A 263,897-nucleotide genomic window follows, 5' to 3' on the forward strand; every position below is an offset into this window, starting at 1 on the left:
CTGCATATTGAGCCTGGTGTAATACGAGGCTCATTGGGTAAAATAACATTAGTCTGTGCTACTTAAACACACTCTGGAAGGCTTAAGGAGGAGAGGAAGGAAAATATTTGAGGAGATCAACTGGATGTGGTCGAATAGAAGTAATGTCACCTGAGAAGGATTAGGATTTGCCAAAGCTTGACCTGAACGAAGACCGCCATTTAGGGCTTGTGTTCCTACCAGATCAGCTGTGGAAGTTTTTCCATGCACAGTTTTCTACTAGCAGTCATATAGTGAAAGAGTCCAGTGATTTACTTGGCTTCTGTGTCTCAGCTGCACTAAAGTGTTTTTTTAAAAAGAAAAAAAATTCCCAGTTTAACATTCCTTCTCCTTATTAGCTGCAGCTGGCTTTTTCTAATTATTGAAGTCTTAACATTTTTTTTCATCTACACTCCGTTGCTTTTATCCTCACTGAGAGCTTAGTGTACGTACTCTAGCTGATAAACAGCTACACGTGTAGTTGATATCCTTAGATATGGAGAGCTCCAAAAAAATACATGCACTGACGCTTTAAAATCCAAGAGAAAATCCCCTGGAGTCTTAGTAGCAGTGGTACTTTATCTACCATGGTCTTTGGGTTTTTTTCCCCACTGGTCTGATTATGAGGAGTTAGCAAACCCAGTAGCCTCATTCTTAATAACATGCTGATTTTTGACAATCTCTGAAAATCATTTATTCTTCTGTTTTGCTATTGCCTTCTGGAAGTGCTCAGAACATTTTCCTGTGCACCCCTCTGAATTGAGGGGTTTCCCTTGTATATGTAGAAATTGGGTCCTGGGGATAGAAAAGCCCAAGTTCCTCTGTAAGGTAAGAGAGGCCTGGGGATGTTTAGTACCTCTTGAAAGTCAAGTCACAAGAGATTTTTAACTCAACCCTAGTGTGAATGGAGATATGGGTGGAAGGAAACAAAATGATTGCTCCCAGATCATGGGACTAGGAAGATATTCATCATAGCAGGCTGTTTGTAGGTATTCCTGCTAAATTTTTGATATTTGACCATTGCAGGTTAAAAGTGGGAAGTATTTTTATATGGAAATGAAAGCAATATACCTTTATGAGAATTAAAATTTTTAGAGGAGCTATTTAATCTTATGCTTCTGGGTTTAGGCTTGAGTTTTACAGACTAGGAACACTTTACTGTGGAAGTGGAATTTGCCTTTACCAACAAGAGGTTTCTTTAAACCTTTCTCTGAAATATTATTGACTGTTGCTGGAGTTAGTAATGCTTTTGCTCCGTATATCAGTTTCCACATAAAATTTTGATTACAAAGTTTCTCTTTTCAGAGAAAAGCAAAATCCATCAAATTGTACTTGGTTCTAGATTTTGTGAGGTTCAGCATGGTATGTGCCACTGGGGGGCTGATTTTCTTTTTAGAAATACCTTAGGTCACGGTTTAACCTTGCAGAAATGTAATGAGAAAAGGCACACAACAATGACATGCAATGCTATGGAGGAATAGCATGTCTCAAGAGATTTGTATTGAAATGAGTTAATGTCAGACCATATAGTATTATCCTTCTTTCTCACGTGCCACGCTGCCAACTTCTGATATTTTGTCTAAACCATTAACCATTTTATATAGCCATAAACTGCATTGACTTGTTTTTTCATCACTGGTTGTTACAATGTTTGTTTCTTGTTTTGGGGGGGGGGGGGGTGCGTTGGTTGTGTTTTTTGGTCATTCATGCTTAGTTTGTAACAGACACTAGTAGTAACGATGTAAAGATTCCCTAGATGTGCTACTGTATGGAATAATTTCTCTCTTGTTTTGGTATGCTTAGCCAAGCAGAAGGCTGACTAGCTGAATGTTCTTGATAGTATTCAAGTACATCCTAGAGCTTTGCATTTGATGTTTGATGTTCTATTTTACAGCTTTACTTTAAATGCTCTGCAGGGATTGCGGTTTAGTGGTAAGAGCATGAAATTTGAATCCAAGGTGCCTGGTTTGCTTACCAGCAGAGCTGGTCAGTATGTTTAAAATGTCAGATTCTTCCCCCCCCCCCCCAAGATGGATTTTCCCTTGTGTGTCTACAGCAAGTTCTCTCTCTTCCCCCCAGCTCCCCATGACCACAGGTGCTCTTGCTATGAGACTCTGAGCCTGATCTTCTCTTACTACCTTCCACCCCCCCCCCCAAAAAAAAATAAATGTTGAGCATCTGAACTTAAATAGGAACTGCAAGTCCCCTCTGTATGTCTGCTGATCTGACTTCTCATTTCTGTGCCTCAGGTCCTCTGGTGCAGAGGGTACTATTCTATTACAGTGCAGTTTACCCATGCAAATCACTGATGCAAATTAAATATTCTAGAGTTTTGATCTCTCTAGGCAAGTATACAGTTATTATGAAGAATAGTAAGCGCATATATGGGTTTCCTGCCTCCCCAGTTTTCTGCTTTGACTGGACAAACATCTGCATGAAGAACATTGCATTCATGGCAGTGATCCAAGAGGTTTAGAAAATGTTTGCTGTATGTATGCAAAGTCTACTGCATTCTCATGTCCATCTGAGGTGAGACAGCAAAACCTGTAGGACTATGCATTTCTGCTCTGTGGTATGTAGAAAATACTGCAATTTCTTCATTACAGGAGATATGTCAGAAAGAATATTTAATGGGGTTTTTATCCTGACATATTTTAATGACTTTCAGACACAAAGGATGGAGCTCTTCATATGCAAATAGTTATTTGCAGTAGACTGAGTTAATCTCAGTAAGAACAGTTATATACATAAAAAAATATATATTTTATTCCATACAAAACCAAGATAATTATATGATGAAGATTTTGAAAATGACAAGATGCTTCAGGCATCTCAGACTTGGATTTTAAAATTAAGGTGTTCCAAAGATGCTTATATTTAGAGATACTTAGTTGAACACCTTACTGTTTTTTACTGTAACTTATCTGAAAATGGAAACAGCTTTAAAAATTCAAGGCATTCTCAAAATGAAGAAACATATGTCTTATCAAGCATATTTGTCTTTACCTCCACAGAGCTGCCTGTGTCCTTCCTTTAATTCTAGAATGCCTTGTTATTCGCATTACAGACCTTATCTTTGTAATATGAGCCAGGTGGCTTTTAGCTTTTTTAATGAAGATATGACTTGTCAGTTTTTAAGATCATATTTGCATTTCTACAGAATTACCAAAAAATTCAGTAGCCCTTTGCAAAATACTAATTTTAATTTCTGCTTGAAATGTGCTGAATACTAAACACCAAGGTAGCAGATGTAACATAAATTTTTTTTGTTCTCTTCCTTATGATGAAATTATGATTTTGGTTTTTAACAAAAACCCATAGCCATTAAGTGTCATTCTTTTTGGAGGCAACGCAGTCTGCTGTGAGTTAAATGGATCTGAAATACAGAAGCTACTTCTTTTATATGCCATTTTCTAATGGTACTCTTGCAAGATGAGAAGATAACTCTATACATATCTGAACAGCAAATGAGCTCCGTCTGTTCTAGCTCAAGATTTAAGTCTGGTCCTTCATCATTGTTTGATGTCTCAAACTGATGCCTTGGGCTGACAACAGGGAGGATGACAGAAGTTTGGTGGATGGTTTGAATGCTCTAAGTACATGCAGGATGTAAAGCACAATGCTGTTGGGATTGAATTAAAGTGAATTCCTACAGCTCAGTGTATGTTTGTGTAGTGTGCAAACAGTGAGAGTTTGAGTTCTCCTTTTCATACATCTTGTAACTCTGAAAAGCTACATATATGCATATATTACCATATATGAATGTATCAGTCTGTTTTCTCCACTATATTAGACTCGGTGTTTAAAAACACCTATTCTGCTTTTCTTCTTTATCCTTCTGCCCTTCTTTCATTTTAAATTGATGGCTTTGCTCCACATTCTGGCATTCATATGCAACTTTCCCATCATTTTTAGCACTTACTTTTCTTTCACAGTTTTTTCATGTTTCTGTAACTTCTTTTTTCTTGCCTGTGAATCTCTCATTTTCTCTGAGCTTATTGCTGAAACTGTGCTCCATATTTATTGGAAGTAAGACTTTCTTCTTGTCCTCCCACCTCCACAAAAAGCTTCTTTATTGAAAAAGGCTTTATTGGTTCATTTTTTGTTTTGGAAGAAAGCTTTGTAGGAAGTTTTGAAATGTTTTAAAATTTTGTCATTTGAGATTTTTTTTTTCAGACCTCTAGCTATCAATTAGATTTCCACAATGACTATATTAAATTTTTCACAAGACTTAGAACAGGATGACTGCAATAACAAGGAACTGTCTCATGGTGCTGAAGAATTAATTTCATTTCCTGACTCCCAGCCTGTGAGACCTTGGTGAAGCTGTTCAGTCCACCTCCTGCCTCCACCTTTCTTCATCTGGAAAATGGGACTATAAATTTGTCCCTTCTCATAGGCATGTAACAACACTACAATGGTGCACATCTCTTAGAAGAAATAAATTCAGTTCTATTACCTAGTTCTCTCTGTTTCTACTTGCGTTCTGCTACATGCCTTTTTTTGTTCCGGTGTTTATAATTTGGAAGTAATGTTCCTTAGTGTTCATTATTTTCTGCTTTTAGGGCCTTTCATCCAACATGCTCTTTGGAAGCTTCCTTCATGGGTGTCCATTGCCAGCTGCATGATGGGCAAACCCATGTCCTTGGGCTTTGGACTCAAAAGGGGTATACTTTTGACATTTAAATTGATCTGTAGGTTCTTTGAGACAAAGTTATAGGGAGAATTCTGACCTTACGAAGCGAATGGCACATCTTCTGTTGACACGAGTGGAATGAGAGCATCACCACTGGTTCACAAGTACTTTGTGAAAAGCTGTGACAATTGGATTAGATTTGTCTGTGAACAAGCTTTACTTATGCAGTGATTTTCATAGATTCTGGTAGGACTGTGTTCCTTTGCTTGTTTGCACAGTACTTTGCATGTCTTATGTAGATTATAATGAGGCCTTGGATACTTTAGAGGTAGCCGAGGTGGGCTGGAAAACAGGCTGTTTCTAGTGCAGAGCCAAGCTTGTTATTAATGCTCAATAAAAATGAGAGAAAAGGATTTCCTTTAGGTTTCTGAATTTTATTTACTGCTCCTGTCAACATAGTCTTAGCATGTAAAATCTTTTGGGCACGAATGAGACTTAGTAAAAACACTCTTGCTTGTTAGAATTGTTTCAGATTTGGCAGTAAATGAACTATACTCTTTCCAGTCTCTTAGCAGATAACAACTGCTTCATATTTTATTAGAACACTTTGGCTCCTGACATGAACCTTAGACCCATTAATCCTGTAATATAGTGAATAGGATTGGAAAAATACAGGATGTAAATATGTTCTTCATTATGCTCTTTAATACCAACCAGATATATAGTGTGCATTCTAGAACATGGTAGTCAGAATGTACTAAGCAACTAGCAAATTGTTGACAAGGCTCATCTGCTATTCATTTATTCTGAGGTTAAGAGCAAAAAAACCTTAAGAAATGTCAACTGTTTAATGTTACACATTGATGCCTATCACATCTTGCTCGATGTGGCTTAAATAGATAGGGCCAGTGGCTTTATTACCTTCAGCTCAGTAGTCGTCATTGAAACCGGAAACAAGGCAACTTAAAGAATATGTGAAGAGTTCTTCAGTAAGCCTTCCAAAAGAAAAAGACCTCTCAATATTGGGAATGGTTACATTTGACAGTGAGGATAAGAACAAAAAAAGTTCTAATCAGTGAAGTAGTAAGTACTTACAAGCTCTTCTATTTTACCATGATCTTTTAATTTGGGACTAGATATTCTTCCAAAGTTTAATGGGCCAGTTACTCAGATCATTTAAGAAATAGGAAAGAATAATTTCCTGCTGATACCTGTAGCATGTGCTACAAGGATCTTAGAGGTGATGACCTCAACAGTCTCAGTAAATCAGTTGGTGTTGCTCAGTGGGCAATTGGATTGCAACAAGCTCTACAATGAATTGGTTACATAAACATACTAAAAGAAATATGCTGCTTTGAAATACTGCTTGGTTTATTAACTCAAAATTGAGAAAACTGGATTAAAATCCTGACTTGTAGGTATTTTACATGTAAATTGCTTTTAATCGTGTGATTGCTTGCATCTAAGATCAATGAATATCAATTTATGTGAAGTCACATATAATGTGTTTTCAGATCATGCTTCCTTGAAACATTGGACTCCAAACTGGAAGTTATACCCTAGCTAAGAATAAATTGTGTGTATTTATCTGTAACTCATAATATTTACTGTGAGGAGCACTCTTGCAGAAAGGAAGCTTGAAGGCCTTTCTCTTGAATACAGTTTTCATTTTCCCACGCAATATTTTCCTCTTGAATTGGTACTTTCACTGTCAGGGCTCTAGACTGCTGCTTGAAACTTGTCAAAGGCAAAATATTGATTGAAGTTCTTCATTATCTGTGATGTTTCAAAACTTTCTGAAGTCTATGATTCCAGGAATGAACGACTGTGTGTTGCAAAGTTTCATTTTGTTTATACTGAAAACTGTCATTTTTTTCTGAAGTTCTCCTTTCTCCCCCATAGAGTCCTGAAGACATTGCAGTGCATTGTCTTCCAGAATAGACAGACTTTCAATATATTTGTGTAAGTGAAAAGACAGTTCCTTTATAAATGAAGGTTGTGAGATTCTTTTGGGACCACCTAATTAATGCATTATTGCTTATGTAATAATGCTGCAAAACTCTGGAGTTGCATTAGTGTGCTGCCATATCACTTTTTTCCTTCTTCTTAGAAGACAGAATAGCAGAAATATCAGAACTTCAGCAATGGTATTCATAAGAATGAGTTATGTTCCACTTCACTAGCAGCTGAGCAGTAAAAGATGCAGTAGAAAAAAATTTGCAACCTTACTTTATACTTAACTTAAATCTCAGATCTTTTCTTTAGGACTGAGACCAGTATGCTTCCACAGTACGGAAGTGAGTGTATGCTAACTTGGGGAAACAAGTAAAGGATGCAGAGGATTTGGTGGAGGAAAATTGAGGAGTTTTCCAGTGGTGGGAGAGGGTAGGCAAATAGGAGAAAAAAAACTTTTTCATGAAAAGCAGACAACTTTCATAGAAAGTATCATTTAGTAAAAAGAAAAAAAAAATGCTGAACAAGACGTCAGTGGAGAAGTTTACAACCAGTCTTAGAAAACAGCATTGAATTAATTGGCATGGGATTTTGGGGTGCAGTTTTTATTAGGTCTGACCAGAGTGCACTGTGATCTCTTTAGAATGAAACTTCATGGAAATATGCTAACAGCCTGTGCACAGATTCAGAAAACATTCCTGCATTTGAAGTGGTTTAGCAAAATTCATTTATCCATTAAATCAAGAACTGTGTTTAGGCTGCAGGACCTGATGGCCCACATAATGTGCACCGGGCTCCTAGCAGTCATATGTAAACTGTCTAATCACTCTCAGCTGTGTTATAACAAATAATTGGAAACTTAATATCTACCAGCACTGGTACCTGTATCTGTAACAGTGGTAGACATTCCTCTTATTGTTCCTTAAAAAAGATGAAATCCCTCAGAAAAAGATGTTTAGATTTTTTTTTTTTTCTTCCCCTGCTACTGTTAAAAACTTCTGTTCCAGTTTGGCTGCCTGCTGTCCATGTTGCATTGTTTTCTTTGAACAGAAGCCTTTTTTTTTTTTTGGCAAGTACTTTGCCATTTGAACAACTGTCAGTAGAGAGAGATGCATTTGTGTGTTGAGAGAGTGATGATTTTAACAGGTTGCCCCTGCACTGAAGAACACTCCAGAAACATCCCTGGCTATCGAACTCCATGCTGTGAGCTGCTCATTTTGATTCCCAAGGCTTTGCACAGGGGACAACTCTTACTGCTTTGTCCACTGTGTAGCTTTTTGTACTGGTTAAAAGAAGAGCAAACGCTTTTGTGGTAGCATTTCATGTTACTCTGTGCTCACTTTGCGTAGGTCTAAATGTGTGTGTGGGATGCAAAAGCAATGAAAAAATTGCACCCTGTGTTCTGCAGAAAGATTGTTTCTGTTTTTGTAATGTTATCTGATCTATTGGAATTTTCCAGATATTGAATTGAGGAACCCAGATCTGCTGAAATGTATTACAAGACCTGGGAGAGTAGCCTGAAGGTAGGATTGTGGTGGGTAGATAATACAGCTGTACAGTCCCTTTAAAAAACAAAGCACATGTTTATGTGAGAATTTAGGACTGGTTGAAGCAAAATTGTAATGAGATCTCTTGAAAACTATCTTTACACATACTTTCGTTTTTAACTCAAATACAAAACTTGCAGTAGTAAAGAGAAATCAGTCTTTTTTCCTAAACGGCCATGTCTGGGCAGATGTTACAATTTCAGTGTTCCATAGTTAGCCTGGTAATTAGCTTGATTGCTCTGCAAAGAATCCAACAAATCAAGAATATAAAGAGTACAGTGACTCATATGAGAACATTTGCTGTCTGCTATAGTTTGATTGTTAATTCTTGGTTGTATGATTACTATATGAAGTATTCAAGGTTTTGTAACTACAGAATAGAGATAAAGTATAAGAGCTGATTTTCAAAATGAAGTCTTTTTCTTAGGTTCATGTGGAGATGATCTTTCTCCTTCTTGTTCAGAATAAAGCCAGCAAGACCAAAGTAGGAAGGAAAAAACTGCAGATAGTGTTGCTGCTAAATTGCAGATGACAATATCTGCTTAATTAATCATTTAAAAGAGAACCTTACATTCATCTAAGTCTGGCTTCAGCTTTGTTTATAATATTTAGCAGGTGCCTTTAAGCTTCTGACTGCCAAAATCTTCCACCAAATGATTACCTGTTGGTCTCTTCCCCAGCTGAACCCAAGCTCAGTATTTGTATGATAATGGGCACAGTGAGAATTGCTCAAAAAGAGTGACTTCTCAAAAATGCACCTGGCGCATTCTCATCTTAATGGCCACGTAACAATCTGTGGGCTGGAGGCTGGCCTACGGGGAGACCGAACTGTCTTCAATGGACTGTCCTCTCTTCCCTCCCGTTTTCTTCAATTAATCCACTTCTAGTGACCAGGGTATGTGTGAGGTATTGTATCTGCTAGCTATGAGATTCCCCTAGAACCCATGGCAAAAGCTCACACTTTCAGAGATAAATGTTATTATTTTAAATTGAAAATGGTGGTCATACGGACTTGAAAATTTGAAGCTTTTAGTAAGACAAGGGAGTTAGTTCCTTGACTCTCATTTGCGTCTTTAAGAATCTCTCTCCTTAACTACTTAAGAAATTTACTAAATCTAGTATTTTGGAGAGATTTTAACTTTTTAAAACTGCATTTGCCAACAGTAGAGGGCTGACTAGAGCCTCTGTACGTGAGTCTTTTGCGTTGCTTTGTTTTATTTAGTATCCCTAAAGTGAAGTTGTTGATCCACAATCCATGTTTGCAAAGTGTGTGCGCAGGTGGAATGCAGACACATTCTTCTGAATCTCTCTTAAAACCGTACTTCCTTCCTGTTTGTTGTTTGGGTAGGACATTTTGCAAGAAGATAGTCACTTGAACCTTGAGTGCATACTCTGGCCCTTGCCTCTGTGACTTTTCTATCATGGCCCTCATCTTGAAGTAACATGTATGTAAAGAGTCATTTATATACATACTGAACTCCACTGAGTTCAGGAACCACATCCAAGGCTGAAACCTAAATGCTTAAATCAGGAAGTCCAAAAGAGCATAAAGAAAGGATGGTGGGAGAGACTGTGCTGATATAACTAGACTGAATGAGGCATTGAGAGGAAGCAATAGTGAAGAAGGCAGTTTTTATTATGGAAGAGCAATCAGTTGAGTTGATTAATTTCATGTGTGGGTCAGATTCTTTTTTAAAATATTTTTTTATAAAATTAAATATAAATTCTTTACTTGGGAATATTGTGGTTGAGTATGGTTATGCTTGTGTAACAGAGGATAGCAATGGATACATGAAAACAGACAAACTCTTCAAAGTACCGGGAGATTTATAGAAGGAGCACCTCTTTATTGATTTTAACAGCAGCTAAAACGTGCATCCCTGACTTAATTGGTGTCAAAGTTACTTATTTTGCATCAAATTAATCTTATGTTTCAGCTAACTATAACAAATACTGTTCCTGACATTGTTTTATTTTATAGGTGCTGATGACAGAGTCTGTGCATCTTATAAATTGCATGCAATGTGTAGAACTCTTAATAATTGGTGGTGGAAGTTACAATCCATATTTTAAATAAGTAGCATAATACAGCCATTCAGAATTACACCACAAGAAAGAGGGGGTTTTAATGGGCTCCATATGTATGCTTTTAGAACTGGTTGAGTAAAACTTTGCTATACCACATAATGGTAAACCATCAGTGCTATAATGTCTTTGGGGTCTTTTAAGAACCTTCTTTATAGACACTCTTCTGACAAAGATTAATTCATTAATGGATTCAAGCCAACAGTATTATGGTTTATATTGTTACAGTAAACAGGCGTCAATGCTGGTTGCATTGTTCCTTTAAATCTCTGAAAACTGAAATGCAGTATCCCTCCTCTTTTAAGGAAAGCTCATTTTGAACAAGCAACTTTTCAAACACAATATCACTTGCATTTTAAAATAATTGTTTCAAAACTTAGTTTAGCCTCTAACTCTGTCTCCTTCAGACTACAATAAGTATATGTATATAGGAAAACTTATGGATATATGGTGCTGTCTTCCTGCATCAATTATTATTTATTGGTCTATTTATACAGAAGCATTAATATCTAGCTCTCAATAATTGTTCCTTGGTTAAGCATTTAAATCAACTTTATTTATAATTTAAAAGAAACTAATGCTTAACTATTAATGGGTAACTAACTCCTCTCCCTTCCCCCACCCCCACCCCCCAAAAAAAAAAAACGAAGAAGAAAGAAAAATAGTGCTGAAGCTTGGGAGTATTTCAGAACCCACTGAACTTGGATACAATGTCAGGATTGTGCTTACATGCATGCTGCTTGGCCTACCCAGTTCTTGCATAGTAAAAATCACATTACTGGATTCTGTATCTATGTTAAAGATGAATATATAGGGAAGGTGGTGTAATCCCTTCTTCCCCTTCCACCTGTTACACACTCTGGTGAGCAGTGCACATTCCCACATCATGTAATGTGGCTGCACTGCTCCCCATTTAGTCCTCACTGTGTCTATCACTGTATGAATTAAAACTGCAGAGCAGAACTGAAGACGTTCACGAGAGGTGTAACAAGCTATTGCTAGAGCCCTGAGACTGGAATTCTGGACCATCTGTTCACTTGCATAAATGTACCACTAATGAGACAAGCATGTTTTGGTAGAAAACAAAGGCCATGACTTTATTAAAAGGGCATACACAGGAATCTGCTCTTCCAGCTCTTCATTATGCGTCTTAAAACTACTTGTGCATTTCAGAAGAGTATGTGTAAATGTGCATATGTATGTGTGAGCGGGAGCACATAAGGGAATTACTCAGCACTGTTGAAGTTCTTGCTAAGTTCTGTTGAGGGTTCCAAATGAAAATTTTATGGATGAAAGGTGTATAAAAATGGTCTTTTCCCAGACTTTTTGGAAAAACTAAAATTACAACCTTTTTATTAGTCTTTGATTTAATTAGTGTTTTTCTTATTGAATTATTAGTTCTGTGAACTGTTTAGATTTGCTTTAAAAAAAAAAAGGCTGATTTCAAATGGAGCTAGATTTTTTTCCTTTATTTTATTTTATTTTTTTCTCTTTCTTTTTCTTTCTTGACCACTTGTAGGTTACCACCTCAAAGTCATATTCAGAGCAGTTAGTTCTCCAGTTCAAAGGACACCAACACTTTCAGGTGCATCTCCCATTCCTGTAGTCCACATGGATATTCATGCTCCATATCATGAGTATTGCCTGTGGCTAAGCTTCTCTGTTCTCTTAACTGTTTGGAAAAAGAGTATCTACTGTATACCCCTTCTGCACTAACACCCATGATAAGAGATTGCTTCTTGCTTTGGTTTCTGCCTTATGACTGATTCAGGACGGATGGCAACTTTTAAAGCCCTGGCCACTGGTCCAAATTAATCCCACTTACTCTTAGCTGTTTGCCTGGGGCTTTAGTTTACCAGCCATTGTAAGCTGATGAAAGCAAACTCACCTGGCAGAAGAGTCTCACCTTGCTCTCCCTTCTGCCATTGCTAACATCTGTGTGGCCTTCGGAACTGGCTCCCTGAATACATCAGGTTTAAAACTAAATGTTCTTTCACTATGTGTAGTAACAATGCTAGGATCCACTTTTTCCTCCTGGCAAAGCAGTGAAAGCCCCACGGGCCATCCTCTCAGGAATGGTATCACAGCATTGCCTCAGGATAATGAAGTAAAACAGTTTCCTCGGTGCTTACTGCAATTGCTGATATTTCTGTAAATCCAAGTGGGTAAAACAAAAAAATAATAGATCTTTGGTCTGTAAAGCAATTCATGCGTTTCAGCGCTGTTGTGCAGACTGTCTGCAAACTCGGACAGAACCTGCTTCATCAGCTTCATCAATCAGTTTTTTCTTTTCAGAATTGTACTTTTTTCTGAGAGGAAAACAAGTGAACAATGGGATTTCTTTATCACAAAAATCCAGGGACTGGGGTTTTAGAATCCAACTCTCCCAAATCATAAGTGTTGGCAATACCAGCCTTTTTTGTGCTCCACTCTTTGGCTATTTTATTTATTTATTTATTTTTTTGCATGGCAACTGGAACTAATTAATCTTAATCTATCAGGTCCAGTGTCCACCAATTTCACCAGAAAACCAGATTGCTGCTGGAAGGAAGGGAATGATATAGCTGTCAGTCAGAGAAGGAAGGGCATCTTGCCTGTCATCTCATGGAAGTTTATTTTTAAGTCCTTATTTCTGTTTTCTTAAAAGGGTGATAATTAATTAAACTTAGTTGCTCATCAGCCCACATTCAAAAAAGGGGTAGTTACTCTAGAAGGAAACATCCGTTCATTATTTCAGATGTTGGGATTTAATACATGCTCCCAGTTACCTTCTGCACATATGTAATACATTCTAGCTTTTTATAAGGCTGTTGGTTACAAATAGCTTTGAAATAACTACCATGCCTTCCAGCTATAAAACCCCATAATAATTATTCATTATATCACCATCATTTTTATTATGCTAAAAGTGAGTCCTCCGCAGCCCCTCCCACAGCAGAATAATGTTGTAGAAGGGGTTTCAGTTGCCCACATTAATTCAGATTGCTCAATGCTGCAATGCAGCTCTATCATCTTTGTTTTAAGAGAGACTGGATGGAGTGAGACAGCCACTCCATGAAACTTCAGTAATTGGATTCATGTTTAAATAATGTGTGGGCAAAAAAACCCTTCAGCTTCCTAGCTTAATTCTTTTTATTATCTGTATGTAATCTGAGTAGGTTCTAACTAGAAGTTCTGTAAGAATTAGGCTAGCTGGCTTTATAGCTATAATTTAGGCATAGTTATACATACCTCTGACAATTCACCACTTCCTGTTACATATTCAAAACATAAAAGACAAGGATGTTGAGATGGTAATTTGTTTCTCAAAATTAATTCTGGTTCCTTTTCTCAATTCCTTCCCCCAATACACACAATTTTTAAAAATATTTCTGTAGCTTGGAACTCTTTATTTGTATTTGTATTTTTTCTTTATATTTTAAAGACTAGCAGAAAAAGTATAATTTTAACTTATTTTTAAAGTCATGTATGCTGTTATAATATCCAATGGCTTAAAAATGTTTTAGGCTTTAGAGTGCACTCATTTAAGCTTTTTTAGTTCCAGAGCATCTGATTTAGATACTTGTGCATTCATTTCTTGAATAAAGTGAAAGCATATTGTGTCATACAAGATACTTTTTTTTTTTTTTCATTATCTGATCCTTATGCATTTGAACTTGGGCTTCTGTGACAAAGACACAGTTGTTTGTCCTCTGATTGAATTTAACAAGAAGCTGGTGTTCTCTAAGTATGAGTGCCTCATTTCCTATAGCATAACAGTACAGTAATGCTAAATGCACATATGTAAAAAAAGCATTAAACCCCAGAAAATCCCCTTAAAGCTCAAAGCTGGAAATTCAGCCACTGAAAGGTAATCGTACTGAAATTTAAGCCAAAAGTAATTTTCTTCTGTGGTTAAGGAGTTTTAAATATAATAAATAAACTGTGATAAAAGGAGTCTTTAAAGGCAACCTAAAGGAGATGGTTTGAATTCATATGCATCAAGTGATCCTGGTTTCCAGCTGAATGAATAGCAAAGAGTTTTTCAAACCTATTTTAAAATAATGTACAAAATAGCCCTCTTTACTGCAGCTTCTCAATTATTTTGTTAGATATTCAAATAAATGATGCATTTTTAGAGCTGTTACAAGCAAAATGATACTACTGGGAATCATCTGTAAATGTCTGCCCAGTCTACAACTGTAGTCCCCTTGCAACACATAGGTCATTAGAGCAGACAGAGTATGAGAATGTCATAGAGTAAAAGTCTAGAGTGAGACCCATTCCGCTTAACTGTAGCTGTCTGAAGGTTAGATTCAGTCTGACCTAGCATCTCAGCAGGGAAGTTCAGCCCACTTAGCTTGTAGGTTCTTCTGGTAGTCAGTGGAGGACAGGCAGCTCCAGAAGGCAGTTTGTCTTATCCTGTAAGGCTGGCCTCAGAGTGGATGCTTAAGATTTTAGCAGGCCAAGATGAAACTTCAGTTTTATGACAAATATTTGATTTCATACAGTCTTCACAGGTTCTTTCCTATTCTTTATTCATATATTTTCAAAACTGAGTTCACAAAAAGTGTTCTGGAGTCAACATATCTGGCAAAACTTTGTGTGTGCAAAGATAACATGGTTCCTGTTGATGATGTCCCTTTTCTCATACCTGTCAATAAGCAGCACTTTTTTGGACAGAAATGCTTACCAGATAAAGAAATCTGCCTATCTCTAGTTCTGTTAAAGCTGCTCAGACATTGAAGCCTTTTCAGCAGTAGTGCTCATGGAGAGTCTTGCCATGGTAGGCTGAATTTCAGGTTTTCCTGGAAAGCACATTAGGATATTCTGCCAAGATCTCTAATCTCTGTATGTTCAATTGTGCAGCAGTATTAACCTCTCCATCGTATTCTCTCTGTATAAATATGTTACTTTTTTCCTTCTGTTTCGTGCCTGGCTTTGCATAGTTACCATTTTGTTCCTTTGTTTTGTTTTGCTTGTCTTAAAAATTTATTTTGATTTTGGCACTAATTTTTGAGTGGCTTCTGTCTTCTCTTTAATTCCTAAATATTTTTTCTTTGCATTGTAATTATTGATCTTTATCACTTATACTTGTGGTGGTATGTTTGTTTTACAGTTCCCACAGTGTGCTAAATATTTGTTCTTTGTGTTGTCAGAAATGTTTACTTACTGACTCTGAGAGGAAAGGAAAAAAAACAAACAAGAAAGTATACTTTCTTCCAGCATTAGTAGTCAACACAAAATACAGTGTAGAAAACACAGTTGTTTCAACAGCCTCTCAAAGCTTAGACCTGGGTAAAGTTTACAGTTTCAATGGGACTCAAGGGAACATGCATTTTCTGCCAACACTAAAGGAACTTAGAAATGTGTTGAAATCTTATATGTATTGTATTTGTTTTGTCTGTGTAGGCAAGTGCTTCTGTGTGGCCCCTGCTTTTCTTGATATTCTCTACAGCTGACCTTGTAGGTGGGTTTTACGTCTCCGGTGTCAATCAAAGGGAGTTTGTAAAGTGCTTTTTAAAGTGCTTTAAGAGTTGGTCTGACTCATGTTTCATGGGTTAAAAGGATTTATTGAAAATATGTTCATCAAATTAATTTTTTTTCTATGTGGAATTATAATTCAGTATCTCGAGTGTTAGGGGTTTGTTTTGTTTTGATTTGTTTTTTTTTTCCTCTTCTGCATAAAACAGTTTTTTGGTGGTATTTATATCTGATTTAAATAAAAAACAAAGAATTTCCATTTTATGAACTGATTCCTTATAAGTAAGCATGTAATTTTCTCATCTTAAAGCTACTGGCCACATGCAGACATAAATACTTAACTTTTACACGTCTGTATGTTTAGATAGGATTCTTAGAATGAGATGTACGGCCATGTCCCTACTCATTGGATGCTATATTTCATTTGCACTTGTCTTTTTTTGCTGTAAATAAAGCTTTATATTCTGATTCCACAAACACATATTATTAATGTTAGACCAGACCAATGAATGCTAGGGAAGGATTAAGGTGTTCTGCTCTGCCAATTGAGTTATCAAGGAGAAACATGTGCTTGCTATTTGGATGTCAAGTGAAAGAGTAGAACTTGCTCTCTGGGACACAGCTTGCCTTTTGTCCCAAGCTTGCTTATTTGGTTCCATATATCGTCTAGACTCCCTGATCATTTCACTTCGAAAGTTACTTTCCAGACTTTTCCAAGGAAATTCAAATTTGTACAGATGTAACTGATTTTAAATATCTAATCAAGTGAGGCTGGTATCAGGACTATAGGAAGGAAGGAATACTAATGTATTTTACACTTTCACTCTGACATGAGTGTTTTCATGGAATTGCTTTGTGAGGTGGTAAATCATTTCTGTAAATATAAGTTGAGGTGAACAGTCTTCAATCTCACCTCCCCTTTTCTGGTTTGTTCTTTGAAATGGTTCTGTTTTCTCATTCTGTGAAAATGCTGCGCATCACAAGTATGTAAAGATAGGAGAGCTCACAGGAGCAGACTTAAAACTGTAGCACATTAGTAAGCTGATGCTCTTGTGTGGCTTAAAGATTAAGTTGATTTCCCCCCCCCCCCCCCCAGCTGTATGCCAGAATTTTACATTTGCACACTGTCTGGATTTGGTCAGAAGTTGATATATCAGTTTAGCAAAAAAAGTCTTTGCTCATGTTTTCAAGCCTAATAGCATTGCCAAAGACAATTAGATACACTTGGATGAGCTTTTTAACTTTGGATGCATTTTTATTTGTATGTATTGACACATGCTATTTTGAGATTTCATGCATCTGCAAAAGCAGCAGGCCAAATGGCAAAGAGAATAATCCTTAGTGTAAACAGTTCAAGGACTAAACTGATAGAGTAATTGTTTTTGTAATCTCCAAACTGTTTTGTTACTAAAATCATTTATTTTATGATCTCCCTATTTTACTAAATGCATTTTCATTTAATGGTTATATTGATTTAAATAGGGAAATTTGAGAAAGAAGTTAAACGATTTGGGGGATTACAGTAGGCATCAATGTCAGCCAGGGTTGATCTTTGTATTTTTTCTTCCAGTCTTACTGAGTTATGTTCTTTTCTTTCTATAGAACACTTGTTTGATAGTGAATGGTGGATCTGTTTAACAACAGAGACAGAGTGTGTGTGTGTGTGTGTGTGTACACAACATTATCTGGAATTCTTCTTCCACTCCAAAAAAAGATTAGGGGCCCTAAGAATAAGAGAGTCATCCCTATCCCAGGAGGGCAGAAGAGCTTTCCTTTCATGTTTTGACTTTGTTTACAGAAATGTACATAATTCCACTTTCTAAGGACAGATAGTTTTCCTCAAACTCACTTGCATTGTAGTATCTAAACTTTCCTACTAGCAGGTGGAGATTGATTTAAAAAAAGCAGATCAAACATGTAATTACTTATCTCTATGAAAGATAACCTTTTCAGAGATTTTCAGAAGATCCAACTTCGTTTTTCCTGTTCTAAACCCATTTCAGAATATCTTGTTGAACTCTATTGACTGGACAGTGTGTGTAGAAAAAGGCATTTGGAGAGAAATTTCCTGAGCTGCAGGAAGCTTTAAGGAAAAGCTGATGAATGGGTATATACATTGCAGTTGCCCAGAAGGAATCCAGTAACATTTTCTGTGCCAGGAAGACGCTGGGGATTCCCTACCTTCCCGGCCGAGCAAAAGGTCGCTGGAATGTTCTCCACAGGGATAAAATCCCACTGAGACTTCTCCTAGCCTTGTGAAAAGTCATCTATTCCTTCATGTACACCTGACTGAAAATTCTTACTGCTAAGTGAGAGTAAAGATTTGGGATTAGCACATTTGCATTTCCTAATTTCAGCATTTCTGTATTCATTCCAAAAAGCCTTTTTTGTCTTCTGTTTTGTAGTCTTTATGGGTAACACACTACAGGAGATCTGATGGTTAGGTTTTTATTTAGTATAAGGTTTTCCAGCCATAACCACTGTGTATGTGAACTAGATGTCAGTTTTGGTTTTCTTCTTGGGAGACGGTAATAACAGAAGCTCAGGACAACCTTAAGCTGTGCAGGAGGCCTACCTCTTAACTCCTCTCTCCTCTCTCCCTCTGATAAGCAGCAGTTTACAGTTCTGCTAACTCTTCCTTCTTCCCCATTTGAACAAAACTGCAGCAGTCAGGTTTTGCAAGTGAAGTTCCAGGGGTGGCAGATGCTCCCAGCACAGCTGCATGTGACAGGCAGCTGGCTGGCTGGTCAGTGTTTGCTGGTTAGACAGCTATTTTCTGCTTCCTCCAGGGAAAAGGTGCTGAGCCAGACTCAGCATGTTAACTTCCAGTTGGATCTTACTAGCTAGTCTGTCCCAAGACTATGCAGAACTGGCAGACATCATCCAGGAGATAAGCATGGAGCCACAGATTGTTAGAGACTAGAAGAAATTTGAAGCATCTTTTAAAATTTTGATTGGATTCTGTAGTGTGCATAATTTATCCAATAATGAGTTGTCAATTCTGCATCTGTTACTGAGATGGCTGGGACTTTAAATCAGCCAGCATTGTGAAACAGAATATTAATAAACTCCTTTGCTAACTTGACCTCAGTGTTTATTTTCTCTTCGCCTTCCCACAGAAGTTTTGTTATAAATGCTCTTCTCCCGCACACCACCTTCTCCAAGAATCTTTCCTTGAAGGATGAGGAAGTGGCTTAATATTGCGTACACATGTGCCCACGCACACATACACACACAAGCATAACATCCCCCAGTTACAAAAGGAGCATGCCTTGCTGTACACAGCAGGATTGATGGAAGTGGGAAGGACACAGTTAAAATATTATCAGCAAAAAGGCAATCCCCAAGTACAGAATCCAAATTCATAACTTACAGTCTTTCTAACAACCAGACTTTATAGAGAGAAGCAAAAAGAACAGAGAGGATGGGTAGTAGAAGAAGATAGTAAGAATTGTTTTAAGTATCTTATTGCTCAAAACTAAGTATGATTTTATTGTCAACTAGAAATAAGGATGGGGAACCAAGCCTCAGCATAAAGAGTTTCTGTGTGGAAATCTAGCCTATTCCTATATCTGTGCTTTTCATTGTCAATGTGCATCTCATATAGTAAAGAATTGATGTAAAGTATTTGAATCAAAGATGTCCTGACCTAGAATTAGGTTGTTTACAGAAATTTTTCCTCTGATAAACAAGGTGGAACAGCATAAAAATGGTGCGAATGGCATGGACTCACTTTCCCTTTTGAACCTTTTCTTGTCTATATTTCCGCCATACCTGTTTTCCCCCGTAAAGCCCTGTTGTTTGCTAATCTCTTTTCAAACTTGTTGGAATTCCTTCTGTATGCCCTTGGTGTTCCCATGTGCATTCAGACCACTCTAGCTTGTGGTCTTCTCAGGTAAAAAGCTCATGCAACGTGCTTCTGCACTGCAGAACACATTTAATTAGACACTTGGGCACGTAACTATTTGAGCATCTCGATGCACTTCTGTACCAAAGTGGAGAATGTAAGCCTTTCCACAGGAGTCCTGGCCTGCTTGCACAAGGGCTGCAGGAAGACCCTATGAGATAGCACTTTGGCTGGCACTTTCACTGCAAGGAAAAGAAAAGAGTAAGCAGATGGTGGTAGTATGAAGATTTTTCTCTTGGGCTGGTTTAATGCCAGAGAGATCTTAAATTTGTCCCTGCACCAAACCCTAGTGGTAACCGTGAATTCTGTACGAACAAAGCTATGAGGAGAACTATGTTCATGTTTAAATAGAAATGGGAAAGGCGATACCAGCTTGATCACAATCAGCTGTATGATCCCAGAAAAACACTTTGGCCTACCTTGGGTCAAGCAAGGCACTTGCTGCCCAGCCAGCTATTTACGGTGAAGAAATGCATTCTTGAAGAGAACTGTCATCCAAACCACCATCTTTTTATCTGACACTGTTCTGAGCCACGTGCTGGTGCAGACTTACAAGAGAAACTGAGCAGAGTATATAAAAGTTACAACAAGCCTTTCTTTCTCTCTTAATCATGACATCCTGAAAAAAGACCCCCCCCCCCCCAATAAATAGGTATTGTTCTGTTTTGGAATATGATAAACTAAGTTTTACCCTTAGATAACCTTGCATGCCTACACAATTTTATTTAGACGTCCACATTCCTGAAAATAGTAAACAAATGTTGTATTCCAGGCAGCTAACTACAGCTTCCTGAGGTAGTAAGGACTACGGTTCAACTTGTAGCTAAAAGCTTGTTTTATAAGTGATATAACACTGCAGAATCTATGTTCAGTTTTACAGCATTGCTTTGCTGTGCATCATTTGTTCATATACCTTTAATGATGCTTGGATGCAAAGCATGTGTCACAGCTTATATAACATAATATCACTAATTCATATGCTTTATTGTCCAGGCATGATGTGCCCTCTTTACTACTTCGCAAGACTGTTTAAACTATAAATTGTTTACTAGTTCAGTACATCAAACAGTATTGTCATAATAGCAAATAAACCACAAACAAAACCAAAAACCCACAACCTGTAATGGTCAAAATATATTAATATATTACCAAAATGTGTGGGCGATATTCATTCATGCACTCAAAATGCACTTACTTTTGCAGAATATGTTTAAGGCTCGAGGAAAACTTGTGTTTCAGTTTAGTACTTTGACTCTTTGTATAAATTGTTTTTCTGGTGCCTGAAATCCTGCTTGCTCACACAAACTCTTTACTAAAAAGGGATCTGGCTGCAATTTTGTTGCCAAATGTGTTTAGAAAAGGCATCGTAAATGATAAATAATGGTTTAAAGTTCATTTGTCTGGGGCAAATCCAAACACCATATATGTGTTATGTTCCAAAATTAATTCAGTAAACTGGGGAATGGGGGAGAGGAGAAGAGTGAAATCATCATTTAGCAATATCAATGTATCTAATTTTCTTGACAAAATTATTAATATTTTAAAGCAATTTCATCTTTTGGAAAGAAACCATGCACTCTCTAATTACTGGCAATAAAGCTAAGTAAAGGATTTAAGACCTATGAATGTTATAGTTGGAGGAATCTATAATTAAGGCTGGCAAGACTGTTTCCTTAAGGAAACAGAGTTCAAACAGCTTTTAAAAGGAGATGGTAATTATTTTTCCCACTGAGCTTCTAGGTATTGATAAATACACATTCTCCAGTCTTGAACCAGCAAGTTAAGCAGTAAAGTAAATTATAATTAACTTCTTAATTAGTGTTTCCCAACATACTATTTTATTTCCAAAAGGTTTTTTCTAGTAATAATTATAATTTCTTCTGATTTTGAATCAGGAATCTTATCTGCCGTTAAGCAGAAAAGAGAGGTATAGAACAAAGTTATGTTTAAAAGATGCTGTTAAAAACTTGTTCTAATAAAAACTAGTTCTAAAATACTCCACTGTATCTGTATTTCTTCTCAAATTACTAATTATTTAGGTTTTGAGGTGGGGATTTGCAAAAGCACTCTCTTGTAGCCTGCCTGCTTCCAGTGAAGTCAGGGAGGCTCTACTGCCATTGAACACAACAGTAGGAAGATCGTTGGTTGTAAAGAAACGCAGGTGCAGATAAGTATTGCCAGTCAAAGGTCATTTTATGCATAATGGCGCCTGGACTGTCTCTGGGTGACTGCAGAAACCAGTTGGGTGTTTAGAAGCACTTTCTACCAGCCTGGGTTCCTGCTGACTGGAGGAGCTGTCTTGGTTCTGGCCAGCACAGGAGACTGCTTGGGCTGTGCTCAGCATCTGCTTCTGCTTTCCTGCCAGCTTACCTGCTCTGCTCCTTAGTGCTTCCTAGGAGGGCAGAGAGAGAGCTGAAAATCTGGAAGTGGTGGATGAAGGGGTTTCATCAACACAGGCTTCCCTACAGCTGCATTTTTTAGCCAGGAGAGCTGCTGTGGAGGCTGAAGGCTGAGGGTGTTAAGCTCCTGAGCTTGGAGGCACTTGCTTTACCATGGTATTCCCATGCCACAAGGGTCACAGCTGCCCCAGGAGCTTGCTGGGCAAGGTGGGAAGGAGTCAGACCAGCATGCCTTGCTTCCAGTCATCGGCAGCTCCTCCTTAGCCGCTAGGCATTATGGAAGGGACTGAAGCACCTGTGAAGTCCTGGAAGTGCCAGCTCCTGAGTGCCTGTGCTCCAGCAAGATCTTCTATGAAGTGGGATTCTTTTCCTGTACATCCCTACAAATGAGGACAACTGTTTTGTACCACAGGATTTTGAATTGTCATGTAGATTCAGGTAAAGAGTTACACAGTTAGGGAACAGAATAGTTTAAAAACCTGTTTGCAGAACATCATTGTACAATTAATGCTGTAGAACTATGGCATGACTTACAAACGTCACTCATATTTTATTTATTTTTTCTAATCAAGCCCTTTTCTTCACAGTTGTTATGGAATTGGCAGAATAGTTGTTGTCTGAACAGCCAAGCATTTGTGGTGATTTTGTTTTATGTTATTTTTGATGAGGCAGAGTTTATGGCTGTCTGGCATGTAACCAGATCATTTTGTATTTGAGTGAGTTTGTGTAACCAGATCATTTTGCAGGTGAGTGAGTTTTTCTTTGAGTCAGCTTTATCAGAAACTGGTTGTCCCTCATCAGAAATGTGTGCAGATAAATCAGTTGCTGTAATGCTATGAAGACAAAGTGTAACTTGCTCATGCGCGCTTTTGTCTGTTTCTCCAGGTATTTATTGAGTTGTTGTTTTTAAAAGCTAAACTAAAAGGGATGTGTTTTACAGTGCTTGCAACAAAGCAGAGCTAAGCATTGCACAACCTTTTCCTGCAGGTGTATGGCACAATTACATATTTCTTTCAGGTTTTTTTTTTTTTTTTTTTAGACAGAGGAGGTAGCTTTTCAACAAGGACCACAGTGGAAAGTGTGGGAGCCTTGCCTGTTGTTTGGGAGATTTGTGAATTTTTGGCACCTGGGATTTTTTTCAGTTTCTAACTTTCACATGTAACCTATCCTAAAGAAGTACACAAAATGTTAAAACACAAAGTGTTAAAAATTACTTTCCAGGTTGCAGGTTGTGTTTTAAACCAGACTTATGTTGTTACGGTTCCTGATAATATTTCTAGAATTAGAGATCTGTCAGTGTTTCCATTTGGAGTAAGGGAGCTATAACTGGCTAGAAAAATATGTTCCCAGCCAAAGTATGGCATGTGAGATCGTCGCTGAAAAGTAATTAAAATTTGGCAGCTTTGAAATTAGAGCAATATCAACAAGACTGGGAAATTTGTGGCTTTCTTATACTGTTCTGCACTCCTAGAAGTCGGGAAATGTACAATGATACACGTAGGGTGGCTATTTAGGGTCTGGTTTTGTAGGTCACTCTGTGCAGAAGCAGGTCCAGATGGATGATTTTGGTTCATGTAAATGTTTTTATTGTTAGATTTTTGTCATGCCCTGGATGTCATTTCATAAATTATGCTCTTGATGGTTATTTTAGCACCCCATATCCATTTCCTAAATCTTGTGTGCAATTGGTCTTTTTCCTCTGGTTCACCACAGCTTTAAGTAGCTCCAGCACACTCTTCCAATTTACGGTCTCCCTGACTCACCAGCTGGACTCCACACATAGCCTTGGTGCTCCAGGAAGGAAGACTTGGCATCAAGTGAGTCTGGGGTTAATGAATGCCTGGAGTGGGAGGTTATAAAAATCAGATGGTTATAGTAATTGTAACGGGCTATATGCTGAGTTTAATGGATCCATGGGGAATAGTGATATATGAGGAGTGTATGAGGAGAGAATGGGCATGAAGGTGCCGTTATATATATCCTTCTCCCCACTCCTTTTTCATTCCCTCTTTGCAGGGTATTTTATATCTTTTTGCCAGAATCCTAGTCTGACAAGACTGCACTGCATCATCAAACAATTTTTTTCTGTTTGGTGAATCACAGAAAGCTTGCAGAGAGGGGAAGCTCTTTCCAAGATCCAGTCCTCTTCTCTGGCTACAATGAAATATGTAAGCCTGATAATCACATGTGATTATCTCTCCTGCATTTTCCATGGTGATTCTAAATCATCTGCTTTGTCTTTTATCTTGATCAGATACTCATCTGTTTCATTTTATATTCAGATGAACATGGCAGAAATAAGACAAGTTGTTTTTTTAAAGGATGATAGCCACAAAGTTAGTATTACCTTAATAGTTTTGTGTGCCCTGAATTCAGAGTCCAGTGCTTCTGCTCAAGTGGAAGGGGGGTTGACTGTAAGCACATACATGCCATCGCTGGCACCTTATGATGACCAGTGTGGAGGCAGTAGTGCTAAGACAGGAGTTTACAGCCACTCTCCATAGCCTTGCTGGCACTGGCAGTTGCTGCACATACAGGGCTTGGTGCTCTCATTCCTAGCCTTCATGCAGATGATGCCAGGTTCCTGCTATTAGTGAACTGGACCATTGTGTCTTGTTCTATGACCCTGACCGTAAGGACATCCTGATTTTACCTTATAATGAAAGTCAAAACTTTTAGGCATAAAAGAACAGTAAAATTGGGAGCCTCCTCTTATTTAGAATTATGCTATAGCTAGATGGATGTAATATTAGCTGCTGAAAATGAGTGTTTAGGCAAATGTTAACAGTACTATGCTGAGGCATGTGGTGAATATATTCTGAAGAAAAAATTGGGTAGAATAACATCTTAAAATAAAGAAACATATAAAGTCTTCTCTCTGGGACAGATTATTTTCTTAACCATCTTGCATGCATGCCATATCATACTTTCTTCATGGAGTAAAAGGGTATTTGGTTGTCTTTTTGGCTTTGCAAAGCCAGCTTTGTGACAAAAAACGTTTTTATATTCTAGCTTGTACGTTTAAAGAATAATGAAATAAATTTCCACTACTAATCTAAATACTTTCTTTATTGACATCCCTTTTTAATCAAGAAGGCCATGTTTTTTAACTGGTTTAACAGAGGTTATAATGAGTACAAAGTCTGTGAGGGAGATACAAGCACCTTCCATGTCATGATTTAATTAGTTGTTTTGTAGGCCTGGTTTTGGCAGGGAATATGTATGCGTGTGTGTGTGCATGACACAGTTACATGTGTGCAGCTTGTAACTCGAGCAAACTTTGTTCTGGAAGTCCTTGAGGCCCAAGTGTGGAACACCACAATGTTGTTTTACAGTCGTGTTTTAGAGAGGTGCTCTACTTTGGAGAATACTCTAACTGCATCAGTTATTCCATTCTTTAAATGCTTCTGTACTTCAAATTGGATAACTTGTTTTCTGTACACTTTACAATGTCAGAAAATTAAAAAAATAATCCATAGAGATTGTCTGAGTAACTCAATGTTCAGAGGATCAATACATAGTTTAAGTATCAATGTGTTTTATACTGTTTTTTTGGAGACAAAAGTAAAAGTGTCATTAACTTCCTAAAAATTTGCTTCTGATGTTAGAGGCAACAGTATGATTATGATTTGCAGCTGTAGCTTTATGTGTTAAAAATATCTTCTAAAATCTTAAGCAATTAAAAACTCAAGTAAATTTGAGGCACAAAGTGAGAGATATAAGTAAATGTTTTGTTTTCTTCCTCTGAAATAACTGTGAAGAAAATGGATTATGAAAGTTTATTAGGGGATCATTTGAGGTAGACCCTCTGTCTCAGTACATATGCCTGCAGTCACATATTCAACAAAGTGCAATAAATTTACTGTTCTCAGTCCTTTCCACTTTCAAATTAGAGCCCAGATCTGTCTACACCAATGCTTCTTTTTTACAGATAGTTACGTGAATGATCTTGAAGCTAAGATTTGCTTTTCTTCCTGAGGTCTTAGAAAGTAACTGTGGATATATTAGACTGTGGACAGATATATATTAGAACATGATTAGTACTGCTAATCTATAGGAGACTTTAGTTACATGCATTATGTTATAGCAATTTATGACATGGCTTTTCCTTACTCCCCAGCTTTCAGGCTCTCCAGAGGCTTTCCTAACAGTCAAATTCTTAAACAGCTTTTGCCCATCTTTACAGAAAAATCCTATCATCTGTCTCCAGTGGGAAAGTATGTTCTCTTTCTCCCAGTTAATTATTTCAAGTCAATCTAATAATGAGAGTTGTAATCATGATATGAATTAGCAGGCTGAGTAGCTGAGCCAAGGCTGTACTACACACTCCTTGCACGCTGGAAGACTACAGACAAATATTTACCTTTTTGAAAACTGTACCATGAACTCATGTGCATGAGATCTCCTGAATGCAGTTTAAAGACTTGAACTGGCACAAAGCAATTCAATTCTCAGGGGACTTAAATATATGTTACAGACCGCAGCAGGGACTAAGGAACCACAAAATACTTAAGGTCTTTGGAAAGGCAAGACATTAACTAAATGAAAATTGCCCAGACTGTCCCAACAGGTAAACCATGCCACATGCTGTGAGGCTGTGCCTATGCTACTTGCTACTGTGAGGGTAACAGAGCACTGGAACAGGTTGTCCAGAGAGGTTGTGGAGTCTCCATCCTTGGAGATATTCAGAAGTTGTCTGGACATGGTCCTGGACAATGTGCTCTAGGTGACCCTGTTTGAGCAGGGGAGTTGGACTAGATGATCTCCAGAGGTCCCCTTCCAACCTCAACCGTTCTGTGATTCCATGTTGGAGCATGTTAGGTGCACATTGGAGCATATCTCCCAGTTCAGATTAACTTGAAGGAAGTACAGCTTCAAGATTGCTCTGTGATGTGGACCAAAGCTCAGTCTGTAGAGGATGATTGGGATTACTATTTCAAAAGCACACATATAATCCAAACAGTGAGAGACACTCACAGTTCACATATTCTGAAGTGATTGCTTGACATCTCCAGAGGCAAGGGCCAAATACTTTATCCCAGAAGTGGCATGAAAGCATACCTTCTAAGGAGAGGTAGTCTCCTTAACAAGGGTCTCAGGCCAGTCCAAACCTCTTCCCATTCCCTTCTCCCCTGCCTCTCTTCCAGGTAACATGTTCCAGTGTTTAACTGCATGGTGTATGCATCCTGTTTTATTTCAAGCCTAACTTCAGCTTCAATGCATTATCGGGAGGATGGACTCCTCTCCTTCCCTCCCTCACTCCCTTTCCCTGGATAGTTGGTATTTATCTTTGTTCAACTGTTGGGTTGTGTTTAGTCAGGACTTGAGCTGACTCTCAGTAGAGTCTACCAGTAAAGTTCCTTTTGATGACTTGTTACCCCCCCCCCCCCCCCGCAACTTTTTTCATCTGCAGATTGTTGCAGGAAAAGATTTCATATTTTGTAGATTTTTTTTCTGGTAAGCTTTGATGCTTTCCTAATACAGTGTATGCTTTGAGATTTGGCAGGGAGCTGGGTTTTAAAATCAAAATGCCATGTGGTACTAAGTCAGATGATTTGAAGAAGTGAAAGTACAACTTACCAGCAGAGTTTTCTTCATTCCGTGCTCATAGAGAGCAACAGTTTATTTTGATCTAAAACCATGCTTACTAACAGAAGTTAAATATATATATATATAATGCATATGTATGTATGTATATTTAGACTCTACTTCTCTGTTGATAGAACATTTATTTCAGCAATCCATTATTTTTTCCTGAAATTGATGTCAGGTGAATTGGTTTGTAGTTGCCTGCTCTATACATTGGCAGTCCTCCAGGCCTTTGGGATTTCCTCAGTTTTTCAACATTTTTAAATAAAGAAGTGAATTATAGAGGGAAGCCCTAAGTTAGTGCATTTAGTGATTGAGTGGCAGATATGCAGTGATTGTTGTTTAAATTTTTTTCTCTTTGGCAAGTGGTCTTACATAGTTTCCTTTTTATGGATGGCAAAATTTTGATTACAGCTATGTTATGACAATGGGTGCATGCATCCTGCTTTATTTCAAAAACAAAAGAGATGCAACTGTCAGAGATGTCAGCTTTGTCTTTATCTGTTATTTTAAGAGTTAGAAAATGCCTTATTATTCTGGTCTCTATTCACTGAGTTTTGAGATTTGAGGGCTTGGAGGGTTTTTTTTTTTTTAAATCACTTTGATTTGTCAGTCATCTCCATTTTTTTGACTTGAATTATTTGCTATTTACTTCTCTGTCCTTCTAAGCAGTGTTTTAATGCCATTTCCACTTTTTTTAGCCCGAATGGTCTTTTGCCCTACTTTTTTTTTTTTATTTGTGGAATTATGGCTTGTTATTCATCCAGTAGAATATCCTTAAACAAATTTTAATTTTAACTCTTCACAACATCTAATTTTCATTTCCAGTCAATTACGGCAATAAGTGATTTAGGCTTCACAAAACTGGTGCTTTCAAAGTTTCAAATAATCAGAGTTCTGGCCTATGCTATGTATTGTTTGCACAGTGGAAATATAGCCAGACCAAGAATCACAGATACATTGTCAACTGCTAATTTTTGGTCAGCAATTACCTGCTTTGTGTCTTAAAAGTTAATCTAATTTTGAATGCCCAGTAATAAGGACACTAAGGATAGTGCTCTTCGTGCTAGGAATACTTTTTATTTAAAGAAACTCTAGGTGTAAAGTTTTGTTAATGCTCATATCAGATATTTAGCAGATTTCTGCAATGCCAGCAGTTTCCTAGGATGCCATTTTGTTTTCTCATGTCTGGTCCCGGTCTCTTTGGAGGGCTTGAAGTCCACCAGAACTAACTTTTTAGTTTTGTGAATGAGAACTTCATAGACCTTTGAGTTGCTATACTTCTGTATCCTTCACTGTCTGTGACACGGTAAACGGCAATTGTCTGATGTGGAACACTGTCCCTATCACCACTCAGCAGCCATTCTAGCCTTGTGGAAAAACTGTTTTTAACATTTGAATTGCAGAGCCCCTTCTCCTCAGTCTTGGTAATACAAAGCAGGTATCCGTCTCCAAATTCTTATTTAGGAGTACAGATGATGAAACATCTGTTAGGATGTCAGAGTTGGGCAGCGTAGCTTGTCCATGTGGGGAGGTCCTCTGCTCCTAGGGGCAGGAAGCTGTCTGGCTGTCCTTTGTTCTCTCTGCTCATTTGAATGTAAAGGAGTCTCTACGGGGGACTTCCTAGGCTTTCTGGCCAGTGGCGCATGTAGATTTGTGCTTTTCTGAAATTCACCTGTTTTTTGCTGAGTTGCATTACTACCTGTAGGTCTCTTCTTCTGGTGAGCTTTAGCAATTTTTTTTCTTAAGATGTCTTACTTTGTTCTGGGAAGGATTTTGATACTTCCAGCTTTAAGGATATCTTTTAGGCTCTCATATTTGTAATTACAACACATTTCCGATCTCTTTTGTTTCCATTTCATTCCCTGGTATTTGCTGCTTCCCTCTCTGGGATCTCCCTGTCTGGGATTTCCTGTGATATTGAACACATCTGGAAATCCAGAAAATCTTCCATATCCCCTTGTGCTTTGTTACCTATTCCTCAGTTCCTCCTGCATTAGAACTATGCAGTACTTCATGTAGCTGAAGCTTCTTGCTTTCAAGCAAGAAATAGGATATGATACCTCAGATGCAGGTCATAGGATCACAGGATAATTCAGACTGAAAGGGGCCTCGGGAGGTCCCTGCTCCAACCTCCCACTCAAGCAGGGTCAGCTGTGAGATCAAACCAGGTTAATTAGCACTTTATCTAGTTGGGTCTTGAAAAGGCTGTGTCTTCCTGTGCCTTTTCAGGAGGGCTGTGATTCAGCTTGGAGTTCTGGACTTACTGAAATTGGGTATCTGTTGGAATAATCACAGCTTCCATCTAGCTTTGAATTTGCTTTCTGTGAAAATGGGCAAGGGGAGAAAAGGTATCTTCCCTTTGTCTTTCTAGTGCTTCAGTATGGAGTTGGAATGGGTTCAACATAAACACCCAACCTGGGAGCTTGTTATTGGATTTCCTAGCACAAAAATAATCACTGGCTGATTTCAGTCAGCAGCTCTGACTGAGGCAATGCAATGCTAAGTCTACACAGTACTCAAATGCTTGCCTCTGCAGACTCATCTTATCTACCTGGGCAGTATCCACCTAATCCCCTGCAATACTATGTGGAGCTGTTTTTACCTTTGTGTGGTCCAAGCTTCATTCTCAATCTAATGCCTAACCTGAAGCCAGGTTGCCTTCCTCAGACTTGGACATCTGGCAAATCTGCTTGTACAGGCTCCCACAGAAACTCTGCTAGTAACTGCTTTTTGTTCGGTGCAAGGACCTGTATGTTTGTTTCTTCTGCAAGAATTTATGATATTGTGAATGTAACCTTATTTGCATTTTTTAGTTTCCTACTCAGCTCCTTATATCTGAAGCCATTAAATCTTGCAGACTCTTCCCAACTATCTAAACCTAATGCATTCTTAGATGACACCTCTTTCTGTACCTTTCAGTTTAGTAATGTTCTTTAAAAAAAAAAAAAAAAAAGGCAAAAAGCTACATTAACATCCTGGTCAATATTTTGGAAGTCTGGTATTTATGAAACACTAACCAGTGTGTTCACTGCTATATAAACTGCAGAAATAAGGCATGTTCTTCACTATTACAGATTTACAATCCACAGTCAAGCATTTATTTGTGTATGGCATTTCCTTTACATGCCAGTTCCTGTGTACACTTGTACAATAAAAATGTGATAGTAAACAATTGTTAAGCATATGGTCATTAGTTTAGTGGTGCCTAACATAACAATGCAAATAACCGTGTAACACTTGCATTTGCTTATTTCTATTGTAATGGCTGTATGCATTATCTAGCTTCAGAGTCCAGATTTGGTATCTATCACTTGCAGAGTAGGTTGTTTGGTTACTGTCCAGGAAGTAAAAAGAAAGGCTTAAGCCCTTGCTCTAAATACTTTTTTGCTTTTCTTTGATCTTTTCTAAATTTTTAGGAATTGTTCAGTAAGTGTATAAAATGGAGAAGTGGAGTATCATGCATCATACATAAAGTCTGCTTGTATGTCATTGTATTTTGTTTCTTAAGCAGTTTGGGTGGATCTGGGTTTGGAACTGTGTTTTTGTTGGAATGCCCCTGCTTTGGATCCCTGTGGTTTTCAGCGCTTGGAAAAGTTATAACTCACAATAGAAGACAAAGTAAATACACCATCAAAGGGGAAAAAATTAAATCTCTGTTTATTCACCTGCACACTATAGATGAATCTTATTCACAGCAGCAAGCTGAAATATTCTAGATATTAAAAGGCTTGGACAAAAGTGAATTTGTTTAAATGCCTGGGACTTTGTTCCAATAGGATTTGTGTCCCAGATGTTGATTTGCAGCAGCAACATGCTGGATGACGTTTCCTGTTGAATGTGCTGTCAGATAGTGGCTCACAGGGATATATACAGGGGTGAACAGGTAAGTATAGCTAATGGCAGCTTGGTGTGTGCATCCTTTTCTGTGCATTTCTGTAATTAAGAAATAGGCTGTGACAGCCGGTGCTTTTCAGAATGGGAAATAGCATGAGAATGTGAAGCTGGGAGGTCTGGTGACCACGTGAAGTTCAACCACCTGAGAGGTGGAAGTACGTTGCCTCATGGAATCCCCCTGACGAGACCTCTCCCACCAGTGTGGGATTGTGAAGAAAGTAAACGCGGGTTTGTTTTTCATTTTTCTTTATCTTTGTAGCTTCCAGGTTAATGCTATAAATAAAGAGTTGGTCCAAGATATGGTATATCTCTGAAAGGAATCTGGCTATTTCTTCTGTATTAGAAATGGAATAGCAGCCTATGTTTGAGCATATGATCATACTTCCAAATGTGATTTCCCCCCCCCCCCCCCAAAGCGAATAAACTCCCCACTCTAAGTAAACTGGGGACTGTGGGGTTGTCATGTATCGCCTTTCCTGTCTCCCTTTCCCTACGTATGAGGCCCAGAAGAAGTACTGTTAGGAGATATAGGTGAAAGCTGGATGCCTTAGCTGAAGAATGTGATTTTAAAAGCCTGCTTGGAAGGACACGCGATTGGTTTTGAAAATCTGCTGATGCTTGCTCTAGATGCTTTAATGTAGCCACTTTGCATGAGCGGAGCTCCCTGTGCTGAGCAGCCTATCCCAAAAAGCCGATAAGCCACAACTTGTCTGAGGAGCCTGGCTGAGGTACACTTCAGCACTGAATTCACCTCAGGACACAACATCTGCTTTAGCTTCAGTCTACAATTTAAAACCCCCACCTGTGAAATAAGAGGCATCCTATAGATAAGAGTGTACACGCCCTTTTCACTGTCTGTCCTGTCTTCAGGAAAGTTGTGACTGGTGAACGATAGAGGAGCGGCCATGTGGGGAGGGAGCTCTAGACGTCCCTGCGGCTGACGCTGCCCTGCAGTGCCACTGAGAGTAGCAGAGCCTGCAGCGGTGTGAAGGGCACGCGGGAGAGGTCCCCACTCTTCGGCGCATGTGCAAACACTAGTGGAGAGCAGACCTGGATTCCGGTCTCTGCCCCGTACGCTGATTTTTTTCAGTTTTCATTATGTGTAATGAATCTGCACTGTTGCCAAAGGTAATGACTTGTGGTGCTTTGCCTGCAAGTCTTAATTCCTGGGGTCTAGGGAATAACCGAGAACATCAGATGTGATTATTTTCTTCTCTTTAAGCAATGGCTTTAGGGGATTTTTACCATTTACTCTATAGAACTGTAGAAAACTAAGAGTGTAATTAAAGCAAAATTTAAATAGCAGAAATCAGAAGGCAAGTTATCTTCCAAATGTATCACATGTTAAAAATTCTCTCTTTTTTTTTTTTTTGAGGGTGCTATACATGAGGCTTCCAGCATTTAAACAAATTACCTGGGGTTTATGAAGTATCCTAAATCATAAATCTACCTTACAGATGTTAAACAGGTCACTCTGTGGATAGCTCTGCAGAGACTGAAGAGATCAGATAAGATAGAGAATTTTGAGATTTGGAGTAGGCAAAACTGCCCACAGCTGTGCAAACAGTACAGAGATGGGCCTGTATTGGCCATGTTTCTATAATGCTAGACTACAGGGTTCCTAAATAAGGATCATCCTCGCAACCCATAAGATGAAACAGAGGTCATCTTACAGGGACTGTTCTCAGCATGATGACAACTGAAGCAGCCACTTTACAAATCAACAACTTGAATAAATTAAAGGAAATGGCTGGTCTGGGGTAGGATTAGTTTGTGTAGTGTTATTTCTTGCCTAGTAGTACTATAGCTAAAGTGTATTCGCCTATAAATTAAAACTCAGAAATGAGATTGGCAACATGGACATGAATGTGAATCATGTATGACTTTTGAACACCAAACATAAGGTTTTGTGTGGTCTAGACTTAGAGGTAGATGAACTGTGAGGTGGTCCAGTTCATTGGTTGTTTTTCTGAACAGGATTTTATTTTATATTTTATTTTATATTTTATTTTATATTTTATTTTATATTTTATTTTATATTTTATTTTATATTTTATTTTATATTTTATTTTATATTTTATTTTATATTTTATTTTATATTTTAATCATTGAAAGCACTGTCTGGCTGTGATGCTTGGGCCTTTTATTATCCCCAGTGTTTCAGGTATGAGCATTTAGTTACTGCCTGTCAGTGAGTGCAGGAAGACCTAGAATAAATGTGAAACTGGTGAACTTGTGAACAGCAAGCAAATAGCAATAAAAGCTAATATTTCCTATGGAATTTGAACAGGGAGTGGCAGACTTTCCTTTCTGTGTCCATTTCTATACTTGATTTTAGGATGGCCAGTGATGAAGTGGTAGCTGTGACCTGCAACAGATGTTCCATATTTTTTTCCGTCCTGTAGCCAGAAAGGACTTCCTGTGCATGAAATGTGAATTGTTGGCTGTGCTGGATTTCTGAACTGGAAGGACAAATATAGTCACTGGAGAACCCTGGGGAAATTGAAGAGTTCTGAGCAGCCAGATTGAGGAAGCTCTGCTACTCCATTTCCAGGGGGAGGGGAGCTGTCCCCCAAAGAACTGAACAGAAAAAAATTGTGGAGGAGGATTCACACCAGCATCAGAAGCATGAAGCAGCATTCAGTAGAGTTAAAGGCAGCTGAGGATCAGTAGGCCACAAATAGCAGACAGAAGAGAACTGGCAGAGTGAAACATTTCCAGCTGATAGCAGTTACTTAGAAGGTAAACTGTGAGAGATGTCTTTAAAAGATCCAGATGGTTAAATGAAGAAAGATGGCTGAGATACCTCTGTAGATGTCAGTTCAGCCCAAACTGAAAGAAAGAAAATCAGGAACATCCTCAAAATATCTAAGTATCCTCCTGAAAAAAAAACATATTAAAATGTCACTCTATTGACAGGTATGCTTCTGAATTTGGTAGTAAGTATCCAGTGCTGATGATGCCTGAAGGCACTAAATATTGCAGACTATCTCCCAACATGTAGGTGACTTCTTGAAACTTGTGTGGATGCTGAAGGAGAATAATATCTAACTGATCTTCTCAGTGATTCTTCCTACCGCATTGGTGGGGAAAACACAGTGCAGAAAATTCTGGAAGTAATCAACTAGGTAGCCATGTGGTAAAAGTAGAATATTTTGATTTAGTAGAATTTTATTCCACTTTCTGTGGAATATATATGTAATGAAGACCAATCTTGTGAGGTCTAAACCAGAATAGTCAGAATGACATTACATCAATAACAAAAGAGTAAAAAGAGATGACAAATGACAGTATCTTAAGCATACAATTATGATATTGAAAATATAATTAAGACCTCTCTCCAAAGCAAGTAAAGAAATGGTTTCATAATAATAAGCAGGCCAAAATTGTTCACTTAAGAGCATAAACTCAATGAGTTTGCTGTAAACCTCACCAAAGTGAAGTGCTACCCCACAGTTAATCTACCTACCGAGGAAGAGTGGCACTCTCTTGAACATGAGAGTTTTCTGAGTTGTTGACAACTTGGGAAAAAATCATCTTGTGTGTTTAAGGATCAGTGTCCTGAGAAAGATAACATTGGGTCATCTCCTGCATAACTCCAAAATGCTCTGGAGAAACAAAATGGCTGGCTTCTTAAACAAAGCTGTATGATACTTGGGAAGCCGTGTCTCTGTGGTCAAAAGAACTTATATAACACATGAGTATTTCAAGCAACTAATATCCAGGAATATTAGAAAGGTTATATCACTTCTGTATGTGGCTCCGGTACCATCACTTTTCCATTGCTGAGCTCCTTTTTGGTGTCCGTAGTCTGTTGATAAAATGGTAAGGGTTTGATCAAAGGATTGGATACTTTGCATTGCGGTGAGACATTCTGGAATCTTGCTCTGTTTATCTTACCCATGAGAAGGCTAAGAGCTGACCTGATCACAGTGTCTGCATTGGGGAAAAAACATTGAAAAACTGTTAACAATCTGGCAGACAAAGTTATAAAAAGGTCCAGTGGTTGCTATTTGAAGTTCAAAATTCCATTGCAGATTTTCAACAGTGAGAGTAATTAGCCCCTGTGATAGCTTAACAAAGGTTGTGGTGGTTTTCTTACCACTGGTAATTTTAAAATCAAGATTGAATAGTTTGCAAATGATATGTTTTAGTAAAGCATGAGTTCTGTGGCTTCTTTGTATATGACATTGGACTAATTAATCACAAAAGTCCCCCTTGACCTTGAGTTTCTTAATTCTGTTAATTCACAACAATGACTAGAATCAAGCTAGTCAAAACTTTTCCATATTTTGATTTTTTTTTTAACTGAAGTTTTCTGTCCAAAACTTACTTTTGCTTTTGCACAGTTCTAGTAAGTATGCATTTTTCTTGGCCAGTTCTTAGTCATAGTCCATCAGATAGTTTTTAACCATAATGACTTTGCAGTCTTATAGTGTAAGCATGTTGGTATACTATGTAATATTGGTGTATACGTGTGGCTGTTGTATTCTTTGTTCCACTGTTTTGTACCCTGAAGACATACGCTAAGCGTGACTGTATTTTAGTTTATTTTAATGAAATTGGGAGATATGTATTGGATGTCTTTATATTGATAGCATCAATTAAATTTAGGATTATGAAATCTACTCTCCTCTGCATAAATGCAGCTACTTGTAGTGGTCTTTTAGTCCTCTGAGTTTCTTCTGTACACCTTCATGTCTGTATTGATAAGCTAGTGTTTCAGAGACATTTCTGCTAGATCTAAACTAAAATCCAATTACCAGCATTTATGCAGCTGCAATCCCAGTCAGGGCAAGAGTTCTATTAAGCTGGTCCTTGTACCAATAAGCCCAGTTTCTGACTTCAGAAAGTTCAAAAGACCAAAAGCAAAGACTGGCAAATAGTGACACAATGAACAGGCAGTGATAACGAGCATTTCAGTCTGGCCTTCTGAGGAAGTGATTTTTTGGGTAACAACATTTTCTGTCACATGTTTCTCTGCCAGGCCCTCCTATTTCTCCAACAGTTTTTTGAATCCATTTTTCAATTTCAATGCAGAAATGTAAAAATGCCAAGTTCTTGTAGTGAACTGCAATACTACACCAGGTTCTGAAGAAATTTGTGACAGCTAGCAAGTGGGTATACAAGAAAGACAGATTTACAGTGGTTTTTCTGAAGTGGGCTGTAAGACATTAAAATCTGTAGGAAATCAGATGCTGTTAGTTCTTTTGCTCACAGAACAACTTGTATTATTGTGGGGAACAGACTAGACTCATTTTTTGTACTGTTGATTCTCTTGTGATTTCAAATATTCATAACAATTCACTTTAAATGATATTACTGAAGCATTTTCAATACATTTGATCCAGACAAGAGTTAAAGTAATTAACTGACATTTGATTTTACTTGATATGGATCCAAACCATGAAACTTTGAACACTCTTAAAGTTCAGGAGCGTTTCATTCAATGTTTGGGTACTAGTCTGTATTCTCAAGTAACCTTTTTTAACTTGCCATATTTAATTCCAGATTTAAAATAAAAAAGCAACATAGTCTAAATGCTTTTTCTTTAAATACAGAGATCCTCTAGGGTATGGTTGTAGAAGCAGCAAGCAGAGGAATAGAAAATACGTCATCTGTATAGAGGTGTGTGTGTGTGCATGAGGTGTTCACACCCACATCCGTACTTGTGTGGCTATACCAAACATTGTTGCTGCTGCAAAGAGCTTACAATTTTAACAGCCAGCCAGGGCAATAATGCACTTGGAGACCCAGAGGATGGTGCTAACATAGAGCATGTGTGCATTTTTAGTTTTACGATGTGACGACAGCAGCGTTCTGACGCTGGTTAACATTTGTGGGCCTTGTGTTAAGGAGTGAGTTTTCCTGAGGGAGTCGAATGGAGAAAACCTGGCTGCCTGCACACACAATCAAGGAGGGTGTTCCAGGCATGATAGGCAGAGTGGAAACAGGTATGTGAGAACTGAGATAGTAGTGTGATGTATGTGTGTGTGATGGTGCCGGATGCTAGTGGTAACTTATCATGTGATTGATAGCTTGGAACCATGTTATTTTCTCTTGCAGTCTAATACAGAAGGGAAAAAAAGAGGTTATGAAGGAATCCAAAAGGAAGGGTTTAGATTTTTCTGTTGAATGTAGAGAGGCTTTTCACTTCCTCATTCAAAGAGCAAATAGATGAGAATTGAAAAGCTGTGTGTGCTAAGGATATATTGTATTTGTTGTGTTAAGAAACCAATGTGGAGAAAAAGAAGATGGGGGGTAGACTTTGTAGGATTTGATTATAGACTGTGTATATAGGGACAAAGAAAGAAAGTTAAGCTGATATCTTCAAGATTACACGCCAATGTGACACTGAAAGCAATGCTACAACATTTCAATTCAATAAAGAATATGTTCAGTGTCCAAGTGATTTAGGCGTGGAGCATATTGTGATGTTTCCTGTTTTGTGACAAGTTGAAGTGACAGAAAGGATGCAGTAGAAGTCAGTATACTTCCCATATAGCTCTGCCAGAAATGAAAGCAACAGCAAATATGGAAGGAAACAGATTCTGTGACATGCATTTCACAATACTTACTGTATGCAAAATGCTTGGGAATTGATCAGTTTGGTGCCTAAACAACACAGTAATTTTCAGGTTCTTTCGTAAATTTTACTCACTGTGCTACAGAATACAGTTCAAGTTCTCTCTCCTTACCTCTAATTCTATGATGGCTTTTTTTGCCTAATGTAGTAAAGAAAGAAAAGAAAAAAATGTTATGCATTTTTAGTTATTTTATTACAACCTGGTAACTAGGAGAGCAAGAAAGTAAGTCATTACTGTGACATCAACTATGTGACCATCTTGACCTCGATATGTTATCCAAAGTTGATGGGTCACAGTTCAATAATCAGTCACTGAAGTAGCAATAAACATATCACATCTATAACGCTTCCCATCTGAGGGTTTCAGAGCAGTTTATAAGCGTTAATGAACTGAATCTCATAGCATTCCTATGAGAGAAAAAATACAGGCACAGAAATTACAAGTGATTTGTTGGGGTCACCCAGAAGGTAAGAGTTTAGATGTGATCATTTGGGGAATCTATATACAAGTTAAACTTTTGGGATAAATATATACAATTTACAAAATTACTGTATTGTTGAACTCTTGCATGTATCTTGTGCTGACCATAAGCTGTGTGGCCTCCATCTCCTAAACAAAGGACAGCAGAGGATAATGGAAGATTGTTTTATGCTGTTAGCTCCATTTCATATGAAAGTATGTTAGGATAGTGTTATAGCTGAAGCCCAGGGAAATCAGCATAATTAAATATGTCTGCAGAAAGAACAGTTATTAACAGACATCTGACCAGAAATAGAAAAGAGAGGAGAGTAACGTGGACAGTGTTGGAAAAAAGCCGGGCAGTAGAATTGAACTGAGAGGCATATTTTGTAGCCAAGAAGTCTAAATTTTAATGTGAGTCAATGAGGGGAGGAGAGCACAAGACCTACCTGGATATTACTAATGTATCTGTTCCAGAGGGTAATCCCTGCTCCCCAGGCCACACTACTGAAAGGAGTACCCTTTCGATCAGAGTGGCCTTGTCCATGCTATGCAGCAGTTGGCCCTGTGTTTCTTCTAGGCCCTGGAGAGATGCCCTAGGTCATAATCATAATATTCTTATCTCTCTTCAAAGTTTCTGAAATAATGCAAGGCAGCAAAGCCTGCTTGGGTAGTGTTTTTTACGACAGCTGTTGATGTTGGGGGGTGTGCACCAGCGTGAGTGGGAGTCTTGAGGGATTCTGCTCAAGGCTGCTAGAAAAGAGTTGGAGGACTGCATAGCACAGAGTGGTGCAGCCTTGTTCATGCTGCCTACTTGGAGGAGTCCCTGGAGCGGACTGTCCCCAGAAACATACATGGTTCACTTTTTGGAGGGAGTTAGTTCACTCTGGAAGGGAGCATGGGACTTGCGTGACAGTTAGAGTGTGGACAGTAAAGGCTGAAACTTGAGGTGAACTGGGCAGCTGGATTATTTGACATCAGTTTTCTTTAGCTGCTCAAGAGGAAGAGAGAGGAAAAAAACCACCCTTGATTCAGGGAAGAAACAATATGCTGGATATGGGATCCTAACTTCAGCTGATTAGAACACTTACAAGTGGTGAATGAACTGAAGCGTCTTGCAGCTTAGCTTGCCTTTTGCTTTGTTCCCTTTAATTCTTTTGTTAAAGTAAAGGGTTCTTTGGGGAGCCTTGAACAGTTTGGAGGTAAGAGTGAGATGCAAGGAGACTAAAAGGGTACTTAGAGGTCTACGGGACTGCCCACCATGTGTTAAGCAACGATTGTTTTTGGAGTACATGGTCACATAATATTTGATGTGGTTACAGATATGCAGCCCCTGCCGACAGTGAGATGAGGGATGTGTTCAGGCCTAGCTCGTCATCTGTTTGTTTCCCTTCTTGTATGTCTTTGAAGATGTGGATTGTGGATGAGAGTATTTGTGAGCTGAACTGTAGGGAAAGCTGTGTCCAAGGTATTGTGGAGACCAGGAAATGAGCACTGGTTCAGGGGTTTAGGGCACTTGGTCTGGTAGGGCATATTATTACAAATGGGTTAACAGGGTTGGAGAATAGTACATGTACCACAGAAGGAATGGATGCTATTCACATCCAGAGAATCTTCCTAGCATGTGAGCAGTGTCAGGGGACTCCAGCACTTGCACAGGTCCCGCTGGCTGAGCTGTTTCACGTCAGGTTGCTTGGCTCCCTGTCCTGCCTGCCACCCACTAGGATACTTTGTACAAGATAGAAGTTGAATGCTGTCATGCAGAACTTGATGAGGCATGTGTGGAGGATGGGAGCAGTGAGAGAGTGCGAATGTGGTGTGCAGATGTGTGAAGGTGAGAGTAAAGCTTATCAGCTACTGCTTCCAGAGGGTGGTAGGTTTTTTCTTTTTTCTTTTCCCAGATCGGCTGGTGGAGTCAGCCATTGAATGATCCCTATTAAGCATTCATATGGGATAAAAGTACCAAAGTAGGGTGTGGATAATTTTAATTGTTTAAAAACATAATAATTAAACATAGTCCTTGCCCTCTTGGCAAGCTGCCATCAGAGTTGCTGCTATTGAAAAGCTTTTGACACCCCAAAGACACTTTCCTGCATAATGTTTCTCTTTGTTTCTGGTAAGACAGGTTTGAACTGGCAAATTTCAGTGAAGTCCAGTGGCCAATTTAATATTTTAAAGGGACCTGTTAAGTTGTTCTGGTTTCAGAAGCCTCTTGAGCCATCTTCCCTCTGCTGACCTGCTGTGCTGACTCGGTGCCTGAGAAAGAGTTGAGGGCGCGTGGGGGCAGGGGAGAGTTGCGCGACTCCAGAGAAAGGCAAGGTAGCAAGAGCTCATAAGAGCAGAGTGGTGTAGCTCAGGTTTGTGTTGCAGTATCGTTCAGCTCAGAAAAGGAGAGTATAAAGTAGTTGAAGACACAGCAGCTGGTGACCTAAAACAGTAATCTGCTCGAAATGTCTCTCTTTGGTCATGTCTGTGTGTATGGATTTCAAGTCCATTTGGGGTAGAAACTTGCAGATAAAAGCTCTTAGAAGCTAAAAGCTGCTTCTCTCTAGTTGGAAATAATGATCTCGACATTCTCATTAGAAAGACCAAGAAGTGACTGCAAGGACGCAGCCTCTCTAGCACCCAAAAGGAAGGGGGCAGCACACAGATGCCACAGTTGACACCGCCGTTGCTCCTTCTTCCCTTGTTCTGCAGAGTGAGTTCAGTGCTCTTAATAGCTCTTTGTTCACAAGGCAAATAAATGTATCCAGGTGCACTGTAATTTTTTATTTCAAAGTGGCATTAGTGTGGTTTCTGGATTTCAATTACCATGGCATTCCAGGCAGATATGCCAGGCTGCTGATACTCCGTTTATCCTTTGCTGCTGTTGTGGGCTTATGCGCTCAGCTTCAAGCTAGAATTTAGCACCTGGGTTTTACTTATGTTATGCTAGTGAACTTTATTCACCTTGGTCTCCAGTTGCCTGTACCTTTATGAAAGAAGTGGCACCATTTCATTTTATCATTAAGTGGCACCACATACTAATGAAAAATATAGAGATTGCATTTTTATTTATTCCCTGGCCACTGCAGATGCGTTAAAATGAGTGCGCTTTCAGAACCTTCCTTTCAAAACTACTTGTAATTGTGAAGTAGATAAGTAAGACTTCAGAGGGAAGAGGACCTCCAGCCAAAATAATTTTCAAAATGATCTTAAAATGTGATTTATCTTCTTATTTTGCAGCTAGCTATGGACCAAATCCAATTTGCAAAGGCTGTTTGTCTTGTTCAAAGGATAATGGGTGTATCAGATGCCAACATAAGTTATTCTTCTTCCTACGAAGAGAAGGAATGAGGCAATATGGTGAATGCTTACATTCCTGCCCATCAGGGTACTATGGACTCCGAACGCCAGATATGAACAGATGTTCAAGTGAGTCTTTTTTTAAAGTTTACATTCACTTTTATAGAAAAGCCATAATTCATGCTCCATTTTTAAGATATATTGTGGAACGTAATGATATTTTCACAGATGTCTCAAGATGATTGTAAAACTTCTTTGCTAAAGAACATCTCAACTAATACCAAGATATGCAACAATGAACAAATTAAATAGTCAGTGTATCGACCTAGTTTAATATTATTATTGTTGTTATTTTAGTTAGAAGGGTAATTTTGGAAAGGATGAGGATTTAGACAGATATTCCTAACTTTAACAAACAAATCCCCATTACATGTAATTGAAAAGGATTAAGCATTAATTTAACAATGCCTCATGTGGCTGCTAGTCTGCTATACACACTTATACATTGGTGGGCAGAACAGACATGGCTTCTTGTCCTCTTTGTTCCCACACAAATTTCGTGTGACCAGACACCTCACACCAGACCTGTTTTAATATGTAAGTGTTGCTATTTTAATAAAACAGATGTACTATTAAAAATAAACAAACAACCTTTAATTTTTAATACTACATTTTATTTGGAAATTTACAACCTGCTAATGTGCAACAAGATTTGTTTTTTGCATGTTTGTGCCTAAAAGCACAACTGTTTAAATCAATGAGTGCTCTAGTATATCTACATGTTGTTTTACCATCATCTGGTAGTTGTGGCTATTTGTATGGATTTTTCTGTATGCTCATATAGGGGGTATTACCTGTATGGATTATTAATCATTGCTACTCCCTCTAATTCATATATATGATTTTGTCATGTTTCATAGTCTAACCAGAAACAGGTTGCCAAACCTAAGAACCTGAAGTGAGAAATATCTTGTTTTGCTTCCTGAAATAACGAAATGTGCATTAAATGCATGGCACTCTCCCTGCACAGCACTGCAGCACGTCGCTGGGATGCACTGTGTTGGGAGGAAGTGGGTGCTGTCTTTCAGATGACACACACAATCTTGAGGTCCATATGAGGTCATTCTGTGGCACTTTTCACTAGAATAAGAGCATTAACTCCAGTGCTCTGGCCAAGTTCCAACTCATGTAATGACATCCTGCCTGTTTTTCTAAATTCCCTGTGCGGTTTCAGTGGATATGGTATTCTTCATTTTGTGTTCCCAACTGTTATGTAACATTGCTGAGCGCTGCCTAATATGTACCAGGTGGCTAGATTTTGATGAAAAATTAGATGAGACTAGTATATAGTTTATATATAGTTTATATATATCCCTTTCGCAAAGCATTTGGGGATCTTGGCCTTTATTTTTCGTAACGCAGTTATGAATTCAGCAGCTTGTCCGCTTTAAACCTTTCAAAGCTGGTCTATAAGAACTTGCCCATGTAAAACAGTTTTTGAATGCTATTACAGTTTGGGGAAATGGATAAATTCATCTATATTAGCCTCTACTGTGATTGTGATATAGGAAAATGTATTCTGTATTGCAGGTCATTCTTTACTTTCTTAAAAAAAGGTTATCTGCAGAGGGTGGCTTGTGGATAAAATATAACTTTTTTACATTTTGCCATTTACAGAAAGTTGCCTTTTCTCCTGAACTACAGGATACATTTTGAAAAGCATAAATGGGAGTTGTGTCCAACCCATATTGGCGTGTGTTGAGTGCTTGATATTTAACTCGCCCCTCATGCCTTTGACAGTCTCCTCCTTTGAGAGTAATGATTTATTATTTTCTTGCATTTACAGACCAGTTCTGGTTCATCTCCAATGATTTTTATATTATATAATTTTCTTTTGATGTAATTTCCAACTGATGTATTTGTAAATCACATCTTCATTTTTGCTCTTGGTTTGATAATCTTGCATGGTACATGCATTGCATTGTGGACACACAGACGTTTTGTGGATTCAAGTTGAGTTAAGATAAATATTCTTAAAAATAGAATAGTCTTACTTAGAATAGGCCTACTTCATGTTAGATACTTTTATACATAGTTATTTACGGGTTCTATTGCTCAGTATTTTCTCAGTTAAAAATGGTAAAAAATGCTAGCTATGTAACTCTGGGAGCTAAAGCGCTTGACTTCCATAAGCTAAAATGTTTTCTGCCCTATTAATGTCATTACAAACACAAAAGCTGTTTAAAATTTTACTACTGGAACTTTTGTCCATTTGTGTTAGAGAAGCTATAGAACATATTTTTGTGGAACATGTTGACATGATTTTAAAAGTCAAACATAGTTAGTGCCAAAGAGAACATAATATATACTACAGCCAGATGTAACAGCTCCAAAATTATGGAAATTTTGAATTTCAAGACTAATTTTCTTTTCTACGTGTAAGCAGTATGTACCTCTTGAATTTGCTAAGTGGTTCTAGACTATCTTTCTAGTAATGGTGAATCATGTAATTTTGAGATTATCTCTAGAAATCAATGAAGAGTTTCCTGCTTGAAAGAAACTAACTTCTGTAGGTGGCATGATTTTCATCTTGAACACTGAATTGTGACATGGATTGTATTTGGAACATGAAATTGGAAAGCGTTTGCCCAGTCTTTTCTGTAGAAGAATGCCCAAGAGAAGAGCTACATTTTGTTTATTTTCCAAAAACTAGTAGTTAAGTAACTTTGAGCTGAACTGTCTCAACAAGAAATAATCTCCCAAGAAAAAACAATATTGAATTAAAGAAAAAACATGAAATCTGTCACTCAGTGGCTGGTTTAACATCAGTCTGATTAATGCATCAAGACTATCTTGAACCTTTCAATTTAGTCTGTATCCATAGTAACCTTTACCGTTTTGGGGGGAGGAAGCACTCAGTAGAGTTTAGTAGTTACAGTTGCCTTCAACTTTGATGGGCTATTCCATTTGTTTAGGTTCACCTTTACGTCTCACAGGAGGGCCTGACATGGCTGAAATTGTTATTGCCCATTCCATGTACCTTAACTAAAAACAAGATAAAGACAAGCTTTTAAACAACTCAAGTATTTATTAAACACATTTCTTTAATTCACTGTATTAAGAAAGGTAATTTTTTTTTTAACATTGTTACAAAATAGCGAGACTTCCTTAATATATCATGGCTTGGCTATTGCTTATGTAGTATAGCAGGGCATATGAAGTTTTAAGATTTCTGTAGCCAGTACAGTTCATAACAGATTGTCAGTGGGTTCAAGGACCACAAAGGCAACACACTTAACTTTAAATAAAAACACTTGTCTAAGTTTTTAGAAATAGTTTTCATGACTTCTGCATTTGTTTCTTTCAAGCATGACTTTATTTTTAAAAAACAAGCTTTATGGTTGCAATGTAGCATTTTGGATTTTGCAAATTAAATTGGATAGCCAGAACTTGAGGTCTAAATATCATTATTTTACAGGCACCTTATTATCTTATTATTATTTTTCTTCTCATATCTTCCACCCTTTTTCCTCCTCCAAATCCTTTTTGGTAAGGATTTGGTCATATTCTTAATTTGTTGATTATTGGCCTTACTCAGTATTTTGTGAGAAGAGCTTCCTTCCATCTGTCTGGCAGTGAAAAATCTTAGTAGTGCTTTGAATTAAGATTTCTGAAATCTGTAGTCAATTTAGATTTAATAAAGTAATTATATATTTGTAAAATACTAATTGAAAACACTGTGGTTTGGCATTTATTTAAAAGATGTCAAATAATAATGAATCAAGGTTAGAACATACTTAGCTGTATTGCTAAGTGTTTATTAAGTGAATTCATTAAAAAAACACATTATAGTATTTCATATTAGCATTCCATATTCCAAGTATTGATCTCTCTGAAATGGCTGATGTGTGGTAAACTCTAGGAACTGTTATAGTCAAGTGGCTGTGTATATCATTCTCTCGTCACTCATGCCAAAAATCTTTATTTGTATAATAATGAGAAAATGCTGCAACTACCAAAGCCACTTCCATTTAGGAATGTAAATATATCCCAGCCTTTATAGCTATTCCCTTGTAGGCTGAAGCTCTTTTGCTTGTGATAGTTCTCCTCTTCTCCTTACTGTCTCTTCAGTGACATTCCTAGAAGTCAGCTGACATTTTGGTCTCTGTTCTTTTTCCATTGCTTGTTCAACTGATGGTCCTTCCCCTACAAAAACTGTTCTTGTGTCCTAGCTCTCTTCAGCTTTGTCCATCTGTCTCCTACCCATGTAAGCATTAACATACTCTTTGTCCCAAATGTGCCCTTTGCTTTTGTCCTCAAAGTGAATTTGAAATGTGTAGTCTGTCTGGATTTTTGAAATCCCTCATGCTTTAGGACCTTCTGCAGAGAATTACCCTAAAGGTGGCGCTGGTCAAGGGGAGCATGGTGTGGAGTGCCAGCAGCCATGTCAGGGTGATAGTATGAAATTAAGTCTGTAGCACCAATGCTGTTTTACTGAGCAGCAGAAAGATAGCAGTGGGGAGGCATTTGGGCTACGATAGTTAGAAGAAGTGAGTGTAATAGGAATGTGGGCAGTTTGGGCATAGGTGAAGTGTGGGAACAGTCTGCGTTAGAAGAGGCAGAGGGATCTGATGCTAGAGGTGTGGGGGGCTGTGAGTCAGAGCCCAGGGTGAAAGACCATTATTAGGGGCTTCAGACCAAGCAACGGTTGTGAGGTTGGTTACCCTGGGGTGTGACAAGTTGTGGGACCAGAGGCTCCTCTAGAATGATGGCTCAATGGAAAAACTGATTTTGCACTTCAGAAAGAAAATCCTGACCATAGCAGATCATAATCTGCTATCACTTTGACTTCTTAAACAAAAGGGGACACCTCAAGCAAGGACCCCAGTTTCAGTGCTGGGACATATGAACAGACTACCAGTTCCTTCAATTTAGGAATGCCAAATTTCCTTCCCCAGTCTTAATCTGCAGCTTCCCTTTGCAAAATATGATCATTATCGCTCCTTCTCTAAGGTGTTCAGTACTGTTCTCTTTCTTACTCTGCTGTTTGATGGACTCCACTCATGCAGATCCCCTCACATGTATGTTCTCACTTTCCTTTCCCATACTCAAGTGATGTTCAGTGGTGTCTGCCTCTCATGTGCAGCAGTACTGGCTGGTTATTTTTTATTGACGTTAGTAGGAATTGAGCAGCTGTTTTCTGTCTTTTCTACTATGCGTACTGCAAAATATCATTGTTGTGAAGGGAGTTATGGCTGAATATTCAATCTTATTGTGTACATGTAGAAAGAATGATGCAAACGCTACAGGATATGGATCTATCACAAAAGCAAAAAGAGGGTAATGTAAAATTTTCAGGATTACACTCATCAGTAACCGTACTTTGCAAATGAGTAACCACTCTTTACAATTGAGACAGGTTCTCTTTTGATCTTAAAATTCATCATATGAGAACTTAATTTATAAGCTGCCTTCTTGTTAAGATTGTGTAAAAAATACAAAGTTCATGCATCTCAATATGGAGCATTTTACATTTCACTTTGAGCTTCAAAGGCAGTATCTTTCCCAACAGGTCACCTTATTCTGCATCACCTTATAAGCTGGTGGTAAATTTACTATGGAAGAATAGTCTTTGTTTTAGTAATGTCATGCTCTCTCTAACTATAGTAAAGAATGAAGTTGCTGATGAGAGCACATACTCTTTTTTACAGTAAGAGGCAAATGCATCTGGGTCTAGATTTAATTCAATATCTGAATTTTGTTTTGAACTCCTGGGCTTTTGATTCCTTCTCTAAAATATCAGTCTGTAAATTCCTTAATGATTATTTTAAAAGACAAATTACTAGCAGTGGCTTGTCATGACTGTAAGGAAGTCAAAACAGGTCAGGATAATCTTTTAATATCACTGTGGTTCATCTGCTTAAAATATATCTCTAGTTTGGGCATGATTTGTAATCCAGGTTTTTTCCCTCTAGAGTTCTTTAATGCACCATTTATGTAGTTTTCTATAAATATTTTAAATTTCATCCACCTCAATCAAATTTGTTTTTTTCTGATACTCAAGTAAATGGTAGTGTAAATACTATTATAAAGTCTAAATTGAATATTTTATTTCTGGCTAGCTAAATGCACTTCTTATAGACCAGATTGGTTGCCCTAACTTTGACTGAAACATGGTTCAGAACCATTATTATTCCTTCTAAAAAAACCCTGCTGTATATGTAAAAATACTTTAGAAGAAAATTATTTCTGAAATGCCATAGAATGCTAGAGCTCATTAAAGATTAAGTAAAAGGGGACTTTGGCTCTTAAGTCCCTTACACAACTTTTCTATTGCTACCCTGTTTCAGTAAGCAAAGTCTAAGATGTTTTAAATTTCTGTCTTTGGACTCTTTCCTGACAATGGTCTTTTTGAGAGAAGGAAAGGAGGCTGTGAGGAAGAGATTATAATCCTTTTTCTTTTTCTTCTCCGGAAGAGGAGAAGATTCTGACCTAAAATATTTTAATGCACTTCAAATTGTCTGCTGGAAACTCTACAGGATAAAGAATTTGGTCCTTCAGTCTGTGGGTTTCCTGGCCATTGATTGAAGAGTGACACAGTCTCAACTCAAGGAGGTCTGTTTCTTTCTTGAGCAGATACTGTTACTGTAACTGATCTCAAGTATGGAGGCACTTTAATGCACTGTGTTCTCCCCTTGTGTTGCACTGAATTGCTAAATTATGCTAATGCTAAATTAAGAGATTGCACAGTATCAATAGACTTTCCATTGAAGAAGGTATATATGATTATTATCTTTGCGCTTGTCCCATAAATCAAAATTTCAGAGCTCTGTTGAAAGGGTGAGTTTTCATTTAGCTTTGTTTTGCCTAAACACTGAAGATATTTGAGCAGAGCACTTCTGTCTAATTTCAGCCCAGTTTAGCTTCACCAGTCAAAGCAGTGACTTCTCTTCCACCCTTTCCCCTGAGAAGTGAAGTCATGGAGCTGTGATTTATAATCACTCCTGTGACAGTTTATAATTGAAAATAAACTTCTAGAAAGTTAGCATTGATTTCATTTAATGTCAGAATTTCAGTCTTTTAGTATTTACATATAACTCCTGTGGGAAGTATGGTGCAACATTTTAAGAACTGTCATCTTTTTAGAAATAGACAGTACTAATGAGACGTAATGCTGAGCAGGAATAGAAGGGATTTGAGGTTTGGTGGGAAGTGGACCTGTCATGAGATACTGCAAATTGAGTACAATGGAAGGAAAAGGTAGGGACTCATAAGCATCTGCCTCTAACCATCAGACCCTCTTGTTGCTAGCTAAGTGGGAATAGCAGCAATAAAGCACCTTGTACTTCTGCAGTCTCAGGTTCTTAAGATTAGGTTTGCTAGCTTAACATTGTTATCATGCAAGTATGGTAGGCCTATCAAAGGCGTGGGATTGCTCTTTGGGGTTCTTCAGAAAGACTGAATATCAATTTGTTCTTCTCCGAGCACCAATCTTTTCTTGCCCACTTCCTCCTCCTTTCCTTTGCCACTTCCTATTTCTAAAATCTCCCAGACAGTTATTCTTGTATAGCTGGAAGTGGGCACCATTTTCTGTTTATTTTTAGAGCAAAAATCAAAGCATTTCTGGGGAATACTGTGGGTTCTGCAGTACCTATCTCCTTCCTTTAAAGACTTCTGAAGTCTAAAATCTTAGCTATGCTTGAGTCTTTTTGTCCCGTTTCCTTTGTTTTTGTTGGTGTGAAGTTCTAGGTAATCTTCTAAGTGAAATAAAAAGATTATACCAGCAGCATGCTTTTGGTACTGAAATTTTATAGAAAATAAAACCATTGAACTGGTGAAAAAACAATCTGATCTGTAGCCAGTAAATTGAAGTCATAAATTTGCTTTTGACAAGCATCTTCTGCAGATGTAAAAAGAATATTTCCTTTATTTCAATTTATTACAATTATTAACAGGGAACTAACTAGTTAATTTAAAGATGAAAGGGGTTTGGGAAAAGTAGAAAAGATTTGCTTCTCCAAAGTTAGGCATAAGATGCTAAGATCAGCAAGTTTATGTTGAAAACTGTGGCAATCAGAACCAAGCAGTTCAGTCATTAACTTTACATATATTTTGCTGGGTTTTTATTACGTTAGTTGGTGTAATGGATAAAACCATTTTTAAAAAATGCTGTTTTTCTTACTATATGATGTCAGTATATATGTATATGTGTATGATGTCAGACAGCTTTTCTGTTGGTTTCTTACTATGTTATTTATTTATTATCCAATTTATTATTTAAATAATACCATGCAAACAAAATAGGAACTTGGAATAAACTTCAATTAAGATCTATATTTAATAAAGTATATATAGATAATGATGTTGGTTAACAAAAAAATACAAAATTTGTTTCAAAGTTACATTTGGTTGCAAACCAGTGTATATTAATGTTTACAACAGAGAATCAATGTTCTTCAGAAGTACAACCAAAAATGTGTACACTTTTTTTCTCTCTTCATGTAGGTATATTTAGCTGTAAAAGCAAAAGAATTAAAATAATTCATTTATTCTGATTCACTAATCTCATTCACCGTTAAAATCATTTATTAATAGCACTTTAATTTTAAGTATAAGTAAAAGCAAATTTGCTCTGAGATCTTTTAAACTGTATAATAAGATGAAGCTAGGCATCAAAAATAATAAATCTGAAAAAAACCTTAGTTTATTTTCAAAAGCAGTGGTAAAATGTTGGTTCTTCGCCATGGTTGCAAAGGCACAAGAAAATATTTTATTTCATTGGCAAATTATCCAACTTGGTGAAGTCACCACAAGACTTAGAGCTGTGCCAGCACCCTTCATATTCTGAAAAAGAGTATATTTGTGACATTGAAAAGGAGGAGTTGTCACTCCCGAGTGATCTTCAGCTTACAGTGCGGTCAAAACTATAATTATGATTAGCACCCAATAACCCTAAGCATTGTGCTGACTATCACTCCAGTGCATTAGTGTTTGAGTTTTAGAATTCTTAAAGTAATCCTAATATTTTTTCAGTATTTTCCTCTAAATTGCATCTGATACAGATTAAGTCATAGATATTTCATGTTTTGAGTAATTTATCTTCATAGGAAAACTTTGAAAATAAACTGCATTGGTGAAAACCTCAGCTGAACCTTAACCCTGGAGCTGCTACTGGTGCCTCCAAAATATAATTATAATGGCGAGGACTCTACTGCAATGCAAAATAAAGCTGCCATAAAAGGCAAAGGAAATGATATAAATAGGATGGGAGTTTTGAATTATGATCAAGAAACGGAAAGACGATTGATTCATTAATTTAATGTTTAAACGCAGGGTATTCACGTATGTGGTGTTAAATCAAAACAGTGGTAGCTTTATGGAAGGTATCCCCAGGGTCAGGTGAGGCAGGATTTCACCTGGTAAATGTATTTATATGTTATCAAAAGGCAACTTGTGCCAGAAGTCTTTCATTTAATCCATTCTCCACCCCACAGAGTTCAAATGGAATAAACCTTAAATATATTACTCCCCATCATATTTTGAAAGCAATAGTTAAAACATTATTTCAAAAATACATTTGCGTCACTTGGATGCGAAGGAGGGTCACATGATACTAATTTTTCTTTTAATGTTCTGTTCTGCACCTCATCATTGGGCTAAATGATTTGGAAAAACCTTGATGTCTTTTCAAACTGTCTTGTGTGGGTGGGCAAGAGGCAAATGTTTTTCTGAATATTTAAACACACTGGATGTTTGACTCAAGCATTGCAATTAATAAAATGTTTGCTGTACATCTTGAGTATAACAAACCAGATTTGCAATTAACTATTGCAGTATATCTCCAGACCACCTCACCTTATGACTTTATCTTGCAGATGCCCATTAATCTGGGGAAGAGATTTTGCAGGTCAGACTCTTAATAGGTTATCTGTGTATGTTAAAGGTAAAGAATTAATATCTCTGACCAAAACTCATATGGTTAACATAATAATGTATTTATATCTGTTTGCATTCACCATATGATTTCAGAGTTCTTTGGATAGATGAAATGGTTTATATGATATGGTTTATAATCCATTTGGAGTTCTGTCCAAGTAAGACAAATCTATTTCTTGCAAGGCCAGGACCCTATCTAGGAATTTATTTGGAATCGTGGTAGACGTATGTTGCCTGCATTACTTGCAAGCATCCTGTGTGGGCATTGATCTTCCCTTCTTTGAAGATCAGTTCAAACCTTGTGAAAAAAGAAATGACAGTTCCTGGAAATTTCCTATAGACTAAACTGTGTATAGGGAGCCAAACTTCTGGTGCTTACCTGAACCAAAGTTCTACTTAGAGAAATCTTGAACACTAGACTTTATAGCAAACGGGTTGTGTATGATGGTTGAGTTCTACTTGTTGATTTGTTGTTGATTGCTGAGTTCTGATTTTTGAGCTCTTTAAAACCAAAAAGAGATACCATTTAGAATTTTATGTACAATTTTCATTAAAAAGTAGACATTTCAGCTTTTTACTTTAAAAACACTTTACTCATTACCAATGTTATTGTTTCTGCTATTTATTCAGTTTCCTTTGAGAACATCTTTATACAACAATTCAATATGGCTTTTTCCATTTTTTAATAAGAAAATGAGCAGAAGGATGTGGGGGAAAATATGGTACTTATGGTTAACTTTTATTACTTATATATATTGGGCAGGTTTCAGGTTGACAGTATTCCTCTTCAAAGTACTTTCCATTTTGCTATTCTGTTGTTTCAAAAGCCTTTTCATTTTTAGTCTTATCCTAACTTAAACTGTCATGTTGTTCCTTACGATCCTTCTGGTGTAGGATGCAGAATAGAAAACTGCGACTCCTGCTTTAGCAGAGACTTTTGTACCAAATGCAAAACTGGCTTCTACTCGCACCGAGGCCGCTGCTTCAGAGGATGTCCCCCGGGATTTGCAGCCTTGGAAGAGCTTATGGAGTGTGTGGGTGAGTGTTCCAGCACACTGCTGCTTCTGAAGCAACTCTTTTGCCAGGAGGCCAGGTTCAGATACTTACATCACTATTTTAGAATTTTTGATGATGTTTAGCATTTCCTATAAAGAAATATTTACTAAAAGATTGTGTATGGGTCTCTTTCCCCCTAATAATTTTTTTTTCCCCAAACTTTGAAATAATGCGTTACTGGGAATGCTGCTCTGTTGTTCTGCACCTAAACGGTTTGTCCTTTTCAGTAGAAATCACCTTATATGAGGGCTTAACCTCAGAATTTGTAAGTTTTCAGGAAGGCCAGTTCTTACACTAGAGCTCTAAATAAATGACATTTTTGTTGGATTTCTGCCCTTGTAACTACCTGTTCAGTTTGCTTTTTACCAAGCAGAGGACCCAGGGCAGGGCAGATTGAACTTCTGTAGCATCTAGGCTTCTAATTCACTTCTAGTTTCTCAGGAGCTCTCCTCTTTTTCATCTTACAAGTTACAGGGGAGCAAAGAAGGAGCTTTTCATTCTGGCTCCTTGAAGTCACTGAGTTGTATTACTATTGCAACTTACTGTTTCCCATACAAGCTGGACAATTTACAACCAGCACTTTCTGCTGTTGGAGGGGGAAATAAAAAGCGTATAGTAAGTCCTGTAAGCAGGAATATGTATAGGAAGTCAGATCCACATGCAGGTCTAATGGGAAAGAAAAGAAGATTGGAAAAGAGAGAGTGGGAGAAACTGAAGTTAGTCTTCCACATTTCGAGTGTTTCCCTTTGCAAAAGCATGGTTAATTAATATTTGTTTGTAGACCCTGTAAAGTCTGAAGCATTGATTCCTGTCACCAGCTCAGATTTATTTCAATAAGGAGCAAGTCTCAATATAAACCAGCAAATAAGCATTTTTAGTGGAAATTGACTTTATAACTGAGCCAGCATTGGCAGTTCTCATGGTTTTTCATATAAGCCTCAAGATTTGGTGTTTTATCTTGAAGCCTGGGAATTGTGTCAAAACAAACTCTTTCTTTCAGAAGTATTCTTTGCATTTTATGATGGAGAAGAGCTGGAAACTATAGAGTGTTGCAAATCCAGATGACAACCAAATAGTATTTATTTATTAAGAAGAGAAAAATTTAAGTCAATCTCATGATTTTAGGAGGGTTTTTGAATGCTTGGAACTGACATTACTTGTATACAGGCAGGCTGATATTCTGACTGTTTCATGCTTGGGGTAATGTAGACTGAAAAGATTCTTTAAGATACTGTAAGATATTTTATTTTGTTTCTAAGCTTTTGCCTATTAAGAGTAAAGCTCATAAGTAGTGCTTTCTAATTATGCATTCTTGCTAATTAAAAAGAAGGGGAAAAAAAGAAACTAAGAGCCAAAAGACCTGCTAACTTGCTTTTTCTTTTGCTTTATCAGAAGGCTGTGAAGTGGGTCAGTGGAGTGAGTGGGGAACTTGCAGCAGAAATAATAAAACATGTGGATTTAAGTGGGGCCTGGAAACAAGAACAAGACACATTGTGAAGAAGCCAGCGAAAGACACAATACAGTGCCCAACCATCGCAGAGTCCAGACGGTGTAAAATGGCCGTGAGGCATTGTCCAGGAGGTAAGTGTAGGCCATGCCCCCAAAATCTTTGAGCTTCCCTTAACTCAAATCCTATTTCTAACTTGAAACGAGAGCTATTTCATCCCAGCTGAAGGGAAAATCCTATTTCTGCTCTGCCGCACGAGGTGAAAAGGCAGCAGTACCACTGCAGTCCTAATGTGTGCAGCAGAACTCGAGGGAGAGGCTCGGAGCGGCATTATGTGCTGTGAAACGGTTCTTCCTGCTGCGGTAGCAAGGCTTGTTCAAAGAGGTCCCTTGCAGAAGAACTGTAATAGGTTGATGTTTGAGCTACAGCATCAAGACTGTACTGACTGTGGAATAACTAATTGCTCTGCGCTTTGCAGTAAAGATCATGTTTCTAAATCTCGGTGCAGGCTCCACACGCAATGCTGGTAATGGTGTTTTTGGCTTCTAGCTGATGTTTTTAAATTAAATGAAGAAAGTTACATATGGCAGTGTTAGCTGGAACTACGAATGTATTACTTATTCAGAATATTGTAGATCAGGGGCCAAACTGTGGTAGGAGTGATACAAGCAGAATAAAGCAATAGACATTAAGCTCTTTAGCATGAGACTGGCTTATGACAGCTACAACAAACAGATAAAAGACAACTGGAGAAAAACAACAAGTAGATAAAAGAAATTATCGTATTTCTTTATCATGGTGTTCTAAGACTTAAGTAGGGAAGCTGATTTAAAAAGAGTTTCAAATTTGTATTCAGTCTTGTAGAGCCCAACATGGAGGCATATAGATTTTTCAGTAAATTATAAACCTATAGAAGTCAGCATGTTTTGCAAAACTTCTTAAGGAGAGAGAATTCTTAGGAAAAGCATGTCTCTTGTCTATTTTGCAGCCTTTTATCAATTAGCAAAGGTTTTATTGCGGGCACTGAGGCAGAAGAGAGTGAAGATGTTTTGAAAGTCAAGGAAATGGTTTAAGAAATTAGAGGAAGGGGAAGAGATATTCTTGCAAAAAAAGTCAGCATAGAAGGAAATTAAGTGTTCATAGCAAGATGATCAGCAGGTGATAAAGATGGCATTCCTTTTGGAATCATAGGATCAAAGGAAAATTCAGGCTACAAGGAACCTCAGAAGATCTCTAGTCCAACCTCCTGCTGCAAGCAGGATCAACCATGAGATCAGACAAATAAAAAGGAATAAAGGGTTGTGGAGTCCTGAGATAAAAGCTTGAGCTGATGAGTAAAGTAAAACTGAAATGGTCTAAAAATAGCTACATAAATAAGTATGGTTTGTATTCTGGAATTTTTTAGTATGTCCCTCTTGGCTTGAACGTGCTGCCCACTAGTATTTGTGAAAAGTATATGTAAACTTTTGGGTTAAAGAATAAATCCATGCAAGTTTCATATTTGTCTTTAGTACCCTAATACCTTCTGGAAGAGAACATAAAGTTGCTTCTCTGTTATTCAGGTTAATCAAGTCTGTTATGCACTCTTCTTCCCTGTCCCTCTCCCTATACACACATGCACGCATGTGCACACCCGTACTCCCCCATACAGTTACAGTGGTACTGGAGTGCACAGTGTAGCATGCAACCGGGCATGCTTACTCCTGAAGCAAAAGCTACTAAGTCCCCTTTGACCCAGGTGGGCTTATCAAGGCCACTACTGTTGTATGACGGTTTATCAGTTACAGTTCCTGAGCAGCTTTAGCAGGTTTTGTTTGGGTCTCGCAGGGTTGGGACTAAGCAATATTGACACTGTGCCTTAGCTAATGATTTAGCCAGAGCTTAGTTAGTGCTTTGTATTTGTAGCATAGTTAATCTGCAACCTAAATAAACCTCCTGAAGACCTTAAAAAGTTGACTACAATGCTACCATTTTTATTTCATTCATTTATTTATTTATTTATTTTTATCTATGTAAATGAGATGCAGGCACAATTCTAGCAGTACAAATATGCAAAAAAAGGTCATGTTCATAAATGAAAAACAATGCATTTAAATGATAGGTAAGTATCACTGTCACACTATACACTCAGTCTGATTCTCAGTTACATGCAGACCTCCATGAATAACAGTGCAAATGGACTTAAACTACTACTCCATCCATTATAAGACATCATAAAGAGGCCTTAACATAAATGGGAATCACTGATTTTTTTGTTCGTTTGGTTTTTTTGTTATTTATTAGGTGATTGAGAGTCAAATTCAGAAAACTGACTAATAGGGAATGAAGGAAAAAGTATATAAAAACATGGTCTAATACTGTTATATTCTTATAACCGCTTCAAACCAAAGATTTGTCAGCCAGAGCTCTGCATACTATTGCAATCCATTTTATCCAGCCCACCCCAATATCAAAATGATGAATAATAACCTCTTCTCCTACAGTCTACATATTTGATGATATAAACTCCCTTCATCCTAGTGCTCCTTGATGTGGTATGCACCTTCTCCCTGTTTACTACAGATTTTCATGGACTGTATGTACAGAGATTCATCTTTTCACATGGTGTACACTAAGTCATGCACCGCTACTTAGATTAGTTACTGTATATCTTTTTATATCATGTCTCTATGTTGTAGTTAAACATCTTTGTTAGTAGTAAATTTGTTGAAAATGAGTAGTCCTCTTTGACTGTGTCCTGTTGCATAATATTTGTAATACGTTGAAATGTGAAAAGCTTTATCTGTAGCCTTTTACTGTCTGAGTATTACTCCTGTGTAAGATGAAATACAAAGAAAATAACTTGAACTCTTAATACAAGAAATCAATAGCATTTGATTAGTATAAAAAACAGCATGTAGCAGGATGGATAGCAACTTTATGGTCAGCTTATAATAATTATTCTGAACCACCAATGTTTTTACTGTATAACTAGCAGCAGAACTCTCTTTGAAAATGATCTGAGTTTACATTGTCAGCAATTTAAATGTAGCCCAAACAAGAGATCATATAGATTTCTTATGCCACGTCAAAATGATTTATATTATATGCAATATACAGCCCATAATGCCATCTTTTACATTATTTATATTTTCTAAAACTTTGTTCTTATTTTTAAGTTAATCTGTTCATTTTTAATATATGTAATATTAGAAAGTAGTTTATATATTAAAAAAGGAGAAAATACTGGTTGTCTAACAGAAAGACTGGTTTTGGTATGAGTTCTATCAGGGCAGATTAAATGAAATGATACATCTAGAGATGAGGTGGAAAAAAAGCTAGGAAATGAACTTCTCTGGAGGAAGAACAATTAAAAAGGTAGAATTCAAGGCTGAATTGGGCTCTCATGGTATCTGACTCTTGGCATCTTTATTGTGAGTCAGAAGCATTTATATCAAGGTAGCTGTCTATGCTTACTAGTGTTTGCAGACAGCCCGCTGAGGTATATGAGCTGGTTCTGTTTATTCTAACAAACTCTGAAGCTCAGGTGATGGTAGTGATGAGATCAAACAGCGAAATGTTTTACTGCTAAACCAGAAGGAAGCAAAAATAACGTGTGTGAAGTTCCACAAAATCTGCAATCAGTATTTTGATTTTTTGCCTTTCAGATGCATGAAGTTTAGCTTGCAGTGGAGAATTTGAGAAAACTGCTGAATATTTTCAGTTCAACTCCATATAGTAGAGATTTAGTTATATAATTTTCCTTCCTTACTTCTGGTTTATGAATCTAATGTGTATGCAGGGAGTTATTTTGTGAATGTAGTATCCAGCTTATATATAAACTCCTGGCAAGTAGAATGTTACAGGTATGGTTTTAGTCTTGATAATTTAGTCAAGATCCAAATTACTCAAATTATTTTAGATGGTTTGAGAAGTGTGCTTAGTGGACCACAGTATTTATGAAAGCTGTAGCATGTTCATGATGCTGTAGTAATTTAGAGCTATTGGACATTCATACTGTTTTATAGCCAAATTCTCTTTGGTTGTTTCAAATTTTCTTGTCTAGCAATTCAGGTCACTGATTAGATTTGTATTCCTAATTCTAACTTTTCGAAGGCATGCTGGTAGGCTTTCCTAAGAGTTAGGAAATTTATTGTGTAGTCTGCATCAAAAACTTTGACCAAATCTCTGTATTTTATTCAGTGTATAATCAGAGAAGTTTTTGCTGCAAATACAAGCTCAGTCTGAAAAGCCTGTAGTACTCTTTCATAACTAGGGGTTCCTGTAAGTTTTAAATATTATAGTTCTCTCATGTCATCCCACTTTGTGGAATTCCCTGCCCATATTTTCAGGGATAAAAATTAAAGTGTACATAACTGCAAGTTTGAACTCTCCATACTGAATGCCGATGATTAATACTACTTTTATACCATCAGTTAGAACATTGGCCAGAGTATAAACTTCCTTCTCTCCTCAGAAACTCCTGGGAGAGGGTGTGTTGGTGGTATTTTCAGTGTCCGAAGAAAGTTTTCCTTAGGCCTGGTTACATTTGTGGGTGAGGAAGCTGTTGGGTTTGTCCTGTTGGAATCTTGTGCTTCACAGTATGTTTTAATTATGATTATTTACACAGTACATCTAAGATTCCTTTCCTTTATCATATTTCATTAAGTTAGCAGGTTTCCCCATTAGTCATTCAAAATGTTTAGTTACTTTTTTAACCACTGTGAAGTACCAGGAGGCAGAAAAGTTGCTTAAATGGAAGCTCAAATCAAGTACAGCCTGGCTTTTAGAGAAGGGATTCTTAGTTTTTAAAAAATGTGGCATTTTTCTAACATTAAAATTTTATAATTTAATTTTGAAACTGAGGAAATAAAAGAGTAAGAGTTAGTAATTCGCAAAGACTGAAGAACCATAATCCCTGTAAATGTCTCTTGGGAGGCTATGTTAATAAATCCTTTTTTCCTAATATTCCCAGTACATAAACTCACAGGAATGTGTGGGATAAGTATTAGATTATACAGCTAAGATGGTTGTAGATTGTGATGGATTTAATTGAGCACGGGAAGTAAGGATATTTTTGATGGTTTAGGGTCAAATAAAGTGCTTTTGACATATGCTTTCTATTTCTGTACATTTTATTTGCATTTCAGTTACTATTTGTGATCCATATTACACAAAATCTTCTGAACATTTTTGTACAGATTTTTACAGATCTTTGCAGAAGTGTAATTTAATTAAGTTTTCCTACTGACTACTTCAGTTTCATATTTATTAGGGATTGAGATGTTGCCCATCTGGCCATATGGCTAAAATACATACAAATGTAGTTTATTAAAGAGGAATTCTTTATCACTTTCTCAGTATTTGCAAAGTTCTGGAGATACAAGCTAGAATGCAAGTGAAAGATAATTTCACTTCTTTCCTATTGAAGCCAGAAACATAAAAGAGGATACTCTACTGAGTTCAAATATGTTACTCAGTGATATTTTCTTATTGTCAGTACTAATTGATTTAACTGTTATTACCAGAGGAGAATGTCACATTTGTATATCTGTTTGTGTTATGTATGTCACCCTGTGGCTTGGCTGTAACATGACTCATACTGAGTGAGGTTAGACTTAGAAAAAGATGAGTGGGAACATTCAGGCCATCCCATGCTGGTCTCTTCACGATCAGGAATTTTCTACTGTTTAGAACAAAAAGAAAGAAAAAAGAATTTTAAAAAGAGTGATTAAGTTACAAGCAATGGGGAAAATTAGTAGGCAGAAATATTTTATGGGCTGATATATCTTGCTGTCTTGAAAACACTGTTTGTACTCTTAAACTGTCCTAAACCAGTATAATTTCTAGTAGAGACAATATTACAGATATAGTTATGTCTAGTATGTAGGTACTTTTTCCTCTTTAAAATTTTATATTTTCTCTGAGAGTGAATGTTTAAAAATTTCTGGCTTTAACTTGACACCTTGCAGGTAAAAATGTTCAAATTTTTTTTTTTCCATGAGAAAAGTTTGGTGATATCTACATTTGTTTTCTTTTGAAAATTGTCATAGGAAATTTTTATTTCTCACTGAACATAAACAAAGTTTTACTTAGAAGAGGCTAACTGAAGAATCTTGTAGTTGTACAATGAACAAAATCATAGAATCATCAAATAAATCAGGTTAGAAGGGACCTGGGTAGGTCATGTAGTCTAACCATCAAAGTAGGGTCAGCAGTAAGATCGCACCAGATTGTCCAGGACTATCTCCAGTCTGGTCTTGAAATCCCCCAAAATGGGATCTGCACAACCTTTTTAGGCAAAACCTGTTGCAAAGCTTGACTGTCCTTATGGTGTAAAAGTTTTTCCTTTATATCCAGTCTGAACCTTTCATTTCAGTTTGTCTGATGTCACTCATCCTCCAACAATGCAGAGCCTGGCTCTGTCGTCTTGATGACCTTCTCATAGCTGCTGAAAAGCTCTCCAAAGCCTTCTCTTCTCCACACTGAACAAACCCAGTTCGCTCAGCCTCTCCTCACAGGGCAAGTGTTTCAGCCATCTTGGCGGCTCTCTGCTGAACTCTTTCAAGTTTATCAGTATCTTTCTTGTACTGGGGGACCCAAAGCTCTGCGTGGTATTCCAGATGTGGTCAGCTGAATGTCAAATAAAGGGGCATAATCACTTCCCTCTGTCTGCTGTTGTAGTAATACAGTCGAAAATGCTGTTGGCCTTCCTTGCTGCCAGGGCACACTGCAGCCTCATATTTAGCCTAGTCTCCACAAGGACCCCCAGGTCCTTCCCAGCAGAGCTGCTCCCCAGCCAGTAAGTGCCCAGCCCATGTTGCTGCAGGGGATTCTTCCTTCCCAGATACAGGACTTTGGACTTATCTTCAATGAATTTCTTGAGGTTCCTTTCAGCTACAATGATCTGTTCTTCAGAAATGAGAAATGAAATAAGAGAGCTCAAAATAAATGCAGCACAAGAGCTCGGGAAGTGGTTACTGTGTGATCCTTTTGAGCTTTTTGACTATGTCTACACTGAAGTGGTGTATCTTGAAGAAGTTTGTAAACCAGGCTGCTTTTGAGACCTTTACTGCACTTGTAGTCAGTCTCAGTTTACAGTACCTACAAATACCAACTGCCTTTTGAGAGTCAGTGCTAGGACTCTCCCTAGGTGGGACTCTGTGAACATAACCACAATGTTTTATGTCAGCCATTAGTTGCGTTATGTTGCTACAGGAACAGATAGCATAAGTGGGAGAAGACTTGTCCAACCTGGAACAGCAATAATGGTCTTTTTCTGCATGAGGACAGTCAAACATTGGAGCAGGTTTGTCCAGTAGGTTGTGCAGTCTCTGTCCTTGGAAGTTTCCAAGACCTGACTGGACAAAGCCCTGAGCAACCTGGTCCAAAAGGTTTTGACTGTACTTTGAGCCAGAAGTTGGAGTAGGGATCAACCTGAATGATTCTATGATTATGAGAGAAAGGCAGAACAGGCTGAAAGAAGACTTCTTGCTGTTTGGACTTTTGAAGATTTCTAATATATGATATTCCCAATTAGCAAGAAGTTAGGATGACTGCTCATAAGAAAAAAGAACAAAACAAAACTTGGTCATGTTTGTTTCTAGTAGTGAGATCTCTTAATTTGGCCTATTTTAGTAATATTGAAGGAACATGGAGAGTGCATCTAATGTTTTGAATATAATGCTAGTCAAGTTGCTAACTGTTGCTTCATGCATTTCTGGGTTTAGCTTTAATCACAATGCAAGTGCTCATATCTTAGTTTACTGTATTATTATTTGACCTGTTCACTTAATTGTCTTTGAGTGAATGCCACACGCTTGTAGTTTGAAAAGCTCATGTAGGATCTAAAAGATACATAGCACAGTGCACCCTTATTTTAATTTAATGTACTATGACAGTCTAAGAAAACATTGAAAGACCAGTATAGGTACTATAGAGATGCAGATATCAAGCCATGTATTAGTTTTAGACTTGCTTTGATTTTTTTTCTAAGGTCATTTCAATCTTAAAAAAAAAAATCCAGTCTAACTTGTTGACATTTTCAATAACTTGAGGATTTTGTTCCATTATTAAAGACCTGACATAAATATATGTGGCATGTTACAGACAAAAGAAAATGATCCTGCTTTGAAAAGATTATCTTATAAGTTGAGGCATGATCTGAAGAGGGATGGTAGCAAACATAAAGCATTGTGGCTTTAGGAAAGATTATAATATTTACAAACAGTAAGATATCATTGCTTTGGTTAGTATTGCATTAATTGTGAAGACATTGGAATGTTATTTATCACGGTAACACTAAAAACTAGAGTTTACAAGTCTTACTGGCATTTTAAATGAGACTAGCACTTAGTATTGCAACAACATTCTTTCAGTGCCTATTGCAGCTCTCTGTTAATTTTGCAGCAGCAAAGTTAATTTTGCAGCAGGACCATGTCTGCCTTTTTCTTTGCCCTCAGCAGAAAGGTTAAAATTGCAATAAGTGTAGCTCTGATGAATACTGGCTCTGCTAGAATACTGGTACTACCAAGCAGGCTTGCCTCTCATATATTTTGTGGGCATCAGTTACACTCTGCCCAAGAAGGCTTGGCCTTAGCTTGTCTGAAAATATACCCCATAATTTTCAGTAACAAAGTATGACTCAAGGCTTCTGAAGCCCCCCCCCCCAAAAAAAAAAACAAAAAACTTTTGGCATCAGCAGATAATTTACAATAAATAAAATCCACCGAAGACACTTATTTGCACAGTACAGGTTGGGAAAGTAATTGTAATGAGCAAATATTTATGTGGTTATTTTAGTTGATGGCCATTCTGCACATTTTGTGAAGGAGCAGCAAGCAGGAGCAAGAAGGGTCAAGAAGAACACGGTTTGGAAGCTTTCCAGAAAACAAGAACTGTTTTATAGTATGGCTTAACCCTCGGAGCCTGGCATGCTTGTTAGTGCATTTGTTCAGGAAACGAGCTTTTGTCAGCTGCAGAATCTGCTCATCTGGACTGTCAACATCTGCTTCGTCTGTGAGCATTGTCCTAAGAGTATTAACATGTTTTTTTTCTATTCTTTAGCTGGTCACATTTAGAAGGGGTAATAGCACAAAGACTGCTGCAGATGAAAACTAATTGTAAAGGAAAGCTAGACTGCAAAGAAAATGAAATCCATGATTCCTCTCATTACAGTGAGAGTGCCTGCAAATGGACTTTGAGTTATAAATTAAGGTACATAGGCAAGCGGTATAGCTATATTATCAGCTTCTAAAAAGAGCACAAAGGTTTTCATCTATATTATTTGAGATTCTAGAATATTAGAATCACAGAATAGTTCAGATTGGAAAGGACCTCAAGACATCTAGTCCAACCTCCTACTCCTCCAACATCCAGCAGGTCACCTGTGAGAAAAGCAGGATGAGCTATTACTCTGACAATCCTCAGAGATGAAATATTTTCCCTTTTTGGGGCATAGCTGTACTTCTCTTTATCTCTGTATGATCATTTGTGAAATGTTGGTCTATAAATGATCAGGAAAATGGTGTTATTTTTCTTTGTTCCTAAGTGGAAAATGTAGAAATGCACAGCAAATTTTAAATTACATTTTCATGGCATTTGCACATTTCATTGACACTTTGATGTAAAAGCTTTACATTTGAGTGTCTGTTGTTTGTGCAGTCTTTTTGACACAATATTGTGCATGTAAGGACACAATATTATGCATATAAGTATTGGAGCACTTGCGTAGTTAACTGGTGCCTCTTAGTTTTGCAGATAATAAGCTGTGCACCTCTCAGCCAGTAGGATACTATAAAGTAACTGAAGTACAGCAAGAAACCCCGGTCTTTTCTGCATAAAGCCATTCCACTTATATTGTGTTATCATTTCTTAAAAACTTAAGAAACAAAACCTATGCTCTTGTTTCTTGTATGTAGTCGTCTTTTCCCTCCTGCAGCAGGGATAGGAAAATGAGTAAGATGTTGACAGAGGAGTCTTAGTCCTCCGTACTTTCATATCAAAGTGAAGAAAACTAACTAAAGTGAATGGTAATGCTAAAGGTGAGCAAATATGTTTTTTCCTTAGGGCTGATGAATAATAAATATGTTAGCTCCTGATAATCCCATATTACATGTTGATGTTCTCACCTCTTAGGACAGAGATATAGTAAGATTAATGTAAACAGTATTTTTATAGCGTTGTTTGTGTGTGGATCTTTAGTCATATGAATGATGAAATATGTGGTTGAATGAATCTTTTAAATCCTTTTCTAAAATTTCCCTTGCACTGGAAATGTTTCTTCTGAATTTAGGTAACAGCACTTTTATTAAAAAAAAAAAAAAAAAAAAAGTACATGCAGAAAAAAAAATGAATACAAATGTGTGATCTAAGAAATGAAATAACTTTATTATATGTTCATTTGATTCAGATTCATTAAGCTGAGTTGAAGTATAAGCTTAGTGTGACTTTTAAAAAGTTGCTGGAAATTATTTTTCCACTATGTTGTTGGAAGGAATCTATTTCTTAGTTATTTTCTAAAGGAACATGCAATCTGATTAGACTCATGCCTGAAAAGTAGTTAGAAATAATTGTTTAAATGCTATATAATTTCATTTTAAGTGGCAGATATGTTTGATTCTGAAACCAAGTACTATCCAGCAAGGACCAACTTCTAGGTTTTCTTCATGTATTTTAGAGGAATGGTTCTTTTTCACTGTGATTAAATCACATGATCTTGCTTGATGGTCTAGATGGCTTTCAAAACTTTGTGAGCAAGTTGCAGCTGTTGATTCATTTGTCTCCATTTTCTATGTATTTCAGATAAGGTCAGTTAAATTAAGTGGCTAAGCAATTAAGTGACCTGAAAGGGCTGCTGATGAATTATGATGTTTTTTATTTGTCAAAAAGGGAGAGTGTATGATTTCTGTAGTCATCACCTGACTTTCTAAGAAAAAGAACTCATGAATTCCTATGCCTATAAAATTACTGAAATATAGTATTTTAAAGCTATTGTTTTTACCTGCTGTGCTCCATGCCAGTTGATTAGGCAATTCCTCACCAAGAAGATGGATAAAAAGAAATATAACGTGGGATCATAGTCATCATATGGAAGCTCTTCCACTATAAGATGCATAGTAAGCGGGAGATGGGGTAGGTAGAAGGAAGGGGGGCCCACAAGATCTTCATTAGAATGTATCCAGATCCTTAATGTATCTTCCTGGTAGCCACCTGATGAATCCCCATGTGACTTGTACAAGGAAGGTTGCTTGCTTAGTTTGTGCAACATCTTGAAATCCTCATTCTCATGCTCTCTTGCATAAAACAACATGTTCTCCTAATACCCATCAAAGTGGTCAGAATACAATTTAAGTGACTTAAAATGCCACTTGGCAATTTTCATTGAGATGGATATGTTAGATGTTAAAAGGACACAGCTGTTTTCTCATCTAACACTTTTAAAAAAACAATTTAATAAAGTAGTTCTTTGGTCCAAATTCAGACATAACTCAAGTATGAAGACTTTTGCATCAACTGTAAAAGTAGTTTTCATAAGGACTAGTATTGTTACCTGGCCACAGTCCTAGAAGAAGTTCTCTGGACAGATTAAATCTACACTTCACAGAAATGACACGCTTGTCATGTCAGTGGACCCACCTAATGCATCCCTATATCAGAATCCCTGATGACAGGCATCACTTTCCACCTTTGTATTTCTTGCTACTGTTAACATAGCAAAGAGAGACAGATCAATCAGCATATTTAATATGTGTTTTCCTTACACATGTGCATATAGAAACCACAGATAATACCATACCTATGCAAAAAAGGTGCTCATCACTGCTTATGACAGATACATAACAAAACATCCCCTAATATTTGTTACATTCACAGTGAACTAATCCTTTAGCTTGGAACATCAAACTCTGACTCATACAAAGAAACTTGAAACATTACGGTATGTTTTCGAGGGCAGCAGCTATACCTGCTTTGCAACTTCATAAGTAGAAGCAGGAGTTTAATTTGGCTCCGTAATTGTTGTTGCCAGAATACCTTTATTAACTTGTGACTCTGATATTATTGTGACTTAAATCCTGTGAGTTTTATGATTTTGTATCTGCTTCAGTTTATTTGGAAAATTATTAACAGAAATTATTAACCATGAAAAGGTTTGTTTTATGAAAAAAGGACAAATCACAGAATCACAGAATGGCTGAGGTTGGAAGGGACCTCTGGAGATCATCTAGTCCAACCCCCCTGCTCAGGCAGGGTCACCTAGAGCACGTTACACAGGATCGCGTCCAGGCGGCTTTTGAATATCTCCAGAGAAGGAGACTCCACCACCTCTCTGGGCAACCTGTTCCAGTGCTCTGTCACCCTCACAGTGAAGAAGTTTTTCCTCATGTTAAGATGGAAGTGTCTGTGTTTCAGTTTGTGCCCATTGCCTCGCGTCCTGTCGCTTGGCACCACTGAGAAGAGTCTGGTCCCATCCTCTCGACACCCTCCCTTCAGATATTTGTACACGTTGATAAGATCCCCTCTCAGCCTTCTCTTCTCCAGGCTAAACAGGCCCAGCTCTCTCAGCCTTTCCTCATAAGAGAGATGCTCCAGTCCCCTAATCATCTTTGTAGCCCTTCACTGGACTCGCTCCAGTAGTGCCACATCCCTCTTGTACTGGGGAGCCCAGAATTGGACGCAGTACTCCAGGGCTGAGTAGAGGGGGAGGATCACCTCCCTCGACCTGCTGGCAACACTCTTCCTGATGCACCCCAGGATACCATTGGCCTTCTTGGCCACAAGGGCACATTGCTGCCTCATGCTTAACTGATCTTAGTGTTCTATTTTTTTATAATAGTAAGCAAGTTGGATATTACTTTTGGAAATTTTTTCTCTAAGACAGAAATATGGAAGACTCCCATAGCTTCCAGCCTTCAGAGCTATAATTCATCTTGCTTGCAAGCAGAGATAAATGATGCCTTTTTTCTACAGAAAAATAAGCATGGCTAATAACTAGTTCATACTCATAAGGATGGGCAAAAAAAAGCAAAAACAAGTTATAACCAGTTTTTACTCCAATCATTTTTGTTTGGGTAATCCACCAAAGAACTAATGAATCATAGATCAGATAATGACTTCTATCTGAACACACTCTAATAATCTTTCTGCAATGTAATATTCTGCATTTCGTACAAAAATGGAACTGCTCTTTAAAATACTAATATTGTAAATGACCTCCTCAACAGAAACGGGCGGGCCTAATTCTACAGAATTTGTTGAATAAGTTTTTGTATAGCCTTGGTGAAAGGGAAGAATATCTATTCCCCTTATATTTTGATGGACAAAATTCTGCATCCTGTAAGAGAGAGAGCTTATCCATTATTTTAGTGAGTCCTTCAGCTCAGGACAAGATATTATAACATGATTATTAACTTATTTATTAATTGCTAAAAAGCAAATGTTATACCCATCTTCAGAAAAGGCAAGAAGCTGAGCAGCCTTACCTCAGTTCTTGGGAAGATTGTAGAGCAAGTTCTCGTGGAAGCCATATTCAAGCATGTGAAAGGACAAGGTGTCTGGAAACAGCCGGCATGGTTCTACTAAGGGCAAATCATGTTTGGAACCTGATTCCCTTCTGTGATTAAAAACTGGTTCTATGGATGAGAGTGGAACAATGTCAAGGCTTTTTACAGTCTCCTGTAACATCCTTGTAGCCAAATTGGAGAGAGACGGAATGATTCACCCTTATTTTATCTTGTCCAACAAAGTCCCACTAAGGTGGTTAGGGAGCTGGAGCATATGAAAATGGGGAAAATTGTGTTTGTTTAGTCTGGAGGAGAGAAGGCTAATGGGGGATCTAATTCCAGTCTTCCACTACCTAAAGGGGGATTATAAGAAGACAGAACTAAACTCTTCTCAGCAGTGTATAGCCAAAGGACAAGGTAATAGGCACAAGCTTTAACACAGTAAATTCCGATTGAATTGAAGGAGAATTCACAGTGGGAGTGGTTAAGCATTGGAACAATTTTATCCACAGAGGTGGTGGGATTTCCATTCTTGGAGGTTTTCAAAACTTGACAAGGCCCATAGTAAACTGGCATAACTTTGAAGTTAGCCCTGTTTTGACCAGGAAGTTGGACTAGATGTTTTCCATTGATTCCTTCCAGCCTAAATTATTCTGTGATTGTATTTGTATTATCATATTGCCTTCAGTAGAAAAAAGAAAATCTCTGGAAAACTGAATTTATAACAGAAGTGCTATGGGAAGTGATCCCATGATCATGGGATCTTGCCAGGGATGGTGTGCAGCTTAGGAGCAGGAGGAGAGAAAGCCGATTTGAGAAAAGACAGCAAGATAAACTTTGTGATAGGATGGATGGAAAAAGAACATAAGGTGAAGGAGAGACTGAGGAATGAAGAGATTCAGCAATCATACAGGTGAAGAAAAGAGTTAAATAGAGGAAGTAGCTGAGAGGAAATAAACTGTAAGAGCTGGTGGGTAATCAAGTATGGGGAGACCCAGCATCAAGTTGTAAGAGCGGAGAAGAGGCTGAGAACAGGGAGAAAGACTGCATGATTGTCACAGTAGTAAAACTAAGTGACAAAGTTTAGAAAAATATCAGTGCTTGTTGAAAATAGCCCTTCCAGGCTTTAGGTAATTAGGATGCTTTCTCTTTGCTTGTGCCCATTCAGTGTTCATAGAATTTCTCAAAAATCGAATTGATTTTTTTTTTAACTGTTCAATATTTGTGTGTTGTTATTTTCCTTGAAAGTGGTATGTTGGCTCTTGCATGGGAGTTAATGCAGCTTGATATGAAGTCATAGAATGGTGCTCCTACAAATCTTTTCTGCTGTCCTAGTCCAGATGAGCATTACAATGGGTATGCGTGAATATGGTGATATAATTCATTAAATATACTGAAGCCCATAACTTAGAAATAATCAAGTAGCCTACATTTCCTTGGAATGCTGTGGTGATTAAGCCTGGTTTTGGTTTGCTTGTTTGTTTAACTGATGGGCTAGGTTTTAAAAGGTTCGTTCTCTTTGAGGCTTCATTCTCTTTGACTGAAGTAGAACTTATGTATCCATGTTCATTTATAAGGCTAAAATAAATTATGACTGTCATTTCCTAAAGTTGTTACCAGTTCTTGATTTCAAACCTAGGGCTTATTGAGTCCATGCTCATTTGAAAAGCTGTATCTATCAGACTCTTACAGCTCCATAAAGTAAGTAGTTGTACGATTAGTAAAAAAGGTTTTCTGGAGGTGTTTGGTTATAATAAATATCTTACCTCAAACCTATCAAGGCCTTTGTTTGTCTGTCTTGGAAGGCATCTAAGATAGTGACCTTTACAGGGTACCCTTCAAGACCCTTTCGTAGAAAAGGGTTGTGGTTATCTGTTATCTGTTTTTTTCTTTTTTTTAATACCACTCCCCAAAGAAATCCATGTAATGGGCTATATACACCTGAGTGCAAGGTTTTAGCATTATTTGCCTTATCAGGATAATTCAGCCTGTGGAGTTTATGTGCTGTATTATCATATTGCAGCATGATAAAATTTCAACTTATTTTCAAAGGAGCATCAGTGAATTACTGGTAGGACAGGAGTGCCAACTCAAGCACATTTTCCCCTTCCTTCTGAACGCAAATAATCCTTCAGTTCTCTGTTTTAATTAAACTATAAATAATAGGAAATATTTTGCTGAGAAAACTTTCATGTAGTTTTTCCAGTAATTAAAAGTTGTACACACAATTTATTTATAGCCATTATTATATCTAGACCAGATAAGTACTTTTAACATACATGTTTTTTTAAGCGTATTGCATTTCAGAAGCAGCATGAGTAACATGTAATGCAGTATTTCCTATGGGATTTATCTGTTTTTAATGAATAACCAAATAGGTACCAGAGTGCAAATCCTCATAAATGACCAGAGTACAAGTTAGAACTGTCCCATGGCAATTATACAATTCAGGATTGTTTAAAAATGCTGAAACAGAGCCAGATGCTAATCCACATGGAAATAAAAGTACTGAAAATGGTTGTAGCTGATCTGTGTGCACAAATTATATTTCTCCATAAAAGGGAACTGACAAATTTTATTGTGCATGCCCTTATGAAGTAACTCCTGTTAGATTTCTCTTTTGCTCACTCTGAAACAACAATTCACCTGTATGAGGAAAAACTATATGCACATTTCTGATTCTCAGCCAGATAGCTATTTTTATACATTATAGAATTAGCTCTTTCAGTCACAGCAGAGAAATTGTCTCACCTACCCAAGATGATTTCTTTCTCCCTAAGGGTCAGTAAAGCACAATTCTATGAATATATTGTCCCAAACCACAGGCCCTTGTATGGAATGTCTAGAGAGCGATCTGCTTTAGGTGCAGTGAAGAGCAGTCTGCCTAGCTTATTTTTAAAGATTCTTAAGATTCAGTAAGTCCTTTCTTTACACAGAAGTCTCTTTTAAAGTAATAGACATATTAGGTTATACAGGTATTACTCATTTTCAGAACACTGATGCAGGACCACATCCAAACAGAATTTTCAGTTGAATGTTTCTGATACTCCTCATTTTTTGTACTGTTAATCTTTCCAGCAGTACGTGTATTAAGTGTGGCAGTGTTCAGATATTGAAAGTGTTATTCCATAAGTAACAGCAACTGTGACTGAAGGATAAAGATTTCACCATAATATAATATTTAGACAATATGTGGTATTTATCCATCTGCTTCATGATCCTTAAGGAAGCTATAAGAAAATACCTGTATGACTCTGAATGTTGGGCTATGTTCTGCAGGTCTGGCTTGGTGATCTCTAGCCAACTAGATCATCACCAACTTATTTCTAACAGAAATAAGATTCTTTGGATGTATATGGGGTTACCAACAGTTAAATCATCAGTTTAAGTAGTTAAAGCTTTTCAGCTGAGCCATAACTAACTGTGTGCATACTCCTTGCACAATTCCAAAGCAGAGAAAATTATCTAAGCATACATCACCCTCTTTCTTGCCACAGTGTACATGCAGTTAAATACAGCTGCTTGGCTGATAAGCTAGTAACTCTTTAGGTTACTATAACTGGATTGAGTGTAACAGCCTGCCTGTATCCTTTATAATAGTTTTCTTATTATGGAGAATCATTTTGAATGCTCCATTGCCTGCTTGCTTGATAGCTAGTGACAAATTAAGGTAATCCAGGACAGCAGCCTGATGGATTCGGACTGAATTCAGCAGAAATGGTTTGCCCCATCCCACAACCAGAAAGGACAACTCTGAGAGTAAAGAATCCAACAAAGAGGAGAGAGGAAGAATGTGAGAAATAGTTCATTGTGGCCACTGTATTATTTGGCTCTTGAGACAGCGGTACTGAGAAGAAATCCACATAAGCATAGTTGGGTCTTAATTAACGGTTTTGTTAGTTGAGTACAAAAGGTAAAGCCTATTCACACGTGCTACTATTCTGACTGCTTTCCATTGACTTAAAATCTGATGCATGATGGGCATGTCTACAATAACGTGCAGTTCAGAAGCTCCAAAGCTAGTGCTGAATAAGGTAGCTCCAGAAAGGGAAATGGTTTAAAAGTGTCAGCATAATGCTGTGCAAGAGTTAATTAACACTGCTGAGAGGTGGGATTTACCAGACTGGGCACAGTGCTCCTTTGATATAATGCTTTCAGGACAAGAGGTAGGATGTTTGTGGTAAAAAACTGTGATTTGTGGGGCTGTATAGCTCCTGAGTGCTAACTTTGGGGTCTCGTTCTCTTGTATGGTGAATTCCTGTCAAATAATTATCACAGAGGGGCTAACAAAAGTTCTGGAAAGGGACACTGCTCAATTCATAAATGCAGCAGCTTCCAATACTCTGCTGTAGGCCAGATCAAATTAAATTAACCGCACCAGCTGGCTACAGGAGTCAAGGGGAGTGCCACCAGGGAATAGCTGGAGGAGCAATCTCCCCAGCTGCTCTTGTGTCATCAGCCCACCCCCAGTCTTAGAACTAGCCTGGAATCAACTGCACTGGTTTTTAAGGATGTGTTGTGGAAATCCTTCATAGAGATTTTATAGGTATTTCTGCATCTTTATCTCTCCTAAGCAGCACAGAACCAATGGAACAGAGAAGATCTCTCTTCTCTCTTTTTCTGTTGCTCTTTTTCAAGATCTGCTCTGATGCATCAGTTGTGTGGGGTTTTTTTTGTTTTGTTTTTGTTTTGTTTTTTTATCTAGGATAATGTTTACCTCAGATTGGAAAGTTTGGACACCACTGATTTCTTTAATACTTACGGATTTACTTAACACTTCAGAGGGGAGTGACAAGAACCTCCTCTTGAACTGTTTGAATTTCAGGTTTAATCTGAAGTGCTACAATCATGACAGCAGACAATGTTGGTAAAGGAATGGGAAAGCTAGCAGTGAAGAAAAGCAATGAAAAGAAAGCACTGCTCATGACAAACAGGGTTTCTCTGTTCTGCATTAATAATATGCACTTCTTATTTTATATGGCTTTATAGCTTCTCATTAAAAATGGGTATATTTAAATACTTTTCTGAGAAAGATCTTAAAAAAGCCCTGAATTCAGTTCAGTACTAAAATGAATATTGACATTTAAAATAGCAATGCAATAGCACAGACAGCTCAGTCCTCAGCTTGTGTCAGTATAACACTCTGTCCCGTATGATCAACCATGGAAGCAGTATTAATTATGATGGACACAATATTGCACTGATAAGTTTGGTTCCCAAGAGAGCTTATGGGATGCCCATCTAGCATTCCAGCAGCATTGTGCCATATGGATATTCCTTTATGCCTTAGCAATCACATTTAGTCTTTGGGTCTGAATCGGCATAGCTTAGATTCTGAAGGTGCCCAAAAAGTCCAATTTAAAGTATCCTCCACTGTATTTGAATCTTATGTCTTCTTTGCTGTTTAATATAAGAGTAGATCAGTATATATATCTTTACACACAGTGAATCAGGTATAAGGAAATTGGAGCTGAAATCAAGGCTGGATTTACACAGCTTTACATATCACCTCCAAGTCTGACACTTCAATCTTATGTCATGCACATCTATTGTCTGGATTATTTTCATGCAGTAGCAGTAGCAAAGTGTTAATACCTTTTTTTAAGACTGTTCATTTGAGATCTGTCTTCTTGTAGAACCTGATTATGTTGACTGTTCATATATTTGTCAGTTTATTCCTTTTTACTCAAATTATAATTTATTGGTTTCCTGTGAGCGTTCTTTGGCATTCTTCACTCTTATCAGAATCATAAGTCTGGTAATTTCTGAGAACCTAGTATTAAATCAGACTCTGCTGGATAACAGAGAAGCATGCAGTTATCTTGTTGTAAAGCTCAGCAACAGTAGGATACCAGTAAGAGCAATTGCTTTACAATGTGTCAGATTTTTTGAGAACTTTAAGAAGTTCAAACAAGGGACATGACTTTTAAGCACCTATGTTTTGAGTTGCATTATCATGTGGCATAAAGACAACTGGCATTTCCAAGGGCATTAATATCACATGATGATACCATGGCACATATTATAATGAATTCCTGATGAAAATGACAGCCAACTCCTAAATTATTCTGCCTATCTGTCAGATACAAATGTGAACATCTTGAATGGGTTGCCAATAGCTCAGCGCAACAGAAACAGTACTGTAAAAACTGTCAAACCTTTTTGCTTATTTGTTTGCTTTTAAGGCTGCATGATGAAACCTTAGCTGTTGACTACAGATGCAAGTGCCAAGTAGCTTTAATCAGATCTAGTGTAATTGTTTTGAAGATAGATTTTATGTAGTTTTAATACTATAGTACCTTCAATATTGAGAAAATTATTACATTTATCTGCTATTTGAGATGACGAATGCCTGAAGGGTTTCTAAAACAAAGATAGTTAAACTACCACAAAGATAGTTAAATTCCAACTTTGTATTTTTGCTCTGAATTTATGGACCAGATTATTTGTTACCTCCTCTTTTTTACCATCTGTTCCTTGTAATATCTAAATTAGAAGCAACAACTTTTATACAGCCTAGCAAAGAAAACCCACAATTTGGCAAAATACAGAGAGTAAATTTTAAGCAGTGCAAGACTGTACATAAGAGACACTAAAAATCAGTTTCACAACTCTGCCATATAGCACTAGGACTGATATGTAACTCAGACTCTTTGAGTGTATTTACAACAGTAGAAAAGAGAATGTATTTAATGACTGATGCCCAAGGAAATTTCTGGGTCATAAAAAACTTCATAGTTAAAAAAGACGTACTGAGCAAGTCCTATGTCAGGCTTGGAACAGATTTTTATTGCTCTGGATAGACACCGAGAATAGGAGATTGAAGGTTTCTCATTTAAAGAAAGCACCATAGCAGAATACAGAACGATAAGTCTTGAAGCAAAAGGAAGTCAGTTTGGAAATCATTGTGGACTATATCAGCTTCATAACACAAAATACTGACATTCGGGTGCCAGAATCAATTTTTCATAATCATTGGAGGTGACTAAGTATATGTATATTCTCTGCAGCACTTAGGGATAGATGCTCTCAGCTTTAATCCGCAGCACTCAGGACATGATTACTGTGCCGCCACCCTTTCCTAATCGGCTCTGCAATCCAGTGCCAGCTTGAGCATAGGCTGTAGTAATGCCTCCTTCCAGTGTACGGGAAGCCAGTGGAGCAAGAGTCCATTGACATATAGATGGAAAAATATTGTGAAATAAGGTTCATTTTTCTTGCAGCTGAGGCAATGGAAAGGAGAACAGGGACATCATTTCCACAGAATTCAGTAATAGAGTCGGCCCAGAAAAGGGCAATGTATTTCATAAGAGGTTTTATAACATGCTGAATATTTCTTTCCACTGGAGTTTTTTTATTAAATAAGTAGTTTTCCTTAAAATTTCAAACTCTAAAAAATGTTGATTCATGCATCTTGTTCAGAATAATGTTTTTGGGTGGAGTGTGTTGTGAAAGAATAATATATTCCTTTTCTCTTACTTTTTTTCCTCCAACCATCTAAATTATTTTTTCAAGAAGATCAAAGAAATCTCTATTTCTCAAAAGGGGAACCTCCCCCTCCCCCCCTATTTTTTCAGTGTCATAAATTGTGACTCTGGTTTATAAAGCATCCGCATTCTAGTTCATTGGGTGACATCCTCATCTGGAATAAGTCAGTGTTGTTCCATAGACTAGTTCCTAATTAATTTTCATAGCATTGACGAGCCTGGTCATCTTCATGCCTATTGCATGAGGTCAAGAGAAGTTCCATTAAAGCCAGTGAAGTTTCATTGCTGCAAGATTGATTTAAATGAGAAGAAAGGTGACCATTTTGTAATCATTAATTATTCTACAGAATAATAGGATCTCGTTATTTGTTTTCATATATGTATAACATACAAATATAAAATTATAAAATCAAGAAATTCTTGATTCCCAGAAATTAAGATTGTGAATTTGAAATAGGAGCCAGAATATAACTACAATCTTTCTTACTTTATTGAGCGATTTTGGAGCCTCTATCTATTTCAGAGAAGAAGAAACAGATAACAAGTAAGAGATAAATAAAGGAGATAATAGGAGAAATGATAATAAATAATGCAGCTCCCGACCACACACACCCCCAACCTGGTGAGTATAGAATAATAATCTAAATTTAAAAAATTTTTTAGACAATTGCCCAAGTCAGCTCTCCATATCACCTTTCAAAGCTATTAAAGCAGGATGTAGGATCTATTGCTAGGTGTATGTTTTATTTTTTCTGTGAAGCAGTATTTCATCCAATTATACAATTATGTAAAGTTTCTAGAACTGTCCAATATGAGGTAACAATATCATGCCAGTTTACAGGCAGTTGAGCTGCTTTATCTACCTTTTATACCACTTAGGCTATTTTTTCTAATTGTTTAGCTCTAAGACAATATTAAGCAAGAGAATAGAGGGAAGGCCTACTATACTAAGAATGCAGCGTGTGGGAACGCAAGCGCAGCGTGGGAAATTTGAGCTTCTAACTCGATCAAAAATGACAGATGATGGAAAGAGACTTCTTCTGGAAACAGAAGATGCTCGTACTGTTGTTATCACATTGCTTTAGCGCTGGAAAGGAAGAGCACTTTGTCTCAGCAGCAGAACGACTGAACCCTGGAGGGGTGTTCAGGCTCCCATGGGCACTTGAGAAGCTCAGTTCCTTCCTTAGCCAGAACCCTTGACATTTGGGCAAGTTACCCTGTGTCCCTTTTATTGTGATGGTTACTGAACAGGCTTTATCTTTGTACTTTCCAAGACATTTCAGTGAAGAGAGTAAAGTAGTAATGAGGACATTAGAGGGAGTTTCCTCTATTGCTTTCTCTTGTCATTTTTGCCACCGGTTTCCTGATATTCATTATTTTTCTTAAAGCTCAGCTGCTGGAATCACCTGATAATAACAGTTTTGATATTTTAAGCAATTTTTCTAGTCCTTATGGCTGCAAGAAAATGTCTGAAAACACCCCTGAATGTTTCAACACCAGAAAACAAATAAAAGCTTGGGAAATGAATTACTCCCTTAAAATCCACTGGTTTTACATTTTGTTCATGATATGGAGGCTAGCTCATGATTTTTGAATTAATGGGGTTGTCAAAATTGCACATGGCATCCAATACAAAAAGGAACTTATTTAAAGGTGCTGGTTTAGAGTTTTCAAGGTTGATCTAAACTCTGTGTCTCATTTAGGTATTCATATGAAAACTCTGATGTATATCAGTTTATGAAAAAATTTGGCGTATATATTGTGAAGAAGAGAATGTTGTCTGGTAAGACTGTAGATCTGGCATATTTCCAAAGAGCTTGCTTTCATTGTTTTTAAGTAAAACCTAGTCTGCAGCAAAAAATCAAGTGTTATTACTGAAAGAACATTTCAATGCAATGATCTAGCATGCTAATTTGAGAAGACTAGAAATTCATATTCTGAGTTAGACCCTGAAAATGCGATAACACAATGCATCGCAAACAAGCTAAATAGCTGGTACTTTATTTCTTTGGTTCCTGTCAGCAGTTTCATCTGTGTTAAATAGGTATAATTGTGTGTGCTCAAAGGGAATGCACTAGATCCAGTTTTGGCAGAGCCACATTTTCCAAATCCTTTATTAATTTCCTGATACAGATAAAAAAACTTCAGTCTAGTTATATTTAAATTCTATTAGTAGAAAAGTAACTTTCTTTTAAAAATGTGTTATATGTAGTCCTCAGAGCTAATTTGACTATACAGTTATCCTGCTATTTTAGTGTTTGTGTGAATATGGTGTTCAGTTGAGCAAATTTAACATCAAAACCTGCACATTTTAAAAGGCCTTTGAATGGTAAAGATGCCTCCCTGCCGCAAGTGCATTAGATTTTGAAAGCAGCGCTTTTCGATTGTCTAACAATTCAGAGCAGTTGCAAGGGGAAAGTGTAGGAGGTTTCAAATTTAAACTATTTTACAGAAAATGAAGTGATAACAGTTACTGCTGTTGGCTGTATGACTCAGTAATAACTCGGAGGAAAATTGTTTACGCTTGGCAGAAGTTAATACCAAACAAGCTTCCTAATCTCATTTTTGCTAGTGAGCATATTTTCCTTTTAAAAAGGAGCTAAAATGTACTTATGATGATCTTACACTTCTAAAGATAAGTGCAAGGGGAATTTTGTCTAAACTGGAAGTTTTGGAGTATTTTCCTGCCAAATTTAATAAATAGTAATGATCAGATCTGGAGGTCCCTTGCCTGAAGCTTCATACAATGTTTATTAGAGTCTAGCTTTATTTTGAAGGAAAAAGAGCAGGAAATTGAGTATTTAGTTCTGTGTATAATGTTAAAATTTGGAAACACTTTTGTTTGAGTTACTGTAGCTTAAGAGCCAACATTTATTATTCTGCTTTGATTTTTATAACTCGCAACACATTTGGCTAAGACATTGGAACTTAGATTTTGTGTGTGCTTACATTTTTTTTTGAATAGGTTTGAAATCTCCCATGTTCTTCATTTATACCTAAAACTTACCATGTCATCCACAAAAGTCAACAGTCCACTTTAGATAGGCTGGAACAATAGTTGTTTATTTTTATATAATATAAAGTGTATATGTGTAGAAATAAAATGTTTGTATACATTTCCATGTTTGCAAATATTCTGTAAATCAGGAAAATACTTGCAGCTAGAATAATACAAATCTTTAGCTATTAGCTCTTCTTTTAATACACAACTATTGTTGTTCAGACTTTGAAAAGTTCACTAATTCAAGTTCACCAAATTCAACTACTAAGTGCTGGGCACTCATGAAAATCATACTGAAAATTGTTTGAGTGAATAGTTCTCTACTTGAGTTTTTGCTACTGAAGAGAATCTTTTCAAAAGAATGAGTGTGTTTTAAGAGATATTTTTCAAAATTCCTTACTGACTTCTAGTTGAACTGGCTATTCTGAATCTCTCTGTGTTTTTGAAAATGTCCATCTTAATGCTAGTCTTTTTCTGTTCAAAGTAATGATACTACAGAGCTTGCACTGTGGGATTTTTGCAGTGTTACATTATACATGCATATTAACACTCAAGGTTGCAAAAAACTATATTACTAATAATCCCATAGAATCATTTTCTTCAGAAGTGACCTAATTTATGAAATATTGCTGAATATACACTGCAATTATACTTATTAGTGTGAATGAGGCAAAAAGCGGTCACATGCTGAACCTAAAGAAATACTCTGTGACTTCAGTATAGAAATTGGGTTTGAAACTGTTAGGCAATAAAACATTTTTGTGCTAGGCTTGGTATTGCTGGATATCAGCAAAAATTTAATCAATTTATTTTGAAGGATTTTAAAATAAAGAGCTAAATGAAGCAGTGGAATAGTGAAAGGGATAGCGAGGGACCATACAGATTTCTTTATTGTAGCTACTTGTAAATTCCACATTAATTTGGGACAATTATAGCACAGTATGTCTTTGAATAGAGTCAGAGTATTAATCCACATCTCCTGGATTCTAATGTAGTACCTTGACCTCAAGAATATTTATCTTCCCAGATTATTGCAGAAATGCTTCAGCATGATTTAATTTAGCTTACCCTTAAGAAGAAGGGATAAACGTTTCATTAGGTAATAGAAACATCTAAAACTTTACCTTATAATCATGCCATAAGAACAATCTTTCTTGCAGTTTTCTGGAGCTTCCAGTTCTGACTAAAACTAAGAATTGCAGAAGCATATGAAAATATTCAAATAGTGGTTAATGGATTGTGTTTTGTTTTGTATGATTATCTTGTTATTGTACTGTGTATAACTGTGTTACTTGATATACAGCTATTTTTCTAAATGTCAAGATGTGGCTAGTAAATAACCTTAAAACTCCATCTCTTAGTTACTACAATAAATGAGTTTCTATCAAATAATGTAATTTGGAGAGGAGATGGAGCTGCTGTGCACACTGTGCATTTTTGTTGGGATATTTCTACTTCTGTTTTTTCTTTAACTTAGCTCTCTAACATAGCCACAAAACATTTGATATGTTTTTTAATGTCATTTAAGGAAAAAATGTCTGGTAATATTTCATAATGGCTCTTTTCAAATCTCATGAGCAATTTGTCCATTCTGTATTGAGACAAGTTTCAGTATTCTGGTTTGCCTGAGCTCTGCCACATTCAGAATCTCATGCAAAGGCCGAAGAGCTGCAGAATGCTTGTACCGGTGCTGTGCACGCTGTGTGCTGCAAAGAAGACCTCTAGGCATTTGCCCAAGTTTAGTAGCTTTACCAAAAGCTGAATTTTCAAAGTTGCTGAACTTAGGAGACATACATAATATATTATCAGACTTCTGCCCTTTGCTTCCATACAATAATTATATTGCTTTCTTTTAAAGATAATATATTAAATAGGTATTTGCTTCATTTTGACAGTGGTTAAAAAAACACCTAACATAAACTCACCAGTATGTCTACGTGCCATTCCCTCTGCCTTCCCTTCCTTCTGTCTTTGACACAGTTCTTCCTGTTTAACTGCATTTACATCCCTCCTAGCTTTCCTGGTGTCCTTCTGTTTCCTGTGCTTGCTCCCTTTTTTTTCTTTGGTTAATAACCAGAGTTTTCCACTTTGTATGCATCATTTATTTACTCATTTATGTGATAATTCATTATTTCACTTTTGCTTTTGCTTCCAGTCTGTGTGAAATAAATTCCCTGATGTAACTCATTTAGACTGAAAATATCCTTTTTTTTCCTGCCTACCAGAATTTTGCTGTTTGATGATGATACCATTTTGTATTTCATAGTTACTCTAAATAAGGCAGATATATTTGTATAGTTTTTAGTGAGAAATCTCAATCAATTTATATAGACACAGTTTGAATTCAAAATACAATTTGAAGTGACAGTAAACTAATTATTAATTGGGTTTTATTCTGTGTCTTTGAAAGCAAGGATGCTGTCAGAGGTAGAAAGTGCATGGTTTTATTATTACTTATATCATTCTCTGTTAATAAGAGAAGAGCAAGTGATACAACATGTGCCTTGGTGCTGTGTAGTTTAGAGCACTTGATATTTTAGTTTAGCTGTAGACATTGCCCAGCTGGGGAGGGGCAATTTATATGACTAGAGGTGAGCGCTGGGAAGCCCCAAGCCTCACTGGGACATTGAGGATAACTGGGGGGGAAGTGTTAGAAACATGGAGAGAGCTATGGAAAAAAAATTTTTTAATGCGAAGCTACCTAGGATATAGTAATACCAACAAAATATCTGCAATTCATTCAATCTATCAAAAGGTCGAATATCACTCTTCGTTACTCTGTCCTTGCAACTGGGATATTAGCACCACTTTTGTCTCATTTTACTGTCCTAAAACATGCCCTCCATTTTACAGTGACTATATCTATCTCTGGCCCTCTGCAACAACAACAACAGCAATAATAATAATAGTAAATGACGACAGAACCTGAAAAGATTCCTTCTGTCTTGAAATGTCAACATAAAAGCCTGAAATTCATTAGCAAACTGCCGTCTTGACTTCTAAGGTGATTACCTTACATTTTAATCTTTTTAAAATAACATTTAGTTCTGAAAGTTGGCAGTTTGGGTGTACATGTAGTCACTATATTCAAAATTCTTTTTAAAAATGTTTACTGAACCCACAATCATCTTCTGTGTGTACCTTCTCAGTGTGAAAAAACAACCCCCGGCAATTTGGCAGCATTATATTCAGCTGAACATCTGCAACAAGCTGTTAGAATTTGCATTAGAACAACGGCTGACTGAATAACTGAGCATCAACTCAGAATATTAACAGATGCCTTTCTCTTTTCTGACCCCCTTTAAACATCAGCAAAAACGTTTTCTATTTCCTTTCCCAAAGATGATAGAGCTTTTACTTCAGCATGTGGTCTGATGGTAGCAATTTATAAAAGAGGGAATCTTAAAAATACAGGTATGCTAGACAGGGAATGAGATTCTGCCATCTCTCCAGTTATTTTATCTGAAATTAGTGTCCGCACATGCTTTGATCTATTGGAACTAACATTCTGGGCCAGACTTTCCAAACCATAAGTAATTGGAAGCCATAAGCAAAAATATGCAATCACTTTCTATAATTGTAAGCACAGGATAATTCAAATATGGATGCTGTGCACCTCATTTGTAAGGCATTTAAATTAGATGTGGTGTGATGCATGATTTTTTGGATGATTTGCCATCGAGCTACAAGTTTTTCAAAGGCAACCTCTGTAAGAATAAGCAATACTGTAGGCTGGCATTGCAAAAGATGTAGGTTTGTTTCTGTCATGTCATGAACAGACTAGATGCAAGTGGCCATGCAATAGCAGATATCCTGATTTTTAGCATGAGACCTCTGTTATGGTCAATTGAAACTCTACTCTTGCTTCCACTTCCTTTGAGGCCCATCTGGTAGACCCATCTGGTTCAAGTTTTCCTTTAGCATTTCTGACCTGACAGGTCTCATGCAGTACGTGCAAGACTTGCAGGTTCAAGGCATGCCTCTTGCTTTTCCCTTGCTAGGACTACTTTTCATGCATTTTCAGTGTCATGAAAATTTGGCCATCCCTTTTGTGCAAGCAAACTGATTCACCTGACCTGTTATCAGCTGAAAAAACAGCTGAAAAATTATGAGCCAAAATGTTCTAGTTACATGATCCTAACCAGCTTTGCAAGGTAGGCCATGGAGTGGCAAACAAGCAGCAGAAAGGCATGTAGTGAGGCCTTCACTTCTAAGGTTTCTGCCAGAAAATGCATTCCCCAGCAAAAACCTGTTTGCAAGCCCTTCCCCAGTAGGTGGCTCAACATGGCCAGGTACATGCTTTTTCCCAGGCTTCATGTACGGTGGTGAAAGTTCTTGGGAAAGGGAGCATGCAGGTTTGTCCAACACTTGCACCCATTCCTCACATGTGTGTTTTGGGCCCGTGTTACAGTAGTGGGCTTGGTGGATCCTTGGCTGGTCCAGGGCAGCCCCTTTCATCTTCTCTCTGAGGTACCAGCTGTCTATCTCAGCCAGTAACATTCTGCACCTCTGCTTATAAAGATTTGTGAAATTTGAGGATCAGAGCATTTTTCAAGACTTATGGCCAGCATGGAATGAACAAAATTCTGCTAACAGTAATGTCATACATCTGATCTGTTGTTTGAAAACCCAGTTATTATCCCAAGCAGTAATTCTTGCATGTAAGAAGAGAATAAACCAAGTCTTCAAAAAAGGCCATATTTTCATTGCCAGATGAAATTTCATAACTGAATCACTTATCAAAACAATATTTTGGAGAAATGATGAGATCAGGCCAGTAAAGCTCTTCATTATTTAAATTATGGATTGAAATCTGTCCCATCTATTACCATCAAATAAAAGGAAAAAATATCCTCCCCCTTTATAACATATTGCATTGTTCTGTGTTAGTTTTAGCTTCTGTTCTTGGCCTTCCGTAGATCTGCAGTCCATTACAGTGGCGCCTGTTAGAGCAAATACTGCGGAAGTTTTGCCAGTTTTTCCATGATAAACCTTGTATTTCAGGAATTCATACTTAATCATAGAAATTCCCTCCTAGCTGAGACTTGGCATGGAAAGCCTTGATTCACAAGGATTTTGTTTGTATGTTTTTACAGATTTTCAAAAATAAATCAATCTATCTCATTTATCAAGTCAGAAGTATTTAAAAATAATGTATTGTTTAAAGATCATATGACTGTATCTGTTGGAAACAAGTAATATTATGGTCACTTAATCTAAATAGACACATTTCCTGACAATGAGTGATTGCTTTATTGCTCTTATATCACAAATTGCTTTTAAATGTTTCTGTGTATTTTGTCTATTGGGTAGAGCCATGCAGAAACTGATGAATAGTTTAATATGGTTAAATTATTTTCAGTGTTCTAGAAATATTCAAATAACTAAAGTATTTTCCTTTGAAAAGCAGATTGTGTATCAGTGAAACTGTCCAACTCTTTAACTTATGATATTTATGTTAAATTCTAATGTGCATTTTAAAACTTATTTTAATATATGGCATATTTGTTTTATAGGTGGCAGGGTTTTTCCATTTCAGTAATTTCATATAAATATTATTGCACTACATTCTGAAGGTTTATCAGTGGAGATATGAGAGTTCATCTGCCTTGTGATTCTTAACTACTTTCTGATTCAACAAAAGGATTTTTGAGAAGAAAAATTATGCATCTTAGGAACTAAGTTACTAATAATATTCAGTAAAAACCTAAAATGCTTGCATCATGACAGTTGAAATTAACAGAGTATTTTTTTTTACCTAGAATGTTTCCGTAGTTCTGGCAGAGATTAACTCTACTGGCAATTTCTAACTAATGGTTCATGTAATTATAGAGGTTTTAACTGGCTGCATAGATAGGCAAACCAGGGAGAAATGCTTATTCTTTATTGTATAAATTTCTTTTCAACTGGATAATAGTGCTTTATCTTTTCTGATGAAATCAGGTTTGGGAAGGAGCTTATTATCTAAAGTTTGCTTGCAGAGAAAGTAACAACAGAAATCTCATGTTCAAAGCCCTGTAGTTGTGGAAAGAGTTTAAAGGAGAATAACAAATAGCATTGAGGAGTAAGTTATCATTCAGCTGCACAGAAGGAAGCTGGGAAGATGTTAACCATAACTAGAAAGAGAATAAATTCAGACAGAAACTCAGGAATCTCTTGAAGTAAACAGATGACAAGAAGAAAATGCTATCTGCTAGTCTGAGTTAAATGCTATCTGCTAGTCTTAGTTAAAGAGAGAAGCATTAATATTGGTTTAACTGCTTCAGTAGAAGAAAATAAACAGCTGAGTAGATATTTGTAACTAATGATCCAGTTATCGCCCACTCTTAATTTTATAGGACAGTTCAAGTCAACACATGGAACAGATTGTGGTAAAGGCACTGGCTAAGAAATGAGTATTTGCTAACATGATGAAATAATTAGCATTCAGTAGAGATCAACTTTACTTCACTGTGAGAAGCTGATAATCACTTAACTGAGCTTGATTCAAATAAATACTTCCTTCCAGTGTACAAAACAGTATCAGCCCAGCTAAAGTATATAGCCAAAGTTATACACTTGAATGTCTGCTTTTAGATCCATATATTCCAGTCCAGGGGCTTATCACATATGCATCCAGAACCAGAACTGTAAAAACTGCTCAGTTTGAAAGACAGCTACTCATTTGAAGTTAGTGATGTCTAAAGAGTTAAGGTAAATGTTTCTTTAATCATCTCTTGATCTTCTTCAAGGAACATAAAAGAGTGTACAGGGAACTGTGATGCTTTCATTAATCAAAACATTTTGTTGAGTCTCTGTCTTTCTATACAAAAGAACAAATAAATTATTCCCACCATGTTAATTGGTGCAATACTAATGCCACAGTTTGGGTGTACATTACCAAGAGTTTATAAAGCACCACATAGTTGTTCCACTTTGACTCATTCTCTGCTTGTCTTCACTGGTAGAGATATTGAAATTTACCTAGTTTTACTTCTGTTTTGGGATAAAAACATGCATCTAAAACTTGGTTCATCCCAGGCTCTTCAGCTATAGGGAGTTGCATTTATGGAATCGTTTGTCCCATATGAGGTGCGGCACTGACAGAAGGGCCTTTTAGGAAAGAAGGGCACAAGGTAGATTTTATGCTGTTATGAACTGACATGCTTTTTAGGAGTTGATGGAATTTTGATAGTTTATACCAGTTGAGCATGGCTCAACTATCAGATGTCTGTAAGTACACTTTTTTTACCTGGCCCTGCCTAATTTAGCTACATCTTTACAAGTAAAGAAAATAAGCCAGGCTTGTTCTTTGGCCCTCCTGGGCTCATTTGTGTCCATTCAGCAAGACGTTCTCCTCCCCACCAAGGCAGGGTGACCTTGGCTGTACTGTTTACCAGGAACAGCTCCTGGCCTCTGCTGCCCCGACCCATTCTTGGGAGAGTTACTAGTTGACACAGGTCAGAAATATGCTGGAAAACCTGCTAATAAGTGTTTCAGGACAGTGTTCAAACCTGTGCTCTGGCCCACTTTAGTTTATTGATGAGATGTAGCCTTTGTGGCCAGTCACTAGCTTGGCAAGGATTGTGGCTTGTGCTGCTGTCCCCCATTCAGGACGGGGTGTCTGTCCTGGCAGCCTGCATGTCTACCAGCAGAAGTACCTGTGGCCTGCAGAGAATTGCTAGTATGAGGCATTTGGTTTCTAACCTCAAAATAAATAGATCTTGAACAGTTTCAGTTATGCAATATCTTTAATACTATCACAAAATAATGAAGTAGAGAACTCATATCCATCAGAAGCTCACCCAAAGTTTCTGTAAGAATGTGATGATATGGAGCAGGAATAGCATATACATTTATATTTTTCATATGGTTAATTAAACCCACAGAATCATTCTGTGCATACTAAGGTTTTATTGGTTTTATTGGCATTAGAATGAAGAATTTATTTTTTGAAAAAAAAAAAAAAAGACTGATAATTACTTCTCTCTGTGCTTCTAATCAACAGTCTTTGATGTACATCTGTTTTTTAAGTACATCTGTAACTTCCAGTCAGGAAAAGCCTTTTATGGCAAGTGGCCTTTAAGTTACATGCTGTGTTTGTCTCATATATTCTTTTTCTTCTTAAGAAAGCATTCACACATTTTTCCTCATCAGTGAATATATACGTAAAAATGATTTATGCAGGAAAAAAAACAGTTTTTCAATATAGTTTGGACTGACCGTTTAAATTGATGGTAGGGATTATAGTGTGCAGATATCTTGCAGATATTTATCAGAATAAGAAGCTAATTTGTCCACTCCATATGTATTATAAGATACCATGTTGTATTGCTTCTTGTATCATGTGATGCCAAGGCTGTATCCAGCTGCTCTGTATGTGAGGGGGACAGACAGCCATGTGGTGCTGAGAGCATGTGAAGCACTAGGCTGTCATAACAGAGATGCTGCAGACCATTCATTCCCCTAATAAATCCATGTCTGCCTCCTCAGAGAGGGAAACGATGTATTTTTGTTGTTGCTCTTAAGGTCTGTGCTAAATATAAAAAAGGTATGGTTTTAAATAAAATTTATTCTAACATTGATATATTTACTTTATACTCAGTCTCTCTAAGCACTCTACGCTTAGCTCATATGGATAAATTTATTCTCAAGGACTCACTTCAGTTTAGTAAAATCATTTTAAGTATACCTTTGTTCCGGTTTGCATGTTTGTTGTATCTGGAGATTACACTGCCCCACTCTAGGTGCTCCTGCCTCTGCAGCTGTGCGGGGGGAAGGAGCACGTGAATACTCTTCACTCAGCTCTGTGCAGTCTGTTTGGTGAGCTTGAGCATCAAGGGAGTTTGAACTTAAGTGGGTTAGCAGTCGTTCACGTCTGTCCGCAAAGCTGTGAGAGTGCTAGTCGCCCGGTGGTGGGCCCTGAGGAACAGCTGGGGCAAAAGTGTCCTTGGCTGCTCCAGCTGGGTGCAGAACAGGAGCATTCCTTGCAACCTCAGTAATACTCATTTTATTCTGGGTAGATAAGGCCTTGATTAAAGGCCTGTCTTTGGAAATACAATCTATTCAGGTTTCTCATGTCTCTTCCAGACATCAGCACTTACGGTCAAGGTGAATAACAAATCTAGGTTTCATGGCACTTTCCTGGATGATCATATTTTATTGTTTATTTATTGCTGCTTCTGATATAAAATTTCTTAGAGGCATACAGTTAAATGGCCCCAAGGGTTGTGTTTTGGTTTTTTTATCTTACTAGCAGATAATATATCTGAACAGAATTCCTCTCAAAACAATGAGGACTGAGCCTGTATACTCATTTCTGGAAAGCTTATGCATAATCAGTTGATTAATATTTGGATTAATATTTACATCTATAGAAATGAAAAAAAACAAAAATTTCACAGAAGTCCTGGGCAGGAATAACTACCATGCTTGAAGTGAGGGTGTTCAAACTTCAGATTGAACTATAAAGATTAAAAAAATAAACATTGAGCTATAAAGTTTTCTTATCTTTACCACAAGATTAAATCAAAGCTCGTGGTGGTTGGATGTCTAGGAGAAGTTGATGGTGGCCTTAATATATTTGTTTCACTCAATTATATAAAAATTATAATTTATAAATTATATAATTATATAAAATTCTTTAAAAATAATATACAGTATGATTTAAATTTCAGGATAATACAAAGACTAGCGCAATGGTAAACAATAAATACTCTAGGTAGACCTAAAGAAAAATCCAGGTTGCTTTGTAAACTGGTCCCCATTCAGACAAAGTTAATTTTAATATAGGTAAATGTAAAGTTATACATGGAGAAGAATTAGTGGATGAAGAATGCATACCTCCAGGATGAGGAATTGCACCCATAAAGTAATGTTTCTGAGAAGAAACCTTAACAAGAGACCACTGCAATGTTGTGAGAAAAAGTGGAAATGCAATTCTTGCCTGGTAGTAATGGGTAATAATGAAAAAGCACAAGAAAACGATTTTATCCTATATATGGGCTGAACTGTAACATCCAACTGGGAACCCATATTTTATAGAATATACTGAAAAACTGAAGAGGGTGCAGATAAGAGTCACCAACTTTAGCTGAGGGCTAGAAAATAAGCTTCATAGAAAGGTGCACAAAGAGTGCCATATGTTTAACTTCTCAAAAAGATGATGAGCAGAGATTTGTCTACAGTGTATAAAACCTGAGTCCTTTAATCTAGCAGAGAATAGCATAACCAGAAATAATATCTAGATATTAAAATTTAAGTTGGGAATTTGGCACATATATCTAGCAGTGGAATGATTAACTGCTGGAACAATTATGGAGGAAGTGGTGGATCCTCTTTCTCCTCTTGTCTTCAAATCTATACCGGATGCATTTCCCCAAGTTATTAGCCTCAACAGCATATGAAAATAAATCTTTTGGCTCGTGTTTATTTAAGAGCTCTCACTAGATGTTCTTGGTTCCCTGCTCCTTCTCACTTGCAGTCAATGCATCTCTTAAGTTTTAAGGAATAAATGATATTTTCAGTTATATTTATTAATATAAAGTGAAAGCATTCTTGAAGAGACATGCGTTATCTAATTTTGCTATCTAGGTCTTTATTATTTAATCTACAGACTTTGAAAAGGCAGGCAGGTTTGAGATAATCTTGGTGCAGTGAACTTCAGATAACTGGTTCATCTGGCTGGCTTCAAGGCAAGCAGGACACTTTATTAGGCTTAATAATAAACTTCGAGAAATCACAGGCTATATTTGGTTTATGTTTTGTCCTTACTACATTCCCATGTGCATCTGCAGTAGAATTTAATATATAATGCATTATTTCAAATGCTGCTATTACCTGCAACCTTGAATTTATTTGGAAATACAATGCAATATACAATAATTTAAAGAAAGTGTAGCACACACAGTTTGCTTGTACATGAATTTCCTTATTTTAAATAACCATAACTTTGAAAGCAACTAGTTTATTTCCTGCAGATGTGAATCTTTCACTGTGAAAATCTCCAAGCATTTTTTCAAATTCAAATTAAATTTTTCTGCTTTTGGCTGTTTTTGTACTCAAAATAAAAGAAAAAATTGCTATGAATAACTCAATATCTGCATTAGGACAATAAGTGATCTTAAATATTTTTAAACCTGTTCACTAAAACCCATTAACTAACATATTTTTGAAGGCTCACAATACCTTGAGCAAAATTATTTTCTCCAAGGAACAAGAATTTCATCAGCTTAGTGCCTGGAGGGCAGGGAGTTAGGCGGTCCAGTAATCCGTTTATGCTTTACTTTTGACAGGGCCTAAAAGAAATACTTTTAAGCTCAGTTTATCCTAGATCCTTAATCCTGATTTGCTGATATTTGCTACTGTCCTCGGCAGGCTCTTGTTCAAGCCTGAAGTGCCAGTCAGTCAAAAAATGTTAGCTAACACCACTTTACAACACAGCGACAGTTTAAAGAGGGTTTTTTTGTGGTGGGGGGGGGTGCAGAGTTTTTCCTGTGGCATGAATTATGCAGACACTTCAACCAAATATTGCCCAAAAACACAGAAAAAACGCAGGAGAAAGTTGAAAATTGGTTCCGTAGTTTTAAATTCTTGATGAATGTTTAATGGTCCAGACTTTGAGGTGGCCCCCACTGATGCTGTCTGTGTGCTGAAAATACTGACAAACTAGGAGCCAGAAATACAGCAAGGCTCTAGACTTATGATATATGAAAAAATAGGCTTAACAGTACTTCTTTATAAAATAAAATAAACAATAATACAAATAGCTGATGGCTATACAAATTCTCTTTCTTTTATGTTCCAGACCTAGTCTGTCAGGCAACATGAAACAGTCGTTCATTGTCTAATATTTTAGTCTGAATACGTCTTCTTTAAAATCAAACAAGTTGCACCCTTTCTGTGTTCTGATGAACACTATAGTAGCTGTGTACCTGTTTGAGTATCAGTTTGGGGGTGAGCAGAGAACTACCTTTTTCCCTGGAGTGCTGAAACTCACCCTTTAAGCCAGCAACATCCTGGGAAAGCTGTGCTGCCACATACTGAGTGCCACAGACATCCCATAACCCTTCCAAAATGCAGGAGGGAGTTAGGTATGGGAACTGCTCCCGCTAGCACACTTCAGGTGGAGCGTGACAGTGCGGTGGAGGGTACCTGCCCTCCTAATCCCTGTTCACTTCCTTGCAGACCTTCTTGTGCATCTTTCTCAAAGAGAAAAGCAGAGCTTCAAAAGACAGTTCATAGATCATTGTTAGAAGAACCCAGTCAACTAATTTGTGTTCCTAACTTCATTGTAGAATATTCTCCACATGGACCAGAAACAACAACAAAAAAAGTGGGGTTTTTTTACTGCCATGGTCCAAAAAGCTGTTTCTAAAGTTGTGACAGCAGTTTGATGACACTAATACACAAACAAATGCTGCAGCAAGATAAAGTGCCATATGGGATACTATAGCTATTTGTTTTTATTGTAAATGGCTGTGCAGTGTTACTTTTGATATCAGTGAAAAAAACAGTATGTGTCTATTTGGAAACAAGTAAGAATTAGGGAGAAAAGTGCCCTTTTCCAGCTTCTAATAGTGAGTAAACTTTCTGTAGATATATGCTGTGAAAGTGATTGGTTACAGTGTAAATCAGCCTGGCACGCTTATGAGTATTAGTGGGCTTCAGGTGTGCAGTAGGTCAAAGAGCCCTCATAGTCAGTCTTGAAAAAATACTCCTGTTTAAGCCAGAAAGAAATTTACTGTAATACATTTAGGGATAACGCCATATAATTCAGGTCATCCTTTAAATCCAGACTGACCATGGCTCAAAGATAGCAGCTACCTCTGTACTAGTTAAATAAATGTACTTGGTTGTTCTTTGGCACTGACATGAACCAGCACAGAGCAGTCCATGTCCATGTGACTGTACTCGTTGCCTCCAAAACGAGGACCTGCCACCTGGGAGCAGACCCAGGCCCAAGCTGTCTCCTGAGCCGAGCCTGGCAATTGCAGGGAGTGCTGCTTGGCCCAGGTCAAACTCAACAGGACAAATGAGTTTTTGAAAATGTTCTCTGATATCGTGTATGGATGTCGCTGTTGAGTCCTGGTTCAGCCTCTGTGTAGATTAGGTTTCATCCAGAACAGTTCCTCAACCTGCCTGAATGCTGTAGTCCACACAAGGGAAGGATGGGAACAAGCAGCTGGGAGCAGGGTACAAGCCGGAGGCAGCTCCCCTTTTTCAGTGGCTGCATGAATTTATGGTAGAGTCAACTGCTTATGGAATTATGGTCTCAGAAGAATTATCTGTGGTTGCCTTGATAAACAGCTGCAAAGAATTCCTTTTCCTCTCTGTTTCTTAGGAGATGTGAATCTTTGAAAGATCAGTAACTGCATATGCAATAACCTTGAGAACCATTCAACAACTTACTCTCCCAGATACAATGACAGTAAATCCCACAAGATTTCTTGACAGACTTAAAGTGAATGCTAGGGAGAAGCCTGTGGCCACAGTGTGTGTGATGTGCACAAGGGAAGGGAAGGGAAGTCCGGAAAGCTAAATTTAGATCATTAGATAAAGAGAGTGTGTTGTCGAAGATTGTTGTCTCTATAGATAAAATATTTTTACACATGGATACATATTTTTGACTGTGTATAAACATTTTTATTATTTTGAGATTTGGTTTATATTTCATTTGAAAGGAAGAAAAACAAACAAACTCAAATCTTCCATTGGAAATATTTTGCTTGGCTCTGCTTGCAAAACATCTGATGTGACATGGTGGTGACTAAGATAAGAATAGTGAGTATCCTCTGTGCAAGTGATGTTCATATCATTGAATTCTGAGCTAAATCTCTGTTAGATAAACATTTTGGCTGCACTGGGGACCCACCTGTTTTTACACAAGCGTGACTGAAAGGAGGACTGGACCCATTATTTAAACATCTATACTACTGAGTTAAACGTATGCCGCCTAAAAGAATTTTCTGAGACGTTTTCATGTCACCTTGAATTTCCTGGTTCTCCTCTTCCGCCAGTGTGCTTTCTTTCTCTTTCTTCTATGAATCTGCATATGTGAGGTCCTAATTGTAATTTTAATATTCTTTAATAAATAGGATCAGTTAGTTTATGTTCTAGGCAGAGGAAATGGCTGTTTCTGTAAAGAAAAATTAGTATTCTTTGAATGGATGAAAGGAGGTTAATAATTGGGAGTGCAGGCCAGTTTTCATATCTCACTACCATCTACTGTACAAACTGTAAAACCACACTGTGGAAAAAGCATTGCATTTCACCAGTGTAAGAAGACTCTTTTCTCAGTGAATTTGTCCTAAACTCAAGGAGGGAAAATCCACTGATTTCTTGTTCTTTACTTGGGAATCAGTATCTCTTAAACAGATGACGATGTCTGAAGATGCTCAGTGTTGGCCAGAAGGAAAGAACATCAGATTTTAGTTTTGCTTACAAAGTTTTTATTCAAGCCAAATGAAAGTGGATGTTTACTTGGGAGGAAAAAGAGTGTTGTACATTAGTTTACTTATTCTTGCCCTAATTAATAAAACCTTTCATTTCTTAGCGGATGTGTCAAAATAAAAGGGATTTTATATTGGCAAAGCCAGTGGGATTGACATACAGATTTGGGATAGTTTAATACTTCTTTTAGTTGAGGAATTATTCTTTGATTCTTTTTAATTAGCTTTCATCTCAGTAGCTGATGTTTGGTGCTATTATACAAACACCAGTTAAATGCAATGTTATATGGAATGGGATATAATCATTTATCCAAGGTTGTGAAGTGTAAATGACAGTGTTGAAAATAAAATATCAGAATTCTGTCTGAAAAGAACTAAATAAGATATTAACCGAGTTAGCTCTGCATTATCAGGGTAAGAGAGTCTGCTTTTACAATGATTACTGTACAAGTACACAAAGTCTATTCAAGACAGAAATTTCTCTGATTTTCATCAAGAAAACTAACATCAAATAGACAAGAATCAGCTGAAAACATCTAACTGTGCCCTTTATATAAGGGAACTGATTTTCATAATCTATTATTCTAATAGTTTTATTATTTTCAAAAGGCTAGGAATATGTATAATATATTCCATTAACCATTAATACTGCACCAAAAACTATAAAAGAACACCGGTAAGCTTGTAAAATCAAGCACTTCAAAACTGAAGAAATGCCATCATTTGCTCCTTTTTGTATCAGTTATGATATAGTCTATAATTATGTTGTTTTTATCTCTTTTTATTCAGTAAATGTTATAAGGCCTAATTTGCTCAACATTATGCAACCCTTGCAAATGAAGAAAGAAGGATAAAACAGTTCGTGGCTTTTCTATGGTGTCCATTGTTACCGTACTTCAGTACTTTGCAAATATTCATTAACCCATCTTTATAAAGTCTGACATTTTGGGATTAAAAGTGGTGTTATGGGGAGCTGATGTACTTTATATGTTCAGAGCATCCTTTCTATTGTCTTCAGAGGCAAACATGAGTGTGCAAGACTTCTTTGAATGACATTAGAAATTCACCCAGAAAAATGAGGAACTGTTTTCTGACACTTGACCCATTCTGTCCCATCTCCTCAACCTGTCTGCCTTGTTCTGTGTCAGTGTCCAAGTCTCAATCTCTTTTGTTTCCTAGCCAAAATGGCTATTTTACTTTGGCTGATTTCCCCCAAGTCATATTCTTCCTGTAGCACACACTGAGCCATTTTCAGCCTAAATTTGCTAGTGTTAAAAAACAACCACAAACTAGAGTCTTACTAACAAAATTGTTGTGAATTCTTCATAACAGGCAGCATTGGTAGTGCTGCCTGTAACATCCAGTTTGCTACATTATGCAAATTCCTTGCATTCTCTTCCTGAGGGCCATTTGTCAGTGCTGGTTTGTCAGTCACGCTTTTGAAATAGATTGACTTTGTAGCAAGGGAGTTGTTCTTTCATTCAGGATATGTTTAGAAGTTTTCTTACAATTTGTGCATTCCTCTGGCAGTCTGAGTATCCAAAATATAAATATTAAGTCTTTGGTACAGGTCCATGTTGTGTTTTTACCCATCATTCAATACAGTAGAACTGTGATCCTGATTATGACCGCTCTGTGCAAGAAATAATTATATTGGCATTTACTGAGTTCACTTCCTCTGTTTCTGCTAAGTGTTCTGTTCTTTACATCTCCTTTGACCATGTCATAGTCCTTTTGTGTTTTGTTCATTCTACTATTGATAGCACCACTCATTTGATACTAGCTGGCTTATGGCTCAGCTGCAGGTTTCTCAACACAGAATAACACTGCAAGCACTAACCTATGCCTAAGTGGCTCATAATGGAATTACCTCCTTCTGACACCTACCTGTACGCTGGAGTCAACACAAAGACATACAAAAATGCCATTAATTCTTCCAACTTTTAACCCAACCGAAAGCACCAGGAAATAAATTGCCTTTGGAGAATAAAGGGATATATGCATGAGCTTCCTTGTTTCATTTATATATTTTATATATTTCTAGGTCCATCTATTTGCAGTCAGTGCAGCTACTCATTTTACTTGATTAAATTCCATTATTTCTGGGCTGAATCCTTGGTTGTTGTTTTTTGCAGTCACCGTTTATGTGTAGCTTGATGTACCCTGCAAATGGAGAGTTGTCCTGTCAGAGAGGGCTCCTCAAGAAGCGTCCATTTGCTGTGTTTTTCTTGATTTTGATCTGACTGGTTAGTCATCAAGTCCCTCTGTCCTATTTCCACTGTCGTTATTAGTTCACCTGGTATCTGCTATCTTTCAGTGTAGTAACTTTTCTTGCTTGTCATGTGGAGGAGATGCTGCCACCCACAGGGTCTAAGTTAGAATTGCAGCCATATGAGTGATTTACAAGTACACAGCATTTAGCTCCTAAAAGGATAAATGAAAGGGAGAAAAGAGTATTGTATTTAGCAAGGTCTGCTGTTATCTTGAGACACCCTGTGCCTTTGCTGCTAGCAGTGGAAATCCTGCATATGAAAACAGTGGGAAGAGAAATGGTCACACACCGTTAAGTCCTATTATTCAGTAGTCATCCATAGAAGAGAAAAATGTTCTACATAAAGAAGGGACAATCAAACATTTTGATATCTCTAAAATAAAATAATGTTGTATGCGTGAACACTGAAAAATTGTGAGAAAATTAAAACAGACACACTGTAAAGTAAAGCTGCATGGATATTTTTTAAGCTTTAAATTTAAATCCTTACTGCCCTCATGTGGATGATGTATACTGTGTGTTTTCACTCTGTTGAAGGCAGAAATGGACAGGTTCCTTCACAAGAGTGGAAATACTGTCATACATCTGCATATGAAGGACAATTTGACAACTAAACTGATACTGTACATCTTAGGCAAGGATCTCAAGCAGCATGGCAGTGATATATTTTGTAACTTTTACATACAAAAACTGCCTATGACAAGATCTTATGCTCTTTCTTTCTCTGTGAATACTTTTGCTCTATTTTATTTTTGAAAAATCAGGAGTGCCCTGAGTGTTAAGACTTTGCTGTCCAAGCTGTGTCTGTGAAAGTCTATCCAGAGGGAACATGCAGTATTTTTTGAGCTCAAGATGTGAGACAAAACTGGGAACTGAGCATGAGCTCTCTGATGTCCTAGCATGCTGCAGCTGTAGGAGCAACAAAGATAAAATGGTACAACAACAACAGAAAAAGAAGAAAAATCTTCCACAGATCAAAATGCCAGGTTGAACTAATTACATACATAGCTGTTACTCTCCACAGTATGGGCAGCTGCTGTTAAAAAAAAAGTCTCTGTGTATTAGTGTATATATGTATATATATGTGCATATGTATGTATATCTATTTCAGGAACTCATGTTGGAATTGCATTATTACTTTTATGTTATTGTACCATTAAAAGCTGTTGTACATTGTTAGCTAACAGTAATATTTCATTGCACATTAGTTGACCATCCACCAACGAGGGACAAGTGAGTAATCCAAGTGAAAGTTTCATGAATAACACTGTGAAGATACCATTGTGATAACAGTTACTTAGCGGAACATACAAACTTACTGGCAATTTATAAAGCAAACGGCAAAGCTGAATTTGTAACATATCTTCATTGCCATAAAGAGTTTGACCGAATGGCTTTGCCAGTCTTTCTTCTTTAAAATAACCTGTGCAGAAATATGAGAGATACAGAATGATTGGTAAGCTTTTAAGGATTTTATTTCCTAAATAATTACACAGCAAATCTAGCTAAGTTTCAGATCTTTCCTAGGCCCTACATATATTTCAGTGTATACACAGGGCTCTGCAGAGTATTAAATAATTTCTGTAAATTATGTTCAGAACCGATTCAGATAGTAACAGTTGAGGAACTCTTTTTTAGACAGTGCAAGATAAAAATGCTTTTTAAGGAAAAAGGTAATATTAATTTGAAGAAGTGTTTAGTTAGCATGCAAGGGAAAAGGTAACAGGAATATAGTAATCTGAACAGTCCTGTGTTCAGATATCCTGCTCTTCAACTGAATTATTTGTATTTGCTCCCATTGCTGTTGACACCAAGGACTTTCAAGGATAGATTGTCCACAGTAATAAAATAAAGATTGAAAATCAGGCCTGATGTGGAAGCCTATACCTTGGAAAGTAGAAACAAGGCCTGTGGCCATCCGCCAGACGACAAGCAGGCGAGTTAGCACTAGAAACGATGTAGTGTCACATAAAGAGTGTTGCTGGCTGCAGATCCCAGGCTGCTGCGCTGAACCATTTGCTCACTGCAGTTCTGTTTCGAGTAAGGAGGATTTTATAGGCTGTGTGGATCAGACTCAATATCGGAGATATTGTCAGTTCCTGTCCTGTGCGGTAATACTATCACCTGCTATCGATAGCGGAGCGATGGAGCCAGACCGGGAGGAAGCACTGAGGCCCGTGTTGCAGGCCTCGAATAACTAACTACAACTAACTAGCTGTGGTAGAGCCCGATGTGAGGCCCCAGAGCCTCACGGGAAGAAGCGTGGAAGGGGATTGCACGTTGTTCCCTTTCGAGTAGCCCTATTTTTACACAGTTTGGGCCTGGGAGGTTTCCTCAGTTTTTACAAAGAGTTTCATCATTCTTCTGAGAGGGGCAGCTTGCTCTCCTAGACTGCCTGGCCCACGCTGACGGCTTTTGCTGAGCAAGGGCAAGAATGATCATGGTGTTTCCTCCGTCCCACTTCCTCCGAGGGCTGGGAATCCACATGGTGGGTTGTAAAATCCTTACAGAGAGACAGGTCCTTGTGCTCTCCCTCCTCTTTTGCCTCACAGAGCTTGCGGTAAGCCAGGAGTTTCCTCCTGAGTGGTAGGCTGGGAGGTCTGGGGGGGTTCCTAGCAATAGCAAGTTCTGTACTATAATAAACTATGGATAAAATCCACTCCTTTCAACAGCCCCAGCAAACCCAAGCGCAACACAAGAGTGTTGTTCTGGATGCAGAGCTCACGCTTTCGGGAGCAGCGAGCGTGTGCGAGGGGTGGAGGAGGCCCGGTGAGGATCCCTGGCAGACAGCGCTCTCCAAAGAGCCGAAGAGACTGCTGGCTCGCGGCCGGGGGGCTCGCTGGGGCCCCGCGCGCATACCTCTTCCATCGGCCTTGTCCCCCCACTGCCTTCCCTCTGGGGAGCTGGGAGACGTGGCTGTTAGATCTTCTTTGGAGATCCACTCTCTGCACTGTAAACATCATGTCCTTCAAAAGAGGAGTCTGTAGCAAGATATTTGGAAGTTACTTCTGTTCACTGTGCTTTTGCTGATAAGCACAAAGTCTGAATTTAATAAAAGTTCTTGTGCATGGAAACTTCAGCAACACTTTGTTTGAACTCTGTAGTCTTTATAGTCGCCTTTTTTTTCTGCTAATCTTCAATCTCTGTTGCATTCTAGTAATAGTATGGGAACCAATTGCTAGCCAAGAAATACCTTTTTACATTCAGTTTTCTGGTTAAAATAACAGTTGGAATTTGGAACCGTGTTAGCCTCACTAACCATTCGGATTTTTTCTGTGCGATTTAATATTGTCCTGAAAACAAGAGAACTCATTCTGTACTGCAGGGCACCTGGAGCTGCAGTGAGCAGCCAAAGGGCTCACTAACACCAGAACAAGTTATCAGGTATCAGCTGCTCAGTGGTCGCTGCCTCTGTGCAGGTTTTTACTCCACGGCACATGTAAAGAAGATAAGCTGCCTTCTGTGTGCCTGGGGGTAAAAGCAGGTACAGGGACAATTACGGCAGAGCCCCTGAAACATGGTAATGTCTTTGCTGTACAATGACATATCAAATCACTGAAGTCTATTACAGTTCATTTCTTTTTTTTTATTTTAGGATATCGCATTGGGAGCACGCTGGCAATTTGATTTGATGTTTGTGTTAGAGCAGACTACTTTATAAGGCTTAGAGAAATAGATGCCAAGTGGGGTGTGTGCCATTTTATTTGTGCATTTCAGAGTCTTCAGAAAAAAAAGAATAGATCTTTTACTACCTTAAAATTACAGTAAGCATTTGCTTTACTTTTCTGGAGGAGAGCATAGAGAAAACTAGATGTGGCACTGACTGCAAATTAATTGTTGTTGTTGTTGTTGTTGTTGTTAATTGGTCTGTACAGTGAAAAAACACAGAATCTAAGATCACTGAGCAGACATCATAGCAAAACTCCAGGAAAGCTCTAATTGATTCTGTTGGTCGTCTGACTAGGAGCTTTATCAGTCATTTCAAATTGTTTCCCCTTATCTACTACTTCCTTAATAAATATTTCAAAGATTCAGGTTAAAAATTTTTGAGTATTTAAAGTACAAGATAGAATAATTGAAACCATCTTGTAATGCCACTTTGTGTCAAGTATTCCATCTCTCTGACCTCATTAGGTGTGCCTAGTTATTAGATACAGTGTCACTAAAGAGTTTTCACTTAAAAGCTGCTTTGATTAATGATTGGTTGGACTGAGGTTTTACTGTGTAGGATTAACTAGATTTAAAAATGGCAAAATGCCATAGTAGTGTTAATGCCAGACTTTAATGAGAAGCAGAAGTAAACTAAACTCATGTTCTCATTACTTTTATGTCCTGTCCTATTGCCACTACTTTTTCTAGTAAATAGTAGCCTAGGTAATATATTACTCACAAATATGTAATCTTAACTATATCCATACATTTTTAATGAATCTTAAAATCAGATTCATCATCTCAATCTTATTATCCAACAGAGAAAAATGTTTCATATTGATTTGGGCCTTTTTAGTTAAGAAACAATATGGAAGTAAGACAAGGTCACACGGGCAAACATTTCTCCCAGTTAAGACTATACTATCAGTGTAGTTGAAAAATACACTTTACACATTTTTGTGTTGTCTGCCGCTTGAATTTTCTTTTACTCTCATCTTCATAAGTGAATTTATTTCTCCTGAAAGTTTATAGAGTTGGCAGCTCTAGGGAATTATATCTTTAGTTTTTTCCATTGATCACATATTGCAATATATGATACTGCTGATAAAGCCCAGACAATTCTCACTCAAGACAATGTTCAGTCATCTCCTTAAATCCTACTAAAGTAGATAGATAGGATTTAAGTATATGCTTAAAAGGTACTGCAGTGCGGAAGCAGGGCTTTTGTATGTAGCAGATTTTCAGTCCATGGTATCTTTGCTGAGATAATCAGAGGGCTCTGAACAGGAAACAGTTTTCTCATCTCAGGAGTTTGAGAATTTTTTTTCTTGCATGGATCCTGATTTCCTGATTTGGGTTGTTTTTCAGAAGCAGTGAACTTCAAATATGGTGGTATTGGACAAAAACATGTAATGAAGTTTTGGTTTCTGCGCAGTAATATACTGTGAGAATGAAGCACTGTGCACTCATAAGCAATAGTAGCAGCTCTTCACAGAGGCAGCAGTGTTTCTGCCAAAGCACGTAGGACTACATCCAACCAAATACTTGGGCTGTAATGCCTGATTTCTCATTGAAATCATGGATATATTGGACTTGACTTAAATAGGATTACTCACTCAAGCAAATTTACACGAGGGTCTAAGGCACATGTCCAGCTCTCAGTGAGTTAGGAGGCTACGTACATACTTGTCTGGCTCTGGGTCCTAGGCCCAGAGCATAACTTTGCTTGCGTGAGTTACCGTGTTGAAATTGAGATCTACATAAACATTGTTACTCACACCAGCAAAACTGTGTGTGTGGACAAGGGCTGACAGTCAGGAATCCAACTTCCTTTTCTACCATATTGAAAATTTCTGTTTCCAGTGATGATCAAAATTTATTAATTTAGCATTACATTTGCACTCCCCATTGATAATTCCCTGGTCACTGAGTTTTTTTACTACCTTCTAATATTACCTTTGTATTCTTTTCTTAGGTGACCTATTCATATTATTTTGTTTTTCCTTGTTTAGGAAGAAGGACAACGAAAACAAAGGACAAGAAAAAGAAGAAAAAGAATTTGATGGAAAGGGCTCAGAAGCAGCACAGCATCTTTCTAGCTACAGATAAAACAAGCCAGTAAAGACTTGATTTTTTTTAATATATATTTTGCAAAGTGCACAAAAGCTGCTATATGCTCCTGCCCACGGATGCACTACGATTCAGCTGCTTTGACAGTATTGGTGGCAAATAACTTGTGAAGAAAGCCCACAAGCTTGTTTGTTTTATTTATATATTTTTTATTTTATTTTTCCCTCCTATTTTTGACCTGAAGACTTCAAGGTCAGGAGTGCACTGAGTTGAATCAGTGAAAGTGGTGCTGCAGTGTGCCCAAGATTTAGTCTGAGTGCCTGGCCAACACGTTGACATGGAATGGAAGCAGGAAAGAAATCTATGTATCACCATGAGGCAGACTTGTGCATATTTAAATAACAAAGCAGAAGTCTTGGAGGTGTAGGTACTTTTGCATTTATGGCCTTTGTTTCCTATATTTGCACATTCCAAGAGCAAATGGATATGACCTATCTACTTAGCATTAACATGCATTGTTCTCAGCACCCGTTACATCGAAACAGCTGTATAATAAAACTGCTTTAAGACAATATACCACAGGAATTACCGCTTAGAGTTCCAGAAGCACAACAGACCCTATGTGTACATATTACTCTGTATACATATAAATAAACATATTTACTGTACATCTATGCATTTTTATGTATAATACATTATACATGTTTAAAGTTATGTCCTGTTGGTTCTAGTAATATACTTTAAAATAATCCAGTAAATGTTTACTTTTTATTATGTTTTAAATATCTTTTCATATTTCTCAATAGTTACAAACCAGATTTTCTTCTCATTTGTAAAGCACATTCGGATGGCTAAACTACCTTATAGTGACCCTCACAATGGAGCGTCAGCTCTGAAATACACTTGCCAGACTCGTAAACTCAAGTCTTTTCTGCTATTCTGCTATCTCAGCCCCAATCTCAGCCCCTACACTTCTCACAAAGAGAAGTGCAGCTTTTTTAAGATGAGGCATCATGATGATAGATGTTTTGAGTGTCAGGAAGAAAATAATACGGAAAGCTCTTGGTATCTATGATTGTATGTGTAGCTTTTCAAATCTAATGCACAGTATTTTATTTCTATTAGCCTTGATGCAGTCAGATGCAGCAATTGAGTACCTAAGTAAGGGAGAAATACAAGAAAAATCTGTGTAAATTCAGAAGTATAGCAAACACCAGTCCCAGTTCCCAGTGTTGCCAGTTATTTATAGAAATTCAGCATATTTAATCTGCATCTGTTCACTTTTGCATTTTCCTTGTAGGGAAGTAAAAACGGCTCAGGATGTGTAAGCTAGTAGTCTTGCATTATTGGACTTGCATTCAAGGAGATTTTTGAAGGTCTGCCTGTGAAAGTCCGCATGAAAATGGCTGTAATTTCTACTGTCACTTATAAAAGTTATTCCAGTTCTAGGACTAAAACTATAATTGCATTGTTACCTTCACAAACCAAGGAAAAGGTAAAACAGACCCCTAAAAAACTTTTTGTCATAGACTTTAGAAAAATCCCACAAATCTCACAATTTTAGTTTTATGAGTTTTATGCTTTATAAATAAACTAGGGAAATACAGGACCTATAAGCACAAATATATCCATATGTAGCTAGGAGAAGTGTTGCTACAAAAAAGTGCAGTAGTTAGTCATGTATGAATGTTCTATGAAACTGCTTGTGGACTTCCACTTAACCATGTAGTTTTCACCTTCTGTCATTTAGAGTATGTTGATATTTACCTAGAGCATAATATTGTTAAGGACAGTAAGATTGTTTTGATCCTGGGCTGCTGTTTTGGACTTTAAATAGTTTACTTTTAAAAATAAGGACAGTAAGAACTGTGGCTGCCTGTTTGCTTACTGTCTGTCTGGTTATCAAATTTGGCTGCAAGTGCAGTGAATATCCACATAAAATCCTTCTAGTAGTGGTCACAAATATTGTATTAGGCATGTCATGAAAAGAATGCTACAAAATACAATAAAATGTTGTCACAAGCTTCTGAGTAAAATATTTTTGGTCCTTTATAATTTAAGGAGTGTATTTCTTCTGAACAGAATGCACATAGAAGAGTCAGAGAAGGTGTGTGAGCGCAGATTCTGTCCCACTGGAGGGGGAAATTTAGGAATTTTCCAGTTAGACATTGCAGTTGATACTTACACCATATTTGAAAAGGTTGCATCCTTTCTCAAGCAGGCACTGTAAATTAGATATACATTGAATTCACTTGTCCCAGTCATCTTCATATTCAGAGTTTCCTTGAGTGTAGACCAAGAAACTCAACCCTAAGCAACAAGTGCCCTCATGTATAGTTTCTTCTTCACCCTAGACATCTGTTTTCATCATGCCCAGTGGATCCCATCAAAGTATTTGTAGCATTGGAGATTTCATAGAATCATATGTATCCTGAGGTTGGGAAGGATCTTGAGAGGTCATCTAGTCCCAACCCCCAACTGAAGCAGGTCTAACTTCAAAGTTAAATCAGGTATGTCCACAGATGAGGCTTTCACAAACTCTCTAGTCCCTGTTCCAATGTCTGACCACCTTCACAGGGATTTTTTTTTTTCCTTTTGTCTAATCAGAATTTTGCTGTTGCAATTTGTATGCTTTTGCTGTGCACCTCTGAGAAGAAGTGGGCTCAGTCTTCTCTATAACCCCTGTTTAGGAAGCTGAAGACTGCAAATAGATTTCCCTTTAGCCTCCTCTTCTCCAGGCTAAACAACCCCAGTTTCCTTCTCCTCTCTTTGGATGTTTGGTGCTCCATCCCCCTAACCAGTGGCCCCCTAATCCAGTGGCCCTCCACTGGATTCACTTCAAACCTTTCTCATACTGGAGGGCCCAAAACGGCACACAGTACCCCAGCGGTGGCCTCCTGAGTGCTGAGCAGAGGAGACCTCACCTCACCAGTACTTCTCCTTTCCTGGATTCCAGAAAACGGTCCTCACAACTGTGGCTTTCATACTTTTGAGATGCCTGGAGAACTGAGAACAGCTCTGAAAGGGGCCTGTTTCCAGGTCTTCAAACAGATATTATTTCTGAGTAAAGTAAGGATGAAAAGATTGTGAAAGCCGGATATCACAAAAACAGCCTGTGCCACTCCACCACTTAATTCCTTTAAATCTGATAAGAAACAGGCTTGTAAAGGTCTTACTTTCTTCCTGGTAAGCAGCTTACCTGGTACAGAGTCTACCTTTTTCCCAGTTCAGAGCTGTCATTAACTAGAATCTAGCCATTTCTCTCAAACACTGGAAGGATATGGAAGAGCTGGAATTTTATGGAATATGCAGTCTTCACAATGTTTTTATGCCCCTAATTTAACCATTAGCTATTGGAAATTTGTTTAAAACTGCAAAAGGGTTGAAGTTAATGGGATAAAGAACTTTCCTTGCTATAATCAACAGTCAAAAAAAGTATTACATTACAATGATGTGTAAAAATTTCTTTTTCCAAAACATACAGTCTTTTATATCTTATTCACCTTTCCCAGAAAAGACAATTGCATAACCCACTCTACCCTGTATCCTCAGTATGCCCTACCCTATGCTGGCCTGCTAGTATGTCTCTCTAAATTAAAAAAAAAAAAAAAAAAAAGCAAGCAGGTGATAGTTTAAAGTAATTATTTTGTGACTGACTGTTCTATAATGCATCTCAGCTGTTCTTGCCAGTGAGGAATTATTGTTACATGTCTCTTTTCTTCTTTCTTCTGGGGAAAGAAGGTTGTACTCCACATCATGGCAGTGCACACCTTCGATGTTAGAAATGTCAGCATTCATAAATTTTTCTCCTAGAAATGTTCACATGCGAATGATATGTGAAATGTGAATGACAGCTATATTCTTAACATAAACACTTCTATGAAAGAAAAATGAATACCTGCAGAAAACCATATATGATGGGGCCTCCTTTAGCAGTGTGAGTTTATAGTACAGAAAACTGCACAGGAGAAAAAATTTTCACTAGATTTGGCCTAAGATGAAACAAAAATCAATTAAATGACACGTTAACTTTATTAATTTTTGCTTGCTTTTTTGATTGAAATAAAACTTTTTGAGAAAACCTTGATTGAAAGCTTCTAAATTTAAAACATTTTTACCAGACAGACTTCAACTTGATTATGTTGATATAATAATATATATATTTTTTAATGGGTGATGTTACCATGTTCCATTTCACAGAGGGTATGAGAGATTTTTGAATTCAAAATGCATGTCTCTATTCCTTCACCAACAAAGTGCGCTTGTCTCTTGACTCTATTTCACTTTCACTTATGATAGTGTAAGCCGGGATAAATTCCAATAAACTTTAGGCTTTTGTTATTTTGGACTGACACCAACAAGAACAAAATGTACCCTTTGAAATCACAACCCACAAACCACTGTTAGCTTTTTGGTTAGTTCTTTATTGAGGACTCTGCACTGTACCTGACAACAACTTTTTCATGAGATGTCTCTGCCCAGGAGTGAGGAAGCTACATTACATATAAGAAGTATTAGACCAGCTTGACTTACAGGACACCTGAGAGAAGGGTAGGCCAGTGGGTTTAAGTGCAGTTGCACTCAGGAATGCAAAAAGATATTAGGAAAATATGTCTAGAATCCTAGATATATCTAGGCATCCTAAGTGAGCCCAGTTACTGTGTAACTTTTCTAGACTTCGACTGATTTTTATATGAAAACTAGCTCCATTTACGCCTAATGAATTCATCCTGAACTCAGGTGAAGTTGGACCCTTACCTAAACTGGCCTGTAGTACTTCTGTCATTAGGTCTGCTGTAAAAGCACTGTTCAGACTCTTTGTTTTCAAGTTATGTCTTCAGTGACATTCATGTAATCTTGTTGATTTTAATTGGGCAATACCAAGGAAACTAACTAATAGTTTATAAACCACAAATGAATAAATGCTGAAAATGAGGCTGATTTGTTTTTCCCCAGTCACTCTCAAAATAGAAATGCAGCTCAAGAAAACAAAGTGATTGCCCAAACAGTGGCAGTCTGACAATATGTCTTGGCCTGAAAATATGTCTTAGCTTCCCTGTCAGACTTTCAGGGGCTTTATGGGAAAGATAAGAGAATATTTTTTCTCCACCAAGTCCTCTTTTTATCAGAAATTTTGGTGAGAGGCTCTTTTTGCTTTCTTTTTTTGAGTGGACTTGAAGGTACTGATTGCCATCTACAAAAACTAAGGCCCTCAACCACAGCAGTGCTGCTGATCTTTGCTCCAGAACTGCTTCAGTCTTTATCTGACTGCTGTCTGATGATTTATACACAGAAAAACTCAGGAACAAAGACTGAAACCGCAGGATTCCTCACTCCTAGTTTGGAATTCTCCTTTTGGCCTTATGTTCCTTGTTACACAGTGGCCTGGCTTCAGCGGGAGCAGTAAACAGGGCTTCTACCACAAATGTCTTATAGTCTGGTTGTTCTCTTGGCTAGGGCATGTGGATTCAAACTTTCTCAGGCTGGTCCTAATAATTTATTTTGTGATCATATCTTCTTCTCCCTTGAAAGTTAAAGACAAGTATCAGAACTGGCAAATGAGGTATGAGAGAACAGGATTCAGCTGCCAATGCAGGTGAATGAGTTCAGGGTATGATTTCAGCCTGTAAATCCCACGCTCACATTTCTGGCACACCCCATCCTTCAGTCTTTGCTTGTGAATGCCTCCTCAGCTGGTCTGAATCTGCATTTGGGAAATGTACATATCACATTGTATAGAAAACGTAGGCACCAAACAACACTGTGACTCCACTTCCAAAGGAAGCTCTTACATTTAGGTAAGAGTGCTGTGCTTATTGTCCTGACAGTGGAGACTATTTCTGGCCTTTTGTGCTTATGAAAAGACTTTTCTGATGTTTTAGGAAAATGCCCTAGAAACTTTTATAAAGATAAATGCTACATCAGCGGCAGGGAGCTCCAGAGGGCCCTCAAAGAAAGAACCAAGTGGGAAAAAAAGCGGCAGATAAGCTTCTGTATAGAGCTTCCATGATCTTAAGCTCAAACCTAGCAGTTACAATTCAGTAAAGAGATCTTGTAGTTATCACTGACTACGAGGAGTGACAAAATAAAAGGCCAATTCTCTTCACCTACAAGAAGGTTAAAAGAAATATAGTCAAAGTTTACAAGACCATGAAGGCAGTGGATAAGGTGAATGCAAAAATGTTTTTCATCAAATCCTGTAATAGCATAGCAAGGGAGCAGGTGCTGAAACAAGTAGAAGATAGGTATAAAACAGATGAAAGAAAGTATTTGCATACAGCATGTAGGGAACTTCTGGAATTTGTTGCCACAAAAGGCTGTAGAGGCCTGATCTAATGTTAGTGATAGACATACTTTGAGTGAGAGATCAGACTAGCTGACCAAAGAACCCTTCCAAACGACATTTCATCAGTATCAACAGGTTCAAGAAGGGATTAATTTCATGGACTACAGGTCCGTAAACAGATGATAAGAGGCAATCTAATAAAATCTAATCTAATAAAAGGAATAGGCAAGTATGTACACCACTAATCTAATGAACATCCCTGATCCAATGGTTGTAGATGCTGAGGGAGTACAAGAGGAATGGACTGCAGAGCATGGCTAGACTCACGTGCTCTCCTTTAACAATATCTACTATTGCCACTATTGGAGACAGAATGACTACTGGTTTGACCCATTAGAACCTCTTTTTTAGGTTTTTTATATAAAAGCCTCTAGTGTTTGTTAGATTTTTAGAAGATTTTTTTTTTCAATGGGATTGTTCAAACTGCTTTCTATGTTCAGTTCCAGTGAGACAGTTTATAAAGGTAGTCTGTGACCTCGGTAGAGAATGGTGTCAGGTTCTTATCACCCAAAGGTGTATTTGACTTTGGACTAAAATCATGGAGAATTTTGCAGTTTATGATGAGGTGATAGTTCATAGAAGATTGGATGAGAATGATAACCAATATGAAAGAAAAATTTTTAGTCTGAATTTTTATGCAGTTATGCTAGTCATTAACAAATGCCGAATGATAGTATTTAAAAAATCTGCATTGATATGCCCAAGACTCAAAATTATATTTCTTCTGGTTATAAATAAGAGCTGTAACCATGAAATATGATTAGTTGAATGAAACAATCATTCTTTATTCTTGTTCTCATTTTGTTATTATTTATCATTATTATTATTTCTTATTAAAATTATTATTTATTTTTATTCATCAACTTTAACAACCATATATCTCCATCTTCTGTTGAGAAACAGTGTTGTAAATTTCTGGTGTAGTTCTGAGTTAATTTCTGTGTTTCTTCACACCAACAATGCAGTACGAGGATTTGGGGTTTTTCCTTGTCTTTCTTCCTCTTCCCTCCTGCTCCCCAGTGCTCCCTAGACCATTACTCGGGGAACTCCCATGAGCTCTAGCTTGCAGATGCTTTGCAATATGTAGCTGACTTGCAGATCTTTTGGCATGTATTTCCTAGTTAGGCAGCCAGCCACTCTGAAGAAAATCCAGATGTTATTCAGTGAGAGCACGAGAAAGTAGGTAGTGCATACATTGTGAAGAAATATATTAATTCTTACCATTTCTCTTGTCAGCTTCATTTTCTAAGGTGTGATGCAAAAAGAAAGGGCAGATGTACAGTCTGGGAAGCTTCCAAATTCATTTCTTAGAAAAGTGAGATCTTTGACCATAATGGCACTAAAGAGTATCAGTGTGTTTTTAAATAGAATATTAGCATTACTGCACTGAATACACAGAGGAGCTGGAGAACTTGGCTATAGAATAGACTAGAACTCTCTACCACAAATAACCTTATCATAAACCCACATTAACTTTTCCTTATTTAAATGGCTATTTAAGAGATGCAAGTATAGATGAAGGCTTCTTGAACAGGTGACTAAGCAAATACAGGGCATTTAAGGTTGGTGAACCCTTTACTAACATTGAAGATGTGTGTGTCTGGATTATTGTATCATCGAGGTTTTATTCAAGATCAGTCTTGAAATGCAGCATATATTTCTTGAAGTCTAGAGTATGACTTAAAATCTAGAACAAGACAGTTCTGATTCCTAAGCAGAATTTCTACTGCAGAATATAGCAGGATATACAACACAATTCCTGAAATATGTGTTTTCCTCCATTTGAGTCTGTCTCAAAAAGAGCAAGCCGTTCTTTCTTTTCACAGCAAGCTTATGGTGGGAGTGCCTTCCTGCAGACTCCTTTCAGCTGCCTAATTCTTCCCACACACGTAGAGCAGCAAAATTGTCCGCTGGCTGTAGCCAATTTCCAATGCTATGTTTGCCAAGCAGAAGTCACTCTCCTTTTCTGTCGAAACTCTTAGACCACCACTGCCTTCTATAAATAGATGAAAGGTTTCGAGAGTTGATGAAGCTCCTCAACAATGCAGCAGTCCTGAGGTAGGTCTACAGCAATGAGGTCTTTTGTACTCACAGTACTGTGTGTACTTTCTGCCCTTGTTGGGAAATGGGCAAGGGTGGGTTGATTAGGTAGGCTGAAATGCCTGCAGAAACCTACTGAGTGAGATTCTACATTTGATTGTGGCAGTGTTAATTTTAATGAATTTCCTTCTCATTGATAAGTAAGTTATACACAACACTAAGCACACTTATCCTCTGCTCTGTTGGTTATATGCTATTCTAATTCTCTTTTCTCATGCTAATGTAGAAACCCTTTTTTGCTAATTTTTGCTAGCTGTTGTTTGTAAAAGTGCTTTCACAAAGCATTCACTGAGGAAAGAGTTGCACAGAAAGTTTTGTTAATGAAACATCTCACACAGGACCAAACTGTTTTAAACATGGCACCGACATGTTTTCCGCATGGCATCAGCTATGCCAAATGCACCTGCATTAGTGAATCACAGTTAAAAACTCTCAACATCATACAACTGCTTATTAGGAAGTGAAGAATACATCTCTAGGTGAAACTTGATGGCAAATCCACCTAACTGTATATATAGTCTTGACTTGTGAGAGCTTTGCTTAGCCTGGCCTATTAATGCCTCTTTTGTAATTTATGTGATGGCAAAACCCATCACCCAAGCAATTTGCAAGGGAGATTAGTTGCTTGAAGGGCATACTTGATAGCTCTGCATGTACTATTCTGATATGCATATGGCTAGAAAGATGGGCAGTGCACAAGCAATAACTAATTTTTGATGCTTGTATAAGTGTATCAGTACAGTTGAGTTGGTACTGCTGAAGACTGACTCACAGGCCTTCTTAAACTTAACTGTGGCAGCTGGATAGCCTAGATTCCCCAGCTGTCTGCTCCAAAGACTGCGAGAGGTCATCATCACCTGCCTTGCTCTTCAGCTATGCTAGTTCAGAGCAAATTCAAGTTGAAATAGATGGACACATATCCGAGTACATGAGGCTGTAAACTGCAGCAGCCCAGCAACAAGCATTCTACCATGTAACATACTGCTGTTGCATTAATCTGCAGCGTGGGGATAAGACGGATGTCTGGGGGCAGGAGCCTCATTAGATGTTGCAGCTGAATCTGTAGGCCTTTCTGAGGTTAAGCTATCAGACAGCACTGTGTTTATCTGATTTTTGAGCTTACAAAAGGTCCATAGATGCTTTAATGAATCACCGTGAGTTTGAGGAGCCATAATCTGCTTAAATTTAGTGTGGAACATGATGCTACCACTACAAGCCTTGGAATCACCTCTAATGGGTCAATTCTTGACTGGGCATATCTGCCAGGACTTGAGACCTTTACCTTCACAAAATTATGTAAAATAATTCCCTTTATGGAAGAGTTTTCCCTCCACTGTGTTCAAAGATCAGCAGAGAAAGGAGGAAAGACAACCAGTCATGTTTCCAAAAGCAAAATCCCTTTCAGTGGCACCACATAATTCTGAATGCCATACAACCTGTGGTACGAGGATCCGAGACCAAACTGCTACTGGAAATGGGAAAAAGATTCTGCTCTTGGCAGTGTTCTACATATCACATGGACTGGTAAAGGGCATGTCTTTAATTTACACCTCTACCCAAATCAGGTTCATATGGGCTTGAAAAAAAGAGTGTTACTATCTGTTTCATCTTATTTTTGAACTGTTATTTTGGGAACTCTATTAGACAAAATAGTTTATGGTGTTTCCTGCTATTTAACTCCTCAGTAGCAAGGCTGTACTGTAATTATATAGGCCTTTTTTGTGTGAAGATTTCTTTGTTATTAAACTTTGGAAATCCTGATGCAGAAATCTGGAGAAGAAAAGTTAAAAGAGACTGCCTTGCACTTAGGGCACTAATTATCAAAGACTTTTTCTTTTTTTAAAAAAAGGTATTCAGGTGGGGACTAATGGAGAGAAATCTTTAGTTCCAAATTAAATAAATTAGTGCTTAATCTGAAATACTTTCATGCCCTTTAAGCATCAATAACTGGTTCATATACCAAAAAAGTTTACTTATGTTATTTTCTCCTCTGTGTGATATGTCAGAAGGTTATGTTTCAGATTTGGATCTAGATGTACCTAGACAGAGTCATTTTTTAGTGAAAATTCACACTGGCATTCATTCAGATGCAGATAAAGACAAAAACAAACACATGCTGAAAATTTTCTGCCGAGCCTGACGAACAGTATAATCTTCAGCTGTTGTGAATCCTACCCTTAAACATTTTGGAAGTTAGCATCAGATGTAATAAGAAGCACAGGCTCACAAACGCTTTTTGTCAGTGAAGTCTCTCCATGGGTAGAGACTCTTCAGATTCATCCCTACAAAGCAAAATGGTTGTTACGTTACATCTGCAGTAACCGTTGTGTTACATGTTAATGTGTTTAATAATTGTAGGTATGTTGTTATTAGCAGTAGCAAAACAGTAGCAAAGCAAGACATGGTATTATGTGCATATGGAACTAAAAAAGGCAGGTTACACAGGGCACTGAGATCTTCAGAGGCAGGGAGGCTGTCCAGCATCTCCCGGCTTTGACCAGCCACATCTGCAGAGCTGTGCACAACTGTGTGACACACAGGGTAGATCCTTTTTCTGGTCTGCATGAAAAAGTAGAATTACTAATGCAGTAGTAGAATTACTAATGCAGTTATTCAACAACAGTGGTGGACATCAACAACTGAAAAAGTAATATAAGCCTAATGAGCCCTCCACATTCTGAAAATAACCTCCTTTCTTCCTGATGGGATAGCTGTCTCTCAAGAATGTAATTTTAACCAGCGCTGGTGCCGCTGGACCCTGGGAGAGATAGAAAGCATGTGAGAAGCGCGGACGTCTCCGTGGCGAGGAGAGCCCCGGCTTGGCCCAGCGCGCTGCACGCTGAGGCCAAGGCCAGTTATGCAAATGGCTGCTGAGAAGGCTGAGAACTTCAGAATTGCTATTTAGCTTTTTAGAGAGACTGCCAGGCCTTTAATTTTTGCTCTTTTGTTTGTAAGAAAGGAAAAAATAGCCTTTCTTCCATGAGTAGTTTATTTGACGCAATGATTCAAAGCGACATGACGGCAAGCTGCTAACCAGAATTGGGGTATGATCGATACCGTCAATTGGCAAAAATACTTTTTAAATTAGAAAAAAACAAAACCTAAGTGTCCACTTTATATGCACATTTAAAAAGTTCACAGGACTCTTCTGAACAGAAATCTTTAGGAGTGTGACGCACACGAGAACGGCATAAATACCCGAGGTGTTAGAAATTCAGCGCTGTTTTCACAGCACCCTGGCAGGTGCGACTCCTCTTCAGCACATTTGTATTTCTTCCAAGTGCGTTTGTGGCCTGGGCGTGGGCACAGTGACAAGGTCCGGGCTGCGGGGGACTGCAGGGGCGCCCTGTGTGTGTGTGGGGGGGGGGGGCGCGGCCGCCCCGCGCCGGCCACGGCCGGTGCCGGCCGGTTCCAGCCGGTTCCGGGCGGGGTGTGCCCCACGGGGGCCAGACGCCTCCCTCACCAAAACGGGGGCAAAGCTGTAGCCAGACGGAAGCGCCTCGTGCCCCTGCGCAGACGTATTTAAGAAAGACAGTGGCAGTTGCTGCGGTGTGGAGAGGTCTGGGCGGACGCTCCGTCGATGGGGCGGGACACCCCCGGGGCTGCGGACCCTGGAGGAGCCGCCGGGGCAGGGCACGTGCGCTGAGTGTAGCCCGCAGCAGAAATAAGGAAAGCTGAGACTGGCGATGGAGGAGGTTAGGTGTTTGTGCAAGTATTTTTTATTCGTGTTCTTCTTTCTCTCGATTATCAGAGGTTTTTTGCTGATTGACACTAAATGCACTCCAGTAAAATTTCTCAAATCTAGACTGCTTTGCCCACAACAACACAGGATAAAATAGATTGTCAGCTCTGATAGAGCTGAGGTCCCAATTTCATATACAAAATTCTCCTCAATTTACATATTTATTTTGCAATATTCCTGAAAACTGCTTTTCAGATTTTTTGAGTGCTTGTGGGAAATGCTGAAGGCAGGCTATTTAGAAAAGTTGGTGCCCACTAGAGGAAAGGTTATTCCTAAGCGCCTTGCTTGTGTTGATGTGCCAGGCTGTGTGAGGTTTCAGGATCGGTCCTGTTGTGCGTTGTCTTTTCATTAGGACCAAAGACACAGAGAGGAAAAAAGGCAAGTTGAGCTAGCACTGTGATACTGCAGAGAATCATGACAAACAGTTACAGCCAGTCATACTTCAAATTAGTTGAGCGCAACTGCGCTATTAGTTAAAAATATCTCCACAGTCTGAGGAGCTTGGCCTGAGAGACAGTGCCAAACTGAGGGCACTGCTAACAACTTGCAGGTTCGAGAAATAATAAAAAGGTCATAGACAGATTAGAACACCAGACAAGATACTTTTTTTTTTCAGTATGAAAAACATAAAACAACCTTTATAAGGAGATGGTAAAGGAAATGTACTGTGGTGGGTTTGTTCACAGCTTAATGTTTATATTTTTGCTTCCTTGAGATTGTATCAGAGGTTGTGCATTAATATTTCCAGGTAATTTACTGTCTGAAATTATTCATTTGGCAGGACTGCAGTTGAAACAGATGGGTTTCAATCATTGCATGGAAATCTAACAGCAGTACTAAAAAGAAAGAATTAAAGTGCTTTTAATAAGGAACTCATTTAGTAGTTCCATTTCATTGTCTCATACTCTGTGTCAAGTGGTAGCTAGCAATATTTTTTGCTGACAGTAATGGAGACCTAGAATAGAAACAGATGCTTAACTTTACAAAAATAGGTGTTCTCAAATGCCCCTGAGTTGCAGGAGCTCTGACTGTGTTATTGTTCTGTCTGTTAGGTGAGAGTCAATTCAAAACAATTTAACCTATAAGCCTAGGTTTTTAAAGGGGCCTTGGCCGAACACCTTGTGTGTGAGGCATATGCAACAGCACAGCCAATCCAAATCAATACTTCTGCAGTCAGCAAGCAGTGGCTTGCGCAGGTGAGCTAATACTGCAGGTTTTGCTGGCCTAACCAGTAAGAGTTATGCTAATTTTTCACAGCTTGGGGTATTGCAGTGTTAATCCTCATCTCAAGAATAAGTCACTCCAGTGAGCACTGAAGCCACAGTGTTATACAAGGAAACCTGTTTGTACAAACCTGTCATTTTATTTAATAATCTGCATTAGAAAGAATAAGAGAGGTATGTAGTTTGAATGAAAGATGTGAGGGAAAGTGGTTTCTTATCATGCAGTTTTTCATGATTGGCTTTCTCTCTCAGCTGCATGGGTGAGATTTTGCAAAAACTTAGGCCTAAAAGATCACGCGGTTGTATTCCCAAATAGTGTTTTTGTAGCACTCTTAAAATCACTCAGTTGACCTCTGTGTGCTTGCACTTAGGATCTCTTTGACTAGATGTCACCTTTTTGATTTAAAATTAGTAAGAAGACAGGAGCTTCTCTCGTGATATAAGAAATAGTAACATCACACAACTACTACTGCAGCCATTCTCTCTTACCTCCTGCTCTGCCTGTTGGGAAACCTGCAGAGATCCTGAACCTAGTGGTATCAAGGGAGAGAGACGTGTTCAACCCTAAATGGAGAATTGTCAGAGAATTTCAGTATCTACATGATGCTTTCTTGTTATGCACTTGCAAAGAGAAAGGGCACAGCTAAAGCTGGCCCCAGTGCTGAAACAAATAAAAGGAACATGGGCAGAAATACCGCTAGGAGAAAAAGCCCAAGACAGACCTGTAGTCGTACTGCTGTCTGCCCACGCAGTGATCAGTTGGAGTACGTTTTTGCATGCCTGTGAGGAGGAGGCAGTGGATAGTTCTTAAAATGTCCCAGATAATACTTTTCATAACTGAATGCCCACCTTCCTCCTCCACCCTGGAGATTTGGCCAGGATGAGATTTATCAAAGCAATCAGATACATTCCAGCAGACCATTGCTCAGGCACCAATGTTGGACACACTGTAAAAAAGGAGTTCTACCACCCTAGAAACTCTGCAGAGGGAATCTTCCCGGCAACTGTTTAGTTCTGTTTTATAATATGTCTTCACAGGAGACACCAAAATTACTTTCGTTTGGATACCAGCTGTCTGCTGCAATACTTAGTAAAGCTGGGATCCTACCTCAGCATTAATGCCACATGTTCAAACAGCTGCCAAGTCTGAAGAATTTAAAATTTTCAAAATCTTTATTTTCTGCATAAAATCTTCAATCACTGATCATATTTCTTGCCTTTGTACATTTTCCCTGAGTTGCTGTCTGCTGTAAGGTTCTCCCACCCTGTGGTTGTCCTTTAATTCAAGCTTTTTGCACAAAACAAGAGACAATATTCAGGCATCGCAGAATGAAAATATTTATTATATGGAAGATACCAAGACTGTATGTAAATATCAATTTAAAATGATGTATTAGCTCAAAGATGCATTAATAAATTTAACATTAAATAAAACTTAAGCTTCAAGAAGCATATATTTAAATCAAGCAACAGAAATGACTCAGAATGTACAAAGATTTAAGGAGGTATGATGTATTTTGTTTAAGAGAATTTTGCAATGATGGTGATGCTAAATTTTGGATTGTACTTTATGCAGATTTCTGTGTATCATAAAACTGAATAGAAGCCAAAGAGGATGTTTTGCTTTGTTGTCAAATTGCAAGTCAAAGCAGCACTCAGAGGGCACGACTAACTGTTGTTTGCATCCATGCCTATAATACATGTCGCCAAGTGAATAGCAGCACTTCATTTCTTTCTAGTTTGTCCAGGCCTTTTTGGACAAGACCTTTGAAAGAAAACCCACTGTAGAGGAGGCAGAGGGCAACAGCACTCCAAAGTTCTGAGCAGAAACATTTTCATCCTTGTTAGCATGACAAATAAGAGATGCACAACATGGTCTTATGCTTTTTATCATTTCCCTTAGCGACTGCAGAACTACACCCCTGTGAAGAAGGGAATTGTCACTCAGCGAGAGGCTGACAAATCTTCAAAGAAAAATGAAAAAGTAAGGCTTTGCTCCAGGGACTCTTCAGTCTGTCCCTTGCAGAAGGCCACAGACTGTCTTAAGGGACTTAAGTGGAGCATGTGACTCCAGAGAGGGGCACAATGCAGACTGTGCAGTAGCAAACAGCTGTGCTGGAGCCCCTTCTGTTACAAATGTCAAGTATTGCCCCCAAGAAATCTGGAGAAAGATTCATTTTTAATAACAGGCCTTCCCACAACATTCTCCTCTGTTCCCTCCAGGGAGATAAAAAAGAATGCTTTGAGCACATCACCTCCTAGGATTTTATGAACACCCCTTTGTCTGACCATGCCTCAGTTCCTCTGATCTTAATTTTTACCATAATTTTATTTAATTGTCTCCCTTTTATTTCAGAAATAATAGGTTGCCTGCTGCTTTTGTATTAATGCAATGGTATTCCACTACTGAAAGAGTGTTGTGAAAGATTTATTACTTTATTATTTTCTAGTTTAAGCAAACAGATTTCCATACAATAGGTTCTTTACCCTATCTCTGCATAGGTAGGAACAAAAAGCACTCAGTTCTTTGGTTGCCTGGGACTTCTTCTTCCTTAGTCTCAAACCCTGTGAAAAACACTGCTATGTCCATCCTTCATATAAAGCTTATAATAAGAAACAACTTATCTTTTCATAAGATATTATCATCTACCATCAGTCTCTCCAAACAGGTTCCATTGCTTTATCTGGCCATTGCAGATAAATTGTTCCACTGCCTTGCCTAAATTTCCACTGAAATGCTTCATAAACTGTGTATTCCAGAGAAGGAACTGTACTGTGTTAATATTTATGGTCATCAGAACAGTAAACTTAAATTTTGCCAACATTGTACGTTGGGCAAGAAGGCAAAATAAAGGCAGGCATATTTTCTGGCCCATGTCTAGTTGTCAGCAGTTGGGATACAGCGTATGCTAGAACATCTGCCTAGTCTGTTTGGCTGCCTTTGTGTCCTGGGGGGGACCTTTTAGACAGGGCCCCTCTTATCTGCCTGCCACATGATTTTATTATAAGGGCAGATGAGAAATAGTGATAAACTGTCTTCTCCACATGGTACTTCATGTGTTCATGGGTTCATGCTAAGGAACAGAGCTTGACCAAATTTTCTTTTCACAGAACATTGTCAGTCTTTCCTAAAGCTTCCTGTCTGTGGCTTGTGTCCACTCCATGTAAATGTGAGACTTTGGGCTCTAATGGCAGCTCTGAGTTGCTCTCAAAATGCAGTTTGGATATACTCCTGTCCTGCTCATTTCTAATCAACAGCCCTGCTTTTCTAAATACCCTTTCATCATATACTTTTCTGGATCAACTAATTTCCACAGGATATTAGGACTGGCAGCACTATGGAGAATGACTGCTACTAGTCTTTTTGGCTTGGTAATGAGGAGTCAGTTACTTTTTCATCTTCATCGCATGTGTATTATCTAAACAGTTTGTCACTGTGTAGTAGAATATAATAGAACATTATTATTTAACAACTATTATGTTCATGTGTGACTTCTTCCTGACAAACAGTTTAACAGTTTTGCATCCAAAGAAGATTAACAGATTAGATTTCACAAAGCACCCACATCATACAAATTTTCAAAAGGTCTTCTCAAAGGGACAAGACCCAAAATAAACACTTTTTGAAAATAAGGCAATTGGTCAAAATTCACCACTGCTTCCTCTGAAAGTAATCAAATGAAACTTTGTGAGCAACAGGCATCCTGTGGAGGCAGCAAGATTGTTTGCATTTTTATGAAAAACTATTAATGAAGAATTTCATAAGTTCTTCATTCTGCCTAAACTCAGATCACAAAAGGCTCTTCCTATGCAAGTAACGATGAGTTCAGAACACTTTTCTTGCTCTTAAACATTATAAAAGATATTGTAAAATAGCAGTTACATATGCCAAAGATGTTTTAGACCCTAAATTTTTTGCTAACTTGGATTCAGTTTTTGCACAAAATAAAGGCCAGTTGCTATTTCCCTCATATTAAACATTAGCTGGCCAATCAGATGCTATTTGATTGAAGGAAAAAAAAAAAAAAGTTCAGCATAAGGAAAGATGAGAGATTTTGCTGTTGTAGTTTTTAGTGTCAAGATGGTGTCTCATTTCCTACTTGGAAAAGCACTGTGATGCAGAACTATGAAGGAAATTTCAGATCTACTAAACCTAGAAATGTTCTGAAAGAAGTTTAACAGTTTGGTTTTATTGCCTGAGTAACATTTTTATTCAAAAGATTGACAAAAATTATCCAAGAAATTTTGTCTAAGGAACATCTTCCAAGAAACCAACATGCATATTCATGTGTTACACATTTTTGTTGTAGGTGGTGATAAGAGCATTTTTAATAAAAAGGAGCAGTTCCTGATTCTTCAACTTTATCTGAGACAAAAACAGAATTTTAATGCGTGTGTGCGTGTGTGCGTGTGTGTGTGTTTTTTAATATCCTCATGCAGGATTAGAAATATTGCGAAACTATGGGAAGCTGGTTTTTTGCAGTTCCAGCTTGGCTAGAGCCAAGGATAAGAGTTATTGCATAGATTCTGCACAGCTCTTGCAAAGCATGCTTTGTTTTGTTTTAGTTTTCTAGGGATAGTTCTAAGAAACATTCAGATTTAGAAATAGAATTAGTTTCTGATGGGAAAAGGCCCTCCAGGGTAGCAATAAATGAGCTGCAAATCTTTCGAGCGCTTTCATTTCCAGAGAGTTGCCCAAGAAGTGAGCAGTAAATGGAGTGCTGCTACCACTCTGTGGCCCAGGAGAAGAACTGCTGTGCCTGAATCCCATCAGTTCAAATGGATTTATTCCGTTTTCCTGAGACTGCTAAGAGTATCATAGATTTATGGAAGCCTTTTCATCCTTTAGGATCACAGTGTTTGTTTTATATGGGTAATGTGAAAAGATCATGGCTCTTAAATCTTTCACATATCCCCTTCTTATCAGGCAACAGAAAAAAATAGTGCATCAGGATTCATAATTCATACACCAGCACTCCCACTGGAGGGGGGAAAAGAAGTTGGAGCAACTTCAGGGAATGTGTGAAGCTACATCACTCTTCTTTGAAAATATGACACACTTCCCATCAGAAGCAAAAACATAAATCTTCCATAAGCTATGGCTTCCTGATTTTAAACTATTGATTTCCAAGCTCAACAGCACAGCAGAAAACATCAAACTAAACAACAAAACATCAATTGCAGATTCCTCACAACCCACATTTATAAGTGTATCTCTGCTCAGTCAGCTAAATTAACCAAGACTGAATACCTCAGACGTTCATCCTTGTTTATCAGTCAATGGTATTTTCTTTATTAGCTGAACAAACAAAAAATGCGTCTACATGTATATGTGTGTGAATACTTCTACAAAGCAAAGATGATAAATAGTTGACAACATGCAGCTATAAGAAATCATAAAGAAAGAATAGAATCCTGAAAAGAGGCAATATTTCACATGAGGATGTTTTTCAGCACTCTGTGTGATTTTTTTTTTTGGGGGGGGGGGAAGCCCTGCAGAAAGCACTGAAATTTTCATGGGGTAAAACTGCATTGTATAAATGTTTTGTTGTGGCATATGTCCTCATCTGGATGGGAGCTGTTTTCTTCATGTTTATATCCTACAGTGATAACACCGGTTTCATGAAGGCTGTGACCTGAATTGTTTCCCCATGTATGTTCTTTTAATTGAAAAAATGATCAAAACAGTACACAGGTTTAATTTAGTTTCCAAAAAGGAGAAGAAATTCTGTCTGAAAGGCTGAGCTGAGATGAATTTTTTTTTGGAAGGTAAGCTGTTCTTCTGTTAAGTAAAAGTTGCATGATACTTCACAGTATTTTTTTAGTCTCAGTTCAGATTATATTCAAGGAGGAGTTCCATTCTCAGTTCTAACTTTGATTTTTCTTCCATTTAATGTTATAGCTAAATGAGAAGTGGTATGATAAAATTCATCTTACATATTATGCTTACATCTTCTCTGGATGTACTGATAAGACTTTGTCTGATATACTCAAAGCCTAATAAAAACTGAGATGCTTTTCTGCCCTGCTGATGTTGCCTGTCATCTTCATATCCGTAGATGTTGCTGTGGCTGCACTAGTTAAGAGAAATGAGGGTACCAAGGTTTGGAAAGAACGGTAATTTTTTTGATGGACCAACTGATGAAAAATATAATCCTTCTCTCCAAATCTTGCCCTTCCTTTAATTCATAATTACATGTAGATCCATGACAAGAGATTAGATATCAAAAGACAAAGAACTGTTTTTATCATGCCTCAAAGTACTGTGGTTAGTTGCTTTGCCTGTTCCACATTGTGGAAAAAGCACACAACTAAAACCAGTATGTTTGTGAAAATCAAATATAAGCTAAGTATAGCATAGCTTACTTTCTTTAACTGCTTTCAGTTCAGCAGTTAAGTGTGGCATTAACATAAGTTACCAGAATGTGTTCCTCAAGAAGTGTTGCTTATCATGCTTCCAATATATTCAGGACTTGGCACTTGAAAGGTATGTATATTGTTAAAAAGAAAAGACTATTACCTCAGTTGGAAGTGATGGCTAGAGCTCTTTGTTTATAACTGCATTTTGTTCCTTGCAGTTGGCCATGCATTTTTGGTATTATGTGAGTGTTAGGAAATATTTTCCATTTCCAGTATATTCTCAAGAGGAAAATGGAATAAAAGATTTAATCATTTCATTTGCAAAACAAGGGAGGTAGATTTGGAAATAGAATCACAGAATTACCGAATAGTTGAGGTTGGATAGGACCTCTCCAGACCATCTAGTCCAACGCCCCTGTTCAGGCAGGGTCACCTAGAACAGGTTGCCCAGGATCATGTCCAGTCAGGCTTTGAATATCTCCAAGGATCGAGAATCCACAACCTCTCTGGGCAACCTGTGCCAATCAATCACCTTTACAGTAAAAAAGCTTTTTCTTATGTTCAGATGGAATTTCCTGTGTTTCAGTTTATGTCCATTGCCTCTCGTCCTGTCACTAGGCACCACTGAAATGAGTCTGGCTCTGTCTTCTTTACCCCTCCCCACCCTCCAGATGTTGATACACATTGATAAAATACCCTGAGCCTTCTCTTCTCCAGACTAAACAGTCCCAGCTCTCTCAGCCTCTCCTCAAATGACAGATGCTCCTAAATCCCTAAATCATCTTTGTGGCCCTCTGCTGGACTTCCTCCAGTATGTCCAGGTCTGTCCTGTACTGGGGAGCTCAGCATTGGATGCAGCACTCCAGATGTGTCTCACCGGTTTTGAGTAGAGGGGAAGGATCACTTCTCTTGACCTGCTGGCAACAATCTGCATAACGCAGCCCAGAATGCTTATTGGCTTGCTTTGCTGCAAGGGCACATTGCTCTCTCATGGTCAACTTGATGCCCACCAGGATTCTCAGGGCCTTCTCTGCAAAGCTACTTTCCAGCCAGTTGCCCCCCAGCATGTCCTTGTGCATGGGGTTATTCCTCCCCAGGTGCAGGACTTAGTATTTCTCTTTATTGAACTTCATGAGGTTCCTCTTTGCCAATTTCTCCAGCCTGTCAAGGTCCTTCTGAATGGCAGCATAACCATCTGGTGTATCAACTAGTCCTCCCAATTTTGTATTTGAGAGTGCACGCTGTCCCATCTTCTGGGTCATTAATGAAGATGCTATACTTATTGGCTCCCATATTGACCTCTGGGGGACACCACTAGTGACTGGCCTCCAGCTGGGCTTTGCACTGCTAATCACAACCCTCTGAACTCAGCAGTTCAGGCAGATTTCAGTCCACTTCACTGTCCATTCATCTAGCCTGTACTTCATCAGTTTGTGTATGAGGATATTATAGGAGACAGTGCCGAAAGCCTTACTGAAGCCAAGATAAACAACATCCGCTACTCTCCCTTCATCCACCAAGCCAGTCAACTCATTGTAGAAGGCTATCATGTTGGTCAAGCATGATTTCTGCTTCATAATCCATGCTGATTTCTCCCAGTCACCTTCTTGTCCTTAAAATGTTTGGAAAAGGTTTCCAAGACTATTTGCTCCATGACCTTTCCAGGGATCAAGGTGAGGCTGACTGACCTGTAGTTCCTGAATCCTCCTCCTTTGCCTTCTTGAAGACTGGAGTGACATTTGCTTTCTTCTAGTCTGAAGGTGAAAGTGGAGAGGAGCTACAGTGAGAGGGGAAGAGCCAACCTTGGGAGCAGAAGGCCAGTAACTATGAGAGAAGATGAAGACAAACAGTGTCTGACTCTAAGCAAGTGAGATGCCCTCGTAGCCATCAAGAAAAGGAGGGAGCACTTAGATGCTAAGATTGAGGATCAAAGTCAGGAATTATTAGAGATCAGGATAGAATAGATGTTCCAAATGTTCTGTCTGCTTCAGGGACAATCTCAGATATGTCCTGGGTGACAGGATACTAGTCAAATCTGGAAATCCTCATAGCCGTACCTGTGTTCATGGGATGTGATCTTTCCAGAAGAAAACAAATACTGTCTGATGAATAGCACCAAGATGTAAAATGAAAAGACAGTGCTAATCACTCTTTCCAGCACGGGGGAAACATTTTGAAAAATGGAAAATATATTTCCTGCACATTTTGTTGAGTGTTTCATGCCAAGTGAATAGACATCTGCTGATATACTGGATAGCTAATGATCTCAAGGAATTGGACTAAGTCACAACAGGATGCTTAACTCATCTTCCAGTTAGAATGCAAGTCTCGGATGTTCCTTTCCCCTTTATTATTATTTTTTTTATTATTTTTTTTTTTAGATAGACATAGGAAATACTTTATAGCTCTGCTGGAAGAGTGTCTAGAACAAATGAACAGTGAGACTCTGAAGTGATAGATTCCCATGACATACTGGCAGTTGAGGGTCTCAGAACGCTGAACCTGCAGGAAAACAAGCATTAGAAGAGTCAGACAAGGGTCTTCGCTCCCATGACGCTGAAGTGGTAATTTAGGGGGCAGACTTCATATGACAGCAATGGAAAAAACAACCTGACTCTGTAAATGGTGAAAAGGGAGTAGAAGGGAATTATCTTGGAGACTTTTTGTGCTACAGGCTAAAAGCTTCTCCTCCTTCATCAGGGAAAGGAATCAACCACATAAAACATCCCAGCTCATGGCACTCAGCAGAATTATAGCATCATCCTACAACTTGGGAAATGAGCTGACTCTCTCCAACATACTGGCCATAAAATCACTGAGAGATTTGTAGACTACTGTGCTTTCTGCCCACAACGGCAGCTCAGAAGAAGGAGTACCTAAAGCCTATCTCATATCTTTTACTCACGCGGTTCACTAAAACATGCCAGGAACCCTGAAGAGAGCAGCGCTGGATAGCGGTGCAGACTGGCCTTGCCTGACCCTGGAGCACCCCCTGAATACGCCTCGCAGCGATGGGGAGCGAGCTGCCGCAGAACAGGGGAAGTGCTTGTCCTATGGCAGGCAGCATCCCCGCTGCCTTACTGTGCCAGCTGCATGCTGTTTTAATGGGACTCAGGGAAATGGGACTAACAGGCATTCCTGCTAAGTAAGAAATATTACACCGCTAGAAGTTAGGATAAGTTATATAGCGAGAATAGGATTATTTGAGATTTTAACTCTTACCAGTAGGTACATATGAAAACTCTCGAGCCTAGCAGGCTAGTGAGCATTTACATAGCCAAATAAGGAAGACTCTGCTGCAGGCATGGCCTCATGAACAGCTTGAAGACAAATGTTTTGATAGGATTATTTTCTGCTATGTCTCTTTACATAACCCAATACTAGTATATAGCTAGTATTGGTGAGTAGTCTGCTATTATTACTACATTTTACTTCCAAATATTTTCTAGATGGTGTGGCTACATGCAGAGGAAGTAGCATCAAAGACAACTGAAACAGATAGATTTGTTGTTTTGTTTTGTCTAATTTTGTTTTCATTGACTTCAATGAACTGCATTCTATTATGTTTTCATTTTAAAAGTGCATCAGTTATCACAAAAAGATTACTGAGCTGGGCTTTTCTTTGAGGGAAAAATCAAGAAAAGTTCAGAATAATGAGTAGGAATGGTAGAAATATATTTTAAATACAAGATGAAGAAAAATGTATAGTTCCCAATAATAGTGAAGTATATTTAAATTATTTTAGAGTGTGTTTTATATTACTGGCATTTATATCAGCTTTAGAGACAAGGCAATAATTAAGTAACTGTGCTTGTTTGGGGTGGGATGATTATTATCCGCCAGAATCAGCTGTATGAAAAATAAAACAATGTATACTGCTGGTCTGCTGAGGTACGGTTCTTCCGGCTTGGAACGCTGTTCAGCTTTGATAATTTGCCTTTTTTTCCCTCTTTCTCTTTTTTGCCCATTTATAAAAGTCAGCAGAATTTCTCAAGGACATCTCACTTAATGAGCTGTTACCCAAAGGAAATCTTTTTTTCTTAGGTAATTTGTTTAACAGTGGAAAAAGCTGGAAATATCACACAGTAAATGAAAAGCATTTGACATTTTTGCACAGTGGTCAAAGGAATTGTTGCTCCGTTTTTTTTTTCCTATTACTTCTTTTTAGTTTTAGGAGAAAATATAAAAACCATGCAATTATTTTGCTACAAGGGATTTTTTTTTCCCTGAGTTCTGTGAACGAGTTAATATCCAAATGGGAAAAGTCACATTTCTCAGACTATGTTTTCAGACTCTACAAACATTGGCAGATACAGCTTTCAAAACATGAATCAGATGTAAAACATGCAATCATCTTTCCCATTATATGGGTACAAATTTAAGTTTTTTAAGCAAAAGCATTTTACCTCTGGAGCATAAGATGGGGCACTGGACAAGAATATTTTGTGCCAAACTTTGTTATCCTACAGTTCAAACTCATTGTCAGAATTTGAGATCAGACAACAGATTAAGTTACATCAAGCTGCTCTTGCTTTTCATCTTGGCTTATTGTGGAGTTAGAGCTTAACTGGGTTTTTGATATGTCTGTATTAGTTTTCTATTAAAATATCCATCCATACATCCATACCGGGAAGAAGTCTAACCTGAAGGAGGAAGTCTGCTGATGAAGGCTGCCTGAAATTTCTATTTGTTTCCCTTTTGTCCTCAAGCTGAAACAATGCTCACTTCTCTATTCTGCCCAGGTCTTTTCTTCACATACGGGTCCTGCTGTCTTTCCTTTTCCCTCTTAGGTCTTTGGAAATAGGCTGGTAGCCTATGTGACTTATTTCCAGGGACTTGGTAGGAAAGTAGCAACAAGGAGAACTCTTCCAGTCCTCTAGGCCGTATTTTGAAGGAGCAGTTCCTTGAGAGTTGTTTGGGCACTTTCTGCCAGGTGATTCTGGAGTTGCTTTAAACTGCAGAATACCAGCGTTGGTGCTTCCTCACTGCCTACGCACCAACTAATACTCCACTTAGGCAAATTTTCCAGGCTCAGATTTACTATTAAAGTGAATGGCAATTTTTAATGAGGAATTGAAACTCTCTCTCCATTCTTTCTTAGATTACAGTACTAAACTCCCTAGGGAAAATATGATAACAAATTGTTATTCCTTAAGACAGTTTGAGTCAGTGACCCTGCAACGATGTCGACCCCTCAGAGAGCTAAATTATTACAGGGCACCAAGCAACCATAATACTCCTGAGGTCTGGTGACTGCCAACCCCGTACTCACAAGATGATGGCTCTCCGGTTCTAGGGATATTTCTTTGTGTGGCAGTGGCAGATGCCCGCCTGCACTCCCGGGCACAGCTCGCCTGGGAGGCGGGCTTGGGGGTGCAGCCGTTGCACTGTAAGCACACGCGGCCGCTCGATGGATTCCCCTTTGAAACAAGCATAGCGGGTAGAGCCACGCAGTGGTTGGTCATTGAGGCAGGCAGCTGCCTGATGAATGCTTTTGCTCCAGCCCGCGAGGGTACCAGCAGGGGACAGTTTGCACAGCTGCTCTTTCAGCCCATTCATTCGCTCTGTCAGTCCTGCCCCTTGCGGATGGTAGGGTACGTGATATGTCCAGGCTATTCCTCGCTCTCCAGCCCAATTTTGAATGCCCTTCCCTGTAAAATGAGTGTCCTGATCACTTTGGATTTTCACCGGAGAACCATATAACCCAACCAAGTCTTCTAACGCCATAATGGTGTGAGCCTGAGTAGCTGTGGTGCAGGAGTGGGTCTACAATAGACCAGAACGGGTATCTGCAGCGGTCAGGAGGTATCTGCGCAGCGGGCTCTCCAGTAAGGGTCATAATCAATTTGCCACCTCCCACTCTGCGAGAGGGTTTTTTGGTCTGCAACCACTGCAGAGCTAAGCGGGTACAACGGGGGCAATGCTGTCTGGCCCCTGTTTGTGCTGCTGGCAGCTCCCCCTCCATGCACTCTGCTGGTGGGGCAGTGAGTGTCGCCGGCGCCCCCCTGCGCTCTCCTGGCTCCTTGCCGCACTCTCCCCTCTGTGGGCTGTGTGCGCCGCTCCGGCTGCAGCTGCAGCCACCACTTGAGCAGCTCTGCACTGCGGTCACCATCCACCTCCCGCCATGGTAGGCCAGCTCGCAGCAGGTCTCGGAACATAGTGTGGCGACTCACCCTTGCTTTCTGCTTCACGTTTACCCGCCTGCTTTCTGGCTTCCTGGCTCTGCTAGCAGAGGACGCCTCTGCTAACTGGGATGGCAGCACTGCGACTTCCCCTACCATACCCACCCCTCCCCCCAGTCATAAGTAGCATCGTTGCTTTAAGATGGGGGATGGGGGATGGGGTGGATGGTTCAGATGGTTTTGCTCATGGTGATCTGATCTGATCCGGTAAACTCGGGGAAATAAATTCCAGACAACATTCCTAATTGCTGCAGCTGGTTTATTCCTGCTGCAATAGTAGTCCCTTCAGTGAGGCCATCATTGATGTCCGCAGCAGTTGGCCAGGTTAACCACGCTGCACCCATCACCCACTGCGTTAGGGAGGGGAAGATGTTTTGATTTTGCTGCCTCAGGGTACGGAGGGTGTTGCACAGCCTGGGATCCTGGGGGAGAGCCCCCATTCTGTCGAGCTCCTCTCTAGTAAAATAAACTGCATCTGCCCCATCATCCCACAGCCTTAACAGCCACTCTAGTAACCCTTCACGGGGCTGCTGCCTGTAGTGCCCCTGCATATCCTGCAGCTCTGATGCTTTAAAATCACAGATAGTTATGGTCCCTTGCAAATTGGCTGCGTTCAGTCTGGTAAGCGCTGCTCTACCACTGGCCGGGCAGCTACCTCCCTGTCGTACTCTATGTCTGACTGAACTGGGGGGCTCGTCAGAGTCCCAGATACTGCCCTCCCAAGTTTCCGGATCCCAATCTGGTTTTCGCACCAGTGCCCGCACTGCCATGGGATGGACATCTCATCACGTCCCCTGTCACCACCAGCGATTTGCAATGCAGGCGGCCACAACGGCACACTGGTGCTCCAGCCTCTCAGCTCAATCCACAGTTGCAATTGCAACCTCTTGGGTCAGTTGGTGAGCCTCCTTAGCGGCTTCGAGATCACTTTCTAGCTGCCCATTTCACTGGTGGCGCGTCAACACCACCTCCTCCAGGGTGAGGAGCGCAGTCCGTAAGATCCACCCCAGATCCTCTGCTGCCTTTCACACCTCCAACCCTGCTTTTTCCAGCCAGAGCTTGGAAACTAGTTCCACTAGCCGCTCTGGGGTTACCCCCGGCTCACTTGCTAGCTCCAGCCAAGCTGTGGGGGCGACCCACCCCACCAGCTTGTGAGCCATGGATGCCCACTGACCCGCAGCGGGCCACTCAGGAATGTAGCTCCCTGCCTCTCCCTTGTCCTTTCACCCCCAAAGAGGCATCTCCACACTGGTATCCCGCTAACTACCCCAACTGTGACCGCGAGGCAGGAAAAGGGAGGGTTGGATGCCAGCGCAAAGAGGCACTCAAGGTTCACGAGGGGTTAAACAGGATAAATTTAAGAAAGGACTTACTTACACTCCAAACTGCATGGGGAGCCCCAGGAACCAACCGTGCAGAGGGGTCACTGGTGGGAGGCTGCTGGACACACAGGTCGGACACTCAGGCAGGACTCAACTTGTTGTATCCTACGGGCCCCTTAAATCTACTAGAACTATCTCCTTATCTCAGCTATGCTAACCTTGGGTAGCGATTGGCTGCGAAGCAGCTAGACATTGTTGACAAAACGGAATATGCATGTCTGACTGTGACAGGAGCTCGGTCAGTGTGTAGAGAGCATACTCCAGGGCTGCTGTCACGTTCTCTATCAGTCACCTGGCTGCGCAACACATCTTCCACAATAGATGCCTGTGGAGATTGAGAGGTATCAATGCCTATCAATAGGGATCAATATCGATGCCTATTGATAGGTATGGAACTGGATAGGCATCGTTAGGGATCAATATCAAGAGGTATCAATGTCGATACTGGTTGATGCCTACCAAGAGCAAAGTCGGTCTGAGAGCGAAAGCTGAGGTGCCTGTGGAGATCGAGAGGTACTGAAGGCTATCAATAGGGCTGGATATCTGTAGATCTCATTCCCTAGCAATACGGCTGGTAATTGATACTCAGCGATAACTCTGCGCATTGTGAACAGTCAACTTGGACAGTTGTCGGTGCCTACCGAGAGCAAAATCGGAGCAAGAAGCATCACTCTAGATGCCAGTCAAGATCGATGGTTCTCAATGGTGAGCTATAGATGCCTGTGGAGATCAAGAGGTATCGACGCCTATCAAAAGGGATCAATATTGAGAGGCATCAATCCCTATCAATAGGTATGGAAATGGATAGGCATCGATTAAGTTTGCACAAGCAGTTTTAATTCTGACCTTTTCTAACTGTTAGGTTCTTCTCTTTGGTGATCATTTGATAATAAACTTTGAATTAGAGGGGGCATCCCTGTATATGTGCCATTTCCCAAGACTTTTGTTTAAAAAAAAACCCAAAACTATTTCATATTACAAAAAGGTACATAGATGCAAACTATTTTATACTAAATTTCTTTGGGAGTATTGAGTTTCCTAATTTGCTGAGACTATTAAAACTCTAAATTCAAGATTTGTACCATTAACAGATACATGCTCTATATATACACTCACATATCTATTTGCTAAGTACACCAAGTCATTACAACATTCAAGCGTATAAACAAATTCAAGCAGAATATTAGATCCACTGACAGGAAGTTATATAGAAATTAGACATACAATTGAGCAACAGCCCTTTGACATCTGTTTTTTCAAACCATGTGGTCTTCATTATGATATTATCGAACCATCCTCTTTTTTTTTCTTATGACTTCCATTTTTATTTAGATATTAAAACATGAGTTTTAAATAGGTAACTTGATCAAGATCAGTTGAATATTTGTGATACAGCCAGGCACCACACTTGCATTTTCAAATCCCTGGTCAGCGCTTTAGTCACAGTAAAATCCTTCCTTTCTTTTAATGCTCACTAGACTTCAGCTCTTAAAATAATACACTGATAAAATTTTGTCTAGTCTTGTGATTTTTAAAATGAAAACAGCAAGACAAATGCTTTTCTGATAGTTTCATTGAGTGAAATTAAACAATAATTCCTGTCTTGCTTTTAGTAGGATCCAGTCTCCAGGACCGCAGCGATATTCACTTCACTCCTTACTTGCATGGACTTTTGTTCCTACAGCATTAAAAAGGTCTTGTTTCAACCTCAAATTGTCATTCTATGTACATCTTCAGCTGTAAGGAGAGCCACTTACCTCTTGTACTTGTTTTCATTTTGAGGCCTATTCTAGTGGAAAATTAAATCCTCCTAAAAGTTAAAATATTTTCCATCATTATTGATGGATATGTTATATTTTGAATCGCTATATATAAAGCCAGCTATCTATCATCCTGACCTCTAAATTTTTGCTTCATCAAAGAACTGAATTTTCTAGCATGGAATTATCTGTTCTACTGTAAGTGTTATAATGGGATGCTCTGTAAAACTATTTCTCTCACTAATACAACATACAGTAACCCAGCACACCATGTTGTAAGAGTGATGTTAGCCTAGAGCCATCTAGTGGTTGTACTGGTGAGCACCGTATAGATAGATTTGAAAAACCAATCTACACACATAATTCTATTGTAATTATAAAAACAATAACAATATATATTAATAGATTAATCACCTAAGAGTGTGATGTTTCCTGTGTACTGGTTCTTTGTTTTTAAATTTAAATACTCAGTGGACTGAACAGGGCCTAATTATTGAAATGAAATAGGCAAGAATTTATTTATCTTATTTTCGTAAACAAAATAAAAATGGAGAGGAAGGGTCTAAAAAAGCTCATATTTCTCAGTAAAACATAAAGTAAGGAATATTGTAATAGTAATGCTTAGATTTAAACAATTTATTGAAGTCTTTAAAGATCTGAGTTTTATCAGTGTGACAAAGGGGAGAAATAATTCTTATTTGATATTTAGTAAGATTTCACTCTCTATTTGCATTTGTTATTCTAAAATAGCCAAGGCACACCCTATATGCTTTCCTTGGGATTAAAAAAGGTCTCAGTCAAGATTACAATGCTCTTCAAAGCTTTCTTTTCAAAATAAATTCAGGCAAAAAAAAGAGCAGATGAACAGAACTATAAAGCCTTTAAACCAAGAAGGTCTAATAAAGAAACTATTAAGAACTAAAAATAATTGGAAAAACTTTGGAGACCAAAAGTATATTTATATAATGATGCTGATAAATATGTATTTACTTATTTCTTATATGATAATATTGACAAATATTTGTACTGTAATTTAGTCTTAGTTCTGTCAGATAAACAACCATAGGTAAATAGATACCTAACTTTAATCCTGGTTTCAAGAGCAAGAGAGAGCATTTTACAGACTACCAATTTGAAGAAGATTGTTTGCACTTATTAAACTTAAGTATGTGTGTATATATACACATATACATGCACTTAAGTACTTAAGTGTTTAATTTATATGTACTTAAGTACAAACTTAAGTATGTGTATGTATACACATATATGCACACACACACATATATACACACATAAACTCATGAAGTTAGATGTTTGCATAAATATATATGCATATAAATATATATATATGCACACACATACACACACACAGAGGCACATGCACACCTGACACCTAACATGTAATTTGTAGCTTCAGCAACCTTAGTTAAAGAAAATCCTCTATTGGCTGTTGGTTGTACAGGGATTAAACGTTTGCCATTATTCATATTTGCTGTCAGCAGATCCATCAGCAGGAGAAACTTCCAACAGTAACTGTAAGTAGCAAGTAATTTTATCAACAAATGCAAAATGCAATTTAAAATGTATAAAAGGCAAATAAACAGTGAGACTCCCCAGCATAAACAGGAAAGCATAAACATATTGCAGCTTTGGAGACCAGACAATAGGAGCTAAAACTAAGAAGAAAGACATTGCCACCATCACAAATGGAACTGGTAGAAACACCTGCAAAAGAAGAAAAAAAAAAAAGAGGAAGTAAACTGACGAACTGTGATTTTATGCATCATTCCTAAGAGTAATAACGCAGTCTTTGCTACACTATAAATACCATTTCTCATGTTGCTGCATTCTCACCCTGGATGAGATTCACCCAACCTAAAATTGTCTAAGATGATAGGTGTCTTTTCTAAAATACTTGTATAGGCTCCTTCTATCATCATGGGGAAGAGGCAGGCATGCACTGAAAGTCATTCATCCGCATATGTTAATATGGGCACCTGCAAGAAACTCAGGCTTGTGCACCTAGAAGTCTAGACAGTTAGCATACACTTTCAACCTAGCTTTCTGACAGCTAAATTTAGATGAAATTATATCTGTCTTAATGCCTGTGGTTGTGGCAGGAAAGATGAGAGTACATTCTATATGGTAGAGCCTCGCATGAACTCCCAGCCTGTCACACTATTACAATTCCCTGTTTTGCCTTGTTTGCATTATCTCCCCCATTCTGTCTAAATCCATCTCTTGTTTTCGATTTTAAGCTCTCTGGGGCAGAGACCGTATGTTTTTGTCCCCTCTTTGCACAGTGGACAAGCAAAAGTATACCAGACAATGAATAAGATTCTAAACAATGTGATTATTATTTTTATGTCTTTAGCGATTAGCAATTTATGATTGCTGCTATCACTGCACTTGTTCTGTAACTTTTGGGTGCTACCCATGACTAAAAAATAGGTGAAAACATTTAATAACTTATTTCCATTTACTTTGTATGGTCGGTGTAGATGAGGTTCCCGGTACCGAAGTACAATCAGGCTTGCACAAGTCAATCCAATCATAAGCCAGGCAGAAAATCCAAAGTAATTTGTTAACATAATAAGGTCAGAGGGGATAACAAAAATGGATGCAATGGTGGTTGAAAAAATCATGGCTGGTGCTGGAGTACAGGAGTGGACATTAAGCATAGATATTAAAATAGGTAAATGTCCTGACTGACTGCCAGCGTAGCTTAATCGACCTAATGTGAACATGCTGCTGTTGAGGGCACCAAATATCGAGACAGCAACAGAGAGAGGAATGATCCAGGCAACAGAGGGGATCACTCGATCAGCCCAGGTGACTGCCACAGCAACTGCAAGGAAACGAAGCATTAGTAACAGCGTGGGGACCATGTTCTGAATTAGCAACAGACTCAACAGAAAAGAAACTTAACAAACACAAAGTCTTTACCATTTACCTGCAAAGCCTGTTTTTTGTTACAACAATCCAAAGTGACTAATCTAATCTTAAGGGTATTTAATTCAGGAGTTAAAAATTTGTACTGCTGCGTCGGAAAGACCTGGGTAAACCTGCCGTGGCCAATACCAAGGTAATGGAAGTGCCCAGTGGGAGCAAACAGTACGGCAACAACGTACCATCATGAATCACAAATGTACACGCATGGCAAGGCCATCTGGGGAAAAAAAATGAATACATTAGTTCCCTGCATGACCATAGCGGTGACATGATCTACTATTATGAGGAGACTGCCAAAATGGCTGCATGTACATGCAGACAGGTCAGCAAATGTGTTATTAATGGGGTTTTGCTTTTGGGTGGAACTAGAAAATATGAAAGATTACTTTCAAACAAAAGATTCTCAGTATTTCTTGGAAACCGGCCCACATTGTAGTGAGGACTACTATTTAGTGGGCCTATAAACAAATGCCATGAGGAACATAGGTCTTGCAATGATCTGCGCAGCATAGGAAGTTGATAAAGGAGGGGAAAAAAAACATGTAGTGAATGTACAAGAACTGCAGCAATATATAGCAATGTTTGAACCTCGGTTTATAATTTTAAAGCTATCTCCTCAGCTGAATAAATAAGCATAGCTCCCCTGGTATGTTTGGAACTGTTTATGCCAGCTGGGCTGCTGGCATTCACTGATATTCTGGTATTCACTGATTCTTTCATTTCAGAATGGATCTGCAAATGTATGCATCTCTCCCAGCAGCTAGCCTGACCACGGGCTGAGTGGTAATACAAAGTTGCTGAGTGACAGCTACAAAACTCCCATTTACAGACAAAAAGAAAAATAACCATTCAATCTAAATGAGATATGTCTTTTGTCACTCCTGGAGAAAAGGTCTGCCAGCTCAGTCTCATTAGGGTGGTATTTAAAAGGTACTTTTTGGATAATCAAGAACTACAATTCCTCTTTGAACTTTTTATGGACAGCTTATAGGCACAGCATCTGAGGCAGGCTTCACATAAATTGGACTTTTTGTATAGGATTTTCTAAGGAATATTTATCATGAAAAACCCACCCCAAAAGGGCTACAGTTTGGGGATCTACAGCCTTTTCTATATTGCTTATCATGGCAGACTTGTCCATCTCCTAAATAATAATGACTTTAGCCTAAGACACCATGAAGTTGGGAAGGAGGGAGGACAGAGGATTAAAACCACAGGAAAACAGAGGCCTAATCTGTACTAAACACAGCCCTGATCTCCACCTGATCTTGCAGGTTTTAATACATTTCTGATTTCTCTTTAGACAGTATAGGTATAAGCCGACATTTTCAATAGGTAACACTATCTGTGTGTATTCTGTCTAACTTGTGCAATATGGTAAAATTAAACAAAGGTTCTCTGCTAAAACTTAGAATGAAACCCCAACTTCCCGACAGGGATATTAGGTGAGTACAAGTTACCCTGTAAGCTGGCATCAGATGGGTATGCTAATGAACCACCCCTTTTTAATGAGATGAAAATAAAATCCATACCTGAGGAGACAATTTCCTTAGGTGTGAGGACAGTCAGATATGAGACATTTACCAGTAAATAAAACACAATTACTGCAGGAACAGCAGTCATCACAGTTAAAGGGATATTTCTACTAGGGTTTTTCATCTCTTCTGAAAAATACAATTTAAACAGAAATTTAATAAAGCAAGCAACATTCATTCTGCAAGTGTGTTTCCGTGTTGAATTGACACAGAGCTTGAAGTCATGTCCCAAATCATAATCACAGCTCCTAAACTATATTGCCTGTGAGGTCCTACAGTGATTCTCAAATAGTTTGTTATCAAAGAAGAATAAATAAAAAAAAAATTAATAGTTTAAAATCTTTTGTTTTCTTATTTAGCTATTTTTCAGCTATCAGATATCTTGGGAGAAGGGACAGATAAAGGCAAAATTTTCTCAGATTTGATTAATCCAAAAATCTGACTTCACATTAAAAAAAGAATGGATAAGAAATTTTCAAGTAACCCTACTTTTACATCACAAGATTGAACATGAGACTCTAAAATTAATTTATTTATTCTTACATCACCTCATGAGTCCTGATTTGAAGCTTTATGCTCATTTTCCTATTCCTATACAAAACATGGCTGTTATTTCAGGAAATACAGAAAATGTAACAGGAGAGCACTGACAGAAGAGCAGTAATGCAGTGATTTTAAAGGGGACCATTCCCAGCTGGGTTCTGCTGTCGATTCCCTTTGCCAGGGCAAAGCTGGTAGAAGAAAACTGCTCAGTGCTAAGCCTGGCATCTTAGCTTAAAACTACCCTTATCAGAATAAGAAAAAGCTCCAAACTTCACATTTGAACAACTGAAGCACTGGCACGTATTCCTAACAAATGACTGCGCTCCAAACCTAGCAAAAGATGGAGTTGATTTCTGTGGACAGGAACATCTTAAAATGCATCCAGCTGCATTTCTGGAGGGAGGTGCACATAGACAGCGTCATGGAGAGGCTTTACAGATAAAGACTTTCCAAAACTCCAATACTTGATCCTCATCGCAGTCCAAAAGGATTGGGGAAAACGGGTCTATTTCTTCTCTTTCACTCCGTCCGTTCCCCTCCTCTCCCACTCCTTTTCCAGTCTTCCTAAGTGTTACAAAAGATACTCCTAAACATCACAAAGGGATAACTCACAAAGGGAGCAAGAAGTGAAAAGGCAAACAGGAATGTGATTCACTTAAGCGAGGTGATAGGAGAGGGATCCTTTTTCCTCTCTCAAATATCATTCCTGTCTCCTGCAGAACATCAGTTTTAACCCTGGCCGATAGGTGCAGTGCACAGAGCCATGGTGACTGCATGAGCACAACAGTGGCATTCAGATACAGTCTGGTAGAGGATTGGGGATTTATTTAAAATGTAAGAAACGCACTTGGTAATTGTCAGCACAGAAAGACAATCACTAGAATTGCCGATTTAAATTACTCTCGCTGTTTTGTTGCTAGTTACAGCCCTGCCATCCAGCTGGCACCTGATTCTTTAGCTCAAGCTCATAGGAATGAAAGTTATTGTTAGAAAATAGGAAATTCAGCACAAAAGAGGACTATTACATTGGTTGCATCTGTCTAAACAGCTGTGCTGACTAAAGTATTGTATTTATTACTACTGTTAACGGAAAATAAAACAGGATTTTATGAATAATTTTGCATTTTGGAGGGCTTACAAAGCCAAATGCTTGCTTTAAGAAAAACCTAGTATTTCAAAATTGTATTTTTCTGATTTATACCACTTTTTAAATGTCAGCATATTCTCAAGGCAGGAATAACTTTATATTAATAATAACAGTCATTTCTTTAAACATTAACTCAATTTTCACCCTCTTCTCACCACTGAACTTTGTGTTTTGCATTTCACGCATTTGGTTTATTTAATGTTTGACATCTGATACAGGCCAGAAAGGATAAATAAGGCTAAAGATATAAGAGCAATATCCATTGGCTTACCACTTAATTCTGTAAATCTAGTGATACTATAAAACACTATTCATTTAACTGGTTGTGAAGTGCATAGCTAACTAACATTGTAAATGTTACCTCTTCGCAGCTTTCATGGAACTCTCTACTCATGGTTGTTCTATTTATTGTTATCACAGGTGTCATCAAGTATAAAACAGAATAAGGAAATAAATATTTAAAAAAGTTTTGAATGTTTAAAATTGAGTATAAGTTACATGAAAGGATTTATATCACTTTCCTTACATTTTTCTCTACCCTCTCTTCAAAACTGTATTTTCCCAAGGAACTGATTACTGACAGACCATCCTATATATCTCTTAAAATTGCTATATTTTAATACTATTCAAAATGAAAAGTCTATAGAAAAATCAACTGGATAACTTCAGAGAGGGTGTAGGTATCTAAATACAAATTTATCACTTAATTATCTTTATGGGTTTGGTTCTTATTGTACACATGGTTTGGCATAGACATTTTATACAAGCATCCATTTCTAGAAAGGCAATGACATTGAGAGAGACAATTCAATTTTTTTGAGGTATGCAAAATTCTATTTTCACGTGAGATTTAAAAAAAAACTTATTAATTTTCCTGTATTATTGTTTAAAGATCAGTCTGATTCTGGAGACTGCACATGAAAGAAGGAAGTTCCATAGAGAAGAACAATTCCTCTTTTATCAACCCGAACAAACAGAACCTCTGGACAGCTTGCTTTGTAAAACCGATATCGTTACAGACTCCACCGTTTTGACTGAGAGACAAGTTCTACTACCACTAGCTGAGGAATGTAAGCACGGCTGCAGAACAAAACATAAAAAAAAAAGAGTGAGATACCTGCCATGTAATTGAGGGACCACCAACCACCGTAGGCATATAACCCTTGGAAGAAGGCTTCGGCAATCTGCGACGCATTGGGAGTCTCCGACCCAAACGCATCCTCGAATCTTGCCAGATGCTCCTTTCTGCCCCCCAGCAGGAGAACTATGCCGCCGATGGCAATGACAGACAGCGCCATCATCTTCAGCACAGTGAAAACCGTCTGCACCCACGCAGCCATTTTGACACTGCGCCCATTCAAAATCCCCAGGGACCAGAGAGCCGCCAAGGCCAAGCATTTCTTCAGCACTTGTGGCGCGGGGCACCTGCCGTAGAAGGGCTGGGTGGCATACTCAGCGAACAGCAAGGCTCGAGCGGCGTTCGATGCCGGCTTGGTAAACGTGGATGTCCAGATGAACACGAAGGCTGGCAGGGATCCAAGGCCTCTTTTAATATGGCTGTATTCGCCTCCAGAAAACGGCAGCGCGGTTCCCAGCTCGGCATAGCAGAGGGAACCCATCAGAGAAACTAGCCCAGAAGCAGTCCAGATCATAAGTGCAACACCAACGTTAAGCAAGGAGTGTTTTAACACGCCTGTGGGAGACACAAAGATCCCTGCCCCTACTATAGATCCTATAATAAAACTTACCCCATCAAAATAACCTATATTTCTTTTGAGTTGCATCTTCGCCTTTTCTTTTCTTTTCACATCTTTGGGATGGTCACTCTTTCCTTTTCCCATTTTTTGTTTTTTTATAGCAGATTATATGACTTCAGAGACTGGACTACATGTATTTCCCATTCACTTTGTTGTCAGAAGATTGTCATGTTCCTGCTTGCTAGTGAAATGTTATGGGAAGCCTGGCTTAATCATTCAGAAAAGAGAGCATACTTTGGGTTTTGATGCCGTGTGTGTGTGAAGATGATTAACCAGATACTTCCAGAAATGTTGGCAACTCATATACATGTTGGTTTAATATGTGCTTTGCAAATTTTTAAGGGCTGGGGATTTTTTAAAAGAAACTGGTATAACAATAATACATAGTAAATGCTTTTAATTTCTCTGGTGATTTTCACCAAATGACTTCAAATTATTTTTGTCTTCAGAGACAACCCCGTGAGGTGGGTATATGTTACCTCTCCATTAGAGCTAGGGAAAGGGGTAGGGTGTGGCGAGCATTAAGAAAAAGGCAGCCCTCCTTCTGTTATTGATTGTGAAAAGGGCTTTAGTTGAACAGTCAGGTACTATTTTTCCACAATCAGTATGTAAAATGGACAGGGACACTAGTGGACGCCAATATGTTTTGCTGAATCCCCACCAGTCAATGTGTACACTGAAGCTTGTTTATAATTCACTCATCAAACACTGCTCTAGCAAGACAATTATGTTGACTTCCAGTTTTTCTACAGCACTCACCATTACAGTAGGATCCAAGTGCTTCAGAAGCAGTTACTAACCTTCAAGCACTCCTGCAAGGGGAGGGGGCTGTTTTATCACTTCCTTTGCATACTGGGGGGCTGTGGAACAGAAGGATGAAGTTTGAAAACGCCCACTAGGTTGGGCTGTGCCTTCTGAGGTGCAGCCGACTGATTTTCCTAAGTATTTAACATTCTCTAGTACATTTTATATTGAAAGTATGGAAAAGGAGCTTCTCTTCAATCAGATGTGGATATAGCATTGACATACATGTTTACCCCAAGAAAAATATTCTTTTCAGGAGATGTAGGGAAAAATAGGCAGAAAGAGGGAAAGTGACTGAAAAGGAAGCTATGGCTTAGCACATACCTTAAGAGTTATTAAGGGACAATGCCTAAACTGCTAGCTGCAAAGTTATTACCTTTTGCCAGGCAAGCTGGGAACCAGTTTTGTCCAGAAGGTCAAAGCTTAGTAATGCAGTGAGGCAAAAGAACTCTCAGTGAGCCCACCTCGAAGACACAGTGGTGCAGACTGGTCCTGCAGAGCTGCATTGTCACTCAAGGACAAAATAAATGGGTCTGAAAAATTAGGTTTGTGTAGTATGCCACTGGGCAATAAAAAGCACCTTCAGGCAAGATAGGCATGTGTATAGGCTGTTATTATTTTTTTTAATTTTCAATGACTTTTTCCAGCTGCTTAAACAGTATTTAGTGTCTTTTATTCTGTCTGTCAGTATGGTCACTACTAACGACAGCTGTCCAAAGGAAAAAATTGGCAAGTGTCAAAAAATAGTCAGACCTACTAAATCACAACAGTTCATAGTGGGCCTGTTGCAAGAATTACAGAATACTACCCCAAAATAGGCAGACGAACCGAAACTGAGAGGGCACACATGGAGAAACCAGAGAAGGAACCTATATTCCTTGTGACTAGCTATGATTCCACTGACTCCCACTGCAGCCGTGTATATTGAGCATTTCTTCAAATCAGCTTGGGCACCTAGGAAAAGGTGCTAGGGATTTAGGTTTAGCACCACCCAGGGGAAAAAAAAAAGACAAAAATAAGGAGTAATTCAGGTGCACAAACACAGGCATTGAAAGCCATTTTACATGTTCTTGGGTCTCAAGACATCTTTGCATCTTGACAAACATGACACAATCTACAGGATATTCCTGCCCTTCTGGAGTGGCAGCTAGAGGCTTGGTTGGGCATCTAAAACATTAGTCACCTGGTTTAGGCAACTAAATGCCATCCTTATTGATCAACACTGGTTAAAGTGAGTGTCCATCATCACGTCAGAACTATGGAGCACAGTCAGTGACAGAATCCACAGCTCCAGAATAGCATTTAACCTAATTCTTCCACCTTCTCTAAACCACTGCACCACTCACTATATACCACCTACTTAAAAAAAAAAAAAAGGTAAAAAGAAAAGTCCTAGAGTCTACAGATCTAATCACTGAATTTCTGCAGTTATAAATGGGGCAGGCTTCTATTTATAAAACTTTGCATGCACTTTAATTTTATTTTTATTTTTAATTTAATTTTAAAATGCTATTATTCACTTTATGAATTGCAATATTTATTTAAATCCAAGTATATATTTACTGTATTAAGAATAATTAATCATAATTCAAAGTCTTTATTCACCAGTATTCATGAACTGAAAATTGTGTGAAAAAAAATTTAATGGCTAAAATGAATAGTTTCTGTTTTATTTCAGTGCTTTTTCTTAGACTCATTCTCCCGGAATGTATATGCCTTTTCTGACACCCAGCAATCTTCCAACTTTTTATTTTGGGTGTTCTGTTGTATACAGCTGGATTTGTATTACTATTTAAAAATATATATATATATATTACAGTAAATAGCAGCTTAAAGTGCAGATGACGCTGAGTTTGTTTCACTGTTATCACAAAGTATGTTAATTTCCAGTATAATAAAGGCATTTCCAAAATTGCCCGAGGAGCAGAGCAATTTGGCTTTTTTACTTCTTACAAAGCTGCCTGACTTCAGAAAACCCCACTGAGATTATTACTTTCTTGTGTGTGCTTACTGCCTAACTCAGATAAATGTTTCGTGACTTTCAGTGAAATGCTTCTGAGGTTTATGCAAAATGTATGCTTTTCCTTTTGGTGCGGTGTTGCCAGAGGAAGAGTAGGCAAGCACGAGTTGAGATAATGAGAACACTCCTACAAATCCAATGAAAATGGAAGTTCTGTAAACTACTAATTCAGGGTGGATTTAGGGCGTTACCAGGGTGGAACTCAACAAAACACAGCTATGACGGGCGAGTGAAGAGTTAACAGGACTGAAGTTTGTCAATTGATATGCAGAAGAACTGAGAGCACCAGAGCTGACCTGCGCAAAGCTGTTGAACAGAGGACTTAACAGGACTAAAGTCGTCTACCAACCGATCTGTGCAAGGACTGATATGCGCAAGGCTGCGGAATGATTAACAAGACTGGAGAAGTGAAGTCTGCCACCTGGGATCTGCACGGACCCCCGGGGAGGGAAGAAGCGATACGGAGGTGCTGTGGTCTTGCCTCGCTAGCAGGGTCTTCCCAAGCAGACAAACAGTCCTGTGATTGCGAAACTTGCTAAAAGTCAGCAAAAGCAGTGTTTGCCCAGAGCCCCAGCCGTATAAAAAGAGACTTGGGAGCTAGGAGAGTTTGAGCAGGGACGGGAACGTGACCTGACCATCCTCTCCGGCTGGACCGTGAGTATCCCCCCCCTCCCCTTTTCCTGGGACGCTGGGGTAAGGTAACTCCTCGAGGTTGAGAGTCCTCTCACTAGGAGAGTGAACAAGCTAGCTTTCAAGCAGGGATAAGCAGTGCTTCCAATTAATAGCGCAGTAATCGACGGTTTCGGGTTATCCTTTCTAAATTAGTAACTGATGGTTTTGTGTTATCCTTTCTAAATTAGTAATCGCATTATTTTAATGGATGTTACTAATCCAAGAACTTGTGTGAGGAAATAAACATCTTTTTTATTATTATTATTATATTACTATCTCAGTCGTTGCTATCGAACCTTCATAGCATGACAGCATGACAAGCTAGTTAAACAGCAACAGGTAATTTTCATCCAAACTACTTTCTTTTACAGAATATAAGGGCAGAGTCTTCTGAGGCACGTCATAAATATTCACTTTCAAGGCTTTCTGTAACATGTCCATCTCTCCCTCTGGCTAAGAGAATAAATTCTCACAGTCTATAGCGTTATCCCAAGGTTTCTGACAATATGTCAATGTCTCCAGCCTCACACCCAACTAGGTATTGGTATCTGGTCATATTCACTTTGATGGCATTATCCAGAGACTCAACACGCTGACTACAGGACAAAGATAAAGGACTAAAATAACCTACATGTTTGTAAGACAAGCCTGAGATTCCCTTGATAATTGGAGCAGGCTGAAAAGTCATATTATCATCAAAATAAAGTGCCATAATACTGCAATTTTCAAACTCGACAGGGAACAACCATGTTTCTTTTTGAGTGCTAACTACTGAGCTCCCTTTGACAGTAAAATAACGTCAAGTGACTCCTATATAACAGTTAAGATTTATCATGAAACTTCAATTGAGCATTTCTAGTTCTAGCATTTAGGATTTCCCCTTCTAATTTTCAGACTTTCAAAAATCTTTTAGCCTTCAATGTCAAGTTCTTTACTGTCAAATGTTTAATGCTTATCATGACTACCTCTTCAATCACTTCAGTTTCTCTGGATGTAATAGAGAAACCAATACAGAAAATTAGTGGAAGAATATTTTAGCCACCTAAAATGGATATGCATTATCTCCCAATTGCAATTAACTGCATTTGAATGTACTTTGATAAGGAATCCTTTGTCTCTGCATACTCATTGGGTCATTTCTGTGATCCATTCACTGATAGATGGGTGAGAAAGAAGCCCGTCTATCTAAACAATGCAAGATTTTTAATTATTTATTTCCTCTTCAATTAACTACAGTGTTTTAAATATGATGTTGACTTACCTCTGCATCAACCCAAATACTTTACAGGGAGACAATGAAGCAAAAATCAGAACCTAAAGCAAAGTTTCAATGAATATTTTTGAGTGTTAATTGAAGAGGCTTGCTGCTGTTGTCATTCAGCAAGGATACAGAAGCAGAGAAACACAAGAGAGTTCAGAAGAGAGTTACAAGAGAAAAAATAGTCAGTTAATTTTCTTCAGAATATGTCAGCATGAGAAAAATGACAAATTGTATGTATATCCCTCCTTTTTTTCCCCGTTCTCTAGCTCACCTTTTGTGGGGAATATGTCATTCTAAAACAATTTTCTTTGTCTTGCTTTGCTCAACAGCCCTTCGAGGATTTCCACAAGTTCCATTAGATAGAAACCACTTTACCATCTGCCACACTGGTCTCCATAATGTATTCACAAACTGTTGGGTTTTTTTTTCAGAAAATGGAACTGCACCTTGAGGAACATGATAGTCTCGTGCCTTGGCAAGATTTTTTCTCCTGGTGCTTGGCCAAAATTATTATACACCTGCCTTTTAGTAAAAGACCTAAGGATCTGTTCATTTTATTGGCAGATGTTATCATTCTACTTTTGTTACTGATCAGGAAAGCAAGCCCATGTAATAGCTAATGGCTAAACCAAAAAAAGTGGGCAAAGCCATGTTTTTGTGACATGCTACCATGTTTGCACTTTCATCCTAACAACAGCTGTGCAGGCTAGCCATACAGTTTATTACTTGTATGTATTTCTCTTATTTAAAGTATCAGTAAAAGCGTGTGTGCGTGAGCCGCTGCATACCACCTCTGTTGTGCTGTATGAAGAGCCAGCAGCAGCAGCGTGAAACGTTCTTTTGTAACAGCAGACTTCCGTAAACAGTGGCTGGGGAGCATCATGGAGAATAGCACCTACCGGTCTAAAGGCAGCCATTTAAAAATGAGGTGCCCAGACTCTGTTAGGCTACCTCTGCAGTGAATAGTGAGAGCTGGGTGGAGACCACCCGAACCCAGGAGCGGCTGTATGAACCGCCCTCTGAGCTGATTCCCTTTCCACTTCCAGATGGAGAGTGGACGGACCTGCTGCCCCAAGCAGGGATGGCTTTGCATCCTCTCCATCAGATACACCGTGCTGCGCTCTAAGTTTATCTGGTGATGCTGAGGTGCCCTGAAGAGTAATGTATGAAGAAACATCCAGAGTACAGCACACCTGGCTACTACACGGACACCGACATTAAGTACATACAGCGCCTGGCTCAGGTAGAAACTGTTCGGACATTCAGCCCAGTCTTGCTGAATTTTGCTTAACCAAAACGCACCTTTAAGGGCATTTCCCTGCGGAATTTCAGCTGTTCTGTAACGGCCAGTGCCCTGTCACTGCCCTCCGTCCGCCCGCCCGGGGGGCTCCCTGTCGCCCAGCGAGCCACACGAGGGAGCCGCTCCCGTGGGGACCGGCAGGGCCGCGCGGGCCCCCGCGGCCTCCCTGCGCGTCAGGACGCGGCTTAGGCGCTGCCGCGCCTGCGCGCGCTGCGCCACCACGCATGCGCCGTGCCGCCCCCCGCGCGTGCGCCTTGCCTGCCGTGCGGCGAGGCAGGGAGGGGCGGGAGGGGAGGGGAACGGGAGGCCGTGTTTTGCGGCAGGGCTGTCGTAACGACCGCGGCTCCCAGCCGTAAAGCACGGGGCGCCGCCGTTGAGCGGCGAGGGAAATTTGAAGCGAAAGGCGGCGCTGAGGGCGGCGGGCCGGCGGCATGGCGGGGACCGGCGGCATGGCGGGGACCGGCGCCGGGACCGGCCGCGGGGAGCTCAGCCTCATGGACAGGGGCGTTCAGAGGTGAGGAGCGGGGAGGGCGCCGCTGCCCCCTTGCCGCCGGCAGCTGCGGCCTTTGGGGAGAGGGAAGGCTGCGGCCATGGCGGGGGGGGCGCTGGGCCGGGGGCTGGCGGCTGCGGCCTGTCCCGGCCGGGTGACGCCGAGTTTCTTGTCCTCGCAGCTTGCTGGAGGTCTCCTTGAGCCCGGACCTGTGCACGCTCAACCTGCACTGCAACCGCATTGCCAGGATCGAGGGGCTCGGTCACCTCCGCAATTTGCAGCACTTGGATCTGTCGTCTAACCAAATCCGCCTCATGGAAGGGCTGAGCTCCCTGGCTACCCTGCGCTCGCTAAACCTGTCCTGTAACCTGATCACCAGAGTGGAGGGTCGGCATCTTTAGTTTCCTTCATTTAACAACTTATGAAATTTTCCTAGGAATTGTGTTAAAATCTGCCTTTGGAAAGTATGCATATAATTAAGGTTATACTAAGCTAGTCGTAATTACTAGCCATATTATGTTCCAAGTTTTCAAATGACTGCACAGTCTCTGTAAGCTTTATCATAGCTTTTCCTTCTCAAGTACAGTATCTTGCTATGATGTTCTCTATATTATGGTTGTAATTTGTAGTCACAATTTGTTGTTACTACTTTAAAAGCCTTACTTATTTTGCAAGCTTTGCTTTGATGAAAGCAGAACATCCTTCTGTAAAAAAAAAAAAAAAAAAAAAAAAAAAAAACTTACTCTGTTTCTTTTTCCCTTGCTTTGTTTAGGACTGGAAAAACTTCTTAATTTAACTATGCTGAATTTGTCATATAACTGCATACATGATCTCTCTGGTAAGTGACTTTGGCATGTTCAGTGCAATAAGAAAGGCTTGCCTCAATTTAATTTCAAAAAAATTGGCCAAGTGTGTTTTCAAAGGTTTCCAAAAGCTCAGCTAATTGACCGAACAGTGCTGCTAAAGGTGACAACTGCTGTGACTCTCAAGTTTCTTCCAATGTGGGTTGCTCTGAACTGGAATTTATTTTTCTGTGTTTGACCAGACTGAACTTCATCTCTGTAAATCTGGCCGTGTAGCTGCGAGTCTAGAGCTGCTCTCATTTAGCTTCATAGCTAATAGGGGAATAGGGGTGAAAAATAATTTAACATCATCACTAGATGTCGCATGCAGAACATGAGTTCAGGCAGCTGTGTCTGCCACAAGGTCTTAGCCTGCCTTGGTAAGGCTCCCACTGAGAACCGTGAAGTTCCTTTTTGTACAGCACAGCAACAGTATTCTCTGCTCTCTGGTAGGGTTACATAGCTTTTACATGAAGCAAAGCTGTGTTGTGTTCTATGATGTAGGCCAAAAAGAGCAAGCCCAGACATTTCTGCTAGAAACAGGTGTTTGTGGTGTTTCAGAGTTACAAATCAAAATTGACCTTTAAGTGAAACCTTTTTCAGTTTTCTTGTAACCTTCTCACTACACGCTAGGAACCACTGTGTGTCTCAGGAGCCTTGGTCACATTCACTTCTTTTCTAGAGAAGAAAAGACAAAATCTTCAGTGCAGTGTTTCATTCTCCAGAAACTTAACTGTTTAGTTAAACTTTTAAAGTTTGTTAAGTTTTTGGAGTTCTCTGTGATTATTCTCATTTTTGACTGCTCTTTCAGGTTTGTAATCCTAAAACAAATAATTGCACATGAATGTGTCCATAGGAAATGGTTTAAAAAAAGGACTACATTATATTTTTCACATATGTACATTAAAGGACTACACTATATTTTTCTCATGTACATTCTATAATAATCTAACCTAAGTAAATCTGGAAGTTGAATAATTGTACCTATTAATTTGGTGAACAAATATGTTATTTCAATTTATTTGTTCTTTTTTTGAAATTATTAACTGTGAATAAAATGGATACTGAAGGCAAAGCTTTTTATTTCCATAAAGAACTGAATTCTACTTTCTTACTGTGCAGAAGAAATAAAATTTTAAGAGATCTTATATTGATAGTCATTATTAGTGCTATATTAGTACTATGTGCACAAAATTTTGGCAAATCTTAATATTGTAGTTTCTGTATTGAACTGCATACTAGGTTCACACAGAAGTACAGTAAGCATTTCAAACTTACCTGCAAAGCGAAAAATAAAATTATCTTACAAAATACTTCCAAAAGATTAATCTTTCCTTTATTTAGGAAAAAGTAAAACTTGAGTTACAATGTGATTGTTCTCTTCTAAACTATTTGTCTAAATGATCAACTGTTGTTTCTAATGAAGGTTTGAAGTTACAAAATCCATTGACTGGCTTGGTAAAACAAAATTGAAATTAACGTTTGTAACAACTTTGTTAATGAACTAAGTTACAACAACAAATTAACTTGATGCAAAATATGTTCATTTTTATGAGCTTCTTAACAGTTAAAACATACCTGTTTCTTTAAAGTTAGTGCTCACAACTAGCTTGGGTGTTGTAGTGTCCTGTTATTAATATACTTAGCCAGGAATGCAGAGCAATAGTTGTTACATCATTTCCAGTTATGATGTGTTGTTTACTGACTATTTTTCAACAAGATGCTATTTGGTCCAAGTTCAGTGGTCTAGGATCGTAACAGAAATCACTATTTTGTGTTTTTATCAAATTTTCAGGTTTTCAGCGCCTTCATGGAACCAGTCATAAGCTTAGTCGTATTGAACTTCACAGCAACTGCATAAACAATATTAATCACTTACTTCAATGCACAAAGGGGCTGCGCTCTTTGACCAATCTCACATTAGAAAAAAATGGAAAGACCAATCCAATTTGTCACACAGAAGGTATGGATCTCATTTTAGGTAATCACTTTATGCTCTGCAGGTCAGTGATTTCCCTTAAACTGTAAGCCAGGTTCTGAAGCTTGTAAATTAATTCCTAAATTGGCCAGCCTGCAGAAATCTAAATTCTGTCAAAATGAATTTGTTCTACATAGACAAATTTCTCTTTCTTTCCACCAGGAATATTTTCAGAATTGTAAATCTGGTTGTATGTTTTGATGAGGTCCAACTTCTCATACATTATTTTAGGTTAAGGCAAGAGATGTAAAGAGAACTATAGGAACAGAAAGTATTGCAGAAATAGGAGGAAGGGAGTGTGAATATTATAGAGTGGGAGGGTGGAAAGTGTAAAGAATGACTACAAATACATAAAATGGAGAAAAAGGGAAGACACAGGAAGCAGATGGTCTGCTGTTAGAAACCTCACGAGAGAGATCAGTAATAAACACTGTTAGCCCGTCCTTTTCCCACAGCTTCAGTAAGCAGTGATAGACTGTAAGATGCTCCATGGTAATTAGCAAAATCCGTGCCTGTTTTGATGAAACCACTTAGGCAGCTTGGAGAGAAGTTCAAGGACTGCTTGTGGATACATCATTTTCAAGTATTTAGTTTAGAGCTCCTGTGGGTTTTTTGTTTTGTTTTCTTGTTTGTTTGGGTTTTTTTGAGCCAAATAAACACTACACCCTGAATTCAAACAAGCTACATTGCAGCATCTTGTCCCCCTACTTCCTTGAGTTGAGGGCTTTGCTGTGAAGATTTTCAGTCTGACTAAAACTGTCTGCTCTCTTTTCACAAAGATAAAATTTTTGAGAGTTTGTAAAAATTCTCAATAGTTTTTTTTTCTTCTTGCTTGTGCAACTGCAATACGCTGATATCATAGTGGCAGGGAAATCCCAGTGTAGACCAGGAATGTGGAGATAGCTTCCCAGATCATCTATTTTGTAATGTTTCCTGTTAATAGGCTTTATGGGTGGGGAAATGGGAGCAACACCTAGATAACTCGCTACTCCTTTTCTGCTCAAATTATGCATTGCATTTTTAATAGATGATAGGGTACCTAGGGTACACCAGACATCTTTCACACATTCATTTCAGTTTAAATGTGATTTTTTTTTTTTTTTTTTTCCCCTCAAGGTTACAGAGAAATTGTTCTTCAGACTTTGCCCCAGCTAACAGTTCTAGATGGAAGAAATATTTATGGTGAACCAGTAGACTTGGCAGAAGAAAACTTGCAGTGTTTAGATGATATTTTGGACTGTTTGGTTTCATCTGCATCCCCCCTGTACAAAGATAAGGTGCTATAGTTTGTGTGTACTGATCTTAAAATTGATACACCAGGTTTTTATATTGCATACAACTCACTAATGTTGGGGGCTGTCTTTCATTTTAATAGAACTATGCTACATTATCAGTGGTGACACCTCATATTGACCAGGCATTAGCTCATTTTCATCAACGAACAAGAATACCACTACAAAGTGCTGTCAGCTCCTCTACAGAGGCCATCTCATCTTCAGAACTGGAAAAGGCTGAACTGGATAAAATACAGAGTGAGATGAGGATTAAAAAAATAGAAGATCAAATTTCACAGATACTGCAAAAGGTGATTCCCCCCCCCCCCCCGCCTCCTTTAACTGTACGGAAATTTTTGTTTGTAAAATGAGGTGTGTCTTCATGGTGCAGAAGTTCACCATGACTGACTGGAGTATTTATACTGGTAGGTATGTGCTGACTTTGTGCTGATGTGTACTTAATGATTTTGAAAAACTGTAAATAAGATAAAAGCAAGACTTTAAAACTGAAGATTGTACTTTGAATCGTGAAAACTTCTGTACTGAATAAAAAACATAGTATATAGGACTAGAGAACTATCTGATTATGTTATATTGCATAGAAGATTGTTTTCTGGGTTTGTTTACTCTGAAGCCATTAATATATGTAATTAAACCAAGGCAAAATATGAAATGCAGTCAAATGGCTGGATTACAAAGTTTGTGAAAACTAATTTTGCTAAATAATAGGTCAAGCTGGTGTCATACACAAGAAAGCATACCTAACAAATGTGTTGTCATAAGAATTTACCTTGTGCCTAGCATGTTTGCAAAGTTTTGGGTTTTTTTAAGTGCTGTATCTGTTTTATGTTTTATACCAAGCTTATTAATGTACTTCTATGCCTGAGGATTTTAATAAACATCAGGCATTTCAAAAAGAAACAACTACTTATTCTCAAGCATGCTGTTCTGTTGGCCTTATGTTCTGTTTAAAAATAACACAATGTTTTAGTAAGGAGGGAATGGGTAGTTTGGAAGCAATTATTTACTTCTCTATCAAAATTATGGTAAGTCTTAACTTTCCAAAGATAACACCTCAATAAGTGTTAGAGATTAGTCAATCAGAAATCTTAAAACGTGTAGATAAAACTTGGATCTGTTCTTAGGTTTCTGATGCTTCAAGAAAGGATGCTCCTCCAAATGTTCTCAAAGCTAAGAGAGACACAGATCCAACTTCTGAGAGCGAACGTGAGAGTGGGAAAGAAAACGACAGAAAGGTGGTGAAGAAAAGCAAGATCCCTACTTACCGTAGAGCTACCTTATCTACTAGGTGTCATGCTAATCATCCGAAGAGCAAAATAACTGACAGGTATTTCCAGGTTTGCCATATAAAGTCAAAATGAAGCTGAATGTTTTCAGGGTAAATGTAATTTAATTTGAAACGTTATACTGAAAGTGGTAGTTTGGATTGATTTGCTTCTGTTAGTAATGGTCTAAAAGTGTAGTTACTGAAGTTTCATAATAAATCTGTTGTTTAGGAAGACAATTGCATCAAACTCTTGAATGTTTCCTCCCCTCCCTTTAAAATATTTATTTATTTATTTATTTATCAGCTGGCACTGCTGATAAATATTTAATATATGGACACTTTTTCTTAATCTGCCAGCCTGTTTCATATAATCTTTTATATCCTTGTTTCCCATATTAGTTTTTCATGTCTCTTGTTTTGTGAAATGGTAACATGTCTTTAAAATGGTATTTATATATAAACATTAGAAAACTAAGCTTATGGATTATTTGAAACTTTTTAATGTTCATTCTTCACTCACTTAATCATTTCCCTATATGAGAATTTTCTGTCTTTAGTTTAAAAGAAAACTGAGTTGAAGATGGGGAAAATGATCTTCCAAAATAAACACTTTCAGAATTCTAGCAGCTCAGTTTCATCCTTGTTTTAATTTATGGAGGCAGAATTCTGTTTATGTAAAAAAAATATATATATATATTAATGACTGCTTGAGTCAAGTTTAAAAATATATATGTATACATTCACAGTCAGATTGGTGACCCAAGAATATGAATGTGATGAAACTGAGGATACTATAATAATTTATATTTTGATTATATAGTAAATATCAGAAGTATGTCAAAGAAAATAATATACATTGGACTGTATTAGTTTAGTCAGCCACTGCAGCTCTGCAACTACTCTGCCTCTAAAGTTGTTTCATAACTATCTGATAAGATGTTTTTCAAATAGCATCTATTGGTACTACATATTTTTACAGCTGAAGATTTGAGTTTAGTTGTTTGTTTCCTGACCAGTTTATACATTATTCTGTATGTGTATACAATTCAGGTTCTATGTAGAACTGTAAAAGTTTTGTTTTGTAAAAGTATCTGAATCCTTTGTACCTTTGATGATAATTTATAAGGAGATGCTTCAACTCTGCATATCCTTATATATATATATATATATATATATATCTTGATTTTCTGCTGTTACAGGGAAGAGAGGGGTTCTTTAAAGTGTCCGCGCTCCAGTCAGAGAGACTCTCATGTCAGTTCATCATCGGATACTCCAAGCTTGGAAGTAGTGGGAAGAAGAGCTGAATTATTAATAGGAAAGCACAACCATACAGAAAAAGTAGAAGAAACTAATTCAAATGCCACAGAGGAATCAACATACCGAGTATGTTTTACATCCATTCAAGTTAAATGAGAGTATGTTTTTACCTGAAGTCAAGCATATATCTCCTGGTGAAACTCTAAAATCAGAGGTGACAAAAGTAATTGCATATAGATAGCATCAAAAAATAGTGAAGTTCTTAAATTCTCTTCCTGCTGATAGTATATTATATTTAACTTTCAAGGGGAGGTTTAGCCTGTTCAGAGCCTTGTCTCTGTCTTCCATCTGTTCCAGAAAGACCAAGAAATCCTGTTCTACAATTGTGAATATAGTTTGTCAGTTTTGGCTACATTTGAATATTTCCTAGTAAGCTAATGTTTAATATATTCTTGCTTAGGCACTGATTCAAGAACTGGATCAGGAGAAAGAAAGGAGGTGGAAAGCAGAACAAGCTGAGAAGAAATTAATAGAGCATGTCAAAGAACTACAGAAACATGCAAAAGAAGAAAAGAATATTCAGAGTATGGCTGTGTATACTACAGATAGGTAGGGAAGCAAAGTGCTGTAGGTTTTTGTTTTTGTTTTTTTTTTAATTGAGTCAGTGTGTTTATATGGCTCAAGAAGTGAGAACAGTTTTAAAAATATACTTGGAAAATGATGCATCAAGAAGTATTGCTAGAATTTCTCTCAGTGCTACCTAGTGAAATTGTTCCTGCTACTGTGCTGTAAACAAGTGCAGTGCAAAACCTGATGGGTTGTCGCTATTTACTTGAGAAGACATGGGAAAACAAGAAATTCTGACAGTATTTACTCCCCTATTCTTCCTCTTCATGTCTCTAGTATCAGTACACCACTTACCTCTAATGCTAGCCCTCTACTTTCTAAGCAATCTGTGTCATGATTGTACTTTCCCTTTCAGCTCATGCCCTGCCTGCTGGACCTTGCCTCACATCGTACTTCCAGCTTTTTATTTCCAAGCTCCCATTCCATCTGTACGCACAGTTCTCTATCTTTCCGGTGTGGTGCAGTTGAACAAAGAAATTTCTGGCAGACCAGAGTCAGCCAATAGGGAATATGTTGTCCCAATCTGGTCTAGCATATCTTTGTACAGACTGTCATCCTAATCCTTATCAATTCTGGCCAACATTCTTCTCTTCTTCAAAAGTTCTCCCTTCCAACAAAGTATTGTATGTTGTCAGTGATGTTTGGAGATAGCTGCTCTATTTGTCCTCTTCTTAATTGCGCTGTATGTATAAAAGGCACATTTGCTTTCTTGTAAGAAAGAAATGAGCCAAATGTTTTCCGAGTTACCATCTGACTGACTGTATAATACTTTCCATTTTTTTTTCCTTTTAGCTTTAGGTTCATTTCCAGTGTTTGTTTGTTATCACCTTGCATAAGAGGCTTAAGCTCCTTTTCTTTTGGGATTGAAATAGCCTTAAATATCCCAATAATGTTTGATAAATGATCTAAGTTTTCTAAAGTAAATCTATCAAAATTTACAAATTGATATTATTCAGTTCCTATATAAAGAAATGACCTTCCCAGTATGACTTCACTTTAAGGACATATCTATCAGGTTGTCTCCAACTCAGTTTCTTTTAAAGTTAAGCTCAATGTAGTCATGCTACACATTTCAGTAATATTTTACATATTATTAAGCAGTCCTGCATTGTGATCCTGCACATAGTAAAACTCAGCAAAGAAGAGCAAAGTGCAACACTTCAAATGTGTTTTTTTTCTCAGTGGCAGCAGACTAAATACTAACATAAATATTAGGTTTATAACAACTTTATTGCATTAATTTTCAGGTTAAAGGAATTGATATTGAAAGAGAGAGAGGTTAAAACAAGATTGCAAGCAGATGTCCAGCAACTGAAAGGTGAAGCCGAAAGACTTACTAATGAGTTAAATCAGGCAAGAAATAAAGAAGCAGAATATCAGAAGGCCATGCAAGCTTTAGAAGAAACACTATCCAAGATGGAGAGACAGAGGTTACAGCAACGAACAACAGAGGTAATATTTTTCATGAGCGAATAATATGATGGTGACAGGAGGGCTACTAAGTTCCTAGATATTAATAAACATGAGATGTCACAAGCCTTAAGCCTGAGTTTTTCACAGTAAAAGCTGATTTTTCTACATAGTACTAGTTAATAACAAACATCTATTTTAATTGTTAAGTAATGTCTTAGCCTTTAAAAAGGGAAATATATTTCATGTGACATGTTGTCTTTAAGATAAAAGAGATTTAGTCTTATGTGCTGAGCACAGAGAACTGGTATTTTCTGAAACTATATAGTACTGAAAAGAGATTTCTTAAAATGTTGTTTAAATAGATAAAGATTTTGTAACAGCACTAGTGAAATGGAAATCTGGTGGTTCTGTTTGTTTTGCTGATATAAAGAATTATATGTTTCTAACTGCATCAAAAACAAATCAGCCATTGCTGAGAACTTATTTTAAAGTTTCTGGGGTTTTTTGTTTGCTTGTTTTTTACAGCTGGAGAAGATGATGATGCTTTTGTTGCCAGAGGCTCTTTATTCATTACGCAAATAGATAAAATCAAGATGTTAGACCAGATACAGCCACTGTTTTTGACTGAAAAAACTCATTCCATAACTCTCAGGGACCAAAAGCTGCACTCGCCAGTATCTGACTTCCTATTGTTTAATTATCTTCCTTTATCAGGGTTCCTATGGATCTAGAAGTGATCTTCTGTTCAGAGCACATACCTACTTGTCACTTTGAAAGAACTAAATTAAGTGATGATTTTCTGTAGAGAAGAGGAGACTGTTTTCTATTTCTTTTTCTTTGAGAAAGGAAATAACTTAGTGCTATATAAGGCTTTTTTTTTCTTTTTAACAACTTTGTGGAAATAACCATCTTTACTCTGAATAGCAGTGTCATTGTTTTTAGTATCTGCAAAAACTTTATTACGGGAAGATCTTTGCTCCTGTCTTTAAGATACTGTAGAGAAATACTCTTTATTTATGTTTCAAAGAACAGTCATGATCTAAAACTGAATTGTCTCCTTTTGAATGTTCAGATTTAATATATCTATAGTGTATTTTATCAACTTTAATAGTAACTAATTCTGGAATACTTTATAGAGCTCTTCTTGCAGTACACATGGAAAGTTAGCTTGCTGTTAAGGAGATGAATATGCTACCTGAAACTTTAGCCATCAGTGATGAATGACAATTACTCTATATACTTGCTGTTTAAGTATTTAAGTCAACGTGACCAGATTACTGCTTCAAAGGATGCAAGACACTTATGTTATTACCCTATTTGCTGGCTTTCTTTAAATGCGCATGGGTTCTCACTTGATTTTTTTGGTTTTATGTTCTTCAATTTAAGAGACAATTGCTTCGTTTCATCTCCAAAACAATAGGGATACAATGGGATGTGTCTAAATGTTACTCAAGAAGAGACTTAACATGTAAAATATGAGGATTTAGAAATAAACATACACAAGCCTCACTACAAAGTTTATAAAGCGGGAGGGGGGATAGTAATGTAATTCTGAAAGAAAATAGATTTTGTTTTTGTTTAGTTTTTTCTTCCAAGAGTTCAAAAGTAAAGTTGGTAGTCTTTGTTGCATCCCAGCTCTGCCCTTGGATAACTAACACCTAGAGTAGTCTTGAGTAGTTCATTAATCATCAATGACCCACAGCTTTGGTACCCTGGAAAGCAGAGAGTTTAGAATTGGGTAAGTACAGAATGTGGAGGGAAAGATGTGCCAAATGCTTGCTTTGGAGGACAGGTTGACAAGAAAGTTAAGTGATTAGCACTCACTGCTTAAGCACACGATGGAGATGGATTTTTCAAGTAATGATTAGGAGGAGCAGGAGCACCTCTTCTCATCACCTCTGTTTCTGTCCCATGTTCTAACTTGCAGCCTTCTGAAATGTCTTGATTCTCTATTTCATGAGTAAATAAAACCTTTTTTGTAACTTTTTCCATATGATCTTTCTTTTCTACTTGTCAAGTCAAAAGAGACACTTTGTATGTAAAAAGCCTCATTATAGAAAGTAATTCCTCATGAAAGTTTGCATCAAATGGAAAAAGTGAAGTATGCCATCTTGTGTTCATGCTATGATTCTGTTTTTCATAAGGTCGCTAGAAGGCAACGTTGTTCAGCAATGTTAAAATGTAAAATTCAGCAAGATGCAGACTTTAATGATACCTGTTATAACTGGAGTGTTTAAAAAAATGGTAGTGTTGAATACATCTAAAAATATTTTCCCTGAAACTAATACAAGAGTTTGTAATTTGAGGAAATCATTCTGGCAATATACGTGTCCACTTCTAAGACAGTTCTTCAAATTAAGTAATGGTTCTTCACAGAAGTTTGTTTTTTGTTTTGTGGTAAGTTAAGCTAGCATTTAAGTGTAAACACGTATATTTAAACTTCTGCAAGTGTAACAAAACATATAACAATAAAAAAATTAAAGCTTTGTTTGGGCTAGATAATGCTATAAAATTCCATAAAGGAATTCCAAATTCCATAAAAGAATAGATGACAATTTTAAGAATCTTGTTCCTCTCATTTTTATGAATTCTCCACAGATGAAACAGATTCAAGAAGCAGAACTTAAAGCATCAGCAAATGAAAGAGAAGTACAGTTGCTCCGGATATCTCTTCGACAACAGAAGGAGAAGGTAAAACAACTACATGAACTTCTCATATTAAGAGAGCAAGAACAGAGGTATGGAGTTTTTTACTTTGTTTTCACAACAGACTAACGGAGATGTTAGTGTTGCCAACCTGTGTTGTTTGAATGTGTTCTGCCAGATTTGTGTGGGGTTTTTTGTTTTTTTGTTTTTTTTAAAGGAGAGATGCTCTCAGTAAAAAATGTAGATTGTCTTTCCATCCATATTATTCTTCTAATAAGAATGTCTTCAGATCTTTTAGTCTTCTGACTTGGAAGTCCACATAGGCAAATTGTGTTCTTCCAGTCTTTCTTTTGGTAGGTTCTTGTATTATTAGATGGCTGAAATTATGTTGTTTAAAATACTTGCTCTTTAATCCAGGAAAAAATCAGGTAGAAATAGAATTGCATTTGATCATCTGAAGGTCTGCATGTACTACAATAATACAAAATGTTCCCCCCAAAGTATCAACTTTTATAGCATTTCGCTTTAGTGCGGATGGGTGGTTTTATTGGCTCTTTTCCCATTTCTCTTTCAAATTTGCCTTTTTTAGAGAATACTTGACCAATTTTTTTACTTTCTAGGTAACACAGTCAGATATGTGTAAGAACTAGAGAAAGCAGTGCTGTGTAATATAATAGTGTGTGTGAGAAGCTTAATAATAAAATAAGTTGATAATACTTGCTCAGCTTTTCAAGGATAAATGTATACAAATACCAAGACAATTTCAGGTATAAATGGGGAGGATCTGATAATTGCGTTTTGAGAACTTTCAATTATTCCCTCATAAATCCCCGAAAGATTTAATATGAAGGACAGCAGATATGTTTTGTGTTGTGCTTTAAATGATGAATAGAAATGAATATAAAAGACTTAAGTTACAGGGTGATTTTTGCTTCAACATGCTCCTATAGGGATGCTTCCAGACAGGAAGGAGACAGATATCCTGGAGCCCTTTTGGTCCCGGTTGTTGCTACTCTTCAGGTTTTGGGGTTGAGTAAGGAGCAATGATTTTTGGTTGAGGGTGATTTCCCAAGTCCCTGTATGTCTTCCAGGTTCCTTGGTTCCTTGCTACATCACTAACGGCAAAAGAGCAATTGAATAATTTCTACTAAAATTTGAATTAAAAAGCAAGGTTGTTCCTTTCTGTGGATGTTTTAATAGTAGGTCAACATACCTTTCCCCATCCCAGGGCCAATGTCATGGAGGGCTGAAATCTGTCAGTGAAACTAAGCAATGCATCTCCCTTAATTATGTAATTCATTATGCTTTTAAGGAATATTAAGAAAACCAGCTAAAATAGCATTGCTGGATGCTGCAGTTCCTGTCTTATGTATATTGCTTGGTAACTCCAGGAAAGAATTTGAAACTCGAGTTGCTTTAAATGGACCTGAATTCCAACATGTCTTGTCAAAAGAAGTGGCTAAAGAAGAGCAGAGGCATGAAGAGCGTGTTAAAGAATTTCAGGAGAAAATTAATGTGTTAAACCAGAAGTATATGGAGTTAGAAGATGAATTTCGTTTAGCTTTGACTATTGAAGCAAAAAGGTTTAAAGAGGTAAGACTAAAAGAGTATTCCATTTTGAACTGGGTAGTGTTGAGGAGCTCTTAAATTTGAGTGTCAAAATCTTCTGATCTTAAGGTCTTAGTTCTAAGGATTCATCTAAAATGCTGGTAGTAAGCTTTGAAATAACATTTGGTATCTATGCTCTAAGCTTAAGCTTTGATAAGTCAGCACTCAAAAAACCCTGCATTTCTGTTTATAAATAAAAGTTAAAATGAAATTAGGGAGACTCCTCTCAGGTGGTAATAATTTTTTAGAATATGTTGATCTGCTAATAGAATATTTTATTATAAAAATTCTCTTTTTTGGGGGGGAGACAGGAAGGCTATGTTTACTTGTTTATTAGTGTATTTAATAACAAAGCTCCTTGTTTTAATTTTCAAAGTTCTTCTGGAATTTTCTTGCTAAAGTCGTTAAATAACTTATTTCTATGGGTAGTGTTGATGCCATTTTATATGGAAATTAAAATGAACAAAAAAATTAAAATGTTTCATCTTTAAATTGTTTTACTTCATTTAAATCAGCTGGATACATGGGAGAAAAGGGGAAAGAGAAGACTTTTTTTAACCTTTCAATTATTTTTTTTAATGTGAATTCAAACTATTTTTCCTTGTAAGTGATTCTTTCAAGATTTCAGTGTTAATCTTGAGTGAGGTGAAACAAGGCTTTTTTTTTTCCCCTCAGACTATGATTTTTCTGTTTGTTTTTCTCCCCCTCTCCCCCCCCCCCCCCCCCAGAATTTTTTTCAATTTTTGTACAAATTTGTAGCTAAGCAGAACTGGCTTAGTGAGTTGAAATATCATCAAGGAACTGGTAGAAAACTAGCTTTGGATGTTTATTAATTTCACATGCTTCTGATCAATTTATATTTCTTCCTTTATTTGAAATTCTAAAGTTATTTGTGTGTGTGTGTTTGTGTGTGTGTACGCTACTTTTTTTTGTTTGTTTTTTGAAGTTAATATTTTTCAAGGGTGGTTCTTATCTTAAAACTTTAGGTTAAAGATGCTTTTGAAAATGTTGCTGCAGAGCTAGCTGAACATCAACAGGCCCTCTTTCAGTCTGAACAAAAGGAAAAACAGATGGCAAGTCTGATCCAAGACCTGACAAGTATAGTGAAAGAACAGAAAGCAAAGATTACAGAATTATTAAAATCAAAGCAAGAAGCCACAGCAAACCTCAAGGTATTTGTTTCAAAACATTTCAACTACACACATGTACATATGACTTTTTGTAACTTTTTGTGTATAAAAGTAGTAAGTCTATACAAGGTAGGTTAACTGAAAGATACATGTTTCCTATCACACTAAAATCCAGTACTCAGTATCCACATCAACCTTTATTTTTACATCATGCCACTTCCTGTTTCTCTCAAACACTGAGCTCGCAATATAGCAAAATCTAAACAGACATTTGTGTCCCCACAAGTTCTCTTCCTGCTTGTGAGTGGTAGCATATTATATATAATTAAGTGGTCACTCTAAACTGATATTTACAAACCTATGTTAGTATCTGTGAACTTTTGTAAGCTCAAAAATAATGGAATATAGTTCTTTTGATAAAATATTGAGAGGCCACTATATACAAAGTAAAAGCTAAATTGCACTAATATTCAAATGTAGTATTGGCAACATAATACCTCAGAATTACATGAAATTAGCAATATCAAAGTCATTATCTAACAATTATGTATAATTTTAATGTTAAACACTGTGGGCACAGTTGCTTTATCTTGTACTGCTAATCTATCATATAGTACTATGTTATCCACAAGTAGGATAATAGATATTCTGAGGAACATGTAACTATTTAACAACTTCTTATAACAGTCCATATATCAGGGCCATTATCTATACAGTGCAGCCTCTGCATAGCTGTTTCTAGTCTCCTTGCTGCAAGTTGCTGTTTTGATGTGCAAACAGTGCTGATAGATTTCTGCTGATAGGATTTTGCTAGTGAGTGGTGTTGCTTTAAAAAAAATTTCTTGAAAAAGTACAAGAAGTACAAAAAATAACAATGTTAAGCAGCTGTAATCTGTAAAACACTAAAAATAGCCTGTGCGATTTATGATAACGCTTTCTCATGAGAAGTGGAAGCTCAGCACAGCCTCTGTAGGGCTTTTTATTGTTTGTTTTTTAATATCTTACCTTGACTTTGTCTTGTTTCTGACTTATTGTGTGTTTATAATTCTAAACAGTTTTTTTTTTTTATAAAGGCATCAGAAGTTTAAGATGACTATTTAGAAATCATCTTTACAAACAATTTTCTGGGAATGAATTATGTCTGTTTGAAACAAAACACCTGCATTTGCATCAAGAGATGCTTGCTTTTATCAGATAGAATTTTGCATGTAAGCAGAATACTCTTAAGTTAGCTTAATTCAGTGCATATCAGTATTGCTTTCCTAGCAAGTTAGAATTGATTGAAATTCTGAATACTTTTTTTAAAGGATCTTACTGCCTTTTCATGCAGTGTCGAACTGGAGAACTTGAAACTGTGGCTGAGGAGGACAAGCAGAAAGCTGTTCAAATTGAACTCCTGAAGAAGGAAAACGCAAAACTTACTTCTCAGCTGACAGCCCAGGAATCTCTGATTGATGGATTAAAAATGGAAAGAAAAATATGGGGACAGGAGTTGGCACAACAGGGTAAAATATAAAATTTTTGTTTTGGGATAAAAATACTGGTGTTTACTGTCATCCCTTTTCAAGTGAGCATTCCGGTATAGGTGTAATGATCACAGGGTCCATGTATGCTTTGTTGATGTTATCCAGTTGTATTTTTGCAAGTCATCTTTATATTTACTGTAGTACACAGGCCATTATGGGAACTATAACAGCAGTTGTGGGAGTTTGTACTATGCAGAGGACAAAAGAAAAATACTGTCACTTTAAATTGATAAGATTAAGGAATGCCACAAATACAAGAAGTCAAGCCAGTGCATTCAAAGGGCCTGGGTATAAATTGCACATAGGTATAAAAATGCAGTTTTTTTCCACTTACAATTTGGGTTCAGTTGTGAATACAGTTGTTGTTTCCCCAAAATCCTATTATATGTTATATGAAGCACTTCTAAATGTGAAACTTATGAAATATTTCTTTTCCTAAATAGTGTTATGTAAAGCTGCTTAACTGTCAGATAAGTCCAAAGTGAAAATTTCAGTAGACATCTTAAAAATAACTGACTTAAATATTGGATGAAAAAAGGCCTTGGTTTCTGCCCCCCACCGCAGTCCATATGACTCAATATAGAATTGGCACCATATTGTGGGTTCTTTGAGGTGGCTCGGGTCTGTAAGCACTATTATTTATGTCAAATAAGTCTTCAAAGGATAAAATACCATCCTTCAATTCTGTTTCCTCCCAGATATTACCTATGTACAGCCCTTCAGTGCTTCCTGTGGGCCAAATGATTGTGTCTGATTTTTAAATGTTTGTGGGTTTTGGGGTTTTTTTTTTTTTTTGAAATTACATATCTTGAAGTCATCCTTAAAACAAGTGCTCTAGTGTGAATATCCTGTTTTATCCAGGAGCTCATCTTGCTCACGATCGGGGAAAACTGGAGGCAAAAATTGAGGTTTTAACAAATGAGATTGAGATTTTAAAAAAGCAAAAGGAACAGGACAGTGATGCTATAAGGATTAAAACCAAAATAGTGGATGATCAGACGGAAACAATTAGGAAATTAAAAGAAGTAAGTCAGGTGCTTGACAATTACTGTGCTTATAGAAAATAAGACTTGCAGTGAAAGTTATGGTATAGGCTCTGACCAAAGCTGGCTCCACACTCCCTGTTTTACCAATTCTGAAAGTCTAAGGAGGCTGTCAGCAGCAACTGAGTTCTTTGAGAGTGGAAGAGAACCTTGTATTAACTTGATGGACTGTCAGAGGCTTTACTTTGAATCTCTCATTGAAACATATTTATGTAAAGACTTGTTTCTCTTTGCCTCACTTCCAAACAAGCTATTCTTGATGAGGATTTTGAAAGATAAAAAGTAGGAAAGCATAGTTTTTCTCTTCATGTTTAAAAAAAAACTAAACTAAAATTTGCTTCATGTTTACAATGTAAATGTTTTTTCTCTATTCCATTGCTTTTGTAATTCAGTATTGTAACAGTGGAGCAACTCTTTTGGTCCATTTATTCTATTCATCTCATTTAGAGCCTCAAGCCTTTAGCTTATTAATCAGAATAAAGCTTATGGTATGTTAGCCCAGTCAAGATTGGATACATTATTTGTTAAACTATATAAGTGTGTTCTTAAGGGTTACAGAATGTAATTTATATATGTAGAAAAAATTGTTGTATTAAAATCAAAATATAATAACATAATACCACTATTTAGTCAGATTATTTAATTATGTTTATAAGAGTGAACTTTCACATATCAGTTTCTGATTTATTCCAGGGTAGAATAAACAGATATCAGGTAACAATGTTAGACTGAAGAGGTTTTTTGTGTTCTAAAATATTTGTCTTCTAAAGGGTTTAAAAGAAAAAGATCAACAAATTAGAAAACAACATGAAGAAAATACTGAAGCTCAAAAGATTTTTCAGATACAGTTGGATGAAAAAGCTGCTGAATTTGAAGAGCTAATGGAAAAATTAGAAAGGCAAAATGAAAGAAAAGAGGAGTTAAAGCAACTGCTAGAGGAAAAAGAAGTAGAACTTGCTGATGTTAAGAAAGCACACAGGTGATGTATACAGATAGAACTCTAAAGAGCTATTGCCAATTGTATGAAATGCTTCTCCTGTGAAATTTTAGCTCAGAGAGAACTTGCTTACTATTAAAACATAGAGAAATGTGGAAAAGTGGAAACAAGGAATACTTTTTCTGCACTCCTAAGAAGTGGTAAAATCTATATTCATTGTAAATATGTACATTTTATTTTCAGTGCACTGAAAAAGAAGTGGCAAGGTAAAGGAGAACTATTAAGCCAGCTGGAGGTACAAGTTAAACAAATGAAGGAGAGCTTTGATATCAAAGAGAAGAAGTTGATTGAGGAGAGAAATAAAAGTCTTCAAGCTCAGAAGTAAATACCTTAACATGAATAACTGTTCAGTTATTACAGAGTTTCAATTTTAATATGTATACAAAAAGTTTGATTATACCATGAAAGAATGCATAATACCCTTTTAAGTACTCTCTGTTCAGAAGTAATTCTTTCTATACAGGTGGTTATTCCATGGAAGTAGCATTCAGTTACAACATTTATCCTTTAAACTTTTTAGCTGTATTCCCATTTTCTTAGGAAATGGTTAGATTCTACGCTCAGCACTCCCTAGGAGACATGTTCCACCACAGTGCTTTCAATTTACCTCTCTGACCGTCAGAAAACTCTGCGTGAGACTTCGGTGGTAGCGACTTGCATACAATCACTGCGCCTGCCGGCTGCAGTCACGCAGTGAAGGTGCACGTGCATGTGAGGTGCGGTCTCCTGACAGGGTGTCTGTAGCGGGGTTGCTTTGGGCACGGAGCCTGCTCACCACCAGGCTGCACAAGGCAGAATTGGTTGCAAGCTGCAGGTCAAGCCAAGCAAGCAACTGTGGCTGGCATTTGGGGTTAGGAGCAAGACCACTATGGTTTAGTACATGTCTGCACGGGAAGATGAATGTGCAAAGATCTTGTGAACAGTATAGGAAACTAGTAGGACTTATTTATACTTACCATCCTAACCAAGGGAAACAATCATTTGGCTGTTGCAGTAGGATTAAATGAGGATATGTGTGTGTATGTTTAAATTTTGAATAAATTTAGGCTGTTTAGTACAAACTGAAATATAAATTACTTGTCATTCTCTTCCCTTACAATTAGTAATGGGTTTTTAATTTCTTTTATTACTCCTCTTGTATTGTCGAATTTTTTAGAGCACTTAATAGTAAAATATGAGATGACTGGGAAACAAATATTCGCACCCCAGAAAATGATCAGGGATTTAAATGATTTTCAGTTACACTATATACTTTTGGCAGTATGGAGAAGTATGGTAAACTACTGCCTGTGATAAGCCTAGATTGTTAGTAGTATTTTTATTTTATTCATTTGCCCCTTTCTCTTATTTTTTCCTCCTTCCTCACAGTCTTCCTTAAGAAAGGGACTAGCTCTCCATTCAGACTGTATAAATAAGCAACATTAACCACATTGTTACTGAAGGAATGAGCTTGTATTACTAAGGATTTTTGCTTTACATTTTTAAGTGAAACACAGACTTTTTAAATCATTTTCACTATTTTTTTTTTAAGGAAGGTGAGGTTAAATTGTCATCTGATTAAGAAATGAAAGAAGATACCTTGATGACGTTTGATTTGAAAACCTCAAATTGTTGATAGTACTAGGTTTTGGAATAGTTGGAAGTTCAATAGTGAAACTGAAATTTTGTCACAAAGTATTGGTTTTGTTCAAAATTTTGCTGTAAATTAGTAGCACAGTGGAGAATAAGTTTCCTTGCTTTTTGTTGCTGCATGTTTTAGAATTTTCCCCCAAAAGCAGACTTAACATCCCGGAAGGGTATGTGTGATAGAGCCAGATTTGTCTACTTCACTTCTACAAAGCAGATACTTTTTCTGTTCTTGTGAAACATAAGCCCAGAGGCAATTTACAGGATTGCATAGTCTAGTCCTTACCTTCTCAGGAAGAAACACTGTCCTCTGTGATAAGTAAATGTGTGAAAGCACATGGAGTTCTTATCCATGTTGACAGTAGCAAGCCTGAATCTTTTTATTGTTTGCTAGTGATTAAATGCTTCAGCTAAGAAGAATACCAAAGCCCTAAACGTGATGCCTAAAACTAGAATGTGTTTTTGAGAAAGCAAGAGATCTTCTGAAGCTAGATATTGAAATAATTGTCTTGGTGCCCATGTTATTAGAAGCATTATCAAAGGCAGAATTGGGCAAAGCATAATACTTTGTTTTGGCTGTCTGGTGGAGCGTGTTTTTTGGGGTTTTTTTTTGTTTGTTTGTTTTTTCCTTTTAGGGTTGCAATGGAAAAGCTTCATGCAATGGATGATGCTTTTAGAAAACAACTTGAGTCAACATTAGCCGCTCATCAGGCAGAACTGTTGCAGCTGGCAAATGAAAAGGAAAAACAAATTGAAGAAGCAAATGAGAAAGTAATTTTAATACTAAATTATTATGTGTTTATTTGTATTTTTATTCTACAGCTACCACAGCATGGTACTTCAGGTCACCTATTTATATCTGTATGGTTGATCTCTTCATGGAAGCAGCCCCAGTATAGTATTCTGTCTTTGTGCAGTAGGAGAATCTGTAGAATATTATAGTCATGAGGTTCTATATTCAAGAAAAGTAGAGTGCCATGCTATGCAGCTGTTGATAGTCAATACCTAAACATTCTTTATCTACAGAGGAAAGAGTAATGGTGATATATCAGATTATATCAGATTAAACAGTTACTGTTCTTGCCAGTATTTTCCTGATGTACTACGTTCTTTTTTTTTTTATGGTGTGATAACTAGAACTTTTTGTACATGGCAGATACTTTACTTTTGAAAACTGGCCATCTCCTAGCAAATGAATACTTTTTTTTAAAGCCAAACTCTGCTACTGCACATACTGGCAAAGGTAGTGTGTCAATTATTTAAACGTTTGATGCCATATATTATGGACTTTGTTTTTTCTAACTCAGAAATTGTTTATCGTATCCTGTCTTTATTTGTGGTGTTTCCATGCAGTTCCTCAAGGAAGTACTTTTACTTCTGATTACAGCTTTAGTCACAAATCTGTGCTATAATGTAAAGTTTATAACATGGGTTCTTTGCTAATATAAGTGCATAATTCCTACCTTTTTTATCAGTGTTAAAAATTGTCAAGATAGTGTTTGTTGGCATAATAAGGAAAAGCAAGAATTATATTTGATCTCTACATGCTATTTCAGGTTTACCATGTTGAAGAAGAAATGCGTCAGCTTCTGCAGGAAATGGCAGACAACAAAAAATCCATGGAAAATAAAATGAGACGACTTACAAATGCACTGAATGACATTCAACAAGATCTTTGAAACGGTATGCCTTACATCTGAGAGTTTTCCTCTTCTTCAATATATACACTAAGAAAGTGTATGAAGTAAACATACATACACTTTTTTTCCTTGTTTTCTTTGAAATGTTTTAAGAAAACATTCTCTGAGATGTATATTTTGAAGGTTCAGGAATCAGCCATAAGTATTTGTACAATATTTTTGTAATAAATTGTTATTTCTGAGTTGTGTATCTGGTATCCTTTTTTATGACTGTTCTGTCAAAGTGGCTCAGAACAAGTCTACTGAAAAGCACCATGTGAAGTTAGGAACGAGCATTATGTTTAATAAGAAGCAAGAAGGTAAGAACAAAGGAGGTCTAATACAAATAAAGTCTAAGCACAGGAATGGAAAAATGGAAAGAGAGGAGCTTGAAGATTTCCTCCACCACGGCAGAGAAAACAAACTTTTCATATTGAATAGATTGCTTCTGGGTTGTGGTGTTATGTTTCTTTTAACAAGTCAAGTTTTTAATACTGTGTTTTTATTTAATTAACATGCATTTGCTTCTAGACAAAATTATGGTTCTGGGACTTTAGGAAATCACCAAGTAACAAACATGGTCTTAATTACTGTTCCTACTTGTTTTAGTCCATTTTGGTTCTCTGTGGAAATAAGTTTCCAAACAGGCTTTTGAAAAGTAGGAGATAATAAACTAACATCTTCATATGGAAACTAATCATAAGCCTTATGTTAATATGATTATTTCAACTCCTCCGTGATGGCAAATATTTTGACTACTTTCTTTCAAAATCTCCAGTGCACTGATGCATTTATTCCATTTGCTTATTTTCAGAAGCTACTAAAAGGTCGTTACACCCCATAATCTGAAGTGTTAAATGCTGCAATAATAGAATCAATTATTTGTTGGTACACAAGGTGGAGCTATTTCTTCCCAACTCCAAACACACTGTCACTAAAGCAGAGAGGCCTGTTGCACCAATGGAAGTAGAAGCCCCTAAGCAGACTTTAACATGAGTTTGCTTTGAACTCAAGCATAAGCAAACTAATGTAGCATAAGCGTTATAAGCATTTTTGTGCCCAACAGCCCAGTAAAAATACTATTTGCTATTGCTAGTAATGGGCCACAGGCCCTTGGCTAACTGTGCAAGGCCTGTTAGGCTTGTTATCGACTTTTGTTATGAGAACTTGCTGTGTGAACCAGAGCTTGGTGCCAGGTGTCTCTTGTTGTGATGTACAGCTTAGGCATGGGATAGCAGCAAAGGCCTTGAAACATGGGCACAAGTTGAAAGCAGAGGCCCCAGCATCAAAACAACTCGCTGAGGGTCGGTGACTGGTCCTTGAAAAAGCACAACCTTGAGACCTGGGAAAAGACTGCTTTTGCTTTAAGAAAAGCAGCAGCAACTAAGACAGACACCTGCAGTGGCCTGGGAAAGTAACACCCCTCAACGCTGCACAGCAACATAGTCCCAGGGTGGGTGGAGTTCATGGGCCAGCAATTGTCTAGAAATTAAACTGTCTTATAAAAGGGTGAGAGCCCAGATTTGTGGGAGGGGGCAGAAAGAAGACACCCGCTTCAGCTCTGCCTCCCTTCAGCAAAGAGTTCCTGCATCTGGCCACCCCGGCTGCAGTGACTGAGACCACCGAGGACCATCACAGTCAGCGCTAATGATGCGGCATCAGCTCTACGGTATTGTACCATCACAGCGCGTTTAGGATATAGCTCTTAAGGACTGACTTCTAAATCTGTGCTAGCAGTGAATCTGTAATAATTAGTACATAGTGATAATGATTAATATGGGGTAAGAACTCCTAACACAACTGTGTTAATGATTGGCAATTAGTAAATTTTGCTGTAAAGCTTAAAATCAGTCTTATTTATCTGTCTTCTAAACACTCCCATTACAGCAATCTCTTGATTCCCTGATACTTAAATACATATAACAACATTACCTAAATGCAGAAGAAAATGTCTTTTCATTCTTTGCACTCTACACTCCTTCAGGAGCCACATTATTTGAGAAAATACTGATCTGGAAAACTGTTCTATAATATTTACGTGGATACCACTCGCACAGAAAGGTTGCTTTTTTGCAGCAGCATTTTCAGAATGCTTTTCTCACGTACTTACCAAGTGTCTTTTGGGGTACTTCTTTTTTTATTTGCTAATTATTTGATCCAGCCACAGTTTTGATGAAATAACTGAATTCCTGGAATGCATCAGCAGGATAAAAGAACTTGATCTTACCCTTTTTTAATTTATTAACATAAATTCAGTTTTTATTCCAAAATTTTCATTCCATTACCATTTTTTGTTTTTGTCATAGAGAATTACTACTGTTTATCATACATTATTTTTGTTCCTTGCTCTGAGCTCACAAATCTCATACCATGGAACTTGGGTACATATGTGTTAGTAGTGTTTGTATTTTTTGTTTTTCAGCTGACTAATTCTACCTTTGGCGTTGTTTCCCACTTTGTGCTTCTAATTTCTACCTTGGGAATAGGACCTGAAATGATAAATTAATGAAATTATGGCATAGGTCAAAACTATGCCAAATTTTAGTACCAATTCACAAGGATAAATTTCAGCCTGAGATTATTGGAAGGTATTAAATAACTAAATGAAAATTAAATGAAATGTGAACTCTGTTCTTGTCAGAGGCAGCATATGTTCTTGTGCATTAATCGTGATAATTTAAAAATGATTGCTTTTATTAGATTCAGCTTTGTTTTCATTTCCAGACAAGATAATGCTTCTATTTAGATCAATATGTGTAAAATGGGTTAGCAAATTGTGTTACAGAAAACCTGCAGGAACGCAATTCAAGGCCCAGAAAGGGCACATATATATTTATATATATGCTATTGTAAAAATAGCATGCATATATATATATAATGCTTGCACAGTTTTGGTTTGCTTTGGGTTTGACTTCATTTTACTAAGACAAAGGACAAAACATCAAGTCACGTAGCCAGCCTTGTTAATTATATCCCTTTGCCCATGATAAGTGGGATAAGAGTTGTTTATATAACAGGTTTTGCTTCCTAGATTTACTTGTGTTTGACTTTGTCTGCGCTCTCTTGTGAAAAAGCTATGTGGAACAAGAGTTGTTACTGCACAGAAAAATAGTGGCATAACTTAAACTACTGGGACTTTCCACTGGTGTAAAATGCAAGGATATTTCTGTAGGAGGCCTCAAATAATATTTTTTGATAATAACCTAATAACTACTGAAGAACTCAAACTCATGCAAAAAAAAAAATGTAGGCGGCATATTCATTATCTACCAGGTACAAAAGTTGCTACTTTTCATTGGTCCTCAACTGTATTTTATTAAGTAATCTCTGACCTCAGTTCTGAGCTTTGCTCATTTGAAGCAAGAGAAGCCCAGCTAGGCTGAAACACAGCAGCTGCTGTTATCTAAAACTAAGCTGCCCTGCACATTTTTCATTTGACCTGAGTGTGTTCGGGAGAGAGGGGCTGTATTCTTCCATTCTGTTATCACATGTTACAGCAGTCTGCACAGTGGAAATAACTGAATACAGAACTATAAATAAATTACATTTCCACTTTTCAGAGTTGCCGTTGGAATGAAATGCATTTAAGGTCCAAGTAACAAACCTTCCAGGCCATTTTTAACAAGTTAAACAACACTCTAGAGAGATTTTTGTTTACACATAAAAAATGTTATTTGTCTGACTTTCCTTGAAGTTAAGACAACTAATTTAAAAGCAGACAAGAGTGTGTGAAACGTTTTACACGCGGCAAGGGCTAGCAAGGGTAAGGAAACGTGTGCTTGGGGGGGCACCTCGCTTTCTGGCCACCAGCAGGCACCGTACTGCGCTACCACAGGGCTTCTCCCAGCGGCCTTCCCCCCTCGAAGCGCGTCGCCTGAGCTCCTGCTTCACCTGCCGGTACAACAGGGGGAAGCCGAGCGCTCACAGCCCCACGCAGGGGCGCGGCAGGCCCCGGCCGGCAAGCGCCGCCCTGCCGCGGCCGAGGGGGCGGCGGGCTCGGCCCCCCCCCGCCCGCTCCCTCCGCCAGGGCCGCAGCCCGCCGGTCGCCAGGCAACGGCGGCGGCGGCGGCGGCACGTCACTTCCTGCCGTCGCGCGCAGGGCTGCCCCAGGCCGGGGGCTGCGCGGGGCGCTCGGGCCGTTGTGGCGGCGGCGGCACGTGGCGCCGCGGGGCGGCCCCGCTCGCCGCTGCCCGGCGGCGCGGGGGCGGGTGCGGGGGCGGCGCGGGGCGGCACCATGGCCGCGGCGGCGGCCGAGGCGGCGGCGGGCGGCAGCGGCGGCGGGAGCAGCCGCCACGAGAAGAGCTTGGGGCTGCTGACCACCAAGTTCGTGTCGCTGCTGCAGGAGGCCAAGGACGGCGTGCTCGACCTCAAAGCGGTGCGCGGCGGGGCCGGGGCGGCGGCGGGCGCTGTCACCAGCGCGGGTTGAAGGCCCGGCGGGGCGGCAGGGAGGCCTCCCGGCAGGGAGGGAGGGAGAGAGGGCGGGCGGGCGGCGCGGCGCCCGCCCTGAGGCCGCCCTGGAGGGGCTCCCTCGCCGCTGGCCGCTCGCAGCGGGCTCCCGGAGGCGGCGCCGGCCTCGCGGCTGCGCTCCGCGCCCGCGCCGGGACAGCGGCCGCTGCGGGGACGTCGCAGCGACCTGCAGAACTTCTCAGAGTGAGCTTGAAAGGACGTTGATAGGTGTCTTATTCCTCCTGTAGCCTTGCCTGCGTGATTCAGACCAATCCGTTAACGTGTTTGTATTTAACTGGCTTTCTCCTCTGTAAAATAGAGGTGAGCTCTCCGCATCTCGAGGATTGCCTAGTTTATTATCTGTCACCTGCTTTGCGATCCTCCAGGTCACTCTGAGAAGCAAAAAGCATTCATGTGTGTAAGACATCGGGTCAAAAATTTTAGCTTAAGTAACCAAAGAAGAGAGGTTTGAACAGTAAAGTTGGGCTCTGTAACGGAATGGGGCTGACGTTCCTTGCTGGTGGTAACTGTCCGGAGAAAACGGTGGGTTAAACAGACAGAGAAAGGTAAATGGGCGCTGCAAATATCATAAAAACTTCTCCATAAATTTTTTTTCAATAAAAATTTTGTTGAACAGTCTGTAGAATGATACTTGGGGCATATGGTACTGACCCATTGCAAAACAGGAGTGATGCACAGTCCTGTGTGCGGTCACTATTCGCTGGGTGCAAGAAACTGCTGGTTCTGTATGCTTAACTTCGGCAGTGTTTTAGCGCTGGACACTTCTCTCTTAACATCTAAGAAATCATGGGGGTAGAAGTGAGGATTTTCTTTACTTAGAATTTAGATTCTACAATGTTCATTTTGAAATTAAGCAGCTATTCCTGAATAACTTCATAACTGTCCAATAACTGTCTCTGAATAAGCCTGTGTAAGCAAATCTAGTTAAAGAAGCAAGCTTAGGAAAGTAAGGGATGAGATGGAAGGGAAAAAAAACAAAGGAAAAAATTTCTGTGATCAGCAACTTATCAACTACAGGGAAGAGAGAAATAGAAAAAGATGGAAATGAATGAATAAGTCACCTAAAATGGCTCCCAAAGCATACATTTCTTCCCTTCTGTAGTATAGTATTGCTTCTTCTTCAGTTTCTTAAATGGACTTGGTTTATAGCATAATGCGAGCCCTACTATAGCCCAGGTTAAATAGAGTTTCTGACAAAAGTGTAAAACATTAGTGATCTAAAATCCATTTGTTTGCCACTGAAGTTTATCTTATTCCACCACAGGAGACAAAAAACATTGCACATGCGGGGACACTAAGGAGCTTTGGATTTGCAGCTACTGCTGAGCAGCTTTGAAGGGGCTCCTGTGTCTCTAGAAATTCCAAACCAATAAAGAAAAACCATTAAAAAAAAAAAAAGCCCAGACAGAATTTCCAACTGAAAAAATATGTTATATAAGAACAAGTGTTTAATGGCTGAAGTGTCTACCTGCTAGTCAAGAGGGGAAAGCAAAAGGAAAAAGGAGAAAGGATTGTCCTGCCACTTTGTGCTGCTTGTGCCCCACAGAAAGAGACCCGGATCCCTGCTCTCATCTCCTTGTGTGATGTGTAAAGGCAGATGCCCCTGACGTGATCTAAACCTCCTTCCCTGCCCCTAGTTGAGTCAGGATCTGAAAGAGAAGTGCAGAAAGCATTTCAAATTTAGTCCTCAGTTGCCTAGGAAGTGCAGATCCAAGAGTGGCAGTTCAGTATACCACTCAGATGATGTAGACAGGGAAGCATATGGTAACAAGATGGGAAAAGACTGTCTGACTACCCAGTCTGTTTCCCTGCTATCCCTGTTAAACTCAGATTTGAACTTTACTGCACTTGATGTTTTGGTAGAGTATATGTACTTCCTGGAAACCAGAATGTCACTGAAATTTGTCATCAGTGAATTCCCTAATTTTCCACAATTTCTAATCTATATTTAGCCTCTCTTTCTCAAGCACTTTAGGCCATTAGCATTTTAAAATCTAGTTTGATGTTTGGGGCTTCGTATGTGTCTCGTTGGCAGCAGCCTTCTCAGTGACCACAAGGCTCTTAGATTAGAGTTGTATATTAACTTGTGCAACAAACTCTGCTGACTTGACTGGTGTGCACACACTTCTCTCTCTTCCTTAGAAAGGTATTGATCAGGAGCAAATAACGGCTGCTCTACACTTGCTCTACTCCACAGAAGAGAAGAAAAAAGCCTATCTATTAAATTTTATAATCCCTTAATTTGTATGCATGCAGTGATGTTCAGTACTTTTACATACGCTGGCCAAACGCACTGTTCAGTGTAAAACTCTCGCCGGACTGTTGGCAGTCCTGGGGAGCAGAGCCCTGTTATCTGCTGCTGGCACGGGTCTGGGAGACGCGGCACTTCTTCCCTGTGACATGTGGGGGTCAAGCGGGCATTGCTGCCCCTGACATGGTCAGCGCTAGTGCGGCAAGCGTGCACGGGTAGCTCCTGTTGCCTTTTGTCAGCTCCCAAGGAGCAAAGGAAAAGTTGCCTAAGAATGTGCCTAAGCTCTCCATTATCCCTTCGTGGTGGCTTTTTTTTTTTTTTGGGGGGGGGTGCATGTATGTGTGCAACTGGAACTGTGCTGAACAGCACATTTTCTGTATTCCAGAAGCCACATGAGCTGAATACGCACAGAAGCTAAGCACCATGCTGAAGTATTTGTCTTATAGTTGAGAGCCTTTTTAGAAGACAGTCAGATAGTATTTGTCTTGGGTACATACTAATTCAAAGTATGAGGATATATTAGAAAGAATGGCTGCAGTACGGTAGCTTTACATTAAGAATATTTTATGAAGCAATTCCAAGTACAAATGATTCGGAGGAAGGAGCCATTTTAGCAGAGCCATTATGGTAGATGGCCCTTTTTTGAGCTGGTTGGACCAATTTCAACCACTTGGCATAGGCTAAAAAATGGTAAGTTTTTAAAAACTAGTTTTATTGACAGCAGGAGACTTGCTAAAAAGTCTCAGGAGGTTTTTTTTTTTTTAATTATTTAAATATTTAGTGACTAGTTTGTGTGGAAGATCTGAACTCCACTACTGGACTGTGTGCCTACATTGGTGACTGCTAGAGTATCTGGGAGAAACTTTTCAATTTGTTTCACCTATGAAATGCCTTATAAAATTTTGAGAAGGTAACTGGATTAAGAAGCAAATGAATAGCTGGATTAAATTTTCCAGACCAGTCCTAATTTGCCTTCTCTGCAGTTAGAATTCTTGTAGTAAGTATTTGAACTTTATAGCTGTGATGAAATTGTATCTAATGCTAGTCTAGCCAAATACATACAGAACTAATTGTGTCCTTCATTTTCTCAGTCCCTGGCCTGGGATTCTGCAGTCTGGTTTGCAAACGTGCTCAATCTCCACTGCGGAGGTTAATGGGAGCTGTGCTTTGGACATAGGAAGTGCAGTAGAATTTGGAGTACTAAGAGTACTGAAATGTCTGAGGTTGAGCACTCAGAATTAGTGAATTTTTTTTTATCTTAATATACTTTGGTGTTATAGCTACAAGTTTGTATATCAGTATTTTTTACCACTGGAACATTTGGAAAATACATTAACATTAGCAAAGCATTCGTATAACGTACAGACAGGCATTTTAGTCTATCTCCTGAAGAAGTGAAATCTGTCTCCAGAGCAGTTTGTTCACGATTCAAACCACAGGCAGTGGAGCAAAGGCCGTAGGCTGAACAATGAGAAGAAGTCAGAATGAATGGAATAGCCGCTGCTGAAGTGTGTGCTGCCCGTTCCTTGCCCTGAATGATGTAGAGAGCTTGCAGGCATGTAAGAAGTTGTGTGTCTGAAGCCTATGAAATGTACAGGGTGTTGAGTAAAGGTTGCACAGGCAGCATCAGGTTTGTCACTTGCTAGAGTTTGAAGGTTTGACTTGTAATCTTTGTAAGCAGTATGCATGCATGCAGCAGAACGGCAGGTTAAAGTAGCAGGCGCATACTAGCTGACTAATGACTGGAGGATTGTTTCCTTGGAGAGAACTGAAGGGTGCAGCTTATAACTTATGTATATGCTAGATATAAAAAGAGTTTAACAGACTGTTACAAAAGACCATACAAAAGATAAGTATTGGTAACATTATCAGTAGAAACGCTGTTTAGTAGGTATTGCATTGCAAAGGAGAAAGAACAGTATTTATACTTCATGACTATAAGAATATTTTTTAAACTCCATTCTTCTCCTTTTTTCTTCAGTTTTCCTTCACTAGCAAACCATTCACCAATATAAATTGGACTACTGATTCCTAGTAATTAACTTTCTAGTTGGAAAATGTAATTTCTTTGGAACGCCAGCAAGTTTGTTTATGACTCGGAAATACTATAAAAGGAGTTATATGGGCTTTGCTTATAAGGATGTTATGCTTATAATCCTTCTATAACACGAAAGATTTGGTTATCTTTGTTTGCGATTGTTCTATATACTCTTTGTATATGCTGCTTTACTAAGAGCATTAATTTAGTAGATTGTTAGGCAAACTGAAATAAATTTTTATGTGCCTACAGTAGAAATTAGCCGGGTTTACAGACTAGTTCAAATTTGGGATGCAAAAGTCTTTGTCAGCTATCCTTCTCTCGCTCGCTTCTTGCACTCTCCCTCTCTATTAATTTATTTTTTCTGATTGTTTAATACAACAATTATAAACTGTTTAGGGATCAAGTCTGTCTGTGTGCCCTGACTAGTTACAGGGTCAGGTTGCTCTTTGCTTTCTCTCCTTTTGGCTAATGTCTTTGAGCCTGAGCCGCTTTACACCGTCAAAAAGATGAGGGTATGGAAGGCATTACTAGCTCAGGTTTGCTTATTCTACCCTAAGGCTTCACATCGGATAGATACAAATCAGCATGGACAGAGTTATGGAGTGATCAAGCAAAGCGAGTATTTCTGCTGACTGAGAGCACATGCTTTGCTTGGAGTGCCATGCTGTGACAGCATGTAGAAACACAGCTTAGCTAGTTTTAATCTAAAAGCGAAATTGAGACAATGGTGATCATCAATATGTCGGTATGAGGGTTCTGGTAGCCATGAAATGGCTCTTAGTACTCAATGGGATAGATAGAGCGAGTTCAGGTATACTACAGCAGGGACTCATGCAGTGAAATGTTGTAAGACAATGCTGGCTTAAAGTATTCTGGCTCTTCTTCAACCACTTTGTGAAATTACAGCCCTGTCCTTTTGGATCCGGGCACAATTTAATCCTAACAAAGACTGCAGTATATCAAGTGCTAGGAGGGAGGGATGGTAAAGGTAACACGTTGTTGGCTTCAGAGGCTTATGTCATGGCAGGGTGTTGCTGTCTGCCTTCCCTACTCTTTTTTCCTACCTTCTAAAAAGAACATTACAGGCTCTTCTATGAGGATGAAGAGTGCATGTTCCAAACACAGTCTTTACAATATTTTTGAACTCTTTCCTCTCCGACAAGGATAGGCTCCCTGGCCCTGAAAGACGTGGCTCCTCTCAGTGTGCTTTGTGGCACTAGTAGGCCACTCTTGCGTGCCATTCCAAGCAGGTGCTCAGCTTTTGAATTCATGATTGAGCATCTGGCTGTTGAAAAGATGAGCCTTCTCCCTTCAGAATTACAGAATTATTTGGCTTTTTTTTTCCCCCAGGGAAATGGCTTACTGAGTCTGTCTTTTGCCCTCAGTGTGCAAGTTGCTGACACTTGTCACTGTTCCCTTAACAGGCTGCTGATACTCTTGCTGTGAGACAGAAAAGAAGGATCTATGATATCACCAACGTTTTGGAAGGAATTGATCTGATTGAGAAAAAGTCAAAAAACAGCATTCAGTGGAAGTAAGTCAATTCTGCATGTTTTCTCATGCTCAAGAGCAACAAAAATTGCTTCCTTTAACCTCTCCCAACTAGATATGCTAACAAAGAATTAATGTTGCACTCAGCAGTGAGCAATGCAGCATATGGGAATCACAGTAAAGTTGCAAATGCCCTTTGTCTTCTCTTTAACTTGCATCTTTGATGCATGAAACCAGGTTTGAAGTGTATATCAGAGAAACTTTTGGGAAACTTGTATTGCTACCTTATAAATAGCACTTACAGACAAAAAATTTACTCTAGATGGATCTGGGAAGGGTACTGGGACACACTGTTTTCACTTACATTTGTGTCTGTATGCCACACACATTTTCCCATGAGCCACTGAAGATGAAAAGCCAAGCTGAAGAGTTAGGGGGAGGGCTAGGAGAAAGGTCCAACAAACCAGCTCTAATACAGAAGACCTTATGTTCCAAAAGAATATAAAATTAGGTAGAAGGGAATTCTAAATTTGATCTTAAGTTTAGAATTTTCATTTTTTTTCTGTTAAAACACTGCTGGGAGAGTAAACATTCATTTGCTTCATACTGAATGTCGGTAGATTTTTTTAAATGTGTAAAATAGACTTCATAAATGATCTTTGCATGTTTGCTTTAGATTTTTTTCACATACTCTAGTTCCATGAACCCTTGTACCTTTTTAAGAGGAGTAGGTGCTGGCTGCAATACAAAGGAAGTCATAGACAGACTGAGGTATCTTGAAGCTGAAATTGAAGATCTAGAGCTAAAAGAAAAAGAATTGGATCAGCAGAAACTGTGGCTACAGCAAAGTATCAAGAATGTTATGGATGACTCTACAAATCACCAATATCCTTTTAAACAAATATTGTGCACATCCTGGAACTACAATTAAAACAACAGTTATGTGGTAAAGCATAATGTAGTTCATTTATCCATAAGCAAGGGAAGGATAATTTTTTTTTGGTTTTGGTTCAACAGTAAAAGAGTATAAATTTTGTTTACATGACCTTACTTTTAACCTGTGTAACTGTTCTGAAAATAATCTGACACATGTATATATGGCAGTAATTTTTAAATCCATAATATAATTCAGATGTCTGGTTTTAAATGAAATATATTGCTTTCAGGCACTTTATACTTTCTTAGCAGTACTTCACATTACTATTTTTTTGTGTTGTTTCCTTCTCTTGAAAAGATTTAGCTATCTCCCAAAGATAAATCGAGTTGACAAAGTGCTGAAGCTTGCTCGGACTGGAACTGGGAAAGTATCCTGTGTGTAAATACCTCATAAGCAGAGAGTTCCAGCTACACTGTGTTCATTACTTGTAACTTTGTGTTTAGCTGTCTTGCAAGATACTGCGCAAAATAGACATCTGGGATTTCGAGCAGGAAAGTACTCTTCTTATCTAAAACACAGTGATAAGTACTTAAAATTACTTGCAGTTGCTCTACAGAAAGTGTTCCTGTAAGATGGATTTTGTAGCAAAGGAGATTTAAGTTAGATATTAGGGACTTTCCATCAGGAGAGTTCAGCACTAGACTTGATTCCCCAGGGAGATGGCAGAATCTCTGTCACAGGAGTTTTTCCAGAACAGGAGAGGCAAATGTCTGTCTGGAATGTCTTAATAGTTGGTCCTGTCTTGAGGCAGGGGGACGGGACTGCAGATGCGTGCCCAAGCCCCCTCTAGTAGTATATTTCTGTGATTCTGGGAGGTCCGGATACGTAGTTGAATTCTCCATTGTCAAATCTGAGGCAAATGGTACTCTTAAAAACAAGGTTTTACATGTTTTCCATTTAAAAATAGTCTCATTCAAGCTACTTCATTTTCCTTCTTCTAGTATTTTCCTCACATACATAGATTTTTTTTTTTTTTTTTTACAATACAAAACTGTGCTATTTTTAAATAGCCATTCTGACAGCCATAAATCATGCTCTGATTACATCTCTGAGTAACAGCAGCCAGTTTATAGTTTAGGCATAGTTTGGACAAATCTCTTTTAAAGAGCAACAAATACCAGTTTCATATTGTTTGAAGAAAAATGTTCCTTGACAAAAATTACATTTTCATATGTCACCCATGAAGATATCTGTAATTGTTTCAATGGTAAGTTGCTGCTAGGCAAATTAGGGATTTCCTAATGTTCCTATTGAAAACTAACTTGTATGTATTGCATTGTTTTTGTATCTTCCAGTAACATTAGAAATAAAAACAACTGCTTTTTCCCTGAAAGTAATTTGAATTTAGAAAATGTGTTCAATAGTGATCAGTAGTAAATGGGATATCCCTCACAGTGTTCATGACCTACGAGTTCTGGTAGATAAAGGAACCTATTTTCTAGTTGTAGTCACAGATTGTATAGAATGGAGTTTCATCTGTTTTCAGAGCACTGTTTTTGGATTTTTTTTTGTTTGTTTTCTGTATTCATTCTTGCAGCAGCTTGCCTCAGGACACTAACAGAACCAGGTACAGGGCATGTTGGTCCAACCCACCAGAAAGACCAGGCAGATACAAACTTCATAACATTTTCTGGTGGCAGCTGCAGTCAGAGGGAATTCCTGATGATACTATATAAATGGAGCCAGCTAAACTTCAGAGATAGGATATTGCTACCAAATCCAAAGGGCTCCTTCTTCTGTAGAGAAGGTTTGAAGAACTTGTCAAGAATTGGTGGCAGAGATTACTTCCCTTGATGTCCTTTCCTGATCGGGGGTTACCCAAGGGAAGATTGTTTTTCAGATTTCAGCAAGGCTTAATACCATCTCTTGCTGCTTTGCAACAAGGAAAGTAGGGTTTGTTTTTGAATAAAAGTGCAAGATTAGACAAGTACTGTGGAGTTCAACAAAAATGAGCTCTCACTAAAAAATGTTAGTATTTACAAAATATGGAGGTATTTAGTATGCCAGTCACATAGTACTTCATGTAAATATCTCATAGCAGAGAGAGAGGGAAAAGCATTGTTCCGAATTATGAACAAAGGCAAAATGATGCACAGATAAGTGAGTGACCTGCAGCATCAGGCAGTTTGTGTCAGTGTGTTGATATAATTGTGATCTCCTGACTTTAACCAGTAAATTGTAGTGCACATACAGTGAGCTACATGTGAATTTGATAATCAGCTTTTACATCCCAGTTATATGTATGTACTGCAGAAGTTTCGAACGTAGACACTTGGAAATCCTGGCACGGAAGACAACCATTAAGACCTTTTTTCCTGCCCTTGTGAATTCTCTCTGTATTACCACCATTCTTCAGCAATAAAGTGAGCTGTATCACAGAACTGTTTTAGCTGAAAAATGACCTAGTTAATTAAGTATATATTTTCACATCACATAATGTATACAACTGGGAGATCTGGGGACAGTAACAAGCAGGTAAAGGAATTGCTAAATCTGGCACTGCTGCAAGAAAACGTCCTTGCAACTATGGTCTATGTGTTGGAATACTATGATTTATATTAGGTGATATACTTGGATCTTATAGGGACTATGTGAGTTCCCATCCCAAGCTTTCTATTTATGCTAGAATTTTGCAGTATTTTAAGTGGCCTTAGAGAATTACCATAGCTCATTTCAGTACATACCCTACAAGACTTCAGAAAAATATGCACAGTTAACACTTTCTTAAAAATTGCTATTTAACCAGGAGACACACTTCTAGCAATTCAAGCACCTTGTGGTACACAGTTAGAAGTACCCATACCCGAAATGGTATGTACTGGTTTCTTGTTTACCTAAGTGTTCAAGAGCGGCAATGGAAAAGAAGAGCTATGTTAGAGGTGAAGATTTATTTCTAGCCATGTGTCAGAGGGGAAAAAAAATTAAGATGATCTCACTTGAGAGTGGAGGGGCAGGATGGGGAAAAAGAACTTTTTGTACACCTAGATAGACTAATATTAATTGTGTCTTCCATTAAAAATAAGATATAATGGGGGGGTTCTCTGCCCCCTCTTTTCTCTTACTCTGAGAAGTTGCAACTCTGCAGCTTGACATACTTGCTTTGAATTCCCTTGAGAATTTATTAGCGCTGTCTTCTGTTGTTGCAATTTCTGTTTTACCCCTATATCAGATCCTGCATGAAAAAGCCTTTTAGATTTAGTTGTAGAAATATGTTTAGTCATATGGCACTAGACTGGATAGAGCAACACAGATGACAGTCTTGCTTTAGCCAGAAGCCTTGAATGAGCAGGATTAAAATAGGAAGTCAAATGACTTATCTCTGTCCATCTTTAATTTCTGTATTGCAGTGCTCTGTTTTAAATAGGGCTTACGTAGTTGGGAGAAAGTGTTGTATGAAGCATGTTAGCCACCCACTGTGCTTGTAGAAGGATGATATTCATGTGACAAGTTTCACAAGCTATTTTCAGTGAGGCTAAGCACACCCTGATAACAACATCCAAAACTAGAACCATGAAGCTGATGTAGTGATACTGTCTTTGTCCATCTGTGCTAAAGACAGTTCAGGCAATGGAAAGGTTCTTTATGTGACCAGAGTTGCCTGTTGTATCTTTTTGACTTTTTGTTGAGGACTAAAACAGCTGATCTCAGGCTTAATCTGCAACTTCAAATGGGATGTTGTTGCTTTGGTTTCCCTTCCCTCCCCCTTTCCCCACTTTCCTCATCCTCATTTTTTTCAGAATGTATTTGCTGAAAATCTATTTGTTGAATTAACCACAGTGAGGTCAGCAGTCTCATTGAGACTGTACTACAGGAAGCTAGTGCTAGCTAAATTGCTCAAATAACTTATCAACGAGAAGACCTGGCAAATCAGCTAAGAAATTGTTTCTACTGACTCATGATTCTGTGTTCACTGAATCCAAGTGGGATATTCAACTGTAGTTGGATGGTTGGTCCCAATTAAGATAATTCTGAAGCTCAGTTTAAAAGCAAGCAATCTAAATGTACAGAAATCATTATTTATTATTGTTGTTATTGGTAAGATGAAGCCCTGGTATAAGTCTAATGTAACTTTAATTCAAGATCAGCTAAGCACTTCGGAGGATTGTATATTTTTGTCTTCTGTAACTGTGTTCTGGTCAGGTAAATACATAACAGGTTTGTAACCTGTTTTTTATTAGGTCACATATCTGTTTTAAATTACTTTTTTCTTTCTGAATATGATCTGATAAGTTTGTCAGTTATCTCTTCCTAGTGTTCTGACTAGAAGAGCACTGCACTTATCTCCTGGAAGGTAAAAAAGTACAATTTGAGAATTCTATTTAAATACCTTCTTTACTTTCTATGGGAAATGACTATATGCAATTACTGTCATTTTTGGTAAGTTTCAAGCTCTCAAGGAATTGTAACTTTCCTCATATGCAACTTCACAGGGACAGAATGGACAAAAGAAATACCAGATCAATCTTAAAAGTAGTTCAGGACCCATCCACGTGCTGCTTATAAATAAAGAATCAAGTTCCTCCAAGCCCATGGTGTTTCCAGTTCCTCCACCCGATGACCTTGCACAACCCCCATCTCAGCCTGCAAATCCAGTGACTCCCCCTAAACCTGCTACTGCTACTCAGAATCCTCCAGAACAACATGGTCTTAACCAGGGGCAACATTTACCACAAACATCAGCTGCAGACACACCATCAGGTAGGTCCAGGTTTTTTTCCCCGCTTCAGTTGGGTAGGAGGAACAAGGGGACTGAGAGGAGGAAAGCAGTTAGAAAGGGGGTAGATAAAGGAAAGGCAGATAACAATTTGCATAACATAGCAGCTGTCTGTTAAGAAGCTACCCCAAGGGCTTACTAAGAGCTCTCTGGAGGTTGCAGAGAAGCCTCTTCCTCTTCTGTCTTTCATCTAGTAAGGCAGATTATCCCTTGGTAGCTTATCATCTTACACCAAAAAGATTTTGGATGTGATCTTGTTAAATATTCTGAGATCCTTCTCCAGAATGAATGCATGCAGTGTGGAACGAGATTGCTGACCTCTGATGGAGTGATTTGAACATGCATCTTTTAATGAGACTGACAGTACAGGCAGCAGTTCCTGCTTTTGTGCCACAAGATTGCTCACCTTCTTCTGCACAATCCCAGTGAGGGACTGCCTGCCTATGGCCTAGTTTTTTTCATAATAATGGTAGGATAATATAAAGACACTTAAGAAAACACTATCAATATAGCAAACTAGCTTTCTGAGGGGTCCTGATTAAATTGTGCTCATGACTTAAGAAGGGGGAGACTCTCTCACCTCAACCCTGACATTGGCCATGTTCTCCTAGTAAGACAAAGCCGGGTGCAGGTGTTCTGTCTTCCTTTTTACCAAAACAGACTTTTATAATGTGCTTTTCACTCTTTGTAGACAGCAGTTTGCAGCAGAACAGTGCGACTTCAGCAACTCCTTATTCCAGCCTTCCAGACTCTGCATTATACCCCAGCCTTTCAGGAGATGTCACCCAAACTACAGCTAGCTCAAATGACTATCAGGCTTTGCTCCCTTTGGATGTTAACTGTATTCTCAAGCCAAATTCATTTGACATAGCAAAGATGGATGAGCCCGCAGGTAGGAAGAAACCGTTACTATTTTAACAGTTTTACTAGTTTCCTGAGCTGTTCTTTGTGACCAAGTTACCAGTGAGTTATCAAGTGGTAAAGATGAACACTTTTGCCACAGAGGAAATGACAGGCCTTTGTCTATCTCCTAACAAAGCCATTGAGCCACTTTTGAGCAGCAATCTCATTCTGAGTAAAATACCCTCCTCTGCTGCCAAATAAGCTTTGTATTGCACCCAACTTTAAGGTTATAAGAGATCAACTGTACAGCACAGGAGAGGAAGGAGAAATTTAGCAGGAACAATTGAGGGATAAAAATACAAATATCTTTTAAGTATATATGGCACACTGACTGTCTCCACAGCTCCTGTGGTGTGCACACAAGCCATATTGTACTTTGCAGTTCAGTGTTTTAATGCAGAGAATCTGCATTAGCTACTATAAATGCATGCTTCTGTCTTTCACAGGAACTATCAGTGGGGATATTATTGATGAACTCATGTCTTCTGATGGTGAGTATTCAGTATCTTCACTTTTTAATAATGACAAGTAGTAGCATGGTTTTTGTATGAACAGTACTCTTGGTAGGTGTCTGTTAAATCTGATGCCAAGAGTCAATATGAAACTACTTCTTTCCCCTGTGCTGCCTCCTCTATCCTTGTCATTCTGGTCTTTGCTCCCCTTTCAGTTCCTCTGTAACAGTTTTATTTAACAATCAAAATGTGAAAGTCTCAATGCAGCAAGCACTTACATGCATGAGTAACTCAACAGTACTTAATTCAGGAACAAAGAAAGAATAGGCTGATGACTAGGGTGCTATCTTAAAAAAAATTGGTTTAGTTTTGTTCTGCCCCAGGCTTCCTGCAGGAGCTTTAAGTAAATAGAACATATTTACGTGCCTGCATGCAGACTGATATATGGCCAGCTTTGGTACACTGGCAGAACAGACAAATGTAACCCGCTTCTGGTCCTGTGCCTCAGTGGCCACTGGAATACAGAGCTGAGCCGAGCTAGTAAGTTCGAGTACTCCCTGCCTCTCTGCTGCATCTGCACTGACCCAGGTGCCAGGCAAAGAGCTGAACTCAGCTGGCATTCTTCATCTTTCCCTGTACCTGTGCTATTCTGCGAGCAGCCTGTGTTATCATCTGCTCTTCAAGCAGACAGCCTCAGGGTTTATCCAGGAGGAACCCTGCAATTATAAGATCCAAGAGGGAAGACAGGATTACATGAATGTGCCAATAAAATACATGGTGAAAAGGGAAATAGGCTCAACTTTTAGAGCAGATGATACAGCATGTCCAGCTCATCTGCATTAGATTACTGTGCTGAAGCAAGGCATGAGGGCTAAGGCTTCTCTTCTTGCATTGCCCAAAGACTGCTTCAAGTCCATGCTTGAAATGCAGTGTACAGAGAGCCTGCCAGCCTCCATTTTCCATCCGTAAAATGGGGACAATGGTAACTTCCTTATGTGAGATGATAAATGTTTGAAGATTACAGTGCTGCAACAGGAAGAAGGAAATACCTATGTAAGTGATGGCTTTCTGATGGAAATTTCAAAAGCTGCTCAGCAGCTCCTTTGCTGCACAAGGAGAGGTTAAGTCTGTATTCCACAGCAATCACTCCGTGCCAGCAAATTCACTTAAAATATTAAGAAAAAATGAAGACATATCACTTACTGCTTTAGTTGTAAGGCAGTACAGGTATTCCTAGCACGTATCCCAGCATGCTTGTCAGATTGTCAAGACAATATTTTAAATCAAGACTAAACCTGGCACTGAGGATGACAGACATGATGAATTATGAGATAGGACTCATATGCTGGAAGTGTTTTAATTTAAACTAAACTATTCCTGCTTTACAGTTTTTCCTCTCTTACGACTCTCTCCTACTCCCGGAGATGACTACAACTTTAACCTGGATGATAATGAAGGAGTCTGTGATCTCTTTGATGTGCAGATACTAAATTATTAGATATTGTGTCAACCAGACTATCTACCTCTAACTATAACATTCTAGACTTCTTCATAACCTAAGTATTTGAATAATGAATGTATAACTTCTTAGTTCACTGACTCTGGGAGTATATTTCCTTTTGCTTCCTTTAACTACTTCACAAAACAAATGGAACAACCAGAGAAAAGGGCTTTCATCAAAAATTCTGGCATTTTTTTCACCTGTGTGTCCTTTGTGTAATCCAATGATTTGAAGTTTTCTTTTGTAAAAAACATTTGAAAATGCTTTACAGCCTTTTGATCATTAAAAAAAAAAAAAATGATTTGGCTTCCTGCTCACAGTTATCAGCATTTTTTGAAGCTTTACTGCCAAGAAGCTTTCTGTACCTTTCAATCAATAACCTTTCAATCAATTTTGAAGCTTTCACTGCCAAGCTGAAAAGTGAAGGACATCAACTTGAGTTATGCTAAATTGTTTCAGTGAACCAATTTTGTGAAGTGCCTTCTGTTTTAGCACTTTAAGTTTCTCACACTGACTTCTGACATTCCACTTTCCTAGATTATAGGAAAGGTCTGTTTGTAGTTTGTATTAAAGTGTGCCAATACTTGTATATTAACAAGATTTTTTTAATAAAATTGTACAAACAAAGCAACCACTCTGTGTACTCTTCATTTCTTGGAATCCCTGCATCATCTATTATGCATTACAACTGAGATAATAGGCTTGTGGCGGCATCCACGTTTGCTGGTTCATGTTCCAGATGCTTGGAAACCTGAAAATAAGAAGTTTCACTTTTAAGTAGAGTGTAATTTCTTTTCCTTTTTTTTTTTTTTTAATAGCTTGGGAAAAAAGATTTAGTAAGTACCTGCTGTTTAGAAGATTAATTAGTCTTTGAAATATTTAATTTAGGCTAATTCTGCAGTCATAATTCAGTAATTTGGGGGGATTACAGGATTCACTAAATCTGACAAATCAGCAGCCAGTACTGTATGCTACAGGAGAAAGACAAAAGATTGTGCCAGTAACATAAATGGAAACAGGCTCAATTTTTAGTTGAGGGTATTATGCTCTAGACAGCGTAATTTTGAAGCCTTAGAAGAAATACTATTACTTACAGCCTGAGTGATCAAATTCATGGTTATGTCATGAACTAGCACATGAGGAGTGGCATAGTCTGAATTCCCAGCCATATGCAAGCCAGCAGGGCTAAGGCCAATGGCACCAGCTGCCTTGAAACCCTTGCTCAGCCTCATCCTATGCTGGAGGCAGTCCCCTGCAGTTCCTTTTTCCTCAGCCTCTCCTGAAGGTATTTAGTGCTGGTTCTGTTGCTCCCAGCCATACAGAAACTTGACCACCCCAGGCACAGTAAATAAAACTTGTGGCCACATTACTGAACTAATCCCTCTACTTCCCCCCACAGCCAGCATGGATTCACCTTTACTTCCTACCGGGCCATTGCTTTTTCCATCCCCCAAACCATGACCAGATCATCAAAGACAGCTGGCAAAAGGAGGAGCTTGTCAGCAATTAAATTGTGTGCCAGTGCTCAAGACTCTGTCTAGCCCTGTTTACTTGGCTAGGCTAGACAAAGCAAAAGGAGTGAAACATTGTCTTGATCCCTAAGTGCTGCAGGCAAGAGTTATTGTACAGAAACTGCTGTGTTTCAGATGTTGGTAGTTCTAATGAGGGAGTATGAAGGCTTGGGAATGCGGAACAGAAAGAGGTAGAGCCATTTGGTTCAAAAGATCTACTAGGTGCTTCAGGTAGGGAACAGGAAGAGTCACTTTTACTTTGTGTCTATTCATGTTGAGACACAAGCCTCAAATCAAGGGTCTGTAGCTGGACCTGACTTTAAAAAATCCTTTAGAAATAAAGGTAGAGCATCATTAAAATGTTTAGGAAGCACACTCAGGCTTAGCTGCCCACCCTCTTCACTTTTGACTTTAATAGTTATATAGTACTTAAATATGCTAACCAGATTTTAACATTACCATGCAACTGAAATTAATAAAGCTGAGTTTAAAGCACTAGAGCAACAGCATGAATTGCCTTCAGTCTTAGGGACAGAGCATAATGCTTTGAATGTGGCACTTTGTAAAAAAACTGAGGAGGGAAATGAAAAGAATACAATTACCTGATGTTCCTGTTGAGGTTCTGCTGCCGTGCCTTTTGATAGCTGCTTTACTTCTTTCTGAACTTCTGTAAATGCTTTATTTAGTGCTCTGACTTTCTCAGCATTTACAATATTTATCTGTAAAGAGAAAAAAAAAATCCTAGAAGTTGGTATTTTAGACTGAAATTCCGTTGGTATATTGTGAAACTGCCTCATTTCTGTACAACTATTACAGAGCCTATGTATTATGCATATCTTGCAAAATTGCTTTTTGCAGGCAACATTCTTAGGTTTGGGTTTATTTTTTGGTACTTCATTGTAACATCTAGTCATGTAAATATTATATTACTAATGTTCTAATAAATTGACAATTATGAAAGCAGTTAAGCTTATTCTGTTGGAAAGGGAAACCATGCCTCTGGTCCAGAAACAGAACACAGAACAAAAGCCTGGTTGTAGATAAGCCATGCCACCTTCAGTTCCTCTCAGCTGGAGTGAGTGAACATAGACAGTTCAAGGAAGGATTCCTTACTTCATCTGTAAATGATCAGACCAGTTTGAAATGTTCCAGCCGTTCACCTTTCAGCATCACACATTGCACTCCTCCTTGTTCCTACTGTAGGTTGACCAACAATGTCTACCAGACTTTGCTATGGTAGTTAAAGAAACTTGTGCAGCGGGGGCAGAACAGGGTGTGCATCTGGTCCTGGACACCTCTTTTCACAAAGATGCTTGCTTCCGAATGGGAACTAAGACACAGACGTGCTGTGCTCTGGGGACAATCTTCTGTAGTAGAGGAGCAGGCTGGATACTTGGGGCCATAAGCACTTTCTTTGCTGCAGTAAAGAAAGATTTGGCTAATCTCAGCCCTGGTGCCTGTTGCTTCTGAAGCACCAAATTTTGAACAGGATCTTAGCCAGATAGCGGCATGTTACATTGCAACACGTTCCAGAAGCATGTGAATACTTCTGCAGGCAATCCCAGATTTCAGGATACCTGCTACTGTTCCAAAGGCTCCCGCTGTAATTCGCCTCGTAGCAAAATATGTAGGCAGGAGCAAACCATGAACTCTTACACCTATCCCTGTTGCTTTCAATGCTTCCTTAATGTCAGATCATGGATACGTTATTCTAAACGAGCGACTAAGAGAATCTAAGAGAATCAAAGTAGTAATAAGGCAGTGGCAAGAAGCTGATCAAACAAGTCTATTTAGCAGTAGCAGTTTAATTCATAATACCTCAAGAAATACGGATTTAGCTCGTAGCTCAAATTAAAGTGGATGGGACTGTAGGCAGCTCAATTTACAAAGTGTTTAGGGCCTGTTAACATTTTCCAGCCTCACAGTGATGCTGAAAGGGTGCAACCAGTTCTTAAAACCAACAGCATTTGGTTTTAAGAACGGATATTCTCTGATACCCTGGAAAGGACATCTCTGTGGCAAGAGGCTCTGTAGTTAGCGTTTGTATCTATATCAAAAGTTGCTTGAATAGTTATAATTGACTTTTATCTGTTAAAGAGTAAACCTGTTTTAACAAATTTTTCTGAGCACCTTATTATACTGGTTAAATAAGCGATAAGTAAATCCGAAGGCCTAATGAATTAAAGAATACAGCTTCAAACACACAATAAAATTTTACTCCTAATGAGATACTGACTTTTCATTAAGATGATTTCAAACCTGTTTCTCTCTTTATTACACAAAACACTCTAAGAGGCAATTTGATGCCAGTACATTAAACTGTTTTGGGTCTCCCTGTTTATTTCCGGAGTTTGTTATGTTCCTGTTTACCAGGTTAACTGGTCAAGGAGCTTTATCTTCCAGGAGAAAATCGGAGAGAGCCTTTTCTAGGGCTGCTGTTCAGTTAAACTCTATTTGCCCAGCATACTGTAGCTAGATCTATTGGGAACATTAACCCACTAACTTTCTACCTGTATTACGGGCGCCGGCGAGGGCGTTTGCAGACCTTGCGCTTCTCTCTTTGGCAAGGTAGTGACATCACGCAGCACTCAATTTTCAGGAGGAAACCTCGCACTTAGGCACGTAATCCAGCTGCCAGGAGAGGGATTTTTTTTTCCTCCAAATAGAAATCTTTCTTATTCAAATTGAATTTTTTATCCAGAAGCGTAGCGCTCGTCATACAGCTTCATTTAGTCAAGACCCGCCCTCCCCCCCGCCGAGGTCTCGGGGACACCGCAGGCCGCAGCCGCCGGGGAGGGAGCGCACGTGCACCCGCCGCGACCCGCCGCACGCACCTTGCGCAGCGCCGTGGCGACGGGCTTCGGCTTCGCCTTGGCCTTGGCCTTGGCCGCCCTCCCGCCGGCGGCGCGGAAGACGCTCCCGCTCGCCCGCGCCCGGCTCCTGCCCATGCCCGCGCCGCCGCCCGGCCCGGCCTGACGTCACAGCCGCGCGCCGGGCAGCCCGACGTCACGGGGCAGGGGGCGCCCCGCCCGGAGGGGGAGCGCGCGGCTCCGCGCTGCGCGGGTGTTTAAACGTGGGGTTTTCGGTTTTCGGGTGGGTTTTTTGCGTGGCCGCTGCGAAACCCGGTTTCCTCGTGGCGCCGGTTATTAAGCGCGATGAAGCCTCGCTGCGGAGTGACCCCCGGCGTTAAACGCACCGAGAGGCGGCGCGGAGCCCGCTCGGGGCAGCGGTGCGCGCTGCGCTTTACTTGCGGGGGCAGAGGGGACCCCAGAAACGGGCACCTCCCCCCCCACCCCGTCTTTACTACCTGCGTGTCAAACAACTCACAAAACTTGCGGGGAGGCGGTTTGGTTTTGTCCGAACCGCTCTTTTGGGAGCGCGGCCGGGTGCGCGGCGCTGCGCGGGGGGCGGCAGCCACAGCCTCCCTTGGTGACCCGGCGTGGGGGGGCAGGCGCACCTCCGGCGCCGTCACCCCCTGCGGAGCCCCCGCGGCTTCGCGCTGCGCGGACCCGCCCGCCGGCGGCTGGCGATCGGGACGGGACGGGACGGGGCAGGGGCGGGCTGCGCGGGTGCGCAGCGCAGCAGGTTTCTTATCGGCGCCGGAGCATCGGGGCGTCGCCGCTGGCCTCCTTCAAAGCGGGCGGCGGTGCCGCGACGGCCGCTTTTCTCGGCTCGGTTCCGCTCCGTTCGGCTCAGCGCTGCCCGGCCCGGCCCGACGCAGCACCATGCTGCACTGGGGGTACGACGAGCACAACGGTAGGGGCCGGGGCACCCGCGGGGGGGAGCGCGCCGCGCCGCGCTGCGCTGCGGGAGCCGCCCGCGGGGCTGGTGCGCGGAGCCTGGCGGTGCGAGGCGGTGCCGGGTCCGCCGGGAGCGGCGGGCGCTTTGCTGCGCTTCGCCTCGGAGCTGGGAAGCTGCTCGGTCCTGCTCCCTCGGGGACCTGGCTCGCTCGCCCCGTCCGGTGGCTGCCTGCACGTATCAAGTGTTCATTAGATGGTCGCACTGACCGGACCTGCTGCGCTGGCAGTGCCGGACTCTGGCTGCGCTGCCTGTGTTCCCCGTGGGAAATGCTAAGTGTTAATCAGCAGAGTAATTTGAACTTATAACTATGCACCTAAGAGGAGAAACTTTTAGATCCTAGTTATTTCATAGTTTCCTTAATCTAATCCTTCTTTGAAGTCACACTGCGTACTCATCAGCCGACCGAAAGACTTCCCTGCGCTTTGCATCGTAAGTCATGCAAATGCACTCTTGTGTGCAGACGGGCACGCACTTCACGCCAGCAGAAATCAAAGTTCTTTTCTTAAGTTGGAGAGTCAACTCTGGTGAAGTAATAAAAGCTTATGTGGTCTGTTTTCATACATAGAGAAATAGGACACCATGATAGTAAAAGGAGAAATGTATGTATTTGCACATACCAATGCCTACAGCAGTATGTTTCTTTTATATTATTATTTAGAGTTTGGAATACTGTTTGTGTGAGTCCTACCTTTCCTTCAAGATCCTTTTGTTCAGTCTTTTTTGGATGGATATACTTTTCCAGAAAAACTGGGCGGTGGTGGGTCGTAGTGATGTTGCAAGGATTAGGCGTGTTATCTAATATTATGCAGTGCTGTACCCCTCCCCTTAAGACGCAAACGGGGCTTGTTTTTCAAATTTGTGTCTCCATATGTTTTCCAAGAGTGCTGTGGACTTCACCTGCAAGGTCCAGATAAGAAGCTTGCTTTCCCTCCCTTATCCTAGCCCCCCTCCTTGGCTATGCTCAGCTTCTGGGAAGGGGAGGGTGCCCCAGTTCCTATCAGGCGGTCGCCCTGGACCTTGCTTGAGGCCCCATCTCCAGCATCAAACCCTGTTTTCTGGCTGATAACCTATGTGGGGCGATGATTGCCTTTGCTTCTCTGCTGGAGCCCCAGCTGCTTCTGGATGGGTGGCTCTTCGCCATCCATCGCCTTCCCCTCGCCCCTCGGGAGGAGAGCGGAGGTGCCTTGGGCAGCCAGTGCTTCCCCGCGCCTCCCTGGCAGCCGTCTTACCTGTTAGCTCATCTCTTTGTATGCACTCATTTCACTGGTTTAAGCTTGTTTCTTGTTTTGCTGAGCAGCAGATGTGTGAGATTGCTGTGAATGGTGACAAATTTTGTTGCCCTGTGTGGCTGTGAATAGTTTCCCTGACGCTAAGATTAGCTTTTGCAACTAAGGAGGTAGCAATGGAGTAAAATTAATTAAATTTGGTCACAGTCATATACTAAAATTGACTTCCTGAAGAGTTGGAAAGACATGTACATTCACTTCGAATTCTGTATTTGTTATTTGCAGAGATAAAACTGCTTATTTTTAAAACTGGGGGAAAACTCTTTTGCCCCCTTAGCGATAATGAGCACAACAGAAGTTATTTGGTCCATAATGTAAACTTTCAAATGTTACACACATATGGCTACATATATAGTGTATGTATGTATAAGGGCATGGACTGAGTGGTATACACAGAACAAAATGTTTTCAGCTGCTTTGATGCCCATATTTCTGAAATGCTAAGAGACATTATTTAATTTCTATGCAAACCTTGGTCTTTGTTTTCTTGTTGCTGTTCTTACTTGACAGTTTTGATGGTGCTTGCGTCCGGGGGCATAATACTGAGCTCTTGGTAACTGGCTTCTGCATGACATTATGCATGCTCTTCTTAGCTGCTCGAGGCTCTTGTGAAGAGATGAATGTCCTCACCCCTTCACATAGACTTTCCTTTTTAGATAACTGGGCAATTGCTTTAGCTAAAAGACACATTCAGAATCGATTGCCTTTAGTTTATGACTTACTTAATCAAATGTATGGAAAGTACTTATATATATTGTGTTTTACTGCAGAAATGCCCACTGGTCTCTTACAAGTCTAACACTCAAGTGTTTTATAAATAAAAAAGTGATATTTGTTCTTTTTTCTTGATTTATTCTTTTTTCCTGATTTTATTCTTTTTTCTCTGGGAATCGTTACGTAGTTTTGATGTCTGCTTTGAAAAGTGCCACTGAATTTTACCCATTATGAATTTCCAATTGATTTCATTAGTGCTAATATTATTGTAAGCTACCATGTAACTAAATTACTTGCAAACCTGACATTGCAAATTTAAGCATTCTGCATGTGATAAAATGGGCAGTGGGCCCTCTTTAGAAATAAATGAGGATGTGATCCTGCAAAGATTGGGCCATACCAAACTAATAGACATCCTGCATATAATATCAAGCTGTTCAAAAAAATTCCACTTTTTCACCTGTATGTGCTCTATCCATGCAAGCGTGCAGGCACACTGCCTCTGACCCATAGCCCTCAGTGTCCCTGCCAGTCTTGCTTCAGCCTTGTCTAGGCTTTTTGATGAAACTCCTCACCTTTAACTCTAGCTGCAAAAAGAGCAGCAATTGGCAACTGCTGTTAGGTGCTATAGTGAGCTGCATTTCCTGGCAAATTCATAACTGCATTTGTTACAAGATGTGTTTCATAGACTGAGTGTGTGCAATGCCAGTGGGCACCATAAGCAGCAGTAGCCTAATCTCGAAGTGACAGAGGTGTGCATGGCATATAGGCAACTCTGTGTCCAAAATAAAGGCACGCAATCTTCAGAGCAGATGATTTAGCTTTTTTGTCATGAATCCTGGTCGCAACGGTTTTGATTGTCAAAAGCTGCTATGTAATCTCCTGGCAAAAAAATATTTTTTCTGTAAACAGGAAGGAATTTCATATGTTCAAATATGTTCATTGTAACCAAGTTCCTTCAGTAAATTAAAAAATGCAGGGAGATAAATTGGTGAGTTATACATTCCTGAGTATATCTTAAATATGTACCTGGAAAATTAAAGTGCATATTATGTTGAAATGGAGGCATACAGTTAAGATCCAAATTCAGAAGCAATTTTCACCCTGGAGGTCCCACTGCCTTAAATCCGACTGTTTGATGTGCGTTAGAATGTGAATGTCATGTCCGTGGTCTTCCAACTGTAATGACTTATTTTTGGATGGTTGTGCATGATGTTTGCTTTGGGATGGGGTCAATAGTCGCAAATTGAGCCACAGTTTTTCTAGAGTGGCAAGAGTGATAATTTTATTGCTAGGTTGTTAGTGGATAGTCTAGTAAAGGCATACAGCTTCATATAACTGAGGAAAAATGAATGTAAGCTTTTTGTTATTTTCCTGTATATGTTAAAGAGGCCAGATTTTTGGCAGTCTCGTGTTACTGAGGAATACTTAATCACCAAAGCAAAGACATGATTTTGTAATCTGAACTAAGGACAAGTACAAATGCAGATACAGTGTCTTTTTAGAACCAAAGTTTATTGTAGAATAATTAGTTAATGTTAGGATCACAGACTTGGGTCCTCTTTTTGTCCCAAGTCCAAGAGATTAAGATAGTCTTAGCATAAATTATGCTACATTATTTTCTATCTAAGGGTGGAGCTGTTTAGATAAATCATATTCAGATAGAACATTTTTTTTTTTTATCATCACTGTGGATTTTATAGAATGCTTAAGTCATATCTTTGTATTCCAGGTTCCTCTTAGACAATTGAGCAGATTTGATATGGAGAATCCAATGAGGGACTCTGTTTTTGTTTTACTAATACTTTGTTTGCATAAACTTTATGAAACATAAACTTGAGTGGGTAGTATTTATATTATAAATAATTCATATTATGTACTGTATGATAACTGTAGTTACTGCTGAGCTGGAGCAATAGAACCAAGTAATTAAGCACATAAATATATTTTCCTTTTCCTTGGTTTAGCAATATCCTAAACATATTTGAAATAAAGTAGCAATCAGCTTTTTCTCAGCATCCTAAATCGCAATAGTAAGGTATAAATGATGGGATGTTGCTTCTTAAATGGGTAAAGTTGTGCACTGCATCTCTAACTACAAGGTACTAGAATCTAAACACAGTTAAAATCATGTAATATGCTAAACGGTGCTTAATTAAAATATTGAATGACTTTGACCATCATTTTTGAAGTAATAAGTATTACATTTAAATATGTAAATATGTGAATAAATATTTCAAGCCAGTAAGATGTTTATCTGCTATCTTAGTAGTGGCTTGCTTAATGGGTTTAGTTAATTAAGTCATTAACAAAATGACCTTCTAACAAATTCAAGACTGAAGGCTCATGCCTTTGTTCTACCTGAAATTTAAGCCTTAGTTGGTCTTTAAAAGCTCCTTCTTCCCTCTTCCTTTTTCTGTGATGCTCAGAGGGCTGGAGGTGGATGATGAGTGGGTCGAGAGCTTATGGGTAAGGATTAAGGGTCACACTAACATGGGTGACACTGTTGTGGGTGTTCGCTACAGGCCACCTGTTCAGGAAGAGAAAGTAGATGAGGCCTTCTACAGGCAGCTGGAAGTGGCCTCACGATCCCAGGCCCTGGTTCTCATGGGGGACTTCAACCACCCCAATATCTGCTGGAGGAACAGCACAGCTAGGCACAAACAGTCCCGGAGGTTCCTGGAGAGCATTGGTGACAACTTCCTGACACCGGTGATGAAGGGGCCAACAAGGAGAGGTGTGCTGCTGGACCTGTTTGTACTAACAAACAAGGAAGAGCTGGCTGGAGATGTGAAGGTCGGGGGCTGCCTTGGCTGCAGCGACCATGAGATTGTGAGTTCAGGATCCTGCGAGGAGGAGGCAGGGCACTAAGTAGGATCTCAACCCTGGACTTCAGGAGAGCAAACTTTGGCCTCTTCAGGGACCTACTTGGAGGAATCCCATGGGTTAGGGCCCTAGAAGGAAGGGTGGGTCCAAGAGAGCTGGTTAATATTCAAGGATTGCTTTTTCCATGCTTAAGAGTGGTGCATCCCAGTGAGCAAGAAGACTAACAAAGGGGGCTGGAGACCTGCGTGGATGAACAAAACTCCTGGCAAAACTCAAACAGAAGAAGGAAGTGTACAGAAGGTGGAAGTGGGGACAGGTCACTTGGGAGGAATATAGGGACGTCATCGGAGTATGTAGGGATGCAACTAGGAAGGCCAAGGCCCCTTTAGAATTGAATTTGACAAGAGATGTCAAGGACAGCAAGAGGGGCTTCTTTAAATACATCAGCAACAGAAGGAAGACTAGGGAGACTGTGGGCCCGCTGCTGAATGGGGCAGGTGCCCTGGTGATGAAGGATGCAGAGAAGGCAGAGTTACTGAATGCCTTCTTTGCTTCAGTCTTTACTGCTAAGACCAGCTCTCAGGAACCCCAGACCGTGGAAACCGGGGAGAAAGTCTGGAGAAAGGAAGACTTTCTCTTGGTGGAGGAGGATCAGGTTAGAGATCATTTAAGCAAACTTGACACCCACAAATCCATGGGCCCCAATGGGATGCACCCACGAGTGCTGAGGGAGCTGGTGGATGTTATTGCTAGGCCACTCTCCATCATCTTTGAAAGGTCATGGAGAACAGGAGAGATGCCTGAAGACTGGAAGAAAGCCAATGTCACCCCAGTCTTCAAAAAGGGCAAGAAGGAGGACCCGGGAAACTACAGGCCAGTCAGCCTCACCTGCATCCCTGGCAAGGTGATGGAGCAGCTCATGCAGGATGCCATCTCCAAGCATGTGGAGGAAAAGAAGGTGATCAGGAGTAGTCAGCATGGCTTCACCAAGGGGAAATCATGCCTAACCAATCTGACAGCCTTCTAGGATGGAATGACTGGCTGGGTAGATGAGGGGAGAGCAGTGGATGTTGTCTACCTTGACTTCAGCAAGGCTTTTGACACTGTCTCCCATAACATCCTCATAGGGAAGCTCAGGAAGTGTGGGCTGGATGAGTGGACAGTGAGGTGGATTGAGAACTGGCTGAATGGCAGAGCTCAGAGAGTTGTGATCAGTGGCACAGAGTCTAGTTGGAGGCCTGTAGCTAGCAGTGTCCCCCAGGGGTCAGTACTGGGTCCAGTCTTGTTCAACTTCTTCATCAATGACCTGGATGAAGGCACAGAGCGCACCCTCAGCAAGTTTGCTGACGATACAAAACTGGGAGGAGTGGCTGATACGCCAGAGGGCTGTGCTGCCATTCAGAGAGACTTGGACAGGCTGGAGAGGTGGGCAGAGAGGAACCTCATGAAGTTCAACAAAGGCAAGTGCAGGGTCCTGCACCTGGGGAGGAATAACCCCATGCACCAGTACAGGCTGGGGGTTGACCTGCTGGAAAGCAGCTCTGTGGAGAAGGACCTGGGAGTGCTGGTGGACACCAAGTTAAGCACGAGGCAGCAATGTGCCCTTGTGGCCAAGAAGGCCAATGGTATCCTGGGGTGCATCAGGAAGAGTGTTGCCAGCAGGTCGAGGGAGGTGATCCTTCCCCTCTACTCAGCCCTGGTGAGGCCACATCTGGAGTACTGCGTCCAGTTCTGGGCTCCCCAGTACAAGAGGGATGTGGCACTACTGGAGCAAGTCCAGCGAAGGGCTACAAAGATGATTAGGGGACTGGAGCATCTCTCTTATGAGGAAAGGCTGAGAGAGCTGGGCCCGTTTAGCTTGGAGAAGAGAAGGCTGAGAGGAGATCTTATCAACGTGTACAAGTATCTGATGGGAGGGTGTCAAGAGGATGGAGCCAGACTCTTTTCAGTGGTGCCGAGCGACAGGACGCGAGGCAATGGGCACAAACTGAAACACAGACACTTCCATCTTAACATGAGGAAAAACTTTTTCACTGTGAGGGTGACAGAGCACTGGAACAGGTTGCCCAGAGAGGTGGTGGAGTCTCCTTCTCTGGAGATATTCAAAACGCGCCTGGATGCGATCCTGTGCAATGTGCTCTAGGTGACCCTGCTTGAGCAGGGGGGTTGGACTAGATGATCTCCAGAGGTCCCTTCCAACCTCAGCGATTCTGTGATTCTGTGAAGACTGCCAGACTCTGCTGAGGAAGCTCTGCAGCTGCTCTCTCCCAGCCCCACGTGCGGCCTCCCTGATTTCCCATTGTGGCGCTTGGCGATTTTAGCACCTGCGAATCTCTGAGCTGGGTTCACTTCTGTTAAGTCAAAGGCTGAAAAATGACACCTTTTGATGTTAGACTATTAATCATAGAGTACTACATTTGAATCCTTTTTTGTCAGCATGTTTAAGTACTAAGCCACCCCAAAAGACTCAAATCAACATGCTGATTTAAAACTGAGATCAATTACCCTCAATACAGGGAACTAAGAGGATTTCCAGTCATGCAGATTTTACAAGTTCAGTTTCCGATGCTCATATTTAAGTTTTTCTAATATCTAGTCTCTCTTTGTTAAGCAAAGTATTATGCTTCTTACCCATGAAAAGTCTGGAGAAAAAAAGTACTGTGCTCTTAATAATACTGAAAGTTCATCAGCCCTGCAGACTTTCACTTTCCTTCTTTTTTCTCGATTAAATCTTGTTTGCTACCTTTACCTTATAGGACATATTCCCCAAACAAATTATCATTTCTACTTTTCTTCTCTGGACTCTTTCCAGATTGATTTTTATTCAAATAAGATTTAAAAATGATGTGTTCTTACTGACAGCTCTCTAATGTTTGGTAGGTAAGAATAGACACCTCATACCTCTCATCTGCAAAACATTTCTTACTATTGTAGAACGACATTTGCCATTTTTTGCATTTCCATATTATTGATTTACAGAGACAACGCTTCTTAGCAGTTTTAGTTGCAGGTTTGGATTTTGGGACTAGCTTGCGTAGAGAGAAAAAGGTTAAGCTGAGATCAATAGTATAGATTAATGGCTCCTTCAGTATTTTAATTTCTAACTAACTCTGGTAAATGGTTGTGCAACTCTTGCAAATCTGTCTGCAACATCAGCTGTTGTTTATCACCAGGAGACTGTAGGAAACAGAGCCTCAGGCAGGCATCCCTGTCTTGAGTGTGTCTGTTCTTTGCTGGTTGGCAGCACTGCACTAGTGCATGTGTGTGTGTGCATGCACGTGCGTGCACGCTGCAGAGATGATGATTGCGTTGCAGGCCCCACCCTCGGACCCCAGGAGACTCCCCACACCACTCGTGGATTTTTTTTTTGGTATTCCCTAATCCAATTCAGCGCAGTCAGTGGCAGATGTGTTGTCAGATCTTCTGCAGCCAGTAGTTACTGTATAAAAGGCCCTTAAAGGAGGGACTTTGGATAGATAAGAGGTAAACCATATGAGACACTACGTTAAGCAAAAATGGGATGTCTTATGCCAAAAATGTACCGGAGCACAGTGTCTGTCTGATACAGGATGCTTGATATGAATGAGAATTTGATATGTCTGATGCATAATTGAGTCTTAACTGTGTTTAATTAAATATCTAGCTGCTGGAGGTAGACTGGCCAAATACAATTAAATGCATCGTACACGGTAGATGTATCTAGAAGGGGCCCTGAGAGCTGCTGTTGCAAGGTGGTGCAGCAGAAGCAGCTGAGTGTTCTGGTCTGTGTTTTTCTGAATGCACTTGTTCTGAATTAGAAAATAATGTAAACAAGAAAGATTCAAGCAGAGTCGTCTTTCTTATGAAGCAGAGCACTGCCATCAATTCTGACTTCTCCTCCACTGCCTTGCAGGGCCTGCCCACTGGAAGGAGGTTTTTCCTGTCGCTAATGGAGACCGCCAATCCCCCATCGACATCAAAACTGAGGAAACCAAGTATGATCCCTCTCTCCGTCCCCTAAATCCCAACTATGATCCAGCTTCTGCTAAAATCATTCTTAACAACGGCCATTCCACCAGTGTCGAATTCGATGACACCGTAAACAAATCAGGTTTGTTCCTTTCATATTGCTCCGTATTTTCTTTCTCCATTTCTTGAGTAGAGTACGGCCTGGGCATGCCTCACTGCCAGATACACGACTTCTCTTAAACAGTAAGGCTTTGGTCCTCCAGATGAGAGATTCCCTTTTTTCCCCCCGTCTTTCAGCATGTTACAATTTGGGAACATATTGTGACAGAAGTACTAAGTTGTGGTTGTCAGAAAGCTCTAGGATTCCCTTTTCTCATGGATGGTTTGATCCACCCCAGCTAGCTAGCTCGTGTCAGCACCCCTGTTTGAACAGTGTTGTTATACAATTTCTCAAATGCTGCTCTCTCACTGCGGATGAATCCTTTGTGTCTCATTACAGGTTCATTCCAACTGAATCGCTCAAGTCTTTTACCTGACTTTAGTTGCAGGTTTGGTTATATATTTTTTTCCCCCTTTATAATCCATGCCTGGACTTGTTGTGTCAGGAAAGAGCCAATACAGACCAAATGAAATATATCCCAAGTGATCCCTTTTCTTCTCTGGAAAGTGTCATTGTCCCACTCTTTTATAGGTGCACACAGGTTCCCTTTTTGCAAGCAGTAATTATTTAGAAGTTCTCTGGTTTAGCATAGTCTCTGTAATGTTAGTGCCTTCATCTTCAATTACTTCTCTTGGATGGTAGCTTGCATACCTTCCCTGAAACTGTAGGAGTGCAGTTTCTTCAAGCAAAATCCTCTGGGGCTGCATTAGGCATAGCTGAGGATCCAAGCCCAAATAATACATTCATAAATGTCAAAGCCGAAGAGGGCTAATTTGTGATCACGCTGACAATTAGTCCCCAGTATTATTAAACCGTTGTAATCCCCAGTCTCCTTCAGGAGACTCTAACTTCTATGCATGGCCTAGGTTCTTCAGCCACTCATGCACAGCTCATGTTCTGGCCAGAATCATGCCTTACTTACCAAAAAAATCCAAATCCTTCTGTATGCATAAACTTAATTGTTTGCTATTTCCCTTAGTATTTGCCACTGACAAACTTTATCAGCAATGTTTTTGGCATTTGGTGGCAGCAGGGAGAGACATAGATGGAGACAACATCGTATTTTGCTTTCCCTGACAGTCTTAGTTTAACTCTTAAATTTCCTGTTGATACAAGCAACATTTGGATGTTGCCTGAGAGCCAACAGCTGAACGTCAGTCATCTAGTCTGACCTCATGAGTGTTAGAGACCACAGGACTTCCAGAATTAATTTCTGCTTCAAGTATAGTAGGTGTGGGTGAACTAAAGCACATCTGTTAGAAAAATACACAATCTTGATTTCAAAATTTCCAGCGATGACGAATCTACCACAGCCTTTGGTAAGTTATTCGAATTGTTAATTACCCTCCCAATTAAAAATTAGAAATCATGCTTTATTTCTGGTGGGAGTTTGATCAGCTCATCCTTTAAACTCCTTTCCTTTTTAAAAGAAATAAATATGAATATGAACACACCAAAAACCTCTTCCACTTCCTAACTCCCTCCATGAGGTGACAGGAACTGAACCTAGTCTTTCCGTAGGCTTACACTGGTGCAAAGCAGGGGTAAGGAGAGCCTCTTCCTACTGCTCTCCTCAGTCCATATATCCAAGGTTATTGTCCGTGTCACTGCAAATCACTAGTAGCTGATGATCAGATTATTAAAGAGTTGTAATCCCCAGTCTCTTTCAGGAGACCCCATATCTTCTATGCATGGCCTAGATTCTTCAGTCACACATGCACAGCTTGCATTTTGGCCAGAATCATGCATTACTTATCAAAAAAATCCAAATTCTTCTGTATCCATAAACTTAATTATTTGCTCCTTCCCTTAATATTTGCCACTGATGAAGTTCATCAGTAATGTTTTTGTTTTCTTTCAGGTCATTGATCAAAAAATACTGAATTTTCTAGGGCCAAAATTTGGTCTCTGGGGTACCCCTGTGAAGCAAGCACTCCTGCCAATGATGGTTTTATGAAAAAAAATCCAATTATTGGTACTAAATACATTGCCATCTTTTAGTTCATTATTAACTGAATTCCATATAAAGTATCTCTTTACTTTGCCCAGTATTGCAATTAGGCTGTCGGGACTGTATTTATTTGTGTAATTCTGTTTATCCTCTTTGGTGCCATATTAGCTCCATTCCACAAAATTGCCCCATTAGTGTTTCAAAGGCCTATTCATACAGCTCTTTTCAAACTTTGAGATACTGATACTTGCTGTGAAAAGCTTCTGGTTAACTTCCTCCTTAATTACTGTTGGAATGGACGAGTTTTATCATCATTGTGCGATGTGACACAAGTGCATCATCAGGCCACTTTCTGCATTATTCAGCAGAAGTAATTCACTGAATGCTGATACGTTTCTCCATAGTCATTTTCCCCCAGCCAGGCACAACACTGATCTCTGCACACTTTTAAGATCATTTGCTTCCAAGTTTTCAGTCCCTGCAAGAAGGACTTTGTTTAGGAGTGCCACTTCCCCATCCCCTTTGTTCACTAGATTTATAGGCTCTGTAAAAGCATCCTTCTGAGTTGAAGTTTTAAGCAGGTCAAATATTTTCCCCCACGGATAAACAGTTAGAGTTTCTATGTGTTAGCCAGGATACTTTTGTTAGCAGAAAGGCAACTGAAGAATTTCTTCTTTTACCATTTTTTGGTGGTATTTCGCTCCTAACAAAGTCTAAGTTTTGTACTAAACCTAGAAGGGATGAAAAAAGAACATTCTCCTCCCCTGTGCTCTTAATTTAAAACCCATTTGATTGACGTTCCAGTCCTTTCTCCTGAAGAGCTCTGTAAAGAGCTAATAAAACTGCCCAGAGTCATCCCAAAATCATCAGAGCAGATACAGAGCAGGAGAATGGGGTGATTTTTTTTGCGGTGAAGAAGGAATATTCCTGAAATACAGGTGATTCACATTCAAGTCACTAAACAGATTTGACAGAGATGTTTTGGGTCCAACTCTGATTAGGAAAGGATGAACACTTATGAAAGCAAAACAATAAAAACTCCACTCGTATGGGTGTTAGGTTTAAATAAATGGCTAATTAAATGTCACTAATATTGCACTTGTGTGATGAAGATACTGTTTTGACTTCATTTTACTTATGTTAGTATTTGCTCCTGTTTCTCAGTTGTCGGTGTGCTGTAACTGGATTTGGTTGCAAATGCAGGAAAGTATTCTGAAATTTTTTTCTAACTCCAACTGCATTACTTTCCTCCAAATTTTGAATACGAGAAAAAATTCTGTTCACATTACATTTTTCTGATCCTCCCCTTTATTCATAAAACCATACTCATATATATTCATGAAATATTCCTTAACCTTAACTTCCCAGTGATCCTTTCAAATACGTTCAAGAGAATGTGTTTGCAAAAATATTTTCCCATCTTCTGAGAAATATCCAGCCCATAGCAAGACAAAAGCTGGTGCTGACACCATACCCTTTAGCAGGCAATAACCTACTAGTCTACACATAAATGCAGTTTTGAAAGTCGTCCTTGACAAGCAGGAATTTCTAAAACACTTCAAAGAAATGAGACTCCATTGAGATATCTTTTGCAGAGAATCAGGGAAAGGTTTGAAGACGGCAGTCTGGTGTAAGTGTAGAGGATTTGGTGATAAGAGTTCGGTTCCTGCAATTGAGCCTTTCTGTGTGTTTTGACTCCTAGTGCTGACGGGGGGACCGCTCAGCGGGACGTACCGCCTGCGCCAGGTTCACTTCCACTGGGGGTCCAGCGATGAAGCTGGCTCCGAGCATGCGGTGGACGGCATGAAGTACGCAGCAGAGGTAAGGCCTTACCCAGAGTTACCTGCATGTTGAAGGTTGTGACTAGTTTTCTACTGTAAGACTTATTTTGCCCCCTCTCTCTCCGCTTTTCCTTCTCCCCCCATTTTACCAAAAGACAAGCAGTCTTCCTGAAGTGTTGCATGTCTGGTCCTTTCTCGAAGGAGAACCTGTTTGGAAACTTTGGAGAGGATTAAAAAAAAGGAGTGCAGAAGACAAAAACTTGATATTCAGAGATTTAATGTTGAAGAGTTATTTTAATCTTTGTCTTTCACTATCTGTTCCTTGGAGAATATTTTCAAAGTCAGCTTCAGTTACAAACCACAGAGTTATCTGACTTGGGGCCTGTGCAATCTAATGCTTATGAAAGACGCAGGAATATTATATCTTGTGGCGCATATAGCAGTGCAATGGTCATGATTTTGAGAACTGCACCTTAAAATCTGTGGGTTCTGTGCTGTCTGTGGAGGACGGCAGCTTTTGTACTGCGTTGCAGTCAAGGCAGGGCGTCAGGCAGGAGAAATGCACCATCTGCTTCTGGCACGGAGAGTTTGCTTTTGCTCTTTCTCCTTTGGTGTGTTTGAATAGTCTACAGTAAAAAGCGGTCAGTCTGAAAGCATGTTTTCTCTTTGCCACTGGGAGGATTACGGACTATTCTGATGAGACTGAGATCTTTAACAACACACAGCTCAGACAGTGAAGAGTGTTTTGGGGTTAAAAAGAAGGGAAAAAGTATGAAAATAAATGTTAATGGAAAAATAAAAGACTTTAATAATACTAAAGAGGAAAAAATTAAAATGTGTGCACAATGGTGTTATCAGATTTTATTGGAAGTGCTATAAGAGAGAGTGGACAGGAAAAAAAAAGTCAGTTTTCTAACACTAATGGGGAAAAGTGACATTTGCAGTGTTTAAAGGCTTATGTTTTCCACAGGAACCAGGTGAGATGGAATATAAAGAATTAATAGAGGTGCTTTAAAACCATTAAGTACCAAAACCAAATTTCTAGCAGAGAAAATATATATATGTTTCCCACCTAAGAAACCAAATGGAAGGAGAAAATATCTCTGAATTTCTAGCCAGTCTAAAAACCTTTCCGTTACCTGTTGGTTTGGTAACCTTCCACAAGAAGCTCTCTAGATGTCACATTGGTTTTGGGATAAGGAACCCAGAATTAAGATCAAGGCTTCTGAGCACTGTTCACACAAAATACCTCGGAAGGAGATACGAAGATGGTTTCAGTGCTCACCTTCATGAGCAAGATGTGCAAGATTTCAAGAAAAAAACATCTACCAAAACGAAGAAAGAAGTAGTTTACAGGTAAAGAAGACTGCAAGGTTCAGTCCCCTAAACCCACCAGGAAGCAGAAGGGATCCATGGCTCCATTCTTTGTGACAACGTATGGTCTGATCAAGGTGTCTTCACAAGCTGCAGTAACAGAGCGGTGGTAAGACGGGATATATTCCTTAAAAGAGAAGTCACAAGACATTGAGAATGGGGGCTGTACCCAAAAATGTTTCACAACTCTGTTTTGGGGGTTTTGATTATTTTTGGGGGGGGTTGGGTTTTTTGGGGGGGCAAAGTTATGAGGGAGTGGGAGTGAGCTTTATTTAGCTGTGGGAATTTTACTTTTTGTTCTTTGTTGTTTTTTGATTTTTAAAAATCCACAATAAAGTCAATTCCGACTGAGAGTATCTGTTTCCTTTTTGCGTATGTAAAAATGTAATTGTTGAGAAGTTGTTCAATGTAGCTTCTGTGAACCTTTAACCGTGAGTTGTGCAGGCGCTATGAGCTCCAGCATACTAGTGCATGTGCACGTGCACACTGTAGAGTGGCTTAGTGGGCTGAACAGTGAGTTATGAATTCCTGTATTCTCCTCCCGGTTTAATTAATAGTGCTTTAGCAACTTTCCTTCAAGGATCTCTGAAGCTGTGATCCAGCACATTTCATTGTGAGCACCTGTGTATTATAGCTGATTTCAGTGGGAGTCCTTCCTTGCCAAAAGTAATGTTTCAACAGTTTAGAGCCCAAGTGTTTAACAAATGTTGATTATAGCCTGTAACACCAAGTACTAGAACCACATTACAGGTATGGAAACTTGAAGCTCATAGAAATTAGGCAGGAGCTGAGATTTAGAATCAAAATCTTTGCACTCCTAGATCCCTATAGCTGTGTTGCCTCCCATAAAAATTGCTTAAAGTGAGTTCCACTTTCCTAAATTGCCCTTTATTTTAGGGCTGTCTGGGTACTGCGTTCCAGACGGAAGACTTTTCTTCAGGATTCCTGAGGGGCACCAATTTTAGAAAAACTAATCCCATGTCCTACTTCTGAGCCTCTATTTCCTTATCTAAAAACTATGGATAATAAGATTTGCTGATTCACTGAGGATTTGTGAGAGTCATTAATGTTTGTAAAGTGCTTAGTCTGAAGCACGGTGTGAGTGTTGGTGGCCCCTTCGGCTGGGCAGCCGGCACCCTGCTCGAGGCTGGGCACCCCGGCTGGGACCTTGCTCCCCCCGGGACCCGGGAGCTCTCGCCGAGGAGGGGGTACAACCTAGGCACCCTGGCTCAGTAGGAGGAACTGACCTGGCGTGGGGGCAGAGATCGCTACCTTTTCCTTTCCCCACCTGGCTAGATGGTAGCAATCTTAGGACTGAGTGGTTCTTCCAAACTTTAAACCTTTCTTTGAGCATTCAAGCAATTGTATTTCATATGATCAAGGTGTCTTTGAGCTGCTTAAGCAACTACTACAGGACAGTTCTAGAAAATTTTATGTTGGAAGTGCAAATGCTCAACACCTCAGATAATCAAGCCACTTTTAAGTGCCTAAGTGCTAGTAATCATAGAAAAAATGACATTTGGAAAGTATCAAAGATGGCATTTTGATATTCAGCTTAAAATAAACAAGGGCAAAAGGGTCAGTAAAAGCTTAATGTGTGTTCCTCTACCCTTTTTGTAGCTATGTGGCTGATTAATGTTATTGAAAGCTTGAGATTTGATTAAGGAAAAAGAGGGGCAAAATACTAATGACATCTTCACGCTTTTCAACCACTTTTTTAATCAGCTGTACTAAAAATGGATTTAAAATCCTAGCTTTAGGTATATAGACATGGGATGTCTTGTCTTAGCCTCTCTGTTCAAAATGCTGGGGAGCTGACAGCAGCTTCCCTGGCACTGTGGTCTGCTGGTTGCTGCTAAACTTTGACTTTCACTAGTAGAGACTTAGAAGACAGGAGGGTCTGAGTTAGTACAGGCATGATTATGCCAAATCCAGTTTGACTGTAGTCCCAGCCATTGGCAGTGCTTTTTTGCCATTTGTGTGAATTATATATTTGCTGATTTCAATAAATATCTGCAGTTAGAAAATGGAATGGCTCTGAATACGAACGAGTGAAGTAGAAAATTGACTCCGGTGCAACTGAAGTATTAATTTGTAACTGTTCCAGGTCAGCAGGAGTTGATGCTGTCTGTGCCTCTTGCTTTTCAGCTTCACGTGGTTCACTGGAACGCGGAAAAATATTCCAGTTTTGTTGAGGCGGCTCGTCAGTCAGATGGATTAGCAGTCATGGCCGTATTTCTAAAGGTAAGAAGAGGATGTCTCAGCCCTCCTAACAGATCTGCGTTGCAAGGCCAAACCAAGGGATAACGGTGATGGTTGGTATAAAAGGTATAACTACTGCTAAAGAGATACTTGTTTTATATGGGCATTAAAACAGAGTGTTTCCTTCCTAATACACAAAGTATTTGTTTACGTTTCCGTATAGGAAGCTGTACTTGAAGAGAAAAGTGTCAGATTAGAAGAATTTAAAGCCAGTAAGAATCTTCAGTTTACGTAGTCTGTACTCCTGTATATAATATATGCTGCAGAACTTAATTCAGCCTCCTCTGTATGGTTCCAGTGACTTGCATGGGGCTAGCAGGTTTCTCTAGAAGGGCAGCCTGATTCGGCTTGAATACTTCTGTAGCGATGTGTTTCTGGAAAGGAAAGAAAGAACAAATGTCGGAAAATTTCCTTAAAATCCTGTTTGCCTCATGCACCTGTTCTCAGATGAAATCCAGCTCTTGCCGCAGCTTTGCTGCCTTTGGTGCAAAGAAGCCGGCAGGGGACTCGTGCGGTTCGCGGCAAAGTGCAGGGCTCTGGTCACAGCCGCGGCGCCTGCCTGGCCGGGGGCAGCTAGCAGCTGCTCGGGGCCGTCGGCGAGCAGGCAGCAGCAAAGGATGCTCGCAAAGGATGCCTCAGTAACTCTGTCTGTCCGGTTTATGTTATAAAGATTCATGTTTCACTGGGTTTCTGAGCACACAGATTCTGCTCGGGATACGGGTTATATGGGTTTCAAGGAATTCAGATTTCAGTTGTAAGCCTGAAACCTTAAAGTTTCTCCACAGAAAACATGAAAAATAAGTTGCTTTAGTTCCCCTGCAGTGTAAAGTTTGTGGGGTTTTTGTAGCTGAAGTAAAAAACATGAGTAGCCAGAATGAATATTGTCAGCAGAGGGGTGGATCTTCTTTACAATAAGTATTTGTTCCAGCTAGTCACAGGCTCATGCTCACAAAATTATTCAGATTTCACAGGCATTTAAGTAAAACTATACAGGTACGTTTCAGCATGCATTTGCTTTTCAATCATTTGCTTTTGTTTATTTTCTCCAGAGCTCAAGTATTTCTTTTTTTCTCTTTCTTTTAATAGATTGGTGAATGTAACCCTCAGCTGAAGAAGATTACTGACCACTTGGACACGATCAGAATCAAGGTGAATGAATGCTTCTGAAAGAACATGAATATTGGTGGCTGGTTTTGTTGTTTTATTTTCCAGTAACTTGGCTGCTACTGCCTTCACAGTTGTGCTCCCTAGTCCCTAGTTTCCTAGCTGTTCATTTCTAACACTGATTTGGGACAGTTCAGGAGCACTCTGATTAGGTAGAGTTGAAGAACAGGCTGGCAAAGAATAATTTTTATATGATAAGAGGTCAGAGGAGAAGGCTAATTCCTCACAGAACTTAATCTCTGGCAAAGATTATTAACAGGAAAAGAGTATACTAACCAAAAGAAAGGTTTTCTCCCTGGTTTTGCTGAGGTACAGGGTGAGAAGGATACTAGCAGCAAAGGTGGCCTAGGAGGTAGGACCTGATTTGAAGGCACTAGCTCATCCGCTGTGATCATCCAGGACGCTGCAAACCCTCCCCATAGTTGCCCAAGCTCTACATGCTTCAGCATGATTTATCTTCTTGGCCTGTTGTTTTTAAATAATATTGTCTTGCCTTTTTAAAAAATGTCTTCATGAACATAAGCCATCAATGAACTTGTGTAAGAAATAATTTGCTAAATATATTTAATCTAGAACCATAATGAGTTTTTTTTTTTTCTTTTCTTTCCAGGGTAAAAGAGCACTATTCACAAACTTTGATCCTAGCTGTCTGCTTCCCAAATCCCTGGACTACTGGACATATTTTGGCTCTCTCACTGTTCCACCTTTGCTTGAAAGTGTCATCTGGATTGTTCTGAGAGAGCCCATAAGTGTTTGTTCTGAACAGGTACGTTTTAATCCTTTGCTGCTCTAAAAATGTCGCTTTTCTAAAACTCCAAACTGTAAATACCACTCAAAAGTATACTTTTTTGCAGAACATGACGCTGCTTACCTTATCAAATTTTCAAAGGGTAAAATGTATCTATCAAATTTGTCATGACTACTTGTTGCCTTTCTTTGTGTAACAACAATTTATTATCCATGTTTTAAAAAGAAATCTGCATACTCTAAAAAAATTAACTGTCAAAAATCTGACAAAACCATTATGGAAACAGTTTATTTTTGCAACTCTGGTGATGCTAGGAAACATTTGAATTCTGCTCAGTTTGACTATTTCCTTATCTTGCTGGCACCTATTCTCTGGCACTCTAATTTGGCAGGTCGACAGTAAATTTCTCACATTCCGGATGTGTACATCTTGGTGACTTTACTAGAATAATGAATAGCAAATACTAGTGTAATATGTTGTTTTTCGTGTTAGGCTTTCTTAGGAGAAGTGTGGTACCGCACAGTACTTGTTCAGTGAAGCTTCTTGCTGTATGCAGTGGTGCAACAGTGACATCCAGTGGGCTCATCACTATATAGCTAAGGAATTTTTGCCAGTGGAGATGCTAAAGATTAGCTTCTAATTTTGGAAGTTGATAAGTAGTTTGCCTGTAATATAAGCCATCAATATGCTGGGCACACTGTAAATCTCAAGATCTTTGCACCACAGCATTTGTCTAATTCATGGTCTATATTACAAATAACTGGTCAATAACATGGTCGATATTAAAAATAACATGGTCGATATTGCAAATAACAAATTAAATACCCCAAGTCCCATACTCAGCAGAAATGACGACCTCAGTCTTTGCACAAAGGGTGGATTAGGATAGTCACTGAATGGGATGCTAGTTAGTCAGGAAACCTGCTCTTTGTAACTGATTTTAAGTCGTGTATTCACACAACGCTTCCATTTTCTTCATCTGTATTTCTTCCCCGGACCCCCCAGTCTGGCTCTGTGAGAATCTCCACAATACATATGTACCGAGGGTGCAAAATTTGCATTGAACTTCCTAAAGACAAGCCGTTGTTCAGATTTGAAGGTTTCTATTTGGGCTAAATTATAGTTAATATGTTCTATAATATGAAATGTTGAATGCAAACATCCATGTGTAACAAGAGGATACAGCAGTGGAAATGATGCAAAACAAAGTGATTTTTTTGCTAGTTGTTTTTCACACACTGTTGTGTATATCTTATGTATTCAAGTATAAATGTACTATACTCATATAAACATGCATCTAGGGTTAGTTTCCAGTAATGCCCACACAATTCTGATTCATACTATGACCATTTAATTTTATTCTTCCTGTTCTTATTTCTTTGGGGCTTTACATTTTTCTTCCTACTTTTTTGGTATCCTTTACAGGCTGAAGGAAATTTAAAAATAAATTTTAAGCTTGTAGAAACTCACAGGGAGTCTGAGTGACTTAGAATTGCAAATGTTGGCTTTAGAATGGGGAGGAGGAAGATAATACTGACTTTTTTTGTTCTTAAGGCAATTGATCATTATCAAATGTGTCTTAGTTCAGCATGGCATTAATTTTGATTATGTAAGTACTTTGACATAATGATGAAAGTTCTCAACTTTGATGCAAATGTAAGGTGTCCTGCCAATGAAAATGTGATTTTAAAAGTAGTCGGCAGACGATGTTTTTGTTCTGTGGACCTTACACTCTGAATGGTGAACAACTGGAAATATGTTTGTATTTATTCGTGTAACAAATACACACACTACCTCATGCACAGAGCATCCCCAGGGTCTCCTGGTTCATCCTACAGCTCTGGTAGCAGGTCAGATTTTATACTGACTTAACCCTAAACTGAAGATAGAGACCCAGATTAAATGAATGGGACAATTTCAGGAGTTCCACTCATGAGTAAAGGAGAGGGAATCTGGATATTTTATGCTTTGGATCACTTTTATTTTAAAATGCTTCTGTTTCTGCAGGAAGATATTCCATTTGCCTCAATAGTAGCTCTTGACACTCCCAATGTGCTGCACGACTACACAAAAATGCACTATTCAATGGGATGATTTTTGTGCTATTCTATCCATGGTAATGTAGAAAGGAAATAAGAATATAGAATATCAAATATCAAATGTTGAATATTGAATTAGTATAAGAATAAGAATATAAAATTAGTTTATTAGAAATGAGACAAAGAAGATTCCAGTTTCCTGGGGTTTAGACATGGAGGTCAGATCTGGGTTTCTGCTGAGATAGGCTTAAGCAGAGAAGTTTATGCTGAGATTTAAATAACTGCCAATTCTGTGTCTGTATGGGGGAAAAGTTCTGAATCTCTCCTGGTTTGGGCACACGTTTAATATGTCCCAAGTGGTAATTACAAAAGCTTTTTATAGCACAGCACTGATAGCACAGCACTGATTATTCCAAGTTAATTGTGAATATAGTCTTTGAACAAGAGGATGTAAACAGGTACATGTAAGAAATCTGATTTTGGCACAAAATATTCCAGAGTCTCCAAACTACAAAATCAAACTGAAAGAATATAGAAAACTCTTTTTTAGATCAGGTTAGGGAAGACAAAAGTGTGAATATATGAAATGAATAAACTTTATGTGCAATTTCATGCTGACATATATTTCAGGAGATTTTTTATTTCTTGTTAGTCACTGTTTTTCATTTACAAGGACAGAAATGGTAGAATTGCCATTCCACACATGCCATAGAAAAATGTGATTCCATTCTTCTTGGCGGAAGAAAAGGTGAAAAAGTATCTTTAATGTTTACTACATATTTTTTCATTAGTATGAGCATGACGGTTTTCCGCTGAGCCTTGTATCTCTTTTTCCTTGCAGCTAGCCAAATTCCGCAGCCTCCTGAGCACGGCTGAGGATGAGGTAGCCTGCTGTCTGCTGAGAAACTACCGGCCTCCCCAGCCTTTAAAGGGACGAGAAGTCAGAAGGAATTAAAGGAATAAAGCAAGAATCGGCCATCTCCGAAACCATTTAGGAGGCTGAATTAATTTTAATAGTTAATATACTTTGTGATTTTTTTTTTTTTTTGTGAGTTGTTATAACAAATAGGTGTTATTTTATTATTGGTACCATGCAGTCATTTCTCACAGACAAATATGTCCTGAGTTGTTGCAATTTCATCAGTGTTAGCTGGTCCAAATGTATTTGAGTGCGTTGGTATGAGAGTGTTGAGATGTTAGTGTTACGTGCACGGAGTGCAGTGCTAATCCTAAGGGCCAGAAACAGTGATGGAGTTGTCCAGAATTTGCCACCAAATTACTGAAGAGGATCCCTGATGTTAATGGCAGTAAAGGGTATTGTGGGACTATGCTTCTGGTCTATAACATAAGATATAACCTCTATGTGAGCCTTTGCACTGTAGTTCTTAAGGAAAAAATATTTCAAGGCTGCCATAATTTCCTCACTGACCTCTGGGATACCATGCTAACCTTCCTGCAAAAAACAGCAGCAAACAACAGCATTTGAATCCATAAGCTGGATGGAAGTAATACAGATATCTATGTGATCTTTTTGTTCTGACTGCTTTGTAGCAGTGATGATGTACTGATTGAATGAGAAAAAGAGGAGGAAAAAAAAAAAAAGGGAAATAGTAAGGACTGTGTATATGGTTGGATGATGTCAGGTGGATGAGGTGTTCCTGAATTCCACCCTGTATAGTGATGAAATTGTCCAGAAACTTGCAAAACTGCAAGGCGGAAGGGCAGAGAGGGCTCTGTTTGTACCTGCCAAAATCCAGCCTGTTGCACCCAGTGATCAGTAAGGGACCACACATTATAGTCCTGGACTATAGATAGTCCAAGGACTATAACGTCGCGGTGGCATGGTGCTCTGGGGGCGAAGGGAGAACTCTTGCTCTAGCCTGTTTCGTTCCCGGCCCGTTGCCCACTGCGGTGTGAGACGCACATCGCCCACCCCACATCTCGCAGTGGAGAACAACCTTACTTCGGCACGTAACGCCTCCTGCGAAACCTGCTGAGGCTTTGCTGGCAGCGTAGGTGGCCCCAAATAGCTGCACTTTTAATATTCCAAGACCAAAGACAGCGTTTAGAGCACAACAAAGAAATCATAATCAAGTCAATATCTAGTAAAAGATCAACCTTAATAGCAATACCTTGAAGTGACTGTTTTTATGAATTGACTTGAGCCTGTGTTTCTCTCAGGAATTTTTGTTATTTGAATGTAATTGTTTTATGCCAAATTTATTTTTATTATTTTTAATGAACTTGCCATAGGATGTAGTTAGTATAAGATTAGATTACCCTCAGACTGTGAGAACTACGAAGTGAAAGCCAAAGAGAGGCAACTAGAGATTTCATGGGCAGCCAGTACCACCAAACGCTGTAGTACTTCTGACTGAACTAATTTTCTGCTGTTGAGCTCCATGAATTTGTTCTTTCACAGGTTTTATAGGCTGTGCCTCTTGCCTCAACAGGTCTTCTGACCTTAGATGGACAAATATGAGGGAAATCGCAAACTGGATTGACTTTATATTCATTTTTATAACTGAATAAAATAGACGTAGAGTCATAGATGTTTTAGCTTAGTTTAAGATAGGTGGATATTTTTGTCCTCTCCTCCCCAGAATATAGCTAGTATTGCTGCAAGGCCTCTCTGCCTTGTGACTGTTTTCTGAAGGAAAAAGCACAAATAGATCATGGGAGAAATAAAAGGCATTTGGCAGCAGCAAGTACTAGTACTAACTGTGGGGAAAAACCTGCAGGCACTTTTTTGTTTTCCAGCATGGGGACAAGAATCCAGCTGGAAAGACCTCAGCCTGGTCCCTTCTGAAAGAGGGCTTGTGGAAAGTGTGTGTGGAGAGAGCGCAAGTGTGTTGTGTATTTTCACAACCCTTTTTTAAGATTTAGTGTTGCATCTGATGTATTTCCCTATTGTGTAAGTATCTGCAGAACATGAACAAGTTGTTTACAAGTTGTATGAAGGTTATAAAGTTTGTTTGTCTGAGAAGAGGAAGTAATAAGCCTTCTACTTCATATCAGAAGCAAAAATTTCAGATGTTTTTACACATTGAAAACAGTGGAGTTGATCCAGAGCTTTGATATTTATAAGGATTTTATCAAAATAAAAATGGATTTTATGAATGTGTCTTGTATTCTGTATCAAAGAGATTGAAGTTGTACTGAGAAGCCTGTAGTTTTATAACTAGAGCCAGTGGCTCTAGTTTTGGAAAAAAAATTTCACTCCTCATTTTAAGTCGATCTTTAGGCAGTGTCATATTAGGAATCTTTTTAATGTTCTAGGTGAAATGTCTTTGGCAACGATAAGATTTAATTGATTATATTTAAAGATTTTGATAGCTGTTTTGAACTATCGAGTATTTGTATAGATTTATGCAATAACTTCTAGAACAGGAGGCTATTCATAGTAGTTCTCCTGAAGTGGACATATTGCTGTTTGCAGTAGATTTGCCTAGTATGGTACTACATCTGGACTGGCAGCTGGTAGCATCTGAGAAAGATTGGAAATGCTCAGTTTTCTGAAATCCTTTGGGAGCAGCTTCCTAGATTCACTTTCTGCTGTGACTGCAAGGTAGGAGCACGGTTTCAGTCTCAGCATTGAGCACTAGGTTGCTGCTCAGTCACTCACCCTACTCTCCACCTGCACTTAATCTCTTCCAGACTATTTGCCAGGTGCTCCCATGGAGTTAAAACTCATGTGCGGGTTCAGTGCTGCGGTGACATGACTCTAGGGCAGACAAGGCTAAAATACGCAGGGCCTCTGACACACTTGGAGCCATCATACTGAGAAGAATGAAATGCTCCATGACCAAAAAACATACAGGGCATGTACTGAAAACAGTAGCTGTCAAGAGTTTTGTATGGCTGGATGATCGGTCACCCATAAACGTATTCTCAGAATTAAATCAACTGCAGCAGGTGCTTGGGGTCAGCTCTGCTGTGTTTGGTACAGGAGCCAGCAGGGAGGGAAGCGGTCCACTCTGCTGCATTTATAGCCTTTACCAAGGAAGCTCATACTGCCTTTCGGGACACAAGGAGGCTTTAGCTGGGTGTTTTCTTTTTATTGACAAAATGACCTGGGAAGCAGGCTATCTGCCCTCCTGGAGTACGGTGGGGTCAGGCTCTTGCCGTTGGCTTCGGTTATCTGTGGGTCCCCTGGGGCCAGCCCGGGAATGTGGGGACATGCTGCCTCCTGGCCCGCGGGCGACCTTGCACTCCCCCAGAAGACATGGGCCAGAGCAGCTCCCGGGGTCGCCAGTAGTGCCCCCTTCTTATGCGGTAAGGATGTCTTCTGGGCTTCCCTCGGGCCGCTTTGTAAACGGGCAAGGCGAGATCCAGCGCTGCAGAATTTTTGTTCATGCGGGACAGTGCTCCCTTCCTTTCATCTACTTGGGAAGGCACATGCACTTTATCTCCTTCTTCTTATCTATATGGCTCAGGTAAAAACCTATTACAACTCAACCGCAAACTCAGGCAAACAGGAAAGATGAAGTTTTAAGCAAGTTGGTAACATGGCAGAGGAATGAGAGCTAGGGCTGCCACAGCCTGAGTGGCTTGACGTGCCCTGAGGGTAATTCAGCTGCCTCAGCCGCAGCTGCCTAAGAGCTGGGATGAAGATCAACCAGGTAGATGGCTGTTTGCTGCCATACACCCGCTTGCTCTGTCTGTTTTCTCTGCCACTGCATAGATTTGTCTCTCTCGTTTTAGCAAACCGGACTTCGTTAACCTTCCAGACATGAAACAGGGACCCAAAATAATTCAAGGAACCAATTCCAGAAAAAAACCCCCAACTATTTAAAAGTCAATATTTTGTTTCCAATTCTGTTTTCTACAGCTGTATGAACACTAGGCAAATGTGGTCTCAATAAAATAGAATAAAATAAAATAAAATGTTGACTTTTTGAGGGGGAAAAAAGGCACCCAGCATCTTTGGTGGTGAGAAAGGTTTTAACATTTAGTATAATTCTCATTTGTATTTTGTGCAGACTTAATCTTCCCAAGAAAAATGATGCACCCTTTATTTCACCAAACTTCTGCCTGGCACTGTGAAAGCTTTCAGGGGAAGAGCATCCTGCGCTGCAGCTGCCTGGCCTGCAAATCCTGGCGAAGGCAGAGCAGAAAACTGGCTGCTTCTAGCCACAGCTGTGCTCTGGGGAAGGGGCAGGCAGCTGCCTTCCTGTCTCTGGAGCTTTAATGTGGAGTCGAGATAGGCTCAGTCCTATGCTTCCTGTTTTGTGTCTGAGGGTCTCTCGATGGTTTGTGAAAATCTAAGAATGTTGTTGCCAACAACACGCTGATCACATCTGGTTTTACATTTCATTTTCAGCAGGTACAGGCACAAATCCCTGATGTTACAGTGCCCGTGAAAAACAAGTGAATTGGATGAAATCCAGGCAGCTGATTTAGGCTCCAGCGTAATCCAGGTAAGATGGAAACAGCGCTCATGGGAAAAGGGAGAGACACCCTGAGACATTAATGAGAGAGTCCACGTACCCTGCCTGAGGCTTCCAAAATTAGTATTCTGATTTCTGTGTTCCTGGAGCGAAAGTAGCATGGGAGTGGGAGAATGTGAAATGAAAAGTGAATAAACAAAGAAAGAGATAGAAAAGTAACAAATCAGTGCAAAGGCAGCCAGGCAAAGAGCTGATGCAAGATTTTGTTCTTCATTCAGCAGCTTCTCTTCTTTCAAAAACAGCTCTTGAGCTCTGTAAAGAGGCAAGGCAGGGAGCAATCTGGATTATAAACCTTTTGCCTTAGGGTGCACTGTGACAGAAATGTAAAGCAAAACAATTGTTTGTTGTATATTTTCATAAGCAAGGGAGAAATAGTGGATTGTGCTGCCAAGATAAGTGTGAATATAGGAGGTAAGTGGTAAAGTTGGTGAAAACTGAGTATAAAAGATATCAGAAAGGAAAGCAAAACAAACTGTACACAAAACCTCCACACTTTAAAATATGTTTTGTGAATTGCATGATGAGGTACTATAATTTCTGCAGCATCCCAACTTCATTCAGTGTACACACCTGGGAGTGCTCATCTCATTGAGCCACATTTTGTTTCCTCCTCTTTGCTCCCTGTGTGGCCCTAGGCTTTACTCACTGTGCATTATTTCAGGTCGGTCCAAAAGAGGATGTATTCTTTGCTGTCCCATGGTATCCATTGCAACAGTATCCAAATGCTTCCTTCATTTTTTTGTACTCAAAATGCTTGTGGCAGAAAAAGGCAGTAGCATTATCTCTTTTAAGGAAGAGAAGCTGAGGCATGGATGGGTGAAAGTAAAATACGTTCACTAATTTTGTACCTCCATTTTGGAATGTCTCAGGGTTTATTTTTTTACTGAACTTAGTGTTTCACAGCACTTGATAGAGGACAGCTCAGCTGACCTCAGTTGCTGCTGAAGACATTCAGCATCTTTGCCAACCAGACTTCTTGCATTGGACATGTGGAAAATGGAGGAATGCAAAGGGTTTGATTCAGCTGTCCACACATGGGCGTCTAGCTGTGTTTGAGATGCCTTTGCCTACCACACTAGGCCTCCAGCAGCAGTGCAGAAGAGCACAGATATCCTGTAGGTCCTGTGCTGTATCTACCAGCCTACCGCAGATGTCTTCAGTACCTGGAGCACCTCAAATGGCACTAGACATCTAGGTGTGGGTAATTGAATTGAACATAAAGAATGAGTTGGTTTCAGTTTGAGACTGAAACCTTAATTTAAATGTTTATAAGTGAGATAAGTTTCTGAGTTCCCAGTACAATCAAGGAGATCTCAGTTCAGTTCCCCACACCTAGGTGACTGCTGCTATTTGAGATGCTTCAGAGTATAGACCTGTGCATGGGATGACTGGTATGATATAGGACTTTTGGGGGGACCCTTGCCTTTCTGAAGGAACAGCTGGAGACCAAGCAGGATATGCCAGGGCACATGTCAATGTGCGGGCAAGTGAACTGACCCCCTTCTCCTTGGAGCCTAGAGAGCAGTTCAGCTCACCCTAAAGAAGAGCATCATCTCATCTCTGGCCACTGAGTATCTCCACAGACTGTAATGGGAATTTAGCCACCTGGCGCATGTGCATGTAGACACCTGAAGTTAGATGTCACAGGATAGCAATCATTTGCCTAAACTTAAGTGTGTAATACCATATAATGCCTTGTGGGGTACCCACATGACTTTCAGTTGCTACTCCATAAGGAGAAAGGTTTCCCATAGGCTTTGGGTAGTATTTTTTGGCCCTGGGCAGATGTTCAGATTTTGTAGGGCATCTCAGATGGTGGTAGGCACCTGAGCCCCATCCTTAATCTCAAGCTGTGTGACCACTGATGCCAAATGTGTGGCACCTAAGAACTCTGTAGTGAAGCAGGACAATAATTTAGTTCTCCAAAGCAGCCTTCAGTTGCCTTAAGGGTTATCCTTTTGCTTCCTGCAGTCTTCTCTCATTCCCTGCATGCATTCCTACCTCAGTAACAGGTGGGTTACTGTTTACTTACAGAAGTAGTCTCTCAGCAGCATAAAGTTTAGCTGCAGGCCAGTCACCAGTGGTGTCCCTCAGGGGTTGATCTTGGAGTCAATACTGTTTAAGGTCTCATTAATGACCTGGATGATGGGACAGAGTGCACCCTCAGCAAGTTTGTTGATGATACAAATGTGGCTGATACACCAGAGGGCTGTGCTATCATTCAGAGGGACCTGTACAGGATGGAGAGATGGGCAGAGGGGAACCTCATGAAGTTCAACAAAGGCAAGTGCAGAGTCCTGCACCTAGGGAGAAATAGCCCCAGGCACCCGTACAAGCTAGGGGCTGACTGGCTGGAGAGCAGCTTTACAGAGAAGGTTGTAAGGATACTGGTGGACACCAAGTTGAACATGGACCAACAATTCGCTTTTGCAGCAAAGAAGGCCAAGAGTATCCTGGGTTGCATTAAGAAGAACATTGCCAGCAGGTCGAGGGAGGTGATCCTTCCCCTCTGCTCAGCACCGATGAGGCCACATCTGGAGTACTGTGTCCAGTTCTGGGCTCCCCAATACAAGAGAGACATGGGCATGCTGGAGTGAGTCCAGCAGAGGGCCAAGAAAGTGATTAAGGGACTGGAGCATCTCATATGAGGAGAGGCTGAGAGAGCTGAGACTTTTCAGCAAGGGTGAGAGAAGGCTCAGAGGGGATGTGATCAGTGTGTATAAACACCTGATGGGGGGGAGTGAAGAAGATGGAGCCAAGCTCTTCTCAGTGGTGCCCTGTGACAGGACAAGAGGCAATGGGCACAGATGAAAACATGGGAAACTCCACATGAACATAAGAAGAAACTTTACTGTGAGAGTGGTCAAACCCTGGCACAGGTTGCCCGGAGAGGTTGGGGAATCTCCATCCTTGGAGATATTCAAAACCCGACTGGACACTGCCCTGAGCAACCTGCTGCAGCTGACCCTGCTCTGAGCAGGGGTGTTGGACTAGACCATCTCCAGGGGTCCCTTCCAACCTCAGCCCTTCTGTGACTGTGATTATACAGCCCCACATCACCCCTGCAACAGGCTCAGCAGCAGGGGTTGGTACCAGTGGATCTCCCCTACAGAGCGACTGTATTGAGATCGGGGGTCCCACTAGCTCTCCTCTGGGAGCTCTTCCATGCTGTGGAAGATAGAGTGACTCTGTAGCGTAATAAATAGGGTGCTTCCCTAACAGCGCAGAGGGCAGAGGTGCAGCGTCGCGGCACTTGCACCCCTTGGCACACCTGGCAGCAGTGGCTAAGGCACAGAGATGTACACTCAAGTACCTGCTATTAGCAGAAGGAGCTGAACATCTTCTTGAGTTATTGCAGCTACAAAGCTAAAAACTTCGGGTAAAAGTAGGCCATCCTCCTGTTTTGTAGCTCAGAATATATATAATATATATATTTCTAGAAGAAACTAGGAATTAAATTTGAATTAAATTTGGGGATTATTTTGGGACAGATGGAACCAGTTTTTCAGACAGTCTATTCTTTGATTTCTGTTTTCCTCTTGCTCTGTTTAAACTCTAACTTCTTATGTATTTTGTGATTTCATGGATAAACAGTTTACTTGGAAATCACTAATCTAAGCATCCAAATTTATATTTCAAAACTTTTAAAAATTTTCATGGTTACACAGAAAACAGGAACCTATGTATAAACAGTCAAAAGAATGCTGTCCCCCCAAGCCTGCAGATGGCTTTGGCAATCCCCAAATTGCTGAAAACAATTTAAATAGTATTTTAGTTACCCATCTCATTGCAAATATAGTTAGAAATAAGAGCAATATCTCACTGATATATTTTGATATCAAACTAAATAATACGAGAGTCCTGGTACTGTGCTATTAAGCAACGTACTTAATTTGAAAGTCTGTTAAAAATGTTTGAAGGGGCTAGCCACAGAGGTTTCTGCCTGTTGATCCAGTGCCCCCCCAAGTTTTGAATCTGTCTACACAGTTTGGCTCGTCTTCCCTGCTGGTCCGGGGTCCCTACGGAGAATGAAAGCAGAAGGGAAGCCCAGAGAAGGCTTCCTGAGCGTCTGCTGCTGCAGATCAGCCTTTGCCGGCTGTTACAGTTAAGGGAGTGAATGTGTGACACAATCATACAGAGACACCTTTAGACCGCAGCAGTGTGAGCGTATTCGTGTGTGACATCAGCGGCACCATTTCTTAAGGCTGACTTGAACGTAGCCGTGTAAAAGAGGAGACAGCAGTCACACCAGCAAAGGTATTTGCGTTCTGAATCTGTTTTCAAGGTGAATTTATTTCCTGATAGCATCCTATTATGTGACTTCTGTTCCATGTTTCCATGTTGTTGACTAAAATCCAGTAGAGCGTGCAGCTAAGCGGTAGGTGAGAATTATTTTTACTGACGTGCTAACGTGACAGTTGTTTTACTGGGAACAGACAAATTGCAGGGCCAATTTTTACTTTGTGTTTAAAACAATCAGAAACTGAATTATTTATCAGGGCAATGCTGACCCTTAGGCCATTGCTAAACTTTGTCAGAACAGGCCTGTTTCTGTTTGACAGAATTCGTTTTCAATTGACTGATACATAGCAATAACTATGTATGGCATACTCAAAACAAAACTATTACATTAACATTATATGAATAGTTCTGTACTAACAGTCTGACAGTGTTAATGTACCTACTGTTGCTGTATATAATTCCTGAATAGTTTAGGGGCTATAATAAACTATCTCTACATATTCTATTTTTTTTCCTATAAACATGCTATGTGTGTACATATACACCCCTACACAGCCTGCACTAGGCACTGTACGGGATGTAGGAAGATCTAGAGGAGGACTCTGTAACCCAGCAGATTGTACTGAGCATCACTGAACTGAACAGAAACCGGATTTCACCAGTCTCCTGAAATCTGAAGACAGCATCCTAGAGCCTGGAGAGACTTCAGTTTTGCTCTATGGATGGTGTTGGTGACAGCTGCATTAGCATCACCTGATAAGGATGCAGGAATGCTATATATATGATGGTGAGAGTATGCTATCCTCAGCAGAAGCTGTGTCTCCGGGGTTGCTGGTAATGCCGCATATGCTTTCATGTACTGACAAACTGCCGATGTCACACAATCCTGTTCTCTGCTGCCTTGTACTCTGGAGAAGGCGATGGATATACCTTTCTTTGGGGAAAATGGTATTGCGTTTGAAAAGATAACAACAAGCTAAAATATATTCAATAGTCTAGAATGCTGAACTGAATGTGAACAACTGTCTAGGGAGCTCTGCAGGAGAAGAAAAACGCAAAAGATAGGGAGATAAACGCTGGAAAAACATTTTGAGAGAATAAAAGGCCCTTTGCAGATTTCTTTTGCCAACAGGTGTCACTGCAAGCAAGGCAATGGCGTGGGTGCCAGGGTCACACCGGTGCGATAGCTGGAATAACCTGCCATCTCCACCTGCGGAGGAGGGCTGGGTCATGTAACCCAGGTACTGAGGCTGTGCCATGGGTTAGGATTTATTTCCTTTCTTAAAAGTGAAAGAAGGATTATACAAAAAAAGGATGAGTTTCAGATACATAACAAAACCCATGTGCAGATTTAAACTGTCATGTTTAGGCAAATCTGTACATTTAAATACTAACCTGTTTTCCATAAGCAATAACCATCCCATAGGTTTACACATGCCTAGCAGCTTTTTGATGGAAATGGCCACTATATGATCAAATTTGTCTGTGTTTTCTTCCAGTTGGAAATTTTCCAAAGGCATTAAAGAAAAAGAGAATTGGGGTCGTTCGGGTGCAGGGAGCCCTGGGCTGTGCATGGCCAGGTCAATGCTACCAAGCAGGCACTGCAAATCCAGCACGTTCTGCATTAGCTGGATGTTACCGAGAGTACGAGAAGCAAGCGGGCAGAGTGTGGGCAGCCGGCCAGACCGCACAGGCGCACGTAGCTCGGTGAGCAAGCTCTGCGCAAGGGCAAATCCACACTTCAGGAAATGCAGACAGGCAAAGGTGATCGTCGTTGAGAGCTTTTTTTTTTTTTTTGCAAAGGGAACAGAGAATGGTCATATGGAAAATATGGCTATTTAAAACTATTTTCTGCTTCAGTGCCCTGACCAAATCAGGAGAATGTGGTGCTCAGTTCAGCGGTGGCAGCTCTCTCACCTCATCCTGCCATTTCGTCTGCCCTGGTTAGTTATGGTAACCGTTCTGCTGGGCCTTGCTTGTTCTTGCAGGTGGATGTAAGAAGCCAGCAGCTGTGCCCAGGATGATGTATATGATTGCAGAAGGAGTAAAAGAAGCAGTGAATGAGGATTTCCTCTTAGGAAAACTACCATCTGTCACAGCCTTGAGGGAGACCAAAAGGACTATCCTGATTCCTCAAGATGGAGCAGACAAATATGACTAAATTACACATTTGTTTCTCTGCTATATGGAACAAAGGCAGAAGCATCATTTTGGGTTGGCAGAAAGCTTACTTTCTGGGGTAGGAGAGGTAGAATCAAAGAGAAATGCTGCTCGATATATAAGATGTCTCTCTGAGCTTATTATTTCTTCACTGAAAATGTTATTTGATAGATTATTTTTGACTGATACATTGAGCAAATTAAAACCTGCCTGTTTCCGTAAACCTCAGTGTTGAGGAAAAGTTTTATCCAGAAATATTCTTCAGCCCTGGTCAAAATGTAGTGTCGTCTCCTCCAGCTTGCCCTATATTGCACAGGAGTCCCCTGGGCCTGCAGTTTCGTGTTGGGTACACTGGCTGCCTCACCCCTGCGGTCCTCAGTGCCGCGTGTCATGGTTCATAGGCCACAGCGACAACCTGCAAAGCCCAAGTGCACCAACCCTCCCCCCTTCAACGAAATCCTGGCCTTTGGGATTGGTAAGTGAGGGACATGAACACGTGTAGATTCTGGATCACTTGGATCACTTTTCTTTTCTTTTCTTTCCTTTTTTTTTTTTTTCCCAGACAGTTTTTACACTAACAAAACTATTTTGTATCTAATGGAACTTGTTGTGCGTAACCACAGCATAACTACAGGTGGTAAACGCGGCTCTTTTGGATTTGCTTTTTTCTCAACTCCATTGGGGTGAGCAGGAGTAGCTCGAGTGAAATCCTCGGAGGCAGGCTGATATTCTAGTACTGTACTCAAAATAAACTTCTCATTATTTGAGTAGTAGTCTCCCATTACTCGTGAAATTCCATGTGCCAGTGCTACTCTTCTATCTGTATAAACCTCTTATACAAGATTTGCTTGGGATTCAAGAGAGCGGAATTTATCTTAATGTACGTTGTTGGGAGATTTTGGATCATATGGGATACTTTAGTGCTAACAGCTCTGCAGGAATGGGTAACATTTAGACAGCTCTGTGGAAGTCTAAGTGTATTGGTCCTATCAGTGTCATTGAAAAGAATTTAATTAAAAGCACTAAAAAGTTAAAATTCCTGTCCATAAACAATTTCATTAATTTGACCCTTTTTATTGCTTCAAAGAAGAAGAAAAAAAGTCAAAATGTGCCATTTGTCACAGAACAGCAAATTAAAAAGATGAATTCAAATCTGCAGAAGCTTTCAAGTTTCTCCAAATGTGTCAATTGGTCTAGTAAAGGCTATTACCTCTTCCTGAAAGCCTTGTCCTCAGGCAAATTCTGAAATGTATTCTGTGATATTTCAGTTCAAACGAAATATGTTCTCTGTTAGGACATAGCATTTAGGCTGGGTTTCATCTGGTCGGATGCCAATTCCTGAGGTGACTAGCTCAGATATCGCTGTCTTTAATGGGGACTCGTCAAGCTAAATGAAATGTACCCCAACATCGCCGCCTGCTGAGAAAACGCGGCGTGGCAGGCGTGTGAGATGTGTCAGTGCCTGGATTTTAGTTATGATTTGAATGCTTTATACACATATCCGGAGGGAGGATGAGCCTGGCGGTTGGACTGCAATTCTCGTGCCTGATGGTGGTTCACCCGGGGGAAAGATGGTATCGTAAAGGCATCACCGGGGCAGGAATCCCAGCACACCGAGGGGAGAGGAGCAGAAGGTGATGAAAACAGATTTTTACAAAGCACTACAACAGTTCAGGCAAGTGCAGATTAATTAGATTCATTCTGTTTAACTCATCAAAAAGGTTCCTTTACATCAGAAATTAAATAACTTCTTAAAATATTAAAAACAGTGAGTTTACCTTCAAATTTTTTATAATTTTGCTTTAGTGGAGGTATTCCTGTCTTGCACTGGTGCATGCGGCCCTGGTGTCAGGCCCCTGAGGAGATAGCCCGGGCTGGAGTCTGATCCCCTGCCTCGGGACAGCTTCCCACCTTCACGGAGCGACTGTCCGCCGTAATGGGTAAGAACCATTGCAGGAGGAGGGACACGAGCCTTCTCCAGGTCCAGCGACCGAGTCAGTCGCTTTGTAGAGTTTAAGGCAGAAACAGTGAAATGCTATGTCCTTCGCTATGCAAAAGGTGCTTCTAACCTTTGCTTCGTAATAGATAAGGAATTTTTCCTTGGCAAAATAAAGATCTTTCAGGAACTTAAAGAAATCTTGGAACACTAACAATTGACCATTAACATCAACTGTAAAAGAAAGGATAAAAAAGAGATTTAAAACAGATCAGAATCCAGGTAACCAGTCACTAGATACTGACATTTTAAATTACTTAAATGAGTTTTCAAGTCCTTTTCCTTAAAAAAAAAAAACAACCCCCCCCCCCAAAAAACAGGCTCAAGATACATCACCCTCTATAATTAAACACATGCAAAGGCTTTCACTCCTTTTTTCTATGTCAAATATTTGCAGTAAACATAGTGAAGCATGCTGCAACCAGCGTACTGCTGAGATCCCACAGTCACAAGCGTGCCTGCCCTCTAGTTAAATCTCTGAATGGCAACAAGCGTTTGGCTCCCGCGTACTGCCAGGTAGAGGCCTCTGAAGTGCAGTTTAAAGGCTGTATTGTGGCTTTGATACGCTCATGAAGCTGTCATGGCAAATTAGATCTTTGGTTGCTGAACTATCAAAGTCAACAAAGAAGCAACTTACTCCAACTGAAGATTGGACCAAGAACGGTACTGGACAGGTTTGTATCAAATCTGATATTTGAGCTTTGTTTTAAACAGCCTAGATTACAGGCATTAACTGAATTTAGATGGCACTACAGTTAGGAAAGCCAAAGTATTGTGGGCTTTCCTGGTGACTTTGTTGAATTTGGAGACTAAATTCTCCCCACCCTCCTGTCAGGCCCCAAGGCAGGCTTCTTGGTTCACGCAATCAAACTGCGAACACATGTTAACTGGAATCGGATCTGTGTGACTATGGAAAGATGAAAGATGTAATTGTGAACAGGACAATGAACTACCAAAATCTTCCTTTCTGTCCTGCTTTTTTTTAAATATAATTTATTGGATAAGTCAAAAAACTCAGAAATTTAAGCTTAAAACATTTTCTGAGCACTAAACTCATTGTGCAACTAATTCATTTGAGTTTTCAAGCAGGATCAGTAATAAACCAAGAAGGACTACACCTAGAGCATCTGGTAAAACAAAATATTGTTTTGCTGAACAGTAAAAAGTGAAATTTGACTATCAGATTCTTAAAGACCATTGACACCATTTATTCTTAGACATCTAACTAAAATACCTATATTATCAGCCTGTGCTTGCTGGAGTATCAAGTGACAGAGCTTTCCTGTACAGTTCACAGAATCACAGAATCACTGAGGTTGGAAGGGACCTCTGGAGATCATCTAGTCCAACCCCCCTGCTCCACCAGGGTCACCTAGAGCACATTGCACAGGATTGCATCCAGGCGGCTTTTGAATATCTCCAGAGAAGGAGACTCCACCACCTCTCGGGGCAACCTGTTCCAGTGCTCTGTCACCCTCACAGTGAAAAAGTTTTTCCTCATGTTCAGATGGAACTGCCTGTGTTTCAGTTTGTGCCCATTGCCTCGCGTCCTGTCGCTCGGCACCACTGAAAAGAGTCTGGCCCCATCCTCTCGACACCCTCCCTTCAGATACTTGTACACGTTGATAAGATCTCCTCTCAGCCTTCTCTTCTCCAAGCTAAACAGGCCAAGCTCTCTCAGCCTTTCCTCATAAGAGAGATGCTCCAGTCCCCTAATCATCTTTGTGGCCCTTCGCTGGACTTGCTCCAGTAGTGCCACATCCCTCTTGTACTGGGGAGCCCAGAACTGGACGCAGTACTCCAGATGTGGCCTCACCAGGGCTGAGTAGAGGGGGAGAATCACTTCCCTCGACCTGCTGGCAACACTCTTTCTGATGCAGCCCAGGATACCATTGGCCTTCTTGGCCACAAGGGCACATTGCTGCCTCATACTTAACTTGGTGTCCACCAGCACTCCCAGGTCCTTCTCAGCAGAGCTGCTTTCCAGCAGGTCAACCCCCAGCCTGTACTGGTGACTGGGGTTATTCCTCCCCAGGTGCAGGACCCTGCACTTCCCTTTGTTGCAGAAGTGTTCCAGGTTTTGGGTATGTTATATTAGATGCCTTAAGCTGGACAGCACGAACTGGAAGGAAATTCAGGCACCATTGGCTTCCATGGCAGTTTTTCCATTGATCTGGCTTCCCCCCGTGTCAGTGTATGGAGGGTGTGCATAACCCGTGCTACGTTACGACAGTCAGGAAATAATCTGGTCCTGCAACCTGGCCATCTAATAGCGGAGTGGGAACACCCAGGATATCAGGGCTGAACAGCCCTCGGGGACATGCCCTGCCTAGGTGCGATATTGCTTAAATAATACCGAAGTCTCATGCTGGTGCTTCACTTTTCCCTAGTGACGGGCGCGGGTGTGTTGCATCACGGCAATGTGTTCAGCGGTGTTTGTAGCTTAGGACAACACAACTCCCTGAATGTTGCCAAGTCACCTGCACTACACTTATGCGAAAAATGGTTAAGATTTTAAAGGATTAAATTTAATAATTTTTTGGGGGCTTTACATACAGTAATTCATGCAGTAGGAGAACGTGACCAACTGAAATTCTTTGTATTGAAGCAGAGAAGGCCCCTTCTTTTCTGAAATGTATATTTCTGCTTAGTTGTGCTTTACATGTTGTTAGTTATATATCTGTACTGGACTTTTTCTACTATGGTTTTAAGGTTATATTCAGCCTCTGTAGACTCAGGACTTGACCCAGTCTGGGCACTGAGTCAGCTATTTAACATGCATTTTTTTGAGTCCTAAGATGTGCTTCACTTCTAATATTTAGCACCATTGGTAGGCACAGCACAGACATTAGCTAATACTTGTTACTGGCTGTGAGAGATACCTGTCTCGTTTGGCAAGCGAAAAGCTACCCAGCCAAAGCACAAAACCACTAGCAGAATAAATGGTCAGACAGATAGAAAGAAATGATCTAGTTGCATATTCTCATTGCTAGAACTTTTATTATACTTTCTGAGTTTACAGAGAGGCACAATATCACATCCACTGTATAAGTGCTATCCAGTTATGACAGTGGAGAGTTCATATTAAGAACCAGTGGCATCATGTAATGTGTGGAAAAGGACTGTGTTCGCAGCAGTACAAACTTAGGCAAGAGTAAAGCTCTTCTGGGAAACTGAGCAAGCCGGGACCCCGTGTTGCTGGCAGGCATAGCTGAACGAAGTGGCAGGGGGAAAGGGGGTGGGCGATGAGGGAGGAGACGTGTTTCCGGTCCCTGCTCCCAGGACTGACTCCAGTGACGGACTCCAGTTTTTGCTCCCGACTGTGCGATGTAAATAAATACTCTGAAAACCGGAGCCCTTGCCCAACTGCGAGGCTGCAGAGCCAGCTCCTCCGCCAGCCTCCGGGAGCATCCCTGCTTGCACCAACAAGGGAGCGGGTGCCCTGCGATGGACTTTGTTAAAGCCTGTCGGTTAGGGCGCTTGCAGAGGCGACAAGGCTTCCTCAGCTTGAGTGGGGAAAAGCCACCTGCTTTTTAGAGGAGTGTTTTAACTACTGACACCCCCAGAGGGAAAAGTGAGGGGGTCTGCTGTGCTTTGCAGCGAACTTAGTAAGTATGGCTATCGTGGCAAATGAAACAGGCCGGGGCCCGCTTTCTTGTCCTGAGAACGAGGGTCCTAGCATGCCCTGCATGGGTGCAGCTGAGCACAGGACCTGTGGATCCCCTTCTCCACAAGGCCTGCAGACAACGGTCGCTGGCCCATGCTCCACCACCACCACACCTGGGCGCTCTCCCATTGACATCTGCCAGAACCACGCTGAGGAGCTTCCTAGCAATTTCCCCGCGGAAAGGACCATGGCCAGAGCCCGAGCCCTGGCGCCGTCTTGCGCGTGCCGAGTGCTGTGCCTAGCAGTACGACATGGGGCTTCATGAGGGCCTCTCCCCTTTCTGAGTCCCACTGCGCCTTGTCCCCACTAGATCTGGACACTTAAGTCTCTGTAAGCTGGCTGATGTCTGGGCACCACCGCACATTGCATTCCTGCACAACAGTGATATTTAGATGGCTCGTAAATGAGACAGGTTGGCACACGCTTTCTGGAATTCTTTACTGAATTTAGCCACCTACATTTAGCTTAAGTTTCATTTTAGGTGCCAAAATAAATCTTCTGGATCCCGTCTCAACTCCTTTCTTTATGGGGAGAGAGGGGCCTCCTGGTTCACAGCCTGGAAAACTGGGTGGGTGGAAGGAGTTGACTTTCAGGCCGAGGTGGGTCACATATCTATCTCAGGGAGAGCAATGGAAGGTGGCTTTGAAAAGCTGTGTTTTAGTGGTTGGGGCTGAACCACCTCTAGTGTGGGAGATCATGGCAGAAATGCTGTGCTCTTCCTAACTTTGCAACTTTTTTTTTCCTGGCTTTGTGCTAGTTACAGAATGTCAATATTTTCAAGCTGGTTTCCTGAAATTAGGAGCTTAATTTAGCCATTTTAAAAGAAGCTTTTAATTTTCCTAAAGTACTGACTACCAAAGAGATCTCCTAGTCAACAGCAGCTCCTGCCTGCAGCAAGTTGGGTCGCTTCTGTTGCAATGCTTAAAGATTTCAAAGCATAACCCTTAGGCACAGGAGTTCAGGAGTAGGTGCCAAATCTTAGTCTAACCATCCCATCAGAATAACTATATCCCTTTATGCTTGGAGAGCTACAGAAGAACATGAATCTGAATGGTGTGTATGTCACATTCTTCACCACTAGGTGAATTAGGTTAATTAGGTTTTAATATGTACTTCTTTATACTTACAATGTAGTTATTTTGAATCATTTATTTGAATTCAGTCTATGCTCATTTCACAATTGGCCTAACTTGCTGTAGTATCACAGAAATAAGATTTCAGAGACAGGCCTAGAGCTTGATCTCCTGTACATAAGTGTCTGGTCTTGCAACTGCTTGAGCCAAACATCTGTTCTCCACCTCCCTCTCATCAATCAAATATGCTCAAATGAGTTAAAATGTCACCTGAAGAAAAAAATGTGCATACAACAAATACTTGGAAGGAGGACTAGGGGATCAGAGATAGGCCAGCAATGTTCATACCAGAAAAACCTAGGAGGCCAGAAGCAGGGTACAATAGTGAAATAGCAAACAATTCTGTAGGGCTTGGCAGAGCTTTCCTTTGCAATAATTATCCAAAGCTGTCTGGAGGCTTTCTTTCTCTTGACCAAATCACAAAAGAATCCAAGTTGCAAACTTTGTTGTGGGAGAAGTAATGGAAAGAGACAAAATGTAATGTTGATAGCTGGCAGCCTTGTAAAGATCCTACTTAAAGTTAACGTAAAGGGCTCGTTCAAGGGTTGAAAACACTCTGAATACTGGAAGGAGTGTGACCATTTCAGGCATTCTTCTTGCGTATGTGTATTTTTATACGTAGACAACACAACGGTTCCATTGGATCATGCCTCAAAAGCATGGTGCCTTTGCAGAAATGGCTTATATGGTGCCATGAAGACAATTTAGGAATATGATTTTGAAATACGATATTAGACTACACCTCATGGCAGTGGGAATCAATGGAAGAGTGCACAGCCTGGTGAGAGAAGGTGGAAACATGCCAATTTGGCCTCTACCAGAGGGCTGCAAGGAAGTCCCATTGCTTGTGGAGCACACCTCTCCTGGGTGGACATGCAGAAGCAGCAGTGGGTATCCTGCTCCTTGCTCATCCTTGTGGGGAACCACTCGAGAGGACAGTGGTGGTCTTGTTGTGTCAGTTACCGATGGAACTTTGTGCCACTACCACCAAATCTGTCCTATCGCATTTTTCAAGGGTAAATCTAAATGTTTCCTGACCGCACATTGTCTGTGTGCCAAGGGTTGGTGTCTCCTTGTCATGAGGAAGCAGTTTGGCTTTAATGAGCAGCCTAGATGAACAGATTTCCCAGCTCCTCTGCTATCACCTCCTGATTAACACAGCTGCGGCTGAAGGAACGAGCTTACAGTGGGGTGGGAGGACGTGTTCAGAGGCATCTTCTATAGCGATACTGGCCATGAATGATTTGGTCTTTTATACTGGTTCATATTATTATGTTACTGTTGTAACTGAATGTCCCAAACGGAGCTGGGTTCATTGCATTGTGAGCACTATGGCCCAGGGGCTCTGCTGGGGCTAAATTCAGTTATGCAACAGCGGCCAGGACGCCGTGGGCCCAGCCTTGGCACAGGGCGCACATAGCTGAGCCGCAGACCTGTCTTTCAGGCCATGTTCTGCGGCATTGTTTTGGAGGAATCACGCTAACAGCCCCCCCCGTATCCAGTTACGTGGACATCGCACGAGTAGCTGTCGCCCCTGCAGAGCGATGCGTGCCAGGAGCCACAGGGCTCGTGCCACGTCCTCTCACCCTTTGGTCATCCTCAAGTTTCTCCTGCTTGGGCAGGATCGATTTAAGTTCATGGGTCTTTTGAGGAGGGGAGACTACCATTCAAAGGATATGTGATAAACGAATATGATACCTCCTTGCAGGGGAGCATTGAGAGAAACGGGCTTTTCCCCAAGTTTTCTCTTAAATTTCCACCCAGATGTGTGTTTATGAGAAAATAAAGTAGCTGCTACCACTGCATGGTATGGTGAATACTAGAGATAAGAGTCCAGCCTCTTGATTTCCTGGGTTTACCCAAAAGCAAGTGGCAGTGCTCCACAGACAAAATAGGAAGCGAATGTAATAGACATAAAAAGTGGGGATCAGGTGGCGATAGTTTAGTCATGAGGGAAGTGTTCATTTCGGAGCACAGGAGCAGAAAGTGCCACTGCTGTTGCTGATCTCAAAATGGCAAAGGCATGCTGAGTCCTCCCAGGCACTGGGCTGCCGAGACACCCCTGGGACGTGAGAGCCCTCTGGCAGCTCCAACATTTGCTCCTGGTCCCAAGCTGTGAGCTGCCGAGAGGTCTGGGGGTGAAGGGTGTGTGGTGCCGCGTGGCAGCCGGCGCTTCGGTGTCACCTGGCTCATTCTTTAGCACCCTTCTGCGAGGAACCTTACACCTTTGGCAGCCTTAGCGCCGTAACCGATAGCTCTCAAATAAATTAGTCACACTATATTGTATTGACACGAACATAACTGCACTGGTGTACTTGTCCTACAGAACTATCATTTTAGCTGACCTGACTCTAGCTATATTATGGTGGACTTCGTGGTACAATTCAGTTTGTTGATTTTACAGTGTTTATGATGTTATCTTTTGCTTACTTCAGAGCATTGCAAAAGACTAAATGGTTAAGGATTAAGCAGTCAAAAAATGAAAGCATTTTGCTTGACCTCTGTGCTAATGCAGAAAAAGAAAAAGGGATGCAATGAGGCTATAATGCCTTACCTTAATATAGACAGCAGTATACCATTTATGCTGGTAGGACTTTTTCAGCAAATCTTCTTTTCTTTTCTTTTTTTGCTAAGGAATGCAATTAAGAACTTCAAAATAGCTAGGGAATGTGGGATTTTGACAAGGGGTTTGTCTTGGAAAATAATTTTAAAAGCTTCAAGGTGTATTATCACATTCTGACATTTCCTAAATGACCTACTGTGATTGACTTCAGTTTTAAGTGGTTGCTTGCACCAGCCAGTGTTGTTAGCTGCTTCTGCTCCTTGAGTTTCCTGTACCATGCTGTTGGGCTTTCTCAGCACTGCGCTCCCAATGTTGCTTCACCTGTTGCAGAGGGGATCAGTGATGCAGAGGAGTCCCAGTAAGTGCTATGAAAGAGGGCAGACTTCCTGTACAAAGTCCTTCCTTTTCCAAAAGATCTATAGACCCTATGGTCAAGTCCCTAAACTCTTCCAGGAGCTATCAACCAGGCCTTCCTCAGGCTGTCTCATCTGTAAGGGCTTATCTAGCAGGTGTGCTCAGAGCACATCGGCCCCAGACAAAAGAGATGGGAGCAATGATGCTCTCCTTTTATATGAGGATCTCTGTAGGATTGTGGTAAATTGGATTTTAACCTGCATCACCCACCTTGCAAACAGAAGCCCAACCAACCTGTGGGGTTTATCTACTGACCGCAGGGCTGGTGGGGAAACAGCGCGGGTAGGGTGCTGCTCTGATGCATGGCTGAGATCCATCACAGGACTAGAAGCTTAGTATCCCACCGGGAGGGCTGTGCTACAGCCTCTATAGCTGGCACAGCAAATTTGTGCCTGGGAATAAAGAACAGTCCCACAGATCAACAAGTGTTTATGAGCCTGGCTTTGTAGTCTAGAGGCCTTGGAATTCATCATGGAAAGAGAAGACACTGGCTCCAGTCTTCTACTGAATGTTCACATTCTTTCTCTAAGGTATGAGTAGGCGTACAAACCCCCTTCTGAGAAACATTTCTAAAAAAGGCGGTTTTAGGGCTTTTGGGACTGAACTAAATACTTTACTGAAATGTTAAGACTCTAAGCTTACTCCATAATGCATGAAGACACCCCTGTTACATTCATTTCAGTTGTTTAACAGGCGCTTCTCCTTACTTGAATGCAACTTACACTGCTTTCAGAGGTTTGGCAGCCAATGTGAATTAACAAGTGCAGCAAAACATTATGTTTTACTTGTCCACTCATAGGTCTCCATAATTGTACATTTTATTTCTGGAAATGAATGTTGTTATTAAACCAACATCTGTATTACAACAAAATTTCTCTGATGGGATTTCATGAATTTTATTTTCCCATAATAATTTAGCTAGCACTAAGAGAGAGAACTAGTTGATAAAAGGCTGGAAAAGGAAGATGGAAAAGCAGGACCAGCAACAGTAGGTCAAGAATTCCAGCTTTTGAAAAAGAAATGTTTTGATATTTTCCTGTAAAGCTGTGGAGCATATCCCACATGCAGCAGCTGACACTTAAGGGGAAACTGAGAACCCAGCAGAATACACCAAAAGCAGAGAGCTTTTCTAACCTGCTCTAGGCAACCGCTCTACATCATTCATTTACCACCTACACGTTTATAACAGTGCACTCCTTCCCTCAGCATGGAGGAAAAATTGAACCAGGAAGGATTTGCTAAACCAAAATGAGTGTGGAACATTAACTAACACATTTTTGTTTTATTTCCCTAACAAAGGAGTCCTAGTTAATGTGTCTGTTAGAGTTGTCCCATCCAGAGATGGCAGGTATTTGCTGGAACATGACCAGAAGCCTGTTGATCAGATGCTAAATGTTAAGTGTAATTAATTTTTTCACAGCTGTGGGGCTACATGAGGGAACTTTACTTTAACAGAATTAAGCAGTTTAATCCTTTATCCTGAAAAGAAAAGCTTAGCAGAAGTTCTGCAGCATGAGTTGTGTAAGTGGTAGCTTGCATTTGCCTGTGTTTCTATGTTTTTGGGGACTATATGTGATTTAGTGTTGGGTTTGGCTATTGGCATAGCATGCAGATATTAAAATATTTCTATGTATGGATAAGATATAGAGCAGCAGATGAGAAAATGATCCATTCTGTTCAAGGCAAAAAATGATATTCTTAAAATAAAGCTTAAAATACTTATATTTGTCTGTTGAATTTTCTCAAGTGTTTCACATTGAGAAATCGCTCATTTAAACTACTGCAATAGGTAATTTTCCTTTCCATCTCTTTTTATATATTGCCAGGAAGTAGCAGTATATGTCAATGCAGGGATAGTTTTATGTCTCAAAATAAAATCCTGTTTGCATTTTGTTCTCTTTCTGTGACATAAAGATAAGAGATCTTTGCTTAACTGGTAGTCAAAGTCTAGAGATATTATGAGTTTGCCTTTCCTTGATCACAAATCAAGGACATTTCCTTTGCCCTACAGTTTTCTAGACTTGGAATTGCTTGTTCATTTTCCCGCTGGTCATAATCTGCACCATCTGATTTTTGCCGTTGTTCCTACTTGATGTTTTCATTGGCATTTTGTTAAAGTAATTTATCAGAGGGCTTGCACAAGAAGAAATGGGGTCATTTATGTTGAAGACGGACTTGAGGTGAGTGGGTAGCTGCAGCTGCCCGCTTCCTGTCACCCTCGTGCCCACATGCAGAGGTCTCCAGCTGATGGAATCCATAGCTCTATAGCTCAGGCCCATGTTCAGTCTGAGAAATTGCATGATATAGCTCAGGAAACTAGTTAGGTCTGCAAAGAGACTCTGAATGAAACACCTTTTTCTATGAACCTGCTGTTTTGCCTAACAGATTTGTTCCCATTTCTTAAATGTGTGCTTATTGTGAACTCTTTGTGAAGTTTACTTAAATTATTTGCCACCGCAAGGAAAACATCTCCTCTGAAATCAATCCAGTGGATATAGCTGTGTTTCTGTTCTCATTTTTCCCCAAAGCACTATTAGATTTATTTTCAGAGAGCTGAGATGAATGAAAATGATTATTTCCCTAATCATGGCAGTTAAAGGAAGGAAACAGTTGTTGCACTAAGGCAGGGACAAGTGGGGTGGTGGCAGCATTGCTCATTAAGAAGGTATCAGTTACCTGAGGGGATTACCAGCCTTTTTGTAATTCTCTATGTGAGTCTGTGGACAGAAAGAGGTAACAACGCTTTACTGGCTCTGCTAAATAAGGTAATAGGAATAGATGTTGCTGATGAGGATGGCAGGAATGTCTGACTGACTGTTGGTTTGCATTCTTTTTAATTGTGTTCTTCTTCATTAATTTTGATCTTTTCCAGTCTCCACAGAAGCGGAGAATACCTTTGAGTGGTGAGTTACCATTTTACATATGATTCTGCTTTGGGGATTGATATTAGGAAAAGAAGCTTTTCTGAGGAAGGGCAATTCTTGTTTATAAAGGCAGCGGTCTCAAGACTAAGCTCAAGCATTACATTTTAGCAGCCATGTGCATATCTGTAGTTTGTGCTCACTTTTCTGTGCTTTAAAAAAACTCATTACCATTTTTCATTAGTTCTAAACTAGGGTAAGGGGGGTAAGACTAAATGATCACTCTGGTCTTAGAAGTAAATTTACATGTGGTCTCTCAGACCTGTTTCATATGAAGTCAGCCATAAATGTGACATCTGTTTAGAAATGGAATAAAGAAAGGTGTAGGCATGATTTTGTTGTTTCTTATAAATGCATTGCATTGAATTAAGTTGGAGTCTTGCCTCTATCATCATACTTTAAATGTTATGATTAAGAAGCCAATGGCACAATGCAGAACTGCAGCAATGACATAGAAGCAAAACAGGTATAGGATAATTTAATCAGGGTGAGTAATTAGTTATTCATTTCTTATGTTCTGATGCCATTGCCACTAGATTATGGTGCAATTCTCAAGAAATCACAGTCACAGACCAAGGCCTTACTGCTCCAGTCGCTGGATTCACACATTGGCTGACTGAAGAGTAGAGCACATCAAGGGATGTGTCCTACTGAATGCAGCTGACATGCAGTACAGATGGTATTTTGCATTTAAAGCAATTCTGCTTTTGAATATGTTGGGAAGAAGCATTTGAAAATTTTCTGTAGCTTATGAAAAATGTGAGGAACTGTAAATGTTTACAGCACCACTTTTGCTGTATAGTCAAAGGCATATGAACATTAAAAAGAAAGTGTGTAGCAACATATGCTGTAATTTCCCAACAGATAATAATTACCAATGTAATTTAATGAAGGTACTTCATCATTTTAGTTAAATACCATTAAAGTTACATAATGGGGTCACCTGAAAACCTAATTTCTGTTCTAATGCATGATGTTCTTCCTCGTAAAATCTGACCTTATCTTCCTCAGACCTTTGCCACTGTTGTTTATTGAATAATTCAGTTGTCACTACTGGAGCCATTTGCAAAGTTAAGTACTGCTTTGCTTGGGGAAAAAAAAAGTGAAATCTAGAACTGTAAGTGTGTGACTTAAATGTACAACCAGACCCAGGTGCTCTACTTTTGCATGGACATATGTTAGTGCATGTACCTAGTTCTTTATTAGATGATGCAAGTGAAATAAAACAGAGCAATTATTACACAATTTCTTTGAAAACATTGATGCATATCGCTGTTAAAATACTGTTTCATTTCAGAGTGCTTTATTTATTGATTTAATTTCAATTAAGCATATATCAGGTAAACTGGGAGAAGAAACGTTTTTCTTAGCAAAATCAACAATAACCGATTAGTAATTGCCATTAACAGAACTGATTTCATTGCAAAACTCAACAGACACTTCATACGGTGGCATGTACTCCTCTTGTAGTAAACTGAGTACAGATTAATTTCACTTTCAACATTTGCTTTGCTTCTTATCACTGCTGTTGACACAGTATATCAGAAGAAATGTGAAAATCAATTAAAAAAACTTATATATCCAACTGTTAAAAGTCATGCATTAAAATACATTCATTTCCTATTATAGAAAGAACATAGATTAATTTCAGTAAAAGTGCTAACCTAATGCCACAGTGAACTACAACAGCTCGTAGTAGGATAAGATTATTGGAGCTAAGAATATACTCTATTTTTCATCTCTTTTGTAGATTTTTACAGGGTCTTTCTTTGGGTGTGTTGGTCTGGATGAGCAGACTGTGCATCTGAACAGTCGCTTGGACTGGCTGGAATTAGCTTCTCACCACTCGGCCCTTCAGTGGCTGCGGTGGCCGGTGATTGCTCAGGATGGGACAAGGTCTTTCTCCTTCAGCCGAAGACAGGAGGGTGCGGAAATGGGCCAGCTAAACGGCGGGAGGGAAGGAGGAATACACGTAGCTTTGAGCTTCTGTACTGCATGGCAGCAAGAGATTTTTACGCTGCCCAACTACCTTTCTTTTAAAAAAACATTTAACTGCAGAAATGAATTAATCCAGTGATGAATCAGGATTTATGCTGTCACATGAGAACTGGAACGAACAACCGTCTTAAAATATTCTATTTACCTCTATGTCTGACTATTGCAGAAACTTTCACTCACTGGTACACCATTTTATCAGCTATGTAAAAAACACTGCATTATGATAAATTAAAAATACCACCAATTATCAAAGTAAAAAACAGTGCCTTAAAATTAATTCAAGTTTGCTTTAAACATTGCTTTTTATGTCAAACTATTTGTACCCAATTTCTGTCACATATCCATTGAACAGCCCAAGTAAAAACACCTTATACAAATATAAAGGATCTTGATAAAACCTAATTTATTTTTACATAGGCACTTTTTATTTTCAAAGATCCAAAGCACTTAGCTACCCTCACCCAGGAAGATATTAATTCAAACACCCTTAGATGACAGGTGACAGTAATTTAACAAGGTAAGAGAGTTTCATGAAAGAGTTTAGATCAGAACAGGACCATACTTAACCTGATAAGGCTAGGGAGGGATTTTTAGTTAGTCCTGCAGACATTATTAGGAAATAGTGAGCAATCTGTAGAGTTTCTAACCACCTTATAATAGCACTGAAGGGAGAACCGCACTCCATGCATTTGACCTTTGTGGCATGCCACAAAACCCCCTGCTCAGGCAGGCATTTGGCTGAGATTTGATGGGAATATACATTTTTTGGGGGGAGTCATGCAGGAATGAAGATAGGAAGAATTAGGCTTTCTGCCTGGCTTCTGCTCTGGGAGCAACAGCACTACAAGCAAATTAAAACAAGCAAACAGCCTTTACCTGAACAGTGGAAGCAAGTCCACAAATCTGAAGTCTTCTTACCTCAATTCCCACAGGACTTTGTAAGATGTTAGTAGCCTAAGCAGGCTGAGGCAGAATCATAGGTAAGAGCAATAATGTGGTATAAAGGTAATATTGATTTTATAGTAAAAATGAGATAAATAAACCTAATACAAAATGATAATACACTGTAAAATGATACTGTCACTGAAGCTAAAAGACAAGAGAGGTTTTTGTTGTTTGCAATACCGTACCTGCTCTGAGCTGATAGTAATGGGCTCTTTGAAGATAATCCAGATAACACTCTCGTGGAGGGGAGGATGAGTCAGAGAGCCATTGTAGGTCCAGTAATCCAAGGATTTAGGCAGTAGGCTTGCAGGATCAAAGTTAGAAAATGGAGCTTTCTTACCCTGTGGAAGATACATAGAGTTAATGGGACCCATACATGAGTAAGATATGATTTATTTAAGATTGAGACTACAAGGGAGTGTGTTCCTAAATCAAAATACAGAGGAGGTCACTTCAAAATGCTAGCATTTTCTCATAGCAGCAGAGGTGATTTGCTGGCCCGGGTGGCAAGTTTGACACTGAGATAGATCTAAGCTGGTACCAACAAAAATGGGCGGCATATCTTAAAAAAAGCCCATCCAACCAAGCAAACAAAAACACAAAACAGCTTTGGGATACCAAAGAATTTTTGTCATCACTGACTAAGAGCTTTCTTTTTGCAAGATACTCAACTCTATGGTCCTAAGCAAGTGAAACACTTCAGTAGATAATTAAATCAAATCTGCCTGCTGAGGCTAATTTTATGTAAAAATATAAACATATTCACATATATTTATAGTGTTTGCATGTTCTGCGTCAAAGCCCACATTCCTCCTACGGGAGATGCAGTACTGTGTTTTCAACATGCCCACGAAAATGCAGATCCTATCTCAGCTTATTATGTGTGAGGCTTAGTGGGAACAGCCAGAGGTTTAGTTTACACAAGAGTTTAAGAAAGGCACAGTTCTGGTGTTACTCATTTCCTCTCCCTCTTCTCCCTCCTCCACCAAGCAAAACTTCAGTTCAGTTATTGCTAGGGTGTGCTGATGATGGACACCAGGGATAATTTTAAATAGACAGACAGACGGATGGAAGCATAGGATTAGCTAGGAATCAGGAAATAAGAACTCTTAATCTTTCACCAAGAGCCCACAGCCATCTACCGGGTAGAGCCCCAAGAATACAGAGTATCTCATGGGCTCCTATAAACTCATGTTCAGGGAGACGCTTTCAGCCACATGTCTCAACAGCCTCGTGCAGCTGAACCCCTGAATTATTCTGCAGCCTTCAAAAAGGCAGATGAGAGACTGAGTAGGTTTTAATTTAACTGTTCTGTATATTATCAGGACCAGGATGTGATGATGTTTACCTTAGTCTTTACTGAATCCAAGGCCTTCAAAACATCCTTCAGGTTTTCATTGCCTGAACCAAGCTGTAAATGTAAAAATATTTTTAAAATCCTAAATATGTAACAACAGTTTTATTCTGAAAGAACATCCTCCACCCAAGAGTATGAATATGCTTTATAAATGCTGATTAGTTTTGCAAACCCACTATGAAGGAGATAATATTTAGAACTTTGAGGAAATAACAAGATGTTTTGCTCAAAGTAATGTTTCTGTTTGGCAAACTAATGCTACCAGTAGTGGGAATATTAATCTGTAGTTAAGATGTATATGATTGCTTTGTTCTGCAGCTGTGGTGTTTATCCTTGAAATGTACTTTTCTTTGGAAGCATTCAGAGAGATGGCTTTGCTGGTATCTTTTTTACAATGTGAATTATGAACAATTATATTTTAGCGCTATGTTATAATATAATATTATTATATCATATTTCCTTATATAGTCATAAGGAATTGTTTTTGCTGCCTCCATTAGTTTTGAAAGGCCAAATATGTCACATACATGGCTTCAAGGCTTCTTGGAATTATGATTTAAAAATTTCTTTGCTGGTAGTAATTGCACAGGTGACTGAAACTGTCTTTCTGTGAAAGTTCACATCGTTGTAAATGGAGTAAAAAGCAAACACAAAAGGTGTGAGCACTGACTGTCACAAAGGTGGATGAAACAGCACAAGCTCACTAGCAATGGCGTTTAAACACAGACCTTCTTGAAGGTTGTATGGGTGAAAGGGGGGTTTGGGCAAAACACCTACGTAGAAGCGTGGGCAAAGTTGGCAATATGGGCTAAATCAGGATAAGAGATAGTCATCTCCACCAATTTAATACAAAGATGTGTTTTTTCTAATTCTCAGGACTGAGTGCAACTTTGATAAAGGCAGGGAAGAGAGACACATGTGTTTTCAGGATGTCATTAACTGACCTTCAGGAAAACAGTGACAATTGCCAAACCATCCGGCTTGTCAAAAGCCTCCGCTCTGCTTGAATACTTGTCCGAGTTCCAGTGAACGAGATGAAGCTGAAAAGCAAGTGGCAGGATAAATTCTGCTGGTTCTATTGCAAGGAAACACTGCAGCTGAAGTAAAACATGTTAGAAACTGCACTCTGCACTCGGCGGGTCTGACCCTGAAAGCACGAGTGTGCTCATGAACACCTGCTGGTTTCTGGTGTTCTGCTGAATTGCTCTCGCAGTGTCAGTGCCGATACCCAGGCATTATCTCGCAGTAGGCAGAACTGCATATATTCCTGAAAGCAATTTAGGGGTAAGTACACGGAGATGTGGAAAATCACAGCTTACAAGGGGCATAGATTTTTTCTAACAACTCTACCTCTAACAGTCTCCTGTGCATGCCTTTACTTCCATGTCTTTAAAAGTGTAATAGATTAAATAGCATTTCGAGGAGTGTAACCCCTTTGTCACACAGGGTGCACTATTCATTCACAATAGTTCCATTTACTGCAATAGACTGCTGGTATAGCCGTGAATGTCATAGCTGTAGATATGATATATTCAAAACAGATCTTTCAGCAACTTTGCAGTTTTGACAGTATTTCCTTTAAAAGAGTTTCAAGAAACTTTTGCTCAGCCTAGTATGTTGCTTATTATATCTTGAGTTATTTTTCAAGCGTGAAATAAAAATTTCCAAAACCTACAGAAGTTGGAAATCATAATAATTTCTTTAAATGCCTTCTCGTCCATGAACACTGGAGCATACTTAGTAATTCCTTAGCAACTATGTAACTCTACGGCATTAGTCTAGTCCAGGATTATTTCTATAATGTTTCAGCAACATGGTCACAAAAATTATCAAAGCTTCTTAAAATACAAGGGGGAGGTCCTCAAATTAGACACAGAACATGGAATTCATCATGTAATGCAAATAATTTTAAAACTGTTGTTTCATCTTTGTGAATCCTCAGGTACATTTTAAAGCTGAATTGCTGTCCTTTCAATGTAACATCTTTACTGTTTTAAAGTATTTTAAACCACTGATTCAAAGAAAACTAATAAACACTTTTAATCATGTGCTGCTTAAACACAGCTTAAGTGCACTATCTCTTTATGGCAGGAAGCAGTTCTAAAGGAACACCCCTTTCATATCTTGGCTGTATCAAATGAGATAGCTTTAGCACTCTCAACGGTGGAAAATTTCCTTTTACGAGCACACTTTTGGCTGTGTGTTCTTAATGTCTAAATTGAAAATGAATACTCTAATCTGTCTCATTAGATTTGCATGTAGTAACGTTCTTAAAATCTAAAGAGCTGCCAAAGATAACATTACATGGATTGAACATGAATTGTTTTTTTGGCATATTGTTAGCTAATGGCATGATACTAAGACACTGGGAAAGAAATGAAAAGAAGTTAGGTTACAGGTGTTTATTTCCTATAAAAGGAACCTTGCTTCATTATCTGAAGATGGTTAATGTACTTGACAGCAGCCGGGACCCTTGTTAAGTGCCTCTATATGTGACCTTTTTACTGCTGGGAAGTTAGCAGGTGCTATTCACTTGTGTATGTGCACCTTTCAGCCCTAGTTCATCATTTAAACACGGATTTAGATTATCTAAATTTATCTTATTGAGTACTGACCATAGATCCTAACTTGCTTTTGTGAAGTCAGCTTTGCACAGGCAGAGATGGTGCTGTTTTGCAAAATAAAATAATTATCAGAGCAGTTTGCACATGCAATTTTGTTTTTTCTGGGGATGAGATATGTGACCGGAGTTTGAAAAAGTGCCTTTGATATTGCTTTCATTCACTCTACCTACCTCTGAGGCATATTTTCCCCCATCCACGGTGTGCTCAGAGCCTTGTTCATCAGTTTGGCCCCAGTGGAAGTGAAACTGGCACAATCTGTAATTTCCGGGGAGAGGTCCCCCAGCCAGCACTGCAAACACACGGAACCAGTTAAAAACGTTAGTCAGTAAAGTCTTCCTGACAACCAGGGTTCATAACATGCAAGCACTTTTCTTGAAACTGGAAATTAACATATTTATCTAGTAGATTATTTTTAGTCATTGGTAGAAGAAGAAAAATGTTTGTGCAGTTAAGCCAAAGTTATTGAAGTCCTCAACTCTAAATATGTGTATAAGAGTGCATTGGTATAGTAAATCTGCACGTCCCCAAATACAGTTCCAAAATTCAGATCAAATACATGTGACTAGACCAGCTACTCCAGAGCGAAAACAAAAGCAGAAAAACAGCAGTTTTCCAGAAGGAGTAATTAGATTTTAATAATTGCAGATGACAAGTCCTACCTCATGGAGTTCACTTCCCATTAAAATTTGTCTCATTTGTGATCATATTTAATAGTTCCTTTCTACACAGAGGTAATAGTTATGGGTACTTGATGTTTTCTGGATTTAACTTATAAAATGTTACAGGCGTACCTGGATGTTATTGACAGTGCTGTTTTTAGGTCATTATCACTGCTCCTCTGATTAAAGCACATAAATGTGTATTCATTCCTATTGTGGTGATAGGGACCTGCTTTTGTTTGTGCATGATGCTTAGAAATACATGCCTGGAGCCCTTGTAGGATGGTATTTGCAATAGTATTTGCACAACAGCACATATAAATCCCCTCCTTTGCTGTCAAGGTAATAAGATTCTCTGAGGAAAATAACATAGTCCAGAGTGATTCCATATGGAGTTATACATGTCAGTAACTTTGATATATGTATAAATCTCCCACCCCATGTTGGTTAAGCAAACAAACAAACACACACACAAACCCTATTGTGTTTAGAAATTCTCCTCCTACTGTCCACCCTCTAAATCAGTGATTATCCTGGAGGTTTTCTACTGGGAAGTCACCAATCCTTTTGACATTAGCACAGGAACACTTGCCAAGAAATTATACATTTAAAGGACATAATTTGGATCTTCTGTGACACTTAAAAGGTACTGGCAGCTGGTATAGCTTACAAAATCAGAAAGCATACCCTGAACTGTATAAATACTCCTGAAAAGCCACTAGTCTTGTTTTCAATACAAATTAAAGAAAAAGAGATTGAAAAAAATGTTTCCAGTTCTGCTCTCCAGATTGCCTTTTTACTAACCTGATTGATTATCCTTATCCTCAAAATTCACATGGAAAGAATGTCCAACGTTGACAATCTCCTTGCATGTGGAAGGCTTCCAGGTGATCTGGAGATGCCCCAGAGAGGCATCTTTTTTGACTTCCTTGGTTTTAATATCTATAGGAGATTGATGGTCTCCATTGGCAATAGGGTACAACTTGTGCCAATGGTCAGGTCCTAGGCAAAAAAAAAAAATTTTTTTTGAAGCTTTCTACTTTAAATTCTATATCAATGCTGAATTTGTGGCAGTTTCCCTTGAAACCAATTGTACTCATAACAGCTATATTTGATAGGTTAATACCCAATGTCTTTCTAAAGAGTTTTTATAAGGAAAAGGAAAGAAGTATTTCAAATATTTTAAATAAATTTGATTTGCTATTAAAGAAAGCTTTTACCATTGTTGCCTTGATAACTCCAGTTCAAATTTGCCATTTTTTTTCTGCTTGCAAGATATTGTCTTCTTTAAAAAGAAGGTACTGGTGCTGATAAAAGCTGTTGTAAAGACCAGACTTGTGCTTTGATTTTCCTCTGAATTTCTGGCTTATGCCTGGGCTTTTATAGGATTTCTTCAACAGTAAAGACAGTAACATTTTCTAATTAATCTTTATTGATTTCATATGATTTCAGAATGACATAAGAAATTGTGATAAGAGAAAGGATTGTAATAAGGAAACAGAGGCTTGCAGTTTGTTTACTTTTTGGTTCAGTACATATATTAAGATAGATATGACAAGAGTTAGATGCCAAATTAAAAGATACTTCATTCCAGCTGTTCAAATGTTGGCCAATGACTTCTACACTCAACCTTCGCAAGCCAAAGGATAATTCTGGTGTAAGATTGCAACCTACATGGAAATCAGTGGATGTTCGCCTTTTTGAAAATTCATGTCAATGACTAATCCATGTGTGGACGAAGCGCCCTAAACTTTAGGCATTCACTAAAAAAAAATCAATCTCAGTGTTTTTTAGTGGTGTAAAGTAAATAATAATGTCAATGTCTGATAAAATGATCAACAATATTACTAAATGTCACTTTAATATTACTAGCAATGCTCTCATTAATAAAAGTGGAGCTCCAGAACCTACTAGGTCTTACCAGCTTCAGCTGTTTTGGGAATTATGTCAAGCCATTTTTGTAGTGATAGGAACCTTCAAGGTCATCTTCTTTAGGATTAATACCTACTGAAGCGCATAACTGAGGTAAGCACTCAAAGTTCTCTCCTGAAGTAGGGCCCATCACGTACTTTGAGAATATTTATACACAATCACCTCTCTCTTCAGCAATAAGATATCATGTCCTGGCCCTCTTTGTTGTAAAGCTAAGTTCTACTAATACATATGCAAACTTTGCTTGGCTTAAAGTCTGTCTCATAAGTGCCTAAAAGCAGAATTGTATTTTTATGACCATATGCTTTACAAGTCCTGTTGCATAGTTAAATAGTTCTACTATTATCTATATTTGTAACCATTTGAACTGAGCATATTGAGTAATTATTTCTACATAAAATAAAGTTTATCACAGACTATGTGAGCATTGCCTTGTCATCCTGAGTTGCAAAAATGGAACCTGTTGACATTTTCCTGTTTTTCTTACAGACTGTTCTCAGTAATAGGAAATTACTGATATCTGGTTTTGCAGATGTCCACAGCTGACGACAGGAATTTCAGATACCATTGTGCAAGTAATGCTATAACCTGGAGAACTTGTGGCACTGATACCTAGAAATATAATAGCTTTTAGGTGCATCTCAGTTGTAGGTGGATAGCAATTTTCTGTTAGTTTTTTATTCAGAAATTATGACTTACCAAAATGTAAACATTCAGTGGAAAATTACCACCACAAACTGAAAAAGAGACAGCTTCACCTGCTTAGTCCCTGGCCAGTTTTCTAGCCAGACTACTAAGATGATTATCAGTGTTTTGCTATACCATGATATTCCTGCTTAGTGTGAAGGGTGCATGATTTACTGCCCTTGGACAACCTTGCTCTATGAGCTACATGAGAAACAACACTACCAAAATTGGCAGAGCACCTGAAAACATTATGTATCCTGGTTCTGGCCAGGATTTAGCTTCCAGTTCCTCAGCAGTGAGTGTGAAGAGCTCAGTAGCTGGATCACGTCAAGGCCTTCGGTACCTCAGCGTTTCTGGCGAGGGGTGGGGAACTGCTGCAATCTTGGCTGCTATGGTCTAGCATGGCCCTGAAAAGTTACTGCCACTCACATCCTCTTTGGCGTCAAAAGAGATTCAGGACTTGCAGCCTTTCTCCCGGTGAAGGAGGAGGTTTGGGTTCTGAGTCCTAAAGTTATGTTATTAGTGGCACGAAAGCGTCCCGGCTTCCTGGCAGCCTCCTGCACCTGCAAGGCAATCAGGGACGGCTGAGTCTGGTAAGCTGGGGCACAGGTATTCAAGGCTCAATAGTTCTTCTTTTTGAGAATCAGAACTCTTTTCAACAAATTTGGTGGGGAGGGATGGAGCAGCCACCAGTAAAATTTGTAAATTCTTTAAAGAACTGTTTTGAAACAGAATGCATTTCTTGCAGAATGGAAATCCTGACTTTTGACCAGCTCTCATGTCAACCGTTACTATTCCTTGAGAATAATGTAGGATTCATTTCTGCTAAAGCCATAGCACCAAATGCAGGAAACATTCTTACTGCAGTTAGTAATAAGAGCCAGAGCCCCCTCAATTCCGTGTCCAAGTAATTGGAAGGCAGTGGTGGTCAATGAGAGTCAGTTATGTAGCTAATATCAAGGACCTTCTGTCACTGGTCAAGAACTACTTGCTAGACCATGGGAAAACATGAGTGACCTATTAGATAGGACTCATCCAAAAAATTTTTAAATTGTGTTTATGGTTTGAATTAAACAGGTGATGCATTCCAGCATGATATCGGGACAATATAATATTAAGAAATGCAGTGACAAAAAAGACTGGGGAGAGATCATTCTGAATTTTCTAACAAAGAAAGAAATGAAGTATTAGGAATAATAGCCAAGGGAAGTATAAATCTTGTCCTATTAGACAGATGCAATGGGAATTTAATGTGGAAAAACTGCCATAGTATCTTCTGTTTGATCAGATAATCAACGACAATTTTCCGACTATGAAAAATATTCTTTCTGCGCGAGGTGACCATGGCACAGATTCAGTAAAATGATCGCTTGGAACAGGAGCCAGATTTCACAGTTATGACCTTTTTAGCGTCTCATCAGACAGTCTCTAAAGTAATCCTAGATCTCCAATTCAAACACTGCAGAGCATGTGTGACTGACAGGACAACTGGTTTGCTTCTTGAAACCCAACACAACTGGCTTATGATTCCTCCCTTTGCACCTTTTTATACCGCCTAAGTGTGCTTCAGTATTTAACTATCACTCCATCAGTCTTGCTAAATTAATTCATTATTGGTTAATTAATAATATTGCTTAATTCAAGTCTAAGCTGCTGGTTCTTACAATTTCAAATTAAAAACAGTAAAAAAAAATACATTTTTTGCTCTATGAATGTAGGTAAAAAGGTTAATGTTATGAAGGAGCACTTTTTAAGAGCTCTTGAACCAGAATGCAAAGAAAATATTTCTGTGAATAGACTCTTATGACTTGTTAATTCCTGAAGCTACAGTGTGGATCAACCCTTATCCAGGTGAGGAAGAAACTGTATTTGACTTTAAACAAAGTCACAGGAACTAGGTTGATGCAATTTAGGAAGGGTGGCCGACATCTCGTTATTGCTTGCTGCACAGCACTTGCACTTTGGGCAACTTCTGTTAGTTCTCTCTTCTACCTCACAAAAACCGTTAAGGCTTTTTACAAAAACCTAATGGTAGGAGGAAAGAATTCTGAATTCAAAGCACAATGAATGTTATTCTGAAATAAAAAGCTTTTACAAAGCTTTATTGCAGTAGTGATTGCAGTAAAATATCTATAAATGTAAAGTAAAATAATGTGATTTAAAGCATTTTATAATTACTTTTGTGGCTTTTGTGCATTACTCTAGAATACTTGTGGTTCAGACTTTGTCACATTATACTAATGCATTAGAACCAGGAAAATAAATTGCTAAGACAGCAACCACAAAAAATGACCCAGAAGCACAGGGAGTAAAAAGTTTGAGGATCATGGATGATAATAAGCTTCTTAAAAAACAAGTCTATATTCCATCAGCCACTGATTATTGCCTCCACATTTCAGGCTATCCACACTCTGCAGGGAAAGTGTTAGCACCTTTCCAGGAAACTAGGATTAAAGAAATGTGATAGCCTTGGCAAAACTTTCATGGTATAAATAGAAGTGGATCCCTGGCTTTCCAGACCAGTGCAGACAAAGTTTTTATGTCTAAAGCTCTAATTCTGCAAAATGCTATGCATAATAGGACACTGATTGACCTTATTTGGGCCTATGAAATTAAACATGAATGTTACTATAGGAATGAATGCAAAGCAGTCTTATTTTAAGGACACTGTCCAGAAAAGCAGAAAACAATTCTGAAAAATATTAAACCGAAAGAACAAGCAAAGGAAACTTTGCATTTTTGAAATGTCAAATACTACATATCTTGATAGTGACTTTTTCTGTAAAAATTTCAACGCAATAATAAAAGTTTCAAAAATTCTTCACTAGCTTCTGTAGTGCTCATTTTTAGTTCATGTTTACAGAGTATCAAGATATCATTGTTATTAGATTAAATTAAAGAGGAGGTATTAGATAGTCTTCCCCTATCGTTATTGTAGATACACTAGTGGTAGGAACGTTACAATGTGGGGCAAGTTTTGGAGTTAACTGCGAGGAGGAGGAGGAGGTTCCCAAGCCATGAGGCACTGCTGGATCTGAGAAAGATCAGGCCCTGTGCACAATATTGGTTATTCTCAACTTTCACTGACACTTCAGGCTTAAATTTAGTGACAGTTCAAGCTCCTGAATACATATCAGAATAAGGGCTCAGGCATAGGGATGAAGACATAGAGATCTCCTTAAAAATAAAAATAAACCACAGAGTAAGTACTGGCCTGTGGCGTAAAGGAGGGAAAGTGTAGGTCACATAGGGTTGTGGAAGAGCTGTTGTGTCGTAGGACCTGGTATGCGCTTCCCACCCCAGGGTCTGTTAAGGGGAGAGATGCAGCCCAATTTGTTTATTCGTGACTGGTTAGTGCATTCAGGATCAAATCCAGTCTCCCTCCATGTGCGGGAAGTGTCGCCTTAACAGGGGAATTTTACTTGGTGTGAGCTACAGCCTTAGGTTCTTGACACTAACAGAGCATTTAATTAGAAGCAACGAAAGACAACATATCTCTTTATTTTTATTTGCAGACAGACCTATAAAATATATTACTGTCAGTCCTATAACTACCTGTCCTAGCTGCAAGAACAGCCAAAGTCTGAAGCCAAGAAAAAATGTAATCCCCAAATAATGAGGTATCCAGTCTTTTTTTGTTTCTAGGTGTTCAGTGAGCCTATCTAGTCCATACCTTCTAGCAAATGGCAACAAAACATTTTAAGTGTCATTATGCACCTCATATTCATGGAATTTATTGAATTTGACCTAATATATTTCAATACTAAAACAGACCTGAAGGAAAACAAAACAAAACAAAACAAAACAAAACAAAAACCAACCTCATATGGTAGACATGGCATGGTAATAAATACATGTTTTATCCCTTTGCACTTATACTGGTGCAGCATTAAAGAATCTGTATTAGAAACAATGGAGTAATTCTGTGTTTTTTTTCCTTTTTGATTCTATCCCTTATGAAAGAAGTATATACAGCTGCAACAGAATGAATCTGGCTTGTATCTGTAACAAATGATGATGACTTTTACTTGCCCTGTATCAAGGGTTTTCAAGCCTTTATTTTCCAGACCTTAAAACATTTACCAGCAAAGAAGCAGAAAATCTAAGCCTACTGAAAGCAGGCTTGGTTTTAGTTACCTTTCTTTTTGAAAAGAGTTTATAGACCCCAAGATTTGGGGCCAGAAGTTGAAAATCACATTTCTGTGCCATGAGACTGCTGAAAGTGGTTATCTGCATGATAAGTGTTCAGGATTTGGGCCCTTCGGTAGGAGCTGCTGATCAGTTGTAATAAAGCTTCACCTTGTGTTACTGCTACTGCTTGTGAACAAATTGAGCTCTATGTGCGGAGACATTTGTCCAAAGTGACCAGTAATTTTTATTTCAAATGTATTCAGTTTGGGGAGTTCAGTATAAAGAGAATGTAGATAATTACTTCAGTGACCTGTGGTAACACTTGTATTCTGGAAGTTAAATTAGGCATAACTAAATCCCATGATTTTGTGTATTTATCCCCATTGGCTGTGGGAGAAATACAGAAAGACAAATACCTTCTTTAAGAGGTATTGCTGAATTACTGACTGTGGATATTTTAATCAAAGCTTCACTTGTGATAGATGGAAAGCTTAGTTTTAGCCAGGATGAGCCAGTCCCACAGCCTGCTGCTTTGAAGGTTTTCAGCAGTGAACTGTGCCCTCTGCTGCTTGCTTGAACAGAAGGAAGAAATAGCAGTAAGAAATTTAGCGTGTGCACCTTTGACCTGAAACATGGGTGAAATGGGACAATTCAGTGACATTTCTAACATAGCTACAGAGTAATGTTTTTGCCTGAAAGCAATTTTTGATGTTAGGATTTTTGTCAAATTGTCACAGAAAGCTTAAATTTTATAGTAAGCTGTATTGGTTGGTTGTGAATATTTTTTGTTTCTAGACTCCTGAGGGACTGAGCCATACCCCATATAGTGAAAAACAAGAACGGTAATAATTTTGAGAAGTTTTTTCTTTCATCAGTGACAAAGCGTGAAAATTAATTATTTCTTCAGCAAGAGTGGATAAAAAAAAAAAGCTAACTCTTGCTTCCATCAAAATACCAGTGGAAAAACAAATAGCTTTTGAAAGCTTCATTTTATGATTGTTGGACCTTTTTCATCAAATCCTGCTTAAATCTGGATTCAAGGCTATATTTGGCTTGGAAATGTTTTCTGAATGGCTATTCTGTCTTTAATTTGCCATATTTGCCACAAAGAATAGGTTCTGTGAGCCTGTTAGGGCTGCAATGATTCTATTGTAATTTCTTAAATTTCCAGAAAGAGTTATTAATAATAAAGTCATATGAAGGGAATATAATTTCAGTGTTGCAAAACTGTTTTGTGAAAGTATTTCTCTTTTGGGAGTACTGAAATACAAGTAACATATGTAGATTCTATCATAAATGTATAAGGCAGCTATGTACATATGCAAATAAACATATTTATGTATCACAGATGTAGTTTCATTAGCTTCCATTCTAAAGATATTATGGTTCTAGCCATGTACTCTATTTGAACACTCTACATTAAATCTCGCAAACTTAGTACAAATTGTAGATGCGTCCACCTCTTTGATGGCATGTCTGCAGCATGGATGGTGCAAAGTGTGATTTGTCAGTACTTTTGCCTTTCCACTGGGGCTTGTTCGAAACCTCCTGCGACTTAGCAATTGTAATCTAAAAAGCACATTTGTTAAAAAACAGAAATAACTTCAGGAATGCCATAGAATTCATGAGTACACCATAATAACCATTTGACCAACACTGCCACTTACAGACACCCCACTTGTGTATCCGCATTTAAAAAATAACAAAACAAAAGAAGAAAAAAACTTATCCCTGCTTAGAGTTCTTACAGCAGTGGAAATAACAGGCATCCTAACTGGGAATCCCATTGTGTAAGCCAGAAATACAGGAATGTGCTGAATGATCAGGATTTAACGCAAATTGTACATAACCTGAGCAAGGTATTTGCAGCAGCCACACATACTGAGTACAAGCCATCTTCACTGCTGGCAGTTCCCCTGGGATGTAACAGAGCCCACGATGCTAAACAGGGCTAACAGGCATTTGTTGTTTTTAATAGTTGTGTTACAGCTGAATAAGTGTTACAGTTGATAGGTATCTATCCTATTCTTAAATGAATAGCAGCTTTCCCAAATTTCTGACAGTAGCCTGATGTGCCTGAAAATGTCAAAAATAAGACCTGCTTGCCCTGTTTCCCCCAGTATTTTAATATCTGTTGCAGTTTAGAGAAACCACATATTGCATGTTCCCTATCATCATGACACCACACTGAGTACTATGAAGCTATGCTACTCCTCTCACAGATGCAAAACAAAAAACAAACAAAAAAACCCCACGTCTCATGTACTGGCAAAGGATCAGAGAGAATTGTGCAAATCTCAGGTCAGCAGAGCAGACTGTGGGTCTCCTCTCAGTTTAAAAAAAGAAAAGTTTTCCAGCCCTTTTCTATGCAGAGATGGCTTTGAAAACCTGAAACAATGTAAACAGACTGGGATGGAGGAAAGGTGCCAGCAAGCTGAGCTCAGCTTACAACAGGCGCAATACATGAGTGTTCCTGAAGGTTGAGAAATGCATGCTTGTAGACCCATACGGTCACACTCTCACTTTCTGGAAAAGTTAAGTAAGAAGCAACCCTGAAGAGACTCTCCCTGTCCCTTACCATCTCCCGTTCTGTTGCCTGCTGTCAGAGCTGGGATGTGGGCAGCCACCTCCTCCCTCTCAGAGTCTAAAAGAGGATGCTATGGAGAGACACCTTGAAGCTCCATTCCTCCATTTAACTTCACTACTCCAAGGCATTTATTTCCTTTTTTCAGCTCCGTTTTCTCAGTAAGGACATTCACTCCCAGTCCTAGCCAACAAGCAGGAATTTGATGCAAAAAAGTCTCCCAGCTATTTCACTTCAGCTCTGAACATCCACTGTACCTGGTGGGATAGCTAGTCAAAAATATGAATTACTAGTTCTGTGAAGAATCCAAATTCTGTGCATTCCTTTACAGTTTTCCCTAATTTCACATTTCCCAGGAGCAGTGTCTTAAAATGTTTGTTCTTATTCAAATTGACTATTCCCTCGTGTTTCTTTTGTGAAAGACTGAAGTCACTTAAATGCTCTCAGTAAACACGGCTAATACTCTGACAGCTTTCTGAGGTGCCAAGGAAACAGTTGTAAATGGAGATATTTTGGGTTCTGTGATTTAGATCCTGACCAGAAAATTGTGAAGAGCCTCAGGGGGATGCCTGGATGCCAATAAGAAAATGAAGGAATGGAAGAAGTATTAGGGAGGTAGAAAAAAATCTGAGAGGTGCAAAACAAAATGGGGCCAGACTGGAACTGAAGACATGCTGCAAGATGGGAGGGGAATATATGTGTGGAACTTGGTGGGGTAAGTGTTTTGGCCTGTGGCTCCCTCATTTGCCTTGAGTATCTCTAATGCAGATTCAAATAACTAGGATATCTTAGCACATCTTGATGTTAGCAATTTATGTTTTAGCAGCAATAAACTTTATTCTTTGATACTATTACAGTTGATGGAGATGCTAATGTCAACAGGGTGGGCCCTCCTTCTTCTTATCTTTGTATTTCTCTTTGCCAAATACAGCAGCCACAAAATTTCTGTTCTCTACTTTCCTTACTAGACGTGGTACTCTGAAAGTTTTCTTGATTGTCCAGTGTGATACTGTTGTTGTCTTTGTATTAAAACCAGCTGTCCTTGTAGGGATATTAACCTCATCTAACGTGAGACTTTGGACTTCAGAAATACTATTTTCCCTTACTGTTTCAATATTATCTTACTGAACATCAGCATACGGTCTACCTGGATGGCTCCTGAGCATTAACACTGCCCATTTCTTTTTATGTGGCTAACCATACGGGACATATATTTTTTCCATCCAGAGTTTTTTTCTACTGACACCACTTGTTCTTCTACTTCTTTCCAAAATTTGTATCAATAAATGAAATGAAACCAGAATGAATTTAGTAACCATTTCAAGAATAGGTTTTGCAAGTATATGTGAGCTCAATATGCTAAGTTAAATTAACAATATGCCATTTTCATATAAGTTCTGAAGCACATCTGAAATATTTTTGGGGTAGCTACTTGTGCAGGAGGTTGGACTAGATGGCTCTCTGAGGTCCCTTCCAACCTGAATTTTTCTATGGTCTCGTAATTGAAGTTTTGTCTGAAATGTTACAAAATATTTTCCTGCAAAAAATCTTGGATGCTAGGCAAGAATTATATTAAGTTTTGACAAACTGATTATTTTTTGTTTTTTCTTCTGTGATCAGATATAGGAATTAAAAAGGTGTTGTATAGAGAATACACACAGAATTAAAGGATAAGGAGGATGAGTCAGAGATGTAGGCATCATCTATGGAATTTGGAACATTCCTGTGCAATGATTTTTATATTTCATAACATTTGGATTAAGACATATACATAAACAAATTGTGTGGATAAATGGCTGTTCTCTGAATTTGCATGTGTGGTGAAATCAATCGTGAATAAAGTAAAACAGCAAACAGTCCAGAATGTATAACTTTGCTTAAGACAAGCTAATAGAATTGAGAGTTCAGAGAGGCATATTTGTAGGAAAAAGAGGGTATCCAGCAAGTGACTGTGTGGGATGTTGCAAGATAGAGATGATCTCAGCTATTACAAGAGACTAGTTCTAAATGAAGGGGATTATAAAAGCTATAGTTACCTAATGCTTCCGAAAAGCCTAACTAAACTGTTGGGTTTTTTCCATTCCAAAGTGCAATACCATAGTGAGATCAAGTGTCATGTAGTAAGTGCAGACAGGGAAACAAATCTTACAAACACAGTCTCATCTGCCATTATTTTAGGACAGTCTTGTAAGTTTACTGCAACGGATACTTTTCCTTTAATGATGCTCTGATTTCTGAAGGACTGTTTACCTGTTATATTAGAATATAGTAATCACATCACAATTAATTGTCATCAATTTATGTTAATTTGATTTACATGTCTAGAGATGACTCTTCTTTAATCTGTAACCTGTATTGTAAATTATTAAGAAAGTAGTTGGATTGCTGAAGAAAACAGGATCCCTTTCCTCTTAAAAGAAAACATACTCTTCTCAGAAGTGTTCTCATTACTGTATACTGTACTGAATATTTACAAACATTCATAGTAACAATATAATAACCTGATGAAGGATGACGCTGTCCCTTCTGCATGGATCACATTCTCTGTCCCAAAAGTTTTCAAAGGACACAGCTACACAACTATTCAGACCCTGATAGAGGATGGGAAAAGGGACATAGGAGATCTTTCCTCTCATAGGAGACCAGCGAAGTGCTGCCTTGGCCTTTGACAAATACTGTGAGGAGTTGACTGCAATCAAAAGAGCTGATTATAAACTTAGAATTCTGCATATTCCTAAATGCTAGGCTTGGTTGGGTCTGTGTGCTAGATGGATTTCCTACGTAACAGCAGTCCTTTTTGCTAGTTTTGGGGGCAGGGAATGGTTTGAGAGTATCTTGCCGACATCTTGTCCTCCATAGCACAGATTTGTCACTATGACAGTATATCACTGGTCTGTCTAACTACTGTTTTCTTCCTCATCATACTAAACAAACAAAAGCTTTAATTATTAGGCAATAGGAAGAAATAATTTGATGAATATACAAGTGAATGTCCAAACAAATCTTAATAATAGCAAATCTTAGTCTTCTTAAGTCAAAGCTAAGACTTCATAATCTGTTTAGACGACAGATGATAGACATATTTGACGTGATCTGGTCAAAGCAGCTGTTTTACAGCACCTATAGTAAATGGGTCTGAAAAAAGACTACTCAGCAACTACAAGATACTCTGTTCTTATTCATATCCTTTATTTTCTTAAAATAATCTTTGATAGCAACTGTTTTTAATATACATTTTAAGTCTGATTATAGGAGAAACAGAATAGGAAGAGATTTATGTTATAGGATGATTTATTAGAAGATATTCGTGCAACTACAAATGTCTGAAGTCCCACTACACAACTTCCACTGTTGAGTGTCCATCTTCCACTGGGGGGAGCCAGCTTCCCACGTTATTTGAAATAGAAGTGACTGCTGCAAGTGCTGGGAGTGTTCAGAGCTGGCCGTTTAGTTCTTGCTGTGCATCAATAGAAATATATTTTTTTCCTTTTAAAGGAAACAGATCTCATAGTTTGTGGTATTTGCATCCAGATCTTTGTAAAATGTTTGCAGATTTTGATGTACGATCCAGCCCCACTACTGGTGGTTATTCAAGCATGCTAAGAAGGGGAATTATTACTTCTGAGTCGCCAGTGCTAAAATAGCAATTTGCAAAGGAGAGACATCAGTTCGGGTCTAATGCGTCTTTTGTCTGAAAAGCAAGAAAATATTCACAATACCAAATGACTCATGTTTAGAAACACTCCTGCAATCAGGTTGTGTGTATAGATGTGACTCTTAAAATAGAAACCTTTGATGGAGAAAAACTTTGGTATGTGACTTTGGGCATCCTGAACGACAACTTGAGGTACTTTCATATTGAGAGGACTGTCAACATCAATAGATTCCTTAGCTGACTGTGCAATTAGAAAACCCTTCAACAGCAGGATAAAGAGACAAAGACAATTAATGGTTCCACAGGCATTCATTCCATTCCACGTATAAGGATTTTAATAAGTTGTCACTCTTAAAAACAAAACAAAACAAAAAACCCACCAAAGACAAAACAAAACTCCAGTGGTCAAGTGCTAGTCTAAAGCTCCTCTGCACACTGCATATGCCACATGTCAAACTGCTCCACACATACTGCACTGCTGATCTCCACACGCACATCCAAATGTCAAATATAGTAGACAAGCAAATGTTCACAGAATGGCAGTACATTGTGTGTATATCAAATTACTCTGTATATCTGGAATTTTCACTTTCTGGAATTTTAGGATGCTTAATAGTGAGTGTTATTAGACATCAGTTTAGCAGTTTACCACACAAAGTAAGAAGGCTATATATTATTATCAAAAGCAGTAGACTACTGTTAAAGCTGGTAGATTTGGCAGGACTCAATAAAGACGATGTCCTATACACAGTGAAATGTTGTGAAATATACTGATGTTAAAAAGAGACTTAAGAAACTATGTATATATATTTTTAAGGCACTACTAGTCCACATGGAAATGGCTTAAACCTTGATTAAATTTAGAGATTGTGTTGGATAAGGTTAGCTGATTTCATGGATAATGTATCCAGCAATTTAAATGGAATTCTTTGTATTTATTTGTGTGGTTTGGGTAGATTGTTATTTTGCTGTACTTGAACATAATGTTTTGTCATGATTACAGGGGTTTTTTTATACTTGAAGACAAAAAGTGGTTAAACATAGACCTTTGTTAAACTCAGACAAGTAGAAATAAAAACTTGAGAACAATGCACTGGATGCTCAGATGGTGGCAAGTGATTACTTAAATCTTTTTCATGTTTGAGCACAAAGCAATCTGGAGTACTACAGTAAAACCATTAAGTAAAACTAAACTTATTTATAAAAATAAAATATTGCCAGCCCCACTCCTCCCAATGCAATGATTTGACTCTGCAGAAACACTAATCATGCAATAGGATCTCTGACCTAAAAAAGAATATCTTCTGTCTACCTCAGTGAGGTTTCTCTGGAAAGGGGCTTGCAAAACAGAACAGATTCCTGGCACTTTTAACACTGATAGATCACTGACAGAATTTGTCCAGTCAAGAGCACACACAGTTCTCAGAAGACACTTCATTCCTTTTATTTGTTTTGTTGTTTTTACAAACTGTAATTTAAGGATAAAATACTTTTACATGGTGAAGGTGGATGAGAAGGTATTATAAGAAATGCACCTGAGGAACAAATGGCAGTGCAATTGTGTGTAGAACTGATAAAGCGATATTATGAAACTCCTAGAAATTTTCTTATCTTACTTTTTTCTATGCTTGGTGACCATATTAAAATTAGAACAGAGAAGGGAGAAGAACAACCTTAGAGATCATTCCACCATAAACAAATTTAATCAGACCTTGAGGAGCTGAGGAAACCCTTCACTGCAAATTATTTTGCCATCCATCAAGAAATCTTGCCAATTCCCCACCACTACCACACACACTTTGAATGACAGCAAACACAGCAGGTAGTGCTCTCTGGGGGAAGCTCCAGCTCGTACATGTCCACCCGGGTGAGATCACCCATGGCTTCACATGCGTATTCCCTAGGATGTCCTGATGTGATTGCTTAAAGCTTCCTGCAGGTTCAGTGTCACTTCCAAGGAGCCCTCTTGAGAAGTGCTTCTTCTTGCTTTCTGGAGAAATCTCCTCATGGAGGAACAGGGCTGTCAGAGGAGGAGCCAGTGACTGGAAAGCTGTGGTACTGCTCAGCTCCTTGGAGGAGTGATCCGATCTCTGGGTTTCATACTTTGCCTTTCTATGTAACTGATAGTTTGACATAGCCCTGTGAGAACTTAGCTGAGTAACCTTAGTAGTGAACATTCTTACTTCAGTAGCCAAAACAGCAGAAGTTGCAGTATCCCTTTCAGGTGTTTATTGAGACGAATATTTTCTCCTGGTAGCTAGCTGAGCACTGAGAACATCTTTGATCCAAGTCAGCAGCAATTAGCTGGCAGTCTCTGCCAGCAGCCTGGGGCAGCTCAGGAGAGCTATAGATGTCATCTGTCTTCCAAAGGAAGAGATTTGAGATTTGAACTCTGGAATTCTATTTGCAGGGTAGATTGTCTATTTAGCTGAGGTTATTCCATATGTAGAACATGAACATACCCATTGGAAATTATTACATAAACTCTGGGGGTGATGGGATGATTTGGGTAAAAAGTAAGAGCCTAATCTTGGACATCTTGCAGTAGAGATATAACCTTCAACTGCAGATACTTGGAGTTCACTGACATTCTTGCATTTGGTGTATGTAGAATGATAAACTTATTTGTCATCCCATACAGTTCCCTGGGGTTTGTCGTACCAAACTTGAGAACACAGCTGAGCAAAATTTTTCATGCAAGTAATCTACGCCGTTTCTGATCAGTGTGTTTGAGCTGAACCTGGTGATAGGTACCATTAAAATAAATGGAAAAATTACTAGAAAGTAAAACATTTTGTTTTGACAATTTTCATTTTCAAATAACAACATATATTCAAATTGAATTTATTTTAAAAATTCAAAAGAAATTAATTAATGACAATGGTGCTAGTGAAAAAAATGAATTTAAAAATCATATTAACTCAAATGCCTTTTTTCTTACCTTTTTTTTTTCATTTTCTGTTTAGCAATTGATGTGTGACATTATTAATTCAGAGAATTTGACTTATGATAATATTTCTGGTGCCACTAATATTTACTCCAGATTTTATATTTTTTGTTACTCAGGATTTAGTATTAAGAAGTACCTTGTATATATTCACACACATATTTTGGTTATGCAAGTGTATGTGTTTTTATGTGTGCAAATTTGTTACCAGAAAATGAAGACATGTCCACATGTAGATTAGCTCTACCTTTGCAGTCTAATATTTTCAAATGATAAAATGACACAAGCTAGAGGTGGATAAGTCATCTAGTCCTAATCTCTTGAGAAAGTCAAATTTGTCTTGTACTTTTCTGTTGCTTTGCTCAAATTAATGATAAACATTCCAGGTGAGAGGGGAAAGACATATGTTATATGACCATAATGTTCTCTTCCATAACTTCCACCTCTCATTTTACCCTATGGTAAGACTTGATGTTAACATTGCTGCTGAACTGGAAGACAAAGAATGAGTACAGTGGCATATGCTCCCTTCTTGATCTCTCATCAGAAAACCCTAATTTCATTTAATTTTGTTAGTTTTTAGTCACTGGAGTTTAACTGGAAAGTGATTAATTGAATTAAACTATTTTGAGAAAGACCTTAATCATGGGATGCATTTTCCCAGTCACAATAGAGCATCATAACCTACAGCATCTCTGAATTTATAGCTAAACAAATGCTACTGGTCCTGGAATACACAGATGAAAATTGTTGGCTTGTTGCCCAGTTGTGTGTGTAAGATCTATAATTGAAACACAGGGTTCATTGACTCTGTCAGGAAAGGTATAGTGATGCAAGGTTAGAAAAATATTTTCCATGTCTAATGCCTTGGAATACTTTGCTATAATTTCTGCAGAGTACCTTTGAAAAAGCACGTAGCTAAGACTGGGAAAGTGCCCAGTTAGAGGCACACAGAAGAAGAATGAACAGTGAAACTAGCTAGACAAATAGCTAGTTCCTTCCTTAGGGAAGCAAGCTGAGAAAAATATTAACATAAATTTCAAGTTGCTGTCAATGTACAATCTGCTGTTCCTTCCATCTCCCATGCTACTCGTAGATCATAACTCTACAAGTTGTTGCTATTACTGAGCTGTTTATGTGTAGATTATAAACCATGATCATCATCATAGTTGCAGAAGCAGCAGTTAAAACCAGAGGGCACCTCTCAGTGTCACTCCTTGGAATGATGCTGTTACTGCTTCCAAAAAACCTTTGAGGGCAGCACAAAATAACAGTAGTCACTATCATTCCTGCGAGCATGAAGCACAGATTTCCTTATTCCTAACTTATCACATCAAGGTCCTTTATAGTCTTCTTTGCAGACAAGTTAGGAAGATGTGGGGTGTTTGTGCCAGCACATATTCTGTCCTTGCCCAGAACAGTTCCACAATGACATATAGGGTTTACTAATAAAAACTTTTCCACTAAAGTATCCAAAAGGTATACTGATATTTTTACTGCATTTATAGGTAGCACTGAAACATCTTTCAGGCCAGGAGTTAAGAGCTTAGTTCTGAAAGGTTCTGAGTGCTTTGGCTCTGTATTTCAAATGTATTTCTGTACTTCTGCACTAATGTTGGTATGTGGGTAGTGCACTAAAATGACTATGAGGTTTGAATAGCAGCCTGTGGTTCAATCACATAAAATATATCTAGCATTTAGTGTATCATCAAAACTACTCATGAAGTCTTGGCATTGACTCAGGAGAAAAGATTTTTTCAAAATCTATAATGTAGAGGTGGATTGGGCAAGTGACACATTTGTAGAAAATGGAGAATAATGCCGTGGAGAAAGTTAATGAAAACTGAAGAAAGAGGCTGAGGAAGAGAAAGACAGAAGTGTTGGAAAGGAGGAGAGAAACTAGCAAAATCTTCTGTGTTAGACAGACTGTTGTATATGCTGAACTGTCAGATCAACAGCATTTCAGTTAGTTACACCAGCAACTTTAAAGTGCAGGTGTGTTGCAGAATCCATAGCCCAAGCTTGTAAGGGGTCATACTAAAGAAAGCTGAATATAGTAGAGGAGACCATGCATATGTATCAGTATAAATTAATAAAATGGAGACGTAAAATATAGAGAATGGAATCTGGGGATTTTGCCCATAAACCTGTAACATATTTCCAACTGCAAAATGATGTACTACTCTATTACTGAATCTTGTAATGGATTTTTACAAGCTACGTCCTAGGATCACTTGCATATCATTCTTTTAGTCTGTTTCTGTGGGGTTTGTCAAAAAGATCTTTTTATGTATTACTATTTTCCTAAACTGTTCTCAGTCTCTGAAGACTTTTCATTCTCTATTTTGCTTCCTTTCTTCTGGTAATACCTGATGTTCTTTATGTGTTGCTGAAATTTCTGTACTTGACACAGATGGGGTTCCTTATACTGACTCCTTTATAAGTATACACTCCTTACACTTGTCTTATATAATGTTTATACTTCCATACATTGAGTTATCCTCTTCTGACCTAGAGATGATACTTTCAAAGTTTCAAAGTTGTTTTGTGGTCTCAGAGTAAAATCTTGACTCCATTAAAAGGAATAGAACCACAAGTGTTGATAGAAATGGGATGCTGGGCTCTGACCTTTAGAAGTGCACAAATGATATGGATTCATAAGGAATGATTTTCTCAGGGTTTTGGGAGACATGCATCTCCCCAGGGATTTTAGGAAGATGATTAAGGGCCAAAATCTCTTCTGCCTGCAGAGGGCATATTTCAAGGGCCGGAAACACATCTAGCGATTTTCTTACAAAATGCTCTTTTAGGAAGATGGGTCTTACTGGAAAATACTATGAAGTATTTCTGATTTTCTGCATCATTAACTATTCTACATATAACATTGAGGTGTCTTATGCAAAGCTCTGGGTCTGTATCTTATTAACTCTCCTAGCCTCATCTTAGCATTTCTGTGGTTTGGTTAGGACTGCTCTCAGGTGGATGTTACTGCCGTTCGAGATGAAGGTCATACATAAAGCTCTATCTTGATATAGAAGAGTTGCCAATCTATCTGCTGAAATTTCCAAATAGACATGTCCAGAGCTTATAAAAGCAAACAGTATAGGTCAGATTCTCATACTTGGATTATTTCAAGTCAGACTGTGCCAGTGTGTATAAAAGTAGACAGCCCAGCTCAGATTTGGATTTCAGTGTGAATGCCATACAAGCAAATTCCTGTGAGAAAACTGGGAGAGTCATCTTCCTGCAGAGTTTACATAGTTTGTCAGATCTGGAAGATGTGTCTTACACAGGCAGTATATTTTTGTTCTACCAGATCTGTATGTGATATATAATAAATTTACCAGTTTTTTTGCTACTGATACTCTTTTAAGTCCATGTTCATTTCAATAGACTGCCACAAAGAAACCTTGTTTATTTTGCTAAATCTGAACTCTGTTTTGCTGTTTTCACGTTTATTGTCTCTCATGGACTAAATATAGGATTTGCAAATAGCAATGTAGGTTCTGAACTATAGCAGGAGAATGATGGAATTTTGCAAGTGAGCTGCTAGAGACAGAACTGAAGATATACCGCTGAACTATATGCCTCTGAAACAGAAATGTCCATTAAAAGTCTGCCTAATGTTTGTCTAGATGTGCTAGATTCTGCTCTTCATTAAAATAAGTAAAGGTAGCTAAATAACTCACGCTGTATAAAAACAACAAAACTGACCCAATATGCTTCTCTTTCTGCTTTGGCAGATCTTCCAGCAAAGATCTGGCTGTTAATGAGGGTTTCCATTCATGCCTACAATGTTTTCCATAGTGTGGCACGCATCTCAGTGGACTGGAAGACATATGACAATTTGGCTTTTTGGCTGTGGCATGCCACCATGGCATCGCTCAATCAAATGCAGTGTGACATGCCTTTCTTGCACTGCCTGGAATGCAATGTGCAATATGTCAAAAAATATTGCTGCCCCTTCCATATTTTGTATTATCAGATTCCTTTCTGCTGTATTGTTTTCTTCCACAAGCTATTAAATATAGTGGAAGATATTTTATATTTGGATTGGCCATAAGGACTGAGTAAATACTCTTGCTCATTTAACAATGTGCTCACTGTGGGCACGTTGTGTGCTCTGGTAAAGCCCCCTGTATGAAATCACCCATGTGAAATAGCCCTAAGCACGGTGGAACCTGGGAAGCTTAACTTTGAGCAGGGGAATTCTTGAATTACATCCTGCTGGTATATTTACTTCTGTGTCCCCTTACAGGCAGCCATTCTTAGCTGTCATGTTGGCCTCTGGAGACTACTGGAAATTGGCCTACTGGCGGAGCAGCACTTTGATTGTTCTAGTTATGTCAAGGTATTGGCCAAGCCAGCCATGACTGGAGGAGTCCAAAGCTGCTGTAAGTCACTTTTCCATGCCTCATTCTTCCATATGTGCTTTGTGTGCCCTGGGTAAAGCCACGGTTCTGAGCCATTTGCCAGACTCTGCTTATTCCTCCTTTCCTTACTCAAAGACAGTGTCTTTGATTTCAGTTAAATTATTTTCATGAGTGAGATGAGCAAGATTGTGCCTGTTGTTTACCTGGCAGAGACGAAGACTGCATCTGAATTGCACATGCAACAGAAAGTGTCCCACATCTACAGCACATTAATTTGCACTGGTCCCTTTGTTTCAATCTTTCTTTTAGGTGACAAATTTGCAAAATCTCTTTTGGATGAATAGTACCTTACTAGTTATGTATCTGACAGAACCATGTTTGACTTATTCTGGAAAGCTTTGGAAATAAACTGTGATCCTGTGATTGGGCACCAGCTTCAGACAAGAGTGTGTCTACAACTAGTGTGTAGGCTAAAACCTCTCACTTTTGTCCACATTTATCCCACCATATTTCTCTTCAGTTACATGAATGTGTGATGCATGTATTTGTCTGTTTTGCATGAGTGATTTTATTAGTGTAAGAGAGGAGCAGTTTATCATGAAGACTGCTGTTTTACTTCTGCTACGATTGGATTCTACTACTATTTGATATTATGTATTTACAGATACAGCAGTGATAGGAAGCTGTCAGCCATCTTTCAAAGCTAATACATCAGCAGCATTCTTTAATTAAATCGCTTTCCATTTTATGTCACTTGCTTTCTACTGAGTTAAGTCCCGACTGAAAATAAGAGCGCAAATAAAGTAACTGAGGTTTACCTGTAATCACACTATATGTGCTGTATTACGGAACCTTTCTATAAACACAGTTTAAGAGAAGCCAGGTTTAGTATTTATTCAGGCTGCGCTTCACCTAGCAATCTCCAGTTGACACTCAGATCAGTCCTACCTTTAAGAACAAAATCAGAACAGTTGGAACAAATGCACAATTTTCCTTCTGCAAGTAAAATCACAAATGAACTTTACTAATGCTTTTTAGACCCAACCATTAATGATGCTGCCGAAATCTGCCATTCTTTTTGGTCAGTTTGATTGCATTCACTTTTTTCCTCTTACTTTTGTTTCCCTGAATTCTCAAATCTTTATCTTTCTGATGAAACAGATATCAGTTTGCTATGAGCTCCATGAGCTCCTACAGTGCTAGGACTGAGTATTACTGCATTACATTCTTGAGGGACAGTAATCTATGCCTGATTAAGGCATAGATTAAGTAGGACCCACCCTGGATTCCCTGCTGTTTTGCACTCTTATGTACTCACAGATAAACAACTTCGGACAGGATTTTAAAAAGCATGTAAGAGATGTAGGACTACTTTTATGAGTGCCAGTCTTAAAAATTCTGTACCTCAATTCTCCACCTGAACAATGGGTATAATATTCTTTTCAGAGGATACTGGAAGATGTTTTATTAGTAGGAAACTGCAGTATTGTGAGTAGTTTTGCATCTGGGTAGGCGGAAAACCTTATGTTTTTCACAAACCGATCTTCTTATGCTCTCGCCTTTGCTATTTCAGATGCACGTTGACTTTCTAAATATGTCAGAGGTTTAGAAAAATAAACAATGCATTTCAACACAGCTGTGAATGTACTCAATAACTCTGTTCTTCTTAAATGTTTAAAAGTCTGTGCATTTCTTAATTATAATGGCTTTTCCATGACAGAAGTATATATTACCTAGAGAAAGAGATGTTAAGAAAGTTAGATGATAATGAATTTTTGAGCCAGGATCAGAAGAAAAGATAAATATGAAGGAGCTAAGGGACATAAAAATCATTTTACTGTGATTATCTTTCAGTGCAGGTACTACATTTTCTACTTTTGCTCTACCTTTGATGATGAAAGCAAAAGCAAAAGAATAACAGCAAAAAGTCAGTGAAACACTGTGATATGACTTAGTGTCTGGGGCTGACTCC

At 39.1% G+C, this 263,897-nt stretch overlaps 7 protein-coding genes across 16 annotated transcripts; 4 read left to right on the plus strand and 3 right to left on the minus strand.

Annotated features, from left to right (window-relative positions):
- The first annotated feature begins 40,328 nt into the window (after positions 1 to 40,328).
- RSPO2 (R-spondin 2) lies at positions 40,329 to 101,266 on the plus strand. Its single transcript, XM_013956857.2, has 5 exons — positions 40,329 to 40,413; positions 41,766 to 41,954; positions 52,656 to 52,799; positions 54,210 to 54,398; positions 100,598 to 101,266. Exons 1-5 carry the CDS (start codon positions 40,329 to 40,331, stop codon positions 100,705 to 100,707), a joined length of 717 nt encoding a protein of 238 aa, XP_013812311.2. The 3' UTR covers positions 100,708 to 101,266.
- Positions 101,267 to 130,702: 29,436 nt separating this feature from the next.
- SLC7A13 (solute carrier family 7 member 13) lies at positions 130,703 to 143,919 on the minus strand. Of its 3 annotated transcripts, XM_013956865.2 has the most exons (6): positions 143,744 to 143,919; positions 138,444 to 138,544; positions 137,045 to 137,554; positions 134,235 to 134,366; positions 132,234 to 132,598; positions 130,703 to 131,475 (listed from the first exon to the last, which is right to left on the minus strand). In XM_013956865.2, the coding sequence occupies exons 3-6, from the start codon at positions 137,544 to 137,546 to the stop codon at positions 131,230 to 131,232; spliced, it is 1,245 nt and encodes a 414-aa protein (XP_013812319.1). In that variant the 5' UTR covers positions 137,547 to 137,554; positions 138,444 to 138,544; positions 143,744 to 143,919; the 3' UTR covers positions 130,703 to 131,229. The 3 variants fall into 3 exon arrangements, with proteins under 3 accessions (XP_013812319.1, XP_013812321.1, XP_013812318.1); XM_013956867.2 differs by lacking the exon at positions 138,444 to 138,544 and having other exon boundaries at positions 137,045 to 137,641; positions 143,744 to 143,785; XM_013956864.2 differs by lacking the exons at positions 138,444 to 138,544; positions 143,744 to 143,919 and having other exon boundaries at positions 137,045 to 137,768.
- A 262-nt stretch (positions 143,920 to 144,181) lies between these two features.
- On the plus strand, positions 144,182 to 165,368 carry LRRCC1 (leucine rich repeat and coiled-coil centrosomal protein 1). Of its 2 annotated transcripts, XM_067290242.1 has the most exons (19): positions 144,182 to 144,255; positions 144,413 to 144,618; positions 145,004 to 145,069; positions 146,869 to 147,036; positions 148,168 to 148,328; positions 148,427 to 148,636; positions 149,471 to 149,673; positions 150,813 to 150,996; positions 151,331 to 151,479; positions 152,745 to 152,949; positions 155,509 to 155,648; positions 156,948 to 157,149; positions 158,151 to 158,336; positions 159,625 to 159,799; positions 160,682 to 160,845; positions 161,634 to 161,842; positions 162,044 to 162,181; positions 164,122 to 164,257; positions 165,043 to 165,368. In XM_067290242.1, the coding sequence occupies exons 1-19, from the start codon at positions 144,191 to 144,193 to the stop codon at positions 165,163 to 165,165; spliced, it is 3,090 nt and encodes a 1,029-aa protein (XP_067146343.1). In that variant the 5' UTR covers positions 144,182 to 144,190; the 3' UTR covers positions 165,166 to 165,368. The 2 variants fall into 2 exon arrangements, with proteins under 2 accessions (XP_067146343.1, XP_067146344.1); XM_067290243.1 differs by lacking the exons at positions 150,813 to 150,996; positions 151,331 to 151,479.
- A 4,420-nt stretch (positions 165,369 to 169,788) lies between these two features.
- On the plus strand, positions 169,789 to 184,549 carry E2F5 (E2F transcription factor 5). Of its 3 annotated transcripts, none has more exons than XM_067290244.1 (9): positions 169,789 to 170,154; positions 175,349 to 175,458; positions 176,139 to 176,300; positions 177,516 to 177,559; positions 179,099 to 179,163; positions 180,783 to 181,050; positions 181,758 to 181,958; positions 182,416 to 182,460; positions 183,810 to 184,549. In XM_067290244.1, exons 1-9 carry the CDS (start codon positions 170,110 to 170,112, stop codon positions 183,917 to 183,919), a joined length of 1,050 nt encoding a protein of 349 aa, XP_067146345.1. In that variant the 5' UTR covers positions 169,789 to 170,109; the 3' UTR covers positions 183,920 to 184,549. The 3 variants fall into 3 exon arrangements, with proteins under 3 accessions (XP_067146345.1, XP_067146346.1, XP_013812333.2); XM_067290245.1 differs by lacking the exon at positions 169,789 to 170,154 and adding an exon at positions 170,162 to 170,177; XM_013956879.2 differs by lacking the exon at positions 169,789 to 170,154 and having other exon boundaries at positions 175,431 to 175,458; positions 176,092 to 176,300.
- A 5-nt stretch (positions 184,550 to 184,554) lies between these two features.
- Positions 184,555 to 188,423, minus strand: RBIS (ribosomal biogenesis factor). The gene is made up of 3 exons (XM_067290252.1): positions 188,268 to 188,423; positions 186,036 to 186,152; positions 184,555 to 184,673 (listed from the first exon to the last, which is right to left on the minus strand). Exons 1-3 carry the CDS (start codon positions 188,379 to 188,381, stop codon positions 184,605 to 184,607), a joined length of 300 nt encoding a protein of 99 aa, XP_067146353.1. The 5' UTR covers positions 188,382 to 188,423; the 3' UTR covers positions 184,555 to 184,604.
- A 625-nt stretch (positions 188,424 to 189,048) lies between these two features.
- LOC106496260 (carbonic anhydrase 13-like) lies at positions 189,049 to 212,607 on the plus strand. 5 transcript variants are annotated; one of them, XM_067290249.1, is made up of 9 exons: positions 189,049 to 189,189; positions 197,953 to 198,150; positions 198,508 to 198,556; positions 199,462 to 199,487; positions 201,822 to 201,940; positions 205,423 to 205,518; positions 206,623 to 206,685; positions 207,311 to 207,466; positions 210,329 to 212,607. In XM_067290249.1, the coding sequence occupies exons 1-9, from the start codon at positions 189,159 to 189,161 to the stop codon at positions 210,440 to 210,442; spliced, it is 852 nt and encodes a 283-aa protein (XP_067146350.1). In that variant the 5' UTR covers positions 189,049 to 189,158; the 3' UTR covers positions 210,443 to 212,607. The 5 variants fall into 5 exon arrangements, with proteins under 5 accessions (XP_067146350.1, XP_067146352.1, XP_067146351.1 ...); XM_067290247.1 differs by lacking the exon at positions 189,049 to 189,189 and adding an exon at positions 189,682 to 190,481; XM_067290251.1 differs by lacking the exons at positions 198,508 to 198,556; positions 199,462 to 199,487 and having other exon boundaries at positions 189,052 to 189,189.
- Positions 212,608 to 235,375: 22,768 nt separating this feature from the next.
- Positions 235,376 to 243,678, minus strand: LOC106496241 (carbonic anhydrase 1). The gene is made up of 7 exons (XM_067290010.1): positions 243,621 to 243,678; positions 242,421 to 242,618; positions 241,128 to 241,246; positions 239,278 to 239,373; positions 238,325 to 238,387; positions 237,162 to 237,317; positions 235,376 to 235,975 (listed from the first exon to the last, which is right to left on the minus strand). Exons 1-7 carry the CDS (start codon positions 243,676 to 243,678, stop codon positions 235,865 to 235,867), a joined length of 801 nt encoding a protein of 266 aa, XP_067146111.1. The 3' UTR covers positions 235,376 to 235,864.
- Between the last annotated feature and the right edge of the window lie 20,219 nt (positions 243,679 to 263,897).

The sequence above is a fragment of the Apteryx mantelli genome, chromosome 2 (assembly GCF_036417845.1).
Source record: "Apteryx mantelli isolate bAptMan1 chromosome 2, bAptMan1.hap1, whole genome shotgun sequence".
Taxonomy (NCBI): Eukaryota; Metazoa; Chordata; class Aves; order Apterygiformes; family Apterygidae; genus Apteryx; species Apteryx mantelli.

Excerpts from the sequence above, each read along its gene's own strand:
- LOC106496260 (XM_067290247.1), top strand. The coding sequence starts at position 190,304 with ATGTGGGGCGATGATTGCCTTTGCTTCTCTGCTGGAGCCCCAGCTGCT. Across the intron at positions 190,482-197,952 it reads ACCTGTTAGCTCATCTCTTT|GGCCTGCCCACTGGAAGGAG; the intron begins GTATGCACTCAT and ends ACTGCCTTGCAG. Across the intron at positions 201,941-205,422 it reads GCATGAAGTACGCAGCAGAG|CTTCACGTGGTTCACTGGAA; the intron begins GTAAGGCCTTAC and ends CTTGCTTTTCAG.
- RSPO2 (XM_013956857.2), top strand. The coding sequence starts at position 40,329 with ATGGGAGCAGTGAGAGAGTGCGAATGTGGTGTGCAGATGTGTGAAGGT. Across the intron at positions 40,414-41,765 it reads GCTACTGCTTCCAGAGGGTG|CTAGCTATGGACCAAATCCA; the intron begins GTAGGTTTTTTC and ends CTTATTTTGCAG. Across the intron at positions 52,800-54,209 it reads AGAGCTTATGGAGTGTGTGG|AAGGCTGTGAAGTGGGTCAG; the intron begins GTGAGTGTTCCA and ends TTGCTTTATCAG.
- E2F5 (XM_067290244.1), top strand. The coding sequence starts at position 170,110 with ATGGGGCTGACGTTCCTTGCTGGTGGTAACTGTCCGGAGAAAACG. Across the intron at positions 176,301-177,515 it reads GATGACTCTACAAATCACCA|ATTTTCATATGTCACCCATG; the intron begins ATATCCTTTTAA and ends GACAAAAATTAC. Across the intron at positions 177,560-179,098 it reads TATCTGTAATTGTTTCAATG|GAGACACACTTCTAGCAATT; the intron begins GTAAGTTGCTGC and ends CTATTTAACCAG.
- RBIS (XM_067290252.1), bottom strand. The coding sequence starts at position 188,381 with ATGGGCAGGAGCCGGGCGCGGGCGAGCGGGAGCGTCTTCCGCGCCGCC. Across the intron at positions 186,153-188,267 it reads TCGCCACGGCGCTGCGCAAG|ATAAATATTGTAAATGCTGA; the intron begins GTGCGTGCGGCG and ends TTCTCTTTACAG. Across the intron at positions 184,674-186,035 it reads AACCTCAACAGGAACATCAG|GTTTCCAAGCATCTGGAACA; the intron begins GTAATTGTATTC and ends TCTTATTTTCAG.
- LRRCC1 (XM_067290242.1), top strand. The coding sequence starts at position 144,191 with ATGGCGGGGACCGGCGCCGGGACCGGCCGCGGGGAGCTCAGCCTCATG. Across the intron at positions 148,637-149,470 it reads TTTCACAGATACTGCAAAAG|GTTTCTGATGCTTCAAGAAA; the intron begins GTGATTCCCCCC and ends ATCTGTTCTTAG. Across the intron at positions 162,182-164,121 it reads AAAAGTCTTCAAGCTCAGAA|GGTTGCAATGGAAAAGCTTC; the intron begins GTAAATACCTTA and ends TTTTCCTTTTAG.
- SLC7A13 (XM_013956864.2), bottom strand. The coding sequence starts at position 137,768 with ATGGGAAAAGGAAAGAGTGACCATCCCAAAGATGTGAAAAGAAAAGAA. Across the intron at positions 134,367-137,044 it reads GTCCCTCAATTACATGGCAG|AAGAGATGAAAAACCCTAGT; the intron begins GTATCTCACTCT and ends TGTATTTTTCAG. Across the intron at positions 132,599-134,234 it reads TAAGGAAATTGTCTCCTCAG|TTGCTGTGGCAGTCACCTGG; the intron begins GTATGGATTTTA and ends GTTTCCTTGCAG.
- LOC106496241 (XM_067290010.1), bottom strand. The coding sequence starts at position 243,678 with ATGGGCCCTACTTCAGGAGAGAACTTTGAGTGCTTACCTCAGTTATGC. Across the intron at positions 242,619-243,620 it reads TCAGTTATGCGCTTCAGTAG|GACCTGACCATTGGCACAAG; the intron begins GTATTAATCCTA and ends TTTTTTGCCTAG. Across the intron at positions 237,318-238,324 it reads TGGATTCAGTAAAGACTAAG|GGTAAGAAAGCTCCATTTTC; the intron begins GTAAACATCATC and ends TATCTTCCACAG.